Genomic DNA, 236,163 nt, shown 5'->3' on the forward strand with positions numbered 1-236,163 from the left:
TTTTAATTTAATTAACACCATTAATATTTCATAACTAATGGAGTATTTTAGTAATTTAATATGTATGCATGTTTGTGTATATATATAACTTATTGAGTGGAAATTAAATCGCGATAAATGTTTAGATAAAAGACTCTCGGCAGAAAAATGAGAAAAAAAAAGAAAAAAAATTGTGATTAGTGCCACTTTGGGCCAGACCAAGGCTTTGGGGCCGTAGCCTGACCCATTTAACCTGTTGCACCTAATTGCAACGTTCTTTTAAAAAAAAAAGGGTAGTGTTAGCTATTCTTGTAGGGGTAATAATTCAGTTTTAATAAACAAAATATATATATTTATTTTTAGATTAAACTACATTATTTCCAAATTCTTAAAATAATTTTATTAGTGTATGATGAATGTATTGTAGTTTGTAATATTTTATTAATTAATAAGATTATTTTAAAACTAAAAACAATACATTTTTCTAAAAATAATGTATATATATATATATATTAAAATCTAACCATTATTTTAAGAACAATAAGTAACATTGCCTTAAAAATAAAAACAAAAAGCTTAGACTCAAAAAGGGTAACAAGCCCCAAATAGTAGGAGGATGGGAGTCACTCATAATTTTTTGTTCGGGTGTGTAACGCCCCGTAAATAGCAATTTAATTTAATTTTGAGATAATTTGATTTAAAAGAAATATTAAAATAATTTGTGGTGATTAAATAAAATTAAATTATGTGATTTTAAGGAAATAAGAAATTAAGGTAATTGATTAATTATTTTAAGAATTTATGGAATTAGAAAAAAATTAAAATAAATTAAATTGTGTGATTTTTAGAAGTTTCAGGCATTACTATAATTAATATAGTGGGTGTTTGTGTATATAATGGAAGTTGAGGGTGGTTGGTGCGGTTTCCGTAAAAGGGACCAAGGTCCCTTTAAATTTAATGGTTGCAGAATAAGGTTAAAGGCGTGCGGGTGGCTCAGGCGGTTCGCAGGCATGCGGGTGTGGGCGTGGGCGAGGGATCAATTCGCGACGGGCACGAGGGGTGGATTTTTGGGCTGATTTAATTAGCCCAAAGTCGTTGAAACGACGTCGTTTCGAATGAGGCGGTGACCTCCCGCGCTGCCACGTGGCCGCTCCTTTTGCACGAATTTAAGCCCAATTTCGAGCAAGTTTTTACAGCAACCAGCAGCCAACAAATTTACAGAAAGAAGCAGCAGCTCGCGGGATAATTTCAGAAATTTGGAGCCAAAAATTCAGATAAAATCACGTTTAATTCCAGAGTTAATTTTCCAGGTATGTAGAGCAGCTAGTAATTAATATTCTGTACGGTCGAATTTTTGTTTAGAGCCAATTTTATTAATTTTGTCAAATAATTAGGATATTGCAGTTTGTATAACTTTGACCGCGTTTGGTCAAATCGAGCCTAAGGCTATCTTCGTAAAGGTAAGTTCTTTATACCCTCATTGTCGATTCTTTCGATGTCAATTAATTTGACCTCCCTTCGTTGGTTTTGGTTGTTAATAAATTATGGAATTTTAAACGATTTGTTTTAAAATTTAATTTATTAAACTGATTTCGATGGTTTATTCGTTGATTGCCTACGGGTGTTTGTGCCACCCCCAAGCCTATAGGAATGATGTCGTACTCACCCGGGGCTAGGTTCTTAGCTGTCGGGTATTATTATTGGATTTTTGGTTATTTATTGGCTAGAGCGGTTGTGCAGTGAGGGCAAGGATTAGCTATTCGATGACGGTGTGACTGTCGTACGGTCTATCTTAGGCCTTCAGATGGTCTCTCCTAGTCACGGACTGCTGACCGGTGCCAAGCACTGCTGACTAGCTCTGTCGTTATGTGATTATAGCATGCCTGGTTATGTTTTATTCTTGTTGCATGGTTTGGTATGCACATGGGTACGGGCTGCATGTTGAGATTATCATGATTTGGTTATGCTTGATCACAGACATTCTAGCTTGGTCAGGTTACATCCAGCACGGACATATGCATCGCGTGTGACTTACTATATAGGCGGAGTATGGCCTGATGCCTGGATGTATGGGCGCCTTGTATCACGTTGATGCTCATTATGCCATTGCATTTTATATGCATTGCATGGTTACTGGTAGTATTTAGTTCTCGGACGGGAGTATCGTTCCGAGGGAGCCTATGGCTCGACTATTGGGAGTATCAACAGGGATACAGGTGACGGGAGTACCGATCCAAGACAGTGCGCACAGGTTTGTTGGAGATCTATGTTGCCTTTCAGGGCAGCGGTAGGTTGGTATGGGACTTGGGTGCCAGGTATCTTATGTGGGCCCCAATGACCAGTATGTGTTTTTATTATGCGGCACTGTTGCGTTGTTGCGTCACATGGCTTGTGTGTACATGTGGGTTTATATTTGAGGTGATCTCCTCTTCTGTTTCATTTATAGCCTTCATTTTCATATAAACTTACTGAGTCTTGTGACTCACCTTGCTTTCCATCATTCCGAGTAAGGTTAAAGCAAAAGTCGAGTGCGAGGACCGCGCCACCTAGCAGTCAGTCGTGTCGGTAGGGTGTACAGTTAGCTACCCCCGTTTTCTCTGATGTTTTGTTAGGAGTTTTGACTCTCATTTTTTACTGTGCCCGGTTATTTCTTGTATCTTTTATTTGTTGGCATAGGTGTCTGTATATTTTTATATACTCCTTGACCGCTGTTCCAGCGGGGTACTTGTGGACGTGCGTGTATATTGTTTTGCTTCCGCTGTTGTATTTTTCGTATGTATGCATGTCAGGGTGTTTTTGTTTTATGTCTATTTCTCCTTCCTTTATGTAAGCGCTTTCGTTCGAATAGACCGGGTGGTTGGGATATCCAGGCGAGGGTGCTTATATGGTGAGTAATATTTTAATTAAATCAAATTGATCCAAATTGTCGATTTAGTTTAATTCAAGTTGATTTTTAAATTTGACAATTTTAATTCGATTCGAATGGATTTCTATATTAAACAAAATTGAAATGACCATACCAACCAAAATGTCAAAAATAGTATTGTCTTTGATCTTTCCCCTTCAATTTTTGTTAGTGTTTTCTTGATTTTTAGTCATTTTTCTTTTAAATTTGTGGTTTATTTGATTTGACAATTTCGTTGGTTCGATTTGATTTTTAACACAAATTCAATCAATTCAATTTTATCAGCTTAGTTGATTCAACAACTGAACCGATCGAATGTTCACCCTTACGTATAATATATACTTAACGGTTATAAGTTATCATTATTATTTTTGTTAATGTATCTAATTAGTAACATAATATTTTTTATTTATCTGCACAATACTATAATTATAAAGATCGTGACAAATATATATATATAATATATATAGTCTTTTTAGTTTTTAACAATTGCCCATCCATTGTAAAACTCCAATATGAACATTTAGATATAATTTTTGAAAAACAACCAGCCCTAATATACTACAACAATACCATGTATTTACTCTCTGAGTGCAAGTAGATTATGTATAATTTTTTTTAGTAAAAACTATTTATTTATAGAAAACTATTTATATTTTAACGAGAGTATATTTATGGAAGGTTATTTATATTTTAGTTATGAGTTATTTATATATATGAAAATTATAAATTAATTATATTATAAATTTGTTGTAGCATATTCTCCTAAAGGATGTTCCATTCTTCAAGAGAAATAAGTTATTCTCTGGGACAATAACTGTTATCTCAAATGAACATTATTTATTATAATAAAATAATTATTTTGAATTGCATACAATTATCCTAGAGAAACATCATTATCTTAGGAGGAGTTTTTTTTCCATTACAATTTATATATCAAACAACATAATTGAATTATTATACCGAAGGAACAACACGAGAATATTTCTCCCCGAGCAATTACTTCACTCTCCCACTTTCTCTTTATATTGCTTATTCAAGTCCAACAACCACTTATTTGAAATATTAAAATCATCTGATCTATTTCCTTAAAAGAGACACAAGTTTTATCAGATAATGATGAACTCTCCCCTGAACAATAGCCTGTTACTTGCTTCTTGACTTGCATACCAAGTTCGTTGCTCGGCTCTATCTTAGTCGAGCTTACTGCTTTGTAAATTTTAATTGTCGTATTCATAACAACAACAAAAATATTTATGACTTATTGGAAAGTCATTTTATGCATGTGAAATTTAAAAAGTATTTTTTCATATATAACAAATATACGCTATTATAAGAATTAAAAATATCCCGATAGAGCTTTGCAATAAATATATACATCAAAACTATTAATATATTTTTCATATTATTTGGAAAAAAAATTGCTTAAAGAATATTTCAATTCAATATGTAAAAAATAAATATTTTTCATTGTTTTCACATACAACATTTAATTTTGTACAAAAAAGCCAAATGTTGTAAAATTTGACTAGTAAGGTTCTAATTAAAAAAATAAATTAAATTAATTTAAATAAGACATTTTTTAATACTCTTGAGTAAAGTAATATGTTAACTTAAATAAGTAAATTATACTGAAAACTTGTAAAATAAGATATATTTCAATACATTATCATTCAGTTGTGAGTAAGTCCAGTATTACCATTATGATAAAACATAATAATAATAAAAAATACTCTCTCAATGATCTTTGATTTAAAAGTCAACATCATAGTCGAGTCATTATAATTACGAAGTTCTAAGCCAACCATTACCTGACTTATTTCCTAAAAATAAATTGGTTTTTGTCATTTAAATCTATCTTATTTATTTTTCTGTTATTTCTTTTTATCTATCTCTTTTTATATGGTAATAAAAATTATTTATTTTTATTTCATTAAAACCCTAACTAAACTCCAAAGACGACCACGGGTGGTGGTGCCAACCCGACATACACGTATTTTAATTTTTCTATGGTTAGAGAGAAATGAGAGAAAAAATTAAAAATAAATAGTTATTTTATCATATTTGTTGATATATAAAATCATCGTTGTAATTTTAAAAAATTTGACGAGCCATTCTTATAATTAGATTTTATCTTAGAGACGATTATTGCAATTTAATTATAAAAATATATTTATTGATTTTTGCCCTCAATAAAAGAAACAAAAAAATTACTAAATTTGAATTATACCGATCTAATTTGAAAATGACAAAACTTTAGATAACCGCACAAAATTGCAGGCAGCACAACGTTTCACGTTTGATTGATGAAAAAGTGGGGAGCGGGAAAATTGCGAAAGCCCAAAGTTTCAAACCTCTCTCTCTCTCTCTCTCTCCATGTTCAGCATCTGGAAACTATCTTTGTACATTTGAAATCGATTCACATCCAGCAGGGTTGGCTTCTACTTGCCAACTCAAGGTCTCGAACGCAGATCTATCTGTTTGCCGATCATTCCTCCTCGGCTTCCAAGGGCTCTATCAATTGCTTTGCTTTTTAGGGTTTTCTACTTTCGATCTTCAAATTTACCCGTAAGTCCTGTTCTCTCCGTATGCAATATGGTTCCAAATGTAAGTGCTTTATTTCAGTACAGTTAATCGTGCAGAAATACGTTAGTTTTATGTGCTGTCCGCTGTCGAATCATCTTAGCGGAGTATTCAGGGTATGATTTGAATAATTCTGCTGTGGTGATTTGTTTGATGTTGTGTCCGTGGGAGGGGTGTCCATCCGCTATTTGTAATACGGACATAGAACAATAATTGAGAATTTTAGTTGGTAAAAAACAAAACATGGAACTCGGTCAGAGAGAGAGAGAGAGAGTCTTGTTGAATTAGCTTAATTCAAACGCAAGTGATATTCATTCATGGGACAGTTATTTGTGAATATATTTTATGGTCATTCCAACTAGAAAGAGTCCATTAATTGTGTCCAAGTTACTCAAATTTGCTTATTGGGAAATTGACCTCAAGGGGAAAAAATATCTGCAGACTCAGAGATGGGTGTTGAAAACTACCATGTGATTGAGCTTGTAGGTGAAGGCTCTTTTGGGAAGGTATACAAGGGAAGGAGGAAGTACACTGGCCAGGTATCCTGTGCGTTTTTTCTATCCTATCAAAGTTTATCATTTGAAGATTGAAGCTTCTAATTGTCTGATTTCTGTTTTGAAACTATTTCAGACAGTTGCAATGAAATTTATCCTTAAACATGGTAAAAGCGAGAAGGACATTCATAATTTGAGACAGGAAATTGAGGTAACTCACACCAGTTTGTGAAATTAGGTCATAGAAATGTATTATAGATTTATCATGTCACTTGTTTTATAGGTAGAGCTATTGATATAATGTCCATGTAAATTACTGGTGAAGTTATTTGTTGTCTCCAAAAATATTTGCTTGCTCGGGCATTTCTACATGATTGGTGGTGAGGAAACATTTGCATCTGAAATGTTGAAGATCCAGCTAACAGAAGTCCTAGTACAGGAAAGATGGCGGTCATTGCCATCTTGGAACTAGTCAAATTAGTTTTTTTTTTTTTTTTAATACCTCGGGTGCCAATTTATTGTTCTTGTTGAAATATGCAGATTCTGAGAAAGTTGAAGCACGAAAATATAATTGAAATGCTGGACTCTTTTGAAAGCCCACAAGAGTTCTGTGTTGTCACTGAATTTGCTCAAGTAATTACTCTCTCCCTCTCATAGGCAGACACAAACATACTATGGCATAAGATGTTAAAGTTGACCATTTATTGCTAGAAGAGATTAAAGATTGTTGATCCTGTTTGGATGCATGATGACTTATATCTATATGCAGGGTGAATTGTTTGAAATTCTTGAGGATGATAAGTGCCTGCCGGAAGCACAAGTTCAAGCTATAGCAAAGCAGTTGGTACTTGTTCGCCTCAGTACTTGTTTCTATTTACATTTTTTTCTAAAACATGATTGGTTTGGTGAAAAAATAATACTTACTTCCATGCTTGTAGTTTGCAATCCTCATGCATTAAAACTTTCTTCCGCATTGATCATAATATTCTGCTTTTGAAAATTTCAGGTGAAGGCATTGCATTATTTACACTCCAATCGAATAATACACCGTGACATGAAGCCACAAAATATTCTCATTGGTGCTGGTTCTGTTGTAAAGGTTGACTAATTGAAAAAATACATTTCTTCCTCTTTTAATGCACTGTTTTGCATGGGCTTTGTCCAAGTGCTTAATTTTCTCATTGGCTTATCAGAGTTTCCTAGCCTCTATATAAGGAATTGATTTGCTTACTTAAGTTGCCTGTGTTGGCATAGACCAATGATTCTAATGTTATCGTCACTTTCTGAGAACGTACTGTTTCATAACCCAAGTAAACCATAAGAAACATATACAAGCCAGAAGTATATTAGGAATCAATAAAGAATATGGAGTAGTAAGAAATTCAGGACACCTATGTTTACTTGGAAAATCCTTCAAAGAGGATAAAATCAAAGGCCAGTGACTGGAATGGACTTATCAACAAAATGTGGTTATAAAGACACAAAGACACCAAAACCAGTTACAAGAATACAAGAAAGCTCCCTACAAGAAATATGTGATGAAAGTTCCAAACTTGTAAGTTTGAGAAACCTTCTTGGAAAGAGAAATTACAGAATCCTTGTAGATTAGGAAGCAGAAAAATCCTTTTTTGCATTATCTTGAATTCCTGCTCAAGAAACTCTTATGTTGACAATATTTGTTGTACATTGAATCTATCAATTTTATGATTGAAGATAAAATTTGAAGTCTTGAACCCAATTTGACTGTTATATGCCATACTAGCACAACGTTTCTTAAACTTCTTCTAATATTGCATCAGCTCTTAGAATTGTTTGTTTGGAAAAGAGGCCTCCTCCTCTAGGAAAACCTATTTGACCTGCATATACATTGGAATTTACGTGTGCAAGTGTTAAAAATGCATTAGAATGGCCAACACGTTTGAAACAGGGTTGTCCAACTGTTAAATATGTGAACCCAGTTCATTTTGACATGATTACCAGTGTTGCTTTTAGTTGGACCCTTGATCAAAAACAATTTGTCTAATCTGATATTTTGCTCCAAAACATATTGGAATGCTGTTTGGATTTGGCTGTCCCTTTTAAGATTGAGTGCTCTTAAGCTTCATACCTATTGAATGTTTAAACTAAGTTGGTGATGCACGTTCTGTTGATTTTTTTTTTTTTTTTTTAATATAGGGACATAGGATTAAAGAATATATGTTTTACAAAAAGTTGAAGAATCTATGTTTCTAGAACTTCATCATGACTTTTTGACTCGACTAGCTTTATTTTTGAGCCTCTGTAGTCTAGGAGGTTTCTCTTTTATATGGAACTTTGTGATCTCTAATAAAGTAATGTACTGCCAAGCCAAAAAAAAAAAAAAAAACAATGCAGTTTACTGTTCATTCAAATTTTTAGTACAGAATCCTTTTCTAACAAGAATGAGGTATTTCAACCACTGGTAATCCTCTATACCTGAGTGCCTTCCACCATCATCCTAGCATTCTACATTCATTTTTTACAAGTGTTGTTTCCCTGAGTACCTTGCCCCATCATTCAGATGTACAAATTACTATAATAGCATGGTAGGAATAATGTGCTTTTTGCCCTTAGTAGTTTGGAAAACATTTTGGCAGCCAGAGCTTGGAGTAACTAACACTGATATTCTTTATGTATATGCTTCATTCTGGGCCTTTGGTTGCTCTTAGCTTGGCCTTGCTTTGGTCTTTTCCACAGCACAAGGCAACTGATTTGTCAAAGCAGAGTAGCGTGAAGGTTCTCCATTACATTCCTACCATTACTTGTTGAGTGAGATTGTAGTTTAAGGATGCTGAGCTAATGCAGTTCCTCAATTATGTAGAAATATGATAATTTGAAAATTAACAAATAATGAGCTGTCTTTTTTGGTTTGGTTTTGTCTTATATTGAATTTTATTTTCATACTAGCATGATAAGTTAATTCTCAATATTCAATCTTGTATTACTATTTGTCAAAGTGCTTTAACACAATATTTCTGGTTGTTTTATTTGGCACAGCTATGTGATTTTGGTTTTGCACGTGCTATGTCAACTAATACTGTTGTTCTCAGATCCATAAAAGGTCAGTCTCAGTGTTTGGTGGCAGTTACCAACTTTCGACTGAAGGGAAAACAGAATTCCTCCAAAGTTTGCTAACAGCATCTGTTGTGTTCTTGGTTGTTTAATGCTTTCATTCATGAACATATTTCAGGAACTCCTTTATACATGGCTCCAGAGTTGGTGCGAGAACAACCTTATAACCACACTGTTGATTTATGGTCTCTTGGAGTCATTTTGTATGTGCCTTTCCTTGTTCTTGTTTGTTGCAATGCTAACTTTCCTATTATCAGAACTTAACTAATTTGTTGTCCCATTATAGTGCCAACTTATTTTTTTGAATGATAAACTAATTTCCATTATAAAGAAATTTTAAGGATTTTCTGTCATTTCAGTTAGATTTTAATTTATTACTGAAAAAAATTAACTAGTAAAGTATATAATAGCCCTTGAATGGTTGGGGTTTTAATCTAAGTTAACTTCTTCAAGTTGAAGTTTAGCCTTTTAGGACTAATAACTGTTCATTTGCCTCAGATTATTTGCTCATTCATATAAATTTTTTGTTAATTTAAGTAGACTAAATAACCAAGTTGTTCTTGGTAGTGCAGTTCAAATAATCTAATAAAAAAGCTCTAGATGTTGCCTTATATACGAATTAGGGTGTTTCTTTCTAGTAGTTCAAACTCAGCCAGCCCTTGTTTGGTCTGCTACATGAAGCCATTTCATAATCTGGTGGTTTTATGTTAAGCCATATCCTTGGATAACTTTATTTCTTTCAGTTATTTAAGTTTTTATGAATGCTGAGCTTCAGTGAAGGTACAATACTCAAATAAGCTGCAAAGTGCATGATCACAATTGAGGATTTTGGAAGAAATAGCATAAGTTGCTTTATCAGTAAAAAAGTTTTATGGAAGTTATATTCTTGTAGAAGTTTTCTATACTTTCCTTGCTTTTGCTTTTAATTCTGGTAATCATGTTATCAATTGACACTCATTTCTCACAACTAAGACACACACACACACACATATAATCTCTATGGGCTTTTACATAATGAATTCCTGTAGTGTTAATGAATTTAGCAACTTTCCTTTTCTCTTCATGTTTTGTTGAGCATGGCAAGACAAAGACCTCTTGTTAAGATGCAGTAGGTACTTGCCCCACCCACTTGGGTTTAATGCACTTGGGCCTTGATCCACTTGCTTGGTTCTTCTAGATCTTGAGAACTCCCCTTGGCAGCTTGGCTGAGTGAGTACTCTTGGACCTTGATCCACTTGCTTGGTTCTTCTAGATCTTGAGAACTCCCCTTGTCAGCTTGGCTGAGTGAGTACTCTGTCCCCTAGCTGAGTGACTTATAGTAACTTCTGACAATTAGAATCTTGGGGCTACGGGGGGTCTTGTGGTTTGATGGCAAGAGACTGGAGATTTGTCACGGAATTGATTTCCCTTGAGGGAGGCACCTATGAGTCTATGACCAGTTTGGGAGACAGAGCGAGGCTATGGGTAACCAGGTGTTTTACTCATGTTGAGAATTGAGATAATTTTTGCCATTCTGGAACCTTTCTCTACTTGCTTCTCAAATTTCACATGATGTCTCTAATCTCTCTCCCTGGATTCAACCGGAGTACATACCATCTTGCTCCCAGGTTTCTGTTCTGAGGGCCCTCATCCTTCATAATAGCTAGGTGGGTTTATGAAGGGGTCACTAATCTTTTTAACTGGCTTTCATTCAATCAAAATTCTTCTTTCACCTCCTCTGGACTGCTTTAATCTATCTCTCCACCACCATAACCTCTGGTGGGCTCCATACCAGTGATAAATTATATCCCACTATCTCATTTTGACTTTGTCCATTTACCCATTCATAGATGTATTTGTGAGAAATTATTGACAAGTGCACAATTAGTTGACTACTTGCATACTCTTAAGCAAATATATCATAGGCATGTTAAGTCCATGGTGTAAATTTTGTGCTATCAGGTGTTTAGTCTACTACCGAGACCATGTATGAGGCCACAGTTTTGTCTTGATTAATGTCATTGCATCTTCATGTATGACTTTGTCATTGATATCATTGTTTCCCTTCTACAGTAGCCACTGAAATACTTTATATGTGATTTGCTTTTCTCAAAGGACACACACACCAAAAAAAAAAAAGAAACTCAAGCATTAAGACAAATTTTGTCATGGCATTTGTATGGAACTATTCTTTACAACTAGAATTAACAACAGAGGGAAGAGTAGGAATTATCACGTTCCTCCTGACTAAACTAATATCTAGCAAATCATATGAAGTCATGTAGTGGGTCAAGCAATGCAGCACTACCCATTTCTGTTATGCATTAGCATCTTGTTTTTTTTCCCCCCTTGTGTGCTTATTTTTTGTTTCTTTATTTTGTGTGCCTTGCTGAATGTGGACATGGTCAGGTATGAACTATTTGTTGGCCAACCACCATTTTATACAAATTCAGTTTATGCTCTCATCCGGCACATCATTAAGGTAAGTTAGTGTAAAGTTAACCAAAATTCTGAATCAAGCACTGAATAAACTGAAATACAATAATTTTTGCTTACCAGGATCCGGTGAAATATCCTGAGAACATGAGTCTTAATTTCAAAACCTTCCTGAAAGGCTTACTTAATAAGGTAAACATTGCCTAAAATTGTAAAACTGTATACATATTGGATGTCAACTGTTAGCCTCTCTCTCTCTCTAGTAATTGATGTAAATCATTGGTACAGGAGCCACAAAACAGACTGACTTGGCCTTCTCTTCTTGAACATCCTTTTGTTAAAGAAACTCCAGAAGATCTGGAGGCCAGGGTAAAAGTGACTTGTTATTACCATGTGAAGTAGGTTTCGTAGAATTGTTTTTCTTTTATTCACGCAATTATAATGTTTTAGTATGTGGCTTTTTTGGCAGGAAATTAATACTACCACTGCTGTTGCTAGGGGACGCCATGCAGCTTGGAGAGCTGAAGGAAACAATTATGTGCCAGCTGGATTGGCTGGTGCAAGTCCTGAAAGTAAGGCCTGTTCTGAATCTTGCATGCAAATAGGATTTTAGAGAATCTTATTACTATTACCCACATTTCATTAGGTATGGAGCAATCTCCTGTTGCTAACAGAAAGAATGGCATTCACAACCTTCGGAGTGATCCCCAATCAAATAGTCCTAACTCTGTGAAGGAGAATTCCTCACCAAGGGAGGAGTTCCCTGGATTTGTGGTTCCTGCAGATGTTGAGCAGTCAGGTAATTTATCTTCTAAATTGATGAAATACTTTTGTTTAACAACCTGTCACTTCTGCTTATTTTCTGTTTTCTTTCTGTAGTTTATTCAAGTGTATATATTGCATGGTGGGCACCCATGCCTTGTATGATAGAAATTATTTTCGCTCTTGTACTTGAATTTTCAAATTCTTTTACTCGATATGTCCCGAGCTAAGTGAACAGTTCTCCACATTCAGTGCATCCTGTCTGACTTGGATTGTGATGAATTGGAACCCATATGCTTGTCTGCACTTATCTATTTTTAGTAGCTCCTGCTATAACATTCTGTTTCCTTGATTTTCATTTGCTAAATAAGTTTGTAGGTTACACTATTTGTATTTGTTCATTCAGGTAACCAGGCCTTGGACCGGCTGGAAAACAACTCTCGTACAGTCAAGGGGGCAAAACTAATTGGTCAAGACAATAAAGCATTATCTGTTATTTTGCTACCTTTAAAGAACTGGCGCAAAGAAACTCAAGATTCCTGCAGGTAAACTAGGTGCATGCATTTAACCAATATGTTAAGTTAAATGTAAACCTTGAGTCTGGTAGAGGCATTGATTGTTGAATTTGATAATACTAGTCCATTCATGCACAACTCAATGTAGTAAGACGAATTCCTTTGGAAACATATTCTTAGTGGTGTGTCTGATCAAGTCGATGTAATGGTGTTGTCTACATATCTGTTTAAAATTTTCAGCTTTAACTTGACTTGATGACTTCTCTGTTCATCTCTCCTGCCTGGGTATGATGGCACTATCCATGGGGTAAATGCTAGCTAAAAAAGTGGAGTTTTTAGGGGAAGTTCAATATAAGTCCATTTTGGTGACCATTGTGGAAAAGTTCATGAAGTTCGGCTTTCCTATCCCACCTTTTTGTGGTACTCTAGGTTGTTTTCCCTCTTCTCTTAGTTTCTTTACTTTTTCTTTTATTGCATACTACATAATCTCCAACAGTCATACTCCAAATTTTAGCTCTCGAATCTCAATCTTTTATGGAGTGAGGTGTTTCCGGGCCATCCCAAATGACCCAATGAACAAGCCATGGGTGTTGTAAGGATTTCTTATTACATGAGTTGTGTGAAAAATTATTTACCGATCTTATTACATGATCATTTTCTTTGGTCCTGGGCATGCTGTTGATTTTTTGCTGTTGTCTGCTGGATTAAAGCTTCATATAATTTCTCAGGAATCAAGATATACTTTGTTCAAATCAATCACTGCGGATCCTTCTGAACGTAATTGCAGCTGGTGGTATCTGTACTTCTGGAGTTCTTGATGAAATAATTCATGAACTTCTTGGGTTCCTTTCTAACATATTGAACCTAAAATCTCCTGACGTTAACGACTTAATTGCAAAGGTATATTGCTGATTTTCGAGTAGAAATCTTAGGCGTCAGTTTCTCTGTGTATTTCATTCTTGTTTTATTTCCAGAATTCTGCCAGAAAGATTAACTGGAACATTATTTCAGAATGGCCAATAATTCTTTTACGATTTAATGTCAATTATCTTGTTGCCATCCAAATAAATTTTTTAGGCATATGTCCAGATTTTCTAGTTTAATAATAATAATCATTAGTGTAGATATTGCTGCCAACTAGTTTACTTTATAATAAAATTCTGAGGAACTAATTATAAGATTTGGCGTACAAAGTTTTCCCCTATCAAACAGTTTTCCTTACTTTGCTTTTTTAGTTTTAAGCAATACTGTAATTTATTTCTGGGTATGTTAAATTTATGAAGGGAAAAATTTCATGTTGTTGCCTGGTACAAGCTGCAGTTGCATTTTAATGGCTGCTGATAAGATAAATATTTCTGGTACAGGGCTTCTCAATCATAAAGAAGTTAGTCGATAGTTCTGGAGGCCCTATTGGCAGTTCGTATCTTGCACAGTGGGTTGCTTCTGTACAGTTATATTCACAGGTTGTTTTCTTTGCTTAGGAATTTTCCCTGCATTGGCTATCTAGAATTTGATTTTACCTTTTCTGTTATTGAATCTCTAGGTTGTTGGATGCATTGAGGATTCAACTGGAAGAGTTTTATACGAGTCCACTTCTTGCATTGCAGTGATGTTATCTCAAGCAGCTCAGGGTCTCAAAGCATCTAAAGTGACTTTGGCTACTGAAGTGGTTTCTACACCTACCGCAAATAATATTCTTAAACAAGTTTTGGATCATGCTAAATTGTCAGGTCTACCTGACCTTTTATGTTTGTGCTTAGCAACTTCGGGCTCCGCTCTTATGTCAGGCTCTTCACATTTGTTACGTGCTGCTTCTGAAGCTTGTAGGGCTATTTGGTCACTGATAGATGCATTTGAAATTCTTTCAGTAAAAGAAAATGCGTACTCATTCCCACTAAATGCTTTAAGAAGCCATTCTTTACTCCCACTTGACATGAGGGACTGTGACAAAAGTTTATTGGTTGGTACAGAATCAGCAAAGATTGTTGATGCAGTTACAAAAGCATTCCTTAGATCGAAAGCCATACAGGTTGCTATTTACTATTGTCTTCGTCATCGTCTCGAGGCCACCTTATCTGCTGCTGTCCAGGTGTTTTATTCATGTTCCATTATCTAGATATTTGTCTCTTTTTCTTACACCGGCTCATAAACATCATCACTAATAATTTGGTTAATATTATAGTCTGTGTTTTTCAGTTAAATGTTTCATCAGCTTGCATAGACATTTGTCAATTCAATATTCTTGCACTTTTGTGGAATGTCCAATGGTTTATACAATATCATTGAAGCATTGGGTTCTATATCCATGGGACCAATACAATATTGCTTCTGAGGTTCATTTAGTAGAAGGCTTTTTATAGAAAAGGTAGATGAAATTTATCTCCTTTCTTCACCAAAAATGATGCAAATTTGTTGGTAGCCTCTCTAGTATCTGGTTGTCAGTAATAGTTTTGTTGTTTGTTTGCTGAGTAGATAATCCAATTCTATTTACTATAGGTCCTAGTTTATTGTTGCATTTATTTGCAAGAGTTTATAATTTAGAAATTTTCTTTGCATTTTAGTTCACCAAAGACAACATGTATAGGCATCTTTCCAGAACTGGACCAACATCTTTCTATTGCATTTGTTTTTGGGAGTTCATAAATTACAAAGTCTCTCTACTTAGTTTGTGAAATACCTCATTTGTAAGGCTAATACAGTTTTTTGTTGTCTCAGATCATGTTGAGGTGTTGCCTCCAGAGTGGGATTGTTTCTAATATTCTCTGTGGTCTACCAAGCTCTCTACCCGTTACCACGGTTGTGAGTGGCGGTGGGGATGGTACAATCATTTCAGAGATTTTTGCTGTATTATCTTTTTGTTTTTCTTCTTCAAATAAGGATCCACAGACAGAACCTGGCAATGCCAAGTGTAAAATAGTTAATCCAGCTGTCCTAGTTTTGCATTGTTGTCTTCTGCTTGCTAGTGTTGCCCAGTGTTTGAAAACCTCCGGAAGGAATTCCCCACTTTTTATGCTTACAACATCTTCAAAAAAGCAGCTTTCTCGGCTTTCAGTTCTTGCCCATCATTTTTCTTCTGATGATCGGATGAAGACTTCTTTTCAGCTTCATTGTGGGTCTGCCATGCTGGCTCTTGCATCTATTCTGTCCCTAGAGAACAGAGTTCCCTGTGAATCCACCATAGCAGAGATTGCTCTGCCTTTGATCCCTCGAACTGCCACACTTTGCGACTGTCTCAAGATTATGTCTGTGTGTGAAAATGGAGGTGAGCCTTATGTACAGAATTACATGCTTTCTTACTGGCATGGGCTTAGAGATGGATGTGTTGGCTTGTTGGAGTCTAGACTTAAGTGGGGAGGACCATTAGCTGTTCAACAGTTGTGTGCTAGCGGTATCCCTCAGCTTTTGATTGATTTGTTGGCTAAGAATCATACGGATGCTCTGTCTGGAGGAAATGAATGTAGAAATGATCAGATAGGGTTGTCACCTGTTGGGGTTGTGTGGACAATTTCCTCAATATGCCAATGTCTTTCTGGTGGAGTTTCAACTTTTCGTCACATTTTAATCAGGAGTGAACACATCAAATTCATCACTGAATTGATATCTGATGCGCATCTTAATCTTGTTAGATGCTGGAGTGGACCTGGTGGAGGGAAGGATGGGATCAGAGATATAATTAATGCAGCCATTGATCTGCTAGCATTTCCTTTTGTTGCAGTACAGGCTGCACCAGGCTTGCCATCTGCCAATGCTTCAGTGAGTAGTGGGTTCCTCCTTAACATGGGTTCACCTGGTGGGAAATTATGCATGGATGACAAAGACATGATAAAGGCAATTGAGACGCACATGGCAAAGTACATACAGATCCTTCTTGAGGTCAGATGGTCCTGTTCCCTTATGTTACAATTTTTTGCCTTTTTCAGGGTGGGAGAAAATTAAGTTTCCGTGTGCTTTCTTATGCTGTACTTATTAATACAGAGTATTATCCTTCCTGAGTGGTGCATACTGCATGCTTGTCAGTTCCTTAAGAAGATCATTACGTACTTAAGAGGCACAACTTACCAACCATTCTACATAAGGCTGTCTTTCAGAGCTGCAGTGAATTTTTTATAACATCCAATTTTAGGATTAATATTGATTACATGGAAGTAAATATGTTCTACATCATCATATTTTCATAGTGTTGCACAGCCTGTGAGTTTTTATGGTTTCTTTAATTGTTCTGAGGTTACAGGTAGGAGTCCCTGCCGTTATTCTTCGATGTTTGGACCACTTGGAAGTTAAAGATGTTGGGAGGCCCGTTGCATTTCTTGCTAAAATGGCCGGGCATCGGCCCCTTGCAGTTCAGCTATTGGGCAAAGGTTTGTTGGATCGAGGTAGAGTGAGAAAGTTGCTTGGTGGTTCATGCCCAAAAGAGGTCACGATGGATGTTCTAATGATAACCTCAGATCTAGCTCGTATGGATAAGGTCAATATCTAGTGCTTTTTCAAATGGAATGGTTCTGATTAAACTGGAATTCATCATAATACATTGTGTACAGAGACAACAATGTTCTTCAAATTCAACTTACCATTTAATAAAATGGGCCTTTTGTCTCTTGAAAAGTGCTGCTTGAGCATAAACATTTCAATGCCCTCGTTTCTCAGACTTCTTTTGCTTTTATCTTAGTTGGTATCAACACAATAAAGTTGAGTTTCTTGTCTTGATTTCATTAGCATTGATACGTGTATGCAGGTTTTCTATGAATACATCAACGGAGCTGATATGTTGGAGTTCTTGAAGGCCTTTCTTACCCATGAAGATCCCAATGTACGTGCAAAGGCATGCAGTGCTATAGGCAACATGTGCCGGCATAGTTCATATTTCTACAGTTCATTGGTAAGTAAAGAATTATAGCTGTTCCATAACATTTTAGATAGTTTGTTTTGCATTCTTTTTAAGCAACTGAAGTTATCGTACTGGAATAAATTATTGGAAGTTTTAGGTCGGAATTATTGGTCTATTCTTGTACTCCAATTTTACTTGCAGGCAAAGCATCAAATCATCAGTCTCCTTATTGATCGATGTGCTGATTCAGACAAACGTACCCGGAAATTTGCTTGTTTTGCTGTAAGATCCTATCCCTGTACCATTTAATAATCTTTACTATAAATTTGTTGGTGCAGTTAAGGACAGTCCATAATGATATAATCATTGTGTTTCTGGTATTAATGATGTCAAGCATCTTGCCTGCATTTGTTTCTAGATTGGCAATGCTGCCTATCACAATGATCTGTTGTACGAAGAGCTCAGGAGATCAATTCCTCAGCTTGCAAATTTGCTGCTGTCTGTTGAGGAGGACAAAACTAAAGCAAATGCAGCAGGTGCTCTAAGTAATCTGGTTCGCAATTCCAACAAGCTTTGTGAAGATATTGTTTCAAAAGGAGCCATGCAGGTTTGAGAACTGTGCTTAATCTATTACATTTACATGTGTTACCAATGCTAACTTTTAGTATTTGATTGTTTTATTGTGTATCATTTTTTTCTGGAAGTATATAAATCTACTAAAATGTTATTAAGATGTTTTCCGGTTGTAAGCACATTTTAATGTCCAAAATTATGTAACATCTGTACCATAAGATGAAAATGGTTCTTTTTCCTCAACTATATAACATTGGCATCTTTCTTTTATAATTGTGTTGCCCATTGTTGAGTTCTGTCTGCTCTCGCATTATGTATCGGTATTTTGGGTGAGATCTCCTACTGCTAGAATTAATGGGACAGGTTAGAATTGATGTTGTAAGATGTAGCAAGGGGGAAATTTTGGAGATATAGGTGGCGTGAATCAATATATTCTGCTTGTTCATGTACACTTAATAGTATGCATTTCTAATGTAAGTATTCTAAAGCAATGTATTGAAGTGATAGGACACTTTGAAACTTTTTCACACTCGGGAAGTGTCATATTGTGATTTTGAGATTCATTGTTTCAGGCTTTACTGAAGTTGGTAGGAGATTATTCTGTGGTGGCTTTGAACCCTGGCAAGAAGGATGCCATAAATGAATCACCTTTAAAGATAGCTCTTTTTTCCTTGGCCAAGATGTGTGCACATCCACCTTGCAGAGAATTTCTCCGATCCTCAGACCTTTTCGCAGTGATTGGAAGGCTTCGACAATCCCCCGATTCAGCGATTGCTAATTACGCTTCTGTCATAGTGAGCAAAACTTCTGAATAGCCGATGACAAGATGGGCCTGTTCCTTCCTCAAATCCCGTTCAGTATCAGTACTCTTTGGTTTACTTCGTCCAAAGGTGGAGCTGAATGCAACTAAAATGCTTTTTGTATATAGATTTAGTAGTTTGAAGAACAGAATTTATGACTGCTTGCAACTTCTTTTGTACCAAAACAGAAGACTGGATGTTCTACCATTATATGTAATCAAAGTTGGCATCCCAAATCCAAAGTGTAATAGTTGTGAAGAAGATTGCATTCCATTCCAATTTATTCAAATTGTTTATCATGGAAGGATACATATATTTCCCTCTTATTCGATGCAATATTTAGATTTGATTTTAGATATGTATTTTATTATTTCTGTAAATAAAATTATATTAACCAAAAAATAACAAAGTGTCTATAGTTTATATTAGGATATATCTTGAACAATCACAAAGAAAAAAAAATCAACAAAAAGCACAAACACAAAGTAAAAAGAAACTATATCATATTAATAATGGTACAATATATATTTATTTTAATATATAAAGTGTGAATAATTTTGAGAACAATATAATAATTTTTATGGACATTTTTGTGATACCTTAATAATTGAATTTTAATTTCTAGATCTTTTCAAAGTGGTCCTTTCTAGGGGCGGAACATGGGGTGTGTGGGCGGGCTGGTAAGGGTTAGGGTCCTTTCAAAGTGGTCCTTTATGTCTCATATATCAACCAAGCCTTCACATTAGAAGCAAAGTTAATGCCCTTTCTCACTCAATTCTCACCTTTGCCTTCATACTTGCTTTCTATCTCCACCATATGGTCCTAAATGTTACGAGTTAGTGTTATCATGTAAAGTCATGTAAAATTTAAATGGGTGGGTTCATGTTATGCATATGTAAATAGAAAAATAAAAAAATTTAAAGTATATTTCTAATAATTAGAATAAAATTTAAAAATTGAAAAAAATTAATTTTCTATTTAAATGAATTATTCAATAGAGAAATAATTAAATTCTTCACCTCCATCATTTATAAATCTCTTCATCTTTCTACCAAGATCACTTTAAAGATTCATTTGTTATTTTAGTTGGCCATCTTTGATTGATTGATCTCTGCATATGCTGCTAAAATGGCTTCTGTTTCACGATCTCTGTTATTAAGTAATGCTTTAACAATGAATTTGATTATCTTCATCATCCCAACGGAAGCAATATAGAAGTTATACTACTTCTAGACATTGAAATTTATGAATACGAGAAGCCACGCAAACTTAGTGATGTTTTATTATTTCAAAACTTGGAAGATGCGAAAGACTAAATTTGAGAATAATGAATGAAAAACATGGAAGCAAACCAAGGTTTGGAACCTCAAGAAAAATCAAAAGTCCGTATGAAAAACAATCCCTCCCCCAAACCCCCCCTATCACTTTAAAGATTCATTTGTTATTTTAGTTGGCCATCTTTGATTGATTGATCTCTGCATATGCTGCTAAAATGGCTTCTATTTCACGATCTCTGTTATTGAGTAATGCTTTAACAATGAATTTGATTATCTTCATCATCCCAACGGAAGCAATATAGAAGTTATACTACTTCTAGACATTGAAATTTATGAATACGAGAAGCCTCGCAAACTTAGTGATGTTTTATTATTTCAAAACTTGGAAGATGCGAAAGACTAAATTTGGGAATAATGAATGAAAAACATGGAAGCAAACCAAGGTTTGGAACCTCAAGAAAAATCAAAAGTCCGTATGAAAAACGGATTCCCCCCCTCCTGGAAGCAAACCAAGGTTTGGAACCTCAAGAAAAATCAAAAGTCCGTATGAAAAACAATCCCTCCCCCCCCCACCCCCCCCCCAATTGTAATTGTATTGTGAAGACTGAAGAACAAGAGCACTCAATCAAGCTTGGGCTGCTTCGTTTGCTGCCAACTGATTCTCCGGCAGTGTCTGCAATGCTGGTCTTGCCTTTCCTCCTACCTGCTGCTGTTAGTTAAAAAAACCCTATTAGTGACAAAAACTCATGGCAATTTACAAACACTGACAATCCCATATGTTAGTGACAAAATCAAATTTTGTTCTTACCTTGGCATTTATCTTCCCATCTGTAATCTGCAATTTTGATTTCAACATCTTACTGAGCTTTCTTAGACTTTTATGCTCCAATGGTGTTGCAGTTTTCTTCTTATCTATGGTAAGCAGCAACTTTTGTCCATTACCGTCAATGTTCTCCTTCTTGTCATCCATAATATCATTAATCTTTTTCTGGCTTGCGGTTGGTGTCATGCTCACAGAATGAGCTAGTCCAGCATGGAGCAAACTTGGTGACATGGGGCCTGGAAGTGGATGATCATCTGTGGAACTTGAGAATGGTGTGTCCACTGGAAGATCCTGGACGGCTAATTGGTTACACATGACATTTTGAAATGTTTTTTCTTCTACAGAAACCTCCGTTACTGATTCTGCTGAATTGCACTCATCTTCACTGCTCAACTTCTGAACTTCTTGATCAGATGCTTCTTCCCCATTGACAGTCGCATCGTCAGTTGCAACCTCCTTTCCTGATTCTATGGTGGCTGATTCTTCTGAATTGCAGTCATCTTCACTGCTCAACTCTTCAACTTCTTGATCAGATACTTCTCCAGAGGTGACAGTCTCGTCGTCACTGGAGGTGTTGCCCTTGGTATCTTTGGCATCACCGAGGACAATGGGTGACTCTAGATCTTGAACTTCATATGGTTCCAATTCAGTTTCTGTATCATCATCAGAGGCCTCCTCAGACTCAGAGTACATATCAGACTCCTGCCCGGACAGGTTTTGCAATTCAGCGTCCTGCTTCTGATTTTCATTGGGAGCAGAGAAATTCTGATCCGATACATCATTTTCTGTTTCTGCAGAATTTTCATTCCCCAAACCATCGACAGTTTCTTCATTAAGTGATTGAGTGTTCTCTTGCTGCAGTGGAGACTGTGGAGCTACAACAAGGCCTGTGGCATCACCACCAATGCTGGTATCCAGCACGACTGTGGCTGAATCTTTTGAACTCAAATCTTCGCCAGAATTCGACCCTTCTTCTCCATTCTCCAACACCAAACACTCAGTGTGGCTGCTAATGTCAGAGGGGAATGTCCCAAATCCAGAATCATCACTCTCTGGTAAAAAAGCAAGTACTCTCAGATTCAGGTAATCCAAAACTCTGATCGACAAAGAATGGAAGAGATACGAAGTGGTTAAAGATGACAAAAGAATAAAAAACCTACCCTCTTTGTCTGAGATTTCAACTTTCTGTTCTGGAACGTTTTCTACTTTTGTCCCAGAAGAAAAAACAGCGGATTCACCATATCCCTGCTCACACACTCCTGAATTTGTTTGTGTATCATCATCTGCAGTGTTATCAATAGAAACCGTTAAGAAGAAAGCAACTGTTTCAACGCCATGTTTTATTAAGAGCAACAAATAGATTTACCTTTTTTCACATCACAGACTACATCATCAACACCTTTCTCCTTTTCAGTTGTCAACCTCTCCTTACATTCATCGCATTCCTCAGACTTTTTTTGTGGTTCCACCTTCAATTCATCCGATTCTTCTTTATATTCAGTACAACCTTGAACATTATCTACCAGTTCTCTTACATTCCTTGACCGCTTATCATCAGGTTTTTCATCTAAAATGGCTTCTGATTCATCAGTCTTATCATCAGATGTATTCTGTTCACCTGTTCCTGCAACATTGTAATTGTAACAAGCACGTGAGATGTAACGTTCTTCTGGGAAATAAAGCGAACGTATTCAAGGCATACCCTTAACCGCCGATCCTTTGCCCAAATCTTCAGGATTTTCTTCACAAGAGTTATCGACTTGAACAGCTTCCATTTCTTCATTATCGTTCAAGTTCAGTTCGACCAATTTCTTCTCGAGCAACCTTGTCATTCTCCTGGTGCTGTTAGCCGGCCGAACTGAAGCCGCCCGGCGGGTAGTTGATGCTGCAGGCGTGTCTTCACCTTCTTCCTTCAATTGGGTCTCCATCTTCCGGCGCACTGAACCAACCGGGGCTCTTTTCCGGGTGCTTCGAATCGCCGGAGTTTCAGGGACATCAGGGTTTGCGTTCTCCATCTCTTCGGCTACTACTCCTCTTGTCCGTGAGCGTGTCCTTGTCGAAACCTGAGAGCTCTCTGGTTCTTGAAACGATTTCACACGAGTAGATGATCTGCAACTTGTACGAGGAACACATGGCGACCCAACCGTGGTCCCACCCTCCGTTGGGTTCAGGAGCTCTTCTATCCCTTCGACCTAATAGAACATCCAAATTAATAAATCTACATAAAGACAGATCAAGAACGACAACAGGTGGAGAAGCCGTAATACAGTTCTTTACGAAACACACACACACGCGCGCGCACATACTATAAATTAACATATTTTGTTTTTTCTTTATCGTTCTTGACCCTGTGGGTATCGAATACGGCCTCAACGCCGGATCTTTCTTCAACCGCTTCGCCTGGAAGCCGTTTGGGAAACAAGTTTACTTCAGATCCTATTTACAATAAGAACGATCACAAACTGTTCTTTCTTTCTTCCTCTTTTGTTTTTTACCCAACACGTTAAAAACCACTTCGATTTAGAGCGAAAACCTAATCGGTAAACTGATCTTTCTTTTTCCAGATTTAGCGAGTTGAGAACCACAAGGATTTAGTGAGAAAACCTAATTGGAAATGAAAAGAGATAGCATACGGAAGATAACAATAAAAAAGCTTACGATATCAAGAGCTTTGAGGGCGTCGGCCATGGCGACGTTGGTCAAGTTGGCTGGAATCCTGTTCTTCTTGCACAGAGCTTGGAGTTCTCTCCTTGCGAGGCTGTGGAAATCCATGGCTGATATTGATATCAACAAACGGCCGGAGCAGCTGCTACTGGAGACTCGCGATCTTCTCTGCGGAACGATTCGGCGGTGATGACGGGTGTATATATAGGTGTTGGGCATATGACCGTTGGAGCGGAGTTTTGAAATTTGAATTTGTCTAATTGATTAATGGCCAGAAACACGCCGCTGGCTGCTGCCTTCGATAACACGAAATACATAATAGGGCTTCGTTCTTCAAATATTGGACTCCGCATAATTGTGGGCCAGTGCCTGTATAATTGGGCCCTAGAGTTCACGTTTCTGAGTATTGGGCTCCTGGCCCATTCCATTGATCCAATCCATCTCGCTAAACCCAACAAAAATGTGTAAATTTCCTCAAGATTTATGTGATTTGATTCGTTTTTTCACAAAAAATTTATCTCCTTTAAGTTCGGGGCTTGAAATCAATGTGCTTTATTTTGTTTCAAATGAGTCTATTTTGTTAATTTAAACTCACTAAAATGGTATTGTTTTTAATAAGTTTCATAAGTATTGATGATATAGAATTCTAATTCCAAGTGGAAGTACAAAAAAATTCATTGAGTTCCAAAGTGACACTTGGCCAAGAGTACCTTGGACTTGGGCTAGGACCAATCAGTACCACAAACCGCTTTGACCCATGAATCTCAAGCCTAAATGAAAGAAGTAGCTTGAAAGGTTGGATCTGAACCCAAATTTGGACTTGAACCCATGCTATTTCTTTTCTTGGTTGGCAGGTTCAAATCCAACTCTCCACATGCCATGATCACAATCATTTATCATACCCATATTCAATTGTTCAAATGGCATGGCTTGGCAAAAGTTGGCAGGTTCAAATCCAACTCTCCACATGCCATGATCACAATCATTTATCATACCCATATTCAATTGTTCAAATGGCATGGCTTGGCTAGTACCACAATATGTTTATATAAAAAAGTGAATTCTTAGAACTATTTATTTATTATTAATTGTGTAATTATTCTATCATTATTATATCACTCAACTTAAGTCTCGTAGTTAACATAATTCTCATGAAACATAAAAGGAGATTTGGCTTTTGTCCTCTTTTTACAAATGTTGAACAAATTCAAAAATATTGTGAATGTTTTAAGGATAAGGAAAACTAATAATGAACACAATTCAGGATTATATAGTGATTGACTTAAAGATATCGTTAAATTAACTTTTGAATTATGAGGGATCATTGTAAAACGAAACTCAAAAAATTAAAAATTTAATTGAAATTATTCTATTATTTTTATAATTTATTAGTAGTCTGAAAAAAAATCACAAAAACTTTAGGAAAATTTAATTATGAGGGGACCGAAATTACATAAAATTTAATTATGGCCACTTGGCCAGGTTGTAACCCAAATCAAGAGCTGCATTTTCTATTATATTATTTTGTTCGTAGTAGAAGAACGGGTCAAACTACAGAGGCCCATCGACCCAACACACCTCAAGTTGGAGCTCCGGTTACAACGCGGCAATGCTAACGTGAGCCGGGGTCTCTCGTGCGCACCACGCATTGCGTGTAGCAGACAACTATGTAAAATTTCTCCGCTCGTTAACCAGAGGGATTCAGAGGCACCAACAGTAAATACGGAGAGAGAGAGAGAGAGAGAGAGAGGGAGGGAGGGAGGGAGAGGAGAGAGACCATAGAAGGAGAGACATTGAAAGCAATTGGTAGCCAATTAATCCATGAAATTTTTGCAGAAAACCCTAGAACTGAAATCCGTCAAATTGAAAAGAAAATTTTTAACCCTAGCGTCGACTGTACCAATTGGATCCTCCAATTCGGCCGGGTCAGCGAGAGAATCAACTGATATTCTAAGTCGGTGAGTTGGTTTGCCCATGTAATTGTTGAAAAAATTGTAGAAATGAAAATTCCCCAATTTTGAATGGAAACCCTAGGTTTAGCCCTAATCAGGAGCTTTCTACGCTCTAAATGTGGTGCCTTTTCGATTCTCTGGACGCCTCGTCACTACTCTCTCTTCTTTTCTGGTGGTTGAGCAATAGCACTGTCCCAGTATTTTCAAGGATCGTCACAGTTCAGTCGTTCAGATTGTAGGTTTGATTGATGGGAGAAAGTAGAGAGATTAGGAGACCGAGCCTGTCTGTGAGCTGAGAATTTGGTAATATATTAGGAGAGGAGAACTTTCAGAGAGAAAAACAGAGAGATGGGTAGTCCGGACAAGGGGACAGGTATAGTTGATTGCAGTGTTGGGACAATTGTTTGGGTTCGGAGACGCAATGGCTCCTGGTGGCCAGGTAAAATACTTGGTTCCGAAGAGCTATCGGCTGCTCATCTCATGTCTCCACGATCCGGAACTCCGGTCAAGCTTCTGGGAAGAGAAGATGCCAGTGTGTAAGTCTCTTTAATCTGAATTCTATACATCTCTCCGCAACCCCCTTCTTGCTCTCTCTTATGTCCTAAAGTGTTTTTGGATAGCATATGTATATTAACTTGAATATGGCGACTTTGGTTTCTTAGCCATGTTTGCTTGCTCAGTCCTGCAGAATGAATGCGGTGAACTTTGGATCTCTGTTCAGTTTTTACATAATAACATCTTCTTCTTCTTTTTTTATGGGTTCATCGACATTTTGATTAATGTTGCTCTCGTGGTATGATTTTGTGCGTTCTTTCATTTCTTTTGTTGCTGCAAGAAGGACATTTTTCAAGTACGAGACCAGTTGTTTTGACTATAATTCATATATGATCCTCTCTACAAAAATGAAATCAGAGGCTCTTTGCATCTCTGCAACTCAACTAAATTGCTGGTTGTTTTCCTGTGCGGTGGTTGTCTATGGTTTGCTTCTCGCTCTTGTTCTGATGGCATGATTTGTATGTGCCCCCACATTTTGTTTGCCAAGGTCTTTGTTGAGATAGTAGGAAATTGTGCTCCAAATCCCTTTTCGCTTTGATGATTTTTAGATATGAACAAATCCTTCTTGGACGAGTAACTTAGAGGTTTGGAAGGAGGTTAATGGCATATGGAGGTAGAGGTTGGTCAAGGGTTACCAATCCTGGAGATTTAAAGCTAGTAGTTTTTTTTTTTTTCCAGTTTTTACTCCCTTGTTGATATGCACTCAATGGCTAATTAATTTTGGATACCCTGATTCCCTTCTAGTTTGGCCTAACATATGCCTAGTATATACTCTGTTTTTTTAATGCATAAACATGCATGGAAATTGCCATATTGCACACCTTTTAAAAGTATGATTACCTAGGATGTAACTGAAAGTAATATGATTCAATTTGGTTTTATTATGACATGGACTTTTTCTTCCCTTTTTAATAAGTGTTAGAACTTGAACTTGACTTGATATAACTTTGGAAATCATCAGCAATATATCACGCCTATGAATTCCGTTCCAAAGATTATAAATTTTGTAGTTTGTTGGCACAAGAGTTTCTACTGCAAAACCTAATTAAAAGAAGACAAGCTTCAAGTTTGTGCAAATTTAGATAATGCTGAAACCGCTAACCGCCGTATTGTCCATTGTTGGATGGGAAGAAATATGTGGCAACTTGAATTTGGTTAATTATGGTAGTCAATAAGTGTTTCCTTGAGGTCTAATCAAACTTATTTTGTTTTAGGAGGAAGCAGTAATTCCCTCCAGGGAGATGCCTTTTAGCTGCTTGCTATAAGTCATTTGGGGCTAGGCCAAATAGAGAATCTTTCAAGGAAATGAAGAATCTTTATTGAAATTGAGCAGCAAACTCCTTAACTTTGTATAGTTTGATTTTAGGTGTTGTTGAAATATCCTTGAGTCAAATTTTCAATTTTGTAGAGATTTTTTTAAGTGAAGGATGCATTGAAGAAACTATTTTCCTTTGTGTGTAACTTTTTTTTATACTTTTTCTAACTTGTGTGACACCATCTTGGTACCTTTTTATGTATATCCCTTAAAACACAAAAGGTCATCTCTATTTCCCATTTTTATAACTAGTCAAATCTGGGATGTGGATTAGAAATAGATGGCCATTAATGTTTTTTTCTTTTAGGTGGAACCATGGAACTAAGATTTATGAGATTACATTGACCATGCTATGGAGATTAAACATAAGCATAATCTTTTCTTTTAGAGACAAGGAGATCTCCATGAGATAAGTTTTGCCAACTTTCTCGTGATTGAATTGAGTGTACAAATTCTAATATGCTGAATGTGCTTTTGACCAAATGGAATAGTATTATTGACATAGACCTTATAACATACTGAATGTGCCAATGAAGAATGTTGATTTACCGTACATTCTTAATTATATTGGCCTTTTTGCTAGTTTTATTTGATTGTTAAGCTGTTCCTTGTCATGTTTTATCAGGGATTGGTACAATTTGGAGAAGTCAAAGCGTGTGAAGGCATTCCGATGTGGTGAATTTGATGAATGTATTGAAAGGGCAGAATCTTCTCAGGGTTTGCCCCCCAAGAAAAGAGAGAAATATGCACGCCGAGAAGATGCTATTCTTCATGCTCTTGAACTTGAGAAGCAGATGCTGGAGAAAAAATATGGTAAATTAGGTTGTTCTTCAAACGGTAAAAGCAGTATATCACCTGATGCTGTTGATAAGGAGTTACTGGCACCTGCAGAATGCTCAGGGTATGGTAATGGCGATGGAAAACATGTACACTCCAAGTCAAATTGTAAGAAACTAGATTTGTCGCTTGAGGATAAGGTTGATCATTCTCTCTATGCACAGCAAGTCAAAGAAGGTAGTAAGCTGGCAGGGGATGAGGATAACTCTGAAGTAGTACTTCGAATGAGAGGCTTGCAGGACTTAGGTCTTAGGACTGGCCCTTCAAAACGAAAGCTTTCTTCTTCTATCTCTTCAAGTGGCTGCTGGAAATCTGAACTTGATGATGATGTCCGTGCTCTTCCCAGTGGCGGTCTTAGCACAGATGATATAATTCAAGGCAACAGTAAAAATTCTATGGACAAAAAGAGGAAGTCACATGAACCGCTGAGTGATGAATCTCTTGCGAGAAGACGGGATAGACGCCGTCCTCTAGTCCAAGTACTGCAGAATAGTGCAAAGTTGCCAGTTGATCACTGCCTGCAGCAGGACAATGCTGCTCCTTCTGTCCTGCCAGAGGAGCAGCAGATGGGAGATAAATGCCAAGCAAGAAGTAGACATGTTGGCTTGCCAATTCAATCTAGTGATTGCTCTAATGATAAGCAATTTGGTCTCAACAAGATGTCTATTTCACCTTCTCACATTGAAGGGAGCAGTGCTTCTCATCCTAATGCTTTGGTTGCAGAGAACGCATCTGGATCAACAGAAAATACTGAAACTGATTCCCTGGGTTCAGATGCAGATGAAGAGACAGGGGCGCTTTCAGGTTAGAATTGTTATTGTCCCCATTTCCTATTTATAATCCCCTCTCCCCCTCCCTTCCCCTTGTAATGTTTGGGTATTAGTTGTGTAGTTCCTGGCCCAGGATGTGGTTTTATCTGGACATGTTGTCTTGGAATTGTTTGTGTTTTGATTGATTTTCTTTGGTTAGGTTTGCCTATGCTATGTAGTCCAAGAAAAATTCATTAACTTCTGAGGAAGTATAGCTTGCATGCACCTGGCCAACAGCCACTATAAGCATAAAAAAAATACTTGGAGACCTCTCCTATTGCAATTTAATATTTGAAGGAAATTTAATTGTTCTATATCATTAAAAAAATTTGGTTAACAAAGAAAAATAAATTGAAAATATGGAAAGTTAAACTTGTCAATAGATGTGTGAGCAGATCTTAAAATTCATTTCTGTTGTGCTTTTTCTGTGAATAACCACATTGCTATAGTTTCATGTATTGCTTAACCATTTTTATCAGGTAAATGAGCAGTTACAAATGTAAGTTATGGATGCAAAGGACTGATTGCTTCAATATGGTTAAAATCTTTTGTCTTTTCCTTTTTCTTTTATTTTCAGCTAAGTGCAGATGCTTCAATTGCTGCCTGTCATCTGTTCAGTGTCTGCTGATAGATGGTTCAACCACCACAGTTCTCTCCCTCCCCACTTTCCTAACTAGAACCCTCCATGTCAGGCTTGCTCCCATTATGCTAATATCTACCATTCTATGCTGATGTCTCGAAGTTATTGTTTGCTGTCATTACATGTTATCTGACTCTTTCAAATTGTGTCTTCTCTCAAATTCTCACTTGGTTGCCAAAGGACGACTACACCTTATTGGCACCACACCAGATTCACCTTATTGGCACCACACCAGATTCTGATAACATATCACATTGCATATGTAGACAAATGGTTGCACCTGAAGCATGAAAAGATTTGGCTTTTAGTGGGCTATCCCAACTCGTAGGCACTGTCCTGTAGTTGTTGGTAACCTGTCATCACAAAAACCAAATTAACAATCAAATAGTAAAATAAAAATATTGCGCTATGCTCAACCATGCACAAAAGGTGGGAGGTGTACTTCAGCTTTCTGGTCAGGTGGCAAACTTTATATTCACGATAACTCTCTGCACCTTCACACACCTAAACACACTCTTCAGAGGAGTAAAGGCAGCGGAGTTTTTAGTAATTATGTCCAATTGCATGATTGCCACTAATTTTAGTGGTCATTTTTCATGCATCTGCTATTTATCCTTGCCAATTGGATTCAACATTAGCTTGCTCTTTCACTCAAGTAATTTCCAAAAGGAGTATGATGGTCCATCTGATAATGGCATTAAGAACGTGGTTGAGATTTGTTTCCTTTCCACGTTTCATATTGCTACTTGTGTTGAATAAGCTGTATCTCTTCATAATGTGCTGGTCCTATATTCTTTGCTGGCAAGTAGTTATATTCACTTTGATTCATCTGAATTTTGCTCTAGTGTTATTGATGGTTTGAACAATATAGTTATGGTTCCAGGCTCCTTACTCTCTCTGCATTGTTGCTCAGATGCTGATGTAGTCACAGAATTAGAACCAAAATCTCTGGGAAGATGCAGAGTAGAAGTCCAACATGCAAGCATGAAGAGTGAAGAGCCCGATGAGGTGGCAGTCTCCAGTTACATGTCTCCCCTTTCCCCCCAAGACCCTGTCTCCGTTATGGGGGTATCAAAGTGGCAACTGAAAGGGAAAAGGAACAACCGTGCTCTTACCAAAAGGTCAGTTGCTAAAACTGATAGAAGGGTTTCAGGAGGTACTGTTTGTGGAGCAACTCCTGAAGAGAGGGAAAGTGACAGTTTTGATGAGTCTGATTTGATTGAAAAGAACTTCAGTAGCCGAAGGGATGCTTTTGACAACCGAGGGCACTTGTTAACCTCAAAAACCTCATCTAAAGGTCTAGATGATACCACCCATAACATAATTAATTGGGAGGACTTGGCTTGGAATGATCATCAGCCTGTTATGAAAGGATACTGGGAGGACTCGAGCAATTACTTTGATCCTGTATTTATAGGCCGTCGAAATTTTGGTGGCAGGATAAACTCGATGTTGGTAGATGTGGATCTGAAGGTGCAATCCAGCTATCAAAGAGAGCATGTTCCTATGATTTCCTTGATGAGCAAGTTAAATGGTCAGGCAATAGTGGGGCATCCAATCCAAATTGAAGCACTGGAAAATGGTTCATCTGAAATTCTTCTTTCGGATGCTAATGATATTTGCCCTGAACCATTATATAATGAGAGGGCAGTTACTTCAATGTGGAGAACTGCAAGGAGGACAGCCAATTTTAGAATCCCGCGCCCACATCCACGGGCAACATTAGATGGTGAAGAAATTAAAGACCATGATCAAGACAAAGGGCCATTGAAGAAATCAAATGTGGGGGATTTTGGTCACAAGACAAGTGTTATGAGGAAGAGCCTCTCCCATTCATCTCATCCTCCATCAGACAGGAAACATTCAAAAAAGCCACCAAAGAAGATAAGTTTATCTTCCAGCCAGAAGATAAAAACTTTGTCTTCAATAGGCAAAGAACAGAAGTTTGGTAATAATGATTTAAAGCATGGTATTGGCACCAACAGCTATCAGGTGGATGGGTTGATCAAAGGAGCGTCCGGCCCAACTACGGTAGCTTGTATTCCTGTAAAACTCGTATTCAGTAGGTTATATGAAGAGTTGGTTGGCCGCCATCAATAAAAGCTAGTCACGGCGGGGCCTAATCTGGAGGGAAATGCATAAAGGTATCAGCAGCAGTAGGTACCTGTAAATTTATTATGGAGATATCAATAATCCTATACTACTACTGCGTGTATTTGTTGATAGTTTTTTGTCCAAAAAAAAAAAAAAAAAAGGAAAGGTAGGATTCTCCTTAAATGGTTATCAGCATTGGGGGGATTGAGATTTGAGATCCTGCAGACTGCCCTCCCTCAGCGATCCGATGTAGCCGGCCTGTTAACAGCAAACGAAGCCTTGCTTCGTGTTCTTCATCCCCGGTCGATGTCACAGTTGCTGTACTAGGGTCCTTGAGGAAGCAGACGGATATGAATGTAGACTTATCTTAAACCAGAAAGTAGGTTTCACCTGAACTAGAAGCTGTTGTCTGAAACTTAGAGAGATGAATGTACATTGTATTTTCTCACAACTGATTGTCCATCTGCCTTGGATCTTGTTAACTCTTCTTTATAGAAAATATAGTGGAATCTAAGCCAAATGAGGTTCAATGTAAACCTGCTCTCTAGCTAGGTTTGGCAGTTGTTTGATGCTTGCTTCTCTGCCGAGGCCCTGGGCTACCCTTTCTAATTTCAGGTTGAATGGTACTTGGTAAGCTTCCTAATTTTATAATTTAGATTCTTTGTTCTTTTTGAAGGATTACCCATGTTGTTTTGTTATTAATGTTTGTGTGTGACGAAGGATGGTGATCCCTGTATCGTTTTAAAGAGGAATGTTAGTCATAAAAACACTATTTTTTAACACTTTTTCTTGCGTTGTCATCTCGTCATCAAGCAGGGTCATTCAAACCTTTAAGGGAGAGTTTGGTACAAGATAAATTTTTGAATTTTTAGGATTCATAATTTTTTGAAATGTTTGGAAAATTTTGATTCCCATAATTTGTGTAATTTTATGTTTGATAAAATTTAAACATTCTCAAGATTGTTGAGCATTCTTTTTTATGAATATTACATTTCTATGTTTGGAAATTTATGTTTTTTTTTTTAAATTACTCTTATTTGATTTTTTATTTAAAAATGATAAATTCCTTCTATTATATAAAATATTACCACCCACGACATCTTTAGAAAATCAACAAAATATTATATATATAATATATATATATGTTTGTATGAATATTTATTTTAATATATATAATATTTTATAATAAATAATATAAGTATATTATATATATAATATGTTTTATAAAAGGATAAGGGGTATTTTAGTCATTTTTTTGTTAAAAGCATTCCAAGTCTAAGGAAACTTGGATTCTCAACCTCTCATAAAAATATTTTTATGAGAAAGTTATTTAAAAATTATTTCTAATAATCTTATTTCTCATAATTTTTTTTATAAAAAAATTGTATCAGACACAAAAATATAGATTCATAACCAAACATTCTCAGAAATTTTAAAATTTCACATGTATAAAACGTTTTCTAGAGAACAAAAAAAACTCATTTGTTTATAAAATGAAAACATATGGGAAAATGTGTTAAAAAAAATAGTGGTAGGAGCATTTAAAATGTTAAATTAATTGTTTATTATTTTTTTATTATAAACATTTGAAATTAGAGCAAATAAAAATAGGGTCACGGTCTTAAAATGTAAGTATTTTAAGTAGTGTTATTTAAAATTACTTTGTCTAGACAGTTTTATTTTAAAGATAAACACAGTATAATTTGTATATTCTACTTTATCTCCCAAACAGAGCTTAACAACACCTTTAGTTCAAATATAATAACTAGATAATACTTTAATGGTGACTTAAGCTGATATTTAATTTAAATTAAATCAAAATTTAGTTAATATCGAGATAAAATAATCAAATCAAGTGGGATTACTTAATCTCAAACCCCGCCCCTTCCTGCCATGATATCTTGGTGTGTTTTTTTAGCCTAAATTCATATTTTTATCTTTATATTTTTATATTTTTCGTGTAATTAGTCAAATTTTTATTACTTCAATTATATTCTTATATTTATATTTTTGAATCAATTTAATTTCTATATTTTAACTTTTTTGTGTGACAACTCGAATTTTTCTTTGTTTCGATTACACTTTATACTTATATTTTTTAGTTAATTTTTTTTATATATCAAAATACATAAATTAAATTGACTTAAAATATATATACAAATATATAATTCAAATAATTAAAAATTTGTAACACATAAAAATATATTAAAATATAAAAATTAAATTGACTCGCATATATAAATTTAAGGATGTAATTAAAATAATAAAATATTTGAATGATTACACTAAAAAAAAAGTAAAAATATAGGGCCAAAAATATGAGGTTGGCTATTAGGAAGGTGTGTAATTTACCAAAATACCCCTAATTGACTAGGCTTAATCAAACATGGGGTTCATCTTCCATTTCCCACGTTTATTCACCAACCCTGCTTAATGGCAAATGAAACTCAATGTAAAGGATGTGCAGCAGACATGACATGCAAAAATTGTGCTTTTCACTTGCAATTAGCTATTTTTTGAGTTTGGAAAACTAAATTTATTTAAGGGTTATTATTGTCTTTTGACATATATAATATAAATTAATATTGTATTTACATATTTTATACAATATAAGTAAGTCATATTATTATTTTGAGATTATCATTCTTGTGTGGTCTCCCACTGTTTGTGTCTTTAATTTCGACAGATGAGATAAATTACAAGTGAAGATTTTGATTCACTGTGTAAGATAAAAATTTATAATATTATTTTAATAACATTTCATGTAGTAAACACAGTATAATATTATTTAATTTTATTATTAATTTACTCTTATCACAAATAATTCTCCAACCAAACATGCTGTGAGTGGAAATACAATTTATAAATGTTATTTGGACACTAAATCCTAAAAATTAAGATTTATGTTAGAAAACAGAAACAAAAAATTGATAAGCTACTTAATGAAAACGAAAAAATGGTATTTTTTTAAAAAGTATAAAATAAAAATGCATAAATAAAAAAATATAAGGATCTTTTTATAATATAAATTTAATATAAAAAATTATAAAAAAGTTATTCAATCAGAAAAATACACATAAATTTCATAATGCATTTAATAAATATAAGTTCTATCATTCATAAATCACAATTTATTAATTAAGAAAATAATAAATAAATCAAAAATATGTTTTTGATATTTTTTTCTCTCTAACCTTTTCATAGATGAAAGCACATTTTCAAATCAAAAACATGTTTTTAATATTATAAAATCACTCTAAAGTATTTATAAAATTACATAAATGACGCAAATATATATATATATTGTATTTTATAAACAGAAAAGTTTTAGAAACGTCGAAACTATGGGAGCACAAAAATTCAGTTTATCCGAACTAAATCAACCTCGGTTCACTTTTTTTTTTTTTCCCATCAATTCGATTTGGTTAATTTTTTGTGATTTTTAGTTCAATATTTTTGTTAAAAATTTTGAATTAATCGAATCGACAAAACTTTAAAACAATGTTGTTTTGATATTTATAAAATAATATAATTTTCTTCAATTTTTTATATTTTCTATTTGTTAATTTGATTTTTTTAATTTTATTTATTTATTCAATTTTATCGGTTCGAAATATATGATTTGTGTTCAATTTTTTTAGTTATTAATTAGTTCAATTTTTTGAGTTAATTGATCAATGCAGTTCAATTTTGTTTTCTAATTTAATTTAAGTGATTAGTGAATTTTGTTCAATTAAATAACGGGATTGATCATTTCCATATTCGAGAAGTTTCGATCCATTATGGCTTAAGATAGTATTCTATTTTAATATACTAGTGGTAAACATGTGCGATGCACGAGAGAGTTTAATTTAAAAATAAAATATTAAACTCATTATTTTAAATAATTATAACATAATTGATAATTATAGTTTTTTTTCCTTTTAATACTTAGTCTCTTATCAAAATTTAAGTTTAATTAATTATTTACTATTTAATATACTAATGGATAACACTTTTAATTCAATGTACTAAAGAATAATTAACACATTAAGTAGGTTATTTGACAAAATATTTATAATTTTATTTATTTATTATATTTATAAATAAATATTATAAAATTTATAATATATCCACTCAAAGAAGTTATTTATTTTACATTTATTATATTATAAATATAAATTAAAATTCTTAAATATGAGTGAGAATAAATTTTCAATAATAACAAATTTTTAAAAATATGAATTTGGATTTATTCCATAGTCTTAAAAATGTGATATCTTAAATATTAATTAATATTGAAAAAATCAAGTATTTAACTACTTTAAATATCTTTTTATGAATTTGTTAAGATATCATATTTTCAATACTATAATATAATTATTAAAATAAAATTATTAATTAATTAATCACTACCTTTGATTTAATGCAAGTTTTTGAGAAAAAAAATTCACAATTGATTGACACTTGGCAAAATACTTTGCCTGACTATCATATTTTAATATTATATATATAGAATAAATATATAAGAATAATATTTAAAATAAATGTATAATTTTATATGACTTAATTAATAGTTCGAGTTGTCTATTAATATTTCACATAAAATTTATACAAATTTAATATAAATTTTAGAAACAAAAACAGCTTGATAGATTTTTAGAGAGAAAAACAAATTGTAAACTGTTATACTTTAATATAATATAATATATATTATTATAGTATATAAAGATAAGATTTTATATGATAGACAAATTTATGTGATTTAATTAATACTTTAAGTGTTTATTAATATTCCTCATAAATAATATTTATTTTTGATTGATTGACGAATTAATTAAATATTTAATATTCACGTAATAATGTATTAAAAAACTCATTATTAGCATTGAAAAATTAATGTATTTAAAATTTATTATTAATTTATAGTAATTAGTATTTATTATTTTAAAGTAATTAAAAATTTTAAATTATTAATGCAAATTTTGGTGGAATTATTTTTCCAAACTATTATATTTTTATATATATAAAGATATTATATATTATTATATTATATAAAGATAATATTTTATTTAATGAACAATTTTTTATGACTTAATTAATATTTTAAGTGTCTATTTATATTTTTTATAAATAATATTTATTTTTTATTAATTAACGAATTAATTAAATATTTAATATTCATATAATAATGTATTCAAAAACCCATTATTAATATTGAAAAAATTATGTCTTTAAATTTATTATTGATTTTATAATAAATAGTGGGATACATGCTGGATATATTGTTGTTGTTATTTATAGTAATTAGTACTTATTATTTCAAAATAATTGAAAATTTTAAATTATTAATATGTATTATTAAATATAAATTACTAATATAATAAGTACTCGTAAATTATTCATATAAGTTTCGAAAGATTATTTATTTATTTTTTACAGAATATCCTACTTTTATATATATAAAAATTATAATTTTATATTAATATAATATATTAATGCGCAAATATAAACTAGAAATATCCAAATTGAGTGGGAAAGTAGTTTTTGCGCGTCTTCCTCCTCCCATTGGGTGATTCAGAGGGGAAAATAAGAATTCATTAATCCCGCCCACGCCAGGCCTCGTCTGTCGTCAACAAATAAGGTAAAAAGCCTTCCTTCCAAATCGGCGCTTATACATCATGTTTCCATTTTAGGGTTTTTAGCTTGGATTGCGTAAATCTCCGTCCGTCGGGGCCGCCAGATCCCGACAATGGCGGCGCCGAATCACAATTCAAGCCTCCACTACTTGCGCTCAAAAGCCTCTTCTTCTCACAAGGCAATCGCATTGTCGGATCAGGAGCCTCTAACCCTCAGACGATCCCCGAGGCTGTGCAGAGATCAGCAGAGTAATGGCAAGCGCGGTGAGAAAGCCAGGTCTTCGGCTGCTGGACAACCGCCGCAAAAGAAGCCAAGGACCGTTGATTCTTCGAAGAAACGGAATGAGTCGGGCGTTGCGTCGTTCTTCATCGGCGATCCTGTGCCCAGCGAAGAAGCTAGACGAAGATGGCCTTGGCGATACGAGATCATGAAAGTATGTCGTTGTAATTTGAACATGTACGCCATTTTTCGACCTGCATTGGAATTTCCAGGCATGCGTTTGTGTTTGTTGGTTGCGTGACTTCGTTTTTCTATCGTTCTAGTTTATGAATCTCGGCCTTCCTGCTACACTCTCCCTAGCTGTTGACTCTCATCAATCCCTTGACAAGTCTTTGAATTCTTTTGTTAATGCCATTTTGTATATTGAAAATGTTGGTGGAAATTTCATTGTTAATTACACGATACAATTGCTTCTAAATTAGCACCTGGGGCTTATCTGAATGCGTTGACTAGTTTGTAGGTTTCAAATTTGATGCCAGTCATTTTGTCATGAGTCGAGATCAAATTTTGAGAACTTGATGCCCTTTTGTTTATATTTTAACTTCGATTCAATTTTTTAGCTATTATATTGACCTGCTTTTTCAATCTTTTACAGGGCCAGATAAGCAAGGGCAGAAGCTTGAAATCCAGGTCAGTGATTAATTTGTACACATTGATTTGATCTTGTTGGAGCTTATTCTTTAAACATACACTACTTTTGCACATGTTTATTTGCTCTTGAAATTGTATATTTTCTCATGTAGTAGTGATGAAGAAGATGAGTTGATTTTGAATGTAGAATGTCACTACACTCGAGCTCAAATTGAAAAGGTTGTCTTTGCCCTAGGAGATTGTGCATATGTGAAGGTAAGCACTTTCCCACTTACTTTTATTCCTCCACTTGAACCTACAAAGTATGCTAGTTGGTTGAACTATTATTCTTGCAGTAACTATTGCATACGTCATTTCATGTAAGGTAAATTCATGTCTTTATTAAAATATTAGGTGCTCTCTTGTAGCTTTATTCCTTCAGTAATTACATCGATTAAGCTTCAAATATATATCACTCTTATTAGCATGCAATTAATAAAATTGTACTCTTCTCCCCACAAATCACATTGCTTGATAATTGTGGAAGTTTAATTTGTAATGTTAAGGACTTACTAGGATGTCAGAAATGAGCAAAGGGATGGCATAGGGTGTTGCAAATTAAGTTATATGATTATGGACTTCTAGATGTGGCAAAAATGGGTAAATGTTGCTCCACCCTCCTTTGCGAGTCTGGTGAAAAGTTTCATTTGAGGGTGTGAACAATGATTCCTACGGTTTTTCAATAACTTTCTGGAATAGAACAAAAGTGAATGAGGATACTGCTGTAACTTCACATCTATCAAAATTTGAAAAATTTAATTTTTGATTGAGATTTTAATTACCAAGTAGTTGCAAGAAGTACTAGGCAAATCACATGTATTATTGATGAGCCTATTATCATTGTTGACTTGGCAGTTTTGACATGATTCCTCTGCAGAATTTCAGTTACTCATGTTTCCCCTTTTGTCTTTCTGCAAGACTTGTCTCAATCCTTATAAAACTTGAACAAAAAATGATATTTGGAAGTTGACTCTTTTGAATTCAAGGATCTTTGCTCATTTGGCTTGATGTTTGAATTGCTCTTGGCTTGGGGGCCTACTTATGCACCTTGTTGGATTTGTGATCTTCTATGCAAATGAGAGCCTTAGAGGCATTGCCTTGTCTCTTATGGGTTTGTGGAAAGTGCTTTTCTGTTTTTTGAGCTTCTTTGATTTGAAAATGGAATTACTTACTCTTATTAATGTGATTCAAGTTTGAACGTCTAGGGAGATTTCGAATTCTTAACCTTGGTTGCAACATCCATCTGATTAGTTTGCTGAGTTGCAGACTTGTATTAAGTTGGGCACAATGTTCCGGTTGTAAGATCTGGATGAGTCATAAAGTTCTGTCTCAATCTTTAAATTATATGACATCCTTTTGGTAACTGACATGAAAGTTTTCAAAGTGATTTGACTGCATGTTCTGTAGCAAAGCTATCTGTGCTTGAATTTCCATTTATTTTATCAAGAAAGTCCAACAGCATATAATGCTTCCTTACTCAATGGTAGGTTTGGGCTTATGATGAGAGGGAGGGAGGGACTTAAACCATATTGCTTAACTTCAACATCTAATAGCCTTATGCTGATATGTATAATTGACAGTAAGTAGCAAGCAATCCTTCCATGTAAAAGATATTCTTAAGATAACTATGACTCAAAAACTTTGTGAAGACATTTGAATTGATCCTTAAGACTTCCCAACTATGTAGTTATTTTTCCGTTCAATGTTTTATCTTAAATGAAAGTGTCAGTCAACTTCATATCTAAATAAAGTGATATCCTCATCTTTTCCTCTTTGTGTTTCTTGTTGTGCCTAACTTGCATAATATTATCCACCAATAATTTTAGACATCACCATTCCCTTGCTAGAGGGTTGCGTTTAGTAGGGCATTTAGCTTAAAATTTTGCTACATTGTATTTTTGCATGGATTTGTATTGTCAATGTTACTTTTAGAAGCCAATTGACATTATGAATGTTGTGCCACCTCCCCTAACTTGGTTAGGAGGTGTAGTTGATAATGATCACCATGTATCATAATATTGGGAATCTTTTGTTTCTCTTTCAGGGACAGGAAGGGGGTGAAAATTATGTGGGAAAGATTCTAGAATTTTTTAAAACTATGGATGGTGAAGATTATTTTAGGGTTCAATGGTTCTTTAGGGCTGAAGATACGGTGAGAATACTTGCATATTCAGTGTGTTTTTATAAATCATCTACTGTTTATTGCTTACCCATTTTGTTTAGGTAATGAATGGTGAAGCATCATCTCATGCGAAGAAGCGTCTATTCTATTCTACTTTAATGAATGATAATGCATTAGATTGCATTGTCTCCAAAGTGAAGATTGTGCAGATAACTCCAAGTGTATGTTTCTTTGATGTTCTTACGCCAAATGTATGCCTTTGCTTGCGTTTCACTATAACTAAGATTGTTGGCATGGGCTTGTTTTGGCAGGTACATTTGAAATCAAAACGTATTCCACCTTGTGATTTTTACTATGATATGAAATACTCTGTAGACTACTCAACATTTTGTACAATGGAAAGTGGTAAGTTGTTGTTGATTAAATGAACTTGTAACAAAAGCTGCCCCCCCCCCCCAAAAAAAAAAAAAAAATAAAAAATCAATCAATAAACACCAATGTTTTATGACAAGTGCTTGCATGTTTATAGGAGCTCTTTTATTTGCTTTCTTTCACTCTTTTTATCCATGCCTTTTGGAGTTGGATTCCTAGTGTTCTGTATTCTAGGGTTACACACAAAAAAAAGTTGGCATTTATATATAAAATATAGGAATAAGCCTTAGTGTTTCTAAAGACTATGGATTCTGAATGGAGGTTTGTTATTTTTTTTTTATAGAATTGTGCAAGCAAATTTGTGATAAAAGAAATTAAGTAGCTAACATAACAAATTAGATAAAAATAAATAAAGGAGAGATAAGCCGTGATCCAGAAGACTTTTTTATATGTGACCAAATATTCATCTTGCTTCTTGAACCTAGTGTTGTCTATGACAAGCTCATATGTTATGGGAAAATGTAGAGTGGGTTTATCATTTTTTTTTCTCCAAGACATAATATCCATATACAATTCTATGTTATACACCTCTCTGGCCATGACTATATAAGTCACCTCCTATAATAATCTTCACAACAACCCTCTAAATCCTTACCCTTTTGTCTAGAATTTATGATATAAGATCCACAGATTTATGCGTTTGTTGTCAGTTACCTAATGCAATCCTCATTCTTTATTCAGGCTTAAGATTGATTGTAAATTAAGGGAAAACCTTCAATACCAGAAATGTTTAGGGGATAAGTTAATCCACCAAGCTGATTTGATTCCTGGTCAAGAATAAGAAATAAAATGGCCTTGCCAATCAAGTATTCCTAAGTGGCAGTAATGTAGAGGGAACACCTTCAGCTCTAGAAATGTTGAGGAGAAAATTCCTAGCCAAAAATGAGAAATAAAATGGGATAAAGTAGTCCTAAGTGGTAGTAATGTCTTTGCACTAAAAACTAGTGATTCTTTTATTTTGTTTCCTTCTTCCCCCTGCTTTGGTCCTGAATTATTTACATTTGCTTCCTAAAGTTTTTATATCTATCAATGTGAGAATATTTACTTACATTTGAAATAAATAGTGTTGAAAATAGAGAAGGGGGTGGTGAGACTGAGAGGTTCTTTGTGCTTAGTCTAATGGTTGACACCAACTAGTTGATTCTCATTGATGGTGCTGGCTTTTCCACTGCCCACCAATATTTGTTCCCAATTAATGTGCTTTTTAGTTGGTTTGTTTACCTACTGATATTTATCCCCTAAAATGTGTTTTTTTTACTTAGTTTTTGACGCGGTCACCAATCAAGACCCGGCCCAAGTCCGACCCGACCAAACTGGAATAGTAGTACCAGAACAATATTTTAATATTTCTTAAGTTTTAGAATTCTACTTGATTTAGGATTTAACTTCATATTTCTACTTGATTTAGAATTCTACTTCATGTTGGATTAGGATTTTATTTTTCTTAGGATTTTAGTTGGATTTTGTTTACAAATATTAGATGGATTTGGATTAGGCAAATACTATAAATATGCTTAGGATCTAGAGTTTGTAATCAAGTTTTTCTCAATCAAATTTCAGCAACCTATTTGGGTTTTCTTAGCAAATCAGTCTTTTTTTGCGTCTTCTTGAAAGCCAAGTTTCGGCCATTGAAGTTTGCTCTTTCAAGGGTTTATTTGGGTGTGTTTTTTCGCACGCGCGCTACACGCTGCGTCAGGTGGTATCAGGGCGGTTCATCAACCAATTAGATGGCCAATCTTGAAGGTAATGGTAGCAACCAGCCTCGTGACGGTGATTGGGGGCTGCCCGCAGTTTGGAGAGCAATCGAAGAACAACGGGAAATAACTCGTACAATGGAGCAGCAATTGGAGCGAATCCGCAACCAATTGGGCGTTTTACAACGAGTTAAGGATAATTGGAACCGGACTAATGGCGTGAATCAAGCCGGCTACGTTAAATCGGGAAGATGAGCCATTAATCCTGTCCTTATTAATCCTAGAAGACCAATGATGGATGATAGCGACGATGAGGATGATCTTGGTCATATGATAGCCAACCCTAGTGGTAAAGGGGTTAGGAGGAATGCGCAGCAACACAACCATTGGGGAAACGATGAGTATAAACTAAAGAATGACTTTTCGATGAGTTTGGAGCTTGATTTCGAAGATTATGTTGTCCCAGCAACCTCAACGTTTGCAAACTCAGGTCTGATTTATGCTGCTAACATGACAAAAACTCCAAGGTTATTGATTCATATTGGGGTATTTTCTAGTCCTGAGGGCTCAGGCATTGTTTTACAACCCAATGATGGTGGCGTTTCATCTGATCAGCTTGCGGCTGTAAAGGAGATGGAGGCCATGGTAACAGATTCTTCTACAGTTTATTCAAGTTCTGGCATGGTTGAATTGAAGGCAATAGGAATGTATTCACCTTTGCGATTGCAAAAACAAGATGGTCATAGGGATCTCTTTGTGGATAGAGGTGTTGGATCTCCCAGGCTAGTTAATTCGGATAGTGCAACTACTTTCGGTATTAATTTGAAATTAGATTCTAAAACTAAGAATGCTGTAGCAGTTGTTGCTATAGCTGATCAAGTGCTTAGACTAAAGGAGGATTCATACATCAATATTTTAAGTGATGGAGAGATTGCTGATAGTCATGCAATAAGCCTCTATTCAAAATAGTTGCAAAAGAATACTTCTCCAGGCAAGAAAAATCTACAGATGAATTCGAAAGCTATTGAGGAGTCAAAATCAAGAAAGATGATGAAAAGAGGACCTATGATAAAATTTACCATATTAGAAAAGCACTCAAGATGGAATGTTCAACGTCCTCAATTTAACAGTAATAATACAGTGGAGGCAGATGGCAACAAACATGACAATGGTTGGACCTATGTTAACCTAGATATGGCTAAGAAGGGGAGGAATGTCTTTGCTCATGTTTCCTTAGCAAAAAAGTTCAAGTGGTTCAGGAAAATGTCAAGCAAAGGTTTCACAAATAAGAAGTACAAGGCGACAGCTGACAAGCATAGGAAGCACAAGTTATTTGAGGTTGAAGATGAAGTCATGATATTCTTGAAGAAGGAACGGATTCTAGCAGGAAAGCAAAACAAGTTCAAATCAAAGAAGTATGGTTCTTACAAGATTACGAAGAAGACCAATGATAATGCTTATGTTGTGGATTTGCCTAATCATATGGGTATTTCTAAACATTCAATGTGGCTAATTTCTCTTTGTACTTGTCGAATGTGAATTTGTCCTACTCGGATCAAAATTCAAGGTCGAATTTTTTCTCAAGTGGAGGTGAATGATGCGGTCACCAATCAAGACCTGGCCCAAGTCCGACTCGACCAAACCGGAACAGTATCACCAGAACAGTATCACCGGAATAGCAGCACTGGAACAATATTTTAATACTTCTTAAGTTTTAGAATTCTACTTGATTTAGGATTCAATTTCATATTTCTACTTGATTTAGGATTCTACTTCATGTTGGATTAGGATTTTATTTTTCTTAGGATTTTAGTTGGATTTTGTTTACAAATATTAGATGATTTGGATTAGCCAAATACTATAAATATGCTTAGGATCTAGAGTTTGTAATCAAGTTTTTCTTAATCAAATTTCAGCAACCTATTTGGGTTTTCTTAGCAAAACAGTCTTGTTTTTGTGTCTTCTTGAAAGCTAAGTTTCGGCCATTGAAGTTTGCTCTTTTAAGGGTTTATTTTGGTGTGTTTTTTCGCACACGCGCTACACGCTGTGTCAGTTTTGTAAATCAATAATGTGGTTGATTAGGGATCATATAATTGAAATTGATAGAAGGAGCTGAAATTTTCTTGGTTGTAAAATTTTGTGGTGTTATTTAAGGGAATCAATTGATAACAAGAGTTCAAGACTCTTTTCCAAGTGTTTGCAATGTTATAACTCTGATTTAGATTGTAATTCATTTCCTCAATCATTCATTTTCTACTCCTGGTTTCACCTCTCAATTATGCTTGACAAAATAACTTTTACTTGCATGTTTTTCCCACTTTTATGGTGGATGAAGTTTGAATTAAGCCCATATCTTGAAACTCAGAAATTCATCTACTTTTCTCCTTTGCTCGCAGATTGCAGTTATTTATATTCGTCCCCTTCCCCAAAGGAAGTTCAAGTTAATAAAACTGTGGCTAATTTCAAAAGACCATCTGTTAACAAATTGTACAAATCGGAGCTAGCACTGTTAGATGTTTATGCTGGTTGTGGTGGGATGTCAACAGGGTTGTGCCTTGGTGCGAAACTTTGTGGTGTAGACCTTGCAACGGTATATCATAATGGTCAAATTTTCGTCCTTTAGCATATGATTTAACATATGATTTCTTATTTGATTCATGTGTCACTATATTGTACATGTTTTTTGGGTTTCTAACAGAAATGGGCTATTGACATTGATAAAGCAGCATGTGAAAGCTTGAAGTTGAATCATCCTGAGACTCAAGTTGGTATTCTCTAAATTTATTGAAATAAGTCCTTGTTAATTACATGGTGCAACGATTTTAAGGATTAATTAATCGTGCCTGATTTCAGGTAAGGAATGAATCTGCAGGGGATTTCCTTGACCTGTTGAAGGAGTGGGACAAACTTTGCAAACGTTATGTATTCAGCAATGTTTCAAAGTCACCAGGAACAAATGCTAGGTTCACAAGAGCATCTAGTAAGGATGTACATTCAAAATCTGACAGCAAGATTCCAACAGGTGAGCATGAAGTTGCAAGCTTGGTTGATATTTGCTATGGAGATCCCAATGAGTCAGGAAAGCGTGGGCTTCATTTTCAGGTACTTGCTTACCACCTGAGAACTTACATGTCTTCTTGGGTCATTCAGAACCTCTCTTTTTCATAGGTTACACCCTTCTATGACTGATGAGGTGTTTTGACTTTTTTTTCCTTGACCTTCTCTAAATCCCACTTTCCAACTTTGGCAGCTAACTAAATTCTTTCCTCCACTTTTTCTCAGCTAAATGCTGCATTTTTTCCCTAAAGCAGATAGCATTATAAGTTGTTGACATCCTTTATTGATTATTTTCTCCCATCCCTTGTTCTTCTAGGCAAGATTGGACCTTGTTTTTTGATGACCAGAAGGTGACAACTATACTGTTAAAGCTCACTCAACTAAGGCAACTTTGTTGAATGGTAAAATTAGTGGAGGCTATCTGAGTGAGTGTTAAAGGTGATTAGGCTAAGAAATGATAATGGAACTTCTTTTAGAAGTTGCTATATAAAAATCATATGCAGTCAACTAGATTGGATTAGTGCTTGGTCCATGGGGATTGGATCAAATAGGCTTGAGCTGGGCCCAATAGATATAGCATTGTGGGCCTCAAAGGCCCAATTGGCCCATTCTAGTCTCAGATATCCCAAATTGTAGTTTGGGAATAGCATAAACTAGAACAAGGCAATGCTATGCCTTACAAAACCAGGCAGGGAATATCAATAGCTGGGTAGTTAGGGTTTCTTGGAAACCTGGTTGTTGTTTGAGTGGAGTGTACATAGTCTGCCACCATGTGCTTGTGCAAGCTCATATGGGTGCCCATAGAGGAAATATTGGGCCAATGTGACAATGACCGCTGACCAAGGAGTGGTTGGGGTCACCAAGCCATGGCCCTGTCACTATAGGAGACAATTGGTTAAGCAAATTAGAGGACTTCCAAGAGAGAGGATGTCATGACCCTGAGGGTATTATTGTAATGATAGTATTATTGTAACTGTGGAGTGAATAAGTCTATTGTATTAGGCGGTTAGTTGATTGTACCTATTCGGTTATGATATTTCAAACCGAGGGAAATAGCCTATAAAAGGCCATGTGCAAGAGGATGGAAATCAGGAATGAGAATATTGATTCTTTCGCTCCATTTCTTTTCCCTCCTCCTCTCTCTTCTTTCTAATTCTCCCTCCTTCCCTCTTCAAATTTTACTCCCTACATATAATTCCAGAATTGGCATATGAAACTCAATGTAAAGGATGTGCAGCAGACATGACAATGACATGCAAAAATTGTGCTTTTCATTGCACTTTGCGCACTTGCAATTAGCTATTTTTTGAGTTTGGAAAACTAAATTTATTTAAGGGTTATTATTGTCTTTTGACATATATAATATAAATTAATACTGTATTTACATATTTTACAATATAAACAAGTCATATTATTATTTTAGGATTATCATCCTTGTACGGTCTCTCGCCGTTTGTGCCCTTAGTTTCGATAGATAAGGTAAATTATAAGTGAAGACTTTGATTTACTGTGCAAGATAAAAAATTATAATATTATTTTAGTAATATTTTATGTAGTAAACATAGTATAATATTATTTAATTTTATTATTAATTTACTCTTATCACAAATAATTCTCCAACCAAACATGCTGTGAGTGGAAATACAATTTATAAATGTTATTTGGACACTAAATCATAAAAATTAAGATTTATGTTACAGAAAACAGAAACAAAAAATTGATAAGCTACTAAATGAAAACGAAAAAATGGTATTTTTTTTAAAAGTATAAAATAAAAATGCATAAATAAAAAAATATAAGAATTTTTTTTATAATATAAATTTAATATAAAAAATTATAAAAAAACTATTCAATACAAAAAATAAACATAAATTTCATAATGCATTTAATAAATATAAGTTCTATCATGCATAAATCACAATTAATTAATTAAAAAAATAATAAATAAATCAAAAATATGTTTTTGATATTTTTTCTTTTCTAATATTTTCATAGATGAAAATACATTTTCAAATAAAAAACATGTGTTTTAATATTATAAAATGACTCCAAAATATTTATAAAATTATAGAAATGACTCGAACATATATATTTTGTATTTTGTAAACAAAAAAGTTTCAAAAATGCTGAAACTATGTGGGGTCAGCTACATAAATTCTAGACTTTCATGTATTTCTGTCTTTTGTCATATCTTCATTGAGGTCCATACACTTCATATCAAACTTTAATGTCTCTCCCAAAGTCTTCTTAGGTCTGCCTCTACCTCTTTTTTTGACTAATTGTTCAATTTCATCAACTTTCCTCACAGGAGCGTCTCTTGGTCTCCTATTCATATGACCAAACCATTTTAGTCTAGTCTCTCTCATCTTCTTCTCTATTGGCACTATTCTTACCTTATTACGAATAATTTCATTTCTAATTTTATCTTTTCTTGTATGGTCGCACATCCATATTAACATCCTCATCTCCTCTACGCTCGTCTTTTGCTCATGTTGGTATTTGACTGCTCAACATTTTGAGCCGTACAACAAAACTGGTCTTATAGCTGTCCTATAGAATTTTCCTTTCAGTTTTAATGGGATTTTACCATCACATAACACCCCCGATGCATTTCTCCATTTTAGCCAACCTGCCTTAATTCTATGTGTGACATCCTCGTGATTTTCTCCATCTTTTTGAATCACTGATCCCAAATATCGAAAATGATCTTTTCTTTGTAAAATTTGGTCTTCCAATTTTATTATAACATCCTCCACTCTTGCATTTTTACTAAATTTGCATTCTATATATTCTGTTTTCTTTCTGCTTAATTTAAATCACTTAGATTCTAAATTGTTTCTCCATAACTCAAGCTTAGTGTTCACTCATTCTTTTGTTTCATCCACCAACCCACCAACACTATGTCATCTGCAAATAGCATACACCATGGCACATCTGTCTGAATATCTTTAGTGAGTTCATCCATTACTAAAGCAAATAAGTATGGACTTAGTGTAGAACCTTGATGCAATCCTATTGTAATTTCAAACGGTTCAGTATCCTCTCCGCATATTCTGACCCTTGTCTCTGCACCATGATACATGTCCTTAACGGGTTGTATATAGGCTATTCGGACTCCTTTCTTCTCTAAAATCCTTCATAATATTTCTCTAGGGACCCTATCATAGGCATTTTCTAGATCTATAAACACCATATGTAGGTCCTTCTGATGCTCCTGATACCTTTCCATTAGGCGTCTCAGTAGGTATATAGTTTCCATTGTTGACCTACCAGGCATGAAACCAAATTGATTTTTCGAGACCTCTGTTTCTTTTCTGAGCCTCTGCTTTATCACTCTCTCCCAGATTTTCATGGTATGGTTCATTAACTTAATTCCTCTGTAATTTTCATAGTTTTGAACATCTCATTTGTTCTTATATATAGGGACCAAAGTACTCTTCCTCCACTCATCTGACATCTTTTTTGATTTAAGAATCGCGTTAAATAATTTCGTTAGTCAGGAGATGTCCTCTTCTCCCATGCATTTCCATGCTTCTATTGGTATATTATCCGGTCCCACCGCCTTATAATTTTTCATCTTTTTTAATGTTTGTCTTATTTCATTTGGACTTATGCGTCGATAAAATGTATAGCTCACGTTCCCTTTGGAGTTACTAAAATGTCCCAACCTAACTCTTGTGTCGCCATCATCATTAAATAATTTTGTGAAATACTCTGTCACAACCCTAGGGTTAGTTAAGGTTGTGATAGGAATTGGGAGAAGAAATCAGAATTGTAGGAGGGGGAAAATCAGTAGGAAGAGAGAGATATTGAGAGAAAGGGGAAGAACTTGAGGGAGATTGGAGAGAGTCTTAGAGAGAAATGAGAATTAAGAATTCATTCAAATTTTGCATATCCCCTTCCTACAGCTGAGGCAATATATATATAGTCTCACTTAGCTACCAAACAAAACTCTCTAACCAACTAAGCTACAAGACAAAAAGGGAAATAACAGAATAACAACACCTATGTACTGTAACCAAATTACAAAGATACCCCCTAACTATAATTGTTACTCAATTACAGCTTTGCCCCTATAATACCCAAGATCGTGACAATTTCCCCCCCTTGAAATGTTTCTTGTCCCCAAGAAACTTATTACCACATAGCCTGTTGCTTCTTTATCCAATGCCCCTCTCCACCCAGGGGTTTCTTTTTCGCTTTTCCTTCTTCTTATCTTGTTTTTTCCTTTTCTTTTGCCTTCTCTTTTCTTTCTCCTCATCAACAACAACATTATGTCTTATTGCCACACCAATTTCAGCCATCCACCTCTTCCTTAGTACTGTCAAAAATGGTTCCAAATGCGCCGTCAGTCCTACAACCCCATCCTCCAACTCTTCCTGCTGCAATGTTACCTTTGCTTTGTCTTGTGTGCCCGTGCCAATGACATACATGTGAGATGTTCCAAGCAAGGTGTCCAGTGCAATCCTTTGTTCCTTCTCTTTAGGCTCCTTATTCTGCTGTTTCAAGAGATCAATGACATCAGGAGTCTTAGCTCTAGTGGCAGTGCTTGAGAAGTTGCCAACTAATTGAGTGCCATCTCCACTTCCTCCTCCCCAATCTCTTCTTCCATGCACTCCTCAGCCCTCTCCATAGCCAAGACCAAGGGAGCAATACGTTTAGACTCTTCCATATCTTTAGTAGGGGCCTCCTCAAGTGGAAATACTTTTACTTGTTGGTAGGTGGAGTACACCAAGGATTTACTTTCAGCAATGTTGTTCTTCTTCGGCTTCTCCATTTTAAGAAACTCCTCCTTATTAAAACTCCCATGATAGTCATCAAAGTATTCGGCTGGAAAACTGTAATGATACTCCTTAGATAGTATCATTGCAAACTCTTGCAACTTCTCGCGAAACATTCGACCGAATTCCTTGCACTCTTCATCAAACCCTCTGTTGGTTCCTTTGTCCCTTCGGCTAGTCTCATTCTCAAACTTCTTTTCCCAAATTTGATGCTTCTGGTCAACTGAAAATGCAGCATTCTTTGGCTGCCATTGAAGCTCCATTCCAGCTGAAAATGAAGTATTATTTTGTTGCAATTTAGGGCCCATCTACTCCATGTATGCACTGCTACCAATGGCCTTATGATCAGGTTGTCCCCCTGAAAATACAGCACCCTTCTGCTGCGATTGAGACTCCATTGGACTCCTTCGTGCGCTACTTCCCAAGGCTTCACGAGCAGGACATTCCATTGAAAATGCAGCATCCTTCGGCTGCAATTGAAACCCCATTTCAACTGAAAATGAAGGATTTTTCTGCTGCAATTGAGGCTCCCATGCTCTCCTACATGCATTGCTCCCCTTAGCTGATTTTTCACAATCAGCATACTTTGAAGACCAAGGAGCTATATACATACTGCTCTTCTTCAAACAAATTATCCCAAAATTCAAGCCAAAATTAACCTTTGTTTACCTTACTAGCAGCCTAGGATTTGATTGGAACTACCGCCAAAAAGATTGCTGGAATTCACAGCCAAGAATCACCCCTCCAAATTCACCTTCCACAATCCACTCCCAGCTGCTCCAAATCTCAAGTTTTCTGCTGTGCAAATACTTTTAGAACTTGATTGAATCAGTTCGGCCTCAACTATCCGTCTTCCTCTTCAAGACTTGGACCTTTAATTACAGAAATTGATTTCTCTGCCTTCCACTCAAATCAAAACCACAGCCAAGAGCTGCTATTACCCAATCACCGTCCAACACCTACTTCACACTTTAGTGGCCCTGAGAATAAATTGGATCCGAGAATCTGTTGCAGCTTCCGACGAGTTCTTTGAATTCTCAGAAATCTCCTTAAATCTCTGTTTGATCAATCCCACAGAGAGTCATCGGAATCGATTCCGAGATTCAACCAAAAATCTCCTCAAAGCAGTTGGCAACCTATAATTCGCTTCTGTGGCTTATGGCTAATGAACGCCACCTCACCCACTGCTTCAAGAAGTCACCCATACTTAATTCGCCTCAAATGGAATCCGCAAAGATTTGGGTTGGCTTTGCCTTCAAGTTTGGAGCGTCACAACAGCCCAAGAGAATCGCATGCGCCACCATCAACAATTGCAATGGATAGCGACAGCGAACCCCCCTCAGTCGCTTCACCAACACGAGTTGAAAGGCAACCAAAACCGTAGCACACAGTCGCACTTGTAGGAAACTTATCGGTCTGGTCTTCCGGACTGGTCGCAACTCGCTGGGCCGTCTGCTCCATGTCCGACAGACTCACACTCGCCTTGGACAATCGCAACCCTCTGGCCGTTCGCTTCACCTCTGGTCACCGTCCAACACTCCAAATCTGCTTCGAATGCAATTTTCGATCAACCTAAACTGCTCTAGGAGTCGCTAGAAGCTTCGTTGGAATCGCCTGGTGCAATCGTTTCCAACACTCGATCACAACAAATCAAGAGCGCCCAGACTGCTGGACTCACCTCGGGTCCTTCTTCTGGTTCTGCCCAATCACCGACCGTTGAAAATGATTGCAACACCCACTGCACCACCGTGAGGAACCCGCTGCACAATCACCAGACCACTGCAATTAACTCGGCTGCAACACTAACTTCCTTGCCCGACCAAACCGCGATCGCTTGGAACTCTTGCACCAGTCGCTCATGTCAGCAGCTGATATGGAATGATTCAATCATTGATTGATGATTGATTAATTGATGATTGATTGATTGATGATTCAATCATTGATTGGTGATTGATTAATTGATGATTGATTGGTGATTGATTGATTGATGATTGATTATATATGTTTCCTAGATTGATTGATTGTATATATTATTTCCTAAAAGAAAAATTGTATCCTCTAGATTAGATTATGTTTCCTATCTTGGTTGTATCCTAAATTGTATAGATTCTAGGATTCTTTTCTAAAGTTAGTTGTTTCCTATTTTTGTAAAGAAGCTTGTATAAATCAAGCTTTTCTAGTGAATGAAAGGTTGAGACAGTAAGGTTATTTTTTTCCAAAACTTAACATGGTATCAGAGCCCTAGGGATTGTTTTTGTTCTACAATTCTCGGGGATCTACAAAGCCTATCCTTACCAGTCTTCCCATCTTTCGTTTTTCATCTGAATCTTGGCCAAGAGATGTCTTCCGTCCAAGAACCTACATCAGATACAGCCAATTCCTGCCATACCTCAGAAGTTCCAATTGCTGGAACTCAAAATGGGACCTTGGGAGGAGAATTGCAGTCTCTCCAGGCAGCCTATCGTTTGAACGGGAAAAACTACCTAAAGTGGTCACAGTTGATTCGGACCTTTTTTAAAGGGAAGGGGAAGCTTAGCCACTTGTTAGGAACGGGCCCAAAAGAAGGTGATCCAGTGTTCGCAGCATGGGACGAGGAAGATTCCTTGGTAATGTCCTGGTTTTGGAATTCCATGGTTCCAGAGATTAGTGACACTGTCATGTTTTTGACCACAACCAAGGATATTTGGGAGGCCATAAACTTGACCTATTCCAAGGTGAAAGATGCAGCCTAAATCTATGAAATACGGGCAAGGGTGGCAGCAACCAAACAAGGCTCGAAGACCATCACGGAGTATGCAAATATGTTGCAAACTCTATGGCAAGAGCTAGATCACTACCAATGTTTGAAGATGAAATGTAGTGAGGATGCTGCACTCCATAAGAGATTTGTTGAAAAGGAGTGGATATATGACTTCTTGGCCGGCCTCAACAGTGAATTTGATGCGGTTAGAGTGCAGATTCTTGGCAAAGAGGATTTACCTTCCTTGAATGAGGTAATCTCCTTAATAAGGGCAGAAGAAGGGAGAAGGGGTGTAATGCTAGAAGCTATCTCTGGTGAGAGTTCTGCCCTAGTGTCTTTAAAAACTTATAATCAAAACAAAGGCCCTAGGGATGAAAAGAAACCAGTGGATAGGGATTCTTTATGGTGTACCTTTTGTAAGAAACCTAGGCACACCATAGAGAAGTGCTGGAAGCTCCATGGAAAGCCATCTAGAGGGGGACCAGCAAGGAGTCAAGTGCATATAGTAGCAGCCAACAGTCAGCAACTGGAACTGAGAGGATTGGAGCATGGGGGATAGTCTCTTGAACTCAACAAGGCAGAAATTGAAAGACTAAAAAATTTTCTGGGATCTCTAGACAAAAAGGCAGAAAAAGGTAGCTCTCTTGCTCTCACAGGTATTGCTTCCTACACTTTTTCCCTACATGCTTCAGAAACTTTACACCAACATTGTTGGATCCTAGACTCGGGTGCTTCAGACCACATGACATCCCATCCACAATTGTTTACTTCCTATCAGCCTTGTCCTAGCTCTAGAAAAATTACAATGGCAGATGGCTCACTCATTACTGTTGCTGGTCAAGGAGATATTCTTCTCAATGATCACCTAACCCTCAAGAATGTCCTTCATGTCCCCAAATTATTTGCTAATCTTATATCTGTTCAAAAACTTATTGAGGATACTAATTGCAGTGTATCTTTTTATTCCAATGTCTGTGAGATACAGGAACAGGGCAAGAAGAGGATGATTGGGCTTGCTAGGGCTAAAGAGGGGCTTTATTACCTCGAGGAATCAGTAGGGCCAGACAAGAAGGAGTCTCTTCCTCTTATGTCATGCCTAGCTCAATCCAACGAGGATGAGATGTGGTTACAGCATTATAGAATGGGTCATCCCTCATTTTTTACTCTCAAATTAATGTTTCCTAATTTAGCTAAAGGTCTGGATTTTAGTCACTTTCATTGTGCTGATTGTGAACTTGCCAAACATAAAAGAGTTTCTTTCCCTTTTTCTAATAAAAGGACTGATTTCCCATTCTCTTTAATCCATAGTAACATTTGGGGTCCATCAAGTGTTCCCAATATTTCTGGGACAAGATGGTTTGTCTTATTTGTTAATGATTGTACTAGAGTGGTGTGGTTATATTTGTTGAAAGCCAAGTTAGAAGTAAGCCATGTTTTCCCCAATTTTTACAACATGGTTAAGACTCAGTTTGGGGTAAATGTAAAGTGGTTTAGATATGATAATGCTAGAGATTTCTTCAATCACACTCTATCCGCTTTCTTTCAACAAAAAGGTATTATTCATGAGTCTTCTTGTCCTTACACCCCTCAACAAAATGGGGTGGCCGAGAGGAAAACTGGTCATCTTCTAGCTGTTATTCGAGCACTTCTTTTTCACCATAATGTCCCTCAACATTATTGGGGAGAAGCAGCCCTAACTGCCACCACTCTTATCAACAGATTGCCATCTAAAACCCTAGAATCTCAAAGTCCTATTCAACTATTGATGAGTCATTTTCCTGACTTCCATGTGACTAGTAATTGGCAGCCCAAGATATTCGGGTGCACGGCCTACGTTCATATTCCAACAGCCAATAGAGGGAAACTAGATCCTCGTGCCTTAAAATGCGTATTTATTGGATATTCATCTACACAAAAAAGCTATCGATGCTATCATCCTCCCTCAAAGAAATATTTTGTATCTGCTGATGTTACCTTTGCTGAAAATGAGTCGTACTTCAAATCATCAACTATTTTAGAACAAAATTAGACCTTGATTAATAGGGATTCCTCCTTTCTTCCTGACCCTAATCTGTTATCCTTGAACCCATCTCCTAAACAGAAAGACTAGAAAAACATGACACCTGAGAAAGCTTCACCTTCTACTCCTCGGCCTATGCAAGTATACTCAAGGAGGAATAAAACCGAATCTAGTCCTATGCAAGCTCCTGCATCCTCTACAAGTCCTAGTTCTACGGTTTCTACAAGTAGGAATAACACTGACAATCCTGCCATTTCAGAGTCATCACCAGGTATTCATGCAACCAATTCTCTTGATATGACTCATATGAGCTCTACAAAATCTGCTGAAGCTATTGTCCAACCAGATACCTATGACCTTGATTGGCCCATTGCTCTAAGAAAAGGGAAAAGAACTTGTACCAAGCATCCATTACACCTATTTCTTTCCTTTTCTAAGTTGTCTCCTACCCATAAAGCCTTTCTTACCAGCCTACATACCATCCCTATTCCAAAAAGTTTTTCTGAAGCTATAGGGAATAAGAATTGGAAGGATGCCATGGAAGCTGAGATGACAGCCTTGGAAAAAAATCAGACCTGGGAAGTGGTAAAATTGCCTAAAGGAAAACATCCAGTGGGTTGTAAATGGGTCTATACTGTGAAATATAGGTCTGATGGATCTCTAGATCGGTGCAAAGCAAGATTGGTTGTCAAGGGATATACACAAGTGTATGGGGTAGACTATTTGGACACTTTTGCACCGATGGCTAAACTAAATACAGTTTGAGTCCTCCTTTCGTTAGCTGCTAATCTAGGTTGGCCATTGCATCAGTTTGACGTGAAAAATGCATTTTTACATGGTAACCTAGAGGAGGAGGTATATATGGAAATACCACCAAGTTATGAAATAGCCACACAAGGGTCAGTTGTATGCAAACTAAAAAAAGCCCTGTATGGACTGAAACAATCCCCACGGGCTTGGTTTGGGAGATTCACGAGTGTTATGCTTGGCATGGGGTATAGACAAAGCTAAGGAGACCATACTCTTTTTATTCAACATTCGGCCACAGGGGGAGTAACTGTGTTAATTGTATATGTAGATGATATTGTTGTTACCGGCAATGACAAAGAAGGGATGACTCAATTAAAGGAGTGCTTGTTAAAGGAGTTTGAAATCAAAGATTTGGGGAGATTAAAATATTTCTTGGGAATAGAGGTGGCTCATTCTAAAGATGGCATATTCATATCTCAGCAAAAATATGTGGTAGACCTTTTAAAGGAGACCGGATTGCTAGGCTGCAAAGCAAGTGACACACCCATTGACCTAAATCATAAGTTGGGAGAAGCTCTAGAAGGAGATAAGGTTGACAAGGGAGTTTACCAAAGGCTAGTTGGAAAGCTGATATATTTGGCCCATACTTGGCCAGATATAGCCTATGCTGTGGAGGTGGTTAGTCAATTCATGCATAACCCAAGGGAAGTCCATCTTAAAGCTGTGTATCGAATACTCCACTATCTAAAAGGAGCACCTGGAAGAGGCATTTTGTTCAAAAAGGGAGAAGCTATGACCCTTGAGGCCTACACAGATGCAGACTATGCAGGCTCTGTTGTAGATAGAAGATCTACTTCCGGATATTGTACTATGTTGGGAGGCAATTTGGTAACGTGGAGGAGCAAAAAACAAAATGTGGTGGCTAGGTCAAGTGCTGAGGCAGAATTTCGTTCCATGGCTCTAGGTATGTGTGAATTATTGTGGCTAAAAATTCTTCTAAATGATCTCAATTGAGTGGACTACGCCTATGAAGCTCTACTGTGACAACAAATCGGCAATCAGTATTGCTCATAATCCTGTTCAACATGACAGGACAAAGCACATTGAAGTAGATAGGCACTTTATCAAGGAAAAATTGGATAGTGGGCTGATATGCACACCATACATCTCATCCCAAGATCAGTTAGCAAACATGCTAACTAAGGGCTTGCCTGCACCAGTATTTAACAGGATGATAAGCAAGATTGGGATGCAAGATATACACGCTCAATCTTGAGGGGGAGTGTCAGCAGCTGATATGGAATGATTCAATCATTGATTGGTGATTGATTAATTGATGATTGATTGGTGATTGATTGATTAATGATTCAATCATTGATTGGTGATTGATTGATTGATGATTCAATCATTGATTGGTGATTGATTAATTGATGATCGATTGGTGATTGATTGATTGATGATTGATTGGTGATTGATTATATATGTTTCCTAGATTGATTGATTGTATATATTATTTCCTAAAAGAAAAATTGTATCCTCTAGATTAGATTATGTTTCCTATCTTGGTTGTATCCTAAATTGTATAGATTCTAGGATTCTTTCCTAAAGTTAGTTGTTTCCTATTTTTGTAAAGAAGCTTGTATAAATCAAGCTTTTCTAGTGAATGAAAGGTTGAGACAGTAAGGTTATTTTTTTCCAAAACTTAACAGCTCACTCCGGTTGCGACCCACCTGGATGTCCACATCTCCTCCTTTGGCGGACTCCCACACCAATCGCAAATTCTCCTCTATACTGATCGATGATGGGCTCAAGTCCGGTGGATCTTCGGGACGCTTCAAGTATGCTCGCCTATCGACCCACTCCAATCGCCGTCCAACTCCACCTTAAACCTCTACTCGATCGATTTCACAGAGAGTCACATCTTCCTACTCGCCCAATCACCGTCATTGGTTTTGGAATTCACTCATCTTCGCTTCGGCCCGAATTCGCTAACTTTGCTTTAGCGACTCTGATATGGCCTTAGGAGTTGCCTGAATTCCCTTTGGAAACCGCCTTTCGAAATCGTCCAGATCTAGTTCGACAGCTGAGGACTGCCGCTTAGTTGTAGTCGAACTAATCAAAGGTTTAGGACGAGCTTTGTTGCGGTCTCCTGAGGGTTCGACCGACTCTGTTGGAGCTCCCTATGAGTTTGATCAACTCTATTACAGCTCCTCAAGAGTTCGCTTCTCTCACCGAAAATTTGTCGGACGCTGGTTGCTGCTACGATGCTGGAATTACTTAGCAGAGGATGGCCAAAGAACGAACAGCTCTGATACCATTTGTCACAACCCTAGGGTTAGTTAAGGTTGTGATAGGAATTGGGAGAAGAAATCAGAATTGTAGGAGGGGGAAAATCAGTAGGAAGAGGGAGAGATATTGAGAGAAAGGGGAAGAACTTGAGGGAGATTGGAGAGAGTCTTAGAGAGAAATGAGAATTAAGAATTCATTCGAATTTTGCATATCCCCTTCCTACAGCTGAGGCAATATATATATAGCCTCACTTAGCTACCAAACAAAACTCTCTAACCAACTAAGCTACAAGACAAAAAGAGAAATAACAGAATAACAACACCTATGTGCTGTAACCAAATTACAAAGATACCCCATAACTATAATTGTTACTCAATTACAGCTTTGCCCCTATAATACCCAAGATCGTGACATACTCCTTCCATCTCTCCTTAATCGCTCCCTCATTCACTAATACATTTTGATTTTCATCTTTTATGCATTTTACTTAATTTAAATCCCTTGTTTTTCTTTCTCTTACTTTAGCTAATTTATATATATCCCTTTCTCCATCTTTTGTATCAAGTCGTTTATATAGATTTTCGTATGCTTTTGACTTTGCTTCACTAACAGCTTTTTTTGCTGCATTTTTTGATTCTTTGTAATTTTTTTAATTTTCTTTATTGTTGCACTGATATACCGCCTTATAACAATTTTTCTTATTTTTAATTTTCAATTGTACTTCTTCATTCCACCACCAAGACTCCTTAAGGTTAGGGGCTCTACCATTTGTCTCTCCAAGCACTACCTTTACTGTGCTTCTCAGGGCATTAGCCATTTCTCTCCACATTTGGTTTGTTTGTCCTTCTCCATTCCATTCTCTTCTACCCGTTAATTTTTCTTTGAAGATGAGTTGTTTTTCCCCTTTTAAATCCCACCACATGATTCTTGGATTTTGTTTTATGTGATTTTTTCTCTTCCAATTTCTTACTTGGACGTCAAGTACTAGAAGTCTATGTTAAGTAGTCAAACACTTTCTCGATATCACCTTACAATCCCTACAACATACCCGGTTCTCTTGTCTCATGAGGAAGTAATCTATTTGGGTGCTTGATGTGACATTTTTATATGTGATTAAGTGTTCGTCCCGTTTTTTGAACCTAGTATTGGTTATGATGAGTGCATATGCCATTGCAAAATCTAGAATAGACTTACCCTCATTAATTTTCCCGAATCCATACCCTCCATGTACCTCTCTGTAGCCGTTTCCGTCTCTACCCACGTGACCATTTAAGTCACCTCCTATAATTACTTTCTCTCCTCTTGGTATTATTTGTATGAGTCCCTCTAGGTCCTCCTAGAATTTTACTTTTATCTCCTCACCTAACCCTGCTTGTGGTGCATATGTACTAAAGATATTCATAGCCATTCTTCCTAGAATAACCTTCACCATAATAATCCTATCCCCTATTCTCTTTACATCCACTACCTCATCTATTAAGCTTTTATCCATAATAATCCCCACTCCATTTTTTGCTCGATCATTTCCTGTGTACCATATTTTATATCCATTTTCTGGCAAACTTTTTACTTTTTTCCCTACCCATCTTGTCTCTTGAAGGCACATAATATTAATCTTTCTCTTAATCATCATATCTACCACTTTCATAGCTTTGTCTGTTAATGTTTCTATGTTCCATGACCCAATCCTTAATCTATGATTTTGTTTTTGGCTTTGACTTTGAATTTGGTTTTGGTTTTGGTTTTGATTTTGGACTAACTTTTTTACCCACATCCGTCCAAGCAAATGCGGGAACCCTTGCTCATTTGTCACTACATCTGGGCGCCGATGCAGCGACCCTAGCTCACTTGACACTACACGCGGGCAGTGTAGCGCGTCGCTATGAAGGGTTACGCCCACGCCCAAACAATTTTTCATAATTTGTTTAGAGTTCATGTTTTGGATTCGACTAAGTTTTACGTTGGCTGTCGGCTACCTAACACAACCCTCCTCCTTTATCCGGGCTTGGGACCGGGAGTGGATAACATCCCTAGGCGGAGTTATGATGTTGGATACCCAAAATCCAACAAAAACAATAACAACAAAGAAGGGAAGAGGGAAATAAAGAGGCAAAAATAGAGAAATTGGGTAAAATCAAGGGGACTAACTGGTGTACAGGGAGGGAAATCATTGTTGCTGACTTTACAAACCTTCACAGCTATTGCCTCTGTGAGAAAATAATTAGGAGAGAAAAACTTAAGAGATTAGCCTCTCTTAGTTTGTTATTTATAATAGGCATAGCGGGTCTTAATCTATGGGCTAAACCTAATTACAAATAAAACACACATACAATATGTACGATTATATTAATAATTTTAATACTCCCACTCAAGCTGGAGCATAGATATCATATGCACCAAACTTGTTACAAATATATTCTACCCATGAACCCTTTAAAGACTTGGTGAAGACATCTGCAAGTTGATCATTGGAGTTAACAAACTTTGTAACAATAGCACCTTAAACCAGTTTTTCTCTAATAAAGTAACAGTTGATTTCAATATGCTTAATTCGCTCATGGAACACTCGATTGGAAGCAATGTGCAAGGCAGCCTAATTATCACAAACAAGCTTCATAGGGGACACTTCACAAAACATGAGTTCCTATAAAAGTTGCCTAAGCCAGATAAGCTCACAAGTTGCATTAGCCATAGCTCCATACTCTGCCTATGTACTGGATCTAGCTACTTTATTTTGTTTCTTACTTTTCCAAGAAATCAGATTTCCTCCCACAAGAACACAATAGCCAGAGGTTGGCAGACGATCAAAAAGAGATCCTACCCAATCTACATCTACATAACAACAAATATTTGTGTTTCCCTTATTCTCATAGAGTAGCCTTTTACCCGGTGCTCTTTTGGTGTATCTCAGAATCCGGATAACAACATCCCAGTGAGAATCATATGGAGAACTAAAAAATTGATTAACTACACTTGCAACAAAAGCAATGTCGGGATGAGTGATTGTAAAATAGTTCAACTTGCCTACCAATTTTCGATACCTTCTAGGATCTGAATAGAGCTCCCTTTGTCTTGGCAAGAGTTTGACATTTGGGTCCATTAGAGTGTCAATTGGTTTGCAGTTCATCATACTAGTTTCTTCTAAGATATCAAGTGCATATTTCCTCTGAGAGATTGAGATGCCATCTTTTGATTGAGCAACTTCAATACCCAAGAAATACCGAAGTCTGCCTAGGTCTTTGGTCTAAAAGTGTTGATGTAGATGTTCCTTCAGTTTCTGTATACCAATTTGATCGCTCCTTGTGATAACAATGTCCTTTACATAAACAACAAAGTAGATGCATACAGAGAAAGAGTGTCAATAGAAAACTAAATGATCAGCTTCACTCCGAGCGAGACCAAAGGCTTGAACCACAGTGTTGAACCTGTCGAACCACGTTCATAGAGATTGTTTCAAACTATAGAGAGACTTTTTGAGTTTGCAGACTACATTGGACTCTCTCTAAGCAACAAAACTAAGTGGTTGCTCCATATAAACCTTCTCTTGCAAATCACCATGGAGAAAGTCATTTTTTATATCTAGCTGATAGAGCAACCAATAACGCATGGCAATTGTAGAGAGAAAGAGGCGAACATAGGCCATTTTAGTAACAGGAGAGAAGGTATCATTGTAATCCAATCCATAGATTTGTGTAAAGCCTTTGGCAACCAAACGGGCCTTAAGACGATCCACCTATCCATCGGGGCCAACTTTAGGGGTGAACACCTACTAGCAACCAACGGGAATCTTTGCGGAGAGCAACAGGAAGACTGTCTGGCTCAGGATCCGTGGCAGGATGAACCATTGACGAAGAAAGTGAGTCAGGAGAGTCATGTTCTGGAGGAATGATGGCGTCGGTAGCGAAATGAGGACGACGATGATATGTAAGAAGTGGAGGATCCATGGAATGTGGACTGAAAGATGGTAATGGAGGTTCCATAGAGGAGGAGACAAATGGACCTGATAAGGGCAATAGTGTTCGGCCCTTGAAATGGGCTAGAGTTGGATCGGAATTTTTGGGAAATTCCGTTAGAACAGAATTTAGGAAAAGAGAGAAGAGAGATAGAGAGAGACGAGATAAGAGAATTGAGGAAGAATAGAATTTGCTATTTCATTCCAGAATACCCATTCTGTTTCAACATTCCCTTATTTATTCATTGTTAGGTAGGTTAGTTAGCTCTAACCCCTTTTCCCGCCTTTCCTTCCCCTTCTATTTATTATAATAATAGTATAATACGCCCAAGTCCTAACAAGCGAAAGAGAAGAAAAAGGAATAGGCAATACCTGGTTAAGACTCTGTGAATCGGGCTGATCAACTGAGAAGAAGGACTACTATTCAAAGAAGGTGACATCAACAGACATAAGATAGTGGTTCAACTCAAGAGAGTAACACTTATAGCTTTTCTGTAACTTGGAGTAGCAAAGAAAGATACACTTAAGAGATTTGGCAGAAGTTTATCCTGTCCAGGTGAAAAAGAATGCACAAAACAGATACATCTAACACGAAGAGGAATAGAATAAAGTGGTTGTGTAGGGAACAAAAGAGAATGAGGAATGTTGTCCTGTAACAATGAAGATGCCATGCGATTTATCCGATAACACGCAGTAAGAATAGCATCTTCCCAAAATTTAGTGAGAAGATTGGTATATAAAAGTAGTGTCTGTGCAGTTTCAATAAGATGACGATTTTTACGCTCAGTAGCACCATTTTGTTGAGCACATATAGAAACTCTAAACTGTGTTTTATTTCAGCAGTAAATGTCTGAAAGACAGAAAACAATTCGGACTGACTCTTCATGAGAAACAACCAAGTGCAATGAGAAAAGTCATTAATAAAAGTAACGAAATATGAAAAACTTAGAGTAGAATTGACTCGATTGGCCCCCTATACATCAGAGTGCACAAGGGAAAAAGAGGGTCTCAACCCTATCATTGACGCGATTAGAAAAAGGACTATGAGCGTGTTTACTATGCTGTCATGACTCACAATTAAAAGTGGATAATGACGACAGATTAGGAACTAATTTCTTTAGTTTGAGGGGCTGGGAAGGTTGGGGGAAGCATCATTGGTGCAAGCTATTGACGAACTAGGCACAACAAGATGATAGTGACCTTGTGACTCACGCCCGATGCCAATCGTCCACCTCATACACCAATCGTGCACACAAACAGAAGTGGAAGTAAAGGTTACAAAACAGTCTAGATTTTTAGTAAGCTGACTAACAAAAAGCAAATTAAAAGGACTACGGGGGACTACGACAGTGCGTGACGGCTTTGACAGTGATGGGTCTTCGGTGGTCGGTCGATCTGACGACAGCGAACCCTATGGTGGTAGCGGCGCTAGCAAATAGTGGTTGAACAGTGGAGTTCCGACCTTGATAGGGGCGGCGAGGAGAGAGAAAAAAAGGGTTTTTAGGGTTTGAAGACTGCTGGAAATGATACATAGCGGCGGCTTAGGGTTTGTTCTCACCGGTGGCTCTGATACCATATGAGAAAATAGTTAGGAGAGAAAAATCTAAGAGATTAATCTCTCTTAGTTTGTTATTTATAATAGGCATAACTGACCTTAATTTATGGGTTTAACCTTATTACAAATAAATCACATACAATATGTACAATTATACTAATAATTCTAATAGCCTCTTCTGAAGAGCTTGACCTCAACCTCGCATTGGAGGTTTGGTAGGAACTATGCTTTCCTTTGTTAACAGAGATTGTTACTTCTTGCACTTTATTTGAAGATTAAAGGAAGAATAAAGGTGAAGTGAGAGGTCGAGAGTTGACCTACAGTGGACTAGAGGGAAAATTACTGTAAGGATAAAGTTATGTTGGATTAAGAATGGGTAAAAATGATAATATTGTGAAATTTGATGTCAAGAAGATATTCGAGCCTGATCCCTCTAAGTGTCTTGGATTTTACAAAAAAGTGCCCTAGCAAGAAATATTGTATTGGTATTTTACTGCTGGTGAAGGAGAATTAATGGTCTTCTGGGTCAACAGGTCAATGCTGATGCTTTAACGTTTGACACCTCAAATATCTTTTGTATTTCAGGCTGTTGGTAATTCATGGATGGGCCACTGCATTTTCATATGATGTAGCAAAATCTGATAGAAATCACTTTCTTTTTGTATTTCAATTATGTATTAACCTAGAGAAAACTATTTCAACTGTCAGAAAATAGTAAAAGTGTAAAACACAACTTAAAGGTATGCTCATTTTATTTAATTGGCCCTTGTTCTATGATAAACTCTTCATAGAAGTTTAGCTCATGGTGTAGATTAATCTTATTAGGTGCGTTGGGTGGGCTATGGTCCAAGGGAGGACACATGGGAACCGATTGCGGGGTTGAGGTTTGTGTTTTGTTATGTTTTATGGTTTTTCTTTTTATTTCCAATTATTTGTTGAGATTCTTTTTAACATTTTCCAGTAAATGTGAAGACCATATACGAGATTTTGTACTAAAGGGGTCAAAGAAAAAAATAATACCACGTCCGGTAAGAGTTATTTGTATGAGTTTATGCAGTTGAACTTGTTACATATATTATGTAGTTGAACTTGTGATTATTTTTCTTTATTTTCAAAAAAATTGCAGGGAGATGTCGATGTTATATGTGCAGGCCCTCCATGCCAAGGAATAAGTGGCTATAACCGCTTTAGAAATTTTGGTTCTCCATTGGATGATAAAAGAAATCATCAAATCGTAGTCTTTATGGATATTATAAACTTTTTAAAGCCTAAGTATGTTCTAATGGAAAATGTAATTGACATTTTGGGGTTTGCCAAGGGTACACTTGGAAGATATGCTTTAAGTCGCTTGGTTCGCATGAACTACCAAGTAAGGCTAGGCATTATGGCTGCTGGGTGTTATGGCCTTCCTCAGTTCCGGTTACGTGTTTTTTTGTGGGGTGCTCATCCACTTGAGGCAAGTACCTTACTTTGTATGTTTAAATTGAAATAACATAATTGTTGATCATTGTTTTCTTGTCTAGAAACTACCGCAGTTTCCACTTCCCACACATGATGTGGTCTTGAAATATGGGCCTCCAAGTGAGTTTGAGGTGCTTATTTCATCTTGTACATCAATGAAGTTTGTTTAATTATTTAAATCTTGTTGCTAATGGAAGTCCATATTGCAGCAATGTGTTGTTGCATACGATGAAGGCCAGTCTCCAGAATTAGAAAAAGCTCTTGTCCTCAGTGATGCCATTTCTGACCTTCCTGCAGTATATTTCTAGCTTCTTCTTTGCTATCTTTTCTATTTGTGTATAATGAATCGAAAAATAATTTTTTGTAAATTTTTCAAGGTAAAAAATGATGAAATTCGTTACAAGATGGCCTACAGAAAACCGCCAGAGACAGATTTCCAAAGATATATAAGAGTGACAAAATATGGTAAGTTGATGGTCTACCAAGTAACTAATGTAGGACTATTTCTTTGTCTTAGTTTCTGTTGGAGAGTCCTAGGATCCGAGGGATCCTCAAGGTAAAAAAGAGTCCAAAGCAAAGAAGGAGACTGCAATTGATGTGGGCTTCAGTTGTGGGCTGGCGCATCAAGATAAAGGAGGAGAAATAAAAGGATAAAAAACAAGATAAGACTCCTAATCAAGTAGGAGAAATTATAGGAATAGATTTGTAAATTATCTTGTAAATATTCTCAATTATGTTGCTTATCATCTGCTAGAAATTAGGAATTGATAATATCGAAAGCTGTATATAATTCTTATTTCATGAGAAATCAAGTATGTTTTGGATTTCCACCAAATCAGTCTCTCGTTTCTAGGTTCCATACTTTAGGAACCAAATTTGTTCATGGTATCAGAGCTCGGCTCTTCTTAGTCCAAAGATCCGAATCAGATGGAGCCTCAAGACCGTGAGAATGCAGCCCCAACTGCAGCGGAGTCTTCCTTGAGTTCGGATCTTCAACAACCAGCGACTTCAACTGCTAGAGCGCCTAACAGCACTTTTTCCTTGGATAGTCATACTTTGCATATCACCCAACATAGGTTGAACGGAAGAAACTTTAGAGAATGGTTTCAATCCGTAACCTTGGTGATTAAAGGCAAAGGGAAATATGGCTACCTCACAGGTACAATCCAAACTCCACCAGAAAATTCAGTAGAATATCAAAGATGGGAGATAGAAAATTCGATTTTGATGGCTTGAATTATCAATTCAATGGAGCCCAAGATAGGCTGACCCTATCTATTTTACAAAACAGCTAAAGAAGTGTGGGAGGCTGTTCAGGAAATCTATTCTGATCTCGAAAATACAGCCTAATGCTTTGAGATTAGGGCTGCAATTCGGAATACCAAGCAGGGCAATCTTGGAGTGACTGAATACTACAATAACCTAGTGGAACTATGGTAGGAGATGGATCTATTTTATGATCCTAGCTGGAAGTGTGCAGATGATAGCCAAAAGTATAGCAAAATGCTGGAAAAAGAGAGAATCTTTGATTTTCTCCAAGGGCTCAATCCAGATTTAGATGAGGTAAGAGGAAGATTATTGGGTACAAAGCCTTTACCATCTCTTCGGGAGGTGTTTGCCGAGGTTAGACGGGAGGAAAGCAGAAAAAGGGTTATGCTACCAACAACCGAATCTAATTCAGGATCGGCCCTTACTGCTGCAAGAAAGGAAGACATTCCAAAGGATAAGCAATGGTGTGAACATTGCAATCGGCCTTATCACACCAAGAGTACATGCTGGAAGCTGTATGGGAAACCCCCAAATTGGAAACCGAAACCGAAGAAGGACAGATCGGCTTATGTTGCAACAAGTGTACCCACTAGTGAAAAAGGAACAGGTATGGGATTAACTACTGATCAAATTGACTTCTTATAGAAACTGTTACAAAGCTCATATATTGCAAAGGAATCAGATGAGGCAGCACCAAATTATTCAGCATCTATGGCACAAAAAGGTTAGTTTCTTTCTCTGGTTGCTAGGAGAATGAATAAGAGTCATTGGGTAGTAGATACCGGGGCATCCGACCACATGACCGGATCTACTACTACTCTTGATAATTCTCAGATAGGAGATAAGGATCTAACTGTTTTGATGGCTGATGGGACTCAATCAATGGTGAAAGGAAAGGGAAGTGTTTGTGTTGCTGATTTATTACTTGAATCAGTATTGCATGTGCCAAACCTAAGTTGTAATCTGTTATCAGTAAGCAAACTAACGAGAGACTTGGATTGTATTGTAACATTCTTTCCTTCATATTGCATTTTTCAGGACCGATCCTCAGGGTGATTGGCAGTGCTGAGGAGAAGGAGGGACTTTACTGGCTTTCTGATAATAAGGAGTCTCTTGGTCAAGTTTCTCATAGGTTTTCTCTTATGGTTAGTTCAGATTCTGAAATTTTGTTATGGCATAAACGCCTTGGTCATCCTAGTTTTTCCTATTTGAAACACTTGTACCCTAACCTATTTATCAATAAAGAAAAAATGGTACTTAAGTGTGATCATTGCATCCTTGCTAAACAAACTCATAGTACTTATCAATCAGTCCCCTATACTCCTTCTAAACCGTTTTATTTGATCCATAGTGATATATGGGGACTGGCTAGAGTACCAAACCTAAATGGGGCAAGATGGTTTATAACTCTTATTGATGACCATACAAGAGTGTGTTGGGTATACTTGATGAAAGAAAAATCTGAGGCATGTGCAATCTTTCAAACTTTCCATAAACTCATTTTAAATGTCTTTCAGTCCTCTATTTGTATCTTAGGATTGACAATGGTCGGGAATACTTCTCTCACTCGTTTACCCAATATCTTACTACCAATGGGATCTTCCATCAAAGCACTTGTCCCTATACCCCTCAACAAAATGGAATAGTTGAAAGGAAAAATCGACACTTGCTTGAGGTGGCTAGATCTCTTATGTTCACAAGTTTCATGCCTAATAGATATTGGGGAGAGGCAGTTCTAACAGCTGCCTATCTAATTAATAGACTACCTACCAAAGTCTTGAAGTACCAAGTCCCACTACAAAATCTCAGTTCCATTTTTCCCCATGCTCGTATTCTAAATACTCTTCCTCCCAAAGTTCTTGGATGTGTGGTGTATGTCCATCAAACCAGTCCAAATCAGCATAAACTTGAACCAAGAGCATTAAAGTGTATATTCATTGGGTATTCTCCTACCCAAAAGGGTTATAAATGTTTCTGCCCTACATCACAAAAAGTCTTCATCTCTTGTGATGTAACATTTATGGAGAGTGAGTCATATTACTCAAATACCTCTCTACAATTGAAAGATAATCATTGGGATCCAGCAGGACCTGTGCCTATTTCATTACCGATATCTCAGCTTAACCCAAATAATGTTTTTAATCAAACTGCTGCAGCTAATTCTTCCCAGCCAGCATGCTCTAAACCTAATCACCCGAGCCTATTATCTTCTCAAGAAACCCAAATCCCAGCTGAATCTATGGAAACTGATTTAGGGGACAACTTGAATCTAGAAAAGCCAATACAAGTCTACTCAAGAAGAGGTAAACAACCAGCTCCTCAAAACTGCCAACTGCTAGAATCGAGGGAAAGTCCACTGAATGAGGAAGAAGTTAAAGCTGTTGACAGTGACTTGCATCTCCCTATTGCTGTTAGAAAAGGGGTAAGATCATGTATAAAGCATCCTATTTCAAATTACTTGACATATTCTAGGTTATCTCCCGAATTCAAGGCTTTCACCGCTAATTTAGATACAGTGGCTATACCTCGGAATATTCAAGAGGCACTAAATGATCCCAAGTGGAAAGAGGCAGTGATGGAAGAGATGAAGGCACTAAAAAGCAACCACACATGGGAAGTTGTTGACTTTCCGGAAAACAAGAAGATCATAGGCTGCAAATGGGTATTCACCATCAAATACAAATCAGATGGGAGTGTGGACAGATACAAGGCTAGGCTGGTTGCCCAAGGTTTCTCTCAAACCTATGGGATAGATTATGAGGAGACATTCGCACCAGTTGCAAAACTAAATTCTATAAGAGTACTGTTATCTATTGCTGTGAATATGGATTGGGAATTGCTCCAATTTGACATAAAAAATGCATTCTTGAATGGGGAGTTAGAAGAAGAAGTATATATGCAGATTCCACCTGGTTTTGATACTGAAGAAAGTGGAAAGGTGTGCAAATTACAAAAATCTCTCTATGGATTAAAACAGTCTCCAAGGGCATGGTTCAAAAAATTCAGCTCTACTCTCATTAAATTTGGATACAAACAAGGTGATGCCGACCATACTCTCTTTGTTAAACATGCTGCTAATGGAAAAAAGTGTATCTTAATTGTGTATGTAGATGATATAATCATTACAGGAGATGATACTCATGAGATAGCAGCCCTGAAACAAAAATTGAAAGAAGAATTTGAAGTCAAAGATTTGGGTGAAATGAAGTACTTTCTTGGAATGGAAGTAGCAAGGAGCAAACTAGGTATAGTTATCTCCCAATGAAAATACACTCTTGATCTCCTAAAAGAAACTGGAATGTAAACCTAGGTGTACTCCACTAGAAAGAAATTGGAAATATGTGAAAAAGGATGATGACTTGGTGGTTGATAAAGATAGATATCAAAGACTCGTAGGGAGGTTAATTTATCTCTCCCTAACTCGCCCAGATATAGCATATGCAGTGAGTATTGTTAGCCAGTATATGCATGCTCCAACTCAACAACATATGACAGCTGTGTATCACATATTGAGATACTTAAAAGGAACTCCTGGTAAGGGACTGTTGTTTCAAAAGAGCGATGAAAGAGGAGCTGAAGGGTTTTCTGATGCAGATTGGGCTGGATCAGTAATAGATAGTTGATCAACATCAGATTTTGCACTAAATTATGGGGAAACCTAGTTACATGGAGAAGCAAGAAACAATCAGTAGTGGCAAGAAGCAGTGCAGAAGCAGAATTTAGGGCGATAGCTCAAGGCATATGTGAGCTTATTTGGCTGGTGAGGCTTATGGAGGACCTACAAATACCTCTGACTCAACCAACGAAACTATATAGTGACAGCAAGTCAGCCATATGCATTGTTAATAACCCAGTACAACATGATAGAATGAAACACGTCAGGATTGATCGCAACTTCATCCAAAGAGAAATTAATGAAGGAGGCATAAATCTGCTTTATATTCCTACAACAGAGCAGATAGCAGATGTGTTGACTAAAGCCATGTCAAGACCTGGTTTTGAGATCCTCAAGGTAAAAAAGAGTCCAAAGCAAAGAAGGAGACTGCAATTGATGTGGGCTTTAGTTGTGGGCTGGTGCATCAAGATGAAGGAGGAGAAATAAAAGGATAAAAAACAAGATAAGACTCCTAATCAAGTAGGAGAAATTATAGGAATAGATTTGTAAATTATCTTGTAAATATTCTCAATTATGTTGCTTATCATCTGCTAGAAATTAGGAATTGATAATATAGAAAGCTGTATATAATTCTTATTTCATGAGAAATCAAGTATGTTTTGGATTTCCACCAAATCAGTCTCTCGTTTCTAGGTTCCATACTTTAGGAACCAAATTTGTTCAGTTTCCATTGGTAGATCATCACTTACACTCTTTGATTTAGTTACTCTTGGAATCCTCGTATTGGCATATTTGTTGGATGCAAGCTGAACTAATTACTTTATATTGTCAATGGTGTACCTTCCGTATTTAATCTATCCGGCCTAAGGTTAAGTGTCCGGTGTTTTGTTGAATACTTTCATAATTAGAGTGACTTGATAGCTTAAGTGTCTAATTTTTTTCTCCCTCCATGTAAAACAAGCAATTAGAGTGTTTTTGGTCCTCAGTAGCGACTTGATTTTTTTTTTAAAGAATTTTCACACATATCAGAATTATACGGAACACATACCTACATGCTTAAGCCATAGGGTGTGAGTACACAAACAGAAATTCAATAGAATGCAATATGGGGAAAACGAGTTGTCTTAGAAGGAATCAAATGCCTTGTGTTCTGTTGAGTGTTGACACAACTAAGTGTTTTATTTGTATTTATTTTTCTTAATAGCCATTGTTCTTGAATTTAGTGCACTGGTTTAATTAGTATTTAGCTTTTTAAATTTGTCTTTGTGTTATTATTATTATTATTATTATTTTTTTTTTTTACTGTCAGGTTTTTCAATTACTTTTTTTCCCTATCCAGAAGGATTGGAAATTAAAAGGTGAAAACTACAAATCCATTGTTAAATTGTTAATCACCATCTGATCTAAGAGTTTTAGTTTGTGGATTATTATTGACTCAATTTTAAGGTTATAAAAAGAAATGCCCAAAGTCTTTAGCCGCATGGAGTAGGTTGCTAGAAATTTATACTCTTTTTTCTGGATAAGATTTCAACTTGTTATAAGCTTGTGCCAAGTAAAAGTATCTTCTGTTAACTCCTAAATTTTGTGCTAAGAAGGCATGCTCATAATTTACTAGAATATGTGGCATTTGGGAAGTAACATAATGCCTGTGCTTTGCATTAGATGCTTAAATTGAGGGCTTTGATGATTTTGCTTGCTCCAGCTATAACATTAGTGTTCTCTTCTTCTACCTGCATTTTCATTCTTGTTAGCTGATTTTTCATGTTGAATTTCCACTCTTTTATGATTCAAATGGGTTTGTGAACTTTGGCATTGGCTTCTCTCTTGAAATGTCTAGTTCTGACTAGATGTGCATGATTTGATCGGTAGATATGATGGGTTCTGCACACAGCCTTGCACCCACAAAAGAAGAAGCAGTGCTGTTTGATCATCGGCCTCTCCCTTTAAGTGAAGATGATTTTTTACGAGTTCGTCAAATCCCAAAGAGAAAGGTTATTGTATAAGTAAGAACATAACTTTGTGGCTTCTTTTTCAAATTCTCTTCACATTTTTTTTTTTTCTTTGTAGGGTGCAAATTTCAGGGACCTCCCAGGTATTGCCATAGGAGCTGATAATGCTGTTCAAAGGAATCCAACAGTGGAGCCAATACTGTTGCCATCTGGAAAGCCATTGGTAAACTTTACGTAAATTCTCCTTTGCACATTAATTTCCAAACTCAATTGCAGCCCTTGATAATGCAAAAACTAACTGGAACTGTGGGACAGTTCAATTCCTTGCTTCTAAACTGATTTGCCCAAAAAATCAAAGCTACAACATGAAATGACATGTTTGCACACAAGGGTTAGGTTGCAACCATGTACAATGCTATTTAGGCCAAGAAAGTAAAGAATAATTAAGTAAAGAGAAAAAAAAAAAAAAATTGAACAATAGATGTGGGGGACATCCCATTTGCTGGTGAAGTGATGAAGAAGATATAAAGAACATTATCTTATGTAATCAAAATGCTAAACAATGCCTATAATCTTAAACTTTTCAGGGTTATAATTTTCGTTCATTCAATTCTCTGTAAAAGAAATCATGTATTCCTTGTACATGGAACAAATAAAATGGAGTGGAAACTCAGTTGTTTACCCCTGCCTATTATGCATCTATATCTTTCCAGGATTATAAAGTATCTAATATATAAGGGAATATTTAATATAGCATGAGTCTTAAGTGAAGGAAAGGATTTTAACATGCATGATTGGCATCGAAACTGTAGATATGCAATGTTGAGTTTTGTTAAACATGAATTCATGTAGGTGACCCCGTTTCCTAATGGGATTTGAGGATCTTTACACTATGGTCTGGTCTTGTTCAGGTACCTGATTATGCAATAAATTTCCGTGATGGGAAGTCTCAGAGGTGAGGAGGATTTACCAGCGGCATTTTGGGCAATTTTCTTTCTTTTTAGGTGTTTAGCTGTGACTACTGCATTCTGCAGACCATTTGCCCGATTATGGTGGGATGAGACGGTTCCAACTGTGCTCTGTCGACCAGATCTTCACAACCAGGTATGAGTTGCATTCATAGGACGCGGGGAAGAAAGGCAGAATAAATTGCACTTAAATTCAATGCCTTTTCAAGTATTCAACATTAAAAATGGAAAAAATTCTACCCATACCTCTTGTAGCATTTAAGGTTTTTGTGTGCTTTCCCTTGAAATATCTGTCTTTGTGGTATGTTTCATGTATATTTGGTAAACATGAGCCAGGCAATTTTACATCCGGAGCAAGATAGAGTCCTTACAATTCGGGAGTGCGCCAGACTGCAAGGTTTTCCTGATTATTACGAGTTCTGTGGGGATGTCAAAGACAGGTATGTCTTCATGTTCCTTTTCCTTTCTCTGCTAGTATGGGCTGGCTTAAAAAGAAGATCCAAATGCAAATTTTGAATATCGATTTTCAAACTTTATTTTCTCTTCACTTTTTCATTGGGATCAGTATAAGCTGAAATTTAAGTCAACTAGTTAATGATAACTGAGAAAAGGCTTAGACTTTTGTTTTAACTTTAGTATATAAAAGGAATGAATGGTTTCTGCCCGATTAGATAAACCGAATGAGCTCTCATAAATGTTTGGGCTAACTAAGAAAGTGGTTCGGGCCCATTTACGTCAACCTAATTGCCTCGGGTAAAAGTGTAAAAATATTATTGGCTTCATCAAAATTCTCCTTATATTGCAAGACCGCAAGGCTGCAATGTACGTGCATAAACGTTAGGGCCCAACATATAACTTGGATCAAAGTGATTTGGTGAAACATGAAAGTAATATTTTCAGCCCTAATACCAGGTGCAAGGAGCATACGTGGAAACTTTAGTGTCAATTACATATGTATAGTTGTCATGTCATATAATAATTAATTTAGTTCCTTCCCGTGGGCCCCAATTACTTTAACCAAATGGGGTCAAATTGTCAGTAAGCTCCAATATCAATTAAATTAATCAAATGGAGGTAGGGCTCAATCAATCAAATTTGTTGACCGTTATAGGCCCAACTAGAAAAATCAAATGCCCCTAAAAAAGCATATACAAATCCTGGACTCACATGAGGCCCAACTAGATTACTGGACTCATCAATTTGTGTTAGGCCCAGTTAGATAAATTAAATGGACTCAAATGGGTTTAAGCCCAATTAGACCCATAGCATTTATAGCTACAGGTTAAAATTCTTGGGGTGATTTATAGCATTAGTTAAACTCCGAATGTTTGCTCTAAACTGTTCCTTTAATTTATTTATATATTATTTTTTAATTTTAACGTTTCTACTGCTTTGTTGGTGCAGATACCGTCAAATAGGCAATGCGGTGACTGTATCAGTAGCCCGGGGTTTAGGATACGCGTTGGGAATGGCGGCACGGAGGTTAAGTCATGGTGACCAACCTCTTCTCATTCTCCCTCCTGCCTTCTCGCATTCCTCCACTGCCCAGTTGTTGCATCAAGAGTCCCCTCAAGTTTGACCTGCTGCTGCTGAGTTTACTTGCTGTGAAATGAGACTACTATTTAACACAATGATGGCCAGCCGGCCTTTGTCTAACTTTTAATTGTTTCCAAGTTCCGTCTTATTCTTCCTCATGGAACTTTGCTATACTCAAACACCGCTGATTCATCCGTTACCTGACAATAGAAGAACGTGTATCTGCAACGGCTATGGTATGCAATTTGGCAACAATCACAATTATAAATGCGCATGCATCATAATATACCCATACCCGCTGGGTCTGGACAAAATATAAATTGCATGCATCATCATACGACGGATCATGGCATGCATCGGAGCATCGGGAATCAATCTCTATATACATCATGAAGAACCTCAAAAAGAGTTTTGGTTTGGACAATACGATTCATCCCTGCAGATGACTTTGCATCAACGCACGCACCATGTGGAAATATTATTCCCCGACATCAACGAACGGCATTACCCTGACAACAAAATAGAAATCAAGTCCGTAATTATACCACCTGGCAAAAGTAGCAACTAAAAGCTGGGTAGTTCATATCACAATACTAGGCGGTGGCTTGTCAGACTTTAATTACTGCTACAACTCCCTATATTAGGTAGGGCAGGCTTTCAGCCTGTCTTATTGAGTAAATGAAAATAAAATTGGTACGGATAATTTCAGAAAAAACGAACAAATATGTAACATATCACCGGTAAAAATTATTATATGCATAAAAGTGTAAAAGAAACAAGTTGCAAATTGCAGAACCAAAATACAGATACAAGAACGAGAAAATACAAAATATCAAGCATTAATCCTATTAGGTGGGGTCAGATACATTTATAGGGTTTGCCATACTCAAAACTTTCATCACAAGGTTAAGACAGAGTACTGAAATTAGTAACTTACCAGCCCCCCCTGCGTGAAAAGTAATCATTATCCAGTGAAACAGCAAGGGCAAGAGCTATTGCTCTTTCAGATAAAGTCAGGGGGCGGACCACTTCTAGCTCCTGAACCTACAAAAACAAACTGCATAATTAAATACTAGAAGATAATATGCGGGGGGGTAAAAGGCTTCCATACAATTTTGGTCCCAAAATCAGTGGAGTAATGCTATTTGCACATCTAAGTTGACACCAATGTTGACATTTCATTAATCAATTAGAAATACACCCCTCATTAATGAGGTGTCAACATGGATGTCAACCTGAATGTACAAATAGGATTACTTAAATCAGTATTGCCCAAGATAAACTGGAAAAGAAAGATACGGTGTCTTCACTCTAAACTACCTATCCTCAAAAAAACGAACTCAAGCTTTCACCATTGCAGTAGGCAATGGTTCCTCAAAGTAGGAGCTCAAACCCACAACCTCATATAAATCTCAATGCCGTTGACCAACAACTAGACAATACAATACGAAACAAAATTCTTTCAGCCAATTATATTGTAATTTACCATTCCAGCTGGGCCAACATTGGCTTCGGCATCAGCAGTTCCAAAACGGATCACATACTGGCCAGCATCAGTGAAGATCTACATCATAGTTTTATACAAAGATCAGCAAATTCCATAGACTCAACATGGAAAAAATGTGAAATACATGTAAGAAAAAAGGAAAAGACTAATACAACAGGGGTTGCTCCTACCTTACGATAAACATAAGCCTTAGCCATCAAGAGATGTTTCTTTATTTGGCTATATTTTGCACAGATTTCTACTTTGCTCTGAGCTCATTTTGATTTCTTCCTAAGTGCATCCTTCATCATTAGCACGTCTTTATTTTGAATGAATGATAGGCACTTTAAGGATTTCAGTAAGTGAACAACCGCAGGTATATGTTCAAATAAGGTGAACTCAAACGCTGGCAGGAGGGGCTCCTCAAAATATTATGAGTGCTATTCACTGATTCAAGGCAGCTCATCTTTAAATTTCACCATGTTGAAAGACTGAGTAAATAACATCAGTAGTCCCTCAACTTGGCACTTCATAACAAATTGGTCACTATAATTTAATTTTTCTCACCAGTCATTAAATTTTGATTTCTGTTAAAATCCAGTCCCCCTTTCAATTTTCTATCAAATTTTGTTAACAGAAACTGGCATGCCATGCATTAATATAAACCCCAAAATCACTTAATGCTAAAATTGCCAAAATCCCACAGTCAAGCAATTTTGGGGGTCTATATTAATTTTTGTCACATCAATTTTCATTAACAAAATTTGATGGAAAATCAAAAGAGGGATTGAATTTTAACAAAAATTGAAGTATAGTGACCAATTTGTTATCAAGTATGAAGTTAAGAGACTAACAGTATAATTTACCATTAGAAGAAATAACAACTACAATTATAGTCCTTTTTAGATTACATCCAAGGAACAAAACTTTGTTTCTTTTCCAGCCAAAAGGCCAGAACATTACTGGAATATCAAAATACCAAGGGACTGCTTAGTTGTAAAAAAATTATTTCTAGTTTTCTATCTCCAATGTTCTATAAAAATCTAATTTTCATTTCCATAGAAAAATTTGAAAAATGCATTCAAATGTTAGAAGTATAGAAAACTAATTTCCAATCTAGAAAATTGGAACACGTGTTCAAAAAAGATATATGTTTTAATTTCTTTTGTGTAACTTTTGTTAGAGAAAGAGATGGAAATGATTTGGGAAAAATTCTTGGAAAACCATATTTTCCATATCTCCAAATTTATAAGGAAAACTTAGAAAACTCATGTTAGGCGTTTTCCAAGTTGTTCTCCAAATCTCTATTTTCTATTTGAATGTTTTTTTTTTATTTGAAAATGTTTTCTAACTTTCCATTTCTTGTGCTTGCGTAGTAATTTATCAGAAAACGGGGCTGTTTTCTACAACTAAACAGAAGAAAACAGGCCCTGTGCTTCCACTGGAACATTCAAAAACATACTGAAACATTCTGAAATCAAGACGTATTTTGACAAGAGAAGAAAAATCTAACATGCATCACATTTATTATCTACTTCACTATAAGAATTATTTGAGAACAAAACAAGTCTAAACATATACTAGAAAGTTCGATAAATGTTTATGTAGAAAAAGAATAGTGATGTTACTTGTATTCCAATGCACATGGTTGATATCCTCTTATAGAGGAGAGGAGAAACATAAAATAGAAACTACAATCTATACAACCTTACCATCTACAAGAACTACCATAAATGAGATACATACATATTTACACTATTAAGTTTCCTAAGCTAAACTTAGGAAACTTTTTATTCTAGAGAGAAAGGAATCAGTGGATACTGCAGCATCTTTGATTGATATACAGGCCCCAACATTAATGCATGAACACACACAAACAGCCAATCGTGATCTTCAATACTCTCCCTCAAGCTGAGGAATGGATGTCAATCATCCCCAGCATGCCTACTAAATCTTCAAATCATGTGATAGGCAGCCCTTTGGTAAGAACATCTGCCACTTGATGGCTGGATGGCACATAGGGAATAGTGAGTAAACCAGAATCTAACTTTTCCTTAAGAAAATGGCAGTCAATTTTAATATGTTTTGTCCGATCATGCTGGACCAAATTATGGATAATACTAATAGTCGATTGATATCACACCAAAGCTCAATAGGTCTTTGCACCGAGACTTTTACATCCTCTAGTAGAATCTATAACCACAATAGCTCACACAAACCAAGGGTCATAGCCTAGAATTCAGCCTCAGCACTTGATCTAGCCACAACTCCTTACTTCTCCAAGAGACCAAATTCCCCCCTAAGAATACACAATACCTAGATGTGGATCTTCTATCCACTAGAGACCCTCCATAGTCAACATCCGTGTATTCTTATATTGTCAAATCAACACCTGGTGTAAATAGAATCTCCTTGCCCGATGTAGCTTTGAGGTAGTTCAAAATTCTCCTCACGGCATGCATATGTTCCTCAGTGGGATTGTGCATAAACTGACTCACGAAACTAACATCAAAGGCGATATTTGGCCTAGTGTGAGAGAGATAAATTAGTCCTCCCTTTATCCTTAACCTCTTCACTTGAATTCCCCTGCAATTTAATGTTAGGGTCTACCGATATCCTTGTTCCTTTGCCCCCTAGCAGACCTATTTCAGCAAGCAGGTTAAGGAAATATTTGTGCAGTGACAAGAAAATTCCAGCCTTTGAATAGGCTACTTCAATGCCTAAAAAATATTTCAGAGCACCCCAAGGTCCTTAATCTCAAACTCCTTGGCTAAATTTTGTTTTAGAAATTCCTGTTCAGCTGCATCATTTCCAGTTACCACAATATCATCAACATAAACTATTAATGTTGTTACCTTTTCACCCAAATGCTTGATGAGAGTATGATCCCCTCCACTCTGATGATATCCCATAGAAATCACAACCTTAGAGAACCGGTCAAACCAGGCATGAGGGGACTGTTTGAGCCCATACAAAGCCTTTTTAAGCCCACATACGTGCCCTGCACCCTCTTGGTGAAATCCAGGAGGCACCACCATGAAAACCTCTCCTTTTAAATCCCCATGTAGAAAAATATTTTTAACATCCAATTGCTGTAAACTTCCACCCGTAAGTGGCTACTAAGGATATAAGCACTCGAACTGTATCCATCTTGGCCATTGAGGCAAATGACTCAAGGTAGTCTATGCCATAAGACTGAGTATAACCCTTGGCAACAAGTCGAGCTTTATACCTATCTAGTGTGCTATCAACTTTGTACTCCAAAGTGAAGATCCACCAATAGCCCACTAGCTTAACTCCTTTGGGTCTAGACACTAATTCTCAAGTCTAGATCCTAGGAATTACAATAGCATCCAATGAGGTTAGGAAGCTTTTGTGACTTGGGGAAAGGCGATGGTAGGAGAGATAATTGGCTAATGGGTGTTTGGTATAGGTTTTGACCCCTTTTCGAATAGCAATGGGTGGGTCTAGGTCAGGAGGTTCAGGGTTAGGGATGGTTGAATTAGAAACTAGCTTAACTCCTTTGGGTCTAGACACTAATTCTCAAGTCTAGATCCTAGGAATTACGATAGCATCCAATGAGGTTAGGAAGCTTTTGTGACTTGGGGAAAGGCGATGGTAGGAGAGATAATTGGCTAATGGGTGTTTGGTATAGGTTTTGACCCCTTTTCGAATAGCAACGGGTGGGTCTAGGTCAGGAGGTTCAGGGTTAGGGATGGTTGAATTAGAATCGCCAGGTGAACCTCCATAAGGTGCTACTTCCAAGTCTGGATCCAATGCTGATGGTGGTGTAGGTTGGGGATCATCAATAGGCCGTCTTCTTTTGTACACAAAAGGAGAGCCCTTGTATCTAACAAGAGATGGTAGTAGTTGATCTGCTTGTTCCGTGCAGGGGGGGGGGGGGGGGGGGGATTGTGATGCATAGGAGAAGAATATTGAGGCAAAGTAGGAAGTGTGAGAGTAGGTAGGTGATCAAGTTGACTGGGACCTAATGGTGTTGATTCTAGGGTAGGAAAGAGAAGTTCAATGGCTGGATCAGCGGGCCTAATAGACTCCCCTTGAGGTCTAGCTTGAGAAGGACCAAAGAAAGAATGGGACTCAACAAAGGTAACATCTTTGGAAACATAGAACTTCCATGAGGTTTCCGTGAGTCCTAAGATCAAGTTTGTCCCGATTGACTTTAGGAATGTGAACAAAGCATACACACCCAAACACTCTAAGAGGTAGGGGAGAATGTAGAGTGAGATCAGGTAAAAAAGAGACTAAACGTTGAAAAGGACTTTGGTGGTTAAGAACCCTAGATGGAACCCTATTAATTACATAAGTTGCTACTAACACAGCTTCTCCCCAATAATGTTTTGTAACATGGTGAAGATGAAGGAGAGTTCGGGTCACATTGATAAGATGTCTCACCTTCCTTTCAGCTACTCCATTATGTTGTGGAGTATCTATGCAAGAGGATTTATGGACAAATCCCTCTTGTTGGAAGAACTAATACAAGTGATTATTGAAATAATCCCTTGCATTATCAGTTCTAAATTTCTGGATAGATGTGCCAAATTGAGTAGAGATCATTTTGCAAAAATATGAAAGAATGGACCCAATGGCAGCCTTATCCTTTAGAAGAAAAACTCAACACATCCGAGTACAATCATCAATGAAGGATATGAACCATTTTGCCCCAGAACAGTTTAGTATTTTGGATGGCCCCCAAACATCAGAGTGGACGAAAGTAAATGGCTTAGAAGAAAATTTATTGCTAATTAGATAAGACACTCGATGATGCTTAGCCATTACACACACATCACATTGAAAGCTACTAGGATCTAGTGTGTTAAACAAAGTAGGAAACATTCTTTTCAACAGAATAAAAGGGAGATGACCTAATCTAAAATGGTGAAGCCAGATGATAGAAATATCTAAAGCGGATTAAGAGGAACATGCCATTCCCAGCTATCTCTTTTTAGGGCACACACTCTCCCCTTGCAAGACATATAACCCATTATGCTCCTCAGCTACACCAATCATCTTCCCCGTATCCATGGCCTGAAATTTACACATATGTGGAGAAAAAACAGTATGGCAATTTAGGTTTTTAGTCAGTTGATGAATGGAAATCAGAGTGGTAGTCAAATTAAGAACATGTTGTACTTGGTTAATGGACAGTTAAGGGCTAAGATGGACTTTGCCATTTCCTGTAATAGGAATAGAGGTTCCATTTGCAATAGTGATCAGTTTGATAGTTTCAAGAGGTTCACAAGTTTCAAAAAAATGAAGATTAGGGGTCATGTGATCGGTGGCTCCTGAATCAAGAATACACATGTTATTTCAATCAGTTTTAGAGGTTGAAAAAGAAGCATAATTTAGGTTTTTACCTTGCACAAAAGAGCAGGATGCTCCATTTTGGAATGTACGTAGGAAAGCCATCAACTTATTAAGTTCCTTTGAATTCAACTGATTGAGATTAGTCTCAGTTGTTTCTCCCTTTTCAGTTCTTTCCTCTGGTTCCTTGCTTGAGAGATAGCTTTGGTGATTCATGTTCTTGAAGCCACCAATCTTATTCAAAACTACCTGTTTCCCATGCAGTTTAAAACATGTCTCTCTGGTGTGCCTTGGTTTCTTGCAATAGGTACACCATTGCCCCTCACAACTTGTACCTCTGCTTTGGATTGTTGTCTTCCCAAATTTAATTCCACCTCCTTCTTTGTTGTTGGTCATTAGGGCTGAACCTTCAAGGTTATGCTCATTGAGCATGGCACCTCTTCGATTTTTCTCACTCCTAACAGTGGCAAACACTTCATTTAACATAGAAAGTTTGTCTTTCCCAAGAACTTGAATTCTTACTTGATCAAATTCAGGATTCAGACCTGCCAAGAACTCAACAATTCTCTCTCTCTCAAAAATTCAATTAAGGGTTGCAGTATCCTCACTGCACACCATCTTTATGGCTTGATACTGGTCAAGTTCCAACCATAATCCTTTCATCCTATTAAAATACCCTGTAATTGTTAAATGTCCTTGCTTAGTAGTGTTAACCTTGGTTTTGACTTCAAAGATCACAGAGGCATCTTGGACCTTGGAGTATGTCTGCTTCATGATCTCCCATATCTCCTTTGATGCGTTCAAGAACATGAAGTTCTTACTGAGCTCCGATTGCATTGCACTCCACAACCAAGACATGATGAGGGAATCCTCTACAACCCAGGTTGTGAAGGTAGGATCCGAGTCCTTTGGTGGAGATCTCATTAGATGGTTGACTTTTCCCCGGCCTTTAAGGAAGGTCTTGATGAGCTGTGCCCACTGCATGTAATTCCTACCGTCTAGGCGATAGGACTGGTGCACACTTGGTAAATCTCCTGTTCCAATAGGTTGATCAATGGAGTAGATTCCCCAGTTATCACGGTTGGAACAACTTTTGAGTATTCTGACATGCTTATTGGTTAGATTGATTGAATGAGGGGGAAGCAATGAAGGCTTTCTCGAATTCAGAGGGAAGACAATGCAATGAAGGCACTCGTTAGGGCTGGAGGCGGATCAGGCCAGAATCGAGGGCTCTAATACCATGTAGAAAAAGAATAGTGATCTTACTTGTATTCCAATGTACATAGTTGATATCCTCTTATAGAGGAGAGGAGAAACATAAAATAGAAACTACAATCTATACAACCTTACCACCTACAAGAACTACCATAAATGAGAGAGATACATATTTACACTATTAAGTAAACTTAGAAAACTTCTTGTTCTAGAGAGAAAGGAATCAGTGGATACTGTGGCATCTTTGATTGATATGCAGGCCCCAACATTACCATGCATGAACATGCACACAAACAACCAATTGTGATCTTCAACAGTTTAGATGATATATAAATAAAAGTGAAAATGGGTACAACTATGCTCCTTGCTTTGTCATTACATGTAAGATAATTTGTTTGTCCAAATATTATCATTAGGAATTCTTTTACAGCCAATTATAACCAAAATTTATCATCATCTCGAGCCTTAATCCCACTAAGCGGAGTTGGCTACATTAATTCCAACTCTCCATCCAATCATCTCTATCCATAGTCATATAATCTAATAAATAATTATATCCCTTGTTATGCCTAAGAGTTCTACACCACATTTTGTTCGGGCCTCTTCTACTTCTTTTGTGACGAACCTCCTTAATTTCATCCACTCATAGCACAATTACGTCTCTTAGTCTTCTTTTCATATGTCAAAATCATAATTGTCAATCTACCAAGCATGATACCAATTTTATTACTAACACAATAAGTACAAAGTACTACTTTGAATATAACATTATAATAAATTAATAATCCATATAGAAAAAATAAGATAAGTAAAAGAATATAAATAAATCCAAATGATGAAAACTAATTAATCAATCTAATCTAATTTTTGGAATTAATGAGATGTTATCAACCATTTTCCTCTTGACGAATTAAATATAAACCAATGCAAAAAAAACATAAACAAATTGAAAAAAAAAAAAGATATTGAGATACAAAGAAACAAAAGAATAGATATTGAGATACAGAGAAACAAAAAAGCAAATACTATGGTACTACACAAACTGATACTTAGTAAATAAAACAAATACTCAAATAAAATGAAACATAATAAAAATTCAAACAACTAAAACAGAAGAAAATACAGAAAAGTAAACTAAAGAATAAAATAAATAAAATTAGAAATTTCCTAACAAAATTTTTATACTCTCATTAATAGAATTACACAAAAAAAGTTGTGTAAAGAGGCAAATGCTAAAGGAAGAGGGGAATAGAATTTAGAATTTAGGAATTTGAGACTTTGAGAAGGAACTGAGTAAGCATTGGTATTGAACGATATACCAACCAATACCACTTGAAATTGCCTTGTAACAACCAATAGTTTGACTTGAACGGAATAGTCTATTTTTGTACTGGAATTGCACAAAAACAAAACTGATGACACTAGCCAAAACCCGCTTAATTGTGTCATGAATCCTATTTTCAACAGATGTCACTCAAACCTTATTGATTATACTTGGTAAAGAAGAGGAAGACAGAAAGTTACGAGTCCTGTGAATTAGCCGTTAACAATATTCAGGGTGCAATAACAAATATTTTAGACTATTTTTCACCACATGATCACACATAGAACTATATTTGTGTGCAACAACTATACTGTATAGTTGCTTTTCCAAATGTCAGAGAATATCCAGTGAAAGATATAATATAAGTCAGCTTTCCAGGTAGAATTTAGGCCATTAAATAGAAATGTTAAGCCGGATTTGTTCTTGATGAGAAGATAGGAACTGCACACTTCAAAACTAACAGGATAAATAAGTAGTGAAGCGGAATAATGGTAAGTGGATGAGTCACAACAGGCTAAACAAACAATAATAAACACTAGTAAGTGAAGAGACAACCTCAAAACCAAAACCTCTCCAGTTGCGATCTATTTCAGCCAGGACTCTCCCATCCATGTCCTTCAAAGTAAATGTCCAGTTCCAAAAGCCAGGATTCTCAACCACAGAAAACTGTTTATTCCTACAAAACATATATATATACATGTATATATACAGGACAAGAATATGAAAATGTAATCACATATATTCATGCATATATATATGTACCTGCATACAATTAATTACAGAAACTAACATGGATTAGGAGGTCAGCAGATGGATAACAATAGTTCTAATAAATTTTATAACTTTATAATTATAATTACCTAAGGTTTTAGTTATGTAGGAACTTTTAAGTTTTGCCTCCACTTGAATTCAAATTCCAGTTTACTACCATATTGTTTGATTGTGATTTTCCATGTTTTGAAGTGTATCTAATTGTAGTTGTATAATGCATAGGGGATGCAATTACACAAAACTCCCAGCAGCCTTATCTTTGCTTCTTGGTGAAAGGGTTATTCAAAGGGTACTTTCTGAAGGAAATAGAGATCTACCAACTCCACCCTTAGCTTGAAGGGAGAGGTTTTAGTCTATTTATTCTTTTTTGTAAGGAGAAGACTTTCACATTCCATTCTACACTTTTACTAATGTTTTGGAAAATCAAACATTTTTATCAATGATTCAATATGTAGGGTTTTATTATTATTAATTTTTTTTTTGGCGTTTGTGTTTATGTTATACTAGTTGATTTCGCAATATTAACTATGTGACAATCATATCAATTATCTGCATTTACCACATCTCATGAAACTTTTTCATATGAAGTTGGTGTTATAACTTTCTCTAATCATCCCTTTACTAGAGGTTTGCGTCAAGAAGGGCATTTGACGTTAGATTTTGCATTGTTCTTTCGCATAGATATGAATTGTCAATGTGACTTTTTGAAGTTAATTGACAATATGAATGTCATACTCTCAACCCTAACTTGGTTAAGAACTTAGGATAAGGTGCAGTTGATGATGAATGAAATAGAGTTTTTAAGTTTGAGTTTGGTCTCTTTATTCTTTTTCTTAGGTAGCATTTGTTAATCAAGATATAGACCAAAAAAAGTGGGATATGAAAAGTATTTCAGACAAAAGTGTTTTCCATTGTATTTGTTAAATTTATCTTATGACCCTTAGAAAAAAAAAATCAAATGACTTCTTATTTGGCATTTTCTAGATAAATTTATCTCTCCTGCCCCTGCAGATAAGCATATCTTGGACCTTATAAATAAGAAAAAATGACGCGTATGTCCTCCAGTGCATTCCAAAAAAATTAATTTAACAGTTTGATAAAAAACTTGAAATACTTCCCAACCTTATTTTAACCATTCCATATCTTGATCCGAAAAACATTCGACATTATCTTGATACAACCTTATCTTACTCATTTTAACAAATGCTACCTTAAGAAAAGACTTTCCCATTTCATTATATACTTATCTAATAATTTTTTGGGGAAAATTATACGTTTTTATCAACATACATGGTTTATTTGTTTTAGTTCTCGATAAATAATGCAGAGCACAAAGCTCAGCCCATATACAAAACAAGGTTTTCCCATCAAATTATTTCAAGCCCAGACTTTGAGACTACCTCCACTCACCACCAATAGCTCCCTCTCCTAAAGGCATTTATCTATTTTTTCCCACAAAACAGCCAACCCTTCTTTAATCAAGAAGTGAGCTATACCTTAATCCAAAATTTACGCTTCATACTGAATACAAGCCTACTTTCAACTTCTCCAATTACAAATCACTCCTTGTATAATATTTTGATGAATTCACAAATTAAACATTAGAAAAATTCAGTTTCAATTTATAAGATCAAAAAAACAAAATAAAATGGTTGAGTGGGAAAAATTTAGATCATGCAAAGTTAATGATGATGAAAAAAATTACCCCAAGTACAGATCATAGATCCTCTTCCACAAATGCCACCTCCGGTGAACAACGCCAAGCTCCTACAGAAAGACAATCAAACATTACCATCTTGTTTACTGTTATTTACCAACAGTGACTATGCTGTTCTTGAACAACAAACTACACAATTATAGTACTACATAACTCTAAACTGCCATACCTTACCATCTATCTCTGCATAAATTGAGCTTGTCATCCACCAAAAGGGCCTCCGGACCTAAAACATGGGATTAAATAAAGCCTAAAGCTGCAGCTATGCATCTAAAACCAGCAGGGGGGCATCAAAATCTATGCTTCAAATTCTCACCCTAAATAGCTCATTGCCCATAGCATCAGTTATGGAAGCTACGAAAGGACGCCTCAGACGAAGCAGCTGCACCATGGCATCACATTATTGCATTCAGAAAAAGCAATTATATGATAAAATTAAAGTATGATTCCATTTTGGAAGTTCTGAAGATAATGAAAGCATAGCATCAAAACAAAGCAACCAATCAGCAATGGCTGTTTTTCTTCTGATATTTATTGCCCCTGAAGGAGGCAGAAATATAGATAGACACTGACATGCAGAAGACATGGATCAAGGTTTGATGTTGGACCTGTCCTGAGTGCCTTCTAATGTGTTTGATTCTGTTCATCAAAATTGCATGACCTTACACATGCTTTTTGCATGCAGGCTCCCTAGTTTGGACTTTTTTCATATGAAAATCTAATTATACTGCTGCTTCAGTAGAAAAGGTAGCAAAAGGAGGTGGCCAAATATTAAATACAACATGCTTCCCATATTTTTAGAGAATGACATAACAGTAGATCCCCCTACTTTAGTTTAGGCAGATACTTCAAGCCTTCCAGCACAAGATGCTGAAGCAATTAATGATCTAGACATCGACTGGTATAAAAAAATATGAAACACAGAAGATTGTAAAATGACAAGGCGAAAAGCATGACAAAGTTACACAGGTGAATCAACAGGTTATTTCCTTGAGTTAAAGGATCATGAAGTAAGACAAGTCTACAAAACTAGTTTGAGCTGGTCCTTGAGTTTTCTTAAAAGGAATAGAAAATAAATGCTTACATATGTTGTTTCACAGGTATAACATGCATCCACAAATGAAAAATCAACAAAAATAAAGAACAACTTTGGGAAAATTACCTGTCTGGCAATCACATTACTTTGTTCAAGGATAAAACCCACAGGCTGGACAACAATAACAACTATCAGAACTTGCACGGATCTCTAATTGCAGTGCATAAATCAGTTTACTTTGTAGATAAACTACATCAAGGTATGAGCGTCATGAGGTTGCACAGATTAGAAAGGCTACTTACTGATTGAGGGTAGCAAATGTCTACTATAGCATATTGGTTTTCCTGCAATTCCAGGTGATAAAATTTATTCTTGGATACTCAAATACAAGATAAATAACAACTAATACGTAATTTTTTTCCAGTTTTTTTTTGGGGGGGGGAGTGAATAATCAGTAAGACATGAAAAAACATTATATAGCTCATACATTACTTCAAAATGGATAAGCATATATTTTTTCGTCATGTCAAGGATGTCAAAAACAGCAATAAAAGAGCAGCCATGGTTAAAAGTCAATAAGTTGAAACTAGACCTTAGCAAATAAAACAAAGTTGAAACTACCTATGGTGTTAGAATGAATGTGGATTGGCTACACTAGTACCTTATCTTGTAAAAACCTAATTGATATGACTCAAGCTATAAAGCCTAATGGAGTTATTTTCTCTCCATACTCACTACTCAGTGAATTGATTCGATTTCAACTATTCACAGAATAAAACTTGCAAAAACATGGCTTAACCTCAAAAGAAGCAAAAATAAGAATAGGAAAAAAAAGAACAACATGACAAGAAGAAATAAAAATGATAATTACTTATACTGTTGTGATGGTGCCAGCTAGTTGGTAAAGACTCCTATTGGTGGTATAACAGACCTGGATTGGAGTTTCTCTACATTGTTGACAAATTATGAGTAAAAATATAACTGTTGGATGAATCACGAGATTACACATGATTTGGAGGAGAAAGATTGCAAGCAGCCTTTCCAAGAATATATTGGATTCTCTCCAAGATTAGGGATGTGATCATAGTTTAAAATAGTTTCCTAAATCTGTAAAGTTGTATATATGGTTTCCTTGTTTATTGTGTAGCATATCTTTCCTTTCATAGAACTTTCCTATAGTGTATCCTCTTCCCTGTTAATAGGAAATGTATTCCATTGTTCAATACACAATTTACATTCTAAACTTCCTTTCTGCTCATTGATTTCTACATGGTATCAGAGCCAACCTAAGGAAGACCTAAAATCATTTTTCCAGCCTTCATTGCCCCTGCCCCTGCTATGATCTTGTTCTTTCCGGCTTTCATTGCCCTGCTTGCTTCCTGTCCTTTCTCGATTAATTATCTTCCTGCAGAATGTTAGAGATCACAAAAGCCACATCTCTTATGCCAGCAAAAGAGGCGATACCTATTGAATCTACGAATGGAGGCCTATCTTCTGGTGAGTTGCCCAGCATGCATCAATCATACCAATTGGATGGTGGCAACTACCTCCAATGGTCTCAATTGGTAAGGACCTATTTGAAGGGAAGGGGGAAGATCTCTCACCTCATGGACCAGTTCCTAAGTCCTCAGATTCTATGTTTGCTGCTTGGGACATTGAGGACTCCATGTTAATGTCATGGTTGTGGAGTTCGATGTAGCCCGAGGTAAGGAAAAATTACATGTTTTTATCTACGACTAAGGATATATGGGAGACAGTAAAAATGACATACTCAAAGGTGCAAGATGCATCTGTTGTTTATGAGATTAAGACCAAGATTAGTGGCACAAAACAAGAATCTATGAATGTAACAGATTATTAGAACAAAATGAAGGGTTTTTGGCTTGAATTGGATCACTACCAAGACATTAAGACGGTATGTAGTGAAGACACTATTATTCTAACCTCAATGCTAGAAAGAGATAGAATAGTAGAGTTTTTGGCCGGACTTAACCCTGAATTTGATCAAGTTAGAGCATAGATCCTTAGCCAAGAAAAACTATCATCTTTGAATGAGGTCTACTTTATAATTCGGAGTGAAGAACATAGAAGGATTGCCATGTTTAGTGATAATCATATGGAATGTTCTGCTATGCTTTCTAATAGAATGCAAGGAGCATGGTCAAAATCGCCTCAAGGTAAGGAGCAGTTCTCTTCGAAACAGAATAAGTAAGGGGTGTGGTGTTCTTATTGCAAGAAATGTAGACACACATGCGAGACATGCTTCAAATTACATGGAAAACAAGCAGTCTTAAGCAAGATGGGAGGAGGATTCAAGGGTTTGCAGGCCAAACAGCCCATGAGAGCTTATTTGACCACTAAAGAAGGAGAAGAAACTGCTGGAAAAGAAGAGGCTGCAAACATACCTGATTTAGGAGGACTAAACATTGAGAAGATTAGTAAGTTGAAATCTTTTTTGAAAACCTTTCAAGGGGATTCATGCTCTCTAGCTCAAGTAGGGTATGTGTTTTAATTCTGAGAATTTTATTGCCTCTAAAATACCTAGGAATGAGTTATGGATATTGGACTCTCGAGCTACTAATCATATGACTCCTAACCTCAATTTTTTTGAAGCATATGAACTCTTGAATAGCTCCAGAAACATTACAGTCCAATAGCCAATTTGTTCCTATTGATGGGCATGGAAAAGTGAGCCTCACTCCTGTTTTTAAAGTGCAACATGTTCTTTATGTTCCCAGCGTTTCTACCAATCTTCTTTCAGTATGTAAATTGACACGAGACCTCAATTGTCGTGTAATCTTTTCACCCTATGATTGTGTGTTTCAGGATCTGGCCACGAGGAGGACGATTGGTATTGCTAGAGCACACCGGGGACTGTACTACTTGCAGCAATAGCAGATCCATGATTTCCCTGCAGGAGATTAGCCTATCCTAACCCATGTTTCCAAATCAACTTCTACAAAAGAGGATGTATGGCTTCACCATCTTAACTAGGGCACCCTCCTTTTTCTCTATTGAAATCTATGTTTCCTAATCTCTTTCATGGTCTTAAATCTTAATATTAGTGATTTTCACTGTGATGTGTGTGGAGTGTCCAAACATCATAGAGTTCCCTATGCTGTCAGTAATAAATTGTCCTTGTTTCCTTTTTTATTGGTGCACTCTGATATATACCCTCAAAACTTCCTAATTGTTCAGGGGCAAAATGGTTTGTTTCTTTTATTGATGATTGCACTAAAATGACCTAGGTTTACTTATTAAAAGAGAAGGCAGCCCTTAGTAGTGTCCTGCAGTCTTTTTACATGATGATTCTCGCCCAATTTGGGGTATCAATTCAAAAATTTCAAACTAAAAATGCCCGAGACTACTTTAATCAAACTCTCAATCAATTTTTCCAACAAAGAGGAATTCTCCATGAATCCTCTTGTGTTGACACCCCCTAACAAAATGAGGTTGCTGAGAGAAGAATGAGGCATCTTCTCAATGTGACTTGAGCTCTTTTGCATCAGAGTCCTATCCCTAAAACCTTTTGGGGTGAGGTTGTGCTAACTGCTACCCATTTGATTAATCAGGCCCCCTCTCGAGTGCTTGGAAATCTTAGTCCCCATCACTGTCTTGCTACTCATTTTCCAGCTCTCTCTCTCCATTCTCCTCTCCCACTTAAGGTTTTTGGGTGTGTGGCCTTTGTGCATGTGTCTAAACAAAATCGGGACAAATTTGACCTGAGGGCTCTTCGTTGTGTCTTCCTTGGTTATTCTTCTACTCAAAAGGGCTATAAATATTACTATCCTCCAACTAGGAAGTTTGTTATCTCTAAAGATGTTACCTTTGTGGAAAAACAAGCCTTCTTTTGTCCTTGTGTTTTTGGTCACCAGGGGGAGAGTCTAGGTGGTGCCCAGGTCTTGCCAAGTTTGGAATCAATGTTTTAGCCATCATCCACTCAATCCTATGACCCCCGATCCACAATTTCTCTTCCCATTGACAGTGAGTCTTCTCTTCCCACTAATTCTTTGTCTCCTATCTCTCTTACTCCATGTCCAGCTCCTCAAGAGGTAACATCTCAAGAGTTACTCCCTTTTATCCCTGGTTCTCCTGCAAGGTTCAAAGGGTCACCCTGCGTGTATAAAAGGAGGAATCAACCTATTCAGTGTGCTCAATAGGAACCAATTTCCTCCCCACAATCAAGTATGGAATTATCTCAGTCCATTGAACCTGAGACAGTACCAGAAAGATTAAAGAAAATGAAGAGCACAAGATGAGAGAGAGAAAGAAAGAAAATCAACTCTCAATATTAACCAACGAATCAAGTAATACAAAATCATAAGTAAAATAACAACAAGCTGAATATTTATATTCAACAAGGAACTAAGCTAACAAGCGCCAACACAAATAACCGCAACACTTAAAGCAACCAAACATAAGCTGTACAGAAAGCAAATAGCAAACACAAATACATCCTCTAATATTTCCCCTCAATTGAAACTACTCCTTGACTACTGAGTCGAAAGAAGACCCTGGGAATATTGTCTTCGAAATAGGAGAGAATCGTAGATGCAACTGATCCCTTAACAGCTGAAAACGACTTTTTGCTAAGCCTTTAGTGAACACATCCGCAACCTAATAGTGAGTAGGAACATAGCGAATTTCAACTTCCCCTTTCTCAACTTTCTCCAGCTCAAAATGAAGATCAACCTCCAAATGCTTAGTGCGAGCATAAAAAACAGGATTTTCAGCAATGCTTTTGGTTGAAAGATTGTCACTCCAAAGAATAGGAACCTGAGCAGTGGAATAGCCAAGCTCGGAAAATAAGAATTTTAATCGCATAACCTCAATGATTTCCAGAGCAATGGCCCTGTATTCAGCCTCTCCCACGTACCGAGTGACAATCGACTGCTTCCGAGAGCTCCAAATAATCAAATTATTGCCAAGAAACACACAAATCCCGCTAGTAGAACGGCAAGTAACTCTACAGCCAGCGTGATCAGCATCCGTGTACACCGTGAGAGAAAGATCAGGTGAGGAGAAAGAGAAAAATAATCCCAAACCAAGAGAACCTTTAAGATATCGAAGCAGCCTCTTACATACAAGCCAATGTTGCTGCTTGGGAGCAGAGAGAAACTAACCGAGTCTATTGACAATGAAAGCAATATCTGGACGAGTATAGGTAAGATATTGCAAAGATCCAATGATAGTGCGATAAAGAGAAGGATTAGAAAAAGATTCGCCCTCAGCAATTAGAGATTCAGCTGTGTTTACTGGTGTCTCACAAGGTTTGCAATCCAACATAGCTGCCTTCTTTAAGAGATCAATAGTATATTTGGTTTGAGTGAGATAAAGTCCAGTAGGATTATGATGAGCCTCAAAACCAAGAAAATAGCTAACAGAGCCAAGAGTTTTGAGAGCAAAATGAGTATTCAAATCCTGAATACAAGCGATTAGAGCTGTGGGATCAGAACCAGTTATCAATATATCATCAACATAGATCAAAACAAATAGCACAAACTTAGCAGTCCTCTTAATAAACAAGGAAGCATCAGAAACAGCCCGATTGAAATCCCAAGACTGTAAAGCACATCTCAACTTGGTATACCAGGCCCGTGGAGCCTGTTTTAAGCCATAAAGAGATTTCTTTAACTTGCAAACATGAGTAGGAAACTGAGAATTCACAAACCCTTCAATTTGAGACATGAAAACATCTTCTTTCAAATCACCATTTAAGAAAGCATTGTTAACATCAACCTGTTGGATATCCCACCCAAACACAACAGCCAAAGAAAACAAGACTCAGATGGTGGGAGCTTTGACAACAGGACTGAAAGTCTCGGAAAAATCAATACCAGGGTTTTGATGAAATCCCTTAACAACCAAACGGGCTTTGTAACGAAGCATTGTCCCATTTGCCTTAAACTTTACCCAAAAAACCCACTTACAGCCAATAACATTCATGTCTTTAGAAAAGGGAACTAAAACCCAAGTGTCATTACGTTGCAATGCAGAATACTCTTCTTGCATAGTCTGGACCCATTGTGAATCTAAGAAGGCCTCACGAATAGTGGTAGGTGCCAATGAGCTCACTAAGGCATGAGGAGATGTGGAAAGAAGTTTAGCCTTGGATCTAGTGAGCATAGGATGAATAGAAGGTTTAGGAATACAAGAAGAAGGAACAGAAGAATGAGAGATACGAGAAGCAAGTGGAGGTAACAATGACGGAGCTAAGTGAGAAAGCGATTGCTCCAAAACAGGAGATGAGGAAGTTCTAGGAGAAGAAGAAGAAGCAGCAAAAGGTAAAGAAGGAGTCGGAGGTTGTGCTACTGCAGAGGAAGAAAAAGTAGGAAATGACTGAAAGAACAAAGTAGAAGGACGATTAGAAGTGGTAGAAGCACCAGAAGACGACAAAGATGCAAATTGAAATAAACTAGGATAAGGAAACTCATCTGGATTAAAAAGAACGAATCATGCTACATGTACACCATTTTTGTACATCTTGGGCTACACAAGGGGTATTATGACCAAAATACCCTACGCCTCTCCATGCGCCTCATGAGGGATATTTTTGTCATTGGTACACCTTTGTGTAGCCCAAGGTGTACACAAAGGTGTACCAATAACATTATTCAAAAAGAACATGACGAGAAACATATATACGACCAGAAGAGTCTAAACACTTATAGCCAGCATGCCCATGACTATACCCAAGAAAGATACATTTGGTGGAATGAAAACTGAACTTATGTTTGGTATAAGGACGAAGATAGGGAAAGCATGCACAGCCAAAAGGCTGAAGATGCAAATATGAGGGTGATTTACGAGATAGCATCTCAACTGGTGTGTGAAACCGAAGAAGAGCAGAAGGAAGTAAATTGATAAGATAAATTGCTGTTTGAAAAGCCTCAACCCAAAATTTAAGAGGCATAGCAGCATGATTTAGTAACGTGAGTCCCATTTCAGCAATATGACAGTGTTTTCTTTCAGTTACACCATTCTGCTGAGAGGTATAAGGACAAGTAAATCGAGGTTGAATGCCATGTAATTCTAGATAAGGTAGAAAGGCTTTAAACTCTCCTCCATTATCTGTTTGTAAAGCTTTGACCTTAGCATTATATTGAAGTTCAACGAGTTTATGAAATGTGGTAAAAACAGACAAAGCATCAGATTTTAGCTTGAGAGGATAGAAAGTATAGCGAGTGTAGGCATAAACAAATATAATGTAGTAACGATAGCCTTCCGTAGACAAAGTGGGAAAAGGTCCCCATAGATCAGAATAGATCAGTTCAAGTGGTCTAACTGCTGTGATTTCACAATTAGAAAAAGGAAGCTGATGAAGTTTACCAATTTTGCAAGAGTCACAAAAAGAAAGAGATGACAAGGAAAAGGGAACATGAATTTTATCCAACACCAATCGCAGTACATTTAATGAAGGATGCCCAAGTCTGGCATGCCATTGTTTGCACAAATTGCTCATTTGAGCAACATTTACATTGACAATAGAGGAGTCTAACGGTTTACAATGGTTAAAAGAAAGACTATCATACGAAGAAGAAGATGTCTTGCATACAAAAGACTTAGGACGAACAGAATGAGCTGAAAGTCTAGAATCAGTAGGAACAAAAGCTGAATTCAGTTGATATAAACCATCCTTAAGCTCCCCTCTGAGTAGCACTTGTCCGGTATTATTGACCATAATTACACAAGAATGAGAATCAAATTCAACAATAAGATCATGATCCTTAGTTAATTGAGAGACACTGATGAGATTTTTTTGCATGTTAGGAACATGCAAAATATTTGGTAAGGTAATGGAAGAAAAAGGCGGAGAATGAGAATATAACTGACCAAAGCCAACATTAGAAATTGCTAATTTCTTACCATTGCCAACAGACACTTTATCACCACCATTGTAAGGAGTATGCAACGAGAGATTTTGAAGATTATTGGTGATGTGATTTGTTGCTCCAGAATCAACAAACCAGGACTGATCTGAAGCAGATGGTTGACGTTCTAAAGGCTGCTGAGAAAAATAAGGCTGCTGAGGAAAATAAGGTTGCTAAGGAAAATGAGTATAGTGAGCACTCTGGACCGAACCAACATCATTCGAGTAGACCTCATTAGAGTCACTTAGGGAGGCTAGATAAGCTCTAGGGTCGAACTGTTGATTCGCTGGTGAATTACCAAAACTATTCTGATTTGGAAAAGATCCAGACGACCTCAGAAAATTCTTGTCAAAGCGATGATAACATCGATCAACCAGATGACCTGGTTTACCACACAATTGACAATAAAAGCATCTACCAGACTGACAGCCACGACCGCGGCCTCCTCGTGTACCAAAACCACCTCCTCTTTGATTGTGACCACCTCTCATATGCTGCTGAAAGTTATTACCTCCACCTTTCTGATTATAATCAGTCAAATTGACTTGCATAGAGGATGTATCAGAGTCAAAATTAACAGTCGAAAGTGGTAGGTTTTTAGAAGCTAACCTCTATTCATGCATCAACAACAAATACTGAACTTTATCCAGATCAACGTCATTCATCTGATACGTCACCAAGCTAACTACAGTCTCGTAGTCATGATCAAAGCCATTGAGAATTGCAAGAAGCAATTCTTTGTCATCTAAAGGTTCACCTATAGCAGCTAATGAATGGCTGATAGTCTTAATCTTGAGAATATAGTTGTTAATCGACAAGGCATCCTTCTTAATTAGTCGTAACTGCTGCTTGAGTTGAAACAACCTAGCAATGGTTTGCCTTGAATACAAATTCTCAAATGTAGACCATACCTCAGCCAATGACTCGCAGTGGATTACCTACGCAAGAATGTCTTTATCTATCATTGAGAACAGCCAGCCAAGGAGGAGTTGATCTGATCATAACCACGTCATGTATTCTGGATTCAACATCGTTCCTCCAACATCCTTGCTACTAGGATCAACAACATACTTTGACAGTGGTGAAACTTTATTCAAGAACGGAAACAAATCGAATGCGCGAATTGTGGTTAAAATTTGCGCCTTCCAAAAAATATAGTTTCCAAAGTCCAATTTGATCGGAATGAATTGAAACGCTTTCGCAATCGCACCAAAATCAGATTGCCAAGAAAGAGAAAGAACAGACGTTGAACAAGGTGGTGAAGAGGAGGAAGCACTTTGAGCAAACGAAGGATCCATGACTTACGTCTTTGGCTCTAATACCATGAGATAGTACTAGAAAGATTAAAGAAAATGAAGAGCACGAGATGAGAGAGAGAAAGAAAGAAAATCAACTCTCAATATTAACTAGCGAATCAAGTAATACAAAATCATAAGTAAAATAACAACAAGCTGAATATTTATATTCACCAAGGAACTAAGCTAACAAGCGCCAACACAAATAACTGCAACACTTAAAGCAACAAAACATAAGTTGTACAGAAAGCAAACAGCAAACACAAATACATCCTCTAATAGAACCTTTGTCTACTACTGATTACATTGATTTGGACCTGCCTATTGCCATCAAAAAGGGAGTTAGGAGTTGTACTAAACACCCTATAGCCAATTTCATTTCCTACCATCGCTTGTCTCCTAAGCACAAGTGTTTTATCTCTTCCCTTGACTCTATAGCTATTCCTAAGACTATGGAGGAGGCATTATAGGATCAGAATTGGGTGCATGCTATGCAAGAGGAAATGAGGGCCCTAGAGAAAAATCAAACATGGGACATGGTGCCTAAGCCAAAAGGGGTGCAGCCTATGGGTTGCAGATGGGTATTTAATGTTAAGTATAATGCAAATGGCATTTTGGAGAGATATAAAACTAGATTGGTTGCCAAAGGATATACTCAAACTTATGGTATTGATTATTTGGAAACTTTTGCACCAGTGGCAAAAATGAACACTATAAGAATCCTTCTATCCTTAGCCAGTTGTTATGGTTGGCAATTGATGCAATTAGATGTTAAAAATGTTTTTTTACATGGTGATCTAGAAGAAGAAGTCTTTATGAAACCACCTCCAGGTTTTAATAATGGTGTTGCAAGGCACGTTTGCAGGCTAAGGAAAACTCTTTATGGACTGAAACAGTCTCGAAGGACTTGGTTTGACAGATTTACAAAGGCTATGAAATCCATGGGGTATTGGCAAAGTAAGGGGAGACCATACCCTCTTTATCAAACACTCAAAGAAAGGTAGTCTAACAGCTTTGTTGGTGTATGTGGATGATATCATTGTTACAGGGGATGATATTGAGGAGCAACAGCAACTAAAGAAGGATTTAGCTCGTGAATTTGACATCAAGAATCTTGGTAAACTTAGGTACTTCTTGGGGATAGAAGTGGCCTATTCTAAGGATGGCATTTTTTTCTCCCAAAGGAAATATACCATGGAATTGCTAGAGGAAACAAGGATGCTTGGTGGCAGGACAGCAGGCAAACCTTTAGAGCCTAATCTAAAGCTGGGAGATTCTAATAGCCCGATTGTGGAGAAAAGAAGGTATCAAAGATTAGTGAGACGTCTGATTTACTTATCTCACACTAGGCCTGACATTACATTTGTTGTTAACTTGGTGAATCAGTTCATGAATAATCCCACTGAGGAGCATATGCAAGTAGTGAGAAGAATCTTATATTATCTTAAGACAACTCCCGAAAAAGGCTTGTTATTTAGACCAAGGAAGGAAACGAAAGTAGTAGGATATACAGATGCTAATTATGGGGGCTCATTGGTGGATAGGAGGTCAACTATAGGATACTGTGTCTTTCTTGGAGGTAACCTGGTGTCCTGGAGAAGCAAAAAATAAAATGTGGTGGCTCGATCTAGTGCGGAGGCTGAGTTTAGAGCAATGGCCCTCAATCTATGTGAGCTACTATGGCTAAGGATAGCGTTGGAAGATCTGAAAATTCCTAGCAATGGACCTATGAAGTTGTGTCGTGACAATCAATCTGCTATCAACATTGCACACAACCTGATGCAACATGATAGGACCAAACATGTTGAGATTGATCGTCACTTTATTAAAGAGAAGTTAGAATCCAAGGAGGTATGCATGCCCTTTGTTACTTCAACAAATCAAATTGCGGATGTGTTAACAAAATGCCTACCTATTAAGAGATTTGAAGAGCTTATAAGCAAGCTGGGAATGATAGATATTCATTCACCAACTTGAGGAAGACTGTTAGATGAATCACGAGATTACACATGATTTGGAGGAGAAAGATTGCAAGCAGCCTTTCCAAGAATATATTGGATTCTCTCCAAGATTAGGGATGTGATTATAGTTTAAAATAGTTTCCTAAATCTGTAAAGTTGCATATATGGTTTCCTTGTTTATTGTGTAGCATATCTTCCCTTTCATAGAACTTTCCTATAGTGTCCTCTTCCCTATTAATAGGGAATGTATCCTATTGTTCAATACACGATTTTGATTCTAAATTTCCTTTCTGCTCATTGATTTCTACAATAACCACTCATACACAACCCCATTATCATCAGCCAACCCATAGAATTTAATAAAATAAACTCAATTGAGACAAAAGCAGACCAAAAATAAATAAATAAAGGGGGAAACTGAAAGAGACACAAAGAAGCTGGAAAACATATATATTCTACCAATATTCAGTCATAAAAACACATCTTACATGTTACAATCATTCTTATATCAAAAGAATCTAGAGGAGGTACCATTGGCCTAGTCACAAAAATATATAACTTATAAATTATGCCAATAATTCAACAAAACTAATACTCAAAAGAAGAACAACAAATTAGTGGAATTGATTGTGCAATTCCCCTAAGAAACCTTATAAACTTACATGTCGTTTTAAAATCAAAGCACAATAAGGCAGAGAATCTTTTCCATGTCTTCTTTATCCTTCTTCCATTCATTTTGAAGAATGTGCAATTCAGTTAATCCAACATAACCATCAGCTCCAGAAAGCAAGTTCCAACATTCTTTTAATAAGCATCTTGGCCCATCATTTGATTCAGGTATAATGGTACATAAACCATGTACAGATTTTGAATGACAGCATAAAAGATACTTGTTATGATTATCAAATGCTTATATAGAATGTGAACCAATCAGTTTATCGGCTTACCTGCTCAAAACCAAATACAACATTTGCCCATTCTATATTCCTAGTAATCAGCAAATTGGACCTTGCTAGAAGAGGTGCAATGCGAGCCTTTCAAAATAAAGAAGAAATCAAAATCTGGTGATAAAAAAAATGCAAAACATAAATAGAACAAATGCACCCGGGAAAAAAAAAAAGAAAGAAAGAAATCAGAGGTGCCCACCTCCTCCAGAGATGCTGGCTCCAAGATGCCAGTGGCTGACTGGCTAAGGGGTGGTTGGTTAATAACTGGTTTCATCGGGTCATAAGATCTCTTTTTGTCAGCAGATGCAGCTGAAAAGAATCCTCCTAATAGATGTCTGAAAGAAGGTTTGTTCTGAAAAACTGCTTGGTTGTTAACAACTTTCTGTCTTTTTTTTGATCTAGGTCTTTTCACTTTTTTATCAGCAACCCAGAGCAGTGCTAGAAAATCTCTGTTCAGTTCTGGATCGTGTTTGCTTTGTCCATACTGTCGAAATATAGTCATTCTATGTCTTATTTGTCTAGAGATATCTCCTTCAACATGACAAGAAAGCTGAAGTTTTCCCAGAGTATTCCTTGTTAGGATTGATGTTTCTTGGAGATCTGCATGTTTAGAATCCAACTTGGCATGCTGGAACAAGGTTCCCACTGTGCATCGTCTTTCTGGCTGCAAGCCAAGGGAATAAATCTTCTCAGAAAGGATGACACCCTTTTGGAGCTTGTTAACACTAGAATATTCTGATTGTCTACATCTAAAAATCTCCCCACTGGATCTCAGAAAATTTTTACGAAGAATCAAACCCTTTATCCAGTTCATCTCACCAAAAATGCAAGGAAGGCTGCAAAGGCAACAATTAAGTAAGCAATGAGTTAAGTATGTTCCAAGCTCAGTCATAAATCACATTCCAAGCCAGCTGGCAACACCACACCAGACAGGAGACAGTAAATATAAGCACTAGCTCGTTCCAGTTAAAGTTTTCTGTGAGTACTGGAAGAATTTAGATAATACGAATGCCTGAAGTATTTTTTTTTTTTTTTGGGGGGGGGGGGGGTATTGAAGTGGTTTGTTTCTTCTATATTTCCATAATTTATGTCCACTGGAACTTTTTTTTTATGATTCATGACAAACCCAAACTAGGTCTAAGTTAGCCACTCAGGTCCAGTTTGGCCAAAGAAAAAGAGGAAATGAAAAATAGAAAGGGGGGGGGGGAGACAATCGGCAGGAAGAGGGTGAAGAAACATCTAATAGAGAAGAAAGTCGGTTGATGTCTGACAAAGAGAGGTCAAGGGGAGACAGTAGGAGGGATTGGTTGAAGGGGGAAGAATCAAAGGAAAATATCAGAGGAGAAACTGCTGGAAAAAAAAAATATATTGATTGTTTCAACAATTTCTTTTTTTATTTTTTTGGAGATGAAAACAAACAATCAAACAACATTTTGTACATTTATTTCCAAAATTTTACGACAAATAGTAAAAACGAAAACAGAACTTGAATCAAACAAGCCATTAGTTTTCTTTAATGTTAATTTTACTCCTCTATTGCACACGTGTTAACAAAAATAAACTGTACGAATAGTTGAATCATTTTGTCCATTATGTTTATTTTGTAAAAATGACAACATCATACCAAAATTCTATATATAAACTCAACTAGACTATATATATTTTTCAATTACTTAAAATTTTATATATAGAGATGATCAGCAAAAAATCAATGTAATCAACTGGATAAGGTGGCATTCAGGCTTTGTTTTTATTGTTATTCTAACTACAAAGAAAAAAGATAATAGACATCTATTAGAACTAGTGTAAGATATGTGCTAGAAACCTATTAGAACTTAAGTGAGATATGCGCAAGATTCCTACTAGAACTTACATTGCAGATGTCTTTTTAATTGTTGGTATCTACATACAATTGTGTTGGATAACATCTCTATGTTCTGCTGAAGCTTTGATTAAGTAATGACAAGCATATTGAATTCTGTGAACTGAACCGTGAAATCTAAAATATTGTATGCGCAACATAATGAAAGGAAGACAAAGCCCCGGAATCTAAACTTGTATTCCCAATATAACGAAAGGAAGAAAAAGTCGCACTTAGATCATAACACAAGCACCTCAGCTTATGACAAAGAACTAATAAGCAAGCACAATCAATATCAATTTGAAATGGCCAACGCATTTCCAGCGTGAGAATTTGCTTCATGAAGATGCACAACAATAACAACAGGAGAAAGTTACACCCGCATAGAAAAACCAAATTGAAACACGTGAACTTATGAACATTAAATTCAGGATTTCTTTGTATTAATAACCAAATAGGTTTTTAGTTAGCCATCAGAACAATGTTATTCACATTCATCATGAGGATAGTTGAAGCCCTGATTCATCTATCGAAACAGAGCATACAAAAGACCGAACATAATTATATGAACCGAAATATCGTTTTAATGCTCACTGAAATTTTGAAACCCTAGAAATCAAAATGTGTCAGTTAATGGGGGAAAAAAACACACATAATGTCGTATCATAGTGACAAAAGAGAGCGAAATGCAAGAAAATAAATGGCAGCAGAAAGCACCTGAATCATAGGGAAATAAAGAGGAATAAACAGATAGACTGTAGTAAAATCTAGAGGACAAACTCGCGTACAGAGAGAGAAACGATGCAATTGCCGCCTCCAAGCTTTCACAGCTATTGCCGCCTCCAAGGAGCTTGACCTCGCGCTGGAGGTTCGACGGGAACTAGGATTTCCTTCGTTAGCAGAGATCGTCGCAGCTTGCATTTCTTTTGAAGATTGGAAGAAGAATAACGATGCAATTGTTTAGAGTGTTTCCACGAAGGAGAGTAGTTTCTTTAAATAATATATTTTTTTTAAATATAATTTTCTTAAAATTAAGGGTGGACAATCGATTATAACCGAACCGAACCAAACCGAACCGACTAAAAATTATGAACCGAACCAAACCATATGCAATAACCGAACCAAACCGACTGACAAATCCAACAAACCGAACTAACCGAAACCTAAACCATACTGATCGAACCAAACTGAAAACCGAACTGAGCCGAGCTAAGAACCTAAGATGACTGTAAGAGATCGGCCTTGCTGTTGCTATCGGCCACCTAGCCGACTGGCGATTTCGATGATCGGAACCGATCATCGGATTCCCCCAACCACGGTGACCCACATACCCAAAAATTAAAAGTATTTAATGGTTGAATTTTAGTAGATCTACGTTTCAAACTTTCAATGTAAAAGAAAAGTAGCCGAAAACTTATTGAAGAGGATGCGTGGTAAGTAGATCTGGCATTCGTCTTCTTCTTCGCCATCAGCGACAGCAATTGATGGTGGAGGGAGAGATAAGAGATGAAGATATGAAGACGAAAAGCCTTCGACCAATGCCTGATGTACAAAGCATCGAATCGCCTTCGTCTTCGCTATCGCCATTGAAGAGCCTTCGTCATCGCCATTACCAGATCTATGAAGATTCGAACTCGAAGAAAATAGAAGAAATGGCGAGACTTGAGAGAGAGAAGAACGAAAAGAAGTACAAAAATGACCCATGGGGTGTTGCACCCGCATGGGGGCAGTTCGGTTCGCGCGAGGGGGTGGGTGGTTCAATTCACCAGGGGTATTTGCTATACCGATTCGGTTTCGTTTTTTGAGTATTTTTATCAAAATAACTGAACCAAACCGAATAATCGATTTTTTAAAAAATATAACCGAAGCGAACCGCTCTTTTTGAAAAATTGAACCAAACCGACCGAACTTTTCGGTTTGGTTCGGTTAGTTTGGTTTAATCGAACTTTTGCTCACCCTTACTTAAAATATGTTTTTTTGTTATTTGATTGTAATACGGAAATATTATTGAAATTTTATTTTCAAGTAACCCTTAAAAAATTATAATATTTTTTTCCTATTATCAAATTTATAAAATAAAGATAACAAATAATAATAAACACATAATAATAATAATAAAGTTCAAAACATAATAATATCATATATCATCCAAACAAGTTTATCGATGTAAGTTTTACAATATTAAAAGATTTACATATATAATAACGAGTTAAAAAATACGAGTTTAAGTTTTACAATATTAATAGTTACATGTTCACGAACAAAAAAAATACAAATTTCAATTCATGTAACCCTATTAACAATATCAATTTTGTACGATTTTGCTTGCGCTCCATCATCTCATTTGACAAAGTCTTACATCCAATATTTCCTTACTCTTATCACTTTTAGCCTAAAAAAAAACTTTTGCAATATTCTCATTCTTATATAAGTAATCAAAAATAGAGGCGATCACTTCTTAATCACCATTTTAAATTGCAATAATCCCTTATTTAATTTTTGCAGCCAAGATTAAAAGCAGTTGTATTATCAGAGTTGCGATATCTCTATCTATGAGATTTGTTTCCAAAATATACATTAGATGATAATGTATTTTCTAATTTTTAATATTTTATGTGTCAACATCATCATTTAATGGAATAGATTGAATTTTCAAAATCTCATAAAGGGTGATATCGTTGAATGAATTGACAACAAATTTCAATTGTTATATCATTTTATGCAAAAGTGTCATCTCACTGTACATTAATATTTTTAATATTTGTATGTTCCAACTTCAAAATATTTTGTATATACATCATTTGCAAAGTTATCTTTTCATAAAATCATCTAAACCTGTCGACGTTTAGAATTGATCGATCGTGATTCATTGGTTCACACTGGTGTGATGAATTCGAAAGGGAAAAGAAATGGGTTATCTGGTTTGGTCTGTTGATCCGCCGTTTGGTTCCTGCAATAATACTCCAACGTTCAAGTAAGTAAGTGAGTAAATAAATGCAGAGTATCATCAAGTTAATGAAAAAAGCATACCATGGCTCAAGGAAGAGCTGGTTGATATATGGGAGGTGAAGAAGTTCTCATGTATGTGTTGTACGTTTGCAGATGATGGAACAGAATTTCCGGTGCCGGCGAAAGCGTTCATGTAGCAGTAAGGTGCCGACAGGACCTTCATTAATGTGAACAAGTTCCGTCATTAATGAGGATAAGATATAAGATAAATGCACAAAAATCTAGATGCAACTATAATGATGTTGTTGTAAGGGGCTAGGATGGGACTGATATGGGCTGATCAAATAGGCCAAGAGGACGAGGGCAGACTTGGGCTAAATAGCCCAGCTGGGACGGTCCCTAGGCCATTAATATTATCGTGTATATGACATTCTCGTTATGCAAGTTAATTGGTAGGCTGGCGAACTACAAGAGCCGTTGGGAGCTCGCTCGAAGTGTAATTGAGAGCTCGCTCGGATAGTACGGTGAGCTAGAGGCATTGCTAGAAACTTGCTTGGCCTTGAGATCTGAGCTCGGGCTTCAGCGGTGCGTGAGCTTGCTTCGACGAATTCAGCTCGAGGTCTACTGGGCTGTATGTGGTTGGAGCGGCCTGCTGGGTTGAGTTTAGCCCATAAGAGGTAGAACGAGAAATACCCGTAACATTAAACCAAAATCACTTTTCTTCTTAAGTTGGCATATAATTATACATTCATTTGTTGTTATCTTAAAATAGTTTTCAACATAATTAGGAACATAACCAGGGGCAGAGTTACGATTTTGATCCAGTGGGGGCGGATACAAAAAATATAATTTTTAAAATATAAAATATAATAATAATTATAATAATTATTATTAAAATATAAAAACTTTTTACAATTGTTTCTCGTGGCTTTTTCATACTATAAATTGCAATTGTTCAATAAAGTTATATCGATTATTTGAATATTCAGACTCATTATGATCACGAAAAGCTAGTACTTATCATAGAAGAAATCGAACATAATCAATTAATATATTCAGATAAATTCAATAATCACACTGTATTTGTTCTAACTATTTCAAAAAAGTTGTTTCAATTTCAGCCGACCGTGATTCATTTTGGACCGCGGTGAGTAAATCCAAAAATACCAAGAAGAAGAAATGAAACTCAAAATTCCAAACGTGAGTCAACACCGAAATTTTTACGTGGTTCGGCCAAAACGATGCCTACTCCACGACCGCACTCTGATTATTCCTTCAGAATGGCGGTATCTGATTATTCTTTCTGTCCCTGCCTCTCATGATATCTATCATTCTTATTTATACTGAGGGGCTTCTACAATTTCGATAACATAAAGAAATACAATTAGTGTATAATGGGGGACAAACAACCCTTATCGTCTACACAAAATCGGGAATGGGATCCTCATTACGAGGGGTGTGGTTTGTTACAGGTAAAGTAAACAGTCCCTACCTCTGATTTCTTAGCAGCTTTACCACTTATGCGAGCTGATGGTTTTAGGTCAACGACCTGGGTGGTATAGCGAACTAAGGGTTTTTATAGCGAGCCCATTAGTCGATCGTCGAGAGCTCGCCAGGGGTTTTATCAGGAGCTCGCAAGGTGCTTGCTTTACGGGCTTCGGGCTTTGGTGGTGTATGGATTTCATTTGACGAGGTCGCCGGGATCTTCCGAGCTCTGGGTAATTGAGCCGGCTCATTGGGCTGAGCCTGGCCCATAAAAGGGTGATGCAGGAATAGCGTATAACAAACTTGAATTCTATATTTATTTTTAAAATTATCGAACCTTTATTTCATAAAAGAATAACCGCATCTTTGTTTCTCATTATTTATTTTAAAAATATAACAGTGTGAGCAAAATGTAATATTTTTGCTTATATTATATTTTAATCAATCACCAAATTTATTGAATCAAACTAGAATAAATCGTCTTGATTTCGAGATTGACACGGACCTCTTTGCAAGTAGGTTATTCTAATTTAATATAAAAAATTAACATTATAATCAATTATTGGAGTTCTTAGCCCAGGATTCATAACAAGTTGTGCAACATCAATTTGTTTAATATTTGTTTTGTTAACTTGTTTATTTTATTTAATATCATTTTTCTCCATATTTGCTCTATTTACTTCACAATTCTATTCAATACTTTGCTTTATTTATATCATCATTTTAAAAAATAAAATTATGAACAAATTGTAAAAAATGTTGTGATGGTTATTATTGGATCATTATATATTTATTTTATTCAATTTTTTTTTTTTATTTTTAGTAGTAAATTATAATATAACTTTCTTTATTTTTAATTATAAATCACTGTAAAAAAAAAAAAAATCATGTGGCTCCGTCACTTAACACAACCACTCCAAACGGAGACAGCGATGCATGTGACGAAGTAAACATGGACTGAAAAATGTAGAGTGTGCCTGATTTATCTCTCTCGTGATAATTTTAGGACTAATTTGATGAAGACGTGAGTGATAGTGCGTAATCTTAAAAAAAATATATATATATATAGAGTGTGACATGGAGTGCGATTTTGTTCACCCCTTTTAACGGGGTGAACGTAACTCCTGTAAGTCGGTGTTAAAAAAAAATCATATTTAAAAAAAAGTATTTTTAGTTTTTTTTTAAGAAAAATTATTTTTAGCCACTCAAATAAATTAATTGCTGAAAACAGTCACTTTCCAGTTTTAACCCTGTCAATTATTTTTGTAAGTTTGTTAATTATTTTTGTAAGTCTGTCATTTTTTTATAAGTTTTAATCCATCTAATTTTGAACTTGTCACATTTTCAGTTAAATTTTAAAAATAATTTTTTTTGAAACATAATTAATTTTTTTAAAAATAATTTTACAATTTCTTTTCAATTAAGGATTATTTTTTTAACCCCACTTACGGGGGTTACGTTCACCCCGTTAAAAGGGGTGGACAAAATCGCACTCGTGTGACATGGGGAGAGGCGAAACACGACAAAGACGGCGACGCGTACGGTGACGCATACGATGAAAAAATGAGCACAACGAAGACAGAGATAGGCGGAGCACCATGGACACGACGGCGAGTATGGCGACACGTGCAGAGAAAGATGGAGCGCAACGGAAATTGAGAGGGGCGACAGTTTATGGAATATGATTACCCTTTTGCAAGTGTAACGTCATTTTCCATAAAGAAAACATAATTTTAATAGCTGCTTTCCGTTGACTATAGACCACTTTCTGTTGACTTTTTATTTTCACTAACTACAAAAAAAATAAAAAAAATATTTTTCAAAAAAATATTTTCTCTCAAACAAATGAAACCTTAAAAAATGAGACCTTAACAAGGGAAATGTTAATTGTTAAAGGTGAGATACGAACGGTAACACCTTTATTTTCAAAATACAATATATTTAATACTTAGTAATAAGAATATATGAGATTAAAAAAAAATACAATAAACATATTTTACCTAAAAAATAAATATATTTTTTAAAAATTTATTGCCGCTTGATTTAATAGTAGATTTTTTGATCAACTCATAGGATCAACATTCAGTCCATTTGATTATCAAATTGTTCAAATCAAATAGATTTATCGGAACTAATTGAATAGTTGCTTAAATTAAAAAAAATTAAAAAATATCTAAAATAATAAAATATAAGTAGATAGAAATAATTTAGAAAATAAGTACTACTTGAGTAAGACTAAATGTTACTTGAATAAAAAAAATATTATTCAATTAAGAATAATTTTTACTTAATTAACCTTTATAACCAAATTTTAGTATAAAAATATTATTCGATTAAAAAGATTTAGTGTTTGAGTAAAAATAACATTAATTAATTAAAAAGTTTATCTTAGTCAATTTATTAATCAAGTACAAATACTAACAATTTTTTTTATTAATAATTATTTAATTAAAATATTTAGTTAATTGACTAAGTATGTTGCTATTCAATTAAAAATAACTTTTTAGATCATTAATAATTTAATTATAGAAATTTGATTGATTCAATTATTTTTATTTTTTTAATAAGAAGATTAAATCAAATTAAAATAATTAAAAAATTCAAATTTAAAAATCATATCGAATTGATCTAGAAATTAAACCAAACTAGATAATTAATTTTAACCAATTCGCCTTAATTAATTCGATTTACCCGTAAACAGCCTTGCCGTCCGCGGCCCAAGAAGACGCGAACAAGTTGTCCACGCAACGCAAGTGACCGTCTTGATTTGGGCACGCCATTTGATGATGCCAGCATATCCTTTATATTTAAAATTTAGTTTGAATTTATTTTAATAATTTAAGAAGAATTAATTAGATAATATTTTTTTTTAATTTTGGTATTTGGTGGAATTGATTTTTAGGTTGGTATTGGTTTAGGGTTGAAATTGGGTCTAGAGTTATTAAATATTAATGATAATTAAAATAAAGAAGACAAATTTAATACATAAATATATATTTATAATTATTTAGATGATATATATAAATATATGTTTTAAATTTTATATTAAAAATAGAAAAAAAAAGATGTTTGAATCAATTAGGACCGAATTGGTCTATTTTTTAATTTGTAATTTTTGTAAAATATGATTTGGTTTGATTAGGATTGGACTGAATAAGATACACATCCCTAAACTTGGTTATAAATGTTTATTTTCTTTTTTAATGTTTTGATTGATAGAAAAAAATATTTGAAATAAAATAGATATCTCTCATATCCTCACTGATTGTAAGGGGTGAGCATTCAATTGGATTGGTAATTACTTAAAATCGAACTTATTACAAAAATTAAATTAAACTGACGGGATAATTTTCAAACTAAATAAATTAAAAAAATAATATTATTTTTAACATAGAATATCAAATCGAATCAAAATACTTAAAACATTAAAATTTTAAAATTGAACCGAATCGAATTACAATTTGAATTAAATTAAATTGATAATTTTAATAAGTTTGGTTAAATTATTTTAATTTAATCAAAAATGTTACTGTACTCTGAAAAACGAAAAAAAAGAAATAAAAAATTCTATTATTTAAGGTTATGGATCTTCCCTACCCAGTAAGGCCTGGCCAGCCGTCCACCCATCATTGAAACGATGACATCGTCTTGTGGCGCGTTTGGTTGAACAAGTTTGGGAGTGGGTTATGTTTTTACAGATTTTGACATCTATAGGGACACATGCATAAGACTCAATTTAAAGATCGACAATAGTGATCCAAACAGAAAAAGTCATCTAACACTTTCGTAATCTGGATCCGATGGTTGCTTTCTTTTGAGATTGGCAGGCCCAGTCAAGTTTGACTCATCATCATCCATCATCAACATCTGGGCTCTCTCTCTCTCTTCTGATACAGCTATGGTGATCGTGCTTATGGGCGTCAGTGGTGCCGGCAAATCGTAAGTCTTGAATCTGTCTATCTATCCATCTATCTATGTGTCTGTGTTTTGGATGGATCTGTTTCAAATCGCCGATTATTGTTGTTGTGATGAACTGATTGGTTGTTGGGTTTCTTTGACAAGAACTATAGGTGAGATGCTGGCGAAAGCTATAGCTTGCATCTTCCTCGATGCTGACGACTTCCACCCACAATCAAACAAAGGTAGCTTCATGAACTTGATCCTATGTACAGTGATTAATTCGGCTCCAATAAAGATGAAAAGATCGGATTACCCACAATCACTGACACCCATTAAATATCTCTCTCTCTCTCTCTCTCTCGGGTTTGAATTTGAAGAGTTATCTACCATTTTGTTTGTTTTGCGGGTACTTGTCCGGCACCGGCAACGGCAACGCTCACAACTCGACAACAGAGAAGATGCAGAGAGGGATACCCTTATCAGAGGAAGATCGAATTCCATGGCTTGAAACGCTTCAAGGCGCTTTAAGAGCAAACTTGGCCAATGGGAAGACTTGCATTTTGGGATGCTCGGCTCTGCAGAGGAGATACAGAGAAATTCTCCGGTCGGCGGATCCCGAGTATGAGCCCGGCAGCTATGGTGGTGGCGTGCAGTTCGTTTTGTTGGACGCCAAGGCGGACGTGCTGGTGGCTCGGCTGAAGAGAAGGGCCGAAGAGGGGAAGCATTTCATGCCGGCAACTCTGTTGCAGTCTCAGCTAGACTTGCTCGACATTGATGAATCGGAAGGGATATTGAAGGTTGATGCAACGCTGAGCCCAGCGGCCATTGTGAATGCCATTAGAGGTTCAGTTTTCTGACCAAGAATCTGTAGCCATGTGTGTGGGCTTTAAGGTGAGGGATTTCACCTTTTGCACCAAGAATATGTAGCCATGCTAATGCAACTAAGCTTCTGTTTTTCCTAGGGATTAATAAAGCACTGACATACGTCTCGTTAATTAAATCAAATCCAACTGCTAAACTCAACAGATTTAACTCCTCGGAAGATCTAAAACGAATTTTGGTGATTCGATGCTATCCTAGTTTGGGCTAACTAATTATCCATCGGCTCGTAATTGTTGAGTTGATAAATTTTAATTTTGAAAATAAAATCGAGTATTTGTCACGCCCTAAACTATATAAAAAGAAATACCCTCGTTAATAAATTTATTTAACTCATCATTCTCATCACATACTTATTAGGGTTTTTACTAATTTGAGCGTTGAAGACTAAGCGAGAGGACCTACCCCGGTATTTTCTTGCAAGTGTTGATCTTGAGACAGATTTTGATGATCACAAAGCTTCGAATTTTTCTACCCAAAAGAAGTGGACCTAAAATGGCTAAATTGTTGGGTTGTTAGGTGATCATCATTAGTTAAAATGTGCTTAATTTCTATTATTTTGTTCTTGGTTAAGAGGGGAATAAGTTAATCCTAGAGGACTGAAAGAAAATATTTTAATTTATTTGACTAACCTTGTTATATAAGGTTATATTTTTTATGTAAATAATGATTTATTTTTTTAAAAAATATTTGCGGTTCATCAACCAATCAGATGGCCAATCTTGAAGGTAATGGTAGCAACCAGTCTCGTGACGGTGATCGGGGGCTGCTCACGATTTGAAGAGCAATCGAAGAACAACGGGAAATAACTCGTACAATGGAGCAGCAATTGGAGCGAATTCGCAACCAATTGGGCGTTTTACAACGAGTCAAGGATAATCGAAACCGGATTAATGGCATAAATCAAGCCGGCTATGTTAAACCGGGAAGACCAGCCATTAATCTTGTCCTCATTAATCATAGAAAACCAATGATGGATGATAGCGACGATGAGGATGATCTTGATCGTATGATAGTCAACCCTAGTGGTAAAGGGGTTAGGAGGAATGCGCATCAACACAACCATTGGGGAAACGATGAGTATAAACTAAAGAATGGCTTTTCGATGAGTTTGGAACTTGATTTCGAAGATTATGTTGTCCCAACAACCTCAACGTTTGCAAACTTAGGTCTGATTTATACTACTAACGTGACAGAAACTCCAAGATTATTGACTCATTGTAATATCCGGGAATAATTTGAGGATAAAAATAATATTTGATAAGGGGCATAAATGGAATTTCAAAAAAATAAGACGATAGGGTACACTAACACAGCTTTGAACGACCGAATTAGTCAGAGGGAGTACCCCGGACCTTAGATAGCCAAGGAAAATGGTATATTATCAACGAATGATTTAAATTATGATTTTTAGTGATAAAAGAAATGAGATCGGGAACAGTTTTCGGTACAGCAAAAATACAGCTGCCAATTAGGTCGTTTTACCAAATTGTTATAGACGATATCCGAAAAATCAACGGAGTGTGTCTAGGACTAATATTTGATGTATAGAACAACCCTTAAGTGGTTTCAAGTTGAATCAAGTGGATTTGAGGTCAAATCGATCAATCGGGCCTAAGTGCAATTTTCTGAATTTGCCCGAAGGAGGTCAAAACGGTAATTTTTTGAAAGTTTCAAGGGAGAAATGAGAAGTACCAATCTTGAGGGTCTTAGTGATAGTGCTAGAAAGATCAGGGGCTTGAGGATAAGGGCCAAAATGCAAAAGAAAAATTCAAGAGGGCCAAACTGCAATTTTTGAAAAAGCTTCACGCACATGGCAGATCTGGCCGAGATTTTGGCCTGAAAATCTGGCGATTTGGCAGCCTAGCCTCGTCAGGGCATGGCCAAGGACAGTCTAGGAGGCGTGTGGGAGGAGTTTTGGCCGGAAATTGGCCACGTGTGGGTCGGATTTAGCCTATAAATACCAAGGGTTTTCGGTCGAAAATGAAGCAACAAATCGCTCGAGTTTGAGGGCGAATCGAGGGAAACCAATAAGGGCTTTTGATCCTTGAGGTGAGGGGAGCATTTTTGGTAAGTTTAGTGAATTTTTGAGGTGTTTTGAAGAGGATTTGAGGGTTGATCGGAAAACTGGGCGGACGCCTACTGCCGCCTGTAACCAGCCATTTGGTGGGTTTTTCGGTGGCCTTTCGGCCTGAAATCGGTGGGGTTGGGATCGATTCTTCGTGGGCTTTAAGGGGGTACCAGTTTCGGGGGCATCGGAGCAACCACCGGCGACTGGCTGGATGTTGAAGACGGTGGCGCATAAGCTGCACGCGCCAGCCTTTGCTTGCACCCACGGGCCAAGCGTGTGAAGGCGCGTGACGAGGGGCTTTTTGGTAATTCAACTTTCAGAAATTTTATTTAATTATTTTATGAATTATTATGTAAAAATAGTTGTGTAGATATTTATTTTGAATTATTAGAGAAGAAAAATGAGAGAAAAATAGGAAAATATGAGAAAATTAAGGAAAATTATAATTGTTGGATAAATATGATGATTAGGGTGCCTTGAGGGTTGAGACGAAGTGACTCATGCGAAGTTCGAGGTGGGCACGCAAATCGAGGCGTACCGCACTTTTCAAGAAAAATCTGAATTACGCCTAAATGTGAGTGGTTCTACCCGAAAAGACTTATAGTAGCATGTGAATGGTTTACTGTGAGTGTTCATCCCTATGGCTTGGTTTATTGTGATGGTTTGTCCAAATGGTTATTTACACATGCATTGAATTTCGTACGATAAATTGCATACATCGAAATGTTGATTTTAAATTATGCAAGTTATGATTTTTCGGCATTGGCATGTTGTGTTGTCCATGTGGGACGTGGGTTGTTAACCTGTGACGTAGCTCTCGAGTGTTAGGACTCGGAATGCGTGCCAAGGGTTAATGCTATGTGACCCACTTGGGACGGGGCTGAGACGGACTTCACCCTACGGTACTCAAGTGGCGGGGCTGAGAGTAGACACCACCTCGATTGTTGGCTCAAGTGGCGGGGATGAGAATGGACACCACCTCAGGTTCCTTTGAGCAATAGCATTAAGGCCGAGGTGTCGTTGATTGCGAGGATAGTGCTGATGTGACACTCTTGGGGCTAGGGTTACGTTGGGTTTTGGAATGCTTTTGAGTAGGAGCGTAAAGCCTAACAATGACAATGGGGTGATTCTCGGGTTCACATGTCGAGGTTGTCCCTCTTAAGCATGATTGGTTTGCCAATGGATCAGTGTGGTCGTGTCGCCTTTAGAGAGATTGCATTTTCCCCGGTTAGGGTTAAGTGCTATGTGGGATTCTCTTAGGTTGGGGCATGTCGGGATTTATCGATTTTATGTATGGTTTTGCATATCTTCATGAAAATGTTTTTCAACTCTCATTTAGATGATTCAGCATCTAATTTGGACTATGTCCCTGAAATATTCAAACGTTTTAGGTAAATGCAATGGCGCTAAAGGAAAGAATGTCATCGAGATGTAGCTGCTATGTTTAGTTTTTGTAAGTTTTTGTTTATGATTACGATGTTCAGAGGTTATATAATATTTTGATATTTTCATATGAAACATCGATTGGGTTATTGTAAAAGGTATTGTTGGTTATATATATCATTAAGGTTTCGATCTTGCTTCCGCTGATATGATTGATAATACTTGTCTTAGTCTATTAATTATTAAATTTTAACATGCTAAGAAGGTACGATTGGGATTGTCGGGAAATGATTATAATGAATGTATGTGTATCGAGAGACTTATGTTGTGTGTTTGATGTTGAAAAAAATATATATATATATTCTCGAAATCTCGAGGTAATGCTCGTTTTGAGAAAACTGGGCGTTACACTCATACTGGGGTATTTTCCAATCCCAAGGGCTCAAGCATTGCTTCGCAATCCAATGATGGTGGTGTTTCTTCTTATCGACTTGTGACTGTAAATAAGATGGAGGTTATGGTAGCAAATCCTTCTACAGTTTATTCAAGCTCTGACATGGTTGAATCTAAGGCAATAAGAACATATTCACATTCGCAATTGCAAAAGCAAGATGGTCATATGGGTCTCTTTGTGGATATGGGTGTTGGATCTCCTAGGCTAGTTAACTCAATTGTTGCTATAGCTGATCAAGTGCTTAAACCAAAGGAGGATTCAAGTATTAATATTTTAAGTGATGAAGAGACTGCTGGTAGTCATGGAATAAGCTTTTATTCGAAACAGTTGCAAACGAATGCTTCTCTTGGAAAGAAAAATCTACGAATGAATTCAAAAGCCGTTGAGGAGTCAAAATCAAGAAAGCTAATGAGAGGAGAAAGACTTGTGATAAGATCTACCAAATTAGAGAAACGCTTAAGATGGAATGTTCAACATCCTCAATCTAACAGTAATAATACAATGGAGGTAGATGGCAACAAACATAGCAATGGTTGGACCCATGCCAATGCAGATATGGCTAAGAAGGGGAGGAATGTCTTTGCTCATGTTCCCTTAGCAGAAAAGTTCAAGCAATTCAGGAAGGTGTCAAGCAAAGGTTGCACAAATAAGAAGTACAAGGCGATAGCTGACAAGCATAGAAAACACAAGGTATTTGAAATTGGAGATGAAGTCATGTTATTCTTGAAGAATAAACGGATTCCAGCAGAACAACAGAACAAGCTCAAGCCAAAAAAATATGATCCTTATAAGATTACAAAGAAGATAAATGATAATGTTTATTTTATGGATTTGCCTAATCATATGGGTATTTCCAAACATTCAATGTGGCTAATCTCTCTTCGTACTTACCGGATGTGGATTTGTCCAAATATGATCAAATTTCGAGATCGAATTTTTTCTCAAGTGAAGGTGAATAATGCGTTCACCAATCAAGACTCGGCCCAAGGCCGACCCAACCAAACCGAAACAATATCACCAAAATAGTAGTGCCATAATGTTATTTTAATACTTCTTGAGTTTTAGAATTCTACTCGATTTAGGATTCTACTTTATATTTCTACTTAATTTAGAATTCTATTTTATGTTTTTACTTGATTTAGGATTCTACTTCATGTTTAATTAGGGTTTTATTTTTATTAGGATTCCAGTTAACTTTTATTTAGGATTTATTTCTATTAGAATTCTAGTTGGATTTTGTTTTCCAAATATTAGATGGATTTAGATTAGTCAAATACTATAAATATGTCTAGGATTTAGAGTTTGTAATCAAGTTTTTCTTAATCAAATTTCAGCAACTTATTTGGGTTTTCGTAGCAAAACAGTCTTGTTTTTGCATCTTCTTGAAAGACAAACTTCGGCCATTGAAGTTTGTTCTTTCAAGAGTTTATTTTGGTGTGTTTTTTTTCACACTCGCGCTACACCTGCGTCAAGTGAGGTAAGAGGCTGTTCTTTTTATGTTTCAATTTTTAATTTTGAGTTTTGAATTTATTTTTAATTTTATATTTTGAGTGTCTGTTTTGAGATTACTAAAAATGCATTCTTTTTATTTATAGTGTTTTATACGTTTTAAAAATTTTGAGCGTATTTATAATGAAAACAATCAAAATAATTTTTTGTTGTTTTAAATTTTTTATATAATTTTTTTATTATTTTGAAAAATTAATAATGGCTTGAAAGTAATAAAGAAAACATGGCCTAAGTGCTTAAATAATATTTCTAAAAAGACCAAATCCATGTTTTTCCCCTTAAAATTTACATAAAAAACCTATCATCCCCTAAACTTCAAATATGATCTATTGAATACTTAATATTTATAATTTACATTTATTGACTGCCTAATTATCTAATTAACATTGAATGTGTAATAGACATTGCATTAAGACAAGGAAAACAAAGCACTAAAACACCATACTTAGCGGCCACCAAATTACAAACTCGCCAATACATAAGTTGTGGGTTTGCTGATTGGAGCAAAAAAGATGGGGAATAGTGGGTCGGTCAAGGGTTGTTAGGCGGAGCAAAGAAGAAGGAGAAGGGTGAATCGATCACGACTCGCGGGTCGCTGGTCAGAGCAAAGAAAAAGGGGAATAATGGGTTGGTTGTAACTTGTGGGTCGGAACAAAAAGGAAAGGTAGGGATTAGTTGAGAAGGCGGTGATCGCCCAACGACTCAATTCTTCCATTCGAGTCGACAAGAACAAGGATGACGCTCGAAGACAAAAGGAAAGACAGAAGAAAGGATCAATTATATTGGTTCTTCTTCTGTTATTCATTTTTTCTACTTTTCAACTTATCTTACGTGTAAGTCACACATTATTTTAAATCAGCTTAGATAGTCGATAAGTGTTAAGTATTCGATATGTTAAATTTGAAGTTCAAGAGTTAATAGACTTTTCACGTCAAATTTAGAGGAGAAAATATAGGTTTGGCTTTTCTAAAAAAATTTAGATGGTATGATACATGACACTCAAACATTCATAGTGAAATTAAAAATCAAGCTAGCAAACTTAGACAAAGAAATATTTCTAAACCCTCGTTCTTCTCGTTTTGATGAGATTATTAATCTTGCGTGGGCTTGGACGGACGTTTTAGGGCCCAAAATTGAGAGAACGGGCTGGGCTGGATTTCTCAGCCCAAGATCACATAGTACGAACCAGAATTAAATTATTGTTAAGTTTCGCTGAATTACTAAAGCATCCCTAATCGGGAGGGGAATATCTCGAACAAGAGCGGCGCCGAAGAGGGTGTTTTTGTCCAAACGCATTACAACGGCTACTAGATCAATATAGCCGTTGCCGCTTTCTAAAATCAGGGCACCAGGAACACATGAAACCCTAGTTCATCAATATATAAACCCTGTCAAATTGGTTCACGATCTCTCCCTATCATAACTCTCTCTTCTCTCCCTCTCTCTCTCTCTCTCTCTCTCTCTGTGACGCAGCTCGCCCCTGCAGCGATCTTCGTCAAAGCATCCCACGAAACATCGTGTTTCCTCTCTTTAATTTCACTTCATTTTTAGTTCTTGTTTGTTATCTTCGATCTAACGCTTCGCTTCCAGATCTTGCGTGTTTTTTGTTTTTCTCCTGTGGCTATTGCAGGTCTTCTCCATCCATATTATGGAGGCCGGGTCAGCCAACTCTTCTTCAGCAGGAAAAACAAGATCGCGTTATCCACTTCAAGAACAGCTTCTTCAGAGGAGAAGCTCTAGGGAAAATGTATGTATACTCGTTATAATCATCTGTTCGAATTTCATGAATTTGGGTTTTGGTCACTTTCGTCTACCAAGTTAGGGTTTCATATCCATATTCGATTTTTTTGGAAACGAGAATGTTTCTCTTGATTTGATACTTGGATCTAAGGTTTTATTTCTTACTTTCTTATTGAATTCAATTATGAAACTAGGCTTATCGACCCTAATTTGATTTCACACTTGAGGTTATTCCAGTTTAGGTTTGGGGTTTATGCGTGGTTCTTTTTTCGTATTCTGGTATTATTCATAATTGGATTTCTGAAATTGGGATTCTTATGGTGTCTTTTTCTCTTGCTGTAACTTAAAACAGTTGGATAGATTCATACCGAACCGATCTGCGATGGATTTCGATTACGCGCATTATATGCTGACTGAAGGGCGGAAAGGTAAGGAGAATCCAGCTGTGAGCTCTCCTTCCAGGGAGGCGTACAGGAAGCAACTTGCAGAAACCTTCAACATGAACCGAACCCGAATCCTGGCTTTTAAGAACAAGCCGCCCACCCCTTCGGAAGCCATTCCAAACGAGTTCTCTACCATTCACCAATCCAAACCCACAAAGTCCCGTAGATACATTCCTCAGGTGGGTGAACATTCTTTCTTTTAGGGCTTCAATAATTTATTTCGTTTCTTGAATTTCTTAAACTTCAAGATTTCAAATATTTTCACGTTGATCAAGCAGACTTCTGAGAGGACATTAGATGCTCCGGATCTGGTGGATGATTACTACTTGAATTTATTGGACTGGGGTAGTAGCAATGTTCTTGCTATTGCGCTTGGAAGCACTGTATATCTATGGGATGCCACTGATGGCGCCACCTCGGAACTTGTCACCATTGACGATGAAAATGGTCCGGTGACCAGTGTCAAATGGGCTCCCGATGGAAGACATATAGCCATTGGCTTGAACAACTCTGATGTCCAGCTCTGGGATTCCACATCTAACCGACAGGTTTAATTTGTTTATACATCTTTTGATACAGTATCAAGTTCCCTTTCCTCCCGCCAAATTGTTCTTTGATTAACGAATTTGTTTGTTGTCAAATGCTACAGCTAAGAACCTTGAGAGGTGGCCACCAATCCAGAGTCGGGTCCTTGGACTGGAACAGTCACATTCTGACAACCGGAGGAATGGATGGTCAGATCATCAACAACGATGTAAGAATCCGAGCTCATATAGTCGAAACCTACAGAGGACACCAGCAAGAAGTCTGTGGGCTAAAATGGTCAGCCTCAGGCCAACAGTTAGCCAGTGGAGGAAATGACAATATCCTGCACATATGGGACAGATCCGTGGCTTCTTCCAATTCGGCGACCCAATGGCTTCACAGGCTTGAAGACCACAGAGCTGCTGTTAAAGCCCTTGCTTGGTGCCCTTTCCAGGGTAACTTGTTGGCCTCTGGTGGAGGTGGAGGTGACAGGTGCATTAAGTTCTGGAACACCCACACAGGGGCATGCTTGAACTCCGTTGACACAGGCTCACAGGTCTGTGCTCTGCTATGGAATAAGAATGAGCGTGAGCTGCTTAGCTCCCATGGGTTTACTCAGAATCAGCTCACTCTTTGGAAGTACCCATCTATGGTGAAAGTAGCAGAGCTCACTGGCCATACATCCAGAGTCCTTTTCATGGCTCAGGTAACTAAGTTTGTACTCCGTTAGAACTAAATTAATATGGCGTTTTGAATTATTGTTCTGACTTCTTTCTTCTCTGATTTCCAATTCAGAGCCCGGATGGATGCGCTGTAGCGTCTGCTGCTGGAGACGAAACTCTGAGATTTTGGAATGTCTTTGGGGCTCCTGAAGTGGCAAAACCTGCACCAAAGGCAAATCCCGAGCCGTTTGCTCACTTGAACCGCATTCGTTGAGTCGCATCGGTCGGCGCATTTGGGTTCTCGGGTTCAAAGAACATGGGTGGGTGATGTCAAACTTAGCCAAGTTTTAAGGTATACAAGTCAAATGCATCGTCAATCTTGCAGCGAACAGTAACAGATTGACTAACTGGTTCTTTGATTTGCAATTTACAGGTGATGGGAAATGCAGCCTCACTGTAGTAATGCCACTTTTGAGTTCGAAATTGAAGAGGGGCCATGACACAAGGACCCATCTATTGTTGTACAGTGTTCATGTTAAAGGAAATGCCATAATTCTTGCCTTTTTTTCCTGTGGACGTAGTCACGCATTGTGACGAACCACATAAAAGTGTCTTGCCTACTAGTAAACTCTTTTTTACTTCCTTCTTCTTTGCTGTTTGCATATCAAACAATCAATACAGCTCACAAGTGCCCAACCCATTAATACAGCAATAGTATGTCTGCAAACAAGTTGAAGTTCACCAACAGCATCGGATCTTGATTAGAATCAAGTAAATTGTCGTCTCATATATGTATCTTCATGCACGAAAACTGGATCTTGAGTGTTTGATGATGATGATGAAGTGAACTGGGGTTGTCCCATTGCAATGCCAGTGTGGGTTTGAGTTTGATTAGGAGCAGCTCCACCAGCAGCAGCAGCCTGGAGCATTGTTGTTCTTTGTCGACTTCAAGGTGACATAATAGAAAATTCCAAGACCTACACTTGCAAGGGCCAAGAGAGCAGCCCCAGTAAAAACTCCGGGCTTCACAACATAGCAATAGTAGACGCTCATATCCATAGACTCTTCGCCGCGCTGGTCATTCAGGGCTGCAGCAGTCAGCAACAGAAGGAATGCTACCACAAAAGTGAACCTGCACATAATTACACCATCACCCTCATTCCAAGTGAAATCAATATACAAGCATAACAACTGAGTACCAAAAAAAAAAAAAAAAAAGCACTTGCTCTGCTAGAAATAGTATCATTTTAATGCACCGAGTAGATGAAACAAACAAGAAGATTCAGGACTAGTATGCTTGACACGACGTGCAACGCGTGTGTGAAAAAAACACACTAAAATAAACTCTAGAAAGAACAAACTTCAATGGCCGAAACTTGGCTTTCAATAAGACGCAAAAACAATACTATTTTGCTAAAAAAACCCAAATAAAAGTCAAGTAGAAATAAATCCTAAATAAAAGTCAACTAGAGAAAAAATTTACTTGAGAAAATAAAACCCTAAATCAAGTAGAATTCTAAAACTTTACTTGAGAAAAAATTCGACCTCGAATTTTGATCCAAATAGGACAATCCACGTCTGGCAAGTACAAAGAAAGATTAACCACATTGAATGTTTGGAAATACCAAGAAGATTAGGTAAATCCACAACGTAAATATTATCATTGATCTTTTTTGTAATCTTGTAAGGACCATACTTCTTTAGCTTGAGTTTGTTCTGCTTTCCTGCTGGAATCCGTTCCTTTTTCAAGAACATCATGACTTCATCTCTGACCTCAAATACCTTGTGCTTCCTATGCTTGTCAGTTGTCGCCTTGTACTTCTTGTTTATGCAATTTTTACTTGACATCTTCTTGAACTGCTTTAACTTTTCTGCTAAGGGAACATAAGCAAAGACATTCCTTCCACTCATCTTCGTTGGCCTGGGTCCAACCATCACCATGTTTGTTGTCCTTTGCCTCCATTGTATTATTACTGTTAGATTAAGGACATTGAACATTCCATCTTGAGCGCTTCTCTAATCTGATAGATCTTATCACAGGTCATTCTCCTTTCATCAACTTTCTGATTTTCACTCCTCAACAATTTCCGAATTCATCTGTAGATTTTTCTTGCCTGGAGAAGCATTCTTTTACAACTGTTTCAAATAAAGGCTTATTCCATGACTACCAGCAATCTCTCCATCACTTAAAAATATTTATGCTTGAATCCTCCTTTGATCTAAGCACTTGATTAGCTATAGCAACAACTGCTACAATACTCTTAGTTTCAGAATCTAATTTCAGATTAATACCGAAAGTAGTTGCACTACCCGAGTTAACTATCATGAGAGATCCAACACCCCTTTCCACATAGAGACCCCTGTGATCATCTTGTTTTTGCAATCGCAGAGGTGAATATGTTCATATTGCCTTCGATTCAACCATGCTAGAGCTTGAATAAACTGTAGAAGGATCTGCTACCATGACCTCCATCTCCTTTATAGTCGCACATCGATAAGAAGAAACACCACCATCATTGGATAGCGAAGCAATTCCTGAGCCCTTGGGACTGGAAAATACCCTAGTATAAGTCAACAACCTTGGAGTTTCTGTTATATTAGCAACATAAACCAGACTTGAGTTTGCAAACGTGGAGGTTGTTGGGACAACATAATGTTCGAGATCAAGCTCCAAACTCACCGAAAATCCATTCTTAGTTTATACTCATCGTTTCCCCAATGGTTGCATTGTTGCGCATTCCTCCGAACCCCTCTACCACTAGGGTTGGCTATCATACGATCAAAATTATCCTCATCGTCGTTATCATCCATCATTGGTCTTTTAGGTATGACGACAAGATTAATGGTTGGTCTTCCCGGTTTAACATAGCCGGCTTGATTCACACTATTAGTCCAGTTTCGATTATCCTTAACTTGTTGTAAAACTCCCAATTGGTTGCGAATTCGCTCCAATTGCTGCTGCATTGTACGAGTTATTTCTCATTGTTCTTCTATTGCTCTCCAAACCGCAAGCTGCCCCTGATCACCGTCACGAGGCTGGTTGCTATCGTTACTTTCAAGATTCGCCATTTGATTGGTTGATGAATCGCTCTGATGCCACCTGATGCAGCGTGTAGCGCGTGTGTGAAAAAAAAAATACCAAAATAAACTCTTGAAAAAACAAACTTCAATGGCCGAATCTTGGTTTTCAAGAAGACGGAAAAACAATATTGTTTTGCTAAAAAAACCTAAATAGGTTACTGAAATTTGTATTGAGAAAATTTGATTACAAACTCTAGATCCTAGGCATATTTATAGTATTTGGTTAATCCAAATCTATCTAATATTTGTAAACAAAATCTAACCAAAATCCTAATAGAAATAAATCCTAAATAAAAGTCAACTAGAATCCTAATAAAAATAAAACCCTAATCAAGCATGAAATAGAATCCTAAATCAAGTAGAAACATAAAGTAGAATCCTAAATCAAGTAGAAACATGAAACAGAATCCTAAATCAAGTAAAATTCTAAAGTTTAAGAAGTATTAAAATATTGTTTCGGCGTGGTCGGGTCGGCTTTGGGCCAGGTCTTGATCGGTGACTGCATCAATGCTTTAATGCGTTTCATGTGTCACTTTGAATGAGAATGCAAACTGTTCAAATTAAAACCTTAATGCCTTGCAAGCAAAATCCCTTCAGAAGAATTTCCAGTGTTTCCTAGGTATGCGGTCTTGCTTCGTCTTTCAAGATTTCCCTTCAGAATAATCTATTTTCTCACACACATCTTAAAACAGCAAGAAAACACATAGCGATCAAACAGTCTGGTTTACTGAAGGGGATTGGAATCACAGAGTACTGGATATATTTAGCAAATTGAAACAGTAGGCAAAGGGCATAATGCTGATTTCTCTGATCATAAATGATGAATATGCTAAGATGAGATGAATGGCCTGAGAGATAATTTTTTCCAGAAGACAAAAATATTAAAACAAGATTACACCATTATATGTACAATAGGTGCAGAAATGCCTCGAGCAGGCAAAAAAATTTGGTTCCCAACCACGGGGTTGGTGTCACAAGCTCACAGATGGTGTAACCCATAATTCACACAGACCTCTGAAGGGCCCATTCTTGGATTTTCTATTGAGGAATTGTTTTGGGAACACTTGGATTAACAGATGTATTACCGAGTCAAAGTTGAGAGTTACCAAGACACAATAAAGCAGATCAGGGCTACTGGCCAATTAGGGTTTGACTGATGAGGACCTCTTCTGCAACAACAAATACACCCACTCATGACACTGATGATAATTTGAGCAAGCAAAAGAGCCATTGCTGCAGCGACCCCAAGACCCACAGCTGGGCTGCTCCCGCTGGGGTATTCACACGTGGTAGAAGAGAGAAACTGAACCTGAGAGGCCTGAGAATGAATAAAATAGTAAGATAAATAACAGCAGAAACCACCAAAGAGACCAAAGATCTGCATAGCTAGGAGAGTACATAAAGAGATCAGCACAATCAGAATTCTACAGACTACAAAGAGGTTGTTAACCTCTTAGCATGATAATCCAAAACCATGTCAAGAGCTATCGAGGTCCAAAACATAGAAATGGATGGATAGAACATACATTTGGTGCAAGTAATGTCAATACCATGCCAAGGACTACTAAGGTCCAAAACATAGAAGTGGCCATATAGAAACCAAAAAAACAAGCACGCATGTGTTAAACAAGCACTGTCAATAGTGAAAATGCTAAATCCTTCAAAATCAACAAAGGAACCAATAAGATCTTGTAGATATTTTACCAAGTTAATCCACAAATTTACAAGCAAAAGCAATTGAGATTATTACAGGCTATTAACACATAGGAGCCAAAAAGTAGGGGTTTCATGGAAGCAATGATAAGCAGTGAGTAATCATCAGGCTGTCAGATACATGGGAGGGAGAGAGGTAGCAGTGAAGAAGTTTACACGGTCTATTAGAGAGAGAGAGAGAAGGTAATCCTGAAAAAGAATCCATTCTGAGTGGATTCTTTACGTAGGACATCTGAGCCTCAGGCCAAAGTTAGACCTCTTGGGTCAAGCGCTATCCAAGGAGAAGTGGCTTCACCTGGGCTTGACAAAGTTAACATCTCTCTCTCTCTCTCTGGTCACAAGTCCCTCTGAGCAAGATAAAAGGTCCCAAGGCCCTAACACATCCTAGGTCTCAAGGGGAGGGTCTAGTAAATATAAAGGTCAGAAAATGCTTGGACGTTCCAAGCATGGAGCTCATCACATGACAGTTGTACCAGAGTAAAGTTGAGATTTGCTTAAATAGAAGGTTGGCTGGCCAAGCTATGGTACTCAAGCTGTATTCAGGCAGAAAGGCATGGCTAAGCTTACTTCAAAAGTCACCCAAGAGGCTAACACGTGGTTGATTTATTTTGATCCACATCAAGGGTCTGCCATTTGGCAATCATCAAGGAAGTATCCACTGGGATAATCACATCCTTCAGTATATGCTGAAAAACTTGGGACAAACAGTGGTATGAAGAATACCGTTGCTCATTGTAGGGTCCCCATTAGAAGGTGCAGCAGCAAGGAGAAGCAGGCAGCCACCTAACCTGTGATTTAATTTTTATCAAGTAGCTTCCTGGCCTTGGGGCATGACTTTCGCCCTTGACATCCAAAGTGTCAACCATGATACAAAATGGAGATGCTTCCTAATGTAAAAATAGCAACAGGATAGAGTATGAATAAAGTAAAACCTTCTGCTTCATGCCACTGTGAAAGGTTGTAAACAGACCAAACCACAAGAAATTGACTACTTAAGCCTTGTTCAGTATGTTAAAAGCCTCTTTTTGACCAAGTGCTTCAACACAATTTGATGTTTGTCAATTTTCAGAGATCAACTCAAGTTGTGATCAGCTCAAGCAAAGCTCATTGGAGATTCGTTCAAAAGACAATCCAAGCTTGGATAAGCTTTCACTCTTATTTGCAAACCTGCTACAAAATTGGTCTTGGCTCTTTTACAGCTCTAGTGTCTTAAATTTTTTGCACAGCCAATTCCAAACACAACAAGGATTTCAGATAGGTTGAGACTATAGAAAAGGTATATGATATCATGATGAATTGTGGAAGTACCAAGAAACCTGATTGATAATGCATGTAACCTTTGTGGACTGCCATTTAATAAAGAGCATTCTTCATATCTGCTTAATTACGAAGAGATGAGAACTTGGATATCACAGGCGAACAGACATTTTTTTTATGCCAGATGTCTCATAAAAGAAGCTAGAAGAGTAGCCCAAAACAAGAACCAGCTTTAGGATAGCACTTTGTGAAACTAGAGTGTAATTCCCCTCCTTTAATTCAGAACACAATAGTGGCCTTAGGTTACCTCTGATACCACTTGTAACACCACAGGTCCTAGCACAAAAGTGCTAGCTGAAGGTGACTTATGGGCTCATTTGACCAAGTAATATACCCAAGACCTCCCCAATAAACTACCGATGTGGGATTGGATTGTCACAGGTAGCCATTTCATGTGAAATGACAGACATTATTACAGTCTATAGATTCTTTAGCAAGATTGCAGAGGAGAAATTCTATCAGTAAAACAAGAACTGTAGGAACACAAGGGAAGTGACTTAGAAAATCAACCGGGTCTACAACAAGTATTACAAGTGGTATCAGAGGTAGCCAAGACCTCCCCAATAAACTACCGATGTGGGATTGGATTGTCACAGGTAGCCATTTCATGTGAAATGACAGACATTATTACAGTCTATAGATTCTTTAGCAAGATTGCAGAGGAGAAATTCTATCAGTAAAACAAGAACTGTAGGAACACAAGGGAAGTGACTTAGAAAATCAACCGGGTCTACAACAAGTATTCCACTAAACCTGAATTATTATTATTTTCAATTCTCCAACATAGAGAATTTGTGAGTCCATCTTAACATAAAAACCAATCAAATTCAGGCACCTTCATTTTATGAAGAGGCAGGGACCACAAGCATGGATAAGTTATTATTTCCTTGCAAATGGGGTTCACAATATAAACAAGATTTTCAGTGCCATCACTAAGCTATGCACCAGAAAACGGGAAGATGTGATGGTAGGCAACTTATGTGGAAGAAACTCTTGTTGTGGTATTGCAGAAGGCAACATACACAGTGAAACTTGCAAACCTAAAGCAGAAGATATAACCAGAATCCAGAAATACAAGTTTGTAAAAAGGTATACTTTCCTACTTAATCATTCAGATCCTTTAATAGGAGTTAATAGGCAATAAACCAGCAATGCAGATACAGAACTAAAAACACAAGTGAGTAGTTTAGTGATTAATGGGTGCTTGCAAATAGAACAAGCAACTCGGTGTTGTGGCAGATGCCCTGGATAATGAAATATGAATATTTCTCATCAAAAAGATAAAACAGTAGTCTTTATCATGTGTCACGATCTTGGGCATTATAGGGGCGAAGCTGTAATTGAGTAACAATTATAGTTAGGGGGTATCTTTGTAATTTGGTTACAGCACATGGGTGTTGTTATTCTGTTATTTCCCTTTTTGTCTTGTAGCTTAGTTGGTTAGAGAGTTTTGTTTGGTAGCTAAGTGAGACTGGCTATATACATATTGCCTCAGCTGTAGGAAGGGGATATGCAAAATTTGAATGAATTCTTAATTCTCATTTCTCTCTAAGACTCTCTCCGATCTCCCTCAAGTTCTTCCCCTTTCTCTCAATATCTCTCCCTCTTCCTATTGATTTTCCCCCTCCTACAATTCTAATTTCTTCTCCCAATTCCTATCACAACCTTAAGTTCTTAACTAACCCTAGGGTTGTGACAAATGGTATCAGAGCTGTTCGTTCCTCGGCTATCCTCTGCTAAGTAATTCTAGCATCGTAGTAGCAATCAGCGTCCGACGAATTTCCGGTGAGAGAAGCGAACTCTTGAGGAGCTGCAATAGAGTTGATCGAACTCATAGGGAGCTCCAACAGAGTCAATCGAACCCTCAGGAGACCGCAACAAAGCTCGTCCTAAGCCTTTGATTAGTTCGACTACAACTAAGCGGCAGTCCTCAGCTGTCAAACTAGATCTGGACGATTTCGGAAGGCGGTTTCCAAAGGGAATTCGGGCAACTCCTAAGGCCATATCAGAGTCGCTAAAGCAGAGTTAGCGAATTCGGGCCGAAGCGAAGATGAGTGAATTCTGAAACCAATGACGGTGATTGGGCGAGTAGGAAGATGCGACTCTCTGTGAAATCGATCGAGTAGAGGTTTAAGGTGGAGTTGGACGGCAATTGGAGTGGGTCGATAGGCGAGCATACTTGAAGCGTCGCGAAGATCCACCGGACTTGAGCCCATCATCGATCAATACAGAGGAGAATTCGCGATTAGTGTGGGAGTCCGCCAAAGGAGGAGACGTGGACATCTAGGTGGGTCGCGACTGGAGTGAGCAACTGGTGCAAGAGTTCCAAGCGATCGCAGTTTGGTCGGGCAAGGAAGTTAGTGTTGCAGCCGAGTTAATTGCAGTGGTCTGGTGATTGTGCAGCGGGTTCCTCACGGTGGTGCAATGGGTGTCGCGGTCATTTTCAACGGTCAGTGATTGGGCAGAACCAGAAGAAGGACCCGAGGTGAGTCCAGTAGTCTGGGCGATTTTGATTTGTTGTGATCGAGTGTTGGAAACGATTGCACCAGGCGATTCCGACGAAGCTTCCAGCGACTCCTAGAGCAGTTTAGGTTGAGTGGAAATTGCAGTCGAAGCAGATTTGGAGTGTTAGACGATGACCAGAGGTGAAGCGAACGGCCCAGAGGGTTGCGATTGTCCAAGGCTAGTGTGAGTCTGTTGGTCGTGGAGCGGACGGCCCAGCGAGTTGCGACCAGTCTGGAAGACCAGTCCGATAAGTTTCCTACAGGTGCGGCTATGTGCTACGGTTTTGGTTGCCTTCCGACTCGTGTTGGTGAAGCAACTGAGGGGGGTTCGCTGCCGTTATCCATTGCAATTGTTGATGGTGGCGCATGCGATTCTCTTGGGCTGTTGTGACGCTCCAGACTTAAAGGCGAAGCCAACCCAATCTCTACGGATTCCGTTTGAGGCGAATTAAGTATGGGCGACTTCTTGAAGCAGTGGGTGAGGTGGCGTTCATTAGCCATAAGCCACAGAAGCGGATTATAGGTTGCCAACTGCTTTGAGGAGATTTTTGGTTGAATCTCATAATTGATTCCGATGACTCTCTGTGGGATTGATCAAACAGAGATTCAAGGAGATTTCTGAGAATTCAAAGAACTCATCGGAAGCCGCAACAGATTCTCGGATCCAATTTATTCTCGGGGCCACTAAAGTGTGAAGTAGGTGTTGGACGATGATTGGGTAATAGCAGCTCTTGGCTGTGGTTTTGATTTGAGTGGAAGGCAGAGAAATCAGTTTCTGTAATTAAAGGAGGAAGATGGACAGCTGAGGCCGAACTGATTCAATCAAGTTCTAAAAGTATTTGCACGGCAGAAACTTGAGATTTGGAGCAGCTGGGAGTGGATTGTGGAAGGCGAATTTGGAGGGGTGATTCTTGGCTGTGAATTCCAGCGCTCTTTTTGGCGGTAGTTCCAATCAAATCCTAGGCTGCTAGTAAGGTAAACAAAGGTTAATTTTGGCTTGAATTTTGGGATAATTTGTTTGAAGAAGAGCAGTATGTATATAGCTCATTGGTCTTCAAAGTATGCTGATTGTGAAAAATCAGCTAAGGGGAGCAGTGCATGTAGGAGAGCATGGGAGCCTCAATTGCAGCAGAAAAATCCTTCATTTTCAGTTGAAATGGGGTTTCAATTGCAGCCGAAGGATGCTGCATTTTCAATGGAATGTCCTGCTCGTGAAGCCTTGGGAAGTAGCTCACGAAGGAGTCCAATGGAGTCTCAATCGCAGCAGAAGGGTGTTGTATTTTCAGGGGGACGACCTGATCATAAGGCCATTGGTAGCAGTGCATACATGGAGCAGATGGGCCCTAAATTGCAGCAAAATAATGCTTCATTTTCAGCTGGAATGGAGCTTCAATGGCAGCCAAAGAATGCTGCATTTTCAGTTGACCAGAAACATCAAATTTGGAAAAAGAAGTTTGAGAATGAGACTAGCCGAAGGGACAAAGGAACCAGCAGAGGGTTTGATGAAGAGTGCAAGGAATTCGGTCGAATGTTTCGCGAGAAGTTGCAAGAGTTTGCAATGATACTATCTAAGGAGTATCATTACAGTTTTCCCGCCGAATACTTTGATGACTATCATGGGAGTTTTAATAAGGAGGAATTTCTTAAAATGGAGAAGCCGAAGAAGAACAACATTGCTGAAAGTAAATCCTTGGTGTACTCCAGCTACCAACAAGTAAAGGTATTTCCACTTGAGGAGGCCCCTACTAAAGATATGGAAGAGTCTAAACGTATTGCTCCCTTGGTCTTGGCTATGGAGAGGGCTGAGGAGTGCATGGAAGAAGAGATTGGGGAGGAGGAAGTGGAGGATGGCACTCAATTAGTTGGCAACTTCTCAAGCATTGCCACTAGAGCTGAGACTCCTGATGCCATTGATCTCTTGAAACAGTAGAATAAGGAGCCTAAAGAGAAGGAACAAAGGATTGCATTAGACACCTTGCTTGGAACATCTCACATGTATGTCATTGGCACGGACACAGAAGACAAAGCAAAGGTAACATTGCAGTAGGAAGAGTTGGAGGATGGGGTTGTAGGACTGATAGCGCATTTGGAACCATTTTTGACAGTACTAAGGAAGAGGTGGATGGCTGAAATTGGTGTGGCAACAAGACATAATGTTGTTGTTGATGAGGAGAAAGAAAAGAGAAGGCAAAAGAAAAGGAAAAAACAAGATAAGAAGAAGGAAAAGCGAAGAAGAAACCGCTGGGTGAAGAGGGGCATTGGATAAAGAAGCAACGGCTAGGTGGTAATAAGTTTCTTGGGGACAAGAAACATTTCAAGGGGGGGAAATTGTCACGATCTTGGGCATTATAGGGGCAAAGCTATAATTGAGTAACAATTATAGTTAGGGGGTATTTTTGTAATTTGGTTACAGCACATGGGTGTTGTTATTCTGTTATTTCCCTTTTTGTCTTGTAGCTTAGTTGGTTAGAGAGTTTTGTTTGGTAGCTAAGTGAGGTTGGCTATATACATATTGCCTCAGCTGTAGAAAGGGGATATGCAAAATTTGAATGAATTCTTAATTCTCATTTCTCTCTAAGACTCTCTCCGATCTCCCTCAAATTCTTCCCCTTTCTCTCAATATCTCTCCCTCTTCCTACTGATTTTCCCCCTCCTACAATTCTGATTTCTTCTCCCAATTCCTATCACAACCTTAACTAACCCTACGGTTGTGACATCATGTTTAGCAGCTTTAGCCTAAACTGTGTTTTGGGAAAGCCATCCTAAAAAAGGTGTCAAGATTGCAAATGGGAAACAAGGTATTCCATTGAAAGATTTGGTATTTTGACACCTATAGTAACAATACCAATCATAAAAGCAAAAAAGAAGATCAACTGACTAATATGAAATTTTGAAGTCTAAAATTGCAAGCAAATATCAATAATGTGCAATTAATTATCTAGAATAGCAAAAAAATTTGAAAGCATACAACAACAAATAAATAAAAGCAAAAAAAAAAGGATTCTAATGCTACATAAAATGTGATTACAGATATTTTTTTAAATGTCTGACAGCTACACTCCTACATGGCTAAGGGACACTTCATCAAATTAAATGAACACACAAACTTCAGAGCAACTCCAATGTTGGACACCAAATTTAGCGCCAATTTGGTGTCCAACAGTGGTTTACATCAAAATTTTTAACACCAAATTGGTGTTGTCTCCAATGTGTAACACCAAATTGGTGTAAAAGAGAATCTTTAAAGAATATTCTATAAATAAATATTTAATAAATACTAATAAAAATGTTATTGCTTTTTATTATATTATTGAATTTTTGCATTAAGAATATTTTCTTTCTATTAAGTAATTATTAAAATAAAAAAATTCATATACATAAACAAAAATAGTTCATTTTATATTAACATGGTATTTATAAAATATATTAAATATTTTAAAATATATTCAATATTATACTCATTTTATAGATCTTAATAAAATATTTCTATCGGTATACATTTTTTATAACAATTTAATTTATATTTCTAATTATTAATCAAAATATACAAATATAATAAAAGTGATAAAGGATATAAAGGGAATAAGTTGTTTTGAAGTTATACAAAGAGGGGTAAAATTGGAAATAAAATGAAAAAGAAAATTTGGTGTTGGTGAATAGTATACTATTCACTCAACACCAAATTTGGTGATTGAAAATTGTGCCCAACACCATTTTGTTGTTTTCGTTGGAGAGGTTTTTGCGCCAAATTGCAATTGGCGCTGGAAATGCCGCATTCGTTGGAGATGCTCTCAGAGAGTTGTACGAATATGTTTGATCAGCCATCATTGCCAGGTGTGCCCTAATTTTAGCATCATAGCAAAGGTACTCTCCAGTCTCAACACCCTCTCCCCAAGATTGCCTAGGTAACGTTACACTTACTCCTTAAAATATCATTTGGTAATGGAATGCAACTACATTTTAGAGCCCTTACAACCACTCTTCATTTCCATGACCTTCTGTACAGTCAAAATCTCTTCCCTCGTCCAACAAGGGCATAGCATTGTGTACATCGATAATTATGGTCAAATTTTGTGTAAGGGAGAAAAATTATAGGATGGCCTTGCTGCTATCAAAATGCCCTCCATTCCTTCCACGTGGAAAATTGCTTAGATTTGCTATGTGCTTATGTTGTTTACTCATAAAAATTAAAAACTACATTAACAGATTCAATTTGTTTTTAATCAGGCTCAACAGATTTAGAGATAAAATCTGCAGGTTGGTGTTTTTTTATGAATAAATCAGAATCAGTCAAGAGCCAGTCTTTGAAGAAAGGGGAAAAGGGTGGCCAATTGTGCCTTGGTAAATTATTCACAGTAATCTAATGCAACCATTAATAGATCAATGTCATGGCATGTGCAAATAAAGAAGTCAGATTATAGCAGATATGATATCTGAAGTCAAAGTCAGAGAATATGACAGATTTGAACATTAAGAAAATCACTGAGAATTTTTGTACCAGAAATCGCCTCCCCACACTGAACCACTGATTGATATTTTACTAAAACTAAAAGAAAATTAAAATTGTATACACAGTAAACCTCTTTGCCATCCAAATTTTGTCATTTTCTTTCTTTTTCAGGGTAAACAAACACATAGCATGCAAGGCCAACCTACAACCATTTCCCACAACCAAACAAATTCCCAGCTCAAAAATATCTATGCTACTTACCAAGCCACAAAACATAAGCCAAGTGTTCCTTCATTTTTTCCCCTCATTTTCTTACCCAAGCCAAAGAATAATAAATTTGATTTCAATTGTTTTTCCTATCTGTTCCCCTTTGCTTTGCTTTTCCCTCTGCAAATCCTAGCTCCTAACACAGCTCCAGATAATGCATTTCAGAGACAACCTTAGCAACCATACAGAAATCTATCGGACCAACACAATAATGAAACCCAGAGCTCATACAAGAGAAACTCAACAGAGGTAAACAAAAGACTACCCCAAAATACAACCGACTTCAGTAGAAGGCCCCCTTAAACTTCAATTTGCACTTTTATTCGTCTGTGCATCAACATGTACATATATTATATTGTATACATATACATATACATATATATATATGCATCTCAAGAATATAACGAATGATGGGAAGGGGATTGATTACCCTAATCCTCTTGGCCTCTGCAGCAAAACCCAGAACAGCAGACAAAAGGCCCAGAAACGCCACCACCGAGCAAATCACTAATCCCTTCCTCTCCATTACCTTTTCTTCTTCTTCGTCTCTCTCTTTCTCTCTCTATCTCCCTCTATTGCACAGCAGACTCAGATAGCAGAGACCTCAATAAATTCTAGCTCGGAAGACGTATACAGCTTATCAACTGTTTACGAACGGTGGGTTGTCTCCTTCTTGCTGTACTGTCGCTGCCAGGGGCGGATATGGGCAAGTGGGATGGGCTGGACAAAATTAGGGGTAGAATAGACTAAATTAAGGCTGGATTATTATTAAAAAAATTATATTACAAAAATAAATTTTGTCGTGAGCTACTGCATCCGCCACTGGTCGCTGCCTGACTTGAGATCAGGAGCCCAAATTGCTGATGGCAAAGCTGGAAATTCACCATAATGTGTGGCAACGTTCTCGAGAAAGAAAAATTCTATTTTCAGCCAAACGTTTTGGTCTCGTAATTTATTTTTAATATTTTAAAAATATTTTGAGATAAAAATTTATATTTATTTTTTATTTAAATATTTAACACTCAATCATCTATTATTACTTTTCAAGCACGTGCATTTACTTTCTCGACCATCATCGCCACAACTATTTTATTCATCAACAACTAAACATCATACAACCATTATTATTTAACGTTGAGCATTACGCAATCACTATTATTTAATACCAAATATTACTCAGCCCAATTATTCTCACCATAGCCAATCACCAGGTATTATTAGCAGTTAGTATCATCAATATAAGATTATTATCTGTAAATATTTACGCAAAATTTGACGAAGAAGATAATGAGTATTCCTGTTTCGACGAGAAATAACACAATTGATAACATCTATCACTAATTCAATCACATAATTTACACATACACGACGGATGAATTAAAAAAAAATAAGATTAATTAAAAAATAAAGAATACCCTTTCGCTACCTTGAAACCACAAACCCCAGGGTTCGGGGGCTAGAGGATGCCCCGAACCCCAGGGTTTGGCACGTCCCCCAACCCCTAAACCACGGCTTCAGGACTTGATGATGCCTGAACCCCTGGATTCGAGGAACCCTTGAATGCTCGAACTATAGAGTTCAGGCAATTTGGGGTTCCCCGAACCTGTAAGCACTCCGAATCCACAGATTCGGGAAAAATTAATTCTCTCGAATCCATGAGTTCAGAAAAAAATCATTTTTCCCGAATCCATGAATTGGGGAGACTATTATAACCTATAATAGTATGTGATATAATAGTATAACATATAATTGAATTCATGAGATTATTATATGTATATAACATATAATTGAATTTGGGAGACTATTATATGTATATAACATATTATATATTATTATATAATATTGTTATATAATAGTATAACAATTGAATTCGGGAGAATGGATTCTATTATATATATATAATGATTTTGTATATAAATTATTCCAAATGTATATAAATTATTTCAAATCATCGTGTTCCGAATTTTTGGATTAATATTATATTTATTTTTTCTTGAATTAATGTTGCTTTAATTTAATTTTATTTTTTGAGTTAAATGCAAATTGTAATAAAATTATGTTTATTTTTATTTCTTCAAAATTTATATTAAATTTATGATATTTTGTCATAAATTAAATAAAGTTAAATTAAATAAAATCTAACAACAAATACTAAAATAAAATATTATTACAAATAACTTAATTCACATTCAAAAGTTATAATTATAATAATATAACAAATAATAACAAATAATTCTAATGATTTGAAGAAAAAGAAGAGGGTTTGATGCGCATGGGATGTCTTTTTTGAGGAATGGTGTTTGAAAGGTATGTTTGGAATATAAATGTTTGCAGAAAGTAATAAATGTGGTTGTAAATAGTAAAATCTAATATTTTATTTATACTGATTGCGGAGAGCAAAAAGTATGGCTACAGATAGAATTTCTCGCAACTATATTTTTTTTCTCATCGCAGTTACTTTTTAATATATCTAAAATAGCTTTGAACGAAAATTCAATTTTATCCTTCATTTTATTCAATACTCAACTACACACATTATACAACATCTACCATCATATTTTTTTCTCACCGACCAAACTCTATAATTCATTTCTTGTTATTTTATGGTCGTCATTGCAAAGTTATTTTCTCCTCACCATAGAATAGAGATCACTTATTCCTATTGTTTCACGTCCACCATTACTCAGTTATTTTCTCTTAGCCAGTCGAAATTAGCCATAGATTACTACAGTCAAATATTAACGATGATATAGGCAGAGTTTGACGAGGATGATAACAACTACTCAAAAAAATACCACAAATCATTCAATGGATAATTAAGTAAATGAATTTTGAGAGTTATAATAATATTTATATGCATGTATTAGTATCTGAGGTTGGAAAGTTGGATTCGAGAAACTTCAGAATTCCTAAACCCTAGGATTCGGGAAAATCCATGTTCCTCACCAAGTTTACAAATAAATTTTATTTTAATTTATAAATAATTAGATAAAAAAATATTAAAAAAATTAAAGATGTAAAATCATCAGTATAAAAAAATTAAAATATGAAATATAAAAAAAAAATTATCACTATCAATTTCTCGTATATTAAATAAAATTTATGAAAAAATATGCATTTATCTTTTTTAGAAATTAAATTATTCAAGTCCAATATTTAGATAAAAAAATTAAGTATAGAAAAATATGTTAATCAACACTATTTAATTAAAAAATAGATTTGACAAATAATTGCACAAAATATAAAATATAAAAAAATAAAAGATGTGTTCCCTGAACCCAACCCATGAGTTTGAGAAACTATGGATTTCCCGAACCCGGGAAATCCATACTTAGATAAAAAAAAATTAAGTATAAAAAAAGTATGTATTTATTTGTTTTAAAAAATAAATTATTCAAGTGCAATACTTGGATAAAAAAATTAAGTATAAAAAAACATGTTAATCAGCATTATTTAATTAAAAATTGGGTTTGTCAAATATTTGTATAAAAAATAAAATATAAATAATAAAATATATAGGTTTCAAGAAATCACGAATTTTTCAACTCTCGCGTTGAAATCTCCAAACTTAAACCCGTTACAAAATTAAAAATCCAAATTCATTATTTGAAAAATTCAATAAAGAGGATTAACTCTGGTGACAAACAAATAGTAGGCAATAGAGCAAAGAAGGCGACAACAAATAGATAAGGCAATGTGTGGGCTGCGGTTGTGCGTGAGGTAAGAGATATGTGAGAGAGGGTAATTTTGGAATATAAGTGGCTGCGAGTGATAAAAATGGTTGCTAAGAGTAATTATAATTTTTTTTTGTTTATGGTTGCGAAGAGCAAAAACTTGGCTGCGAATAAAATTTCCCACATTCTTAATATGAAGTGCATTCCTTATACATTTTTAGAGTTATTTTGGTTTATAGGATCAATAAATTGATAAATAAAATTTATTTCATATTTAAATTATTTTTATATACGTTAAATAATAAATGAGATGAAAATTCAAATATCACAAATGAGGGATAATTTAACCCTGGGAGGAGTCGGGATTCATTGTTCAATGGGTAGGATATATGGGGTAGATGGTGATTTTATCTCTTAAGATAGTGTTTGATAAAATAAGTACGATAAAATTATATTAAAATAATTTATTTATAAAATTCAACATAATTTATCCGAAGAGGAAGAGAGATAAATTTAAATGAAATGTATAACATAAAAAGTCACATAACTTATTTCTAAATAAATTTAATAAATATAATAAAAAACACATTTGTATGGGATATTTTTCATATTCTACTTTTTTTTATTTATATTTTAGTTAACAAATACTACTCAAGTATAAAAGATGATTGACGCATGATCTAGGGCTTTTGTAAGAGGGGCATTTTGGTCTTTTTTGCATTATCATACTTTTATCCTTACATTAACCATATAAAAAATAAAATTAAATGCAAGATATCTTATAGTGTGGTTCTATTAACGGAAGAATCGAAATTTGCTCATCTCGCGATATCCTTTTCGCGAATTAAATTAATCCTAATGGTCTTATTTATTGTTTTATTTAGTGGAAAAATGAAGGATGGTCACATGAAAATCACAATTTTGAGTCTTAAAAAATATTATTTTAAAAGATATATATGTATATAAACTAATATAACATTCTCTCGACTCTAACAAAGCGATGAACTAAGATTTTTCCTTTTCATCAAGTTAAACTAAGACTAGTGCAAGACTAAAGAACAACACTTGCTATCTGATCAAGTATTTCATAATCAAATCTTTTTACTAACTTATTTATTTAGTTTGCTAAGTAAATTCTGCTAGTGTATTTGAGAATAAATAGCAAAAATGGTTACAAAATTTTACACTATGATACAAAAAGATCACTGAAATTAAATTTATAATCAAAATATCAATGAATTTCGATTTAATATACAATTCCATAGTTACCGTCAATTGTTGTTAAAAAAGCTAACGAAATGCTGATGTTTTTGTACTTTAGTGTAAAATTTAGTGATTTTTTTGTAATTTAGTATAAAATTCAATGACATTTTATACTTTTTTGCATAATTCAGTGATCATTATGATATTTAATCGTTGTTAATAATGTCAATATCTCATTAGCCTTTTTTAACATCAATTAACGATAATTATGAAATTATATATTATATATTAAATTAAAATTCAACATTGTTTTGATTACAAATTGAAGTTTAGTAATTTTTTTTTTTTTTTTATCTTAATACAAAGTTCTGTCAAGTGACCAGTTATCATATGCTTCTATTTGAAACCCATATTCTATAATCATATCTTTGTTAGGATTTGCTTAGCTTGGGTCCCGTCTTCCAATCCCAAGTTCACAGGTAAAAATGATTCGACAATGGCTGACTAGACTGTCAAACCTTGTGGATTGCATGGCTCTGATTGTTCATAAGAATCAAAATCCTCAACGAATCAATTACAACAATATGCTCAGTATAATAGCAGTTCATACAAATCCGACGAACACTGCAATTGTTTGAGAGGCACTAGATTCTGTATTCACACTTCCTCACAAAGCACTGCTTCTGGGGGTAAAGAAACACCCATCAAGAGTGGTGAACAAAGCAAGAATTGAGGGAGGGTGGCCACCGGCCGGGAAGTGTTTCATTGAAGGCCATAAACAAGCAGAGCTCCAACAGCACCAATGCCGGCTAAAAGCCCCATGATCACCCCAATGGGAGGCAGGCCCCCACCAATTGCCTTCCCGGAGTTAACGTCGTACCTTGCAAACCTCTTCTTTGGTGCTCTGCATTGTGGGCATGTGTAGTCGTCCGGCTGCAACCAGTTCATGTCCACAACACAAGTAAAACCAGAGAGTTCCTTTCGGTCCACAACACATAGGAAGATGGAAAGTAAAATCTTTTGTTGCTTAGAGAGGAAGAGGATGGGGGACTAACACATTTGGCTTGCGTTTGGATGGGATTGGATGAAGAGGAGACAATTTACAGAATGAATACATATAGCAGCAATCTTGACAATTTACAGGATGGATATGGTAGACTTTAGCTTGTAATTGAAACAGAGTCAAGAAGTGAACTTGCCTGCTCATCGAAAGGTTTCTGTAAGAAGTATATGTATCCACAATCAAGACATATGTGTGATGCTCTGTCCTGAAAACATAGAGAACCTCATTTATGCAACAAACAACAAAGATCAAAAAGGAGAAGCAAAGACGTGGAGTAGGCGGCACAATCTTTTGATGCCTAAATAAGCCTTGCCTTTTGAGCCTCAGTTAACTTCCGGCCAAAGCGAGGAGGTGCTGGCCTCTTTGGTAGTCTTTTAACATCGACCTCAGCACCTCTGCATGACAAGTCAGATCCAACAATTGCTTGGAGTTAGGATGAGCCTTCTTCTTTGGAGAAACATGGAGTCTTTCAACCACTAGTTTTTACACAATGTTGCAGCTTTTCGAAAAGGCAGAATGGAACTGAAAATTTGGTTACAAGCAACTGAAAGTATGCTCCACGTATGTAAAAATGATATGTTAAAACTCTCAACAACATCACTGCACAGTGCTCGGGACATTTATCGATCATGGAGCTTACCATTTATTGCCATGCCATTCACTAACCATATGCAATGCTCACAACAAAGAAGCCCAACAGAGTGTCCAAACTACCAGAATGGTGAAATGGCATAATTACTGGTGCAGGAAATACTCTGTCAACCTTTCTATTGGCTATCATGGCCCTGTAAGTTTAAAATGTTAACCATAGACATGTGACCCAGTCATCAACATAGCAAATTCTGAACTGGTGAGGAACTTTTTTGCTTTTCCTATGGATAGGAACCCCTGGCCACTAACCCTTCTATGTGCACTGGGTAAACTCAACAAGCACTCCGAATTGCCAACAAACTACACGCACAAAGGAGGGACAAAATTTACTAAGCAAGTTTGCCGATTGTTTTCTGGGTAATCTCACCATTGCTACTAGAATAGTTTGTTCCTGTATACTCACCGCACAGCTACATTTATTGATAGTGGGCTGCAATTTTCAGCCAGAGTTTACCAACTAGATTCATATCACCTCATCAAACAAATTTGAGTGAAACTTTTCATGGACCAAGCTACATTAGAGTTCATCATTATAAAACAGGAAATCTAGGGAATTTTTCACATTCACTTTAATCTCAACAGCTACAAAATTTATATATTCATATGAATCAGTTATAACTGATGAGCCATTGCAAACATTGAGCAATCACTAAGGGGAGAGAGAGGACCAAAACCTGCTAACGACGAAGTAGACAGAGTCGGGCTTTGCTTGGATGGCAGTTTTTGTGAATCCCAGCTTATCAGCAGGCCAAAGCTCATCTCCAAAGAAGCTGCTAGTATAGAGAACTTGGTCCCCAGCCCTAAGCCCTGCTCTTGCAGCATTCCCACCATTCTCTACAGCCTATAATCAACAGTATCCCCCAAATTGGGAGACATTTATGAAAGGATTTAATTCAAATTGATTAGTGGTTGGTTTCAAAAGTACAGGGTATTTTTGCACCTATAATGATTCTATAAGAATGAATCTTATTGTTACAAAATTGGACATCATACTTATTAAATCTTCATTTTCAAAATTAATTTTGATTTCATTAAACATTGGGTGTGGGTGCAATTCAACCCATCAGTCTGAAAAATACAAGCCATTCACTCGTATCTAAAAATTCTTTTCTGTTTCTGTGAGAATGAATATGTATTATTCATGTTCAATTTCTTACAATATTTTAGCCCCAATTCTCTGATTCAGTTTCAGAGTTTCTGGTAAAACCCATAGAAAGAAGTCAAGGTGCATGAAATGAGAGAGCTAGAAGCATCAAACTCACAGTGATGGTCACTCCACCGCCTGTCTTCTGGCCCAGAGTGAGGCCTAGTGGCTTGTCGACTTCAACCTCAATGTTCTTCGAGGCCCCAGCAGTTCTTGCCGTGATATCGAGACCTCTTCTGGCAACGCCGGAATTGCTCTTCCCGTCGGCTAGGAAAGAATTCGAGACACGCCTTTTGGCGTCGTGAAGCGAAAGGCCTTGAAATGACGTTCTCTGGGAGCAGAGAAATCAACGACATCAACGGCGTCAAAAGTTGCGTTGTTGTTGAATGAACTGAACTAGTAAATTTACCTGGGCACGAGTAGGAGGAGGAGGAGGAGGAGAAGGAGAAGGAAATGGCTTGGCAGATGAAGTCGAAGCGGGGGGTTTGATGGAGCGGTTACTCGGGAAAGCTGCGGAGCAAGAAGATGAGGAGCCTGCAACCATGGCGGATGACATATTGGTTTGTTCGATTGACAGAATCGAGAGATGAAGATGTGGGTTTGAGAATTGGGGAATGGGGCGAGCACGAGCAGTGGAAGTGGAAGACGAAGAAGAGTGACAGTGGTTGGTTTATGCTGCAGTCTGTGGATGGGAAACGCGGTAGCAGATAACCATCCAGTGGCGAAGAGAGACTAACACATGCCACCGGCTCCGAACTCTCGTATACTTTTGAATTGGTCCGCTTTGGGTCGCCCCCTAAATTACACGAATGATTAAAGATAACCATATCAAATGGTAACGAGAAAATTATATTTTTAAAAAATTAAGAAATAAAATTATAGAAAAATACATAAATAAAATAATATAGGGTTTTTTTATAAATATAATTTTTAATATAAAAAATAATTATTCAATTTAAAAATAAATATAAATTTCATTACGCATTCAAATAAATTCTAAAAAAAATAAAAATTTTGAGTTGGGGAGAAAAAAATTCAATCTCTAATTTCTTTAGGAAATTAGATAGGGTTTGGTAAATGAAGTATAAATTGAACATATAAACTATTTTGTGTTTGGTATATAAAATATCAAAATATCGCATTACCTACGTTATAATAAATTTTGACAAATGAAGATAAAGAGAGTGATTGTGATACTTTTATAATAAACGGATAAATTAGTTATTAAATCATTATATATCTTATCGCGTAAGCTCGTTAGAGGGCAAGTGAGATTAATTTATCTTTATCCTATAAAATTATTTTACCCTAAAATTAAGTTAAGTCTAATAATGAATTAAACCAATTAAGAGATAATGTCACACATAAGATAATACTACTTAAGTATCCTTCAACAAAACTTGAGTAATTGTTACTCTTTTGAACTCTAATTATTATACTTAAATTGCCAAAGTCTATGCTTTCAATATTTGATCATTAATCCATAATATAGGTTCCTAATATTACTGCTTGGGACCCATAAGTACCTTAAGTACACAATTTGCATCATAATAATAAATACTAGTACTACAACAAATTGTTGTTTATAATTATAGTAAGACGTTTGAATAATTATTTTTGTTATCGTTAAGATATAATAATAAATTTATTTATACGTAAAAATGTCTCAATTAAGGTGGTTTACGAGTGATCTTGGGACCTATGGGTGACCTAAGAGTTTATGAGTGACTTGCAAGGAAAAAACCGATTAAGGGTGTTAGTGAACCTCACTTGCGAGCTAACTCATACTTGAGTTAATCTCTTGAAGTGTATAAAGTTAATAGAATAGTAATTTTTGTAAAGTTGTGAGCATGTTTTTGTTAAGGGATGAGTCTTCTATTTATAGAGATAAGAAAATCGACAAGTGAAAAAAATACATAATCTTCGACAAATATTTTAAGTTCCATTTTGAATTTGTAGGTGATGAAATCGGAGCCACAAGAGTATTCTGAATATCAATTATTGGATAACTCATGAATTCCCATGAAGATCTTTTAATGACATCGAGAAAGATTTTCGAGTGAGGTCTTTTAGCCTCAATCACTCAATCATACTAGTTCTCAAGTGATCTTTTAGTCAAACTAATTCTTCAACTAAATATCTCACGAGACTTTCCCTTTAGTCTTCCACAAATCTCTCGCAAAACTCTCATTTAGATTTCTTGGACTTTGGGACGAGAGTTTTGCGAGAAAATAAATGGTTTTTTTTATTTTAAAAAATAAAAAAAATATATTTTTTCAATTCATAGCATAAAATTAATTATTTAATCGTACACGCCCTGTTCGTGTTGATCTCAATCGGGAAATAATTATAAATTCTTCAAATTCTACCGGACACCAAACAATAAAAAATATAAAATAAATAAAATTACAAATTAAAGATGATCACATGTCACGTCAATGGCCACGACCATCAAAATTAGTAATCATAAGGGTCTTTGGAGCTTTAATTAAATGATGAGTTAATTCTATACGTTATGATTGATTTTTCCAACAGCGTGACAGATCATCTATATTAAAGAATTATAATTTAACAATTTAAATGAATTCGATCCAAACGATACCGTACCCAGCAGCCAGCCACCCCGTTTAGACCGCTACCAACGACGTACAACACTCTACAGCAGTAAAACCAATTATTAATTAATAAAACTAATATAAGACTATAAGTTAGTGCCGTTTAATATTCGCTATTCATAAGAAAATGAAAATGATTGTACGAAACAATATGTCTTTGCAATCATTTGGATAAATTATACCGTTCCATTGACCTTTCCTATAATATTAGAAGTATCCCTTAATTTACAAAATTATTTGAGTGCAATTATTGATTAATATTTATATTTATTATTATTATTAAAATATAATAATAAATTTATAACCACCCGAGAGTGTTCATATTTAGACAAGTTTCAGCCAAAAAATAGAAAAGTATTCAAGTAATTTGTATATAAATTCTTACATATCTCAATTAGAAAGATTACCTCTTATTTATAGAGATAAAAATTATGAGAAAAAGTGACATCTGAATATTTTAGAATTAATTTTTACGAATCTCTAAATAAAGATTTCAAATGTCGGAAACGATCCTCAAGATGATTTTTCAAGAATTATTTTGTCAAAAAGGTCTCGTGGGGCTTTCTTCTGAGTTTGAGTTCGTTCTACGTGGACGCATCAATATTAAATTATCCTCTAATATTAAGAATTATGTCAAATTAAATTATCCCTCGATGCTAATTTATGTCACACAGGGGGGTTATACAAATTTCTTAACAAAAATATTTGATGAATGAAGAAGATAATTTTTTAAAAGATAGAGGGTACATATTATAATTTAATAAAAATTTAAGGGGTGACGACATTAATTTATTCTTATATTTTGTTGCCGTTGACACTAAAAGTAACTTAATCCCACAAGTGCAACGATACAGACATCACACACGTCAAATATAAACATAAAAAATGTGTTTGGGGTCACCCAAAGCATGCCATGGGTAAGTGAAACGTAGCCACGTGCAATAGAATATAAATCACGAGCACTCACACAGCATTTAAACTTTGTTGCGCGAAGAAAACCCCAACCCACTTTATAAGTTTTTTTTTAGTTATAATGCGCTAAAACGTCTCGGAACATCATTTCGACGTTTTGCCAATATCTAGACTTTGTTGTACGATGAAAATTCCTACTTTATAGGGGTTTTTTCAGCTATAATGCACAGAAATATCTTTTAAGTTTTGTTTTGATATTTAAAAAAAAAATTATTTTTAAAATGCCAAATTTTTTTTTGGCATGTTTCTACAATTATAAAAATATTTTAATATTATTTTTATAATATTAAAAAATATCATAAATGCGTTTCTAAGCATTTTCATCCACGAAAAGATTACTTACCGTCTTTATCAAGGTTAAAGACGAAATTTTTTTTGTCTCTAATTCAACATTTTTAAATGTATTGTTTGTTTTTAAAAATAATTAAAATTTTAAATACATTGTTTATATTATGTTTAACTATTTTTTTAAAATTTATTGTTTGTTTTTAATTAGTGAGTCACGGTTAATTAATTATAAACCTATGTTTATATTTGTTTGAATGTATTATGAAATTTTTATTTAATTTTTTTATTAAATACCTATTATTTATAATTTTTTATATTAAAAATTATATTTATAAAAAAACTCAATGTATTTTTTGTTTATGCATTTTTCTCGAGTTCCTATTTCTTACTTTTTAAAAAAAATATTATTTCTTCATTTTTATTTTGTATCATATCTATTTTCTATTTTTATTTCCGTACAATCTAATTTTATAGTCATTGAAAAGTTTAGTATGTTCACAAACTTGCATGAGGTGATAAATTTTGATTGAGTTAAATGTTAGATGCTAACTTTTACATAGTCTTTTATCATCAAAATTCACAATATTTCGACATCACAAAATTATAATGATTTTTTAAGGAATTAACGACATTTTTCATAAATTATAAATTTTTTGCTATTTGTAAAGTGTATTTTTTTTTTAAGAGTATATGATAATTTCGTGGAGAAGTGTTGTTAATTACTTAAAAAAATGCTTATAATTTTGTAAGTGTCAAATATAGTGTTAAAATACAGTATACAAATACCATGATTGTGAGCAACTGAGACTCAAAATACCACGTGCTTGACTCTTGCAAGTATGGGGCTAATGTCTCGTAGAATAAGTTTTGATATTCAACTTAATACTCGATGCTTAGCAACAAGCAATAAGGTAGAGCATCACAAAAATTAGTGTTTTCCCTACCTTGTTTACCTTCCCAAGGGATTGGTGTTTGATGTGTATATGGACCAAATACCAATAAATTAGGCCCACAAAAGAGATCTCGAGGTAGGTACTAAAGGGAGACTCGAGACACTTCGGTCACCCCAAGGGAGATCTCGAGAGAAGATCTCGAGAGATTAGGGATCAAGCACAATACCCCTATTTGGAGAGAAAGCAAATTGTATGTGTCAAGGCAAGTAAACTATAAACGCTTCTAAACAATTTATGATTCAAATGCCAAACTGTGTTCCTGAGTTAAATACTTGAAATTTTATTATGCTTCTATTAGTGTTATGTGCTTTAATGTTAGATTTAGATGACATCTAGCAAACTTGTTTGAAATGCATTAATTGTATTTTTGTATAAATTAATAAGAGACAAAGTTTTCTTCATTCATATTTTCTCTAATCAATTATATAAATGAGTCTCTGGGTCTTTTGCATGAAAATCTTATTCTCAATGTGTTGAGATTGTGTGACAGGATTATTTGGTAACAGAATATTTTAAACTATTCATAGTCTTTAGATTATTTGAATATGAACTCTGATTAATAGAGTATGGACTAGTATAGGGGTTACTACCTCGTTCGGTATGGGAATACCAATAAGAGAATGGTATGTCGTGCATTATATGACATGAGATGTTGCCATTAAACCTGTGGGTAGTTATTGGAGAACAATCAGTTGAATGTAATGTCGATGACTGACTACATGGCATGGTGAATAATGGTTGAATTATCAGGTTGCGATGGTATGTTGATCTTTAAACTTGATCCGACATGGTTGTTTTGTGTATTAATGTGTAGGACTTGCTAATGAGTCGGATCATCCAATTAAAAGATGTGAACGTTGATCTATGTGGTTCCATATTACTGGTATATGAAGACAAGTGTTGAAAATAATATCTATTACTCGTGTCGATATTTGATGAGGTGAATATCTTATGTGATCTATTATTAATGTGACATGATAGTCTTTGGCCAGTGTAAATTGAAAGTCAAAAAAGGTATTTTCTTATGTGTCATTTAATTACATTAGTGAGGTCTGACACATAATTATTAAGTTTGTGAGTTTGTCACTCCATAACTTTCGTTAGCAATCAGATAACACATAATTATTGAGTTTGTCACTTCAGTGTCGAAGGTTGTTAAGATATGCAATGAGCTACGAAGAGAAATACTAGAGCCTATTGTGAGGTACATAGAAACAAGGAATGGAGGGCCAATCATTGAAAAACTTGAAAGTCTATGATTTAGGATTGCTTCGATCTTAGTCTAAAGAATAAGCACAAAGAAGTGCCAAAGCATATAAAGGTTATGACAACTTGAATTTCTAATGAACCAACGAGTAATAGAAAATGAGGATTCAATGTGGATGCACGCAATTATCTAGAAAAAGAAAACAATATAAGAATCTTTCAACAAAACAAAGTCTTTCCAAAAGATTGGATAGCAAACCTTAACTCAATAAGGGAAAGACACCAAGGAGAGAAAAAAAGAAGCAATGAGATGAAAAAGAAAATCCTTTTATTACATTGAAAGCAAACAATATATGGAGACAATAAAAAAAAGAAAAGATACATCACAAAAAGTAAAAAACAATCCCAAAAGTCTATGACTCACCCTAGCTAGAAGGAATCTCCACTTGGGCACAAAAGACTAGAGAAGAGCTTCAAACAAGACTATCACTAAGAAAGGATTAGTAGTAAGCATTTACGGAGAAAGAACTCGGAGACTAATTAATGTGTATATGGACTAACGTCTATGTCTAATAAATTAGGCTCAATGGGAGACATAGAAGACCATAAGGCAGACCTTGAAGGGAGATCCTGAGAAAGACTCCCCCATGGGGTATTCTTGTTATAGACGAGCAAATAGATATCTTCAAACTCTTATTTGCAAATTACGTAATGAATAAGAATAAGTCAAATCCCAATTAATATCAAAATACCAGAAGTGATTATCTCAAATCTTTTAGCTCAACTATATATAGGTAAACCCTCATTTCACAAAGACAAATCACTTCTTATCGTACATATTCAAAACTTTTGTAATTTCATTTGTAATTTTTAAAAATCTAACTTAAATATCAAAGTGTTTATAAGAGAAATGACTTGAACCCTTTGACGATTTTTTTTCTTATAGTGTCTTAAAAGCTTGAAGATGGATTCCACTTATGTATTCAGGCAACAATAATATTTATGTAAATTGACCTTTTATGGATTGAGCCTATTTTCAACAAAAATTTTATTCATAATTTTTGACTTCCAACGATACTCGACTCATATTTCTTGAATTGTCGATGGGATTATTATTTTGGTGATCTCATATTTCTTGAATTGTCGACGGGGTTATTGTTTTGGTGATCAAGGAGATTGTGGCATGCGAAACCTTTCACTTGAGGCCACGTGTCATCTCATGATAAGTTTACAAAAAGTGAGTAGATTAAGAAGTGTTAGATTTGGGCGTATGATTGGTAGGATGGGGGGCCCTGGTAGGCGTGGATGCACTAGATTATTGCTCCCTAGTAAGGGGTGCGTTTGGAGACAGTTGGGCAGCCAATAACACGCCACCCCCCCAACCCCACGGCTTGCTTTTTCTCTAGCTAAATAAACATATATCGCATATAAAAATAGGGACCGTTTGGACAGAGAGAGAAAGATCAGCCTTCCTTCCTTGCTCCCTTTCTTGTCGGTCGTTGAATCTCATCTGCCCCTCTCTTTCTCTCTCTCTAGACCGGAGTTGTATTGTATGGCCGCCAATTCGCAGAACACTCGCGGACTCGTCGGGCTCGGCAAGCGATTCGTCAACCAGATTCGAGTCGGAAGCTCCTCCGATCCAGCTCGCTCGCCTTCTCTTCCTTTCAGGTACGCAGATTATTTCTCTTTCTAGTGCTTAAAAGGCCCAATCCTTCTTCAGTTTGGCTTGATGATTGTTGATGTAGTTCTGTGTTGTTCGAGCTTTACCGCTCTGATTTTGTGCTTCTTGCTGCTTATTTGAGCATTCTCTTAACGTGATATCCGTAGATCGCCGTGTTTCTCGCGGCCAAACTTCATCTCTGATTTCGTTTCACCGGTTTTATCATTTGTCTGCTGCTGATTTTTGTCGTGGTATGGAAATGTTTCTCCTGGATCGCATATTCTGGAAAACAATCGGTAGAAAATCAATTCATTTCGATTTGTAGGACAAAACATCTTACTGAGAGACTTTCAGTTGCCTGAAAATCAGAGGATAAGAGCAGATTTTACATTAATTTAATATGTATCTCATCTGTTTGTTTATGGATGTATCGGTATTTCCGTACAAAGGAGTCGTGCTCGCTGGACGGCTTTAAAATTCGGAGATATTGAATTTTCGGGAGTCGGTTTCTAGGGATATTCTCGTAATTGCGAAAGGTTTTTTTTAATTGAACATTTTGTCAAGATGCGTTAAAATGTCAAATGATCGGATAAGCTCTACGTGTCATTATCGGTGGCCGATTAGGTGCTCTTCTTGGCCCACCTCGCTCCTGAAAGATGGAACTGAATTTGTAGGGTTGTGCTTACTTTACCCTTTTGAAGCAACATAACATGCCTATTGAGCAGCTGGTTTGAGTTTTTCAATCCAGATCACATGCATGTCATGTGAATTCTTTGTTCTGTATTTTCGATGCCCAACGCCTCAATCCAATATATCGTGGTTAAAGTTTTTAGTTATTACTTCTCCGTTGATCTATAAAATTTTGTAGGTAGACTTAATTTTGTGAGCTAATCTCAGAGAGAGAGAGAGATGGTAAGGGGTGGGTTTCTTTGAATTATAGATTAAATCATTAAAATGAGATTTTTTTCCCAAAATTAATATTACTTTGAAAAAAAATGCCAAAGTACTAATGATGCCAAAACCATTTTTCAAGATAGTATTTAATTTTTTTATATCAATTAACCGCTAATTGAACTAGCGTTGTTTTAAAAGAACCGTTGGTTTAACTAGCGTTTTACTTAGAAGTAGTCGATAGTTCAACTAACGATTTTCTTTTTAAATAAAAATGAAGAAGATGCATTTCTCAATTGGGGGCAAATTTAGTGTAAGTTGAAAATAATATTTTGGGAAATAATTTTGGTTAGCGGTATTTATGGGGAATTTTTTTAAAAGGTGGTATTAAAATTTTGAAAAATAAAGAGTCTTAAACCGAGGTAGGTAGCTGTTGGCATTTGTGCTTAATTTTTTGTGGGATTCCCTTTTTGCTGGTTATTATTGCTTCCAAAATAGCGCACCCCCTCCCTCTCCCTCTTTTCTTCTTTTATGGAGGGATCAATTCATTAACTGATCCCCCCTCAATAGGTACCCTTGGCTTTGGTTATATCATAGGCACAACCACCATTGCCGTTCTTAAGATTTTGATTGAAATCATGCAAGGCAAAACTGGATGTATAGTTTTACTAAGTTGTAATCTAAGCCACCGAATGTAGCTGCGGTTGCACATGAAATATTGAGAATCTTTCATTTTTTCTTCCATCCCCAGGATTTTTTTTTTTTTTGGGGGGGGGGGGGGGCTGTTTTCCCTTGTCATTTATTTTGCTTGCGGCCTCAAGCGAGCGGTAGGTGCGTCAAGCTTCTGTAATCGGCAAGCAATTTCTTTACCACAGCTGAAATGGTTGGCATGGTCGGTGGGAAGCCTTTGACAGGTCACAGTCCATCCCATGCCCATGGACACTCAAGTTTTGACAATTAACCACCTCATGTGTGAGATTGTATCAAAGGAGTTTCTCGTACCGGCAGTAGAGAAAACTATTATAAGTACCATCTATACAGGTGTTAGTGAGGCAGATATAATATATATATATATATATATGCGTGTGCGTGTGCGTGCTTATTATGGATCAAATGTGTGTATGGTATCTGCAGGAGGGCTGTGCATGCGTCAGTGTATGACAAGAACGTGGATGATCAGGTCCGTCCAACCGTGGTTCCGGATGATCTAATCCAGCCCGAATCCGACAAGTACTGGGCTCCTGACCCGAAAACTGGAGTGTTCGGACCAGCCGCCGAGCACAAGCCATCATCTGCAGGCATCAAGGAACCCGCAGGCCGCCACTCGGTTGTGAATGGTGTTGGGTCGGACTCGGTGTTGGAGCAGAAGACCTTCTTCCGACCCCTGGAGGACTTGGAGAAGCCCACCGAGGATTCGGGAATTAATCCTCCCCAACTTTGAGTGGCAATCATAGCCTAGGCTGCCCTCTCCTCCTCCTCTGATATCCAGGCCAACAGAGGGCTGCTGGCTCAACTACAACTGCTGCTGCTGCTGCTGCCTGCTCTTCTCTCTCTCACTCTCTCTCTCCATATATATATATATATATATAGCGCCTAGCTAAGTGTTGTGTAGCTCTTCTCACTTGGTCTTAATATTAGGGGGTTCCAGTACTGTTAAATAAGTGGCTCTCTGTGAGATGAGATAACAGTTTGAAGTTGTTGTGATACATGCAAATCTTTTGTTGTCAGGCTAATGTACTTCTGGTGGTGGAGCTGTGTGCTGTCTATGTTTGCGGTTTGCCTTAATAATAAAGCATGTGTTTACTTCTACCATTTCTCTCTTCCCTATGTCTCATTCTTATTCTTTTTCCTTTTCTTTGTTATAATTACAGTAATTTTGCTAAGCTTACCTTTCATTACCATTTCATTAATTTTACTCTTTTAGTAAAAAAAAAAAAAAAAATTACTCTTACTCTTAAGGTACCTTTTGTATGGAGTCTTAATCATTTTGATCCAGATATTTAAAATTTAAAATTTGCATTTTTGTTGAAAGCTCTTTGACTTTATATCCAAATTCAAGATGATTTTGAACTTGAAATACCAATATTTCAAATTTAAAATGTTTCTATCCAAATTGACTTTTTTTTTTTCCCCAATAATAATTTTAAAATCAGTTCACTTTTTCTCAAAATCAAAAGATAGTTTCTGACTTCATAATGAAATGAACCTTGCAGGGCTTGATCCTGAAGGGATAAAAATGGCTACATCATATGTCTTGCTTTGTTCTACCTAGAACATTAATCTTTGGATTGAGGGAATGGAGAAGAAAAGGTTTGAAGAAGGAAGAGGGGAAAGGAATCCATCCCCCCTTCTCACATCTTTTTATTATCAATGGTTCAGGAATCAGTTCTCTTCACCTTTATTTACTGAGTGCATGCTAGCCATGGAACCAGGCTTCACATTCAGGGGAAGTTCTGCCAAGTAAAGACATCAATAGCTTCACATTCAGGGCGAAGTTCTGCCGAGAAAAGACATCAATAGCATCATAGCATCACATCATTATTTGGGGAAATTGTATGGTTCCTTCAGCTACTAGTATTTTTGCATGATATAAAAGGTGTAATGTACATCACAAAGAGTTTTATTGTATACCTAAATAGTGTATTTTACAACTATCAGGTAAAGACCTTTCATGCGCGTAATACACCGTTTGTGTTGTATAATATAGCCTTCGTGTTATGCATCACACCCTTTGCATTGTACAAGGTACCAGTGCCTACAAATAACATAGAATTTCCTTGGGGACAGGCATTTCACATACAGCCTTATTTTAACAAATAGGCTGTTTTCACAACTTAAAACCCTTAATTTTCTATCCTGAAAGATCAAATTTTATTGTTGCTACGGACGCTTGCCCTGAATAGTATGCAACTACCAAGACTTCACCACTACGTCATTCTGTATGAAGTATGAACTTTCTACAGAAAAATTCTATATAAATATCATTTACTTTCACATATTTGCGTCTCTCTTTTCTCACGATGTCTCTCTTTATTCTGCTTAGAACATTATACTGGAGTGGACATGGTTGGAGGGGAATGGCACGGAAAGATTCGTTTTCCCTACTTCAGCCATGGGATGGTAAAAAGGTTAGTTCCTCTGCTCAGGCCCTCCATCACTGGGTATAAAGTGTTCTGCAGAGCAGGCAAACGTCATTAACAAGAAGAAGCTTTTCGTAGGCAGTGAAATGGGCTTAAGGTGAATAAAGCCAACCCGTCATTTCAAAAGGTGAAATGATACCTTGATGCCCTAAACACAGTCACTATGTCTATTTCTCTTGCATGTATAGGAAGATTCCAGCAAAATAACTTTTTGGAACAGGTGACCCAATCTAGGGCATTGATTGTCTGGAGTAAGACTGAAGTAGCCTGGGAGGTCATTATTCAATGTTGGCATACTAGAACTGCCCATTAACATGTTATGGCAAAAGTTTCAAAGTATGAGAAAGTGAATACTTCTGGCTTTATATGACTTAGCTCCACATAATTGAGCAAGCTTGGCATGTCTATATGAATGAAAACACTTCCAGTTTTTAACTATTCTCACTCGAGCACTGGGTTAGTTAATAAATTTATGTGACCCATGAGTCACAGAATGATAACCAGATGTCCTGCTCATACTTTATCTGCATGACTTCTTATGATTGACACAGAATAAGAAAACAAAAACAAAAAGAAACGAGAGAGATGCCACAGCCTCGTTCTACTAGAGAGAGGCAGCGCCCTTGCTGTTCTGGGTGAAAGTGACTAGACTGTCACAAAAAAACCCATTATCTGCCTAAAACACACATATCTGGAGAGCAACAAATAAATATAACAAAGTGAACACAATCCTGCAATATCATATACCCATAGACGGTCATGCTAAAAATAACAACCACCTACAACATTTCATATATAAAAGCAATAAATCTCAAGACTGTGCAACCTAAAAAGGGATAGAAGCTAAACCCAGGTGCCTTGTTCAGGCAGATAGTTTTATCGAACAAGTTGACAACACTGCAGTTGCAGTTTAATGACCTTCAGGTAGTTTTTTCTTTTACTTTATTGCAGCCATCCCCTGCAACTATTTAATCGAAAGATTTACTTTCAGAATCCATAGTTGATGAATCAGTTTCCTTCACCTCTAACAATCGTTCTTTCTACTGGCACTGAGTGCATATTAGCCACAGGACCAGGGTTTACATTCGGAGATTTGCCAAGGAAAGACTGTTTTAAGGTGTCAGTTTGATGACAGAGGGTATGGAGCAAGTAAACTTCTATGCCTGGAAAGATGCATGGCATACAAGAGAGCAGCAATACCTTTGACATCTAGCAGATGCTCAATATGCAGTTTGGGCAGCGGAATTGAGATAACCGTGTCTGGGGGATTCTGGGAGTGCAGCACCTTTCAGCTTCAGTAAAAAACAACCAAGTGCAGGTCCTTCTCACATTCATCATTCAATACTGCAGCCACAATGAACAGAACCTAATTAACTTCAATTTCTTAAAACAGATTTAGCACATCTAAAAGTTAATAAGAAAAAAATTTCAATGCAGGTCTATGGGTCCTCTTAATCTCCAATCCTGAGAACAGAGACTGATAGCTCCCCACTAGGTTTGAGGCCACACAAAGCTCCATGAGAAACATGGAATGAGAAAGTGATTACTAGAAGACCAAGAATGCAGAAAATCTAGAATGAGATGGAAAACTAAATTTCAAAATCAGAAAATGTAAATGCACTTCAGATATTTGTGTACTGAGAGAGGTCAAATATAAATCCTGACCTGATATTCAACAATATCACTAGAATACCTGAAGCATGAGAATTACAAAAACTAGAGGTCCTTTTGGTTATGGTCATATCTGGTGGGAATGCTTGAGGACTGCAGACCAAGATCCAATCCGCTACTAGAAGCATCTCTGTTCAAGGACCATTAATGCAGTTTGCAGTAATTCCCTAGCCCTTCTATCTGGTGTACATCCAGCAGATTCCATTTCCTTGTATATTTTAGGGACCTGGACAGCAATCCAGAGAAATAAATTGGTTGAAGACTAAGGAAAGACAAGAAAATCAGATTCTTGAATTTGAATTATAGTTTATTATTAAACTCGTTTCCAGACTTATGTGTGTATACTTCATTAATGGAGCATCCATCTTAAATGGGATTATGTGCATGGTTGAAACATGAATATGGACCAGAAAGGCATGAACAGCTGAGGTTAACTAATATACTCCTCTGATCACCATATTTTTTAACATAGTACTTCAATATTATGTTGAATAGAAAATGCATTACTAGCTAGGTAAGAATATTGGACATATTATGTCAGTTTACAATTTATTTTGTCCTCAAAAATAAAATATGCTAAGTTAAAGACTAATTATTGTTCCATGTAGTTGCATTCCACCATTTGCGAATCCAAGGTTCTTCCTGCAAGAAACACAACTAGACACAGTACTGAATACAATTCAAAGGGTAATGCAACATTTCAATGGTTAAAGTTGCATATACTACTCAACCAGTAGCCATTTTCAACATTTTGTTTCTTTTGGTAAATTATGAAAACATAAAGAAGCATAACTAAAAACAGAAAAGGTGACATATGTTACTTGCAAAGAACTAAAATTTATCTAACAAATTCATGCAATATAAATGGAAGAGACGATCCATGTAACTTCCAAAGAGTGTTGCTAGTAATATTTGTCACCAAGATAAGGTGTTTGTTGCTGATTATTGGGTTAAGAAAAACACGTGGCACACCTGATCAAACTTCTTTGCCCTCATAAATGCCTTCATAAGTGTACTGTAGGTAACCACATCAGGACTAAAGCCCTTCAGAAGAATAGGACTATCATTAATCCAAAACTAATTCTGGGAAAGAATGGAGTATTCTATAACTAAATAAATGAAGAACATGGGGACGTACACTTTCTTTTATAAATTGATAAATGGATAACGCTTCCAAATGCCTACCAGTGTTACCAAATGCATTGATCAATACATTCAGCATTATAAGGTTTGGCTCTATTCCTTCAACTTCCATGAGCTGAAGGACTTTTACTGTCTGCTCACATAATCCCTGTATTGAAATCAGATAATTGAACAAGTTGAATAAGTAGGCATGGAAGCAAAAGCTACTCGCAAAATATTCTTCACTATAACTTCAGGCCGAATTTCATAACACAAGCATTGACAACAAAAAAAATAAAAGAAAAAAGTAATAATAATGAGATCCAAATAATTCAGTTGTAAACAGGTTAGAACAACCGAAAAGCCCAGGATGTTAGCCTTTTGTTAATTCTATCTTTCCCTTCTTGAAAAACCTTACCAGAGGATAGAACTATAATACTAGGGCGCACAACATTAATTAACTAGATAAGTATATTCACTTTCAAAAGGAAAAAAAAAGAAAGAAAAGTAGCAGGATTTTCAACCTAAAATTAATAAAATCATGGCAACTAACTTGTGCTTCAAAAGAGTCTTCATCTAACAATTTGAAGGCTCTGTTGTTTAATAAGGTAAGTATTATCTTCACTTTCAAACAAAAATAAATAAATAATTAGCATGATGTTCAAACAGAAGTAATAAAATCATAGCACCTAAATTGTGTTTCAAAAGAGCCTTCATCTAATGATTTGAACTATTCATCATTGCTGATACAAAAACATCTTCAAATCAAACAAGCTTCAGAATGCTTCAAAAACATCTTCATATCAGTTCTTTAAAATTTAAAAAGTCATGTTGTTTCTTCATATCATTTATTTAATGCTTTAAGTGTGTAACCAGGCAAATAAATTAAAACCTCAGTGCTTAGTCTTGTCTTTTAGAAGCTAATAACATGTTAAACCTCTCAAAGTTGTCATAAATGTCCCATCACCAAAGTTTTCCAATGTTTTCAAGGGTAAGGTAGGAGATAAAGCTTAAACCTAATATCCCTACAGAGGTAAAAGGGAACAAGGAACAACCAACTCATCCCCCACCCCCTAAGAAAAGAAAAGAAAAAAAAAAAAAAGCAAACCAGGAAAGGAGATAGAAAAGACTTATTTTTCAGAATTAAATCCATCCCAGAAATTCAGCCATGTCGAGAAAGGAATAAAAAAACCTGTTGAGCGTAAGCATTTGCCAAGGCACAAAAGATGCTAGCTGAAAGATTAATGCCTTCCAATTTCAGAGCATTTATGCACTCTTCAGCATACTGAAATCTCCCATATTGCCCATAAATGTCAACCAAAACCGCATAGATAATTCCACTCTGCCTATGCCCTCCACATATCATATTATCAAAGTTCTTCTTTATAATATCCCAATTTCCCTGCTCCCCCAAATGACTAATGATGGTGATGAAGATCTTCGGATCAGGGTATAGACCTTGTTCTTGCATCTTTGTAAACAATTCAAGAGCATTAGCAAGATCCCCAAACTTGCAATGCCACTTTATCAATGAATTCCATGTGGTGATGTCAGGTTTTATGCCTTCACGATGCATTCTTTCAAAGACTTCTAAAGCTTCATCTAGATCCCCGTATTTTCCAAATGTATCGATGATGCTATTGTAAATCCTCTTGTCTGGTGACACCCCCATCTCGCTTATTTCTCTCACCATGTCCATTGCTTTCTTCCACATTCCACTGTCCCTATAAAGCTCAATAACATTGCTGTACACAAAAGAAGTTAGTTGAAACCCCTCTCGCTTCATCTCATTAATAATTGACCAGGTATCTTTCAAGCGCCCAGCATGGACGTAATAATCTAGGAGCATCTCATATGTTTCTCTATTCCTCCCAACACCCATATCATCTATTGCCACTAGAACCTTATCTGCAAGGCTTAAGAGGCCTTTCCTCAAGAAGCCCCTAAGCAAAACATTATACACCCTTAGTCTTGGCTTAAATCCACAACACGCCATCTCTTGCAATAGTGCATCAGCCTCCAAAATCCTGCCAACATTTACAAGAGCTGTAATCAAGAAGGTGTAAGATGTTGCATTTGGATGATGACCAAGTGCCTCCATTTGCGCAAGAACTGACATGGCCTTGTCAGCATCTCCGAGCCTACACAGATCAAATATAAGTTCGTTGAATCTGTCACGCGAAAGTTCCTCTCCATTTCCCAGACCACATGGGCCGACGATCGAGTTATCCGCAACATTTGGAAAACTGCCCACTGCATTTATACCATATTCTCTGGTACCATTACGTTGCCGGCGATAATATAATGAATTAAATATCTTGAATTTTGCCTGACCATTGAGGTATTTCAGATTAACGGGGATGAGTGTTGTGACGCCATGAATTACTGAAACTGAAGACAGGTCAATAGATAACAAGAGCTGCATCTTCACTCGCTTATCCTGACTGCGTTCAACAAACTGCCAAAATTTAGAATTTGAATCCGGGAATTTAAATTGGGACAACAATTTCCGATTGAACTTCACACGGGCAGTCGTATAGAGTCCAGAACAATCAACTTTTGAACTCTAACTAGTTGCTCTACCGTTCATTACGCTTGTAGTGAAATGAAACCTCATAAACCAAAATAGGGTTCTTCCGGTTGGTCAGAAGAATTGCGGAAAATACGAGAATCCCAAAACCCCCACCAGCCACCGTAGGAATACGATTTCTTTCTAACTCTTTCCTGCTTTCACATAAACTCAAACACGATGTATAAATCACCTTACCGAATAGCTCGCCGCTCGAAGAACCCCCTCTGGAGATCATATCAGCTTTACGCTTTAGCAGTTCGACATTCGGCCGCCGATTCACTTCTGCCCCACCTTTCAGAAGTGGGAAATGGAGGCAGTTTGTGTATATTTATCTCTGTCCTCCTGTTTTAAGAAAAACGGTTAATTGTCATATAAATACGATCAAATCTATATTTTTCATATTGCATTTTTACGCTTTTTTTTTGTGATGATTTAAAACCTAATTTTTTTTAGTCAATTTAACTCTTATTATTTTATATATAAAATAAAAAAAATAAAATAAAATATCAAAATATGCATCATACTCTATTTAATTTAATATATGTGAGTTAAATTAACTCGAAAATATAAATTCATTGATGCAATTAAAATAAATAAAAATTCGAGTTGTTACACAGAAAAAATGCTAAAGTATATGAAGTTAAATTGACTCAAAAATATACTTTTGAATGATGTAATTAAAATAACAAAAGTTTAAGTTATTAACTAAAAAAAATAAAAGTATTAACTATTGAGAGTCAAAATATAAATCTGGCCAATAAATATTATCTTTGATTGTTTTTTAATTTTAAAATTATTTTTTATTTATATTAAAACCTGTTATTATCTTGTAAGATAATTCAAACCTATAATACCGTTTTAGTGTTTGCCATTTTGGATTGTTAAGTGATAATCTATATAATTTCATGTAAATAGATAGTAATTATAATTAAGTGATTTATCTAAATTATTCAATCGAAATTACTTTAAAACTAAGTTGATAAAGAGCTTTGCTGCTAAATATGAACTTAGTTTCTGACTAATTTTATAACACTTTAAAACAAATCAGATAGATGAATATGGGTTTAAGTAAACCCATATGATATAAAACAAATGATAGGTGAATTTAAAAAAAAAATTAAAAATATTTTTTTTTTAAAAACAAACAAATATTTATTTTTTTTTTTTATAAAAACAAATAAATATTACAAAACAATTTAAAAAAAAAAACAGAATGATAGGTGAATATGGGTTTAATTAAACCCATATGATATAAAACAAATAAAAAAAACAAATCAGATAGATAAGGGAGTATCATCATTTTAGTTATTGAAACTCATAACAAAGAGAAAGAAAATAAGAGAGAAGAATAAACTTACCCATGTGTTGTAAATATAAGATGAATTCTCTTAGATAAGTCATTCTTCTTGGGGAATAAGTTTTCTCAAAGAAAAAAAATATCCCGATAAAATAAATTCTTCCAAATAAGCTAACAAACAAGTCTTATCGAAGAACAACGAGAAGTTCTCATGGAGAGGCCTAACTGCACACCAAAATGCATTTGGTTAAGCCATTATTCGGGAAATAAATAAATGAGAGTTTTATTCTAAACAACTGTTAGACTCTCTCGATAGCCTTATTTTGAGTCTAATTCTGCCTCGACTTGACACTATAAATTTGAGTTATTGTATTAAGATAACAATAACGTATAAATTTAAAACACGAGTAATGATAAAAGAAAAAGAAAAAATAAGATATGGTAACCTCTATCAATTAAATGAGATTGTGGACAATGAATATAAATGGTGACACCGATGGTAAAGAGAGATATAGTGGTGACCAACAATGAGAATTATGTGATAAGAAAATGTGAGAAAAACATAAATAAATAAAGATATATAAAGATGTAGCAAATGGAGAATATAAAGAGTAATTATTTTAATATAAGAATTAAATTATCAATTAAAATACTCCTTAACGTGGATGAAAGAGTCAAACTATTGTGATTTTGAAACATAATAGTTTTGTAAAAAACAAAATTAATATTTAGTAAAATGTTATTGCGTGTCTTGAAGAACAATTATTTTTTAAAAAAAGTAAGTTAAATTACTTTTAAGCATTTAAAAAAAAACACACAATAACTTTGTATGATACCCATTACCTTTAAACATTTTATTACAGTTTTAGCATTTATAAGTATTGCAAAAAATGTTAATCAAACACTTGTTATGTGTTTTTTTGCATTAATAAGTAAAACAATACACTTTGTTATCAGATATTATTTTCATTAATACTATTGTAATCTAACTACAACAATAAATTTATAACGCAAAAGAGTGAGATACAAATGACTCAATGAAATATGGGTGATTCTAATTGTGAAATGTGATTGTTCAGATAACGAGTGACTTATTGAAAAAGAAATCAGTTAGGTGCACGGATGATTGTCGTTACGTGAATATTCATAATTGAACTCAAACTTTATCTACTTCGAGCACCTACTGAAAAAGAAATCGGTTAAGGGTGCTAGTGAGTGTCCCCTCGCAGACCCTTTAATGTTTAAATCAGTTTTTAAATGAGTATAAAATGCTTGAAGCAAATAGAGTTTGAGTGTAATTGTGAGCGTCACTCGTCATCCAAAGAGTTACGCACACCTCACTCTCATGCACCATAAATTCATTATTGTAGTTTAATTAAAATAACAAAAAATTTGAGTATTTAAATAAGAAAATAAATTTTTTTGAAAGCCAGATAGGTTGATATGTGGCTTACAGAATGGGGGTTAAAGGACTAAAATGTCATCACCCATATTGTATTGCACTTTTTCTAATGCAATATGGGTGAGAATATTTTAGTCCTTTAACTCCCATTCTATAAATTTGTCTGTCAATCTCTGTGTGGTTCCGTTGAATAATTGTTAAGACCAACTAGCATTAATCATTACAATTTTAAATTTATATAATAAAAAATATGGTGAGATTGTTTACTCACAAGATTAAGCAATCCCACCCATCACTCACGTGATAAATTAATCTTGAGTTCTTTTATAAGGCCAAATTGGTTGACAGACAAGTTTACAGAATGAGAGCTACAAAATTAAAATATCCTTACCCACATTGTCTTGCAATGTAATATAGGTAAGGACATTTTAGTCTTTTAGCCCCTATTATATAAACTTGTCTGTCAATTTTTCTGGTTCTCAAGAATTTTTCATTAATCTTAGCACGAATTTCAACATAAATCATGTAATTGTTACCCAAACATTCATAAATAACCAAACACAATTTCTTTACCAAAATACTCCAAAATTACAGAAATGCTAATTATACACTTTAAAATTGATATATTTTTTTATTAACATATTATATAGTTCCATTAATTAAAGACGTAATATAATATACTAATGTTAAAATGTCACACTTGATATATTGTATACATTCGCTAATTACACTCATAATATAATATATTAATAAAAAATATCTCGAGATTATTATTTTTGTGTAGTTAGTCACTGTTCTTGCTCTTGATTTCAATAGAAGAGAGAGATAAATAGCAGGTGATGTTTGTTTAGATTGAATATTAAATTCGATAATAACTTTAGTGTATCACTTTAGCTATGGATGTGAAAATCGAGTGAAACTGGCCAAAAAAGCAAATCTGTTAATGGATGGATATCACATCTTCTACGCTACACCATATAGCAAACTTCCATGCAATTCTGCAACCCTAATTGAATTCCTTAAACCCTAAAGTTTAAATATTTTTCACAAATCATAAGGAGAGAGAGAGCGAGAGGGAGTGAGAGCGCACAGATGGCATCAAAGGGAATGCTGGTTATTGCCGCACCACCACCACAATCAAGCAGAAAATCCAGGGTATGCCCTGCTACCACTTGCTCTTTTGATTCCTTATCGTCGTCGTCGTCTTCATCTTCGTCTACAACTACTGAACCTGAAAGTTCCAGAAAATTTACCTACAGCAGGGCCTCCCCATCCGTGAGATGGCCCCATTTGAAATTCACTGACGCCAACCATCACCGTTCGCCCCCTTCTCACTTTACTGCCGTATCTCCGCCCCCCGTACTTGTAGATACCATAGATTTGGAGATTAAAGAGGAAACGCGGAATTTGGACGTCGATGATGAAACCCTAGAGGTATTGGGTAGGCCTAGCAGGACCAGGGCCAAGAAAATGACCAAATTGGCACTGAAAAGGGCTAAAGATTGGCGCCAGAGGGTCCAATTATTGACTGATAGTATTCTACAGTTGAAACCAGAGGAGTTTGTGGCTGATGTCCTGGATAAGAGGATGGCGCAAATGACTCCGACCGACTTCTGTTTTGTAGTGAAATGGGTTGGGCAGTCGAGTTGGCAGCGGGCTTTGGAGGTCTACGAGTGGTTGAATCTTCGGCATTGGTACTCTCCCAATGCCCGGATGCTGGCCACGATATTGGCTGTGCTTGGCAAGGCCAATCAAGAGGCCTTGGCTGTGGAAATTTTTTCTAGGGCCGAGGCTGGGATGGGTAACACTGTCCAAGTTTATAATGCAATGATGGGTGTTTATGCTCGGAATGGTCGGTTCATCAAGGTTTGTGAACTGCTTGATTTGATGAGGGAGAGAGGGTGTGAGCCAGACCTTGTGAGTTTCAATACTTTAATAAACGCACGCTTGAAATCGCAATCAATGGCACCGAACTTGGCAGTAGAACTTTTAAATGAGGTGAGAAAATCAGGTCTTCGACCCGATATAATTACTTACAACACACTTATCAGTGCTTGTTCCCGGGAATATAATTTGGAGGAGGCAGTCAAGGTTTACAACGATATGGAGGCAAACAAATGCCAACCCGATTTATGGACATTTAATGCCATGATTTCACTTTATGGGAGATGCGGATTCTCTACCAAGGCTGAACAGTTTTTCACGGAGCTGAAGTCAAAAGGGTTTTTCCCAGATGCAGTAACATTTAATTCTCTACTCTATGCTTTTGCAAGAGAAGTGAATGTCCCAAAGGTACAGGAAATCTGTGAAGAAATGGCACAAATGGGTTTTAGAAAAGATGAGATGACTTATAACACCATCATCCACATGTATGGGAAGCACGGTCAGCATGATTTAGCTTTGCAACTTTACAGAGACATGAAAGCATCAGGGCAAAATCCTGATGCAATCACATACACGATCCTCATTGATTCACTTGGAAAAACAAGTATGACAGCTGAGGCCGCTGATGTGATGTCAGAGATGCTTGATGCAGGTGTTAGACCCACTCTCCATACTTATAGTGCATTAATTTGTGGGTATGCAAAGGCTGGAAAGCGAGTGGAGGCGGAAGCCACATTTAATTGCATGCTCAGGTCTGGGATTAAACCGGATCATCTAGCATATTCAGTTATGTTGGATGTCCACTTGAGATCTAATGATTCCAAGAAGGCATTGGTTTTGTATCGTGAAATGAATTGCAACGGTTTCAATCCAGATCAATCCCTTTATGAGGCTTTGGTCCAAATTCTCAGAAGAGAGAATAAAGAGGAAGACCTTCAGAAAGTGGTTAAGGATATGGAAGAATCATGTGGTTTGGATCCACAAATAATTTCATCTATTCTTGTTAAGGGGGAATGCTATGATCATGCAGCTAACCTGTTGAGAAAGGCCATCATGCAGGGTTATGATTTGGACCACGAGAACTTATTGTCTATTCTGAGTTCATATAGTTCATCGGGAAGACACTTAGAAGCGCTCCAGTTGCTAAACTTTTTGAGAGAACGTGTACCTCAATCCCATCAATTGATAACTGAAGCTATGGTAATAATTCATTGTAAGGCTCATCAACTGGATGCTGCATTAGATGAATATAGAAAAAACATAGGGTTAAGTACATTTCATGGGAGTCCTTCTATGTACGAGTCCCTTATTAAATGCTGTGAGGAGGCTGAATTATTTGCTCAAGCTTCTCAGGTGTTCTCAGACATGAGATTTAATGGAGTGGAACCTTCTCAGAATCTCTCTGAAACTATGATGCTTATGTATTCTAGAATGGGCTTCCCAGAAACGGCCCATCATTTGCTTGATCAGGCAGAAGCGAAGGGCATTGAATTTGACAATCTTTCTGTTTATGTTCGGCTTATTGACTCTTATGGCAAGTTGAAGCTACTGCATAAAGCAGAGAGTTTGGTGGGGATTCTTAGGCAGAGATCTAGTATAGTTGATCGTAAGGCTTGGAATACACTAATGCAGGCTTATGCAGCAAGTGGTTGCTATGAGAAAGCCAGAGCTGCTTTTAATACAATGATGAGAGATGGTCCTTCCCCAACTGTGGTTACCATCAATTGTCTGATGCAAGCTTTGATTGTTGACGGGAGATTAAATGAGCTTTATGTGGTAATTCAAGAGTTGCAAGATATGGGTTTTAAAATTAGTAAGAGTTCCATTCTTTTGATACTTAATGCATTTGCCCGAGTTGGTAACATATTTGAGGTGAAGAAAATATATAATGGAATGAAGGCTGCCGGTTATTTTCCTTCCATGCATCTTTATAGAGTTATGATTGAACTGTTCTCCAAAGGCAAGCGAGTAAGGGATGTTGAAGCCATGGTTTCTGAGATGGAAGATGCGGGATTTAAGCCTGACCTTTCCATATGGAACTGTGTACTTAAGTTATATACAGAAATTGAGGATTTTAAGAAGACAGCGAGAGTATACCAGCAGATTCAAGAAGCTGAACTTAAGCCAGACAAGGAGACTTATAATACTTTGATATTGATGTACTGTAGGGATTGCAGGCCAGATGAAGGTTTGCAGTTGATGCATGAAATGAGAAGTCTTGGTCTGGACCCTAAGCTGGATACATACAAAAGCCTAATTTCTGCATTTGGCAAGCTGCAGATGGTGGAACAAGCTGATGGACTTTTTGAGAGGATGCGATCAGAAGGATATAAACTTGATCGTTCTTTCTATCATATAATGATGAAAACTTTTAGAAGCTCAGGAGATCATTCTAAAGCTGAAAGGGTACTTATCATGATGAAGGAAGCAGGTGTGGAACCAACCATTGCCACAATGCATTTACTGATGAGCTCATATGGCAGCTCTGGGCATCCAACTGAAGCTGAGAAAGTGCTTAATAATTTAAAAGTAACCGGTGCAGATCTTGTCCTACCATACAGTACAGTCATTGATGCTTATCTCAAGAATGGAGATTATAACATTGGAATTCTGAAACTCCAAGAGTTGAAGGGAGAAGGTCTGGAGCCAGACCACAAGATTTGGACTTGCTTTATCAGGGCTGCAAGTTTATCTCAGAGCAAAAATGAAGCTATAGTTTTGCTCAATGCTGTGAGAGATGCTGGTTTTGATCTTCCTCTCAGGTACACTTTGAAACTTGGCTTTCTTACCACTCACCATTTGTCTTATTATCTATCTACTTGTTTGTTTCTTCCATATCTTTCCTGTAAATGGAAATTAGCTTTCTACTCTTTTGGCAGGCTTCTCATGGATAAATCTGAGTCACTAATCATGGAGGTAGACCAGTATCTTGAGCAACTGGAACCTATGGAAAGCAATGCAGCTTTGAATTTTGTCAATGCTTTGGAAGATCTGCTGTGGGCATTTGAACTCCGGGCCACAGCTTCATGGGTTTTCCAATTGGCAATAAAGAGAAGTATATACCGCCATGATGTGTTCAGGTATCCTATGAATCTAGTTTATGCTAATCCTATGCTATTTGTTTGTCAATGTCGGTTATGGTTACATCAAGAGAGTTGAGGCATTTCAAGATATCAACCAAAAAAAGTGTGGCAACATCTCAAAAGACATGGTATGACAAGTTTTAGTATTCAAAAGTATACTCTTCCTCTGTCACTTTAGCTTGGAAGGCTTAAGATAGAGAACGTAGAGAGAGATAGAGAAAGTAAGAAAATGCTTTTGTAGAGGGTGCCCTCTGTTTATGCTCTTCTCCTTCATTGATAAATTACTTGGATCTATTTGATCTATGGTTGTAATTCATTCTCTAAAGTGGTCAAACAGATAACTATTTTGTGTGATTATCCTGCTATATAAGAGGTGTGCATTTCATACTTATCAAGTGGTCTCCAAATTAATCTAGAGTGGCACCTGCCACCGGAGTGTCCATGCAACTGATGACTGTGACACCTTGTCTTGGCTTGGAGGTTAGAGGAAATCTTACCTTGTGGCCTAACAAAAGGGTGCTAGCTGCATATTGGTTGCTTAGGCCCTGAGATTTCTTTCTTCTTTTGTTGGGAACCCCTCAAGCATTTCAAGTGCAACTATGAATTGCTTACTTCTTGACTAATTTAAGCATACAAAGAGCTCGAGGGTTTAATTAATTTGCATTGAGTTGTATCTTTGTTCAGCCTACACATGCTTAAATACCATCTCTCTGTGTCTGATCTCTGCAAAGCCTTACTCTCCACTTTACCTAGTTGATCATCTTTAATATCCATCTCTTCAACCCACTTCTACACGTCTGACTTAGTAATTTGGATTAATGGCTCTACTTTTGTCAGGACACAGCATTTATTTTTATGGCGGCTTTCCACATTATTAACCTATTATAATGCCTTTCATCTTATGGATTTGCGTTTAACACCTGGTATTGTTGCAGGGTAGCTGATAAGGACTGGGGAGCTGATTTTAGAAAGTTGTCTGGTGGTGCAGCTCTTGTTGGCCTTACTTTGTGGCTTGACCACATGCAAGCAAGTTCTTTTTATAACACTTATTATCCTTTTCATTTTTAATGAACTGCTATTGTATATGTTGCTTTTTTCATAATTCTAGAAGCCCTCATGATCTTTATTCTTCTGAATTTCATGTACTATAATAAATCTTCTGTACTATCTCCCTTGAGTAGTCAACACAGAAATACTTAGCTGTAAAAACTGCATAAAACTGTTGTTACTTAAGAGTTAATTGTGACATTTGTAGTTTATGAGGATCCTAAATGGATTTCTGGACATGCATTGTTTTAGTATGAATGTGTCACAGGCCTATAATTCTTACCTCTGGTTAGCTTTCCTTTGCTGGATAGTCTTGTGTCATATGGATATCTCAGGAACACCTTGTAATCATAATAGCTCCCAGTTTTTGGCTATATTTTTTGTGCACCTGACAATTGATTTCTTCTGTGGCAGGATGCATCCCTGGAGGGTTTCCCAGAATCTCCGAAATCTGTAGTGCTGATTACAGGGACTTCAGAATACAGCAGTGTTTCCTTGAACAGCACATTGAAGGCATACCTTTGGGAAATGGGATCGCCATTTCTTCCCTGCAAAACAAGGAGTGGGCTTCTTGTTGCAAAAGCACACTCCCTTAGAATGTGGTTAAAGGACTCGCCATTTTGCTTGGACCTTGAGTTGAAAAACCGCGCCCACATCCCCGACTTAAACTCAATGCAGCTTGTTGAAGGATGTTATATTAGACGTGGACTTGTTTCTGCTTTCAAGGACATAACGGAGAGGCTTGGGGAAGTGAGACCAAAGAAATTTGCAAGGCTGGCTTTGCTGCCAGATCCCAAAAGAAACAAGGCTATTCAAGCTGACATAGACGGAAGGCAAGAGAAGTTTGCGAAGCTGGAAAAACAGGGGCTTGTAAGACACAAGAAGCTCAAGAAGTTCAGAAAGGCAAAATTTATTAGGAAGAGTAGGATATACGAGAAATCAAGTCAGGAAGAAAAAGTTAACGGTGCCTAATGAGTTGATGATCACCAACTTATGCACTCTTGTTATTGCCCTGTCTCCATTAGAATGCAGCTTGAAGTGAAACAGCTTCTTGATGCTTGCAAGCGAGCTATTGATAACTACATGTGTTGCATCTGTTCGATTTCAGCGGAAGATGTCTCTCTGGCGTAACTGTTTCTCCTCACTGCGTGATTGCTGTACCGGGTTTGCCTTGAGATCTTTCTGTTAACTGTGTGGTAGTACCTCACGAAAAGGATGACTGGCAAACTCAAACATATCTCCGACCTAGAAGGATCACTTGCCTTCCAAAATTGATGGGTACTTGGGAAGCTGATATTGGTTGATGTTGTAAGACCAATGTCTATCAGCTCAGATGCAGTAAGGTGACTGCTATGAACTCTGCAATTTTTCTTTGGATTTTTCCATTCTCGTGAAGTAAAATGCTGGTGGAGGTCTGAAGCAAGGCATTGTATGTTGAACTGCAGCTGATTTGATTTGCTTTCAGCTGGATTGCTGGAGTTTCATGGAGCCACTGCCAGCGCCATAGATTGCCATAGATGTCTTCTCTGCACAAGACAAGGAGACTGTTGGTCCATAGCCCATGCCTCACCAACTGCTTTGCTTTGTGGGACTGCTTGTTTGTGAGGTCTGAGGAGAAGGTTGCATCCACAGTGTGGATAGGGATAAAAAATTATGCCTCTGCTAATAGCTCAAGCTTTTGGCACTGTGGTAAGTGCTTAGTTTTGAAGGTTCCTGGTAGAGTCTAAGTGGTATCAAAGCAGATCATAGGTTTGAATCTCTTCTGGAGCAGTTCTGGGGGAGTGAGGGGGATTTTGGTAATCCATAGCCTATGGCCCAACGTAGTTTGGGGGGGAGATTGTAGGTGCATAGTTCATGCCCCAACAACTGCTTTGTGGGACTGTCTATTTGTGAGGTCTAAGGAGAATGTTGCACTCATACTGTGGATAGAGATAAAAGAGTTGCGTCTTTATTAATAACTTAAGTTTTTGACATGATGGTAAGCGCTTAGTCCTGAAAATTCTTGATCAGGTTTAAGAGAGATTATTTCTATTGGAAAGAGGGAATGTTTGATGATTATTCTATTGTAGATCTGTGAATAATAAGTAGGCTGCTAACACGTGCCATTGCAAATTTTTGTACAGCTTTGTGTGTGTATTTATTATTTTAATTTTAATGTAAATAAATATTCACACAATACAACCACGTGGCCAAATGCCCAGCCCAAAATGATTCTTTTGCTGCTTTACATATATGAATCGTGAGATAGTGAAGAAGGCATTTTGAGCTTACTTCTTGACGGTGGAAAGACGGTAAAAGTGATATTAAATAATAAAGAATTATGATGTACAGGAATATTTTGAGCCATCGTTTTGGTATTTTTTAAAAAAACATTAAAAAACTTTTTCAAGCCATCTTTGCAATTTTAGAAATATTTTGGAGTTGTTTTGTAATATTAAAAAATTATAAAAAAATGCAATGAGATTATACACTAATTTTTTTTCGTCTTTAATTAAAAATTTTAAAATACATTATTTGTATTAATTTTTAAAATTTATTAATTATTTTTAATTAATAAATTATGATTTATAAAATTTATCTTTATGTTTATTATAAAATTTATGTTTATTCTTTAATTGAATAGTTATTTTTTATATTAAAAATTATATTTATAAAAAAGATGCCTATATATATTTTTTATTTATGCGTTTCTGTTTTTTATTTTTTTAAAAAATATAATTTTCTCAATTTAATTTTTTATTATATTTAGTTTTGTACAATTTAGATAAAAAAAAATATATATATATAATTAAAAAGGATTTCATTGCAAAAAAGGAAAAGAGGTCGCGAACTCAGTCCTTTATAAATAGATAAAAAATGCTCTTTGAACTTTGGCTTATTAAGCATGCGAGGGCATTTTCGGAAGGGTACCGAACATTTTTTATATTGTCAAAATATACAATAAAAAGTATATAAATTCCATGGACAACGGTGCGTGGGCTGGGCCTGGGCATATGGGCCTGAAAGAAACATGAAAGCGGCCTGTAATAAGGCCCATGCCACCAAGACTAGGGTTTTGCCCGCATATATAAACCAGCACGGAAGCCCCAATCTTCTTCTGTAGGTGAAGCAAACCAGGGGGCGGTTCGACGGTAACTCTGCTCGTCTTCGTCGTAAGCATACCGATCAGATCTATGCCTTTCCCATCACTCTTACTTCTTTTGTTGCTTATGTCTTTCTCTATGTTCTTTTCGTTTGCAAATTGTGTCCGTGTTTTCCAGGGAAATGTAGGAAACAAAGGCGAACTTCTTTTGTGAAACCTAGCTTTGTAATTGATAAGTGGTTTCATTTCTTTTCAAGTCTTCTTTAACTAACCTCCGATAGGGTTTTTAAATTTAAAATTATCAAGTAAAAGAAATGAGAGAACAAAATATCTAGTTTTGAATATGCAGTGTCTCGGGGGCAATGAAGTAACGAGTTATAAATTTCAGGGTTAAGTTGCTAGTTTTTTTTTTTCTTTTCTTTTTGGTTTCTAATATTTAGTGGTTGGGAATTTTTCCTACTCTTTTCAGTGATATTTTGTTTTGCTTCTGTAGTGGGATTTCACGAGGGCCTGTGATTAATTATTTGTCAAAACATGAAATGTTAATGTCGTATTAGTAGTCATCACCGGTTGTTGGATGTTGGTATAGTGTGGATTTAGCACTGCGAGATGGAGCAAACTGCAATGTTCACTTGCTTGAATATCTAAGCAAGGAAAAATTGATGCTGTAGCTGAATCTTATTTGTTTAAATTTTTGTATTTGATTGTCTGTGGAATATGTTTCGATACAATATAATGTTTTCATGACTTCGTCCAATTGGCAGTGCCAATCATCACACCGAAATTTGCCATTGTGTATATTTTGTTTCTTTCTGTAAAATTGACACGTGGCAAGTAAATAATTAGTTTTAGAAGTATCTCTTGTACGCCTTTAGGTACACAACAGTTGCTGGACAATTCTTAACAAACATCCACCATGGGTTGGGGTTATGCTGTCCATTTGTGTGTGTATTACATATTTGAGCACTTGATGGGCTCTGATGTATCAATGGGTTACACATATTACACCCGTAAGTGTGAAGCACATAAAAATAATATCAATTTTACCTCTAATTCCTTTTCCTACCTTTTAATTTTTTACAGTTTAAAACATGAAAGTTTTAACATTTCTATTGTTGAAGAGTATTCCTCATATATGGAGCTGGTCCTAATTTCAGATAAAGGAGAAGAGTTGTATTAGGTAGCCAATAGCTAGTGTATAAATGTTAAATCTTTTATCATGAATTCTAGATGAGAGGTAGAATTCATGTAGCAAACTCCTGTAAATGTGATTAGCACAGATGATTTTTTTTTTTTCTAAATTTAATTAGTGTATTTTTATTTTTCAATAGGCATATATGCTTTTCATGTCTTGCTCTTTTGAGACCTGCATCTTTTAAAAATCATGGTTTATGCCCATATCATGGCCTATTTAGGACTTGTCATCTTATTCTTGCTTATAAGAGATTACTCATATAATACTATATGTTTTTGCTATTGGTTCTACTTACTTTTGATTACTTAGATTGTTATTTGCAGTTGTTTAACAATCTTCTATACTTGTATAGGTGAATCATGGTCAAGCATAACAATGTTGTGCCCAGTGGGCACTTCAGGAAGCACTGGCAGAACTATGTGAAGACCTGGTTTAACCAACCTGCCCGTAAAACCAGGAGAAGAATTGGTAACTTGATACCTTGATGGTTTTATTTTTTTGGTTGAAATAAAATAGATTTATTTAACTCAAGATTGGATGTCCAAAAAAAAAAAATGAAAATAAAACTTCTTACTGAAAGAGATATGAGCAATTGGGATATAGATTGTATATTTTTTCTAGTGTCTTACCTGTTTTAGTGTTTTTTTAATTTTAATTATCAGCTCTCATGATTGTCTTGTAAATCCATTTTCAGCAAGACAAAAGAAGGCTGTGAAGATTTTCCCTAGGCCTACGGCTGGACCACTTCGTCCAATTGTCCACGGGCAGACATTGAAATACAACATGAAACTAAGGGCTGGCAAGGGATTTTCTCTGGAAGAGCTCAAGGTCAGTTGTTATATCAGTACAAGGTCTTCTTTAGCACTTTTATTGTTATCTTTACAGGTGTCCTGTTGATTCTTAATTGAAAACAAGAAATAAATTGTAAACAGCAGTGCTGGTTTACAATTGAGATATCACTGACCTAATTACTTCATAAGTTGTACTGGTTGTTTTACCTGTTTTCTCTGATACCTATCATCAGTCTGCAGAATAGTCCTGAGAATTCTTGTGATTTTCAACTAAAGTGATACATATATGTCTACATCTTATAGTTGAAGGCTTCCCTTCTGCAATATAATATAATACCCATTGGCAGTCATTTATGATCTTTTGGAAGTGTTAACCTTGTTCGTGCTTGAAACTATGTTTCTAGAGTTAGAATGTGCTGTTGTAGGTCTTTCGCTTCAGAAAAAGTCGTTGATTAGGCTTGATGAAGATGTCTCCGGGCTGATATCACTTTCTAAGGGCCCGTTTGACAACCATTTTGTTTTCAGTTTTTTATTTTCATTTTCAAAATTTTGAAAACAGAAACCGAAAATAATGTTTGATTAGCAATATTTTTCAAAATTCTGTACATAAAAGGTCTGTTCGTTTTTATATTTTGTTTTCATTTTCTTCTTTCTTATCATTGACTGTTCATCTCATCCACTGATTGCCCCGGCCACCATTGTCACTGACAAATCCCAAATCCAAATCTTCATCTCCTTGCTCTCTTTCTCCATCTCCCACTGTTGTCAGCACCGGTGACTGCCACCATAACCACCGACTATTCATCTCCTTCCTCTGCCTTCTCATCTCGTTCATCTTCCTCCTCCCTCTTCACTGTCAGTGACTGCTGGAAAGTTGTCAGAGGCTATGTTAGGACTGCCGGTAACCTAACACCACCAGAGGGTTGTTGGTAGCTGGCGACTGCTGCCGTACTGCCAATGTTTCCATTCAGCTGCGGCTCTGTTTGGATACCCATCAAACTTCATGTCTGCAACCAATTGACCAACTCTCTCTCTCTTGCTCGGTCGCTCTCTTGCGCACGTGTGCACGCTATGTATGTCTATGCATGCATATATCAAACAATTATAGCATATGAAATAACCAAACCAAAGATACAACTCGGAAAGGGAAATGCGTTCTTCAAGTTTTTGGAGTATAGATCTGCTCTTACGCAGATGTGATGTGCTTTGTCAAAAATTTCTGGAGTTATTCAAGAAATTTAGGAAGGAAAAGGAGTAAATATGAGAACTCATTATGATCATAGAATTCTGTGAGTTAACTGTGGATTTTGAGATCATGGAAGCTGCCAGAAGGATTTGAAGGGGTGGGTTGCAGAAGTCCCAAATGGTAATAGCTTGTAGAGTCTAGTGGGGCGGCAGGCAGTATCTACCGCTATGACCAGGTCGATGATGACATATAGGTAGGATAGAAAATATAACAAATAAAAATTAAGAACAAAATTATAAATATTATTAAACATTATTTAAGTTTTTATTTTTTAAAAATAAAAACAAAATCTAAACAGAAATATTGAAAATGAAAACAAAATCTGAAAGTTTTATCAAGCGAGCCCTAATATATTAACCAATATCTACACTCCATTTGAACCATAATGTCTTCTAACTACATATTTCTGGGGTTTGTCCTATTTTGTGCGAAACAGGCTGCGGGGATTCCAAAAAAACTTGCCCCAACCATTGGCATTGCCGTTGATCATCGTCGCAAGAATCGGTCCTTGGAGAGTCTCCAGACTAATGTCCAGAGGCTGAAGACGTACAAGGCTAAGTTGGTTGTCTTCCCAAGGCGTGCACGGAAATTTAAGGTAATGTTGAAATTGTTGACTGATTGTTTGCCTGTGCAAATGTGTCCTGATAACCTAACATATGAATCCCTTTGCTTCAGGCTGGTGATTCTGCTCCTGAGGAATTGGCAACAGCTACCCAAGTCCAAGGTTCATACATGCCTATTGTGCGTGAGAAGCCTACTGTGGAGCTTGTCAAGGTCACAGATGAGATGAAATCATTCAATGCCTATGCCAAGCTCCGTGTGGAGCGCATGAACAAGCGTCATATTGGTGCCCGGATGAAGAAGGCTGCCGAGGCTGAGAAGGAAGAGAAGAAATAGTCAATTTTGCCAGTATCCTCGTTTAAGGATGTTTTTTTTTCACATTTTTGATCCGAATCTTTTTGAAGGACTTGTTTCCAATTCAATTGATAAGCCGCACTCTAAGTGGGTCAGTTTGACCCAAATGGATTTTCAAAGATTACTTGGTGGTTATGTTGGTTGTTTGTACTTATGTCTATATTCCATCGCTTCAAGTGTTTGTTACTTATGCAGCGCACCTAGTACAACTCCCAAATGTTTTTGACTTGAGGGAAATTAGTAAAAAGTTTCATATGGGGAAAACAGGTCTAGTTGGCTGGCTGTTAGTCTAACCATTCCTTATGGTGAATGGTAGCACTTCCCCCTGGTCAGACTCAATTATGCCGCTGCGTTGTCAAAGTGGATTTCCCCCACTTTTTAACATTTATCTTTTCAACTTTGACAGAATTAGCTCTTCACACTAATCCCCTATGTTCTTGTGCTTGATTCAGATGGCAGAGCTGGTGTTGGGCGTTGGAAAGGAGTGAATTTTTAATAGGAAATTGAATCTTGTTTTCCATAACCATGGGATCAAATATTCAGTTTTTGTATAAACTAGTTGATGGTTCATATTGAATTTATTTAAAATTGATAACTTCACAATTATAAATTTCATCTATAAGTTTCCAGAACTTAATATTTTTCACAAAATATATTTATCATATATTTTGTGGAAAATGTGTAGTTTTAAAAACCTGTAGATAAAATTTTTATATTTATTATGTTATATATTATATATATTTATTATGTTAAATTAGTTATTGCATGATAAATATAAATAATTTATATAAAATAATAAATAATATGACAACATATAATAAATTAGTAACATAAATAATAAAAATATATAACATAATAAAATTTTCAAAAAAAAATTGACAACATATAATAAATATAAATAGCCTATACAAAATATTAATTTTGTCAAAATAATTTAAACAACTTATTTAAAATAATTCAATTTTACCTAAATAACTAATTTAACATAACCTAAAAATTAATTATTTTTCAAAATTAAGTAATAACATAAACATATACAATTTGTATTTTTTTTTATATAATTTTGAAAGTAATTAAGGGTTTTAAAGTTATAAGTGATGATTTTATTGAGAAAGAACGAGAAATAAATTATGAAAAATAAAATAAAAAATTAAATTTATTTTATTTTTTTTGATTTGAAAAAATATCATTTTTTTTAATTTATTTTAATTAAAATTTTATGTTAATATTTAAAAATTAATAACATGAATTAAATATTATTTTTTCATATACTTAGTTTACACATTCTCCAAACACTATTCAATTATAAAAAAAATCATGTACAAGTTTCAAGAACTACACGTTTGTCACAAACTTAAACTTAATTAATGACTTATAAAAATTCTATTTCGGGTAAGAAAAAATTTATAATAAAATATCAAAATAAAAAGTAAAAAAAAAAGGCAGAAAACAATGTTTTGTTATAATATATATATAAATATAGATATAGATTCAGTGTGAGACTAAAGAGAACTCTCTACATGAGACACTAAAGGTTCAAGGTTTTAGGGTATTAATATAAATGACTGATAAATTAAAATTTGCGTAATCAATCCCATATAATAATAATACCATTAAAACTTGATATTCTGTTGTATTAACTCGCTTAGCTTGTAATCCTCTGTTGACATATTCAGTAAAGCTCCATTTAGTCAAATAATAAATCGAATATGCAACCTGATACTGATACAGGCCAAAGGTTGGTCGGAACAGAGCCCGGTTAACGTTACATGATAACATTTCCAGGAACTCTGTTCATGATACCATGGTGTGATTAGAGCAGAATCTTGCTCATTTCACAGTACAGAAGTCAAGGTTTTTACGGGCCAGAACAATAGGAATATGGGAGAAGTGGTAAATTACACACTACGGCAGGAGAGAGTGGCTTGGAAATACGAAGACCATCGAGAATGGAAGGTACCCACGTTTTTACATGGTCACAAACCTTACTAACAGTTACGTTAGCACCACTGGCAACTTCACGACTCAGATTTCAGCATAACAGGAACCATTAAAAGCTCATAATAAGAAGTCAAAATTTTAAATCATACAACTGTGAGTAGAGAAAAAAAAGAATTGTGCATCTGAGTAATTGAAATTGAACTGCAACAGTACAATCTTGGTAGTAGCTCAAAGTTTCACTCTGAATAGCATACCAACCCTCCCCTTGTAGCTTGACTGGATTCATGCGACATCCCTATCTCTTCTGCTTCTTGGCTCCGAAGTTTTTGTGCACTTTGTTTTTATGCTCTTTCTTCCTCCTAAAGTTGCGAGATGAACTCCTTTGAGTCACTTTCTTTGAGCTATCGTGAGCAGCACGAAAACCTTCCCGCTTCCTTTTTCTAAGTTTGTAACAGAAACTATTAGAAAGGCCTTTTGAGGATAAACCCCTTTAGAAACATTCAGCAGAGGTAGTTAATCTTTGCTGACTCGGGGGCAGAATTATGCAAGTCCCCAGCAGCTAGTGTGGCGCTAACAGCTAGGAGCAGCAGAATGAACATATACTAGAAAACAGCCATGTGCACCCTAGGTCTTTCCTCAAGCTCAGTTATCATTATTTCTTCTCCTTTTTCTACTACTAGATTTGCCAGTCTCTCTCCCCCTTTTCTTAGGATTATTTGTCATGCAGTTCCCACTGCTTCCATCTAGTTCTTGCCCACAAACTGTAGCTCTCGAGTTTGACTGGCATGGCAGGTCGTCCACACCAACATCAATATTGTTGTTGTCAACTTGCATGCATCCTTGGCTTCCTGGCCTTGCATGATAATACTCGCACACAAGCCGATGAGCCAATTTTGCAAGATAAAGACCAGAGATGGAATTGGGGATGGGCCTGGATGGGTTCACAAAGTAGTAGGGACATGAGAACAAACGCGAGGTCTATCATAAACACAAAATAACTAATTGATAACGTGATCATGTTCCTCTTGTAGACCATCTGACTATATTACTGACACCAAAATCTGCCTTCTCCAATAATTTTTAGGGATATTAAACCCAAAGGTCCACTTAACATTTTAGACTTCCAGCAGCGGGGGACAAAAGGCTATTTAATGACATCTTTTGAATCCTGGGGCCATTGCTTTGTTTCATGGACCAGAAATACAAAGCTTGAGGTTATAGAAAAGCATCTACACTAGGGACAAAAACTTTCTGAAAATAAATATGCAGATTAAGTCCCTAAAAACCACGGCCCATAGAAGTCGAATGGACAGAACTGATATTGGACAGAAAGACTTACATGTTCCTCTTGGGTGTTTAAAAACCAGTTCCTTTTGGATTGAATATATGATCTTCTAGCCACTTTGTTATTTGTCAAAGATAAAAATGCCCAAGCTACCTCATTAAAAGGAATAAAGTCTAAATGTGAGTGGGGTAAGGCTTGGCATAAGTCCCCACCCATTCCTTTAATCCATTGGCATGGGATTTGGCTCTCTTGTACCTACTGAAAATTGGTCCAAACCTAAATTCTCCCTACTGCCTGTGCATAAAATTAAATAGATCCTTTTGCAGTTCTGGCACACCCATGCATATTAGAACTAATAAGGAAAAGAAAAAGCTCTCACCTTTCAGAAAATACACGTCCATGAATGGCTGACTGCTCATGCCATAAAACGGGTGGAGGCAAGACATCCTGTTTGCTGACACACTGACAGAAGAAAAGCATAAGATACATGGCAAGTAAAAAGAAAGGGCACCATTAGATGTTTAAGAACTGTTGTAAGAATGTTAATATAAGGCTCCAAAGGCAACTATCATCCAATAAGCATTAACAACAATGTACTCACTCATCTAATAAGGATGAAATATATGGGATAATCTAGGCATCATCTGATTTGAGTATATTGAGTTAGCATAATCCATATAAACAAATTCCTTATGCTTTTGAACATTGCTTGAATGATTGAATTTCATTGTCAGATGTGTAATGATTTGCATACCTTCTCAGGTATATTTACTCCTTTTGGTGGTTCTGGGATGTGAGGATGAAAAGAGGGGCATTTATAAAAAACAGATCTGCAGAAGATGAAGAAAGGGAACAATCAATAGTCAACAAGGAACTGCTGAATTGTGTTCTACCATTTGTTTCTATATTTGAAGCAAAGACAACCATCTGCAGAAACATACACGATTTTATTCTTAATAATCATTGCCATGTCACTGATTGGGGACTCGATCTCCAGAGGACAGACAGGTTTATCAGAAATATACATGAATCCATTCATCCCACCACTGCATGAAAAAATCAGTTAAGACTGGTGAAAAACAAGGAGAAGATAATCAAATTATTACAAAATTTAAATGAAACACAAACTTTCATTGACATTTGCAATGCACAAATGCTAGGATGTCATTTTCACTAGAGAGTGGATAGAATTATGGGAGATCCAGTGAGCTGGCAAAATAGCTAGCATAAACCACCAAACACCAGATGTTTTGTGAGGTTATACCATGATTAGAATTCAATGCAGATTGTTCTCCACTGGTCCTACAACAAAATGGGTTGATTTGGGTTTTTTTTTTTGGGGGGGGGGGAGGGGGGATTAATAGTAACAGGGGAATGATAAGAGTCTGATACCAGGAAAACGTAATGAAACATGAGGATATTAGCAGTCCACCTTCCTAGGTATACTCGGTTAATAAAACATGGAATGCTCTACCATAGACTTCAGAAAACGAAAAGCATCATTCTATCACAAGACCTGACACAGCACTCAGCCAGAGGTGTTAACATAGAGTCGGGACATACACACATCCACAAGCACACAGGTAGGAGCCTTCACAAACATGGAATAAGAGAGCAACACACAGAGAAACCAGTTATGTTCTAGAGATCAGAGAACAAGATGAAGAGAAATTGTTATTTTTATAAATTAGATCATATGTTACCCAAAAATACAAAAGGCATTGAAAGGCACAAACCTATACAAAAGACAGACAGGGAACCAGAAGTTTGCACTATCCATAATTAAGAACCAAAAGATCACCTATAAGCTACACAATGCGGACAAGTAGCAGGAGAATCTGGAGAAATAAAAAATGTTAAAACTACTGGTATAACAGTCTCAGGAGCTCCACTGATCAATCTAACAAGGCAAAGACAAATTATAGCTAGGGAAAAATAAATGGATCTCATTCAGCAACTGGTTTATTTGGTGCAAAAGACGGACTTTTCTACTTCTGTATCTCTCATTCCAATGGAAATCCTACTGATCCAGAAAGTCACTATGATTATGCAAAAAAGCTTAAACGTATAGAAAGAGAGGTAATTATGTATTTTATGTTATTATTTTTACTCTCAATATGAGGTGGCAACTCATAGTAACTGTTCACAGCAATCATCACACAACTATTTTCCGAAAGCTTAAGTTATCTGGGAATAAACCAAATGCCTTCCCTGACAAAAGAATCACTGGCATACAAAGAGACATAGACAAGAATGGAGAAAAATGCAACTAGAATACTTGAACTGAGGGCCTCCTTTTTAAAACTCTATTAGCATATGTTAGGCAACTACTGGCCAAAAGCTTAAACTTCTAAGGGAACTACAACAGTAGAACATCTTTGACTAAGCCAAAAGGAACATTTAATGAAGTAAAATATCCTCTTCTGCAATAACCCAATTACCCAATAAGAATTTAAAGAATGAAAAAGTAGCATTATAGGCTCAATTACATCAATATTAGAAGATACATGCTCAATTGTTTCTTGGGAAACTTTGACTACTATAATGAAGCTTCACTTTTGAACCCTAATGTCTCACTAATCCAAAAGCACGTTTAAAGGAGTAAAACATCTTTGTGTTCTAAAAACCAATAAAAATTTTAGATAAAAAATAATATCACTCAGGCCACAAGTAAATCAATATTAGAATATACATAAAGGTTCTTTTGAAAATTTTGACTGCTCCTCCCCACACGCCCTTTCCAGGTAAATCAATTTTCGAAGATATTGTTAAAAAGTAATCTTATAGACCCCAACTTCATATTGAAATGCACTTCATACATGAATGATATTACATATGCTACGAAAGTCACAAATGCATCAAAAACAAAAGGGATCTTGATCTCTCAGATTTACATATAACATTATACCCATCAAATTCTTACGTGAGTTTAAAGCATATAGAAGAGATGAAGCCATCTGAAATTGGCAAAAAAACAATAAAAGTTCTCCCTCTAAGCAATAACTATGATTGTAACACACCTCACTTCAGGATTGATCTTCCTTTTGAGTTTAGTGTTAGGCAACTTTGGATGATCTTTATTTCGCTTGTAGAAAGAAAAGATCTTCTTCGCCAAAGGATGAGATTTGTAAACAAAGAGCATATCCAGGCCCAAACTGTTTCTTTGTTTTTCTTCATCCTAAAATCACAACAGTACCATTCAGCAACATCTTAAGGAAAAGAAAAGCATCAAATGGTATTCCAAATGTATGACAATCCATTTACTATGTCAGCCATTACCTTCAATGTGTGCTCCACCTTAGCAATTTCTGAAAGAAGGCGGGACTCCTTAATAAAGGGTAATTTGCAAATAGCCTGTCCATCCAAAGGACAACAACCTTGAAACAAGTATCCAGCACTTTACAAAGGAATGAAGATTTTAATCATTTGCTAAAAATCTTCAAACTTTGCCAAAAAAGATCTTTCCAATACAACAACAACATATCCAGCCTTTATCCTACTAAAAAAAAGATCTTTCCAATATACAAAAAAAAAAAAAAAAGATTCAAGCACCAAGGTCATACTATCAGAAAGGTGTCAATGTATCCTATTTAGATTTGTTCTCTCTCTCTCTCTCTCTCTCTCAATAAAATTTCCTTCATCATACTTAACAGGTAACCAACTGCTGTCAATCTCAAGTTTCTAAATGAGAGTGACCATTAATCTTATCTCATCAGCTAGAATATGAGAAGCACTAAACTACAGGAATAAATTGATTAGAATTTAGTGGGAGGTAAATCCAGTCTCAATCATAAATGTAGTCCCCTTACAACAATATATCTTCCTCTTCTGACAATGCTAAAGCACTATTTAAGTGCTAAAGTCTGTAAATCCTTTTATTTAAATTCGTGAAGTCACCAATATTTTTATATAATAAAAGAAACTATCAAAAAGCTTGACAGCATCACCTAGAAGGGGATAAGAACTCCCCTCATATGGTATTGAATTAAAAGTTCTATCTTGTAATCATGAAACAAGAGGTCCTTAGGGGAGAGTGATTAAGATGCATGAATTCAGATTGCTAAGAAGCTGCAAAAAATATAATAAAAAAGTGCATCAAAATGCATTTCTCTGAGAGGTGAATATATTTAAAAGGCTTACAAAAATGGTTTAGCTATGTTTAGAATATAGCAAGTGGCTCTAATTATATGGTGCGTGGACCAAAGCAGTTAACTATGTTAATTAAGATAACAATGATGCAAGTGAGGCAAGAACACAAATGGTGTGGCTAAACATGAATTGACAGACATATCAGCTAAGAAGATAAGAATCAACAGTGCCTATGAACATTGCAATGAATAACAGAAAACAGAGCAACAAGAAATAGTCAAAAAAGCACCAAGAAAATAGCAACAAGAAATAGTGTCTTAAACATTCTGCACCTTCCAAAAAAGCAGTTTCTAGGGTAAACCTCAATTTTGAAATAGCCAATCCTGAACACAAATATAGAATACAAAGTTCCACCTCAATGATTACCTGCCAAGGAAAGCGTTTCCCATTCATATCTAGCTCAAAATCTGCCAGGACATTTCAGGATACATGGAGAAAAAAAAAAGGTTAAAATTGTCAATAGAAACTAAGAGTCTCTTTGGTTACACAAAACACTTTCCAGTTTTCCCTTTTCACAAAAGATTTGGAAAACATATTCAATAATTATATTATTATTGCTATAAAATTAGAATTATCCACAAAAAATTCATGATATTGCTAATATTAATGATATTAATAAATCTTCAATAAAAAGGATGTCCCCAATGCATGAGGCTCCCCAGTATTCAAAATCGTGACCTTCCTGTCAAGGAGTAACCTTACTATTGCAACCAACTTACCCTATTGATTATAATATTTAAATTTTTTTATCATATTAATATTGTTGCCATTTATATTTTTTATTTACTATTAGTTAGTTTTATTATTTACCACTAATTTTTCTATTCATAATAATAATAATACATTGATATTGCTAGTATTATAATACTATTTATCATTATAAATCAATGTTAAAATTCATATTTCTTACTATTTATATTGATGCTTGTTGAAGAGAATGTAACATTGAGATAGTATTGGCTTGCTGCTTGCTTTCTATTTTATGTTGTTGTTATGTTATTATTAGTATGAGGCGGTAATGCCTCTTGTCGGTTTAAAGCTGCATATATAAGCAGCTTATGTTAGTTGTTTTGCATTCATTCATTCTCCTAATAAGATTTCAGTGCATTTGTTTTCTCTCACCTCCGTTTCTCAAATTCTTAAGCCCTAGGGTTTCCAACTTACATGGTATCAGAGCTAATGGCCTCCATTCACGAAAATCATTTCTCCTCTACTTCTACTCCTACTCGATCTACCTCAAATCTTTCGTCGGTGTCTCAATTCAACTTTGTTGCAGTGTCTAAAGCTTTCAGTTTCATTCCTCTAATTTTGAATAGTGAAGGGGTAGAAGAGAATGGAATGGAGAATGACAGACAAACCAAATGTGGAAAAAAAATGGCTAATGCCTGAGAAACACAGCAAAGGTAGTGCTTGGATAGACAAATGGTAGAACCCCTAATCTTAAGAAGTCTTGGTGGTGGAATGAATAAGTGCAATTGAAAATTAAAAATAAGAAAAATTGCTATAAGGCTGTATATCAGTGCAACAATGAAGAAAATCAAAAAAATTATAAAGAATAAAAAAAGACAGCAAAAAAAGCTATTAGTGAAACAAGGTCAAAAGCATACGAGAATCTATATAAACGACTTGATACAAAAGATGGAGAAAGAGATATATGTAAATTAGCTAAAGCAAGAGAAAAAAAAACAAGGGATTTAAATAAAGTGAAATGCATAAAAGATGAAAATCAAAATGTATTAGTGAATGAGGGAGCGATTAAGGAGAGATGGAATGAGTATTTCACAAAATTATTCAATGATGATGGCGACACAAGAGTTAGGTTGGGATATCTTAGTAACTCTGAAGGGAACGTGCGCTATACATTTTATCGACGCATAAGTCCAAATGAAATAAGGCAAGCATTAAAAAAGATGAAAAATCATAAGGCGGTGGGACCAGATTATATACCAATAGAAGAATGAAAATGCATGGGAGAAGAGGGTATCTCCTGACTAACGAAATTATTTAACGCGATTCTTAAATCAAAAAAGATGTCAGATGAGTGGAGGAAGAGTACTTTGGTCCCTATATATAAGAACAAAAGAGATGTTCAAAACTGTGAAAATTACAGAGGAATTAAATTAATGAGCCATACCATGAAACTCTGGGAGAGAGTAATAGAGCAGAGGCTCAGAAAAGAAACAGAAGTATCAGAAAATCAGTTTGGTTTCATGCTTGGTAGGTCAACAATGAAAGCTATATACCTACTGAGGCGCCTAATGGAAAGGTATCGAGATCATCAGAAGAACCTACATATGGTGTTTATAGATCTAGAAAAGGCCTATGATAGGGTCCCTAGAGAAGTATTATGGAGGGTTTTAGAGAAGAAATGAGTCCGAATAGCCTATATACAAGCCCTTAAGGACATGTATCATGGTGCAGAGACAAGGGTCAGAACATGCGGAGGGGATACTGAACCGTTTAAAATTACAATAGGATTGCATCAAGGTTCTGCACTAAGTCCATACTTATTTGCTTTAGTAATGGATGAACTCACTAAAGATATTCCAACAGAGGTGCCATGGTGTATGCTATTTGCAGACGACATAGTGTTGGTGGATGAAACAAAAGAAGGAGTGAATACTAAGCTTGAGTTATGTAGAAACAATTTAGAATCTAAGGGATTTAAATTAAGCAGAAAGAAAACAGAATATATAGAATGTAAATTTATTAAGAATGCAAGAGTGGAAGATGTTATAATAAAATTGGAAGACCAAATCTTACAAAGAAAAGACCATTTTCGATATTTGGGATCAGTGATTCAAAAAGATGGAGAAATTTACGAGGATGTCACACATAGAATTAAGGCAGGTTGGCTAAAATGGAGAAATGCATTGAGGGTGTTATGTGATGGTAAAATCCCATTAAAATTGAAAGGAAAATTCTATAGGACAGCTATAAGACCAGTTTTGTTGTATGGCTCAGAATGTTGGGCAGTCAAATACCAACATGAGCAAAAGACGAGTGTAGCGGAGATGAGGATGTTAAGATGGATGTGCGGCTATACAAGAAAAGATAAAATTAGAAATGAAGTTATTTGTAATAAGATAGGAGTAGTGCCAATAGAGGAGAAGATGAGAGAGACTAAGACTAAGATGGTTTGGTCATGTGAGAAGGAGACCAAGAGACGCTCCTGTGAGGAGAGTTGATGAAATGAAACAATTAATCAAAAAAAGAGGTAGATGCAGACCTAAGAAGACTTTGAGGGAGACATTAAAGTTTGATATGAAGTGTATGGATCTCAATGAAGATATGACAAAAGATAGAAATATATGGAAGTCTAGAATTCATGTAGCCGACCCCACATAGTGGGATAAAGGCTGGATATGTTGTTGTATGTTGTTGTAGTGTATATGGCTCAACCAGAAGGGTTTGTCAATGCTGCCACTCCAACTCATGTTTGCAAATTGAGGAAATCTTTACATGGGTTGAAACAAGCTCCTTGTGCTTGGTATAATAAGCTGAAGGAAGCTTTGATTAAATGAGGTTTTATTAGATCTGTTTTTGATGCTTCATTGTTCATAAAGCGGACATATGAGTATGTGTTGTTTGTGTTAGTATATGTGGATGATATATTTATTACCGGATCTAATTCCACTGCTCTTAAGGCCTATATTCATGATCTAGACCATCAATTTGCTTTAAAAACTCTACAAGCTGTCAATTACTTCTTAGGGTTTGAAGCGTATAGAAACAAAAATGGTCTTTATCTTACATAAACCAAATATGTTGTTGATCTGTTAAGGAAAGTTGGTATGAAAGACTATAAGCCTTGTGACACTCCCATGACTGCTGGAATTTCGTTAACCAATGAAGGAGAAGAGTTTACTAATCCAATTGTCTATAGAACAATTATAGGGTCTTTACAATATTTGACCTATAAAAGACCTAATATTGTCTTTATTGTTAACAAGTTAAGTCAATTTTCAGCTCTTAAGTGTCAACACTGGTTAGCTTGCAAGAGATTGCTTCAGTATATAAAGGGGACGACTGATCTGGGTTTATTCTTCTCTTCTACACCTAGAGATCTGGCTTTAACAGTGTTTACTGATGCAGATTATGCTGGTTGCAAGGTCACTAGAAAGAGTATTAGTGGTTTGTGTGTTTATCTTGGCTGAAATCTTATTGTTTGGGGTTCCAAAAAGCAGTCAGTGGTTGCACGTTCAGTAGGGGAAGCTGAGTATAGGGCTATAGCATTGGGAGTGACAGAGTTACTATGGCTTAAGTCATTGTTTGTGGAGTTGGGTTATCCGAATGTTACAACTCCTATTGTATGGTGTGATAATTTGGCAGCCAAGAGTATGGCTAAAAATCATGTTTTTCACTTTTGTACAAAACATGTTGGTGTTGATGTTCACTTTGTTCAAGAGAAAGTTGAAAATGGTGAAGTGAAAATTAAATATGTCCCTACATCGAAGCAAGTTGCTGATATTCTAACTAAGATTTTGCCTAGAGACAGATTCAAACTATTGTGTTGCAAACTTGGGCCAACTTGGACTCCTGTATGTGCTGGTGAACAAAGATATACAGCAAAGGAAGCATCTCATAGAAGCCTATATACTATAGAGCCGCTGGAGGAGCTTGGTTTGAAGGGGAGTGTTGAAGAGAATGTAACATTGAGATAGTATTGGCTTGCTGTTTGCTTTCTATTTTATGTTGCTGTTATGTTATTATTAGTATGAGGCAGTAATGCCTCTTGTCGGTCTAAAGCGGCACATATAAGTAGCTTATGTTAGTTGTTTTGCATTCATTCATTCTCTTAATAAGATTTCAGTGCATTAGTTTTCTCTTGCCTCTGTTTCTCAAATTCTTAAGCCCTAGGGTTTCCAACTTACAATGCAAGTATATTTACAATTAATATTTATTCTGAGTTGGCTAAAAAAACTCATGTTTTCTATTTAGAAAATGCAGGAAACATTCCTTTTTTGTGAAGAAAGGGTAGAAATGTTTATTAACAATCAGTCTAAATTTGGATCCTTGGGAAACACAGTTTTCCAAAAAACAAAAAAGTTCAAATAATTTACAATTTCTATTTGTATTTAATGTGGAAAAAATCCAGAAAACAGGGCATGTTTTTCACAACTCAATAGCCCTAAAATTTCCTTAGGAAGGACAATCCTACCTGTGGGATAGAAGTCCAAAATAGGAGATGATAGATCTGTCATCAAATTCCTGTAAAAGAAAGGAAGTGCATGTGCACTGATGGAAACTATTGGGTCAGCAATCAGTAAAGACAATGAATTCAATGAAGTGAACAAATTCAGTTAAAAACCTTGCGGCAGGTAATACACCCATTAACTGGTCAAATGGCTTGAAAGGTTTCCCTAGTGTGAAGTTAATCTCCAATTGATCAAGGCCATAGAAATCTGAAGCAAAAGGGGCATAATGGTAGGGATAAAACCTGCATGACTAATAGTGTAAGAATCATACAAGTAAAAGGAGATTTACAATGCTAACTTATTTCATTATTTATATAAAGGAAAAAGAGAGTAGGGAAAAAGTGTGAACGGGTATGCTGCAAATTTGTGCCGGAGTTTATCTTATCAAGCCAAAAATAAAAGAAATGCAGTTCCAAGATTCTATTCTGTGCAATAATATTCTTTGTGTAAACAGAACTCTGATCCACTTTCTGTTTATTGCTTCCCACTTATGAGTAAAACGGAAACTCATTTGATGGACATTGGCCTCAAAATTATGGGCTAGGAGGATGGAATGGAGGAACAATGATGTAACCTCACAAAGGACCTGCCAGTTCCAAATGGCATCACCAAAAATGAAATTAAGAAAGTATTCTCTGCTTGTGTTTTGCACCAACTCAAAAGATTCTTCCATTTTTTTTTTCACTAAAATGGTTTTGGCACCTTCTAAATGTTTTCATTAGGCATAGATATTCCATATCAGGGTATTTTTCCCAAGTCTCCAGAACAGGACATCCTAACTTTCCAATCAACAATGAACTGGTAAATTTAATATATCCATGTTCTAGATAAATTGTTTATACAGGAGCTTCTTATAGTCATTTTCTTGTTTACAGCTAGATTTAAATATGAAATTGGTTTAGAAATCCATCCCTAGCATGGATTGTTGAAATCCTGAATTTAGTAGAAGTTCTAAACTTTTGTACAAGATAGTTTGCAGTGACAATTAGACAAGTTCAAAAAAAAATTCTCTGCAAATTTTCACACTTCTGGAAAAACCAAAGACAGCTTTTCAATTCTGGTCTCAGGTTCTGTGTGCATAATCTAGAGTAAAAAAATAGTGCTGCTTCACCCAATTTACTCCAAATCTTAAACCTTTGATCTTAAACTCTAAACCCTATCTCACCACAAAATTTATCCCTATAGCCGTCATCTATTCTCTGCTGTCCAGATCAAGGCAAGTGTTTCATATAAATTCAAAACTAAAACAGCATAATTTTTTTTTTCCCTTCAGACCTCAAATCAGTAAACTAGATCTTAAAGTTCTAGGCCATCATATCTAAATGTAAGGCACATATATTGGAAACTGTCCTCCATCATGACACACTGTCAGTGTGCCATATGTTGTGTTACAAACATGGGGGAGGAAACAAAATTTCCTACCCAAACAAGAACTGACACTCCCCAATCACAAACAGATGACACAGGGTTAATTTAATAATGATTTTTAGTTCCTGTGACATCATCTGAACCACCCTTGTGCAAGGCAAGCAGTACAAGTCACAGAGCATTTATGTGATTCAACCTTCTGAAGAAATCTGAGTAAACAATTGTATAAACTGCATGAGACAATTCTGCCAGAACCCAAGGGAAAAAAAAAAAGCACCACTGCTAGTGGAGAGGAAGTTTTCTTATATCAACTGCAGCACAATTTTGCATCTCATAAAGCTTATAAGAAAAAAGGTCAAAAAATAGACATGTTGTCCATGAAAAATACTTAAAGATAGGACTGACAGCATGGTTGGTTTACCAACAATTTATAATATGCTCTTAACAGTTTGTATTAAAAAGAAATGCCTATCTGCTGACAGCATCAGGGTTGCAATGGAATAGCAGAACTTTAAAAAAGATAGCTGATAAGGCAGCACATACCATTGCCAAGAGCAGACTCCTTGGTAATAATAATGCATGACCCAACAAATGCCTTCTATGTATTTTAGGACCTACAGAAAATAAGCATACAAAGGAACTTATTCAAGATAAGCAGCAATCAAATGTTCAGGCCATGGAAGAGCAGTAAACAGGAAATTATTTCTTTATCAGCAAAAAACATAGAATCAAGGCAAGATGGTTAAAGTGGAGGAATGTGTCAGCATGTCATGCTATCACAAAATCCATTTAAAACTAAAAGGGAAGTTTCATTGGACAACTTTAGGACCATCTACGTTGTATGGCTTAGAAAGTTGGGCAATTAAGCACCAACATTTGTAAAATATGAGCAGAGTAAGATGAGAATGTTATAGTGGTTGTGCAGCCATACAAGAAAGGCAAAAAAAGAAAAGAGATTGTATGTCATAAGGTTGGAGTGGTGCACATCAAAAATAAGATGAGGGAGTTGAGATTAAGACTAAGATGGTTTAATTATGTGAGAAGAAAACTGATAGAAGCTCCTATGAAGCAAGTGGATGAAATGGAGGAAATTTGTAGCAAAAAAGAAAGACAAAGACCAAAGCAAACTTGGTGGAAAACTTGATATCGATATAATGGCCTTATAGAGGATGTGACCACGAATAGAGATGGTTGGATTATAATTCATGTAGCCAAATTAGTGGAATTAAGGCTTATAACTGTTGTTACTGTATTGTATTAGCAAAAAAACAGAATAATCTTAGAAGTATCCACCTGAAATACTAATTATGAAAGAGAAACAAATGATTTTCATATTCAACAACCAAAGCTATGATTACCTTGTCAGGTCCTGAGGGACTGACTTAGGAATTTAGAGAGTGGAAGGGAGAAAACAGAAAGAATAAGGGAGGAGTAAGGAAGTAGACAGAGAGAATTCAATGGAATAGTGATAATATTTCTCAATGCCATTAACGGAAGGGAGAGAATCCTTATATAGCTGGGATTCTCTCTCACAAGCTGTAACAGATTACAGCTATAGGGAATGTACAAGTTTGAATAGCAGCAACAAACTTTGTACTACTCCCTCAGCAGCTAACTAACTCTTGCCTAACTCGTCCCTCACTTACATTTTATTACAAAATCACCCTTATACCCCCACGGTACATGACATTACCCCGCCCATCAAAACATTTCTTGTCCACAAGAAATATGGAGAAGGCTGGCCACTCGCGGAAACTGGTTCAGAATGTCCGGCAGATACTCCCACGTGTTATCTTCGAAGTGATGATCAGTCCATTTGATGAGGACTTGAGTAATTGGCACACCTTGTCTGTAAATTACTCTTTTATCCAGTATAGCTATAGGTTCCAGGAGAGGAGCTTCAATGTGGGGAAGGTTTGGTAGGATAGAGCTTGCTGGTTGTGCCCCTACTACTTTCTTGAGAAGGGAGACATGAAAAGCTGGGTGTATATTGGATCCCTCAGGTAATTGCAAACAGTAAGCTACTGATCCTATTCTTGCAATCACTGGAAAAGGTTCATAGAACTTTGGATGCAATTTAGAGCTGGGATTGGGAAGTAGTGACCTTAGGTGTCCTGGTTTCAGCTTAAGATACACAACATCACCAACCTGGAATTCTCTTTCACTCCTCCTTTTGTCAGCAAATTGTTTCATCCGATTTTGAGAAGTAGCCAACTCTTCCTTAATCTCCTGCAAAGCTTGCTGTTGTTGCTGTAAGTATACATCTAGGGATGCCACTGTTGAGTGATCAGCCAATGCTAGTAGAAGTGGGGGTTTGTAACCATAAAAGGGCTTCAAATGGGGACCGTTTGATGGCTGAATGGTGGCTGAAATTATACCACCATTGGGCCAGTGGAAGCCATTTGTGCCAGGTCTTGGGTTGAAGGAAACAAACACACCGGAGATACATTTCTAAACACTGATTAACCCTTTCGGTTTGTCCATCAGATTCTGAGTGGTATGCACTAGACATCTTCAGTTTTACTCCCAGCAACCCCATCAATTCCTTCCACAGCCGGCTAGTAAGGATTTTATCTCGGTCAGAAACTATGGCTTTGGGTGTTCCATGCAGTTTTAGTACTTGGTCTAGGAATATTTTGGCAACCTCCGGGGCAGTATATGGATGAATCAGTCCCATAAAGTGCCCATATTTGGTAAAACGATCCACAACTACCATGATGCAGTCTCGACCTTCTGATTTTGGCAATCCTTCTATAAAATCCATTGAAATATCTTCCCATGGCCCCCTAGGAATATTTAGGGGTTGAAGTAATCCAGGTGGCGCTACATTTTCTGGTTTGCACCGCCTACAAGTGTCACACCTAATCACAAACTCCATAACATCCTTCTTGAGTCCTGGCCACCGAAAGAGTTGCTTAACTCGATGATAGGTGTTCACAATACCCGAGTGTCCCCCTAGAGGAGAGGCGTGGAGTGCCTCTATAATTCTCTTTTTTAGAGCTTCCTCTTCCCCAATCACCAACTTCCCTTGGTGTCTAATCATCCCATTACTCAAAGTGTAGCCTGGTTTAGATAAAGGATCCACGGCCAGCTGCTGTAAAAGTTCTCGGGTTTTATCACTTGAGAGATAACTAGCAGCGATTTCTTGGCACCATTCTGGAACAATGGTTGAAATGGCTGTTGTACTTCCCTCTTCAAGACATCTGGATAGAGCATCGGCTGCAAGATTTTCTTTCCCCTTCCTATATTGGATTACATAATTCAAACCCATGAGCTTAGTCATCCCTTTGCGTTGTAGTTGAGTATGCAGCTTTTGTTGTAACAAGAATTTGAGACTCTCATGGTCAGTCTTGATTACAAAGCTTCCTCCCTCAAGATAATGTCGCCATCTTTCCACCGCCATTAGCACTGCCAACAGTTCTTTCTCATATATGCTCAATCCGAGATGTCTTGGAGCAAGAGCTTGACTAAGGAAGGCTATGGGTCTGCCGTCCTGAACCAGGACTGCTCCAACCCCATTGTTGCTGGCGTCAGTTTCTAAAATGAACGGTTTGTTAAAATCAGGTAATCCTAGAGTGGGTACTTCACCCATAGCCTGCTTAAGTTTGCAGAAAGCCTCCTCAGCCGTATCATCCCACTTGAATCCATCTTTCTTCAATAGGTTAGTGAGAGGCCGACTGATTATACCATAACCTTTAACGAACCGGCGATAGTATCCGGTTAACCCTAGGAATCCTCTCAACCCCTTCACATTTTGAGGCCGAGGCCAATTTACCATGGCAGTGACCTTACTTGGATCTGTTCTTACCCCTGAACCGGAAATAATATGCCCAAGATACTCAGCCTGTTGCTTGGCAAAAGTACACTTTGACTCCTTAACATATAGCTTATTGATTCTAAGGACTTCAAAAGTGATTTTCAGGTGGCTTAAGTGTTGTGCAAAGGAGGGACAGTAAATTAGAATGTCATCAAAGAATACTAGGATGAATTTGCGCAAATATGGTTCGAAAATTTTGTTCATTAACGCTTGAAAAGTTGCGGGAGCGTTAGTTAGGCCAAAGGGCATTACAAGGAATTCATAATGCCCTTGATGAGTGGTAAAAGCTGTCTTAGGAATGTTTGTAGGCTGCATCCTAATTTGGTGATAGCCTGATCGGAGATCTAACTTGGTAAAAACTGAAGCATTGGTTAGTTCATCAAGGAGATCTTCCACAATTGGGATGGGAAACTTGTTCTTGATGGTCATAGCATTAAGTTGACGGTAGTCAACACAAAACCTCCATAACCCATCCTTTTTTTTAACAAGCAATACAGGTGATGCAAATGGGCTATGGCTGGTTTGGATAATGGACTTCTTTAGCATATCTGTTATGAGTTTTTCTATCTCAGTCTTTTGTCTGGGTGGGTAACGATATGCTCTTAGGTTTACTGGTTCAGTATTTGGCTTCAGATTAATGGCATGGTCATAGGGTCGCTCGGGAGGTAAGGAACTTGGTTTAGAAAAGAGGTCCTTATAATCAATTAGCAGTATGTTAAGGGAGTCAAGTTCATGTACCTGCCATGGACTATGGGTGGTGTTGCTCAGTGTGCGCGCCCGCTGAAGTTCCTCTCCTTCCTCCCCGAGGGTAACACCCATGGTGGTATGGATAGAAAATAGATGAGCCACCTGTGATAACTTGCTCTTGAGTATCCTTTGTAACCTCTTACCCGAGATAATTTTGCATACTCCCACCTCTGGTTTGCTCGTTAGAATCTTCTTGCTGCCATCTTTCTTGAAAGTCACTTCCATTTTGTTGAAATCGAAACTGATTGGACTGACTCCCTTCATCCAATCCACCCCCAGCACTACATCACAGCCTCCTAGCTTGAGCAACCTCAAATCAGTTGAAAATTTTTCTCCATTCATCTCCCAATGGAAATCCCTACAGGCGGATTGACTCAACACCTTGTTGTCGTTCGCTACTGTGACTGACAATGGCAGTGAAGGACTGACCTTACATCCCAATTTTCTTGCCACAACTTCATCCAAGAAGCTGTGAGTACTCCCACTATCGATGAGGACCATAATCGGATTGCTATTGACCTTTCCTTCAACCTTGATAACCTTACTATGGTTAACCCCCTTCAAAGCATGCAGCGAAATCTCTCCTTGGTCCTCCTTCTCATTTTCCAAAAGTTCTTCTTCTTCCTCCTTGTCCTCGTCTTCCCCTTCCAACAACAGTAGTTGCCTCTTGCACTTGTGGCCTACGAAATATTTGTCTCCACATTTGTAGCATAGGCCAGCTACGCGCCTCTGCTCCATCAGACTTCCTCCTTGGGCGGAAGCGGAGTTATTGGCCGGTAGAGCCAATACACCTCTTCCTTGGAACCCACCTTCTCTGGGTGGCAACCTATTTCCAGCTTGCCAACCTCCCGTGATCACCCCTTTCGCCGAATTCCTTTGTTTCTTGGTCATGGCATCAACGATCATCTCCTGTAACCTTGCACTCTCGACTGCCTGTTTCACCGAGTGCGGTTGCATCATCTTCACCATGGGTCTAACTTCATCCCCTAGACCACTGATGAAGCTCGAGACGTAATACTCCTCGGAAAGCTAAGGATTATGTATCATCATCAGCGATCTAAGCTCCTCGAATTTTTGCTGATATACCCGTATCGTTCCTTCTTGTTTGAGTTTGTTAAACTCTTCGATAATGTCCCGCATGCACTTATCTCCGAACCTTACACACAAATCTTCTACGAACACACTCCAAGGGCTCCCTTCCTTGACCGCGAGCCACCCTTGATACCAAGCATCTCCCGTATCATTCAGGTAAGCTGAAGCCATGGTGACTTTCTGCTGTTCTGGAATTTGGTATAGGGAGAATACTTGTTCGCACCTTCTCGACCACCACCTCGGATTCTCTCCTTCAAATAAAGGAATCTCAAGCTTCAGTGTGGGATAGTTCGGATGGTGTCGATGGGTCGTTACTCCCGATCTTTGTTCCCTTACATTTTCTCCCATTGTGTCCGTATCGAACTCGAACTCCGACGCTCCTCCTGGTCGAGGTTCTACCCCTACTCCTGGAAATATGGGCTCCGTCCGGTCTCGCGGAGGAAATTCAGGAGATAGCCTCAATGGCTGCTATTGAGTGAACATTCGCATGATCATTTGCATTTGTTCCATCATTTGCTCCCGAAAGAAAGAGAGTGTTCTGCTCACGACTCTCCATCCTCCAACGTTCCATTGCCTGGTCGATTCTGGAATCAACTCCCGCTCCAATCGATAGTTCCAGTGATGCCACTCGGTTCTGTACCTCCGCTATGGCTGTCGTCGTCTGTTGTAGCTACGTTTCCATCTGCTTCATTCTTGTCCCGTCTGCCATGGTGGTTGCTCGTCGCCCAAGAAGGATGCTCTGATACCAGAATGTCAGGTCCCGAGGGACTGACTTAGGAATTTAGAGAGTGGAAGGGAGAAAACAGAAAGAATAAGGGAGGAGTAAGGAAGTAGAGAGAGAGAATTCAATGGAATAGTGATAATATTTCTCAATGCCATTAACGGAAGGGAGAGAATCCTTATATAGATGGGATTCTCTCTCACAAGCTGTAACAGATTACAGCTATAGGGAATGTACAAGTTTGAATAGCAGCAACAAACTTTGTACTACTCCCTCAGCAGCTAACTAACTCTTGCCTAACTCGTCCCTCACTTACATTTTATTACAAAATCACCCTTATACCCCCACGATACATGACATACCTTTCCAGTTAAATCAAGTTGCACATTAAGAAAGATAAACTCAGGACATAGTGGACCACAATATGAAGATTATACAACTACCAACTGAATTTCCTTACTGAATGTCTACGAATCTTCTCACGATCATCGTCTGAATTAGCCTCAAACTTTTCAGAGTAGTATCTCTCTTTCCATCCCTCTTCTCCTAGTTTAACCTGACAAAGCAAACAGGAGTTCAGAACAACAGGTTTTAAGCTAGGGTTGGCATCCAGTAAGAATAAGTCATATTGGATCAAATATGCTAAAAAAAAAAAAAAAGCATATTTGGGAAACTAACACTGATATATCACAAATTTTAGGAAAAGCAGAGACAATAAGGACTAAAGTAAAATACTCTAACATAGGTGCAATACACATATTCCACAGGTATCGGATGTACATGTCATCGAACAATGTTGAAATATCTTTTCAGAGGGCTTGCAGCATGCCCATTGCCCAATGGTAATAACTAGCCAAACAAGTCAAATGGGTTTTGTTTCTCTGTTTTTTTAATCACTATCATTTAGTAATTATCAGAACTCTTAACAAACCCTCTTTCCTTGTTTCCTTTTTCTTTAAAAAAAACTTTTGCATCTATCAACTTTGCAGTATATAGCTCTTATTTTCTTTTAAGGATTCCAAAGTTCCTTTCACATTTTTATTTACTGCTGCTGCAAAATGCATTAGAATAGATTTTTTTAATGGTACAAAGGTATTCCCCCCCCCCCCCCCCAGTGTCTTTCAATATTTATCTGAATTTCATTTTGATTACCTTTTCTAACCAAGTTTTATCATTAGGATCAAGAAGAAAGTTCTACAACAGATATCTCCATCTTGACCTCCTTTTATCTTTTCTTTTTCATGAAATGAAAAATATTACTTTATAAGCTTTTATCAGAAGTACGCATTGTGACATAACAGAATATTGACACCTCCAAGACAGTAAGTCTCAAAGAAAATTAGAAAAGGATAGGGCAGGGACACGTACGGTTATAAGTTATATATGAAATTTATATACATGAAAATAATTCACATTCTACGTACTAAACAAAAAGGTGACAATAAAAAGTCCTTGTACACGTTTCATAGAATGCCATTCATGAACAAGTTAATAGTTTATACCTCAAAATTTTCAAATTTAAATAACTAAAGAACGGAGGGCTTCAGATTCATAAATGTTAAGTCTAAATGCTTCTACATTATAAATGACTTTCAATTTCTTTTCCACACTAATAACGCATTGGACTCTCAAAATCTTGCTGTTGTAAGGGCTCCCAAGTTACTTATCTATAAGTTCCAATTCTAACAATTTAAAAATAACAGAACACATAAGGATGAGTGCTCAAGGTGTATTTGAAATTGTCCAATGGGTGTTAGTGTTCAAACATGATATGAAAGCATCTTAACAATGATTTGTCCTGTTTAACTATATTATAATGTTTATAGGTATGCAGTTTATTATTTTTTACATTATTGGTTGGTTTTCGGATAATTTAGGCTTATTTTATACATACTTTTAACTTTTTAAGCAATTTATTCACTTATAGTTATTGTGCTTTCTTTTCTTTTTATTGTGTAGGATCTAATAATCATCAATCCAATCCTTATAAACCTCTTCAACAATCCAAGATGGGACCCCAGTGTTGATAACCTTGAATGAGAATACAAATTAAACTGGAAGCTCACATTTTTGGACCAAATATGAACTAAAAGAAATAGACAAAAAATCCGCACCATTTTTCATTTTTCCATATTCAATTCTGAACTACTCAAACTATTAGAATAATACTACAGGGGAATCTCAACACTTGTAATAAGATTCCCGGTAATGAAGCAACCTTCATTTTCCCTTTTTGCCATCCAACAGGTTCCATGAGTTTGCTGCTAGGAGTAAAATAGGCCAAAACAGACAAGTAAAAGAGATGGATAAGGGAGGGTTGCCTTTAAGTAACCTGGTCAATAACATGATTCCCATCACTGTTTACTTGGTTTATTGAGCTTTGAATCTTCTCAATGCCAGACTGGTAAAATGACAAACATATGGCAAAGAATTTCAATAGATTAGATAAGTTTCCAAAACAGTAAAAAAGGAAAAGGGTCTCCAAAAGATTAACAGAAGATGCTCACATGAGTATGAGAAGCAAAACGAAGGTCCCTTTCTTTCTTCACCTGCAAAAAAGAACAATAACAAATGATATTCTTGTAGCTAAGCCAGGACCAGAGCTAATAAATGAACTACCCCCAAATATAAAGCACTTCACAGTTAAATGAAACTGCTTGATTCAAGTAGTCGTTCACTATTTTGTGGCCCTCTCTTACTTGAGCTCTCCTAAATGTGTGAGAAGTACCTCTATTAACATGGGTTATTTTTCTGACATCTATGTCAACCACTCACCCAGTAAGTATGTGGGTAATTGATCTTGGTATAATAACACTCCCATATTATGCATACATGTTATGTGCAATTTTCTAGTAACTAGTTTTCCTAGAAAATAAATGAAGAATGTGATGAATCTCTTATTATGGGTGATAAGAATATGAAGCAAAATTACTTAAGAAAGAACATGATGAAATATAAATTTATAACCATATTAGAAGAATCCGATGCTTAGAAATGAGAAAGCTTGTAGACATGTGTATACTGTGTTAGCTCATAAAAAGGTTGATCAAAGAATACTTAGTAATTTGAGAAATAATAGCCTCAGTGGATTAGCTATTCTCTAGACTAAATGGTTACCAGACAACTAAAATTCATAGAACCAACCTGTCATGTACCTAGGGTTCAAATTGGAATTTGGAAGGATCCGATAGAATTAAGACCAAGAACGAAGGGATTGGAGGGAGAGTTGCAGAAGAACAGAGAGGGAGAGAGATTAGGGAGAAAGCATAGGGAAAGCTGATTTCAATTATCAATTCAAAAGCATACATTCTCCAACTACCTCAGCCTATTTATAGGCTGTTCCAACCTATCTAATTGAGAAGTACAATTATTATCAGCAACCTAGAGTATGTAGCAATACATGTAACTAACTACTATTATAATGACCATGATAGCCTTGGGGATCCTTGAGGTTGTGACAATTCCTCCCTCCTTCAAAGGGTTCTTGTTCCCAAGAACTTACAACAATTGCGCCGTTGTTTCTTCATCCAATACCAGTGTCATGACCCCAAGGATATGATTGTAATTGGGGGAAAATCCATAGTGTATAAGTTGTAGAGCTAATTGCAGAAGTTTAGAGGTTAGGTAGGAATAACTAACTCTTGTATAAATAGTTAGCAAGGCTGTTAAGAGTAGTTAGTTGGTTGTATTTTCTGTTATTTCCTTCAATTGTAAGCCTATAAAGAGGCTGACATAGTTAGAGAAATGCATGATTTGAATAACAATTGAACTCCATTTCCCTCTCTCAATTCTCCTAGCTTTCCCTCGGTTTTCTCTCTTCTACCACCATTCTTTCTGTTCTCTCCTCTCTTTCCCTCCTTTTCTGTTCTCTCTTCCTCTAATTCTTACCAATCTACTTCCTAAACCCTAGCCAAACCCTAGGGTCATAACATTTTCCTCGGCGACGACTTTCTTTGTCGTTTCTCGGAATTAGAAGGCGACTTTAATAGCTGAATTCAGCAACATAAGGCCACGAAATTGATCGAGCGGTGACTTGTGTGATTCCGTGCAACAAAGGTGATTTTGTGCAACAAATTCCGAAGGTTGATTTTCGAAAATGGAAGGCTGTTGCGATCGAAAGCAAAGCCTTCAACGATTGAGATCACTGTTTAGAGGCAATTTTCGCAAGTGGCAATTTAAGCGGTCTTGTCCAGAAGCGAATTCCACAAGCAGTATCAGCAGAGCTCGACGAATCATAGAAGCAAGTTCCAAAGTTGATTCAAGAGATTTCCGAACGGTTGGATTTCAATTGTCGAAATTGATAGCGGTGAGTGTCGGCTCGGATCTGAAGGAGAAGTAGTTGGATTGGCTCGGCTCGACTAGGATTCTGGTGATTTTGTTCGGAATTGAGGACGAGCAAGCCAGGCGATTCAAGGAGCAGCGAATTTCGAAGAATTGAAGCAGGGCATTGAGCGAATCAAGAATTGAGGAGAATTCCAATCAGAGGTCGATGATTGGGTAAGTGGATGCAGGCTTGGGCAATTACCATAAGAATCCAAGCGATGCTGGAATCCGCAATGAATCAAATATAGAACGGGAGGATCGTGATCTGCATGCGGCCATAGGCTATTGCTCTCAGTGACGAAATCAAATCAGGTAAGGAGGAGTTACGCAGCGGAAGTTGCTTTCAAAAGCAAAACGTGGGACGGTGATTGGGTGCTGACTCCGCTGGGGCTAGCCTTAAATCAGTTTGATTGTAGCAAACTCGCTACATGTGATTGAGGCGAAAGGCAGGAGCGGTCGGGAGCGGAAATTTAGATTTCAGTTGCTACTTGTGAGTAGGCGAACTTGAAAGCCACACAAATTCGAACCTTGGTTGCTGAAGTGAGGTTGAGGCAAGAAGGAAGGTGCAGCCACTGCGTGTGACTTCGACTGTTGTTCCAAAGCAATTGGATCTTGGTCACTTCATGTGACCGAGTTGTGAAGGAAGGCGCGGTCAGACACGATCCATAAGGGAATTCTGAGCAGCTGAATGAGGGTGAGTCTCCTAGGCGACTACTGTGAAGTGATTTCAGACGGAATTTCGGTGACTTGAAAAAGTGAGAGTCGGTGATTCACAAGAAGTTGCAACGAGAGCCAATCAAACTCCTAAGAAGCTGAAATTTGGAAGGTGATAGTCCTTAGCTACTCCATCGTAACTAAGGCGGTGGTTTAGGGTGAGTTGGAAACAAAAAGTAGGCTGACTTGAAGGCCAAACAAACTGATCAGATTTCAGAAATTGATTTGGAGGCCATTCAGCAACAGCTAAAAAGATGATTCAGATATAGGCTACTGCTAGGGCAATGTCTGAAGCGGATTAAGGTTGCTGAATTGGAAGCAGCAATTACATTGGGTTGCTGATTTTTAGTACCGGAATAAATTTTCAAAGAAATCCTTAGAAGCTGAGCAAGAGGTTGTTACAGTAGTGAATTTTCAAGGAATTGGATGGAGGAGATGGTTGATGGACTATGTGCTGCAACAATGGGAGGGGAGGTTAGGTGGACTGACTTTGCTAAAGATCTGTGTGACCAATTTGGGGAGAAGAACATGATTGATGTGATTGAGAAATTCAACAAGCTTAAGCAGGAAGGATCAATGACTGAATATCAAGAGAGGTTTGAAGAATTAGGGGCATTGATGTGGAGCTTTCAGCTAACCTTGTCAGAACATTACTTTGTATCAAGATTCATTAATGGTCTTGACGATGCGTTAAGGCTCAGTGTGAAAATGTTCTACCCTATTACAATGGAACAAGCGGCGAAGAAAGCGAGGCTGCAAGAATTGGCACTAGAAGCCATTTGTAGAAAGTATGGATTGCCACCGGAAAGTTATCGTAAGAGCAACTCGCAAGTTTGTAAAGGACCATATGTAGCTAAAGGAGCTATAACGGAAAAATTCGGGCTGGAACTACTCAACGACAGTTCTAAGGAAGCTGATACTGAAGTTGTTGAAAGGAAACATGCAATCGATGAAGACTTAGACCAAAGGCAAAAACTGAAGGCTAAAGGCAAGAATGATTCTGAGGAAGCAAATTCTAAGAGAATGGCTTCCTTGCCTTTAGTTTTGGAAAAGACGGAGGGGTCACAGGTTAAGATAATTCTAGCCGAAGAAAACTCCCCTGTTGTTGTGAATAATTTGATATCGGGCACTATGACAGTATTGCTGCCATGTTACTTGGTCTAGACAAGATTTGGAAGGTGAAGGAAGAGAAGGGTGCTGTCATTTGGATGGGGAAGGGTGCTTCCATATGGTTCGGGAGCTTTGATATTGTGGAAGAGGAGGTTGCTGCCATTTGGTTCGGGAGATTTGACATTGGAGAATGAAGCCTTGATATGGTAATTCTCTTAGTCTACACTCCATTTGTGCAGGAAAAATAAAAGCAACAGAATTTAAGGGAAGACGGGACAAAGCTTAGAAGTAGGAGCGCCAGGAAAAAAAGGAGAAGAATAAATTAGATTGTTAAGCCCGGTATTGGATGAAGAACAGGTTAACAATTGTCAATTCTTGGGGACAAGAATTGTTTGAAGGGGTGAGGATTGTCATGACCCTGAGGATATGATTGTAATTGGGGGGAAATCCATAGTGTATAAGTTGTAGAGCTAATTGTAGAAGTTTAGAGGTTAGGTGGGAATAACTAACTCTTGTATAAACAGTTAGCAAGGCTGTTAGAGTAGTTAGTTGGTTGTATTTTCTGTTATTTCCTTCAATTGTAAACTTATAAAGAGGCTGGCATAGTTAGAGAAATGCATGATTTGATTAACAATTGAATTCCATTTCCCTCTCTCAATTCTCCTAGCTTTCCCTCGGTTTTCTCTCTTCTCCCACCATTCTTTCTTTCCCTCCTTTTCTGTTCTCTCTTCCTCTAATTCTTACCAGTCTACTTCCTAAACCCTAGCCAAACCCTAGGGTCGGAACAACCAGCTCTCTTGATCTAGTTTATTCCTTTTTCTTTCTTTCTCCATCTAGGCCTATCCCTCTTTGCCCTTATGTTCTCTACAACTGGAACAAAACCCCAGGTTGTTACCTCAGCTCGAACAATTGCAGTCAAGGCTACATCTACCTCAAAGGTGTAATAGACCATTTCCCTTCGGTTTGCAATAACTACCCAATTACGACTGCTGGTACTTGTAGTCTGAGGATCCTATATGATGCCAAAACCTGTCAATATATCCACATCAATTGCCTTTAATGAATTTAGCTGCTCCTTGTCATAGGTAGCAGTTGAAACTTGCTACCCTAAAGCCTTCAAATGATGATTGTAACATCCCGCATCGAGCGATAGGAAAGACCGGAACAACTTACCCTGATGGGCTTACGCGAACTTCCCAGGGGGTCACCTATCCTTGAGCTACCCTGGCTCAAGCACGCTTAACCCCGGAGTTCTTTGCCTACATTCAGTCCAAAAGGTATCTAGCTGGTGTTATTTCTTTTCTTATACTATCCTCGATATATACTAATCTCTCTGGGCTCTCGGGGAATTACAATGATCATTTTGAAATTCATCCATCCGATCGGTTACCACATATGTCCTCCTCTTGTCATCCTTTTCAAAAATGATAGCAACACAGTGACACTATTTAGGATTAGCAAGACTTCTTCCTACTGGTGTTGTCTTCACCTTATCGTTAGCTAAGGAGTCCTCAACATTATCCAAAACCAAAGGCAATGGAACAGTGTCCTTAGGAACTCCACTATCAATTCCATTTCTGACAGAATTTTGATCCGGGACACCACCCAATCCTTCAGTCCATGCACTAGTCACCAAGGGTAACGGGTGGCCTTGGCTTCCTCGATCACTTCATCAAATAATTCCCCATTTTCCTCCTGCAGCCTTTCGGTAGTTGCCTCTTGAGGTGTTATTTATGCTTCTAACTTCTCAATCACAACAGTGAAATTCCTCTCCAATTCCAGAAATTCCTTGTTGCCTCTTGTTATTATCCGATTGACTACATCATTCAACTCTAGTTTTGGGCTTCCGTGATTATCATTTGGAACATCCCCATCAAGAACTTCTTTTCCAAAAGGAATCGGGGTGTTCCTTTAATTCTCCTTTTGCCCAAACGCCTTGAATCAAACCTCCGAAACTACTGTTGCTGCTGCCATCGCCAGCACTGTCATTACAATCACATTCCTCGTCAATTCTGCTTAAAGCAAAACACTTCCTCTACCCAAAATTGGAGGTCATCAGTGAATCAATTTTTTGCCATCTTAACTGCTCATTCGGCTGCTCTATTTTAAGGAACTCTTCTTGGTTAAAACTTTTGCGATCATCATTTGAAACATTTCTACTTGGTTTATCAAAGAATTCAGCGAGAAAGCTAACTTGATACATTTTAGATAGCGTCAGCCAAAAATTCTGTATTTCTTCACGTATAACATTGTCAATCTCCTCACATATTCTGTTGACCTGATTATCTAAGTTCCTTTCCCATGTCTGATGCTTCAAGCCAAACTCCTCATGATTTTTGTTGTATCCAACAGAGAATGTAACATTCTTTTGCTGCAATTGAGAATCCATTTGTTTCATGTGTGCACTGCTTTTCATGGCCGATTTTTCACAAAACAGTATACTTCGAAGTCCAAGTAGCAGGAGTTCTATACATGATGAATCCCCCCTTTCGTAAGCTATTTTGCTCTAAATTAGAATTGCCTCGACATAATCAGTGATCTTCGATTTTCCAGCAAAATGAGCTGCCTATTGGTAATAGATCCAATTCCACCTCTAGGCTCGCCTGCTGCAACAATCTCCTATACTTGCCACAAAGAGCCCCCCACTCTTCTTTACCCCTTCAATTCGAACAAGGTTAACCAGATTTCAAACTGGAATATTTTCCCCCTTTACTCACAACCCAGACTTCAATTGAAATCACTGCCTGCGAAAAAGAACCTGAATCACGACTGCAGCAGCTGAAGTCCGCCGATTTCGTCACTGCTATGAGAACAGTCTTTGATCCCTTTACAAATAGATTAGAACCAATTGGCCACGTCACCTTTAATTATCAGCTTACACACCTCGTGTGTCAGAATCAATTTCAAGATTTACCCAGAAAATTCCTTGTTGCTTCTCTGTCTCCAACGCTGAATTCTTTGGAATTGTTGGAATTGCACCAGAAGAATAAACCAAAGGCTAAGGAATTGCCCTAAGAGTCGCCAAAACAAGTTTCTGATTGGCCTCCGAGATTCACTCGCTCCTTCACCTTCAAATTCAAACGAGAGGTGATCAAAATTACTGTACCGCCAAAGCTACCTGGCTTTGTTTCACCGCCACGATAGCTAGACTTTGAAAGTTCTTGTGATATAATTGGCTCAACTCAGCCTCTTACAAATCGCCCGCTCAGTGACACCTTTCGATTCAAAATCACCTAGGTTGTTCGTCTGCAATTTTTAACCAATGCTAACTAAATTTCACAACCTAGCCTCACAGCTGACTTCGCCTTCACATGCTGATTAATAGCTTCAGTTGAATCGGCGGTCAGAGTCGTTGCTAGGAGATCACCTCTAGCACCGCCTCGCCAAGGAATTGGCAACCTCCAGATCTAATCGCTCACTCTGTCACTTGCAAGTTGAAATGATATGCGGTCATCAGGCCCCATGCCTTCTTCATTTGGCTTCGTTACCTTCCTTCAAAGTCGTCTCAATCAGTTCCGAGGAACACCTCGCTTGGTGACGATCTGTCCTTGGTTCCTTAGGAATCAAATCAAACTTGTTGGCCGATCGGTTCTGTTGAAACTCCTCAACAGTTCGCTTGTATCACTGGAATTTCACACTGCGAACTGATTGACTCTCTTCGCCAAATTGTTGTATTTGCCTCAATTCACTACTAAAATCGAAGGATTCACAGCCGAGAAACGATGCTCTGATACCAATTTGTCGTGTACCTAGGTTTTACCTAGGGTCCGAATTGGAATTTGGAAGGATCCAATAGAATTAAGACCAAGAACAAAGGGATTGGAGGGAGAATTGGACAGAAATGAGGGAGAGTTGTAGAAGAACAGAGAGGGAGGGAGATTAGGGAGAAAGTAGAGGGAAAGTTGATTTCAATTATCAATTCAAAAGCATACATTCTCTAACTACCTTAGCCAATTTATAGGCTGTTCCAACCTATCTAATTGAGAAGTACAATTATTATCAGCAACCTAGAGTACAATATAGCAATACATGTAACTAACTACTATTATAATGACCATGATAGCCTTGGGGATCCTTGGGGTTGTGACACAACCCCACCTAGTGGAATTAAGGCTTTGGATTGTTGGTGTTGATAAATGGTTACTGATCCAGTTTATCAGTAACTTGCTCAGAGAACTCTTGTAATGCCAAATGATTTGGCCATCCATCACTGATGTCCTTGTAAACTTCCAGAGTATTGGGTCAGCGTTCTTTGGGATTTTTTTTTTTTTTTCTGTAGCAGAGATCAGCTTTATTTCATATGAATCTCGACAGAATTGCCCTTCCGAACAGAAGTTGTAACAAAAACAACTTGATGTCATCACAGATACCTGGCATGCATCAACTCCTTCAGATAATAAAACCCAATTTTAATTGAGCAATGTTTCTGTCGGGTAGCATTTCCTACTTATCCCCAGGATTCAACTCAAACTTGATAGATTATGAGTACATCCAAGTAAAAAGGCCACAGTGTTGGTATAGAACTCTGAACTCTTCAAGGACTGCCCATTGACAACATGGAGCAAAATAATGACATCTAAGCCAAGCCAATCTTTTTTATTTATCTATTTGCTTAGCCAGTGGCTGCTGATATATAATCCAATGGTTGGATTTTGTATAGGAATGGTTAACTAAATTCTATTTGGTTTTCATGTTACAGAAACCCCTCCAGCAATGAAGCTTTTTGGTGGTGTCACGAGAGGGACCATGGGTTACAGTATTTTTTAATTTTTTACTTTTACTGCTGTAATTGCTGTTATAGTTAGTTAGTTACTAGCCATGGGCTGCCATGTGCAAGAGGTTAGGGGTAGAGGCAGGTTGTTACAACCGTGTAGGGGTTGTAGGGGGAATCTTCCCCTTCAACGCCTTGTATAAACTTCTCAATCCCCTCATGAATGGATTATTGAAATATTGAAAAGAAATTCTAATCTCTATCTCTCCCATCTTCTCTCCCTTTCTCTTTTATTCTTTACTCTTTTCCTCTCCTCTTCATTATCCTTCTCTATTCTCTATTCTTGCAAGTGGCTTCCTAATTCAAACTGGATTAGGAAGAAGAACTTCGTCAGGCTTAAGTCATGACAGATCGGTATCAGAGCAACAATTCTCGGTCGAAGCTCTGTTTGGGACTGGATGGATGACAGAGAGAACCCGCATGAAGAATTTTGAGTCGCAGCTGCAATAAGTCAGCTAGACTATGATGGAATTCCAAAACAGAGTTGATCAACTGGAGATCAATACCACCCGGAATCATGAAACGATCATGGCAATGGATCGCAAGATGAAGAGTTCGATTGAAGGGCTGGAGCGGAGGTTGGATGGATCACTCGCGTGGATGCGAGAAGAAATGGGGCCCCAAATACAACAATTCATGGTGACGTTTACTTGTTGGTATTCAGTAAAGGTCTTTCCTAATTTTTCCCCTGGAGAGAGGACTGAACCAATTTTACAGGGGAATAGGATGAATAGGGTGAACGGAACCTTTGAAATTGAGGTAGATCCAGAGGAGGAATTAGAAGGGATGATGGACATAGGAAGGAGCAATCAAACCAATCCCCATCATCCGGGGTTTCCCATGCCCCGAATGGAGATTCCTGTGTTTGAGGGAATTAATCCCAAGTGGTGGTTGAGGAAGTGTGAGAGAATGTTCAATTGGTATAACATCCCGAGGGTGCAGAGTATCCTTAGCCATTGCATACTTCAATGAAGTAGTGGATGCATGGTTTCAAGGGTGCCTCGTAGTGAGAGAAGACTATACTTGGGAGGAATTCTCTAAAAAACTATGTGAGCGTGTTGGGGAAAGGAGTATGATGGACGTTATAGAAGAATTCAACAAGCTCAGATAGATTGGGGATGTAGGAGCCTACTTACGGAGGTTTGAAGAGTAGAGATCCCTTTTGATCAACCATAATCCCCCACCCCTCGGAAGCTACTTTGTGTTAAGCTTCATGAGTGGACTTAGTGAGGAGCTTCGACCCATGGTTAAAATGATGAGGCCCTGAACAGTGGAGCAGGCATCTGAGAGTGCTCGGCTATGAGAGATGGTTGTGAAAGCTTTAATGAAGAAGCAAAGACTGCAATAGAAGGGGATGGTTCTAGGGACATCCAATTTAGGAGGAAGGAGCTATAACTGGGATATGGTGAAGGGGAATAATGGGGTGGAAAACGTGGTTGGATCAAGTTCAACCCCATATGGAGGAAAACTAATTGAGCAAAGGAGACTAGCTAGTCTTTGCTACCGATGTGGGGATAAAAATCATCTTGGACATCAATGCAAGAGACAAATCTTACTGTTGGAAAGTGAGGATGAAGAAGTATAGGAGGATGCAAAGGAGGGAGACTGCGAAGAGATTGGAGAGGAGGACAATGGAGAGATCTTAATTCATGCCTTGAAAGGAGTAGTCAACAATAAAATCTTTAAGGTAGAGGGTCAAGTTAAGGGCTGCAACCTTATGATCCTAATTGGTAGTAGGAGCACCCACAACTTTCTTGATGAGAGCACTACCAAAAGATGTCAACTCACGAGAACACCACCCTTGAGTGTGACAATGGCCAATGGGAACTGGGTGGTAAGCAAATAGCCTGCAATGGCTTTTGTTGGGAAATGCAGGGGGAAAGGTTTGAGGCAGATCTAAGACTACTACAGTTGGGGGGTTGTGATGTAGTTCTTGGAGTAGATTGGATGAAGGGGTTAAGTCCCATTAGTTTTGATTCTAATCGAATGGAAATCATATTTGCGAGAGAAGGAAGGAAGATGACGTTAACAAGGGGAAAAGAAGTTGGAACATGCAAAATGATCACTGGGAAAGGTTGCGGAGGGCATTCAAGGGCAAGTGGAATCAGCTAGCACAACTATTCTCTATTGTGGCCATAGAGGAGGGCCATGGCAACAAGGAAGTACAAGGAGAATTCTACCTGATAGTCAGCATGCCCCAGGGAATGCATGATTAGGTACACCATTTAGATTTCATTAATAAATTGTTGGAAGAGTCTAAGGATCTTTTTATTGAACCCACAACCCTCACTCCTACCAGAATGTTTGACTATGCTATTAACCTAAAGCCTAATATTGAGCCTATCAACATTAGATCCTACTGTTTAACCCCAATCCAAAAGACTCAGATTGAGAAAATGGTTGGGAAAATGTTATAACAATCTATCATTAGACCTACCCAAAGCCCTTTTGCTTCTCTAGTCCTATTAGTCAAGAAAAAAAGATGGATCATGGCAGTTTTGTGTGGATTATCACCAACTTAATGCCATGATCATCAAGGATAAATTCCCCATACCCCTTGTGGAAGACCTTATGGACGAGCTACACCATGCCAAATTCTTTTCTAAGCTTGACCTACGCTCGGGCTATCACTAAATCAGAATGAAGCTCGGGGATATACATAAGATAGTCTTTAGAACACACCATGGGCATTTTGAATTTTTGGTAATGCTATTTGGGGTTACCAATGCCCCAACCACTTTTCAGTCCCTTATAAACAAAATTTTTTAACCCTATCTTCGAAAATTTATACTTGTATTCTTTGATGATATACTTATCTATAGCCCTACCTTTGAACAATATTTGGCTCACCTAAGGACCATCTTTGAGATCCTCAAGTCTAACCAACTTTTTATTAAGAAGTCTAAGTGTGCTTTTGGTCAAGGGTAGATGGAGTATTTGGGGCATATCATATCAAGGGATGGGATTAGTACAGACCCAAGAAAAGTAGAGGCCATGGTGTCTTGGGCAAGACCTACCACGGTGAAGGCTTTAAGGGGATTTCTAGGGTTAACCGAGTACTACCGCCGGTTTGTGAGGGGCTATGGGGTCATCAACAAATCCCTAACAGATATTTTTTAAGGGGGGATTTCAGTTGGGGATTAGAAGTAGAGGCAACTTTTGAGAAGCTAAAAGGGGATATGAGCAGGGTTCATGTCCTAGGGCTGCCTGATTTTAGCAAGCCCTTTGTTTTGGAAACAAATGCATGTGGGACAGGTATTGGGGCAATGTTAATGCAGGAAGGAAGACCATTGGCATTCCTAAGCCAGGTCTTGAGCCCTAAACACATGGGGCTCAGCATATATGAGAAGGAATTTATAGCTGTTTTGATGGCAGTTGACAAGTGGAGGCATTATTTGGAAAGGGGTAGGTTTATAATCAAAACAAATCATGAAAGTTTGAAGTTTTTGTTACAACAGAAACTACAAACTCGTTTGCAAAAGAAGGGAATAGCCAAATTGATGGGTTTGAATTATACCATACAATATAGAAAGTGCAAGGAGAATATAACAACTGATGCTCTCTCCAGGTGCCATGAAGAAGGCAATTCAACAGCTATAAATATGGTGGTCCTTGAGTGGTACCAAGAGGTGGTAAACAACTATGAAGATGATGAGAAGGTAAAGGAGCTGTTGGAAAGATTGGTTGTGGGGGTCAATGAGGCTAATGGATATACTTTGGTGGGGGGTATGTTGAGATATTAGGGAAGAATGGCAATTGGAACCAATGTAGATCTCAAGAGGAAGATAATGCAAGCCCTACACGAGTCTCCCTTGGGAGGGCACTCAAGAGTTCAAAATACCTATCTGCAAATTAGGCAATTATTTCATTGGCCTAGAATGAAGATAGAAGTTAAGGAATTTGTGCTAGCTTGTGACACCTGCAAGAGGTGTAAGTTTGAAACAGTGCCTTACCCAGGGCTATTGCAACCTCTACCTATCCCCAACCAAGCATGGTCTAGTGCGTCCATAGACTTTGTAGAGGGGTTGCCAAAATCAGAGGGTAAGGATAGTATATTGGTGGTGGTGGACCAACTAAGTAAGTTTGCTCACTTTATAGGTTGACTCATCCTTATACAACTCAAGAGATGGCTAGAGCCTTCTTGGATCAAGTGGTGAAACTACATGGGACCCCCCCAAGTCCATCTCAGATCGGGATAGGATCTTCACTAGTTTGATGTGGCAGGAGCTTATGAAGGCTATGGGGACCAAATTAAACATATTCACAACCTATCATCCCCAATCTGATGGGCAAACCGAAGGGGTGAACCAAATCCTAGAGACCTACTTAAGGTATATTTGCTTTCTACAACTGAAATGGTGGCATAGGTGGTTGTTTTTGGCTCAATGGTGGTATAACACTAATCGCAAGATCTCGCTTAAAATGTCCCCATTTGAGGCCCTCTTCGGGTACAAACCACCTGTTCTGCTTGTTGTGGGGGGAGGAACTAATGTGACAACAGTTGAAGAATAGAATGAAACAATTCGTTGATAGAAGAAGAAGTGAGAATGAAATTGCAGTTGGGGAAGAGGTGTATTTGAGACTGAGGTACCCTCATTTAAGGTCCATTACTCAAGGGAAAGTGTCTAAACTTAGCCCTAAGTATTATGGATTATTTCCCATTATGGTTAAGGTGGGAAGGGTAGCATATCGTCTACAGCTCCCAGAAGAATCACAAATCCACCCTATATTGCATGTTTCCCTCTTAAAGAGGTTAGTGGGCGCAAAACTAGTGAGTGTTACACTACCTATTCTTCCTAAAGAGGTCAACCAAAAGGTGGAACCTGAGGCCATACTAGAGAGAAGGGTGATATACAAGCAAGAGGCTTCTCTTATTTAGGTCTTGGTGAAATGGCAGCACAACTCAACAGATAGCAGTACTTGGGAGTACCTACCTGACCTGCTCAAGCAATTTCCGAGGTCTGCCAGCCCCAGCATTTCTTGAGGACGAGATATTGGTAAAGGAGGGAAAAATTGTCACGAGAGGGACCATGGGTTACAATATTTTCAATTTTTTACTTTTACTGTTGTAATTGCTGCTATAGTTAGTTAGTTACTAGCCATGGGCTACCAGTTGTCTAATGCTACAGAATCTATAGTTGTTGTTCATTGTACAACAACTATAGAATCTGAGGTTTATGTGTCTCCAAGAGCCCTCACTTTTCTAATGACAAAGGTTAAAAAAATAAACCAAGGGCAATGTTCTTGTTAGTGAACATGGTTGTCGAGCAAATTTGGTTTGAATGGGTCAAATTTCCAGAAATAATGTAGAAAAAAATAAAGTTCTTTCAAATTCCACATGCAAATATATATATATATATATCAGAACCGGTTTCAATCAAAGCAGAACATGGTGCATAAATTCTCCAGAAACCTGACTACGTTTTCTGAAAATTGCACTCTCATGAGAACCGACAGCTTGTACAAAGTGCTCCACACGTTCCAAATTTACCTACAAATTAAGCAAATAAAGAGTCACAATAGAACGTAATTTGAGAAGTAAATGTATGCTGCTGCTGTGTTATGGGACAGCAAGTAGATCAGTCAGATTCAGTCAAAGTGCATCCATTTAATGGCAGAGTCCACAAACGGTTTGCTCATGGAAAGAATAAGGCTTAGGGCAGGGCTAAGTGTCCTAATATTATGTTTAAAATATTCAGCTATGTTCTGTTTTCTTTTGTCAGTTTATTTTCTCTCTTTTTCTGTTGGTTACGTCAGTTATTAGTATTTCAATTTGTCTAGATCTGCTATTCTCTAGGAAGCAGTTCCTAGTTCTAAGATGGCAGTTATTTCTTCTAAGATAGCAGTTATTCCTCAACTTTCCTGTAAGTATATATATGCAGTTCAGAGGGGAGCAAACATTTTTATGCAGTAATTTTAAAAAAAAAATTGAGTACATACTCAAGGATATCATTGGGTTCTCTTGTGATGAGCCCAAAGTTTCAAGTCAAAATAGGTCAGAAAGGGAGAAGATCACAGAAGCATTCAGCAACTTCTTTTTCTGATTATTCTGTTTCAGGACCTATAACCAGATCTAGGGCTAGGGAACATACCATGCTGTCTCGCTGAAAGTTCTCAAGATTCACAAACAAGAACCCAAAGTTAAAAAGAGGAAGTAACTCAGGGCCTTTATTCTGATTACTGTATACGGAAGGGTAAGAAAATTCATTAAAGAGCACCAAAGCGGACTCAAGTACGCACCATGTACAAGTAAAAGCCAAGACCAAAAGAACAACCCGCTTGATAGTTCACATTGACTACCAAGTCAAGCAATGATGCAAGGAATAATTCGCCTTGAAATCCCCTGCTGAATAACAAACCTTAGGGACTGGAAGGTCATGGGCTCAAGTTGTAGAAACAGTCTCTTTGCACAAAAAGGGTAAGGCTGTGTACAAAACTGAACCTCCCTTGATCCTCATAAAGAGGTGATCTCCATGCATTAGGGACACCCTTTAGGAATTTTAAGTTTTTGTTCCTACTTCAATTTAAATTCTAAATTTATTTCTTACTTTTATTTGGATTATTGATTATTGAATGCATAATTTGGATTTTTCATTTCTTGATTCTTCCTCTCTTTTCTAATTCTTCTTCTTTTTTTTTTTTTTTCCTTTTTCTTCCGTCAAACCTCCTCCCCTTATTGTTATTTCTTCTCCTTCTACTCTCCGTTTTCTCCTTCTCCTCCTCCTATACATGCTTTATCAATTTTGGTATCAGATCAAACTCCAATCTGCCACAGCCAATGCAATTCCACATAAATGCAGAACCATCTCCTTGCATACCCCACCCTGCTCACTTGCCACAAATCTTCACTAAACCAGCATGATCAAAAGGCTGAGAAAAGCTCTGCATTGACAGGCACCATTTCTTTGTTAGACACAAACATAGCAGAACATCTTCTAGCAATTTCTTGATGCCATAATTATCACCTAGCAGTCAAGCTACTGCTAGAGGATTTGATTGAATCCCATTTTCTCATCGTGGTTGAGATATTGATACCTTAATGATCTGTTTAAGAAATATCTACTGTTCCCATCTGGGATAGTTCAAGTTATAGTATCACTTCAATACTCTGGAGGAGAGTTATACTCAACTAGGGCAAATGATGGAGATCAAGAATTTTAATTTGTAAGAAAATAATTATGGGAGAAAAACCTAAGAGAAGCTTAGAAAGAGAGAAATTTATATTATCTTACAAACTAATAGATTGTACACTATATATACAAATACTAAATGGACAATGGGTCATGACATAAGCCATGACATAACCCATGACATAATGCTAATCCTAAGTGTAATATACAAACATAACAATTATCTCTATATACAACTCAACATAATTATTCAGAACTTCATAATTTTAGTTGAGAAAAGTTTTAGCAATATAGGGATTTTGGAGTATTAGGAATTTGAAGTTGTTGCTCCTACTTTATTTTGAACTCTAAGTTTAATTAGCATAAATAATTTGGAAATTTTGATTATTTCAATAAATAATTGGAATTATTCTTTCTCGATTCAAATAAATAATTTGGATTCATCTTTTTCAATTCTTCCTATCCTCTTCTACTTAATGTTTTTCTTCTTCCTACATTCATCTTGTTCTGCTGATTTATTACTAAATAAATGGTCGAAAAAGTTATGTCTGGAAGTTAAGAGAGCATAGCACAATTAAAAATACGGGGAACTATTCATACAAGAAAACAAATAATTTAGAATAATGTTCTATAGAAAATAAAAAATGAAGTTTGAGCACATGCTGTGAGACTAGATAATAAAATTGATAAGATGAAATGGCCATAAAAATTTTAGTTGATATACCTCAAATGAATTAGTCAGATAGCCACACAATTAAAAATATGGGGAACTATTCATACAAGAAAACAAATAATTTAGAACGAATGTTCTATAGAAAATAAAAAATGAAGTTTGAGCACATGCTGTCATGCCAGGACTTAACATGTGTGAGACTAGATAATAAAATTGATAAGATGAAATGGCCATAAAAATTTTAGTTGATATACCTCAAATGAATTAGTCAGATAGCCGCCCATTTTAACAAATTCCTTCTTGTAGACAACCATTATTAGATCGATGGCCCCCTATTACCAAAAGGGACACATTTAGCCAACACTACTAAATTAAAAGAATACAACAAAATTGCAGAGTAGACAAAGTAAAATCAATATTAACTAAAAATAAATAAATTTCACAAATAGCAATACCCCTATTACTCTTGTAGTAGATCAACTGGATTTAGCCAGTGTTAACAATGCGCACCTGAGATATCTCCAAAGACGGCACATGAGGTAGAAAGTCATTTCCAACAAACATACACATGAAGACAAAATCATCAATTAGGCGTTCCAAATCTGCTGTTACTGTTGGATCTGGTATTCTCAACTCATATGCTAGATAGTCCCTGAGTACCCATACATGGAGAAACTGAAACAGAGCAGTAAAGAACAAAAGTTCACCACAGTTACAAAATTAAAATAAAAATCCGTAACTTATGGTCTGAGCAAATATTCGCCAGATCTACCCTCACATAACATGCACATGGGATATATATTAATATGAGCATTAGGGTACCATCTCTCATGATAAAGGCTTTATAGGATAAGGATTAATTTGCCAAATCATCCCCAAACTTGGACAGACATATTTTCATACTACATTTATCTATAAAATTGAAAAAAATGACAGTGATGTAATATAAAACATAAGAGCATAATAATATATAAATATCCACTATTGTTATAAAATTAACATCCAATTTAATACTCTTATTTTTAAAATTACAAATTATGTTATTATAACAACGTATATACTTCTTTTATAATGTCTTATTGATCATGATAATGCTATAATTATCATTTGCGACTATAATTATATGATAAAAAGTATATTATTTATTTGATACTATTACATTATATGTTTAAAACAATAACATTATGATAACACTTCCTCCTAATTTATGTCATGTACCTAGGGTTAACCTAGTGTTTAGAATGGAACTTGGGAGAAATCGGGGGAGATAGATCAGCAAGATAGGGAGAATTAGCAAAAGGAGAGGGATAATAGACAGAATTGAGAGGGAAGAATAGAGAAATCAAAAAGGAAATTGAGAGAATTGATGAGAGGGAAGCCTGAAATTCAAATATCATTCCACACAGATTCTCTAACTACTCGAGCCTATTTATAGGCTATTCTCTCCTTTCAGTTACAATATAACTGAAAGGTACAAACAAGGGAAGCAGCAAGTACAATAACTAACTAATACATGTAATATACTATGCCTAATATACCCTTGGGGTCGTGACAATTCCCCCTTCCTTGAGAGGTTTCTTGGCCTCAAGAAACTACAACACTTGGCCACTGTTCCTCATCCAATCCCCGCTTGCTCTTCTTCTTTTCCTTCCTCTAGTCCTTCCAAATATAATAGCTGTTTTCTGCACTGGTGGCCTGGGCTAAATTTTTCTCCACAGCAGTAACACAGCCCTAACTGTCTCTTTTGTTCCACCAAAAGAGATTTGGCTGAATTAGGGTTAGTATAAACCCTAGGCTGCAGATTTCCTTGGTGCATTCCTGAGGTTGTAGTCCAAGGATTGCCTTCCAACTGCAGACAGTTTGCAGGATAAATTTTGGTTAGGAGCTGGTGCTTTCTAAAAATTGCTTCCAATGCTAATTCTAGTAGCCTAGCTTTCTCAGCAGCTTGCTTGACCATAGCAGGCTGCATCATCTTCACTGCTGGCCTCAACTCCTTTTTTAGGCCACTAATAAAGCTAGATATGAAGTAGGACTCATTCAAAGTCGGATGATAAATGATCATCAACGACTTTAATGCTTCAAATTTGACCAAATAGTCCACGACAAAGCCTTCTTGTCGCAACTTGTTGAATTCTTCGACCACGTCTGTGTCATGACCCAAGGAACATTAAAGGAGTAATATAGTAATAGACTTATGAAAATTGTTAGGAGATATTTTAGTAATTGATTTGGAGCACATGGGTGAGTTGGGATGCTGTTAGGAGTCTGATATGCTTATAAAAGGCTGCTATAAATAGATGGGATGGCTCATGCTTGAATTGATAAACAAAGATCTTAATTCTCTCTCTACAATTTTCTCTCAATCTCCCTCCAAATCTCCCTCTCTTTCTCTCATTTCCCCCTAAATCTTCTTCTCTATATTGTTCTCCCTTAATTCCCTCCCTCAATTCCTTCTAATTCCTCTTTTAACCTATCACAAACCCTAGATTTGTGACAAATGGTATCAGAGCAATTGTTCTTCAGCTATGGTTTGTGCAATTTTGATAACCGATTCAAACGATTCTCGGCGGAATTGATTGAGTAGAGCAGCTGATCGTTTTCTGGAAGCTAATCGGAGATCGGCGATTACAGAAACCGGTAATAGTCAGGCCATGCCATTCCCCTCAAACCTCACCAGTAAACATTCGACCATACTGTTATTCACCCACCCAAAAGGCTGAGATTGAGAAACAAATTTCCAACATGTTAGCCACTTCCTTTATACAACCCAGCCAAAGCTCTTTCGCATCACCCGTGTTGTTGGTTAAAAAGAAGGATGGCTCGTGGAGATTTTGTGTTGACTACCGTCAACTCAATTCTCACACCATCAAGAACAAATTCCCTATTCCCCTTATAGACGAATTGTTGGATGAGTTGGCAGGAGCAAAAATTTTCTCTAAGCTAGACCTCCGATCCAGTTATCATCAAATCCAGATGAAACCCACTGATATTCCCAAAATAGCCTTTCGAACCCACCAAGGACTATATGAATTTGTAGTCATGCCCTTCGGTCTTACTAATGCTCCTACTACCTTTCAAGCACTCATGAACCAAGTTTTTGCTCTCTACCTTCGAAAGTTTATCCTAGTGTTTTTTGACGATATACTCATCTATAGCCCAAACTTGGAACAACACCTAACCCACCTTCAAACCACATTTGAAATCCTTAGATCAAACCAGTTGTATTTCAAGCTATCTAAGTGTATTTTTCCCAGGAATGAGGTGGGATATTTGGGGCACATTATTTCAGAGGAAGGGGTTAAAACAGACCCCAGCAAGGTCACAGCAATGGTGGAGTGGCCAAGACCTAGATCTGTAAGAGAACTGAGGGGATTCTTGGGATTAACAGGCTATTATCGAAAATTTATAAGGCACTACAGGGTAATTAGCAAGCCTCTGACAGATCTATTTAAGAAAGATGGGTTTCATTGGAATCCCCAAGCAGAAGCAACCTTCCTAACTCTCAAAACAACAATGACCAAAGCACCAGTATTAGCCCTACCCGATTTCTCCAAACAATTCACAATGGAGACGGATGCTTGTGACAAAGGAATAGGGGTTGTATTGATGCAGGAGGGACGACTTATAGCCTATATCAATCAAGCTCTGGGACCTAAGCACTTGGGGTGGAGTGTGTATGAGAAGAAGCTGCTAGCAATGTTGAAGGCTGTTGAAAAATGGAGGCACTATTTAGAAGGCAACCCATTTGTGATTAAAACAAATCATGAAAGTCTCAGATTCCTGTCACAACAAAGGTTACAGTCTCAGCTACAGAAGAAAGGGGTATCCAAGCTCATGGGACTGGATTATTCCATACTCTATCGAAATGGGAAGGAGAATATAGCATCGGATGCCCTATCTAGAAGGGAAGATAAGAGACAGGGAGGGCTAATGCCACACAATCACAGCAGTGGTGCCTAAATGGATGAAAGAAGTGGTACAAAGCTACGAGAATACAAAGTGGGTGAAAGAACTCTTAACCCAATTGGCAGTACAAAACGCAAATGAGAAAGGCCACTCAATGTCCCACAGCCTCATTAGATTTCAGGGTAGACTAGTGGTGAGAGATGATAAAGGGTTGAAAGAAAAATATTGCGATCATTGCATTGCTCACCAATAGGGGGCACTCCGAGATCTGGGCTACCTACCACAAGGTCCGACAAGTGTTCTATTGGCCAAAACAAAAGCAAGAAGTCGTAGAATTTGTGTTAGCCTACGAGACATGTCAAAGATGTAAGCACGAGCAAGTGTCATACCCAGGCATGTTGTAGCCTTTGGAAGTTCCAGAACAGGCATGGGAAGGTATATCTATGGATTTTGTGGAAGGGTTACCAAAATCTGAAAGTAAAGACGTGATTCTAGTGGTGGTGGACAAACTAACAAAATTTGGGCATTTTATCAGCCTCACACACCCCTTCTCAGGCCAAGAGGTGGCTAGAATTTTCTTGGATTTAGTGGGAAAGCTACACGGGGTCCCTAAAACAATAGAATCTGACAGGGATAAAATATTCACTAGTAATTTCTAGCAAGAATTGTTCAAGAAGCTAGGAATTGGATTGCAGTTGTCTACTGCCTACCACCCTCAAATCGATGGCTAAACAGAGAGGGTCAACCAATGTTTAGAAGCATACCTAAGGTGCATGTGTTTTACAAGGCCCAAAAGTTGGAATCAGCGGCTGCCGCTAGCCTAGTGGTGGTACAACTCTTGTTTTCATAGTGCCATCAAGAGAAGTCCTTTCGAGGCTGTATTTGGATACAAACCCCCTTTACTGCCGGCTATAGCTAGCACTTCCTCTAGCTTAGCGGACATAGAGCAGTACCTACAACAAAGGAAGGATATGCTTTATGTTCTGAATAAAGAATTGGCTGGTGTTCAAAACCGGAAGAAACAAGTAGCCGACAGGAAGAGGAGTGACAGGACTTTTGAGATCAGAGACAAGGTGTTCCTTAAAGTTAGAAGGTCCTTGCAGAAAACATTCACTTCTAGTCTGACATCAAAGCTCAGTCCTAAGTACTTTGGGCCCTATATCATTGAAGCTAAAATGAGAAAGGTAGCCTACAAGCTAAGGTTACATGAAGGAATCAACATGCACCGATGTTCCACGTGTCACTTCTCAAGAAATCCCTTGACCCAAGGGCTACCAGTAGCCAACAACTACCGACAGCAGAGGATGAGCTTGAAGAGACCCTAGAGACGTGGGCCATTTAGACAAGAGGGTAGTATATTAGGGAGCAGCACCCCTAAGAGAAGTTCTAGTCCAATGGTTAGAATTACAACCAGACCATACTACATGGGAATACCTACCCGAATTGCTAACAAGATTTCCACAAGTGGTCGGCCAACTGTGAAGGATTCTTGAGGATAAGAATGTAATTGAAGGGGGGGAGAATGTCACAACCCCAGGGACTGCATTGTAATTTTCATTTGCATTTTAAATTTCAGTTGTAGAATGGGAGGGAAATAACTGATTCTGTTAGTAGGTTTATCATAACATCCTCGGGTTCATGTAAACCACGAGGAAGCGCCTATATAAGGCTGTTTAGCGGGAGGACGAGAATCAATCTTGGAATGAGAATTGAATTCTTTCCCTCTAATTTTCTCTCCAATCTCTTTTCTCACTTTCCCTCCAAAATTCTCTATCTGATCTCTCCCTCTCTTTCTCTTTTCAACTAGTTAAACCCAAGCCTCTTTCTCGAGGCTTGACACAATCTTGCTTTGTACCAATCTAGAGATCCATCAGACCTATATTTCATAGTATAGACCCATTTACAACCTACTGGATGTTTTCCTTTAAGCAATTTTATCACTTCCCAAGTTTGGTTTTTTTCCAAGGCTACCATCTCAGCTTCCATGGCATCCTTCCAATTCTTATTCCCTATAGCTTCAGAAAAACTTTTTGGAATAGGGATGGTATGTAGGCTGGTAAGAAAGACTTTATGGGTAGGAGACAGCTTAATAAAGGAAAGAAATAGGTGTAACGGATGTTTGGTACAAGTTCTTTTCCCTTTTCTTAGAGCAATAGGCCAATCAAGGTCATAGGTATCTAGCTGCAGTAGCTTCAATAGGTTTTGTAGAGCTCATATGAGTAATATCAAGAGAATTAGTTGCAGGAATAACTAGCGATGACTCTAAAAGGTAGGATTGTCAATGTTATTCCTGCTTGTAGAGACCGTAGGACATATAGGACTTGTAAAGGATGCAGGAGCTTGCATAGGACTAGATTCGGTTTTCTTCCTCCTTAAGCATACATGCATAGGCCAAGGAGTAGAAGGTGAAGCTTTCTCAGGTGTCATGTTTGTCGAGTCCTTCCATTTAGGAGATGGGTTCAAGGATAGCATATTAGGGTCAGGAAAAAAGGAGGAATCCCTATTAATCAAGGTCCAATTTTGTTCTAAAATAGTTCATGATCTGAAGTACGACTCATTTTCAACAAATGTAACATCAGCAAATACAAAATATTTCTTTGGAGGAGGATGATAGCATCGATAACCTTTTTGTGTAGATGAATATCCAATAAATACACATTTTAAGGCACGAGGATCTAGTTTCTCTCTATTGGCTGTTAGAATATAAACATAGGCCGTGCACCCAAATATCTTGGACTACCAATTACTAGTCACATGGAAGACAAGAAAATGACTCATCAATAGTTGAATAGGACTTTGAGATTCTAGGATTTTAGTTGGCAATCTGTTGATAAAAGTGACGGTGGCAATTAGGGTTGCTTCTCCCCAATAATGTTGAGGGACATTATGGTGAAAAAGAAGTGCTCGAATAATAGCTAAAAGAAGACCCATTTTTCTCTCGGCCACCCCATTTTGTTGAGGGATGTAAGGGCAAGAAGACTCATGAATAATACCTTTTTGTTGAAAGAAAGCGGATAATGTGTGATTGAAGAAATCTCTAGCATTATCAGATCTAAACTGTTTTACATTTACCCCAAATTGAGTTTTAACCATGTTGTAAAAATTGAGAAAAACATGGCTTACTTCTGACTTGGCTTTTAACAAATATAACCACACCACTCTAGTACAATCATCAACAAATAAGACAAACCATCTTACCCCAAAAATATTGGAAACACTTGATTGACCCCAAATGTCACTATGGATTAAAGAGAAGGCGAAATCAGTCATCTTATTAGAAAGAGGGAAAGAAACCCTTTTATGTTTAGCAAGTTCACAATCAGCACAATGAAAGTGACTAAAATCAAGACCTTTAGCTAAATTAGGAAACATTAATTTGAGAATAAGAAAGAAGGGATGACCCATTCTATAATGTTGTAACCACATCTTATCCTCGTTAGACTGAGCTAGGCATGACATAGGAGGAAAAGAATCCTTCTTGTCCAGCCCTACTAATTCCTTGAGGTAATAAAGCCCCTTTCTAACCCTAGCAAGCCCAACCATCCTATTCTTGCCTTGTTCCTGTATCTCACAAACATTAGAATAAAAAGATACACTGCAATTAGTATCCTCGAATAAGTTTTTGAACAGATATAAGATTAGCAAATAATTTGGGGACATGAAAGACATTCTTGAGGGTTAGGTGATCATTGAGAAGAATATCTCCTTGACAAGCAATAGTAATGAGTGAGCCATCTGCCATGTAATTTTTCTAGAGCTAGGACAAGGATTATAGGAAGTAAACAATTGTGGATGGGATGTCATGTGGTCTGAAGTCCCGAGTCTAGGATCCAACAATGTTGGTGTAAAGTTTCTGAAGCATGTAGGGAAAAAGTCGAGGAAGCAATACCTGTGAGAACAAGAGAACTACCTTTCTTTGCCTTTTTGTCTAGAGATCCCAAAAAAAATTTTAGTCTTTCAATTTCTGCCTTGTTGAGTTCAAGAGACTCTCCCCCATGCTCCAGTCCTCTTGGTTCAAGTTGCTGCTGATTGTTGGTTGTTGCTATATGTACTTGACTCCTTGATGTTCCCCCTTGGATGGCTTTCCATGGAGCTTCTAGCACTTCTCTAGGTTTTTTACAAAAGGTACACCATAAAAAATTAGTGTTCTAAAATGCATTAGGCGCTAGTCAAGTGCCAGATTGGGGCCTAGCGCCTAGGCGGATTGCTTTTTTTAAAAAAGTTTAATATAATTTTATGTTATTTTCAGATAAATCAAAGTTAAAAAGATAGATAAAACTTATATATATATATGTTTATATATCTATCTGTTAATATATATATATAAACAGATTTACAAATATATTGTGTGTATATATATATATATATATCTAGCCATCCTCACCTGATGGCAGCTCGTGAGCTCAAGTGGGAGGGCCACCAAGTGGTGATCTTCAAGTGCTACAACCAGATCGGTGGCATCTGGGTCTACAACCCCTGAGTCGAGTCCAATTTGCTCAGTCTGGACCTGAATTGGGATCTAATTCTCGACAACGCCTATCTCTCTCTCCAGACGAACCTTCCCCAACCGATCATGAGCTTCACAGACTACCCATTCTGCATGAGGACAGAGACGGACTCGTACTTCCCAAGCTACTCTTTCTCTGCCCCAGCCATCCTAGTAGCGATGAGGTATCAAGGGCATTGAGGCGGCGGCGGCCTTGGGCTAGAGAAGGGGGAGATGGCTGAGAGGTAAGTAAAAAATTAGGCGTCCTAGGTGGCTAGGCGCCGCCTAGGAGCCGCCAGCAGCCGATTTATCGGGCCGACGCCTAGGAGGCTGACTAGGCCAAATTCACGACGGCCACCTAGGCCAATTTTTAGAACACTGTAAAGAATCCCTATCCACTAGTTTCTTTTAATCCCTAGGGCCTTTGTTTTGATTATGAGTTTTTAAAGACACTAGGGCTGAACTCTCACCGGAGATAGCTTCTAGCATCACACCCCTTCTCCCTTCTTTTGCCCTTATTAAGGAGAGTACCTCATTCAAGGAAGGTAAATCCTCCTTGCTAAGAATCTGCACTCTGACCGCATCAAATTCACTGTTGAGACCAGCTAAGAAGTCATATATCCGCTCCTTCTCAACAAATCTCTTATGGAGTGTAGCATCCTCAATACATTTCATCTTCAAACATTGGTAGTGATCTAGCTCATGCCATAGAGTTTGCAACATATTTGCATACTCCGTGATGGTCTTCGAGCCTTGTTTGGTTGTTGCCACCCTTGCCTGTATTTCATAGATTTAGACTGTATCTTTAACCTTGGAATAAGTCAAGTTTATGGCCTCCAAAATATCCTTGGTTGTGGTAAAAAACATGACAGTATCACTGATCTCTGAAACCATAGAATTCTAGAGCCAGGACATTACCAAGGAATCTTCCTCGTCTCATGCTGTAAATACTGGATCACACCTTCTTTGGGCCTGTTCCTAACAAGTGGCTAAGTTTCCCCTTCTCTTTAAGAAAGATCCAGATCAGCTGTGACCACGAAAGATCCGGATCAGCTGTGACCACTTTAAGTAGTTTGTCCCGTTCAAACGATAGGCTGCCTGGAGACTTTGCAATTCTCCTCCCAAGGCCCTATTTTGAGTTCCAGCAATTGGAACTTCTAAGGTAGGGCAGGAATTGGTTGTATCGGATGCAGGTTCTTGGACGGAAGACATCTCTTGACCAAGGTTTGGATGACAAACGAAAGGTGGGAAGACTGGTAAGGATAGGCTTCGTAGATCCCAAAGAATTGTAGAACATAAACAATCCCCAAGGCTCTAATACAATGTTAAGTTTTGGAAAAAAAATAAAATAACCTTACTGTCTCACTTTTTTATTCACAAGAAAAGCTTGATTTATACAAGCTTCTTTACAAGATTAGGAAGCAACTAACTTTATGAAAGAATCCTAAGATCTATACAATTTAGGTTACAACCAAGATAGGAAACATAAACTAATCTAGAAGATACAATTTTACTTTAAGGAAACAATATATGCAGTCAATCAATCTAGGAAACATATATAATCAATCATCAATATCAGTTGTCATCTTTCCCAATACAAAAACAATACTCTTGTTGTTGTTTCTTGTTACTTAGGAAAACCCCTAATTGCTGACACATAGCCCTACCATGGAGCAACACTTGAACCATCTCAAAACCACATTCCAAGTCCTCAAATCTAATCGGTTGTTTGTAAATAAGTTTAAATGTACTTTTGCAAAGGGAAAGGTGGAGTACCTAGGGCACATTATCACTGGTGAAGGAGTGACTACAAACCCTAAGAAAGTCATTGCCATGGTAGAGTGGCCAACTCCCACAACCATTAAGGAGTTTAGGGGTTTTCTTGGGCTAACAGGCTATTATAGAAAGTTTATTACGAGCTATGGGATGATCAGCAAGCCCTTGGCAAAGCTGCTTAAGAAGAATGGGTTTGAATGGAGTGACAAGGCAAAGGCAGCCTTCAATTCTCTAAAGAGAGCTATGACCCAAGCTCCTATATTAGCCTTGTCGGATTTCACCAAACCCTTCATCCTAGAAACAGATGCATGCGACACGAGAGTGGGGGCTATGTTAGTTCAAGAAGGCAAGTCTATAGCCTTCCTTAGTCAAGCCTTAGCTCCCAAACACTTGGGGGCTAAGTATATCTATGACAAGGAGCTAATAGCAGTACTCATGGCAGTTGAGAAATTGAGGTATTATTTGGAGGGGAATCCATTTGTCATCAAGATGGATCGCGAAAGCCTTAAGTTCCTAGGGGAACAGAGGTTGCACACGTAGCCACAAAGGAAGGGAGTAACCAAGTTGCTTGGATTGGGTTACACCATCCAATACAGGAAGGGTAAGGAAAATACAGTGGTTGATGTATTGTTGAGAAGGGAGGAAATGGGGGAGTGTTAAGCAATTTCAATGGTAGTCCCAGATTGGATCAAGGAAGTGTTGAATAGCTATGAGCAAACATCATGAGCCAGGGACCTTATGACCTAGTTGGCAACTAGACCGCAGGAGCATAAGGGGTAGACATTGAAGGCAGGGTTATTGAAATACAAGGGAAGGCTGGTAATTGGGGATGACACTCAGCTCAAGAAAAGAATACTACAAGTCTTGCACGCCTCACCCATTGGGGGACACTCGGGTTTGAATGTCACTTACAATAAGGTGAGGCAGCTATTTTATTGGCTAGGGATGAAAAATAGGTGATTGCCTTTGTGTTAGAGAAATCCAAACAAGCATGGCAACAAATATCCATGGACTTTGTGGAGGGGCTCCCAAGATCTAAAGGGAAGAACAGTATCATGGTAGTGGTGGATAGGTTCACTAAATTCGATTATTTCCTAAACCTAGCCCACCCTTTTACAGCCCCTTATGTGGCTAGGTGGTTGGACTCAGTGGTGAAAGTGCATGAACTACTAGTGTCCATCACTTTAGATAGGGACAAGGCGTTCACTAGTAATTTTTGGAGGGAATTGTTCAAGTAGTTAAGGGTTGGTTTGCAAATGCACACCGCATACCACCCTGAAACAGATGGGCAAACCGAACGAGTGAATCAATGTCTAGAAGCCGATCTCACGTGCGTATGTTTCTCAAAACCTAAGAGTTGGAATAAGTGGTTATCACTTGCTTAGTGGTGCTACAATTCTAACTACCATAGTTCCCTCAAAAGGTCCCCCTTTGAGGCACTCTTTGGCTATGTAACAAGCAAATATACCTTGCCCCTTTGGTTTATTCTCTATTTATAACCTCATAAATTATAGCTTAGAAATTTTAAACAAAAAGAAAGAATACAAAAGTCATCAATTACAACTCATATACAAAAGTCATCCTTGATTGCCTCCACAGAATCTGTCATTTATAGCTGTAACAAATGTCTACTGCCTTATCCCTTTATTTTCCAGTCATGAGATTAGGAGATAAATCCAACTGTTACTTGAATTATCCTTTGAATGAATTGTGATATTTTCAACACTCCCCTTGTGAGTGGATATTCTCCATTCTCTTGCATGTAATTTCTTCAAATCTAATTGTAGAAAGACCTTTTGTAAAGACATCTACCCATTGATTATTTGAAGAGACATGGTATGGAGATAAGGCCATTGCCTAGTTTCTCTTTGATGAAATATCGATCAATCTCTATATGTTAAGTTTGATCATGCTGCACTGGGTTATGTGCTATGCTTATTGCTGACTTGTTATCACAATATAATCTCATAGGTTTTGCTCCTTTGATCTCAAATCATTGAGAATAATTCTCAGCCATAACAACTCATAAATTACACGAGACATTGCTCTTAGTTCTGCCTTAGCCCTAGATCTGGATACCACTAGTTGTTTTTTACTCCTCCAAGAAATATACAATAACATGTAATAGATCTTCTATTTATCAATGATCCGGCATAGGTAGCATCCGTACAAGTGTCACAGTTATGTTGTGACAACTACAACTCTCCTAATTCGGTGTGAATTAGAGGGAATTGCTAAAGAACTGTAGAAAGAAAGAAGAAGAGATTGGAAGAGAGAGTAAGGGAGGAGGAGAGAAAGTAGAGAGAATAGGAATCTGATTTTGATATAAATGTTCGATAGATTTACAAGAGGCTGCCATAGTTTATATAGTAGACTCGTAGGTGCTGCCACAGCAGATCACATCTCCTATAACAAATTATTTTGTCCTATTCTAGCCCCCTTTACGCCTACCAGCTGAAAAATATAAAAGTTACAATTAATAGCAGTAAAGGAAACAGCTCAAACTCCACAGCAAAATTGGCCCAAATTTCAACCTTCCTTTCATTTTGTGACAATAAGCTTCCATAGTCAATTTTTCCACTTCTTTTAAACAAAATTCGTCTCCCTAGTGTTGCTTTCAAATACTATAAGATGTTGTGGACAGCTTAGATATGTTTTTCTCTAGGATCATGCATAAATCTGCTAACAACCCCTAACGAGTAGGCAACATCAGGTGATAGGTAAATTAACCTTCTTACCAATCTTTGATATTGGCCTCTATCAACAGTACCTCCGCCTTCTTGTCCTCCCAATTTGTGATTTTACTCAATTAGAGTACTGGAAGCTCAACATCATTGCTTCCTTGTTTCTTTGAGCAAATCAAGAACATATTTCCCTTGGGAAATAAATATGCCGTATTTAAAGTAGGCAACTACAATCCCTAAAAAATATCTCAATCTTCTCAAATTTTTAATTTCAAACTCTTTAACCAGCAAAATCTTCAATTTTTTCTTTTTCAATATCATCATTCCCAATTACAATTATATCATCAACAAATACTAGGAGGATAGTGAGTTTACCTTTCTTCGAGTATTTGGTGAAAAGAGTATGATCTCCTTGGCTTTGTCGATATCCCATCCATAGTAGCTTCAATAAATCTACCAAACCATGCTCTAAGGAACTACTTTAGTCCATAGAGAGCTTTCCTCATCTTGCAGACTTTGTTTGGCCCAAATTTATCATCAAAACTTGGTGGTAATTCCATGAAGACTTTTTCTTTTAAATCTCCATGTAGGAAGGCATTTTTAACATCAAACTGTTGCAAATTCCAGTCAAAGCAAGCTGCAAGAGATAATAGAATTCTAACAATATTCGAGCAAAAGTTTCTTGATAGTCGATCTCATAGGTTTGAGTATAGCCTTTTGCAACTAAGCGAGCTTTATACTTTTCCAATGACCCATCAGCTTTGTATTTGAGCGTATAAACCCATTTACAACCTACTAACCTTTTTCCTTTTGGTTGATCAATCACCTCCCAAGTCTTGTTTTTTTCTAGGGCATTCATTTCATCCCTCATAGCAAGAGTCCAATTCTTATCTTTTAACGCTTCATGAACAATTCTTGGGATAGTTATGGAGTCAAGTTTTGGAAGAAAGCCTAAATGCTATAAAGATAACCGGTGAGAGGAAACAAATTGAGAAATAGGGGGTTGAGTACACTTACAGGTACCCTTCCTCAATGCAATAGGCCACTCAAGATCAGTAGGGTTCTAAAAGTCAGAACAACCAGTTTCCAAAGAATCATTACCCAATGTCGAGTCGAAATTGGTGAGTAGCTCTTGGTCCAAATTAGGTTGTGGTCTTCTTGAGTATACAAGTGTAGGCTCCTTATGCTTCCTTGTCTCTTGTTGATTTAGAGATTTCAACGGTGAGGCTAGCATAGGGGAGGACTAATAGCTGGTCATAGAAAGGCCATTGTCATGATCAGTGGCTATAGGCAAAGGCAAAGGCTGGTCTTGGTCAGTGGTTGTAGGCAAAGGCTAGTCTGCAGGCTGGTCTTGGTTAGTGGATGTAGGTAGTGGTTTGAACAGTAATGAAGGCTATAACAACACCAAAAAGCCTTAAGGATGGCGGTGGGAAAAATTAGGGTTCCAAGAAAAAAGGCTCTAATACCAACAAACAATAATAGCAAGCAAAGACACCTTGCCCCTTTGGTTTATTTTCTATTTATAACCTCATAAATTACAGCTTAAGAATCTTAAACAAAAAGAAATAATACAAAAGTCATCAATTACAACTCATATACAAAAGTCATCATTGATTGTCTCCGTAGAATCTGCCATTTACAACTGTAACAGCTGTTTGCTACCTTATCCCTTTATTTTCCAACCATAAGATTAGGAGATAAATCCAACCGTTACTTGAATTATCCTTTGAGTAAATTGTGATATTTCTAATAGGCTACAAACCCCCATTGATAATAGCAATGATGCACTATTCCAATTAAGGATGGCAATTGCAACCGAAACCGTGGGGAACCGAATCGAAACCGAATCAGTCAACGCAGTTAAAAACTGTTTGACTGGGTAATGGTTTGATTTGGGAAAAAACCAAATACTGTTTCAATGGGTATTGTTTGGTTATGATTTTCACTAAAACCAAACCAAAACCCGAACAGAAACTGAACCGTTGTGTGGGTAACTAAACCAAATCGAACCGAATATATAAATATATATAATATATTATATATTAGAGGGGCGGCTGCGAAACCCAACCCTAACCCCAAACCCAGCCCACTTGCAAACCCAGCCCACTTGCAAACCCACCCCACCCCACTTACAAACCCTTCTCTTCTCCTTCCTCTCTCGACCTCGCTCTCGCTCTCTCTCTCTCACCCTCGCTGCCTCTCGCTCTCTGCCTCATCTCTCTTGCTTGTTCGCTCCCGCTCGCGCTCGCCCTCGCTCTCTACCTCTCTCTTGCAGTCTCGCTTGCCCTTGCTCTCTGCCTCTATTACTCTCGCTCGCCCTCGCTCTCGGCCCCTCTTGCTCGCTCTCGCCCTCGTTCTCTGCCTCTTTCTTGCTCTCGCTCTGCCCCCTCTTACAAACAACAGCAAACCTTTCTCCCTCTCACCCTCTCCCCTTCTCTCTCGATCCGTTCTATTGCTCGCCCTCGGTCGCTGGCCCTTGCTCTTGCTCGCTGCCTATCTCGCCCTCCCTCACCCTCTCTGTAATACAAATACAGTTTTGAGAGCAATAATCGAAACACAAGAAGCGTCGACCAAGCGAGTCGGGAGTCGTGGACCTTCATTTTCTGAGCATCACACTTGAATTGCCTTCTACAATTTATCTCTGTATGCCGACAACAAGGTCTCCCCCCCCCCCCCCCCTCTCTCTCTCTCTCTCTCTCGACAACTCACAAATTAGGGTTTCTGACTTGATTTATTATTTTGGTTTGATTGATGCGCAAATGCCTAAATCTAAATCTAACTTCCATTCTATATTTTTATGTAAATCTGTAATGTTTAAGAATGTGTTTGTGTTTGCTATTTCTTTCTTTACTCCTCTGTTTTGGTTCTTTTTCCCCTTAATGCAATGAATTGGAAGGTCAAACTTTATGTTTCCTCCCTCCGTGCTTGCATCGATTTTTTTTATCAAATATTAATATATATTGTGGGTGTGTTTGTGTGTCACTTATATGTATAAATAAACTAAATTATTGCAATTTAGGAGGCATTGTCAATTTGAAGCTAAAAGCATGGGGTTAATGTTAGGATTTTCATCTAATAGTTAGATATATGTTTGCATAATGTTATCGTTGCCTCTCGGCTCTCATCATATCTTCTCAGTTGGTCGAATTTAAATTTATAGTTGCTACATATCTTCTCAGTTGAGTGCACTAATAATGTATACCAACTTGTTGCCATAATGTCAATTAATACATAGTGATAATAGCTTAGTTACACTTGTTAACTTTGTAGCTAGCTTTGATCTATGTTTGTCCCTCCTTTCTGAGTATGAGCCATCATTTTTTTTTTTTTTGGGCTTGAAATGAGCCATAATTTTTTTAGTTCAATTTGACATCCATGTGTTTGTTTATTGCTGATGTATAATTTATGATATGAAAGTAATTCATTTTTGAATTCTATCATTTTGATGATTTTTCCTATTAATAACTGTACTTTTTTTTAATGAATAACCAGCCAAATCCAGGATTGCCTTCTACCCATCATCGTAGGGTGGCTTGCTCTTTCAAGGATCAGTCACTTTTCCAAATCTTTCAAATATCGCTGACTTCCCTATGTCAACCTAAAAATGATGGTAGCATGTTTACTCTGTAATTGCAGCATTAGTTCTAGCCTTTTCTTTATAACTTCCTTTTGCGATCGTAATGTTACTTTCTCAATTCAAATGCAGCTGGAAGCAAGTTGCAAGAATCTGCACTTTCATTGTCACTCAAATGCTTATCATTTGATTTTATGGGGACATCATATGATGAAAGCTCAGATGATTTTGGCTCTATTCAGGTGCACTTTAACTTTTTCTATAGCAAATGTGGTGCTTGTTTCACTTATAGTTTTACTTAACTTCCTCGGTAAAGGTTTTGCTATTTTCTTGGTTTTGACTCTGAAACATTCTTGCTGAGCTATATAGATTCCATCTTCGTGGAGTTATCAAAAATTTGTGTTTGTTTGTTGTGGAGTTATCAAAAATTTTTATGAATGCTATTTGCAAGAGTTTGTCTTTATTTGTTGGTATGGATCAAACTAAAAAAACCATAGTTAAAATCGAAACCGAATGGTTTGGTTATGGTTTTGAATTTTTAAAACCAATGGGTTAATGGTTTGGTTTTTATTTTAGTATTTTAAGTTTGGTTTGGTTATGGTTTTGGCAAAAACCGAAACCAAACTGGACCATTGTCAACCCTAATTCCAATGTGGAGTTAGCAGTAGACCAACATTTAAGGCAGAGGCAAGAAGCCCTAAAGGTAATAAGAAAGGAATTGATAGTGGCACAGCATAGGATGAAACAAATGGCAGATCGAAAGAGAAGTGAAATAAGTTTTAAAGAAGGGGATATAGTGTACCTAAAGTAAGGAGATTCCAACAGCAACTATTCGCTGGACAACCCTCATCTAAACTAGGCCCTAAGTATTTTGGGCCCTTCCACGTGATAGCTAAGGTGGGAAAGGTTGCTTATAGGCTACAACTACCAAAAGGAGTTGGAATCCATTCAGTCTTCCAAGTGTCCCTACTCAAGAAGTCAGTAAGGCCCCATGATCCAGGCAGTTCAAACCTGCCTACCCTCGAGACAGATCTACCGGAGATGACAAAACCCTTAGCCATAATAGACAACTCCCTACCCTAGACACAAGTGCTAGTGCAGTGGACCAACCGCCATCCAGATCACACCACATGGGAATATCTACTAGAGCTGCTCAAACAATTCCCTCATGTAACCAAACTATTGCAATTTCTTGCGAACAATAAATGTTTTTAAAGGGAGGGGTATTGTCACGTTCCTAGGGATATATAGGTCTATCCATAATTTTGTTATGTTAGAATTGGGTGTACCTTAGCCGTTACAGGCTGTGCTACAGCAGGGGTACCTTCTAGAAGGACCCCATAACCACATATATATATGTAAGGGAGCCACGCTCCAAGACAATCAATGAGAATTTCTGATTTCCTCCTCTCTCCTTTACGTTATTCTCTCTCTCTCTGGTAGTCACAGCATTCCTTCCCGGAATTCTGCTACTGCCCTTGTCAATCCCTCTGATATTGACATTGGGGTCGTGATAATTTAGTATGAAGTATAATTATAATAGTATATAACAATTATATTTTGCTAGTGGGTTTGCCTTTGCACAAGATTCAATGCATGCCCTGCACAAGACCCATAAGTCACACTTGCAAGTGTTGTGCAACCAAGGCAAGCTTATGCTTTGCAAAAGCTTATTTAATGCAAGTTATGCAGACACTTTGACATGTAAATGTTTCAGATCCAATGCTAGTTGTGTAAAAACCCAAAAAAATAATAATAATGGTAATTTAATAAAAAAAAATCCTCTGGAAGAGTATGCAGAAACAGCCAATGCTTTATCCAATAGAATTAGACAGCTATTGATGGTTTCCATCTTTATAGGTCACCATTTTTATTCCTGCTCTCTTTGTTGTATCAGGACTACTTCCCCTTGATAATAGTCCATCACACAAAAGGGAGTCTACTACAAAATAATGTGTCCATAAGAGAAACAGCTAGACACTTCTTTTGTAGATAAATATACTGATAGATGTAACTCATTGTCTCTGTGTTTTCTATGGGGGAAAGGTTAGAACAGTATATGAATGTTCACAAATGTTTGACATTCAAACAGCATGTAGACAAATTTTGCAAGCTTTCTTAATTATATTCTTTGCAGTATCACGTGAACTGAATCATCTCCGTACTCAACAAGTTACAATATTTGCACCAAAAAGGCCAATTAAATTACATATAAGGCAGTGATGAGATAACACCAACCTGAAATTTCTGCCTCATTATATAGTCTTCTAGGTTCAAGCGAGACGCTTTCCCTTGCCTACTCAAGGCTTCTCTTAAACCTCTATTACCCATATGTGCCTTTCGGACATCCTTCCTCATGAAAAAAATAACTCAGAATCAAAGTCGCTCTCAGAAAACACCATTAGCTAGCAGATATAAAGAGAAGACTAACAAAATAAAATTCCTGATGTGCAGACCTCTCTTAAAATTGAGAAATGGATTTCATGTGTAGCCAGTGCAAGCATGATCAAGTCTGCATCCTAGAATGAGAACGATATAAAATAAATACAAATAACCAACTGAGTGGAATAAATTAATGAATATGCTTAAGCAGACAAAGGCTACTACCAATCCATACAAACAGTGCCTCGTGTTTGGGTCAAATCCTGGCAGATTTCTTTGTAAGCGGATATAACTCATTATCTTATGCTCCCCCTCGCCAGGCACACTGGCATCAGACAGAATGACCTGCAAGATTCCCACAATCAGGACCATTAACCAGGAAGGCAAACTAGTTCTATATGTAACAGGGAGGGTGTTATGCCTTAAGCTTCTAGTTTACCTTGATTCCTCTCCACCCTGGATCCATGTTCAACCTTAAGCGTACATAATATTGAAGAGCCAACGACAGTAATGACATGAATTCAGTTCCTGGTGTGATAACATTTGAATCCAGCTTTTTTGTATGCGCCGAAATAGTTTTCTCTTCCCATGCTGATTTACAAACTCCTCTCAGCCTCTCTAGTCTAGAGGCCTGCCTTTCAACTTTCTTTGCCTTTGAAGCAAGCTAACAGTAACAAGGGTAAAAAACATACAACCATATCATCTAATTTATCAGGATTCTGAAATCCAGAACACTTACTTCATCAGCAGCATCCTTAGCAGCTCTGAAACGTCTTGATCGTTGTTGATTCATCTTAGCACGTGGTGCAACACCATCTGTGAACAATAAGAACAATCAAAATGAGCTATAAGTAATGCAACATTCATGAAGTAAGATATTTGCAACGATATCTCTTGGAATACAATACCACAAATAGCATCATGTTCTGTTTGTGTAGTTGAGGAGAATATCAATTCCTAAATTTATCACTAGGTTGGATAGTATTAACAATCAATCAGGACCCTGGATAGCCTATAGCAAAGAAAGTATTTAAAAATCTCCAATCTCATCAGTTTTAACAAAAGTTTCTTATAAACTGATTTAGTCATTACATATAATGTTCTTTCCTTGAAATTTTTGCAGCCAGTTTAACCAAAAAGAAGTTATGTTCGGTGCAAAATATTATGATGAAAAACATGCTCTCTCTTCAAATAGGGATAAGAAAAAAGAAGGGGAAACTACAACCAAATTTTTTTAGACTGAAGCATTGAAACTTTAAACACGTTAGACACACTGGATTTTTGGCCAAAAAATTTCCCAACTGAGCTCCGTAAGACATATGCGATCCAAAAATTATTTTTCTACTCGTTCCGTCAAATTTTCACTGCAACCGGATCAATTGTTGGAAAAACAGAACAGAAATCAAACATTTTCAGAAAAGGAAAATAAATAACTATACTTTCCAACATTGATTTGTCCGGGAAAGTACTCCACTCACCAATTGCCATAAACAAGAGTTTCCGAGGTCTAATCATCGAGAAAATTCGGTCTATATACTTGAACACCGCCTTAAACACCTCCTCATAAGTTTCCGGAGCAGGCTACACGAAAACAATACCCGAAGTAAAGACCAAAACTCTACTGCAATATCGAAACTAAGATTTATGAAGGGAAAAACAAAAATAATTTTCCTCACGAATATCATTCCATTCTTTCCTTATTTCCAACCTAACCAAAAAAACGAATAATCTAGCTCCAATTCCTTTAACTCTTTTACCTGTCATCTTCTTTCCCCAAAAACCTAAGTTCCAAGCATAAAATCACGCGAATAAATTGCTAGAAGAGTACAAATTCATCGGTAGAACCAATACCAGGCCTTCAGGGTGGAAACAGGGGTGAACAATTCCGTTCATGTCAAGGTACAGATTGTCGAACTCGATGCCGTTAGGGTTCGGTAGACTTGAGTCTACGGGAACCGAAACGCCGTTGACGACGACCGGAGCTTCTTCAATGACGTCGACGGCGGCGAGCGGGCATCTGTCAAGCAGCCACCGGTAGAATGCAGGTATCCCCATTGCGTATTCGCGGTGCCTCAGCAGCTCGGAGCACAAGCATATACAGAAGAAAATGATTGTCGGCTAGGGTTTTAGCTGGAGAGGCAAGGATTTTATAGGTGCGTCTGTGCCAGAGAGGGACAAAAAGGTAAATAACTGTAGAAGTGGCGGCCTCTAATTAACCTTATCCTTCCTTTCCAACACTTTTTTTTTTTTTTTTCCTATCACGACATTAATGTAGTTTATCGGGAAAATTTCACCCCGTTTTGAGGGTCAAATATATTTTTTGATCTTTATAATTTTATAATTTTTTAATTATATTTTTAAATTATATATTTTTAAGTCAATTACACTAATTATAAATGATATGTATATTAAAATGCCTAAATTACTTTTCACGCAACCATTATCTCCTTCACAATTTTTTTAGTAGTCGATGATGAGATAGGTACATACTAATAGTTATAGTAAAAAATACAAAGGTTGTAGTTGGTCATTGTCGACGATCAATTTCAGCCGACCCTAATTCGCTTTGAGCCGCGATGAGTAAGTTCAAAGTGTTAAAAAGAAAGATACAAAGGTTTTAGACGTGAGTCAACACCAGGATTTTTACGTGGTTTAACCAGAACGATGCCTACTCCACGACCGCACTCTGATTATTTTCTCATAATAGCAGTGTCTGATTATTCTCTCTGTCTCTGTCCCTCATGATATATCTGATTCTTATTTATACTGAGGGGCCTTTACAATTTAGATAACATATAGAAATACAATAATTACATAATGAGGGACAACACAACTCTTATCGTCTACAAAAAATCAGGAATGAGATCCTCATTACGAGGGGCATGGTCTATTGTAGATAAAGTGAATAGTCCATACCTCTGATTTCTCAGTAGCTTTACCACTTATACGAACTGGAGATTTTAGGCCAACGACCTGGGCAATCAAGCGAACTGAGGGTTTTGCTGAAAGCACGTCAGACGATCATTGAGAGCTCACTGGGGGTTTCATCGGGAGCTCGCGAAATGTTTACTTTATGAGCTTCGGATTTTGGTGGTTTATGGGCTTTCTTTGACGAACTTGCCTACCCTATTCTGAGTTCCAGGTGATTGGGGCGACCCATTGGACTAAGCTTGGCCTATAAAGAGTGATGCAAGAATAGCGTATAACAATCATTAAATATATATATATACATATTTGGCCCATTTTAAGTACTTTTTGCAACTTATTTTTAATATTTTATTATTTTAACAACCATATTTGTTAATTTTTTGTAAAATGCGCTTGAAAATAGAATATGATATATATCGAGAATGTTATATTGTCTATATCAAGCAACATAACGTTTGTCCGACATAAGTAAAATGAGAAAAGAGTGTGTACTCTCCAAACACCCCCTTGCATACCCACATCAGGCAAATTTAGTACACCTGATGTGAATAAGAAAACAAATGTGTGATATGTATATGTATTATTTATTTGATACATATTTTATTCCATTTGAACTCCAATTCAATTTCTCTTGCTCAAAATTTGAATAAACTGGGACTACTACTAGGTCCATAGATGTAACTCAATTCCATCACACCATACATAAAATTCCCAAAAAAAATATTATCTTGCCATGTAGACTTATATCCCTCAATTTTTGTTACTATTTTATAACGAGATTAATTAAAACATAATTTTATTATATCAATATAAACATTGAAATCGAGACTCATTTTGATCATACTCGACTTTAGTTCAGTTAGATACCGAAACTCATTCAGATGATACCCGACTTTAATTTAGTTGAGTTAGAGAAATTTAGTTCCACATTATTATTCTTCATTAGTGTCTTTCCCTCCCTCCCTGTTTCTCTTTTCTTCCACATTCTGCACCGTCTCACATACTTCTCTGCCACGCCTGGCAATTAGGCATTATTTGTTCCAAAAGGTGAAATCGCTCACCCTGGGCAACTGGGCACTATTGCCATGTCCAAATCATGACAATGACAAACTCAAGTTTTATATTTCAAGGGACGTAGGTATGGTAATAATCAATAAATAAGTCTTATTTACTCATTTAAAGTTAAAATGATTCTTAAAATTTTACATTTTAATTTATAGAGATAAAATTTATTTGAATATTTTTTAAAATAAATTATAATCATTCATTTAAAATTAAAATAAATGTAAATATATATATATATTTAAACGATATAAACATAAAATATATTTTGAATATTTATTAAACAGGTAAATGAACCATACAATACCATCATAAAATGGAAGTGAGAGGCTCTTTGGCTTACCCTTTTTTAAGATGGCTTCTTACTTAAAACTTGTGTAAAGTTTTAAAGTTTATTAACATTTAAATTGACAATAAATTTGGATAAATATATTTTAAGTTATCATTTATATAATTACGTATTTTATTTGAAAAACTAATAACTTATCAGAACTTAACAAAAATACTAAAATAGATTACTGAATAATATAAATAAAATTCATAAAAATATTAATTTATAAAAAAATTACAAATTAATATCCAAATAAATTTTTTATCATTAGATGTTAATAAATTATATATAATTATTCAAAAAATATTAATACAATATTTTATTTTTAAATTTATATTTAATCTATCAAAATATTAAATATGTTAATACAATAGATATTAATATATATATATATATATATATATATAAAAGCAACAAACGAAAAAGCTATAGGAGGAGGCGATGGGCTAGAGGCAACGGGTTGG

General features: G+C 36.8%; 14 protein-coding genes across 32 annotated transcripts; 8 read left to right on the forward strand and 6 right to left on the reverse strand.

The window, feature by feature from the left end:
• The first annotated feature begins 5,219 nt into the window (after positions 1 to 5,219).
• On the forward strand, positions 5,220 to 19,256 carry LOC127792514 (serine/threonine-protein kinase TIO). 2 transcript variants are annotated; one of them, XM_052323028.1, is made up of 23 exons: positions 5,220 to 5,452; positions 5,909 to 6,006; positions 6,098 to 6,172; positions 6,502 to 6,594; positions 6,731 to 6,805; positions 6,968 to 7,060; positions 8,977 to 9,040; positions 9,170 to 9,254; positions 11,440 to 11,512; positions 11,590 to 11,658; positions 11,755 to 11,841; positions 11,936 to 12,038; positions 12,113 to 12,265; positions 12,635 to 12,773; positions 13,472 to 13,643; positions 14,108 to 14,206; positions 14,287 to 14,832; positions 15,459 to 16,616; positions 16,975 to 17,208; positions 17,476 to 17,619; positions 17,770 to 17,850; positions 17,987 to 18,175; positions 18,714 to 19,256. In XM_052323028.1, the coding sequence occupies exons 2-23, from the start codon at positions 5,917 to 5,919 to the stop codon at positions 18,954 to 18,956; spliced, it is 4,065 nt and encodes a 1,354-aa protein (XP_052178988.1). In that variant the 5' UTR covers positions 5,220 to 5,452; positions 5,909 to 5,916; the 3' UTR covers positions 18,957 to 19,256. The 2 variants fall into 2 exon arrangements, with proteins under 2 accessions (XP_052178988.1, XP_052178998.1); XM_052323038.1 differs by having other exon boundaries at positions 11,755 to 11,835.
• Positions 19,257 to 20,786: 1,530 nt separating this feature from the next.
• Positions 20,787 to 23,911, reverse strand: LOC127796776 (uncharacterized). 2 transcript variants are annotated; one of them, XM_052329165.1, is made up of 7 exons: positions 23,700 to 23,911; positions 22,744 to 23,233; positions 22,408 to 22,665; positions 22,202 to 22,324; positions 21,323 to 22,093; positions 21,027 to 21,277; positions 20,787 to 20,924 (listed from the first exon to the last, which is right to left on the reverse strand). In XM_052329165.1, exons 1-7 carry the CDS (start codon positions 23,811 to 23,813, stop codon positions 20,844 to 20,846), a joined length of 2,088 nt encoding a protein of 695 aa, XP_052185125.1. In that variant the 5' UTR covers positions 23,814 to 23,911; the 3' UTR covers positions 20,787 to 20,843. The 2 variants fall into 2 exon arrangements, with proteins under 2 accessions (XP_052185125.1, XP_052185116.1); XM_052329156.1 differs by having other exon boundaries at positions 20,787 to 20,927; positions 23,700 to 23,908.
• Positions 23,912 to 25,431: 1,520 nt separating this feature from the next.
• On the forward strand, positions 25,432 to 32,558 carry LOC127813051 (uncharacterized protein At1g51745). Of its 2 annotated transcripts, none has more exons than XM_052353764.1 (3): positions 25,432 to 26,193; positions 28,153 to 29,168; positions 30,697 to 32,558. In XM_052353764.1, exons 1-3 carry the CDS (start codon positions 26,006 to 26,008, stop codon positions 31,911 to 31,913), a joined length of 2,421 nt encoding a protein of 806 aa, XP_052209724.1. In that variant the 5' UTR covers positions 25,432 to 26,005; the 3' UTR covers positions 31,914 to 32,558. The 2 variants fall into 2 exon arrangements, with proteins under 2 accessions (XP_052209724.1, XP_052209731.1); XM_052353771.1 differs by having other exon boundaries at positions 25,434 to 26,193; positions 30,727 to 32,558.
• A 4,936-nt stretch (positions 32,559 to 37,494) lies between these two features.
• LOC127790773 (DNA (cytosine-5)-methyltransferase CMT2-like) lies at positions 37,495 to 74,854 on the forward strand. 3 transcript variants are annotated; one of them, XM_052320444.1, is made up of 21 exons: positions 37,495 to 37,959; positions 38,401 to 38,435; positions 38,549 to 38,651; positions 40,480 to 40,587; positions 40,659 to 40,778; positions 40,869 to 40,962; positions 45,080 to 45,273; positions 45,382 to 45,447; positions 45,537 to 45,785; positions 64,653 to 64,711; positions 64,789 to 64,855; positions 64,954 to 65,283; positions 65,351 to 65,419; positions 65,498 to 65,584; positions 65,666 to 65,753; positions 72,043 to 72,164; positions 72,241 to 72,345; positions 73,034 to 73,077; positions 73,157 to 73,226; positions 73,427 to 73,530; positions 74,495 to 74,854. In XM_052320444.1, the coding sequence occupies exons 1-21, from the start codon at positions 37,639 to 37,641 to the stop codon at positions 74,667 to 74,669; spliced, it is 2,610 nt and encodes an 869-aa protein (XP_052176404.1). In that variant the 5' UTR covers positions 37,495 to 37,638; the 3' UTR covers positions 74,670 to 74,854. The 3 variants fall into 3 exon arrangements, with proteins under 3 accessions (XP_052176404.1, XP_052176411.1, XP_052176420.1); XM_052320451.1 differs by having other exon boundaries at positions 38,552 to 38,651; XM_052320460.1 differs by having other exon boundaries at positions 37,904 to 37,982.
• A 33-nt stretch (positions 74,855 to 74,887) lies between these two features.
• Positions 74,888 to 102,357, reverse strand: LOC127790800 (altered inheritance rate of mitochondria protein 25). Of its 3 annotated transcripts, none has more exons than XM_052320493.1 (12): positions 102,221 to 102,357; positions 99,771 to 100,407; positions 99,572 to 99,658; positions 87,800 to 87,841; positions 87,624 to 87,668; positions 86,778 to 86,843; positions 86,631 to 86,687; positions 86,450 to 86,511; positions 84,529 to 84,649; positions 76,113 to 76,190; positions 75,564 to 75,670; positions 74,888 to 75,135 (listed from the first exon to the last, which is right to left on the reverse strand). In XM_052320493.1, exons 2-12 carry the CDS (start codon positions 100,383 to 100,385, stop codon positions 75,105 to 75,107), a joined length of 1,311 nt encoding a protein of 436 aa, XP_052176453.1. In that variant the 5' UTR covers positions 100,386 to 100,407; positions 102,221 to 102,357; the 3' UTR covers positions 74,888 to 75,104. The 3 variants fall into 3 exon arrangements, with proteins under 3 accessions (XP_052176453.1, XP_052176469.1, XP_052176461.1); XM_052320509.1 differs by having other exon boundaries at positions 102,213 to 102,321; XM_052320501.1 differs by having other exon boundaries at positions 102,150 to 102,287.
• Positions 102,358 to 109,480: 7,123 nt separating this feature from the next.
• LOC127806768 (gluconokinase) lies at positions 109,481 to 110,803 on the forward strand. Of its 3 annotated transcripts, none has more exons than XM_052344270.1 (3): positions 109,481 to 109,805; positions 109,929 to 110,008; positions 110,220 to 110,803. In XM_052344270.1, the coding sequence occupies exons 1-3, from the start codon at positions 109,765 to 109,767 to the stop codon at positions 110,621 to 110,623; spliced, it is 525 nt and encodes a 174-aa protein (XP_052200230.1). In that variant the 5' UTR covers positions 109,481 to 109,764; the 3' UTR covers positions 110,624 to 110,803. The 3 variants fall into 3 exon arrangements, with proteins under 3 accessions (XP_052200230.1, XP_052200248.1, XP_052200239.1); XM_052344288.1 differs by having other exon boundaries at positions 109,937 to 110,008; XM_052344279.1 differs by lacking the exon at positions 109,481 to 109,805 and having other exon boundaries at positions 110,144 to 110,722.
• A 6,678-nt stretch (positions 110,804 to 117,481) lies between these two features.
• On the forward strand, positions 117,482 to 120,007 carry LOC127806753 (cell division cycle 20.1, cofactor of APC complex-like). 2 transcript variants are annotated; one of them, XM_052344248.1, is made up of 6 exons: positions 117,482 to 117,809; positions 118,155 to 118,424; positions 118,524 to 118,793; positions 118,895 to 119,476; positions 119,566 to 119,752; positions 119,866 to 120,006. In XM_052344248.1, the coding sequence occupies exons 1-5, from the start codon at positions 117,711 to 117,713 to the stop codon at positions 119,704 to 119,706; spliced, it is 1,362 nt and encodes a 453-aa protein (XP_052200208.1). In that variant the 5' UTR covers positions 117,482 to 117,710; the 3' UTR covers positions 119,707 to 119,752; positions 119,866 to 120,006. The 2 variants fall into 2 exon arrangements, 1 of the variants encoding a protein (XP_052200208.1); XR_008024493.1 differs by having other exon boundaries at positions 117,483 to 117,809; positions 119,566 to 119,784; positions 119,866 to 120,007.
• LOC127806761 (uncharacterized) lies at positions 119,888 to 133,489 on the reverse strand. Its single transcript, XM_052344257.1, has 3 exons — positions 133,195 to 133,489; positions 123,620 to 123,831; positions 119,888 to 120,564 (listed from the first exon to the last, which is right to left on the reverse strand). The coding sequence occupies exons 1-3, from the start codon at positions 133,288 to 133,290 to the stop codon at positions 120,324 to 120,326; spliced, it is 549 nt and encodes a 182-aa protein (XP_052200217.1). The 5' UTR covers positions 133,291 to 133,489; the 3' UTR covers positions 119,888 to 120,323.
• Positions 133,490 to 138,188: 4,699 nt separating this feature from the next.
• Positions 138,189 to 141,256, reverse strand: LOC127795039 (uncharacterized). The gene is made up of 6 exons (XM_052326499.1): positions 140,909 to 141,256; positions 140,618 to 140,830; positions 140,030 to 140,196; positions 139,018 to 139,099; positions 138,841 to 138,909; positions 138,189 to 138,574 (listed from the first exon to the last, which is right to left on the reverse strand). Exons 1-6 carry the CDS (start codon positions 141,053 to 141,055, stop codon positions 138,404 to 138,406), a joined length of 849 nt encoding a protein of 282 aa, XP_052182459.1. The 5' UTR covers positions 141,056 to 141,256; the 3' UTR covers positions 138,189 to 138,403.
• Positions 141,257 to 147,963: 6,707 nt separating this feature from the next.
• Positions 147,964 to 150,893, forward strand: LOC127806025 (late embryogenesis abundant protein At5g17165). Its single transcript, XM_052342976.1, has 2 exons — positions 147,964 to 148,201; positions 150,219 to 150,893. Exons 1-2 carry the CDS (start codon positions 148,086 to 148,088, stop codon positions 150,523 to 150,525), a joined length of 423 nt encoding a protein of 140 aa, XP_052198936.1. The 5' UTR covers positions 147,964 to 148,085; the 3' UTR covers positions 150,526 to 150,893.
• LOC127806001 (pentatricopeptide repeat-containing protein At5g42310, chloroplastic-like) lies at positions 150,430 to 157,922 on the reverse strand. 6 transcript variants are annotated; one of them, XM_052342948.1, is made up of 6 exons: positions 156,210 to 157,922; positions 155,034 to 155,186; positions 154,868 to 154,939; positions 153,918 to 154,121; positions 153,425 to 153,568; positions 150,430 to 151,537 (listed from the first exon to the last, which is right to left on the reverse strand). In XM_052342948.1, exons 1-4 carry the CDS (start codon positions 157,440 to 157,442, stop codon positions 154,014 to 154,016), a joined length of 1,566 nt encoding a protein of 521 aa, XP_052198908.1. In that variant the 5' UTR covers positions 157,443 to 157,922; the 3' UTR covers positions 150,430 to 151,537; positions 153,425 to 153,568; positions 153,918 to 154,013. The 6 variants fall into 6 exon arrangements, with proteins under 6 accessions (XP_052198908.1, XP_052198898.1, XP_052198893.1 ...); XM_052342938.1 differs by having other exon boundaries at positions 150,430 to 151,581; XM_052342933.1 differs by having other exon boundaries at positions 150,430 to 152,257.
• Positions 157,923 to 161,195: 3,273 nt separating this feature from the next.
• LOC127809723 (pentatricopeptide repeat-containing protein At3g18110, chloroplastic) lies at positions 161,196 to 168,414 on the forward strand. Of its 2 annotated transcripts, XR_008025212.1 has the most exons (5): positions 161,196 to 164,934; positions 165,052 to 165,252; positions 166,191 to 166,281; positions 166,717 to 167,645; positions 167,748 to 168,414. XR_008025212.1 is itself a non-coding variant. In XM_052348751.1 (4 exons), the coding sequence occupies exons 1-4, from the start codon at positions 161,381 to 161,383 to the stop codon at positions 167,272 to 167,274; spliced, it is 4,404 nt and encodes a 1,467-aa protein (XP_052204711.1). In that variant the 5' UTR covers positions 161,196 to 161,380; the 3' UTR covers positions 167,275 to 168,414. The 2 variants fall into 2 exon arrangements, 1 of the variants encoding a protein (XP_052204711.1); XM_052348751.1 differs by having other exon boundaries at positions 166,717 to 168,414.
• A 934-nt stretch (positions 168,415 to 169,348) lies between these two features.
• LOC127791380 (60S ribosomal protein L13-1) lies at positions 169,349 to 173,666 on the forward strand. The gene is made up of 5 exons (XM_052321215.1): positions 169,349 to 169,454; positions 170,932 to 171,047; positions 171,274 to 171,407; positions 173,053 to 173,211; positions 173,292 to 173,666. Exons 2-5 carry the CDS (start codon positions 170,939 to 170,941, stop codon positions 173,511 to 173,513), a joined length of 624 nt encoding a protein of 207 aa, XP_052177175.1. The 5' UTR covers positions 169,349 to 169,454; positions 170,932 to 170,938; the 3' UTR covers positions 173,514 to 173,666.
• A 1,895-nt stretch (positions 173,667 to 175,561) lies between these two features.
• LOC127809276 (5'-3' exoribonuclease 3-like) lies at positions 175,562 to 233,508 on the reverse strand. Of its 3 annotated transcripts, none has more exons than XM_052348049.1 (23): positions 233,230 to 233,508; positions 232,857 to 232,959; positions 232,118 to 232,194; positions 231,818 to 232,042; positions 231,604 to 231,723; positions 231,453 to 231,515; positions 231,235 to 231,345; positions 213,081 to 213,245; positions 212,825 to 212,902; positions 210,181 to 210,258; positions 196,357 to 196,398; positions 196,182 to 196,250; positions 194,310 to 194,405; positions 188,016 to 188,086; positions 186,218 to 186,346; positions 186,068 to 186,144; positions 181,273 to 181,313; positions 180,037 to 180,111; positions 179,778 to 179,935; positions 177,699 to 177,803; positions 177,512 to 177,587; positions 177,137 to 177,219; positions 175,562 to 175,912 (listed from the first exon to the last, which is right to left on the reverse strand). In XM_052348049.1, exons 1-23 carry the CDS (start codon positions 233,431 to 233,433, stop codon positions 175,768 to 175,770), a joined length of 2,391 nt encoding a protein of 796 aa, XP_052204009.1. In that variant the 5' UTR covers positions 233,434 to 233,508; the 3' UTR covers positions 175,562 to 175,767. The 3 variants fall into 3 exon arrangements, with proteins under 3 accessions (XP_052204009.1, XP_052204000.1, XP_052204004.1); XM_052348040.1 differs by having other exon boundaries at positions 175,793 to 176,403; XM_052348044.1 differs by lacking the exon at positions 210,181 to 210,258 and having other exon boundaries at positions 175,793 to 176,403.
• Positions 233,509 to 236,163: the final 2,655 nt, after the last annotated feature.

The sequence above is a fragment of the Diospyros lotus genome, chromosome 1, assembly GCF_014633365.1.
Source record: "Diospyros lotus cultivar Yz01 chromosome 1, ASM1463336v1, whole genome shotgun sequence".
Taxonomy (NCBI): Eukaryota; Viridiplantae; Streptophyta; class Magnoliopsida; order Ericales; family Ebenaceae; genus Diospyros; species Diospyros lotus.

Excerpts from the sequence above, each read along its gene's own strand:
- LOC127806001 (XM_052342948.1), bottom strand. The coding sequence starts at position 157,442 with ATGCAGCTCTTGTTATCTATTGACCTGTCTTCAGTTTCAGTAATTCAT. Across the intron at positions 155,187-156,209 it reads CAAATGCTTACGCTCAACAG|GGATTATGTGAGCAGACAGT; the intron begins GTTTTTTTATTC and ends ATTTCAATACAG. Across the intron at positions 154,940-155,033 it reads ATCAATTTATAAAAGAAAGT|GGCTTTAGTCCTGATGTGGT; the intron begins GTACGTCCCCAT and ends ATTCTTCTGAAG.
- LOC127806753 (XM_052344248.1), top strand. The coding sequence starts at position 117,711 with ATGGAGGCCGGGTCAGCCAACTCTTCTTCAGCAGGAAAAACAAGATCG. Across the intron at positions 117,810-118,154 it reads GGAGAAGCTCTAGGGAAAAT|TTGGATAGATTCATACCGAA; the intron begins GTATGTATACTC and ends AACTTAAAACAG. Across the intron at positions 118,425-118,523 it reads CCCGTAGATACATTCCTCAG|ACTTCTGAGAGGACATTAGA; the intron begins GTGGGTGAACAT and ends TTGATCAAGCAG.
- LOC127790800 (XM_052320493.1), bottom strand. The coding sequence starts at position 100,385 with ATGAACTGGATAAAGGGTTTGATTCTTCGTAAAAATTTTCTGAGATCC. Across the intron at positions 87,669-87,799 it reads ACATTTGCTACCCTCAATCA|CCTGTGGGTTTTATCCTTGA; the intron begins GTAAGTAGCCTT and ends ATTGTTGTCCAG. Across the intron at positions 86,688-86,777 it reads TGGGCAATGAGCTATTTAGG|GTCCGGAGGCCCTTTTGGTG; the intron begins GTGAGAATTTGA and ends CCCATGTTTTAG.
- LOC127806761 (XM_052344257.1), bottom strand. The coding sequence starts at position 133,290 with ATGGAGAGGAAGGGATTAGTGATTTGCTCGGTGGTGGCGTTTCTGGGC. Across the intron at positions 123,832-133,194 it reads CAGAGGCCAAGAGGATTAGG|GCCTCTCAGGTTCAGTTTCT; the intron begins GTAATCAATCCC and ends ATTCATTCTCAG. Across the intron at positions 120,565-123,619 it reads ATCTGCTTTATTGTGTCTTG|GTTCACTTTTGTGGTAGCAT; the intron begins GTAACTCTCAAC and ends AATTATGTGCAG.
- LOC127806768 (XM_052344270.1), top strand. The coding sequence starts at position 109,765 with ATGGTGATCGTGCTTATGGGCGTCAGTGGTGCCGGCAAATC. Across the intron at positions 109,806-109,928 it reads GTCAGTGGTGCCGGCAAATC|AACTATAGGTGAGATGCTGG; the intron begins GTAAGTCTTGAA and ends TTCTTTGACAAG. Across the intron at positions 110,009-110,219 it reads CCACCCACAATCAAACAAAG|AGAAGATGCAGAGAGGGATA; the intron begins GTAGCTTCATGA and ends ACTCGACAACAG.
- LOC127795039 (XM_052326499.1), bottom strand. The coding sequence starts at position 141,055 with ATGTCATCCGCCATGGTTGCAGGCTCCTCATCTTCTTGCTCCGCAGCT. Across the intron at positions 140,831-140,908 it reads CTCCTCCTACTCGTGCCCAG|AGAACGTCATTTCAAGGCCT; the intron begins GTAAATTTACTA and ends CTCTGCTCCCAG. Across the intron at positions 140,197-140,617 it reads GCGGTGGAGTGACCATCACT|GCTGTAGAGAATGGTGGGAA; the intron begins GTGAGTTTGATG and ends TGTTGATTATAG.
- LOC127806025 (XM_052342976.1), top strand. The coding sequence starts at position 148,086 with ATGGCCGCCAATTCGCAGAACACTCGCGGACTCGTCGGGCTCGGCAAG. Across the intron at positions 148,202-150,218 it reads TCGCCTTCTCTTCCTTTCAG|GAGGGCTGTGCATGCGTCAG; the intron begins GTACGCAGATTA and ends TGGTATCTGCAG.
- LOC127809723 (XM_052348751.1), top strand. The coding sequence starts at position 161,381 with ATGGCATCAAAGGGAATGCTGGTTATTGCCGCACCACCACCACAATCA. Across the intron at positions 164,935-165,051 it reads GGTTTTGATCTTCCTCTCAG|GCTTCTCATGGATAAATCTG; the intron begins GTACACTTTGAA and ends CTCTTTTGGCAG. Across the intron at positions 165,253-166,190 it reads TACCGCCATGATGTGTTCAG|GGTAGCTGATAAGGACTGGG; the intron begins GTATCCTATGAA and ends GTATTGTTGCAG.
- LOC127791380 (XM_052321215.1), top strand. The coding sequence starts at position 170,939 with ATGGTCAAGCATAACAATGTTGTGCCCAGTGGGCACTTCAGGAAGCAC. Across the intron at positions 171,408-173,052 it reads TTTCTCTGGAAGAGCTCAAG|GCTGCGGGGATTCCAAAAAA; the intron begins GTCAGTTGTTAT and ends TGTGCGAAACAG. Across the intron at positions 173,212-173,291 it reads GGCGTGCACGGAAATTTAAG|GCTGGTGATTCTGCTCCTGA; the intron begins GTAATGTTGAAA and ends CCTTTGCTTCAG.
- LOC127792514 (XM_052323028.1), top strand. The coding sequence starts at position 5,917 with ATGGGTGTTGAAAACTACCATGTGATTGAGCTTGTAGGTGAAGGCTCT. Across the intron at positions 12,039-12,112 it reads GGCTGGTGCAAGTCCTGAAA|GTATGGAGCAATCTCCTGTT; the intron begins GTAAGGCCTGTT and ends ACATTTCATTAG. Across the intron at positions 12,774-13,471 it reads GAAACTCAAGATTCCTGCAG|GAATCAAGATATACTTTGTT; the intron begins GTAAACTAGGTG and ends ATAATTTCTCAG.
- LOC127796776 (XM_052329156.1), bottom strand. The coding sequence starts at position 23,813 with ATGGATTTCCACAGCCTCGCAAGGAGAGAACTCCAAGCTCTGTGCAAG. Across the intron at positions 22,666-22,743 it reads CAAAGGATCGGCGGTTAAGG|GAACAGGTGAACAGAATACA; the intron begins GTATGCCTTGAA and ends ACAATGTTGCAG. Across the intron at positions 22,325-22,407 it reads AGTCTGTGATGTGAAAAAAG|ATGATGATACACAAACAAAT; the intron begins GTAAATCTATTT and ends ATAACACTGCAG.
- LOC127790773 (XM_052320444.1), top strand. The coding sequence starts at position 37,639 with ATGGCGGCGCCGAATCACAATTCAAGCCTCCACTACTTGCGCTCAAAA. Across the intron at positions 40,963-45,079 it reads ATTTTGTACAATGGAAAGTG|ATTGCAGTTATTTATATTCG; the intron begins GTAAGTTGTTGT and ends CTTTGCTCGCAG. Across the intron at positions 65,585-65,665 it reads CCATTTCTGACCTTCCTGCA|GTAAAAAATGATGAAATTCG; the intron begins GTATATTTCTAG and ends AAATTTTTCAAG.
- LOC127809276 (XM_052348040.1), bottom strand. The coding sequence starts at position 233,433 with ATGGGGATACCTGCATTCTACCGGTGGCTGCTTGACAGATGCCCGCTC. Across the intron at positions 232,195-232,856 it reads ACTCTTGTTTATGGCAATTG|ATGGTGTTGCACCACGTGCT; the intron begins GTGAGTGGAGTA and ends TATTGTTCACAG. Across the intron at positions 188,087-194,309 it reads AGAAGATTCGTAGACATTCA|GTCCTAAAATACATAGAAGG; the intron begins GTAAGGAAATTC and ends TATTTTCTGTAG.
- LOC127813051 (XM_052353764.1), top strand. The coding sequence starts at position 26,006 with ATGGGTAGTCCGGACAAGGGGACAGGTATAGTTGATTGCAGTGTTGGG. Across the intron at positions 26,194-28,152 it reads GGAAGAGAAGATGCCAGTGT|GGATTGGTACAATTTGGAGA; the intron begins GTAAGTCTCTTT and ends ATGTTTTATCAG. Across the intron at positions 29,169-30,696 it reads AGAGACAGGGGCGCTTTCAG|GCTCCTTACTCTCTCTGCAT; the intron begins GTTAGAATTGTT and ends TTATGGTTCCAG.